Source organism: Scyliorhinus canicula, chromosome 12 (genome assembly GCF_902713615.1).
Source record: "Scyliorhinus canicula chromosome 12, sScyCan1.1, whole genome shotgun sequence".
NCBI lineage: Eukaryota > Metazoa > Chordata > Chondrichthyes > Carcharhiniformes > Scyliorhinidae > Scyliorhinus > Scyliorhinus canicula.
The window spans coordinates 50,974,460-51,248,131 of NC_052157.1; the positions used below are offsets into that span (position 1 = coordinate 50,974,460).

General features: G+C 50.1%; 1 protein-coding gene across 1 annotated transcript; it reads left to right on the forward strand.

Annotated features, from left to right (window-relative positions):
* Positions 1–2,584: 2,584 nt before the first annotated feature.
* lrrk1 (leucine-rich repeat kinase 1) lies at positions 2,585–234,052 on the forward strand. Its single transcript, XM_038813623.1, has 34 exons — positions 2,585–2,684; positions 22,873–23,020; positions 67,466–67,632; positions 74,674–74,839; positions 82,625–82,804; positions 85,583–85,731; positions 88,587–88,813; positions 91,381–91,508; positions 92,504–92,667; positions 94,689–94,826; positions 101,593–101,705; positions 117,026–117,096; positions 117,649–117,778; positions 118,213–118,325; positions 128,002–128,216; positions 131,077–131,241; positions 134,622–134,794; positions 140,932–141,052; positions 143,641–143,800; positions 145,010–145,286; positions 148,810–148,981; positions 164,367–164,536; positions 164,667–164,806; positions 168,897–169,146; positions 181,040–181,209; positions 187,032–187,229; positions 187,793–188,070; positions 193,931–194,125; positions 202,601–202,752; positions 205,486–205,603; positions 214,372–214,488; positions 216,731–217,554; positions 228,778–228,879; positions 233,444–234,052. Exons 2-34 carry the CDS (start codon positions 22,924–22,926, stop codon positions 233,619–233,621), a joined length of 6,018 nt encoding a protein of 2,005 aa, XP_038669551.1. The 5' UTR covers positions 2,585–2,684; positions 22,873–22,923; the 3' UTR covers positions 233,622–234,052.
* The last annotated feature ends 39,620 nt before the right edge of the window (positions 234,053–273,672 follow it).

The following is a 273,672-nucleotide window of genomic DNA, read 5'->3' on the forward strand; positions in this document are numbered from 1 at the left end:
GGCTGAGGAAGTGAGGGGCAGAGGCAGTGAGGGGCTGAGGCAGTGAGGGGCTGAGGCAGAGAGGGGCAGAGGCAATGAGGGGCAGAGGCAGTGAGGGGCAGAGGCTGAGAGAGTGAGGGATTGAAGCAGTGAGAGTGAGGGGTTGAGCCTCAGCGACTGAGGGCTGAGGCAGAGGGAGTGAACTGAGGGAGTGAGGGGTTGAGGCTGAGGGAGTGAGAGGCTGAGGCTGAAGGAGTGAACGGCTGAGGGTGGGGGAGAGAGGGGCTGAGGGTGGGGGAGAGAGGGGCTGAGGGTGGGGGAGAGAAGGGCTGAGGGTGGGGGAGAGAGGGTCTGAGGGTGGGGGAGAGAGGGTCTGAGGGTAGGGGAGAGAGGGTCTGAGGGTGGGGGAGAGAGGGTCTGAGGGTGGGGGAGAGAGGGTCTGAGGGTGGGGGAGAGAGGGTCTGAGGGTGGGGGAGAGAGGGTCTGAGGGGGGGGGAGAGAGGGTCTGAGGGTGGGGGAGAGAGGGTCTGAGGGTGGGGGAGAGAGGGTCTGAGGGTGGGGGAGAGAGGGTCTGTGGGTGGGGGAGAGAGGGTCTGAGGGTGGGGGAGTGAGGGTCTAAGGGTGGGGGATGAGGGTCTGAGGGTGGGGGAGTGAGGGTCTGAGGGTGGGGGAGTGAGGGTCTGAGGGTGGGGGAGTGAGGGTTTGAGGGTGGGGGAGTGAGGGTCTGAGGGTGGGGGAGAGAGGGTCTGAGGGTGGGGGAGAATTGGTCTGAGGGTGGGGGAGAGAGGGTCTGAGGGTGGGGGAGTGAGGGTCTGAGGGTGGGGGAGTGAGAGGCTGAGGGAGTGAGGGGTTGAGGCTGGGGAGTGAGGGGCTGAGGGAGTGAGGGGCTGGAGCAGTGAGGGATTGAGGCAGTAAAGGGCTGAGGCAGTGAAGCAGTGAGGGGCTGGGGCAGTGAGGGGTTGAGGCTGGGGAGTGAGGGGCTGGAGCAGTGAGGGATTGAGGCAGTGAGGGGTTGAGGCAGTGAAGAGTTGAGGTTGAGGGAGTGAGGGGCTGGAGCAGTGAGGGGCTGGAGCAGTGAGGGGCTGAGGCAGTGAGGGGTTGAGGCAGTTAAGAGTTGAGGCTGAGGGAGTGTGAGGCTGAGGGAGTGAGGGGTTGAGGCTGGAGCAGTGAGGGGCTGAGGCAGTTAAGAGTTGAGGCTGAGGGAGTGTGAGGCTGAGGGAGTGAGGGGTTGAGGCTGGGGAGTGAGGGGCTGGGGAGTGAGGGGCTGGGGAGTGAGGGGCTGGGGAGTGAGGGGCTGGAGCAGTGAGGGATTGAGGCAGTGAGGGGCTGGAGCAGTGAGGGATTGAGGCAGTGAGGGATTGAGGCAGTGAGGGATTGAGGCAGTGAGGGGCTGAGGCAGTGAGGGGCTGAGGCAGTGAGGGGCTGGGGAGTGAGGGGCTGGGGAGTGAGGGGTTGGGGAGTGAGGGGCTGGAGCAGTGAGGGATTGAGGCAGTGAGGGATTGAGGCAGTGAGGGGCTGAGGCAGTGAGGGGCTGAGGCAGTGAGGGGCTGGGGCTGAGGGAGTGAGGGGCTGGAGCAGTGAGGGATTGAGGCAGTAAGGGGCTGAGGCAGTGAGGGGCTGAGGGAGTGAGGGGCTGGAGCAGTGAGGGATTGAGGCAGTAAGGGGCTGAGGCAGTGAGGGGCTGAGGGAGTGAGGGGCTGGAGCAGTGAGGGATTGAGGCAGTGAGGGGCTGAGGGAGTGAGGGGCTGGAGCAGTGAGGGATTGAGGCAGTGAGGGGCTGAGGGAGTGAGGGGCTGGAGCAGTGAGGGGCTGAGGCAGTGAGGGGCTGAGGCAGTGAGGGGCTGGGGCTGAGGGAGTGAGGGGCTGGAGCAGTGAGGGGTTGAGGCAGTAAGGGGCTGAGGGAGTGAAGGGCTGAGGGAGTGAGGGGCTGAGGGAGTGAAGGGCTGAGGGAGTGAGGGGCTGAGGGAGTGAGGGGCTGGAGCAGTGAGGGATTGAGGCAGTAAGGGGCTGAGGGAGTGAGGGGATTGAGGCAGTGAGGGGCTGAGGGAGTGAGGGGCTGGAGCAGTGAGGGGATTGAGGCAGTAAGGGGCTGAGGGAGTGAGGGGCTGAGGGAGTGAGGGGCTGGAGCAGTGAGGGGATTGAGGCAGTAAGGGGCTGAGGGAGTGAGGGGCTGGAGCAGTGAGGGATTGAGGCAGTAAGGGAGTGAGGGATTGAGGCAGTAAGGGACTGAGGCAGTGAGGGGCTGGAGCAGTGAGGGATTGAGGCAGTGAGGGAGTGAGGGAGTGAGGGGCTGGAGCAGTGAGGGATTGAGGCAGTGAGGGATTGAGGCAGTGAGGGGCTGAGGGAGTGAGGGGCTGGAGCAGTGAGGGATTGAGGCAGTAAGGGAGTGAGGGATTGAGGCAGTAAGGGACTGAGGCAGTGAGGGGCTGGAGCAGTGAGGGATTGAGGCAGTAAGGGGCTGAGGGAGTGAGGGGCTGGAGCAGTGAGGGGCTGAGGCAGTGAGGGGCTGAGGCAGTGAAGGGCTGAGACTGAGCCTGCTGCATGGGCAGTGCCCAGGCTGCTAGAAGTAGCTCTGTCTCCACCCACATCCTCTCTCTCACTTCCTCATTGCTGAATCTCTCCGACTCCCAGAAAGAGTGTTTGCTGCTCCGCCACCGGAACGGCTCCGGAGCGGCTGTGCCCCGGCTCTCTGGGACAGGCACCAGGTAAGCACAGCGGGCGGGGTGCGGGCTGCCGGGCTTGCATGTGTCTGATATGAGCACAGCTCCTGGAGGCTTTGACAGCCTCCTCTTTACAACCTTTTTGTTTTCATCTTCTCGCCTTTAATGTGGGTGATGTCCGGTGTCAGTGGTTCAGGAGCTGTCTCCCTATGACTATCTCAACCTGCGTTTAAAGTTTTGGAGACATTGCTCACTGCCCAACACTTCAAAACATGTGCACCCACAGCGCTTATTAGGTCCTATTTATAGACTGCAAGTTAGTCAACAGATCAATCAGTTACCAGGAAATTAATTTAGGTTTTCTGGCAGATGTTAGCCAGGCTGGTTACTGTACTAACAGTTTGCTGTTTAAAGATAGGCCCTTCCGAAAGAGATGTGAGATCAGACAGCAAACTCAGGCTTCAAGATGTGAAATGAAAGGTAGGAAATGTTGGCAATATTGGACAGACTGAATCAGGGAGTGGGGTCAGAATGGGGTCCAGGGTTCACCATCACTGGGCGATGCATCTGTCCAGGCAAACTACCTGACAGTTGATGAAGTGCTTCTTCTTTTCAATGGTAGTATGCTCATCACAAAATCCCCATTTTGCTGGATATGCCTGTGTGACTGAATCATAGAATTTACAGTGCAGAAGGAGGTCATTCGGCCCATCGAGTCTGCACTGGCTCTTGGAAAGAGCACTCTACCCAAGGTCAACACCTCCACCCTATCCCCATAACCCAGTAAATCACAAGAGATCACAGAGAGAGGCCGTTTTGCCCATCGTGTGTGTACCAGCTGTCCAAACGAGCGTCATGACTGGGCTCCATTCTCCTGCCTTCTCCCTTACCCCTGCACATAGTTTCGATTCAAATAATCATCTGTCCTCTTGAATGTCTCAATTGAACCTGGCTCCCGACCAGCCTCCCAGGCTGTGCATTCCACACCCCAACCACTCGCCCTGTGAAAAATATATTTTACCCAACACATTTGTTGGCACGGTGGTGCAGTGGGTATAATAATACTAATAATAATCTTTATTGTCACAAGTAGGCTTACATTAACACTTGCAATGAAGTTAGCACTGCTGCCTCATGGCGCTGAGGACCCGATCCAGGCCCCTGGTCACTGTCTATGTGGAGTTTGCACGTTCTCCCCATTTTTGTGTGGGTCACAGTGAATAGGGGTGCGGGGGGAGAGGTGGTCAGCTCTCAATGCGGGGGGAGAGGTGGTCAGCTCTCAGTGAAGGGGGGTGCGAGGGGAGAAGTGGTCAGCTCTCAGTGCGGGGGGAGAAGTGGTCAGCTCTCAGTGAAGGGGGAGTGCAGGGGGAGAGGTGGTCAGCTCTCAGTGAAGGGGGAGTGCAGGGGGAGAGGTGGTCAGCTCTCAGTGAAGGGGGGGTGCGGGGGGAGAGGTGGTCAGCTCTCAGTGAAGGGGGGGTGCGGGGGGAGAGGTGGTCAGCTCTCAGTGCGGGGGGAGAGGTGGTCAGCTCTCAGTGAAGGGGGTGTGCGGGGGGAGAGGTGGTCAGCTCTCAGTGAAGTGGGGGGTGCGGGGGGAGAGATGGTCAGCTCTCAGTGAAGTGGGGGGTGTGGGGGGAGAGGTGGTCAGCTCTCAGTGAAGGGGGGGTGTGGGGGGAGAGGTGGTCAGCTCTCAGTGAAGTGGGGGGTGCGGGGGGAGAGATGGTCAGCTCTCAGTTAAGTGGGGGGTGCGGGGGGAGAGATGGTCAGCCCTCATTGAAGTGGGGGGTGCGGGGGGAGAGGTGGTCAGCTCTCAGTGGCTGCATTTCAAGAGTAATTTATTGGTGAACCAGTGGGCAGGATATCTGGCTCAAGCTGGATGTTGGCTGGTGCATCAAAACTATTACTAAATGTAACTTGTGATTCTTTCTATTGATTAAGTGAATTGTGGTTTTGAATGTGTTTTGTTTGGAGCACTGGGCCAGATCTCCAGGACAAGTGGGGCACATTAGATTGAATTGTTCTCAGTGAGCCTTGACCAGGATTAAATACCGCATCCAATTGCCATCTGCTTTGCTTTTCTTAATGATTCCTGACCTTGTTATTTATCGCTGCCTTCCTCTCCTTCCTACCCTTCAACAGCAACAATGTTCATTCATATCGCACATTTAATTTTGAGAAATATATCCCAAGGTGATGGGTCAAAATGTAAAACCGTCTTAAAACGGTGTTCCATCGTGGCGGCAGATACTCAACTGGAGAATCAGCTGTGGATTTGGGAGGCAGTGGCATGTTCAAGGGATCTGGAGAAGTGGGAGCTGGGGGTGGTCATTGACAATGACCAGCCAGTGGGCTTTTTGAGGACGGTGTGAAGTCAAGCTTTGAAAGGGGGGAGGGCAGTGTCTGAGGAAGCCCAGCAGAGGGCAGCAGAGCAGAGCTTCTGATTGGCTGTTCCGGGGAGATTTGCATACGTGCAGTGCGGTCAGCGTAAGTTGAAGGTGCACCTGCATCAGTGACCCGAGGAGTTCGACGGAAGGTGAGCATCCAGCAGAGGGCAGCAGAGCAGAGCTTCTGATTGGCTGTTCCGGGGAGATTTGCATACGTGCAGTGCGGTCAGCGTAAGTTGAAGGTGCACCTGCATCAGTGACCCGAGGAGTTCGACGGAAGGTGAGCATCCAGCAGAGGGCAGCAGAGCAGAGCTTCTGATTGGCTGTTCCGGGGAGATTTGCATACGTGCAGTGCGGTCAGCGTAAGTTGAAGGTGCACCTGCATCAGTGACCCGAGGAGTTCGACGGAAGGTGAGCATCCAGCAGAGGGCAGCAGAGCAGAGCTTCTGATTGGCTGTTCCGGGGAGATTTGCATACGTGCAGTGCGGTCAGCGTAAGTTGAAGGTGGTTTGTGAAGGGGCTGTTCTCGAGTGACAGCTTTACCCGAAACACTACTTACGTAGTGTCTCCCACCCATCTTCCTCCTCTAACCAAAAAAAAAAGCTCTGTCCATTGGATTGCTAAACTAACAAGTTTTTTATTTTTTTATTTTTCAGTAGTTGGGAAGTTAGTTCAGTGGGAATGGAGGCTAGGGCAGTTGAATGTTCCTCCTGCAGAATGTGGGAGGAAAGGGTCACCTCTAGTGTCCCTTCTGACTACATCTGCGGGAAGTGCACCCAACTCCAGCTCCTCGAGAGCCGCATTAGGGACCTGGAGCTGGAGCTGGATGAACTTCGGATCATTCGGGAGGCGGAGGAGGTTATTGAGAGGAGTTATAGGGAGGTAGTCACACCTCAGGTAAAAGAAGAAAGTAGATGGGTTACCGTCAGAGGAGGGAGAGGGAACCGGCAGGCAGTGCAGGGATCCCCTGTGGTCGTTCCCCTCTATAACAAGTATACCGTTTTGGATACTGTTGCGGGGGACGACTTACCAGGGGTAAGCAATAGGGCGCAGGTCTCTGGCACAGAGTCTGTCCCTGTTGCTCAGAAGGGAAGGGAGAAGAGGAACAGAGCACTTGTCATTGGGGACTCCATAGTTAGAGGAACAGACAGGAGGTTCTGTGGGAACGAAAGAGACTCACGGTTGGTGTGTTGCCTCCCAGGTGCCAGGGTTCGTGATGTCTCTGATCGTGTTTTTGGGATCCTTAAGGGGGAGGGGGAGCAGCCCCAAGTCGTGGTCCACATAGGTACCAACGACATAGGTAGGAAGAGAGATGGGGATTTGAGACAGAAATTCAGGGAGCTAGGGTGGAAGCTGAGAGCTAGAACAAACAGAGTTGTTATCTCTGGGTTGTTACCCGTGCCACGTGCTAGCGAAGTGAGAAATAAGGAGAGAGAGGAGTTGAACACGTGGCTACAGGGATGGTGCAGGAGGGAGGGTTTTGGTTTCCTGGATAATTGGGGCTCATTCTGGGGTAGGTGGGACCTCTACAAACAGGATGGTCTTCACCTGAACCAGAGGGGTACCAATATCCTGGGGGGGAGATTTGCTAGTGCTCTTCGGGGGGGTTTAAACTAATTCAGCAGGGGGATGGGAACCTAAATTGTAGTCCCAGTGTACAGGATGTTGAGAGTAGTGAGGTCAGGGATAGGGTTAAAAGTTCGAAAGAGGGCACCGGCAAGCAGGACGCTGGTTTGAAGTGTGTCTACTTCAACGCCAGGAGCATCCGGAATAAGGTGGGTGAGCTTGCAGCATGGGTTGGTACCTGGGATCTCGATGTTGTGGCGATTTCGGAGACATGGGTAGAGCAGGGACAGGAATGGTTGTTGCAGGTTCCAGGATTTAGATGTTTCTGTAAGAACAGAGAAGATGGTAAAAGAGGGGGGGGGTGTGGCATTGTTAATCAAGGAAAGTATTACGGCGGTAGAAAGGACGCTTGAGGACTCGTCTACTGAGGCAGTATGGGCCGAGGTTAGGAACAGTAGAGGAGAGGTCACCCTGTTGGGAGTTGTCTATAGACCTCCGAATAGTCCCAGAGATGTAGAGGAAAGGATTGGAAAGATGATTCTTGACAGGAGCGAGAGTAACAGGGTAGTTGTTATGGGGGACTTTAACTTTCCAAATATTGACTGGAAATACTATAGTTCGAGTACTTTCGATGGGTCAGTTTTTGTGCAGTGTGTGCAGGAAGGTTTTCTGACACAGTATGTAGACAGGCCAACAAGGGGCGATGCCACATTGGATTTGGTACTGGGTAATGAACCCGGCCAGGTGTTAGATTTAGATGTGGGTGAGCACTTTGGTGATAGTGATCACAACTCGGTTATGTTTACTTTAGCAATGGGCAGGGATAGGTATATACCGCAAGGCAAGAATTATAGCTGGGGGAAAGGCAATTATGATGCTATTCGGCAAGATTTAGGAGGTATAGGATGGGGAAGGAAACTGCAGGGGATGGGTACAATCGAAATGTGGAGCTTTTTCAAGGAACAGCTACTGCGTGTCCTTGATAAGTATGTACCTGTCAGGCAGGGAGGAAGTTGTCGAGCAAGGGAGCCGTGGTTTACTAAGGAAGTTGAAGCACTTGTCAAGAGGAAGAAGAAGGCTTATGTTAGGATGAGACATGAAGGCTCAGTTAGGGCACTTGAGAGTTACAAGTTAGCCAGGAAGGACCTAAAGGGAGAGTTAAGAAGAGCGAGGAGAGGACACGAAAAGTCGTTGGCGGATAGGATCAAGGAAAACCCTAAGGCTTTCTATAGGTATATCAGGAACAAAAGAATGACTCGAGTAAGATTAGGGCCAATCAAGGATAGTAGTGGAAAGTTGTGTGTGGAATCAGAGGAGATAGGGGAAGCATTAAATGGATATTTTTCGTCAGTGTTTACACTGGAGAAAGACAATGTTGTCGAGGAGAACACTCAGGTTCAGTCGACCAGGCTAGATGGAATTGAGGTTCAAAAGGAGGAGGTGTTAGCAATTTTAGAAAATGTCAAAATAGATAAGTCCCCTGGGCCAGATGGGATTTATCCTAGGATTCTCTGGGAAGCCAGGGAGGAGATTGCAGAGCCTTTGTCCTTGATCTTTATGTCGTCTTTGTCGACAGGAATAGTGCCGGAAGACTGGAGGATAGCAAATGTTGTCCCCTTGTTCAAGAAGGGGAGTAGAGACAACCCTGGTAATTATAGACCTGTGAGCCTTACTTCGGTTGTGGGTAAAATGTTGGAAAAGGTTATAAGAGATAGGGTTTATAATCATCTTGAAAAGAACAAGTTGATTAGCGATACTCAACACGGTTTTGTGAAGGGTAGGTCATGTCTCACAAACCTTATTGAGTTTTTTGAGAAGGTGACCAAACAGGTGGATCAGGGTAAAGCTGTTGATGTGGTGTATATGGATTTCAGTAAGGCGTTTGATAAGGTTCCCCACGGTAGGCTATTGCAGAAAATAAGGAAGTATGGAATTGAAGGTGATTTAGCGGTTTGGATCAGTAATTGGCTAGCTGAAAGAAGACAGAGGGTGGTGGTTGATGGCAAATGTTCATCCTGGAGTTCAGTTACAAGTGGTGTACCGCAAGGATCTGTTTTGGGGCCACTGCTGTTTGTCATTTTTATAAATGACCTGGAAGAGGGTGTAGAAGGATGGGTTAGTAAATTTGCAGATGACACGAAGGTCGGTGGAGTTGTGGATAGTGCTGAAGGATGTTATAGGATACAGAGGGACATAGATAAGCTGCAGAGCTGGGCTGAGAGGTGGCAGATGGAGTTTAATGCGGAAAAGTGTGAGGTGGTTCACTTTGGAAGGAGTAACAGGAATGCAGAGTACTGGGCTAATGGCAAGATTCTTGGTAGTGTAGATGAACAGAGAGATCTCGGCATCCAGGTACATAAATCCCTGAAAGTTGCCACCCAGGTTAATAGGGCTGTTAAGAAGGCATATGGTGTGCTAGCCTTTATAAGCAGGGGGATTGAGTTTCGGAACCACAAGGTCATGCTGCAGCTGTACATAACTCTGGTGCGGCCACACCTGGAGTACTGCGTGCAGTTCTGGTCACCACATTATAGGAAGGATGTGGAAGCTTTGGAAAGGGTTCAGAGGAGATTTACTAGGATGTTGCCTGGTATGGAGGGAAGGTCTTACGAGGAAAGGCTCAGGGAATTGAGGTTGTTTTCGTTAGAGAGGAGAAGGCTGAGAGGTGACTTAATAGAGACATATAAGATAGTCAGAGGGTTAGATAGGGTGGACAGTGAGAGTCTTTTTCCTCGGATGGTAATGACCAACACGAGGGGACATAGCTTTAAATTGAGGGGTGAGAGATATAGGACAGATGTCAGAGGCAGTTTCTTTACTCAGAGAGTAGTCGGGGTGTGGAACGCCCTGCCTGCAATAGTAGTAGACTCGCCAACTTTAAGGGCATTTAAGTGGTCACTGGATAGACATATGGATGAAAATGGAATAGTGTAGGTCAGATAGGCTTCAGATGGTTTCACAGGTCGGCGCAACATCGAGGGCCGAAGGGCCCGTACTGCGCTGTAGTGTTCTATGTTCTATGTTCTATACAACGTCAAGCCAGCATGGGAGGCAGTTGGGAGGTCAGCAGTTCAATGGTAAGGTGGAGCTCATGGCCAAGATCACCTTGGAGAGGGCATGGGGCGGCGGGGAGGCGGGCGTGGCAATGGAAGAGAAAATGTGAAGTTATGGTGGGTACAAGTGTGAACCTTGTGGAAGGTTTGGCTTGTTGGGCAGTGGAAGAAAGGATTAAGCCAGAGACTGCTGAGGAAGTGGTATCAATCGAAGCGACAATGAAGTCAGATGGCAGTGAGGATGGATGGGGCAGGGGTAATTGGATTTGGGATATAGCCCTCGAATAAAGAAGCTGGGGAGTTAACTTTGCCCTCCAGAGTGACACAAGCATGGGTGAGTGGAAAGCTGTGTTATGAGTGGCCCAGTTCTGGGAATGCATGTGAAAACATTACCGGGAAATGCCAGCAAAGGAAGAGATGAAAGGTTTTACTCTGGAATAAACTACTCTGGAGTTAACTATCAGATATGGAGATGGGGAAGCGATTGAGCTGATTCACAAATGCAGAAATATCCAGCTTAATGGTGGACCATAGGTAAGAGAGTTGGGAGTTCGAAAGTACTTTCCTAAATGATTTGGGGAAGAGTTTCTTCCAGGGATGTATACAGAATCTTGGGCTGGGAGGAGGAGAGGGAAAGTGGGTGGTGAGGAGTAGGAAGTTGTCATAAATGGTATGGTCCGTGATAGAGAGGCTGGGAAGAGGGTAAAGTCAGGTGGTGGCCCTGACCATAAGGAAATGACAGAGGGATCAGACGACACTGATCAAGTGAAAGTGAAAATCGCTTATTGTCACGAGTAGGCTTCAAATGAAGTTACTGTGAAAAGCCCCTAGTCACCACATTCCAGCGCCTGTTCGGGGAGGCTGTTACGGGGATCGAACCGGCCGCTAGCCTGCTTGGTCTGCTTTCAAAGCCAGCGATTTAGCCCTGTGCTAAACAGCCCCTGCAAAAGGAGAATGCGAAATGGAAAAGGGAGAATGCGAAATGGATTGAGATTGAAATCACAACAGTGAAATAAGATGCAAATCACTACAAAGCCCGGGGAGGAAAGGCTGGAGGGAAATCTCTCAGAGACACTTTGGATGGATTGAAGCATTAGAGGGAATGTGCTGGAATCGAGTGAGGAGCTCAAAGGGGAAGATGCTTGAGTATTCGGGGAGTAATCCAGGTGGAATTTGGTGATAAGGGCCACGGAACCCTCATGGTGATTTGGGTAAGCTAGACAGAGGTATCAGGAAGGACAGACTGTCATCAAATGTGATTCAAGTTTTGGTCAAAGCCAGAAGGTCAATGCAATCATCCATAAGACAGGCCAGGTTAACAATGATCATGTCCGTGTGTGAATGACTCATTCCCACAACTGATTCAGGAATGGGAAGGATCACTTCTTTGTTCACCGGGATAAGACCATACAGCTCCGAGGCTGATTTCCTCGTTAGTGCCTGGCTGATGATAGCGATACTCTGATTGTCTGCAAAATTCTGGAGAGAAAGAGTGGGATCATTGTCCAGTGTTTTGATTTCACCTGGGCCTGTGTGTGTGTGTGTGTAGGCTATGGATCAAGACAGGTTTGGGCTCGACTGTGAAGCTCCTGCAGGTGGATAGTCTTGTTAGCGTTCACTGTCATGACTCATACAAAGAATGAGTCGTTCAGTGAGGTACGAGAGGGTAATTATACCCCAGGAAAGAGTTAGAAGTGCAGAGGGGGTGTGGATCGTTGAACTGCTGGTAGAATTGGAACAGACCGGTGTTCCCCGTCAATTTCTTCCTGATTCCTGTTGGCCTCGCTGTTCCTTCTTTCCGGACCTCCCCTCCTTCATTTCTCTCTCTCTCTCCTCCCTTATTTTTTTATTTTCACTTTCTCTTTGTCCTTTGTTACATTACTGTTTTTACACTTTCCGACAATTTGCTTTGTGATTGGATCTGTTGGAGGGAACAATGTCAGGGCATGTCAAAGCTCAGTCAGAGAAGCAACATCTGGATGTAAGAGGGTCAGATAAGGGCCGCAACATCTGGGCAGGTGAGGAGGGTGTCATAATATCCACTCATGTATATAATGAAGTGCAGGCAGGCAGTGATTGACACACAGGATGACCAGTAAGCGCACAGCACAGTGCAGCCAATCACCAGACAGGACACTACCACTATAAAGCCAGAGGGCACTAGGTTTCCAGCTCTCTCTGGACCCAGCCACTGAGACAGTCAGAGTCCACGAGCTAGCAAGTGCAAACACCATGCGGTAGCTAGTAAGTCTGGTCAGGCTAGTACAAGGTCTCCAGACAGTTCAGTATAGTGTCGACCCACAGCTGAATATGTATATTAGTTCTATCATTGAATAAAACCGTGTTGGATCTTCTCCAATGTTAGAGGTCTGTTTCTAGCTTCACTGCATCAAGTGCAGTCCACATTGAACAAACCTGCCTAACACATCAGAGGGCAGCTCGAGATAGGATCAGGACTGTGAGTTGGGACGTTCTGAAAATCAAGTGGCAAATTAGGAAGATGGCAGGATAGGAGGGAGACATTGGGATGGGGGGGTGGAGTGACACTGAGGGGGGGGGGGGGGGGGGGAGCGGGTGGCGCAACAGTGAGTATGTTTCCCACATCAGTAGCCTTGCCTTGATCCTCATAGAATCACTGAATTGTTACAGCACAGGAAGAGGCTATTTGACATTGGCTCTCCAAATGAGCACGTCACCTGGTGCCACTCACCTATCTTCTCCCAGGGCAGACTTTTTCACTCCCCCCAAAGCAGGTTTTGAGGTGTCGGGGAGTGGGGGGCGAGAGAGGGTGGGGGCAGTGTAAAATTGAATGGCTGGGACTTCCCCTGGGAACCTTGCCCGCCCAAACCCAGACATAATTTCACACTTGGGCTGGCAGGGCTTTGGGTGGGAAACTCACCCATTCACCTATTGAGGCCCTTAAGTGACCACTAAGTAGCCTTTTCCTGCTGGTGGGAGCAGTGTAGGGTGGGAGAATTATATTGAAACATTTACCCCAGCTCAGGCAGGAGAGGCTTGCGCGGGGGGGATATGCTTCCATGTCAGAGTTGGGACACCCTGTCCCCCAGGACCCCGGATGGCATCCCGCCCACTGCCAGTCAATACTCGTAGTAAGAAGTCTTACAACACCAGGTTAAAGTCCAACATGTTTGTTTCAAACACTAGCTTTCGGAGCACTGCTCCTTCCTCAGGTGAATCAATAATCAATACTCGAGTGAGGGTAAAATGGCAGTGGGAGTTCGAGAATCAGCGGCTGAGCGTGAGGTGCCGACTCTTGGGATGGCGCGCTCCGATCGCTTGCCATCCTTAAAATTCTACTCCGGTCTTCATTTTCTGATAATCTCACTTCCTTTGAATGCTTCCATTGAACTGAATCTAGCCGACTCTCAAGCCCTAACCACTCACTGAGTGAAGAAGTTTCTTCTTGCATCATATTTGCTTCTTTTGCAAATTACTTTGAAGCTGTGTCCTCACATTCCTCACATTCTCGATCCCTCCACGAGTGGGAAGTTTCTCCCTGTCTACTCTATCCAGACCCCTCAATTTCCTCTCAACCTTTTTTTCTCAGATGAAAACAGTCATAGAGGTCTACAGTGCAGAAAAGACCCTTCGGCCCATCATGTCTGTTCCGGTCAAAAGCAACCACCTAACTATTCTCATCCCGTTTTCCAGTTCTCGGCCCATAGCCTTGTATGTTTTGGCATCGCAACTGCACTATCTAAATACAAGTGCGATGCACAGAACTGGGAACAATACTGAGGCCAAGCCAGTGACTTTGTCAAAGTCAACATACCCTCCTTGCTCTGGTACTCTGTGCACCTATTAATGAAACCCAGGGTACTGTATGCTTAATTAACTGTTCTCTCAGGGTGGCGTAGTGGTTAGCACTGCTGCCTACGATGCCGAGGACCCGGGTTCGATCCCGGTCCCGGGTCACTGTCTGTGTGGAGTTTGCACGTTCTCCCCGGATTTGCGTGGGTCTTATCCCCACAACCCAAAGATGTGCAGGTTAGGTGGATTGGCCACGGTAAATTGCACTTAATTGGGGGGGGAAAAAATAATTGGGTACTCTAAATTTATAATTGTTAAAAAATTAACTGTTCTCTCAACTTGTCCGATAACCTGGTCCCTCAGATCCTGCCAACCCCCCTTTGAAGTTGAACCCTTTTGGCTTGTTCTTCCTATCAAAATGAACTGCTTCACAATTCTCTGCATTGAATTTCATCTTTTATTAATTAATTGGATCAATATATTTTTATCCATTGCCCATCCCTAACTGCCTTTGAACTACTTGAACTGGGTGCTTTGCCAGTCCATTTCAGAGGGCATAATTCCAGATTGTTTAAATTGAATTCAAATTTCACCCACTGCCATGGTGGGATTTGAACCCAGGTCCCCAGAGCATAGGTCTGGGTCTCTGAATTACTCCCAGCATTACCATTCATTCTCATACACACAAAAAAAATGATTTATTCAGCATCTGTGGTTCTTCACGGGCTCTAATTTGATGGAAACTATCATAGCATGTTTATAAAAGTGAATCAACATTTCCCTCAGAGAAACATAGCCAGTTCTGGGAGATGAGAAACTCATGGACTCTCGCACCTTCTGAGCTTTCAAAAAAATCTCCTCTGCCCTCCTGACTCTTTCCTGGGATGTAATAATCTTTATTATTGTCACAAGTAGGCTTACTTTAACACTGCAATGAAGTTACTGTGAAAATTCTGTTGTCGCCGCATTCTGTCGCCTGTTCGGGGACACTGAGGGAGAATTCAGAATGCCCAAATCACCTAACAGCCGTCTTTCGGGGCTTGTGGGAGGAAACTGGGCAGCACGGTAGCATTGTGGATAGCACAATTGCTTCACAGCTCCAGGGTCCCAGGTTCGATTCCCGGCTTGGGTCACTGTCTGTGTGGAGTCTTCACATTCTCTCCGTGTGTACGTGGATTTCCTCCGGGTGCTCCAGTTTCCTCCCACAGTCCAAAGATGTGCTGGTAGGTGGATTGGCCATGATAAATTGCCCTTAGTGTCCAAAACTGCCCTTAGTGTTGGGTGGGGTTACTGGGTTATGGGGATAGGGTGGAGGTGTGGACCTTGGGTGGGGTGCTCTTTCCAAGAGCTGGTGCAGACTCGATGGGCCAAATGGCCTCCTTCTGCACTGTAAATTCTATGAATACTCACGCAGACACAGGGCGAAGGTGCAGACTCTGCACAGACAGTGACCCAAGCCAGGAATCAAACCTGGGACCCTGGTGCTGTGAAGCAACAGTGCTAACCTCTGTGCTACCGTGCCGCTGTACACCCTCCCGTACCTCATTGAATGACTCCATATGGGTCATGGCAGTAAGCATTCACAGGCTATTCGCCTGCAGGGGCTTCACAGTTGAAGCCAAGTCTTTCCTGATCCACAGTCCTGGATGAAGTGGGAACCCTGGACAATTATCCCACTCTTTCTCACCAGGACCTCGTGGACCAGCACAGGATTGCTTTCATCAGCCAGGCACTAATGGGCCAACCAGCCTCGGAACCTCAAGCGCTTAGTAACTTAGACGGTTACTATCCATCTCAGCGGATAATGAGGTGATCCTCTCCATCCTTGAATCAGTGAAATGATTCATTGATCACAACAAATATATCCTTTCATTAATAACCTGCTTGAGCGATGCATTCTGATTAAAAGAACAAATATAGAAAATGCTGGAAATATTCAGCAGGTCTGGCAGCTTCTATGGAAAGAGTTAACTTTCCAGGTTAGTTATCTTTCATCAGATGTGGGAAGTGTATAAATACAGGGATTGGGGGAGGAGAAAAACAAAAGGGAAGGTCTGTATTAGTATTGAGAGGAGGAGCGATTAATTGACAAGGGAATGATGGTTCAATAAAAGGTGATAAAGGGATAATTAAAGAAACAAAAGGTGTGTCCAGAGGAGGTGTGGACAGCAGTGGCAATATCACTGCCAGTCCCGCTCCTGTGCAAAGTAAAAAGAGATTTGTTGAACTCAGTATTGAGTCTGGAAGATTGGACATTCCCACATCAAAAATTGAGATGCTGTTCCATAGAATCTACAGAATTCCAACAGTGGAGAAGGAGGCCATTCGGCCCATCGGGTCATCACCGACTCTCCAAAAGAGCACCCTACCGAGGCCCACTCCCCCACTTTGGACTCCAGCTCCTGTTCACCTTCACTTGAAGCTGCAGGATGCCAAGGTCAAAGAGGTCACAGAGGAGTGTGATGGAGAATTACAATGATAATAATATAATATAATATGATCTTTATTGTCACAAGTAGGCTTATGTTAACATTGCAATGAAGTTACTGTGAAAAGCCCCTAGTGATGGGTGCTGGCAGCTGGAGGTCAGGCTGAATGGAGGTGTTTAACAAAGCAATCACACAATCTGGGTCTGGTCTCCCCAGTGTTGAGGAGACCACACCATGAGTTGCAAATAGAGTAACTAAATTGAAGGAAGTAGATATACATTGCCCTTTAACCTGGAGGGAGTGTTTGAGGTTCTGGATGGTGCGAAGCGAGATGGTCAAGTTGCAGTTTTGCATTTTGTGCACCTACTTGATAAGGCGGCTGGATGTTGGGCATCTGAGGAGAATGGACCATTGTTACATAGAAGGTGAAATGGTCTCTGAATATTGAAAAAATATGTCTGACCTAATGCGAATTTTCAGTCTGTAATCTTCTGTCTCTAATTCAGATTCCAACATCCACAATATTTTGCTTCAGTGTTAGTGCTTTGTCAGGGTGGCACAGTGGTTAGTACTTCTGCCTCACAGCGCTAGGGACCCAGGTTCAATACCAGCCTTGGGTGACTGTTAGTCTGGAGTTTGCACATTCTCCCTGTGTTTGTGTGGGTTTCCTCCGTGCGCTCCGGTTTCCTCCCACAGTCCAAAGATATGTAGGTTAGGTGGATTGGCCATGCTAAATTGCCCGTTAGTGTCCAGGGATGTACAGATTAGATGGGATTAGGGGGATAGGGCAGAGGAGTGTGCCTCCTTTTAGAGGGTCAGTGCAAACTAAATGGGCCGAATGGGCTTCTTCTGCACTGTAGCGATTCTATGACACTGCCGTACCCAGTGTTTTGTTATTTTGTTCACTGATACTTGTCTTTCAGGAATGCCCACTTTGCAGCTGCTCTCTCTGACATTATTTCTAATTGTCTCTTTCCCTGTTTGTTGCTTTCTGTTTCATTTTGTGCTTGTACAAGTTTTGGAAGGAGTTCTGTTCAGACTCAGTGACAAAACCACAAAGCAAAAAGGAGAAGCCTGTCGATTAGAAGCAAAGCTGATGGTTAACCCTGTGCCTCAGTTACGGTGGTTGCTTCCAGTTCATCCGAGTTAGGCCGCTTCTCGATTCATTATTTGTACTTAGTGTGACCATGCATTCCTATCTTCCAGCAATAGTTCCTGGGTGAAATACCATTTTGCTAGCTCTGAAAAAGTCCCGAAGTAGTCACACTTTTAATTTCATGAGGATATGCTTCATGGTTAAGTGAGGTACAGCACGGAGAATGTACAGTAGGTTCCCTTGGAGAAGGATGTTTGTCAAATGTCTGAATGATTAATGCATTCGAGAGGCATATCCAGAATGATTTCATTATAATTGTTGTTAGCGATAATGAATGGTTCCACACTATTGCAGTTGCCATGACTGCAATCCTCAATAAATGGTTTATGGATTGATATCTGGGCCGGAATTCTCCGGCTGTTGGGATTCCCTTTTCCTGCCGAGAGCACACCCCCACCTGCGGGTTTCCTGGTGGCATGGGATGGCTTCAATGGGAAATCCCATTGGCAAGTGGCAGGCGGAGAGGATCCTGCCGCCAGCGAACGGCGCACTGCCGAGAACCATGAGGCTGAGGGACCGGAGAATCCAGTCCCTGGTGTAATGTTGGAATGGTGTTGTCCAAAAAGTGTCATTGCAGCTTGAGGGACCGGAGAATCCAGTCCCTGGTGTAATGTTGGAATAGTGTTGTCCAAAAAGTGTCATTGCAGCTTGAACGATCAGCTTCAAAAAGATTTTCCATCCTTACCACCAAGTGGAAAAGAAAACTCTGTCGTTTATGTTCAGTTGGCCAGTTCGTATTTTCCATTTCTCCTGGGGCAGGACATCAATAAAAGAAGAGGAGGATGCTATCTTCTAGCTGCTCTTTTTTCATATTTCATTCATGTGAGGTGGGCATCACTGGTTGGGCCAGCCTTTATTGCCCATCCCTAATTGCCCTTGAACTGAGTGGCTTGCTAGGCTGTTTCAGAGGGTATATAAGGAGGTCGTGGATAGCACGTTTAGCGAGTTGGTCACACCGCAGGTGAAGGTTACTGAGGGAGATAGAAAATGGGTGACCAAAAGAAAGAGCAAGAGTAGGAAGGCAGTGCAGGTGTCCCCTGCGGTCATCTCCCTGCAAAACAGATATACCGCTTTGGATACTGTTGAGGGAGATGGCTCACCAGGGGAAGGCAGCAGCAGCCAGGTTCATGGCACCGTGGCTGGCTCTGCTGCACAGCAGGGCAGGAAGAAAAATGGCAGGGCTATAGTGATAGGGGACTCGATCGTAAGGGGAATAGACAGGCGGTTCTGTGGACGCAATCGAGACTCCAGGATGGTATGTTGCCTCCCTGGTGCAAGGGTCAAGGATGTCTCGGAGCATCTGCAGGACATTCTGGGGGGGGGAGGGTGAACAGCCAGCTGTCGTGGTGCACATAGGCACCAACGATATAGGTAAAAAACGGGATGAGGTCCTACAAGTGGAATTCAGGGAGTTAGGAGTTAAACTAAAAAGTAGGACCTCAAAGGTAGTAATCTCAGGATTGCTACCAGTGCCACAAGCTAGTCAGAGTAGGAATGTCAGGATAGATAGGATGAATGCGTGGCTCGAGAGATGGTGCAAGAGGGAGGGATTCAAATTCCTGGGGCATTGGGACCGGTTCTGGGGGAGGTGGGACCAGTACAAACCGGACGGTCTGCACTTGGGCAGGACTGGAACCGATGTCCTAGGGGGGGTGTTTTCTAGAGCTGTTGGGGAGGGTTGAAACTAATGTGGCAGGGGGATGGGAACCAATGCAGGAAGTTGGAAGGTAGTAAAACAGGGACAGAAACAAAAAGAAGTAAGGGGAAAAGTGCAAGGCAGAGAAGACATAGTCAAAAATCTAAAAGGGTGACAGTACAAGGTACAGTGACTGAGGGGAGCACAGTGAATAGGCCCAGTAATAACAAAAGGAATAAAACTGGAGATGTTAAGATTCAAAACAGAGGTAAAAAAACCAACATAAGTGTACTTTACCTGAATGCTCGTAGTATTCGGAATAAAGTAAATGAGTTGATGGCACAAATCATCGTAAATGACTATGATTTAGTGGCCATTACTGAAACATGGTTAAAGGATGGTCACGACTGGGAGTTAAATATCCGAGGGTATCAAACTATTCGGAAGGACAGAGTGGATGGTAAGGGAGGTGGTGTTGCTCTGTTATTTAAGGATGACATCCGGGCAAGAGTAAGGGATGATATCGGTGCTATGGAGGATAAGGTTGAATCCATTTGGGTGGAAATCAGGAATAGTAAGGCAAAAAAGTCACTGATAGGAGTAGTCTATCGGCCACCAAATAGTAACGATATGGTGGGGCAGGCAATAAACAAAGAAATAACTGATGCATGTAGAAATGGTACAGCAGTTATCATGGGGGATTTTAATCTACATGTCGATTGGTTTAACCAGGTTGGTCAAGGCAACCTTGAGGAGGAGTTTATAGAATGTATCCGCGATAGTTTCCTAGAACAGTATGTAATGGAACCTACGAGGGAACAAGCGGTCCTAGATCTTGTCCTGTGTAATGAGACAGGATTTATTCACGATCTCATAGTTAGGGATCCTCTCGGAAGGAGCGATCACAATATGGTGGAATTTAAAATACAGATGGAGGGTGAGAAAGTAAAATCAAATACTAGTGTTTTGTGTTTAAACAAAGGAGATTACAAGGGGATGAGAGAAGAACTAGCTAAGGTAGACTGGGAGCTAAGACTTTATGGTGGAACAGTTGAGGAACAGTGGAGAACCTTCCAAACGATTTTTCACAGTGCTCAGCAAAGGTTTATACCAACAAAAAGGAAGGACGGAAGAAAGAGGGAAAATCAACCGTGGATATCTAAGGAAATAAGGGAGAGTATCAAATTGAAGGAAAAAGCATATAAAGTGGCAAAGATTGCTGGGAGATTAGAGGACTGGGATATCTTTAGGGGGCAACAGAAAGCTACTAAAAAAGCTATAAAGAAGAGTAAGATAGAGTATGAGAGTAAACTTGCTCAGAATATAAAAACAGACAGTAAAAGTTTTTACAAATATATAAGACAAAAAAGAGTGGCTAAGGTAAATATTGGCCCTTTAGAGGATGAGAAGGGAGTTTTAATAATGGGAAATGAGGAAATGGCTGAGGAACTGAACAGGTTTTTTGGGTCGGTCTTCACAGTGGAAGACACAAATAACATGCCAGCGACTGATAGAAATGAGGCTATGACAGGTGAGGACCTTGAGAGGATTGTTATCACTAAAGAGGTAGTGATGGGCAAGCTAATGGGGCTAAAGGTAGACAAGTCTCCTGGCCCTGATGGAATGCATCCCAGAGTGCTAAAAGAGATGGCTAGGGAAATTGCAAATGCACTAGTGATAATTTACCGAAATTCACTAGACTCTGGGGTGGTCCCGGTGGATTGGAAATTAGCAAACGTGACGCCACTGTTTAAAAAAGGAGGTAGGCAGAAAGCAGGAAATTATAGGCCAGTGAGCTTAACTTCGGTAGTAGGGAAGATGCTGGAATCTATCATCAAGGAAGAAATTGCGAGGCATCTGGATAGAAATTGTCCCATTGGGCAGACGCAGCATGGGTTCATAAAGGGCAGGTCATGCCTAACTAATTTAGTGGAATTTTTTGAGGACATTACCAGTGCAGCAGATTACGGGGAGCCGATGGATGTGGTATATCTGGATTTCCAGAAAGCCTTTGACAAGGTGCCACACAAAAGGTTGCTGCATAAGATAAAGATGCATGGCATTAAGGGTAAAGCATGGATAGAGGATTGGTTAATTAATAGAAAGCAAAGAGTTGGGATAAATGGGTGTTTCTCTGGTTGGCAATCAGTAGCTAGTGGTGTCCCTCAGGGATCCGTGTTGGGCCCACAATTGTTCACAATTTACATAGATGATTTGGAGTTGGGGACCAAGGGCAATGTGTCCAAGTTTGCAGATGACACTAAGATGAGTGGTAAAGCGAAAAGTGCAGAGGATACTGGAAGTCTGCAGAGGGATTTGGATAGGTTAAGTGAATGGGCTCGGGTCTGGCAGATGGAATACAATGTTGACAAATGTGAGGTTATCCATTTTGGTAGGAATAACAGCAAACGGGATTATTATTTAAACGATAAAATATTAAAGCATGCCGCTGTTCAGAGAGACTTGGGTGTGCTAGTGCATGAGTCACAGAAAGTTGGTTTACAGGTGCAACAGGTGATTAAGAAGGCAAATGGAATTTTGTCCTTCATTGCTAGAGGGATGGAGTTTAAGACTAGGGAGGTTATGTTGCAATTGTATAAGGTGTTAATGCGGCCACACCTGGATTATTGTGTTCTGTTTTGGTCTCCTTACTTGAGAAAGGACGTACTGGCGCTGGAGGGTGTGCAGAGGAGATTCACTAGGTTAATCCCAGACCTGAAGGGGTTGGATTATGAGGAGAGGTTGAGTAGACTGGGACTGTACTCGTTGGAATTTAGAAGGATTAGGGGGGATCTTATAGAAACATTTAAAATTATGAAGGGAATAGATAGGATAGATGCGGGCAGGTTGTTTCCACTGGCGGGTGACAGCAGAACTAGGGGGCATAGCCTCAAAATAAGGGGAAGTAGATTTAGGACTGAGTTTAGGAGGAACTTCTTCACCCAAAGGGTTGTGAATCTATGGAATTCCTTGCCCAGTGAAGCAGTTGAGGCTCCTTCATTACATGTTTTTAAGGTGAAGATAGATAGTTTTTTGAAGAATAAAGGGATTAAGGGTTATGGTGTTCGGGCCGGAAAGTGGAGCTGAGTCCACAAAAGATCAGCCATGATCTCATTGAATGGCGGAGCAGGCTCGAGGGGCCAGATGGCCTACTCCTGCTCCTAGTTCTTATGTTCTTATGTATAAGAGTCAACCACATTGCTGTGGATCTGGAGTCACATTTAGGCCAGATCAGATAAGGACGGCAGAATTCCTTCCCGAAAGGAACATTAATGAAGCAGATGGATTTTTACGACAATCGGCAATGGTTTCATGAACATCATTAGACTTTCAATTACTAGGGTCCCCAGAGCGTTATCCTGCGTATCTGGATTACTAGTCCAGTGACAGTACCATTGCCCCCCTCTAGCGCTGAGAGCTTGAACAATGTTGTGGGTTTTCTTGTACAAAGGCTAGGCCATATAGACAAGTATAGGCTGCTGTGTGAGTATGTTTTCTGTCCCAGCTATTTTGTGCCCCTGGATTAAGATGAGAAAATTTGGACACCCACCCTAACAAGATCTTTCAAATGGGTTATCTGAATCCAAACATTTCTATAGAACCATAGAATTCCTGCTGTACAGAAGGAGGCCATTCAACCCATCAAGTCTGCACCGACCCTCCGTAAAAGCACCCTACATAGGCTTACACTCCCTCCCCACCCCTGTAACCTCACCTAACCTGCACATCTTTGGACACTAAGGGGCAATTTATCATGGCCAATCCACCTAACCCGCACATCTTTGGACTGTGGTAGGAAACCGGAGCACCCGGAGGAAATCCACGTACACACGGAGAAAATGTGAAGACTCCACACAGACAGTGACCCAAGCCGGGAATCGAACCTGGGACCCTGGACCCTTCTCGCCGACACGGGGAGAAAGTGCAAACTCCACGCAGTCATCCAACATTGGAATTGAACTCGGTCCCTGCCGTTGTGAGGCAGCAGTGCTAACCACCGTGCCACCCGGAATATGTTCATACCAGGCTAAAATATGCGGCTCAGAAAATCCAGAGGGTGGTTTTTGACCCCAGATGAGAGATGGTTCCGTATTATAACTCGCCTCAGCCAATGTGTGGCTTATGGGCCTGTTGCCAGGGCATCTCAGCAAGAAGCTGTGTGGATGGAAGAATTCCTCTGGGAGAGATAATAGGGCCAGACTGGTGGCAATGTAACTGATTAACATTTGTATTTTTAACAGGGATTAAATGTTGCTGAAGACCCTTACTGGGAACGTTAGACGGCATGTGGAATGATCACCTCGGAGATCAGTGAAGCAACCACTGCTGAGATGTACTGGGATGTGGGGCATGAGCACAGTCATGAAGACATCATGGGACAGGAAACAGGTAAAGTAGAAATATTGGCAAATTATTTATTATGTATGTTGGTCCAAACGGGGACATAGGATCTGAACATAAGTGGTGGGCTGAGAGCCACTGCCCTTGACATCAAGGCAGTGTTTGACCAAGTGTGGCATCAAGGAGCTTGAGCAAAACTGGAGTCAATGGGGATTGGGGATAAAACTCTTCACTTGTTGGCGTCAAAGAAGATGGTTGTGATGGTTGGAGGTCAATCATCTCAGTCCTGGAACATCTCTGCAGGAGTTCCTCAGGTTAGTGTCCTAGGCTCAACCATCTTTAGCTGCTCCATCAATGACCTTCCTTCCATCATAAGGTCAGAAGTGGGGATGTTCGTACAATGTTCAGCACCATTTGCGACTCCTCAGATACTGAAGCAGTCCAGTGCAAATGCAGCACGGTAGCATTGTGGATAGCACGATTGCTTCACAGCTCCAGGGTCCCAGGTTCGATTCCGGCTTGGGTCACTGTCTGTGCGGAGTCTGTACATCCTCCCCGTGTGTGCGTGGTTTTCCTCCAAGTGCTCCGGTTTCCTCCCACAGTCCAAAGATTTGCAGGTTAGGTGGATTGGCCATGATAAATTGCCCTTAGTGTCCAAAATTGCCCTTAGTGTTGGGTGGGGTGACTGGGTTATGGGAATAGGGTGGAGGTGTTGACCTTGGGTAGGGTGCTCTTTCCAGGAGCCGGTGCAGACTCGATGGGCCGAATGGCCTCCTTCGGCACTGTAAATTCTTTTAAAATTCTATGATCACATGGACTGCAGCGGTTACAGAAGTCAGCTCTCCACCACCTTCTCAAGGACCATTAAGGAGGGACAATAAATGCTGACCTAGCCAGTAACACCCATGTCGGAGATTAATATTATCAAAGTGGTGGCAGAAAATATCCACTTGCTATTATTTTGTAACTCTGGCATCAGTATGTTTGCATCTCCACTATCTCAGATCTCCAGCCACCAACTCTAGTCGCAAGAGAATGCTTGTTAGGTGAATTGGACATTCTGAATTCTCCCTCTGTGTACCCGAACAGGCGCCGGAGTGTGGCGACTAGGGGATTTTCACAGTAACTTCATTGCAGTGTTAATGTAAGCCTACTTGTGACACTAATAAAGATTATTGTTAGTAATACTGAGAGATAAACTAATGCAATTTGGAACAGAATGGATACCTGATGAGTGGGGAAATTAGTTGAAGAGCAGAAAGAGATGTTCCTTTCCTTTTGGTGTTGCTTTCTCTAACTTTTTCACCCCGTTGAAATTGGCTCTTACTCTGCTACTAGGAAAAGAGCAAACTGTTTAGTGAGTATCTGGGAAGTGGTTAAGGTCTGTCCTATTCCTAAGGTTCAAAATAATACTTGAACTGATAAGTTTGATAACATATTGAAATGGAGGGCAACAAGTAATTGAATCATATAATGAAGTAGTTCATTAAAATGCATTAAGCATGGTGATGTGTCAAAGCTTCAGAGGGTGGTACCTCCTGGATACCAGTGAGATCCAGGGCAAGTACATCTGCAGTAAATGTCTGTGGCTTGTGTTACGCTACCCTGGGCTAATGTGCGGTCAATTCCAGCCCACGTGTCCTGGAGTCACATCACAAGTGAATCAAATTTCCAAAGTCTTTGGTCCTTGGGCGGCCAATAATTACAGTCACCAGGTTTGTAAGTTGAAGCACATTTACTGTTTATTTATACCAAGAGGTAGAAATGGCAAGATTAGGCAACCATGGATGACGGGTGGAATTGTGAGACTAGCTAAGATGAAAAAGGAAGTATATGTAAAATCGAGGCGACTCAAAACTGATGAAGCTTTGGAGGAATATCGGGAAAGTAGGACAAATCTCAAACGCGCAATAAAGAGGGCTAAAAGGGGTCATGAAATATCTTTGGCTAACAGGGTTAAGGAAAATCCCAAAGCCTTTTATTCATATATAAGGAGCAAGAGGGTAACTAGAGAAAGGATTGGCCCACTCAAAGACAAAAGAGGGAATTTATGCGTGGCGTCAGAGGAAATGAGTGAGCTTCTTAATGAGTACTTTGCATCGGTATTCACAAAGGAGAGGGACATGATGGATGTTGAGGCTAGGGATGGATGTTTAAATACTCTAGGTCATGTCGGCATAAGGAAGGGGGAGGTTTTGGGCATTCTAAAAGGCATTAAGGTGGACAAGTCCCCAGGACCAGATGGGATCTATCCCAGGTTACTGAGGGAAGCGAGGGACGAAATAGCTAGGGCCCTAATAGATATCTTTGCAGCATCTTTGAGCATGGGTGAGGTCCCGGAGGACTGGAGAATTGCTAATGTTGTCCCTTTGTTTAAGAAGGATAGCAGAGATAATCCAGGGAATTATAGACCTGTGAGCTTGACGTCAGTGGTAGGCAAACTGTTGGAGAAGATACTGAGGGATAGGATCTATTCACATTTGGAAAAAAATAGACTTATCAGTGATAGGCAGCATGGTTTTGTGCAGGGAAGGTCATGTCTTACAAACCTAATAGAATTCTTTGAGGAAGTGACAAAATTAATTGATGAGGGAAGGGCTGTAGATGTCATATACATGGACTTCAGTAAAGCATTTGATAAAGTTTCCCATGGCAGGTTGATCGAAAAAGTGAAGTCGTATGGGGTTCACCGTGTACTAGCTAGATGGATAAAGAACTGGCTGGGCAACAGGAGACAGAGAGTAGTGGTGGAAGGGAGTGTCTCAAAATGGAGAAAGGTGACTAATGGTGTTCCACAGGGATCCGTGCTCGGACCACTGTTGTTTGTGATATACATAAATGATCTGGACGAAGGTATAAGTGGTCTGATGAGCAAGTTTGCAGATGATACTAAGATTGGTGGAGTTGCAGATAGCGAGGCGGACTGTCAGAGAATACAGCAAAATATAGATAGATTGGAGAGTTGGGCAGAGAAATGGCAGATGGAGTTCAATCCAGGCAAATGCGAGGTGATGCATTTTGGAAGGTCTAACTCAAGAGCAGACTATATGATCAATGGAAGAGTCCTGGGGAAAATTGATGTCCAGAGAGATCTGGGAGTTCAGGTCCATTGTACCCTGAAGGTGGCAACGCAGGTTGATAGAGTGGTCAAGAAGGCATACAGCATGCTTGCCTTCATCGGACGGGGTATTGAGTACAAGAGTCAGCAGGTCATGTTACAGTTGTATTGGACTTTGGTTAGGCCACATTTGGAATACTGTGTGCAGTTCTGGTCGCCACATTACCAGAAGGATGTGGATGCTTTAGAGAGGGTGCAGAGGAGGTTCACCAGGATGTTACCTGGTATGGAGGGTGCTAGCTATGAAGAAAGGTTGAGTAGATTAGGATTGTTTTTGTTGGAAAGACGGAGGTTGAGGGGAGACCTGATTGAGGTCTACAAAATTATGAGAGGTATGGACAGGGTGGATAGCAACAAGCTTTTTCCAAGAGTGGGGGTGTCAATTACAAGGTGTCATGATTTCAAGGTGAGAGGGGGAAAGTTTAAGGGAGATGTGTGTGGAAAGTTTTTTACGCAGAGGGTGGTGGGTGCCTGGAATACTTTGCCAGCGGAGGTGGTAGAAGCGGGTACGATAGCATCGTTTAAGATGCATCTGGACAGATATATGAACGGGTGGGGAACAGAGAGAAGTAGACCTTGGAAAATAGGCAACAGGTTTAGATAAAGGATCTGGATCGGCACAGGCTGGGAGGGCCGAAAGGCCTGTTCCTGTGCTGTAATTTTCTTTGTTCTTTGTTAAGAACCGTCATGAAATATGCAGTAAATACAACTGGATAACAACAAGTTAATACCTACTACCCACTTTAACAGTCCCATTCCCTACCCACACACACAAGACAGACAAACACAGGGTGGGGGGTGGGGGAGATGGGGTAAAAAATAAGGATGAAGGTCAAAAGATAAGTCTTTGCTTCAAATGGGGGTTCTTTAGCACATTTTCCCCACAGCACGTTAGTTGATCAAAATCTCTGATTTGCAGCTGGTAATGGCCTTCCTTCCAGAGCAATTCATTCATGGCCCCCACAGATTAGAAAATGCAGTACTTACAGGCAACAGGTTTTCTGGAGGGATACTCTATTTCTTCTCAAACTGGGCCTTCAGTTCGAGGTTCACATTCAGGCCTATGTTGGTCTGAATAGACACTTTATTTTGCATCAAACCTTGCTATCAGCTCATGTTTGACTTCAGGCCTCTGAAGCCTCAAGAGAATGACACCCAGACTTGCTGGAGAGAGTGTTAACCCTCGCAGTGGCCTTCTGAAGCTAATTAGGTAGATTTCTTTGCAGAGTGTTAGTTAGGTGCCTCAATCCAGACTCCAGAATCAAAAGTAAAACAAAACTGGAACTTCATGACTCTGAAAACATACAAATGGGATCAGATCCAATCACCACCTGTTACTGGGCAGAGCACAGCCTTTTGGGCCACTTGATTCAGTCATCAGCCAAACCAATGAAGCAAGTCATCACTGACACTGACCCTTACACTTGAGAAGCTTAGTGTCAGAATCATTGAGCTGGAGGTTGAGCTGTGGGCACGTGACACATCAGGGAGGGGGAAAGTTAACTAGATTCTTTGTACCAGGAGGCAGTCACACAACTTAAGATAAGATCTTCTGATTTTGCCAGTGGTCAAGGCCAGGTGACTGTATGTTAGGCAGGTAAGGGGCCCCAGAGGGCAGGAGTATCAGCCTTTGCAATTGTCCAACAGGGTTGAGGTTTTCTCATCTTGTTTGTTTGAAAGTGGGGCAGGGTGGATGAACATGGCACCATAGTATAGGATGCCATTCACGAAGAAAGGAATATAGTGATAGTAGGCAACAATATAGTGAGGGAGATTGACTATTCCCTGGATAAAACAGCGAGAGTCCAGGCGATTGCCTGGCGCCAGAGTTTGGGATATTTACTCAGGGCTGGCGAGGAGGTTGCAGTGGGCATGGAAGAATCCAGGCGTCATGGTCCATGTAGGTACCAATGGCAACGAACTAAGAAAGAGGCTCTGCATAGAGAGCATTAGGAGCTGGGCACTAAATTAAAAAGCAGAACCTCAAAGGCAATAACCTCTGGATTATTACCTGAGCCGCCTGCAAATTCCATTGGGTCCATAAAATTATAGAAATGAATGCGTGGCTCAAAGACGGGGGGGCGGGATTCTCCCAGCCCCGCGCCGGGCCGGAGAATCCCCGCAACCGCGCCACGCCGCCGGCACGCGATTCTCCACGGAGCGGAGAATCGGCACCATTGGCGCGGTGTGTTTGGCACAGCGATGGTCGCGGGCTGCTCTATGCGGCCAGGCCACCGATTTTCTGGCCTATATGGGCTGAGCGGCCGCTCTAACAAGGCAGAGTCCTGCCGGCGCCATCCACACCTGGTCGCAGCAGGTGGAAACTCTGCTTGCAGGGTCGGTGGGGTGAGGGGGGCTCCGACCCCGGGGTGGGGGGTCCTCCAATGGGGCCTGGCCCACGATCGGGGCCCACCGATTGGCGGGCCGGCCTCTCGCTCCCCGGGCCTATTTTCTTACGCGCCGGCCCCTGTACTCCCGTGCCATGTTGCGTCGGGGCTGGCACGTTGAGGGAGGCCACCGCGCATGCGCGGGTTGGCACGGCGCGCAGTTCAGACCAGGATGGGAGGCTGGAGTGGCGTGAAGTGCTCCAGCGCCATGCTGGCCCCACTGTAGGGGCCAGAATCAGTATTCCCAGCGGCCCATACACACCGTCATGAAACGTGTCGGCGTTTCCGACGGCGTGGACACTCTGCCGCCGAATGGGAGAATTCCGCCCTGGGTGTGTGAGAAGTGGGCTCTGATCGTGGGGACCTGGTACCAGTACTCGGAAAGTGGGGACTGTAACTTTAGGACGGTTACACCCGATTGTGATAGGGCCCCTGTTCCTGCTAGCCATGTAACTAAGGAAATAGAGAGGGTTTTAAACTAAATAGTGGAGGTAAGGGATCAAATTTGGGGAAGATATGATAAATCCATAGAGTAACAACAAGGCAAGAGAGACAGGAATTATTAAAGGTTTTGATAAACAGACAGTGACAGGAAGGGACAGAGAATATAAATCTAAGAGTAAGTCAGCAGATATAGATAGAGGTTACATAAATAATAAAAGTACAAAATGACATGGTCTGTTTGCATGCTTGTAGCATTTAACATAAAACAGCTGAACCAATAGCGCAAACAGAAATAAATAAGTATGATATGCAGCGAGACATAGCTGCAGGGTGGCATGGATTGGGGCCTGAATATTGAAGGGTATGTGATATTTAAGAAAGACAGTAAGCTAAGAAAAGATGCAGGGGTAGCTCTGTTAATTTATAATGGTATTAGTACATTAAAGGAGGATGACCTAAGTTGAGATAACCAGGCTGTAGGAGTGGTTTGGGTAGAGATGTGAAATGATGAAGACAAGGTGGGAGAGGTGTACAGGCCCTCTTACAGTAACCACACAGTCGGACAGGGTATAAGAAAAGGAGTAATGGGATCATATCAGAAGGGTAATAATCATGGGGAATCTACATATAGACTGGAAAAATCAGATGAGCCAAGATGGCATAGATGAGGAATTCTTAGAATGTTTTTGGGATAGTTTCTTAGAACAGCACGCTCTGAAACTAACCAGAGAGCAGGCTAAACTAAACCTGGTATTGTGCAGCGAGGTAGGATTAATTAATAACCTCATATTGAAGGAGCCCCAAGGTAGCAGTGATCATAATATTATTGAATGCTACATTCAGTTTAAAGGAAAGAAGAGTGAGTATGACACTTTCAAACCCACGGCCCCTAGAATCTAGAAGGACAAGGGCAGCAGACACACGGGAACACCACTACCTGGAGGTTTCTCTCCAAGTCATTCACCATCCTGACATGTAGATTTATTGTCGTTCCATCAATGTTGCTGGGTCAGAATCCTGGAACTCCCTCCCTAACAGCACTGTGGGTGTACCGACACCAAATGGAATGCATTTCAAAAAGGCAGCTCAAGGACAACTAGGGATAGACAATAAATGCTGGTCCAGCCAGCAATGCCCACATCCCGAAAATGAAGAAAAAAAGTGTTGTAAACTTAAATAAGAGCAATTATGAGGGTGTGAAAGCAGAGCTAGCTAAAGTGAACTGGCAACTTAGGTTAAGGGATCGGTCAATTGAGAAGCAGTGGCAGACATTTAAGGAAATATTTCAGAATATGCAGTAAAGTTACATTCCCACGAGAAAGAAAAATTCCAAGGGGTGGACCCACCGTCCATGGTCAGCTAGAAGGGTTAAAGCAAATATCAAACTTAAAGAAAAAGCTTACAATTGTGTAAAGATGGGCAACAGGTCAGAAGATTGGAGAGAATGTAAAACAGCAAAGAATGACTAAAAGATTAATAAGGGGGGGGAAACTTAGAGTATGAGAGAAAGTTGGCAAGAAACAAAAACAGATAGTAAGAGCCTCTATAAATATTTTTACAAGTGTGAGCATTGGTCCTTTAGAGAGTGTGTCTGGTGAATTAAGAATGGAAAATAACGAGATGCGGATGAATTGAACAGGTATTTTTCATTATTCTTCACTATAGCGAATACAATCAACATCTCAGAAATAGCTGTAAATTAGGGAGGAACTCAGGAAAATTACATGCCCCAGGGAAGTGGTACTGAGAAAATTGTTGGGTCTGCGGGCTGACTAATCCCAAGATCCGGGTGGACTTCACCTTATGGCCTTGAAATAAGTGGCTGATGAGATCAATGCTCTGTTGGTTTCAGTTTTCCAAAATTTCCTGGATTTGGGGAAGGTTCTTTTAGATTGGAAGATAGCATTATTCAAAAAGAGAGGGAGGCATAAAGCGAGAAACTATAGGCTAGTTAGCTTAACTTCTGTCATAGGGAAAATGTTAGGGGCCATTATTAAAGATGTTATAGCAGGGCACTTGGGGAACTTCAAGGCAATCGAGCAGAGTCAACATGGTTTTGTGAAAAGGAAATAATGTTTAACCAATTTATTGGGGTTATTTGAAGAAGTAGAATAAGCTGTGGATAAAGTGATGAATGCACTGCCAGAAGGCATTTGATAAGGTGCCACATCAAACATTATTCCGAAAAATAAAAGCTCATGTTATAGTGGTAACATATTGACATGTACAGAAGATTGAGTAGCTAACAGGAAACAGAGAGTTGGCATAAATAGATCATTTTCTGGTTGGCAGGATGTGTGATGAGTGGTGTGCCACAAGGATCAGTGCTGGGACCTCAAATGATTTGGATCAAGGGATCAATGGTATGATTGCTCGGTTTGCTGATGATACAAAGATAGGTATGACAGTAAGATGTAAAGAGGACTTATGGAGGTTACAAAAGGACATGGTTAGATTAAGTGTGTGGGCAGAGATCTGGCAAATGGAGTATAAAGTGGGCAAGTACAAAATTGTCCACTTTGTCAGGAGAAGGAAACATATTTTCAAAATGATGACAGATTACAGAGCTCCGAGATTCCGTGGGATCTAGGCATGTTGGTGCATGACTCACAAAAAGTTAATATGAAGGTACAGCACGTTATTGGAAAGTCAACAGAATGTTGTTGTTTTTTGCGAGTGAAATACAATAAAACAAAAGTATGGAGTTTATGCTACAGTTATACAGGGCAATGGTGATACCACATCTGGATTTTGTGTTGCCTTATCAAGAAGGAATGTATGTATGTATGTATGGAATCAGTTCAGAGAAGTTTTACCACACTAATACATGGAATGGGCGGGTTGTCCTGTGAGGAAAGATTAGACAGGCTAGGCTTGTATTTGCTGGAGATGAGAAGAGTAAAAGGCGACTTGATTGAGGGACTGAGCAAGCCCTGCACTGCTGGGGGAGCGGTGCAGGACTGAGGGAGAGCTGCACTGCTGGGGGAGCGGTGCAGGACTGAGGGAGAGCTGCACAGCTGGGGGAGCAGTGCAGGACTGAGGGAGAGCTGCACAGCTGGGTGCAGAACTGAGGGAGAGCTGCACAGCTGGGTGCAGAACTGAGTGAGAGCTGCACAGCTGGGTGCAGGACTGAGGGAGAGCTGCACTGCTGGGGGAGCAGTGCAGGACTGAGGGAGAGCTGCACTGTTGGGGGAGCCGTGCAGGACTGAGGGAGAGCTGCACTGCTGGGAGAGCGATGCAGGACTGAGGGAGAGCTGCACTGCTGGGGGAGCAGTGCAGGACTGAGGGAGAGCTCCACTGTTGGGGGAGCCATGCAGGACTGAGTGAGAGCTGCACTGCTAGGGGAGCAGTGCAGGACTGAGGGAGAGCTGCACTGCTGGGGGAATAGTGCAGGACTGAGGGAGAGCTGCACTGCTGGGGGAGCAGTGCAGGACTGAGGGAGAGCTGCACTGCTGGGGGAATAGTGCAGGACTCAGGGAGAGCCGCACAGCTGGGAGAGCAGTGCAGGACTGAGGGAGAGCTGCACAGCTGGGGAAGCCGTGCAGGACTGAGGGAGAGCTGCACAGCTGGGAGAGCAATGCAGGACTGAGGGAGAGCTGCACAGCTGGGGAAGCCGTGCAGGACTGAGGGAGAGCTGCACTGCTGGGGGAGCAATGCAGGACTGAGGGAGAGCTGCACAGCTGGGGAAGCCGTGCAGGACTGAGGGAGAGCTGCACTGCTGGGGGAGCCGTGCAGGACTGAGGGAGAGCTGCACTGCTGGGGGAGCGGTGCAGGACTGAGGGAGAGCTGCACTGCTGGGGGAGCGGTGCAGGACTGAGGGAGAGCTGCACTGCTGGGAGAGCGATGCAGGACTGAGGGAGAGCTGCACTGCTGGGGGAGCGGTGCAGGACTGAGGGAGAGCTGCACTGCTGGGAGAGCGATGCAGGACTGAGGGAGAGCTGCACTGCTGGGGGAGCGGTGCAGGACTGAGGGAGAGCTGCACTGCTGGGGGAGCGATGCAGGACTGAGGGAGAGCTGCACTGCTGGGAGAGCGATGCAGGACTGAGGGAGAGCTGCACTGCTGGGAGAGCGGTGCAGGACTGAGGGAGAGCTGCGCTGCTGGGGGAGCCGTGCAGGACTGAGGGAGAGCTGCACTGCTGGGAGAGCCGTGCAGGACTGAACGAGCCCTGCACTGCTGGGGGAGCGGTGCAGGACTGAGCGAGAGCTGCACTGCTGGGGGAGCGGTGCAGGACTGAGGGAGAGCTGCACAGCTGGGGGAGCGGTGCAGGACTGAGGGAGAGCTGCACAGCTGGGTGCAGAACTGAGGGAGAGCTGCACTGCTGGGGGAATAGTGCAGGACTCAGGGAGAGCCGCACAGCTGGGAGAGCAGTGCAGGACTGAGGGAGAGCTGCACAGCTGGGTGAGCCGTGCAGGACTGAGGGAGAGCTGCACTGCTGGGGGAGCAGTGCAGGACTGAGGGAGAGCTGCACAGCTGGGGAAGCCGTGCAGGACTGAGGGAGAGCTGCACAGCTGGGAGAGCAATGCAGGACTGAGGGAGAGCTGCACAGCTGGGGAAGCCGTGCAGGACTGAGGGAGAGCTGCGCAGATGGGAGAGCGATGCAGGACTGAGGGAGAGCTGCACTGCTGGGGGAGCCGTGCAGGACTGAGGGAGAGCTGCACTGCTGGGGGAGCCGTGCAGGACTGAGGGAGAGCTGCACTGCTGGGGGAGCTGTGCAGGACTGAGGGAGAGCTGCACTGCTGGGGGAGCCGTGCAGGACTGAGGGAGAGCTGCACAGCTGGGGAAGCCGTGCAGGACTGAGGGAGAGCTGCACAGCTGGGGGAGCGGTGCAGGACTGAGGGAGAGCTGCACTGCTGGGGGAGCCGTGCAGGACTGAGGGAGAGCTGCACTGCTGGGGGAGCGATGCAGGACTGAGGGAGAGCTGCACTGCTGGGAGAGCGATGCAGGACTGAGGGAGAGCTGCACTGCTGGGGGAGCCGTGCAGGACTGAGGGAGAGCTGCACTGCTGGGGGAGCGGTGCAGGACTGAGGGGGAGCTTCACTCCTGGGAGAGCCGTGCAGGACTGAATGAGCCCTGCACTGCTGGAAGTGCACGGTCTGCCTCCTCATGGTTTAGATACAGAAAATGCAGAGCAGAAGTGTTGACAATAAGGAGCAACGCAGACTTGACTGTTTCTATATCTCTGATTTCCTGTTTATGAGATAAATCTAGGAGGTTGAATATCCGAGATTGTATTATTGTGTTTTGCCTTTCATGAAGGCCCTGCCTTCCCAGCCTTGCCCCTCGTCTGAGGTGTGGTGATCATCAATTTAAACTACCATCAGTCAGTTCTCTCCCTCAAAGGGGAAAGCAGCCTCTGGCCATCTGGGACTGTGGCGACTTTACCTTACCTCTGTCTTTGTCTCCTGCTGGACAAGATATACACAATATCAATGGCTGGAAGTAACCTGAAATTGAAATGAAATGTAATGAAAATCGCTTATTGTCACGAGTAGACTTCAATGAAGTTACTGTGAAAAGCCCCTAGTCGCCACATTCCGGCGCCTGTTCGGGGAGGCTGGTACGGGAATTGAACCATGCTGCTGGCCTGCCTTGGCCTGCTTTCAAAGCCAGTGATTTAGCCCAGTGTGCTAAACCAGCACAAGGGGATTTCCAACTAAGGGAAGTGATTATCAAACTTTCCAATATTACAATTATAGAGAAATTCAGGAAAGGAACTCTCAGTTTTTAATTTTGGGCAATATTCTCCGGCCTTGTTGCGCTCTCGCTCGAGCAAAATGAGGCTGGTGAATTGCGGAAGAGGCGGAAAATGAGAACTACGCCGGGCGCCTAACCAGTTGTGATGCAACTGGCCACTCCCGTAGGTAAAATCAGGTTCCCACCAAAGTGAGGCGAAAAACCAATTCTCACCACTTAAGCCCTGTTTCCATACAATTAATCGGAGCAACCCCATGTCCAATGGCCTCACATGATTCACCGGCCTCCCCAACACGGTGGTCACGCTGGCACCGATTGGTACTCCTTTTGAAAAACGTGAACCTGGCGGATGGGTTGCTGCGTGGAGCCGAGAGGGTGACAGCCATCTTCATTCATAGGCAGTGAGCCCAGGGGCACTGGGCAAGCTGCCCCTGTGCTGGGGGAGGGGGGATGCGTACTGGGCATGCAACTGGTGGGTACAGCCCGGGGGGGGGGGGGGGGCGCTGAGGTGAGCCGCCATGGGGGGGCTGGGGGTCTCCGGGGGGGGGGGCACGTGCGTGGGTTCACCATGCCAACCCCTGGACCCTGTGTTCCTGTATGGGGGCAACTCTAACCCCTGCCTGTCTGTTAATCGAGAATTCGCATTCGTGGTTAAGTAAGCACTTCACAAAACCCAAGTGAATTCCCGTGGGTGGGCAGGCCATGTAGCATGTGGCCAACCTTTGATCAGCCAGGGATGGGCCTCGGCCTTGGACACATGTTCGCAGCCGGATGTGTATGGGAAAGGCGTGTCGGGCTAGGGCGGGGGTGGGGGTGCGGCCATGATGGGGGGATGGGGCATGAGTCTGGCAGTCGGCCCGCATCATGGAACAAAGTGCCAGATGCGTCATACTGGCTGTGGTGAGTGTATTTTAATGTCCCTCATAGAAGTATACACCACTGCCCCGCTATCCCGATGGTGCAACTCTCCCTCCTTTCCCGCAGCCCCTACCCTCCATCCCTCCCCACAGGCCCCACCCCCAATCCCCCAAAATGCCCATCCCCCCTCCACACACATTCCCCTCCTTACTCCCCACCTACCCTCGCCCCCTCAGTGATCCTCGATGTGCTGGGCCTTCCCAACTCCACCGCTACGTCTAGTTATATCCCATAGGATGCACAGCAGAGGTTGAGGCAGCTAGCTGCTTATCGTGTCCTGTGGCCTTCTGTGCCGTAGGTAGGTGTCCTCTGGGGTCTTTGGGACCGCAGAGTCCCGGCACAATTGGCGGCAGCACATGCACAGCCGTGCTGCTCTGTTCCCGGGTGCTGGCTGGGAAAAACGGCTTCATCAAAGCAGTCTAATGCGGGGAGCTGGTGACCACTGTCGCCTGCCCATAGGATGTTCCGGGTTGCCACACAACATCCCCTCCTCCTGTCGGTGCATATAGGGCCCTGGGGTTTCCCTCAGGACAGAGCGGCAGCTGTTTGAGCCCCGGCTGCCCCTGTGCCATCTAGCTCTGCCAGCCCTGGCGGCTCCCCAATGTAAACACCCTGGTGTTGATGCGCTCAGCGACTGGGACATGCTCCAGTGATTTGGCAATGCTCACCTGCGATTGGGACAAGCTCCACAGCGCTTCAGCCATGCCCTTCATGTGGGACATGTCCTGCAGAACCTCATCAAGGTCAGCCTGGCATGTCTCAGCCATGGCCGTCACCGACTGCGCGCCGCCTTGGACACACCTTCACTCGTGCTGCTGATGTCGCGCACCAGGCAATCCGCTGCGGTCGCCACCCTAGCAGTGTTGCCTCAGTGCCACTCATTTCCGGCGCCATCACCTGTGCCCGAAGCCTTTGGGGGACTCCTCCAATGGGGTATGGAGTTGCTGGAATGCCGCTGGCATCTCCCTCTGGATTCCCTGGCCGCTACCTAACGTATCCATTAGCTCCGGGTGTATCGCAAGTACTTGCACAAAGAGTATTTCATCATGGGGAGGCTGTGGTACTGCAGCTAACACGTGGTTCTAGCTGACCGAGAGACTCGCTCCTACCACCGGTGTATTGGAAGGATTTACAGATTGATCATCAAACCGTTTGGCTCTGTTATGAACACACCTTCCTCAGCCATCGATTCCTGGAGTGGGATTTGAGCGCCTTGGCTCGGAGGCAGGGACCACATCCACTGCTCACCCTCCTTTGCTGCTCTTAATACAATTCCTGTCGACAAAAAACGGGTTTCCAGTGGCTTTCCATTCTGCCTCTCCCGTGATTGGCACTTAGTGCTTCCCATGGGCTTCCGCAGGCTTCGTTATCTGTAGCTTTCCAGACCGTTTGCCAGACAGGTTTTGACATGGGCCAATATTCCCAGCATGCCTTAGCCATTCTTTCCCCGTTATGAATCCAGGGTTCCAGTCAATTCTTTTGTTTCCTTGACTGGGTCATTCCAGTTCAGTTGTGGGTAGGAATGGGAAATTTGGAGAGCCAGCCAAAAGTATGGCAGCATCGGAAAATCCCGGCCATAGACAAGGCTGGAAAATCCCGGCCCTCACAACTGACATTGAAAATTCCTGCGGCTGTGAGTTTCCTGGCCCAGGTCCAGTTGAGGTTTTGTTAATTTTATTGTGTATGATCTTGTTCTGTGAGGCGCGGCAACAAAGACAGAAATGGTCACTATTCAAAGTGCTGTCAAGCTGTCTGCATGTCTCGACAGGGCAACAAGAACAGATAATAAGGAAGTGTTTCAATAGGATCAATTTTTTAAAAAAGGAAAGTATTATTTGTGTTAGTTCAGCTCGTGGAAAACAAGGCACTAGGGTGAGATTTGTTATGTCCAAGGATGCTGTGGGAAATGATTGAAGAAATACGCGTACCACCAGGGCCACAAGGCTGCTGACCTCAATACAGCCTTGGTCCAATCATGGGCCAAAGAGCTGAATTCCAGAGGCAAGAGTGACTGCCTTTGACATCAAGGCAGCATTTGACCAGGTGCAGCATCAAGGAAAATTGAAGTCAATGGGAACCAGGGGAAAACTCTCCGCTGGTTGGAGTCATGCCCGTCACAAAGGCAGATAGATGGCTGTGATGGTTGAAAGTCAATCATCTCAGCTCCAGGACATCACTGCAGGAATCCCTCAGGGTGGTGCCCCAGACCCAACCATGTTCAGCTGCTTCATCAATGACTTTCCTTCCATTATATGGTCAGAAGAATGATTATCGTACCATGTTCAGCACCATTCATAACACCTCAGATACTGAAGCAGTCCCTGTCCACATGCTTGGACAAGAGTCTGGCTTGGGCTAGTAAGTGACAAGTAACACTAGCACCGGGTAAGTGCCGGGCAGTGACCATCTCCAATGACCCAATTAAAGAATAACCACCCCCATGGATCATTTCAAAGATTTCTCTAGCCAATAAGATACCTTTGAAGTGTAGATATGTGGGAAACCTGGCAGCACATTTGCGCACAGCAAGATTCCACAAACAGCACTATAATATTGACCAGGTGAGGTGTTATTGTGATGCTGGACGAGGAATAAACATTGACCAGGATAACTCCGCTGCTCTTCACCAAAATAGTGCCAGATTAGCTACAGTCTTCAGAGCAAGATGGGGCCCTGAAGGATGGCATCTCTAACTGTGCAGCATTCCTTCAGTACTGTACTGCAGTGTCTACCTTGACTTTTAGGCTCAAGTCCTGGAGCGGGACCTGAACCCAGAATCTTGTGACTTAGAGGCAAGATTAGCATCAACTGACCCATGGCTGATAACATAAGGGAATTGAACTATCTCTCCTTTGCTCAGTGTTGCTGAACTGATCAGAGACTGGGAATTCTGCAATTATTAATCCACTCCTGACTGCCTAAAGTACAACTGCTTCTTGAAAACATTATGTCCCCTTGTGACAGCCATTTCCGCCCTGGAGAAAAGTCTCTGGCTATCCACTTTATCCATGCCTCTCCTCACCTAATCCTCTATCAAGTCACCTCTCTTCCTTCTTTGCTCCAATGAGGAAAGCCCTAGATCCCTCAATCTTTCTTCATCAGACATGCCCTCCAGTCCAGGCAGCATCCTGGTAAATCTCCTCTTCACCCTCTCCACAGTGTCCACATCCCTCCTATAATGAGGCGACCAGAACTGGACACAAAATTCCAAGTGTGGTCTAACCAGGATTTTATAAAGCTGGAGCGAAACCTCACGGCTCTTGAACTCAATCCCCCTGTTAATGAAAGCCAACACACCATACGCCTTCTTAACAACCCTATCAACCTGGGTGGAAACTTTGAGGGATCTATGTACGTGGACCCCAAGATCCCTCTGTTCCTCCACACTTCCAAGAATCCTGTCTTTAACCCTGTATTCAGCATTCGAATTTGACCTTCCAAAATGAATCACTTCACATTTATATAGGTTGAACTCCATCTGCCACTTCTCAGCCCAGCTCTGCATCCTGTCAATGTCCTGTTGTAACCTGCAACAGCCCTTGACACTATCTACAACTCCACCAATCTTCGTGTCATCGGCAAACTTACTAACCCACCCTTCCACTTCCTCATCCAAGTCATTTATAAAAACCTTGGTCTGATACACCCACCATTGGGAACTTCCTTCTTGCATCTACCTCGTCTAGTCCTGTTAGAATTTAATAGATTCATTGAATGCTCCGCCGTTCAATACGATGCATCGTGAAATTGCATCCAGTCCATGATATCCATCATCAAATTTCTCCTCTGCTTTCCTCTCATATATTTTCTATCAATCTTCTCTCGCAGTCACGATCTCTGTTTACCACCTGCTTGAATGATATGACTGAAATATTCTCTTTCACAAAATATTCACGAATTTCCTCTTTTCTCCAGCATTTCCACTACTTGCTCAAATGGTTTTGTTATTCGTGTAAGGTATGTAGAATATCTTCCTAAATGCCCACATCTCAAATGCTGATCATAGTCTCTTGGTTTGTTGTCCATTTCCCTGAGGCATAGAGAACATGGACAAAGAAATGTAGCAGCTCAACATTGTTTTCCTCAGATTCAGCTTCATTTTCTTTAATTTTAACACGCCCTTCTTTCTGGCAAAGCTGGTTTTAGCGATCTTGATTCTCCTTTTGGATTTCACAATCGCACCTCCCCTCTGTGATAATCTGCCCAAGGGGATATGAATCTTTTCACTTATTCCAGGACTTGTCTATTTAGTTCAGTGTCGATCTCTATGGTTCATACTCTGCTCATTATCATTGCTTTGCTCGTCTTCACATCCATTGGTAATCCACATTCCTCATTCTTTGCTTTCATAAGAACATTGGTACCAGGGAATTTAGCCCCTCATACCTGCTCCACCATTCAATACGATCATGGCTAATCGATCAGCCTCAACTCCACTCTCCTGCCCGTTCACCATAACCCTTCAACCTATTACTAATTACAATCTGTCTATCTCCTCACATCTACACAAAGTCCTGACATTCCACAGGTTCACCACCCTTTGAGAGAAGTAGGGCGGGATTCTCCGTCCCGCTAGACCTGTTTTCTGACGCGGTGCGCCCCACCAGCAGCGGGATCCTCCATCCCGGCAGCCAACCAACGAGGTTTCCCGTTGTGGCCTCCCTTACACCGTCGGGAAATCCGCGGGCGTGAGTGCTCTGCCGGCGAAGGGGAGGATCCAGCCGATAGAGAATCCTGCCCGCAATTTCTCCTCAACTGTGTTTTAAATTTGCTACCCTTTATCCTAAAATTATGACCTCTCATTCTAGATTGTTCCACAAGAGGAAACATCCGCTCTATATCTCCTTTGTCAGTACTTTTGCTCATAATAATAATAATAATAACCTTTATTGTCACAAGTAGGCTTACATTGCAATGAGGTTACTTTGAAAAGCCCCGAGCCGCCACATTCCGGCGCCTGTTCGGGTACACAGAGGGAGAGTTCAGAACGTCATTTTATATACCTCAATTAGATCTCCTTTCATTCTTCTAAACTTGAGATTGTAGGCCTAAACTTCTCAATCTCTCTTCAAAAGACAAACCCCTCATCTCAGTGAACCTCCTCTGAACTGCCTCTGATGCAACTACATACCTCCTCAAATAAGGAGACCAAAACTGTACAGAGTACTCCAGGTGCAGTCTCACCAAAGCTGTGTAGTGTTTTTTTATAAATTTAGATTACCCAATTATTTTTTCCAATTAAGGGGCAATTTAGCGTGGCCAATCCACCTACTCTGCACATTTTTGGGTTGTGGGGGCGAAACCCACGCAGACACGGGGAGAATGTGCAAACTCCACACGGACAGTGACCCAGAGCCGGGATCGAACCTGGGCCCTCAGCGCCGTGAGGCAGTTGTGCTAACCACTAGGCCACCATGCTGCCCTAAGCTGTGTACAGTTGAGCAACACTTCCCTGCTTTTGTATTCTATTCCATTAGCTATAAATGCTAAAATTCAATTAGCCTTACTCATTGCCTGCTGTACCGGCATACTAGTTTTCTGCGATTCCTGCACGAGGACACCCAGATCCCTCTGCACCGGAACACTCTGAAATTTCTCTCCATTGAGATAAGAAGTTGCCTTTCCATTTTTCCGACCAAAGTGGATAACCTCACACTCATCCACTTTAAACTCCATCTGCCAAATTTTGGCCCACTCCCCTAACCTATCTATGTCCATTTGTACATTTCTTAATTCCTCATTGCAACTTACTTTCACGCCTATTTTAGTGTCATCTGCAAATTTGGCTGTAGTATCTTGTATCCCTACATCCAAGTCACTTTATTAACAATTTTCTGCAGAGCCACTTCTGACTCTGCAATCAGTGCAATGTTATCTGCCAATCTCTCGTTGTGGTTTGTGCTAACCCACAGGTTACCCAGTTAACCCAGTTCTCCAACCTCAAAATATCTGAGAAAAACTGCTGAGGTAAGACTGCAGAAGAGCTTCTGCAACAAATCGAGTATGGAAGATACAAATTCCTCCCCAGGAACATCCCAATCAGCCTGTTTAACATTGACATGAGCAGCTCTCCAATCCCATATACCCACCCTGTTCTCTATTCTCTTAATTACCTATATCTCCCTCCTAAGTGTTCTCATGGTGTCTGTTTCAGTCACTGACTTTTTATAAAATTGTTTTTTCTGGTCTCGTCCATTTAATTTTATATCTGTGTTCCTTCATTGTCACCCATGATCACAGGAAACAGTCTGGTTTCTATCCTATTGCTCCCTAGTTCTAAATGTTTGTATTAAATTATCCCATAGAATCTACAGTGCAGAAGGAGGCCATTCAGCCCATCGAGTCTGCACCGGCCCTTGGAAAGAGCACCCGACCTAAGCCCATACCTCCACCCGATCCCCACACCTCCACCCTATCCCCATAACCCCACCTAACCATTTTTGGACACTAATGGCAATTTAGCATAGCCAATCTACCTAACCTGCACATCTTTGGACTGTGGTTGGAAACCGGCGCACTCGGAGGAAACCCATGCAAACACGGAGAGAATGTGCAGACTCCGCACAGACAGTGACCAAGTCGGGAATTGAACCTGGGACCCTGGAGCTGTGAAACAACTGTGCTAACCACTGTGCTACCATGCTGCCCATCATTTCATAGCCAATGAAAATATCCCGAGATTTCTGAGTCTTTCTCCATATTTGTATTTCCTGAGACCAGCATCCTGGTGAATATGTGCTTTACCATTATTCTTCATCCATCTGTCTACCGCTCATCTTTGGACTGTGGTAGAGAACCGGAGCACCCGGAGGAAACCCATGCAGACACAGGGAGAATGTGCAAACTCCACACAGCCAGTCACCCAAGGTCAGATGAGGGCCTGATGGGTGAGGTGCTGGTGGGTGAGGGGGTCGGTGAGTGAGGGACTGGTGGGTGAGGGGGTCGGTCGGTGAGGGGCTGGTGGGTAAGGTGGCAGGTGTATGGTAAGTGGGCAGGTGAGTTGAGTTGGATGAGGTGATCAGGTCGGGGTTGATGTAGAAATCGTAGAATCCCTGCAGTGGAGGAGGAGGCCATTTGACCCATTGAGTCTGTGCTGACCCTCCAAATGAGCACCTTACACCCGCCCTATCACCACCACCCCGCTGCCCCACCCACCGTGGACACCCCTGGACACTAAGGGGCAATTTAGCATTGCCAACGCACCTTTTATTTTTTTATAAATTTAGAGCACCCAATTATTTTTTTTCCCAATTAAGGGACAATTTAGCCAATCCACCTCACCTGCATATCTTTGGGTTGTGGGGGTGAAACCCACGCAGACACGAGGAGAATGTGCAAACTCCACACGGAACAGTGATCCAGGGCTGGGATTCGAACTCGGGTCCTGAGCGCTGTAGTCCCAGTGCTAACTACTGCGCCACCCTGCTGCCCATTGCCAACTCTCCTAACCTGCACATCTTGGTCGGATCAGGTTCAGGGGTAGTTGGGTGGTGAGGGTATAGTTCGTGATTTGGAGGGTAGTCGGGGGTCAAGGGATGTGTTAGGAGTCAACATGAATGATTGCGGGGGGGTGGTGCGGGGCTTGGGGGGGGTCGGTTGTGTAGTTACCTACTTTGGTTCTGTCTTCACAAAAGAGGGCACAAATCAGATACCAGAAATGTTGGAGAATGAAAGGTTTAGTGAGAGGGAAGAACTGAGGGGGATCAATATTAGTAGAGAAATGGTGCTGGGATAATTGATGGGATTGAAGGTAGATAAATCCCCAGGGCCTGATAATCTGCATCCTAGAGTGTATTGAGGTGGATGGAAAACCGGTTGGCAAGAAGAAACAAAGAGTAGGAATTAATGGGTCCTTTTCAAATTGGCAGGCGGTAACTAGTGGGGTGTCACTGGGATTGGTGCTGGGACCCCAGCTATTCACAGAATATATTAATGATTTGGATGAGGGAACAAAATGTAACATCTCAAATTTTGCGGACGATACCAAGTTGGGTGGGAGGGTGAACTGTGACGAGGATGCAGAGATCCTACAGCATGATCTGGACAGGTTGGGCGAGTGGGCAAATTAATGGCAGATGCAGTACAGTTTGAATAAGTATGAGTTACGTATTCACTTTGGAAGCAAAAACAGGAAGGCAGATTACTACCTGAACAGTTGTAAATTGATAGAGGAGAGTGTGCAGCGGGACCTGGGTGTCCTTACGCACCAGTCGCTGAAGGTCAGCATGCAGGTGCAGCAGGCGGTAAAGAAGGCTAATGGTATGTTGACCTTCATTACGAGAAGTTTCGAGTACAGGAGCAGGAATGTGTTATTGCAGTTATACAGGGCCTTGGTGAGGCCACACCTGGAGTATTGTGTGCAGCTTTGGTCTCCTTTTCTGAGGAAGGATGTTCTTGCTCTCGAGGGAGTGCAGCGAAGGTTTACCAGACTGATTCCAGGGATGGCGGGACTGTCATATGAGGAGAGATTGACTAGGTTGGGATTGTTCTCGCTGGAGTTCAGAAGAATGAGGGGGGATCTCATAGAGACTTATAAAATTCTAACAGGACTAGACAGGGTAGATGCAGGAAGATGTTCCCGATGGTAGGTGTGTTCAGAACCAGGGGTCACAGTCTGAGGATTCAGGGTAAACTATTTTGGACAGAGATGAGGAGACATTTCTTCACCCAAAGAGTGTTGAGCCTGTGGAATTCATTACCACAGGAAGTAGTTAATGCCAAAACATTGAATATATTCAAGGGGCGGCTAGATTAAGCATTTGGGGAGAATGGGATCAAAGGTTATCAGGAGAAAGCATTATTCGGCTATTGAATTGGATGATCAGCCATGAACGCGGTGAATAGCACAGCAGGCTCGAAGGGCCAAAAAGCCTCCTACTGCTCCTATCTTCTATGTATCTATCTACCTAGTTGTTAGACTAGGGGCTGATTTTTCCGGTCTCCTTGCTGTGTGCTCCTCAGCAGCGGGAGGCAGTGCGCCGTTTGCTGGTGGCAGGATTCTCTATTCCAGCCACTCAATGGACTTTCCCATTGAAGCCGCACTTAGCCTCCGGGAAACCCGCGGGCGGGGGAGCAGGGCCAGCAGGACCAGAGAATCCTGCTGCTGGCAAACGGCCTAGGTTTTACTCCGCCCAACGTTTCCTGGGTACCAATCCAGGTGTGTACCGCAGAACTGTCTGAAGTCTCTGATTCTAGCTCAGAGTCTGAGACATTGGCAGGGGATTCCGGGGAGCAGGAGAATTACCCAACAGAAGTTGAAGCTTCCTGAGCAATTCCCACTTGGTCCACGCATCAGAACCTTCGCAGGGATCCCGACACACATTTTGGATTGACGATCTGGAGACTGGAAGATTTGGGCTGATATTTTGAAAAGATTGCCTGATCAGAACATTGTTACGTTGTTCCTGAAATTGTGAAAGTCAACTCACCTTACCATTCAAAATTTTAAATTCAAATATGACGAAATATTGAAAGGAGAAACTATAACTGAGAGAGGAACTGAAGTACTTTCCCAAATACATTCAAAATGGCTTCATAGCCAATGTACTTAGAATTTAGTACCCCCTTTTACCCCTTTGATGGCTGGTTATCTGGAGTACTGTCTCTTGAAGCTTTGTGGGTTCTTTCCATCTTTGGGAGCCTGTTTTTTCAGAGTACTTTGGTTTACGGTGAACGATTGAAAGGAGAAGTTGTAATCAGGAACTGAGAGGCCTGTGTGATATGTTGCAAAGTAACGGTTTGCTTGAACAATTGCAGTATTGGGAGAGATTCCCACTTAAGATCCCAGGGCAGAATGTTGATAGAATTGTACTTCAGGAGTTTGATCGCCAGCGGAGTACCCCTCAGACAAGCTGGTCACTGTGATCAAGGCTTTCACAAGGGCCCTTTGAATTCTACCCCGATGTGATTGGTGGAGTTGGTGTAACAGGAGCTGCTCATTCAGTTTGAGAACAGTAAATAAATGTATAGGGGACAAAGCTGTCCTCTGGCACACTCTTTTCACACTCCCCAGTAGCGGAGGAGGACAATGGCCTAAAATGGCCCTCTATCCCTACTGAAGGCCAGTTGGGGCTGAAGGCCCCAATCTCAATGGAGGGTTGTTGTGGGAGCCAAGCTTTTTGATCTTCATTGCCTTGATCTATCTCTCCCTGGAATCTCTGGGAATAATTTTAATTAAAATAACTAGGTGGGAGCCCTAGTGGGATTGGACACAATGTTGATTTTACACCCAGTGGGCAGCAGAAGGGGAAGTGAAGAGTGCAAGTCTTCACCAGTGGTGTCAGCGTGTTGGGTGTTTTGGCAGCGTGGTGTACACAGGGAGCTGAGCTGACCACATGTGTAAGGGAAGTAGCATTGATCCCCAGGACTAGTGAAAGTGAGTTGGTCTGTGTAAGCACGGCATTCACTGCATGTAAGGTCCATCTGATTTTGATCTGAAGTGACACATCAACTGTCTCTTTATTGTCTACAGTGTGAATCCTCACCTTCCTGTTTCTGCTAAATTCAGTTCCTCAAATCCCCTTCACAATATTATCTATTACTCGCCGAGGCTCCAGTCTGAAGCTATTCACTGGAAACACCATAAGGGAATCTCATACCTCACAGATAAAAAAAAAAATTTTAAATAATTTTTATTCAAATTTTCAACGAATTTTAACCAACAAAACAAGGAAAAACAGTAACTCCCCCAAATACAAAAGCAATAAATTAACAAAATAATGAGCATTGTGATGAATGTTATCAGTAGCTGCTGTAACGGTACCTTACCTTTAATGCATTGGCCCTTTAAGACCAGGCTTGGAACCCTGGGGGACTACGCCTCTGGCTCCGCCCCCAGGAAACGGTATATAAGATGAGGCTCACTCGGCAGCATGTGATGAGCACACTTCTCGGCTGCTGTTCTGTTCTCAGATGATTAAAGCCTTTGAATCACCTATCTTCTCTCCTGTGTCGTGATTGAAGGTATCTCAAGCATGAAACCATGAAGCCACACACCCATCCCCCATAGCGAACAAGGCCCCCACCCATCTCTCCCCCCACCCCCCCCCACCACCCCCCCCCCCCCCCCCCCCCCCCCCCGGGTTGCTGCTGAAGTTGACCACCCCCTAATGCTCCGCCAGGAAGTCTAGAAACGGCTGCCACCACCGGAAGAACCCTTGCACCGACCCCCTCAGGGCAAACTTGTCCCTCTCCAGTCTGATGAACCCAGCCATGTTGTTAATCCAGGATTCCGCGCTCGGGGGCTTCGCATCATTCCACTGTAAAAGAATCCTGCGCCGGGCTACCAGGGACGCAAAGGCCAGAATACCGGCCTCTTTCGCCTCCTGCACTCACGGCTCCGATGCTACCCCGAAAATTGCGAGCCCCCAGCCCGGCTCCACCCTTGAGCCAACCACCCTTGACAAAGTCCCCGCAACATCCCTCCAAAAGCCCTCCAACACAGGACACGCCCAGAACATGTGGGTGTGGTTTGCTGGGCTCCCCGAACACCTGCCACACCTGTCCTCTCTCCCAAAGAACCGGCTCAGCCTGGTCCCAGTCATATGCGCCCTATGCAGCACCTTTAGTTGGATTAAACTGAGCCTCGCGCAAGAGGAGGAGGAATTCACCCTCCCCAAAGCATCCGTTCACGTCCCCTCGTCGATCTCCTCTCCCAGCTCCTCCTCCCACTTACCTTTCAGCTCCTCCACCGAGGCCTCCTCCCCCTCCTGCATCACTTGGTAGATTGCCGAGATCCTCCCCTCACCGACCCACGTCCCCGAGAGCACCCTGTCCTGAACCCCCCTAGACGGCAACAGTGGAAACTCCGCCACCTGCCTCCTAACAAACGCCCTAATCTGCATATACCTGAAGGTATTCCCTGGGGAGAGACCCCACCTCCACTGCTGGGGGGGAGCGGCAACGGCGCTGTCACCAGCGCCTCCAAGCTCGTATCCACACAGGACGCCGCCTCCAACCTCTTCCATGCCACCCCCTCCCCCTCCATCACCCACTTACGTATCATTGCCTCGTTCTCAGCCCAGTAGTACCCACACAGGTTGGGCAGCGCCAACCCACCCACTTCCCTACCCCGCTCCAGGAATACCCTCCTCACTCTCGGGGTCTTCTGCGCCCACACAAACCCCGTAATACTCCTACTGACCCTCCTGAAAAAAGCCTTCGGGATCATGATGGGTAGACACTGGAATTGGAACAGAAACCTCGGGAACACCTTCATTTTGACCGACTGGACCCTGCCCGCTAGGGAGAGTGGCAACACATCCCACCTCCTAAACTCCTCCTCCATCTGCTCCACCAGCTTCATAAAGTTGAGCCTATGCAGGGCCCCCCAGTTCCTGGCTGTCTGGACCCCCAGGTATCTGAAGCTCCTCTCTGCCCTTTTCAGCGGAAGCTCCCCTATCTCTCTCTCCTGGTCCCCCGAATGCACCATGAACAGCTCACTCTTCCCCACATTGAGCTTATACCCAGAGAAGTCCCCGAACTCCCCAAGAATCCTCATCACCTCCGGCATCAGCGCCATGGCCAGGGGTTCGATCACCAAAGCAAACAGCAGGGGAGACAGTGGGCACCCCTGCCTCATCCCCCGGGACAACCGAAAGTTCTCCGACCTCCTCCCATTCGTCACCACACTCACCACCGGGGCATCATACAACAGCGTCACCCACCTAATAAATCCCTCATCAAACCCGAACCTCTTCAAAACCTCCCAAAGGTATCTCCACTCCACCCTGTCAAAGGCCTTCTCCTCATCCATAGACGCCACTATCTCCGCCTCCCCGTCCACCACCGGCATCATTATGACATTGAGAAGCCTCCGCACATTAACGTTCAACTGCCTCCCCTTCACAAAACCCGTTTGATTCTCGTAAATAACCTGTGGCACCACATCCTCCACCCTCCCGGCCAATATCTTGGCCAGCAGTTTCGCATCCACATTGAGGAGCGAAATCGGCCTATATGATCCACACTGAAGGGGGTCCTTATCCGTTTCAGAATCAATGAGATTAACGCCCTGGACATCGTCGGGGGCAAAGCCCCCCCCCCCCCCCCCCCCCCCCGCCTCCTTCCCTTGCCTCATTCAAGGTCCTCACTAGCAGCGGCCCCCAGACCCTCCACCTGCTCCTCCTCCACTCTCGGGAACTCCAGCTTGCCCAAAAGGTAGTCCATTCCTCCCTCCTCCACTGGGGGCACTGACCGGTTTAACTCCTCATAGAAGGTCCTAAACACTCCGTTAATGCTCCTCGCACTCCGTACCAGACTCCCTCCTCCATCCCTAACTCCCCCTATCTCCTTCGCCGCCTCCCGCTTCCGGAGCTGGTGCGCCAGCATCCAATTCGCCCTCTCCCCGTACTCGTATGCTGCCCCTACCGCCCTCCTCCACTGCGCCTCCGCTTTCCTGGTGGTCAATATATCAAACTCTGCTTGGAGGCTACATCGCTTCCTCAATAGCCCTTCCTCCGGGACCTCCGCGTACCTCCTGTCCACCCTGACCATCTCTTCCACCAACCTTCCCCTCCCACTTTCTCGCCCCCCCCCCCCATGTGCCCTGATAGAAATCAGCTCCCCCCCCAACCACCGCCTTCAGCGCCTTCCAGACCACCCCCACCTGCACCTCCCCATTATCATTCGTCTCTAAATACCCCTCTATGCACCTCCGGACCCACCCGCACGCCTCCTCGTCTGACAGCAGCCCCACCTCTAACCTCCACATCGGGCGTTGGTCACTCCCCTCCCCCAGCTCCAGGTCTACCCAATGCGGGGCGTGATCTGAGATGGCTATCGCCGAATATTCCGCACCTACCACCCTCGGAATCAACGCCCTGCTAAAGCCAAAAAAGTCAATCCGGGAGTAAGCCTTGTGGAAGTGGGAGAAGAACGAGAATTCCCTAACCCCCGGCCTCATAAACCTCCAAGGATCCACCCCTCCCATCTGGTCCATGAACCCCCTCCGAACTGTGGCCGCCGCCGGCCTCTTACCCGTCCTGGACCTGGAGCGATCTAGTGCTGGGTCCAGCACTGTATTGAAATCTCCTCCCATTATCAAACCCCCCCGTCTCAAGGTCTGGAATCCGGCCCAGCATACGCTGCATAAAGCCTGCATCGTCCCAATTTGGGGCGTACACATTAACCAGCACCACCCACTCCCCCTGGATCCTACCGCTCACCATCACATATCTGCCATAACTATCCGCCACCACACTGGACGCCACAAACGACATACTCTACCCCACCAAAATCGCCACCCCCCCCGGTTCCTCACATCCAACCCCGAATGGAACACTTGCCCAACCCACCCCTTTCTCAACCTTACCTGATCCGCCACCCTAAGGTGCATCTCCTGGAGCATAGACACATCCGCCCCCAGCCCCTTCAAATGTGCGACCACCTGGGCCCGCTTGACCGGCCCATTCAGCCCCCTTACATTCCATGTGACCAGCCGAATCGGGGGCTATTCACCCTCCCTCTCTGCCGATTAGCCATAACTCTTCCTCGGCCAACCACGTGCCCGCAGTCCCCGCACGGCCCATTCCCCAAAGTGGCAGATCCTCGTCCCGACCCCTCCTAATACCATCAGTTCCCCTTCGGCCCTTCCAGCGGCAACCCGGTACCCCCCCTACTCCCCCCACGCCCAACACCCACCTCCCCCCCCCCCACCCCCCCTAGCTAGGCCCCCCCCCCCCAGCTGCATTGCCCCTCTCGTTGTACTTCCGTAAATCAGCTGGCTCCTGCTGACCCCGGCTGCTCCCGCCACCCCAACGACGCCCCCCCTGGTGTAACACTGCCACTCTTCTCCCCGACCGGCATAGTCCCCTCCCATTCCGAGTCCAGCACGGGAAAAAGCCCGCGCCTGCAGCTTAAACCCAGCCCCTCGACCCAAAACGCGGGAAGAGAAGGCCGGCGCCACAATGGGCCTACAAAACATCCCCCAAGCTTTCCCACAAGAAAAACAAAAACAAAAACCAACACAAAAGAGCAAGGGAGAACAGAGCCTCCGAACACTGTACATCAGTCCCCAACCCCTCCTCAATCCTCAGTCCGAGTCCAGCTTCTCTGCCTGGACAAAGGCCCAGGCCTCTTCCGGGGAGTCAACGTAATACTGGCTCTTTATAAGTGACCCAGAGGCGCGCCGGCTGTAACATGCCAAACTTCATCCCTCTCTTGTGCAGCATTGCTTTCGACCGTTAATAACCGGCCCTTTTTTTCGCCACGTCCGCGCTCCAGTCCTGGTAAATTCGGACCTCTGTATTCTCCCACCTCCTGCTCTCTCCTTCTTAGCCCACCTCAGCACATATTCTCGGTCGACGAACCGGTGAAACCGCCCAGCACCGCCCTTGGCGGCTCGTTAGGCTTGGGCCTTCTCACCAACACTCGATGGGCCCCCTCCAGCTCCAAGGGCCCTTGGAAGGACCCCGCTCCCATTAGCGAGTTCAGCATCGTGACCACGTAGGCCCCCAAGTCCGATCCCTCCAGCCCCTCCAGGAGGCCCAGGATCCACAAATTCTTCCGCCGCGAGCGGTTCTCCATTTCCTCCAGCCTCGCCTGCCATTTCTTGTGGAGCACCTCGTGCGCCTCCACCTTCACCGCCAGGCCTAGGATTTTGTCCTCATTCTCCGAGGCCTTTTGCCGGGCCTCGCGGATCTCTGCCCCCTGGGCCGTCTGGGTCGCCAGGAGCTTGTCAAGCGAGGCCTTTAGCGGTTCTAGCAGCTCAGCTTTCAGCTCCCTGAAGCAGCGATGGAGCAGCTCCTGTGCCCACTGCTTCCACGCTGCCGATTCCCCGCCCGCCGCCATCTTGGTCTTCCTCCCTCGCACCTTTCTCTGTTCCAGAGCTGATTTTTTGACCGACCCGCTCCTGGTCCAGTCCATCCACCGGCAGAGAAGCGAAGCTGATGTCTTCCCACACAGGGAAAAGTCCGTCTAGCGCCGTTACGGGCCCTAAAAAGAGCCCAAAGTCCGAAAATAGCGGTAGCCGCCGAACGTGCGGCTTAGCCCCGCTAAAGGCCCCGTGCAACAGGGCAAGGTTTATAATTGGGGGAAGGGTAAATACAATGCTGTCAGACAAGAATTGAAGTGCAGAAGTTGGGAACATAGGCTGTCAGGGAAGGACACAAGTGAAATGTGGAACTTGTTCAAGGAACAGGTACTGCGTGTCTTTGATATGTACGTCCCTGTCAGGCAGGGAAGAGATGGTCGAGTGAGGGAACCATGGTTGACAAGAGAGGTTGAATGTCTTGTTAAGAGGAAGAAGGAGACTTGTGTAAGGCTGAAGAAACAAGGTTCAGACAGGGCGCTGGAGGGATACAAGATAGCCAGGAGGGAACTGAAGAAAGGGATTAGGAGAGCTAAGAGAGGGCATGAAAAATCTTTGGCGGGTAGGATCAAGGAAAACCCCAAGGCCTTTTACACATATGTGAGAAATATGAGAATGACTAGAGCGAGGGTAGGTCCGATTAAGGACAGTAGCGGGAGATTGTGTATTGAGTCTGATGAGATAGGAGAGGTCTTGAACAAGTATTTTTCTTCAGTATTTACAAACGAGAGGGGCCATATTGTTGGAGAGGACAGCGTGAAGCAGACTGATAAGCTTGAGGAGATACTTGTCAGGAAGGAAGATGTGTTGCGCGTTTTGAAAAACTTGAGGATAGACAAGTCCCCCGGGCCTGACGGGATATATCCAAGGATTCTATGGGAAGCAAGAAATGAAATTGCAGAGCCGTTGGCAATGATCTTTTCGTCCTCACTGTCAACAGGGGTGGTACCAGAGGATTGGAGAGTGGCGAATGTCGTGCCCCTGTTCAAAAAAGGGAATAGGGATAACCCTAGGATTTACAGGCCAGTTAGTCTTACTTCGGTGGTAGGCAAAGTAATGGAAAGGGTACTGAGGGATAGGATTTCTGAGCATCTGGAAAGACATTGCTTGATTAGGGATAGTCAGCACGGATTTGTGAGGGGTAGGTCTTGCCTTACAAGTCTTATTGACTTCTTTGAGGAGGTGACCAAGCATGTGGATGAAGGTAAAGCAGTGGATGTAGTGTACATGGATTTTAGTAAGGCATTTGATAAGGTTCCCCATGGTAGGCTTGTGCAGAAAGTAAGGAGGCATGGGATAGTGGGAAATTTGGCCAGTTGGATAACAAACTGGCTAACCGATAGAAGACAGAGAGTGGTGGTGGATGGCAAATATTCAGCCTGGAGCCCAGTTATCAGTGGTGTACCGCAGGGATCAGTTCTGGGTCCTCTGCTGTTTGTGATTTTCATTAACGACTTGGATGAGGGAGTTGAAGGGTGGGTCAGTAAATTTGCAGATGATACGAAGATTGGTGGAGTTGTGGATAGTGAGGAGGGCTGTTGTCGGCTTCAAAGAGACATAGATAGAATGCAGAGCTGGGCTGAGAAGTGGCAGATGGAGTTTAACCCTGACAAGTGTGAGGTTGTCCATTTTGGAAGGACAAATATGAATGCGGAATATAGGGTTAATGGTAGGGTTCTTGGCAATGTGGAGGAGCAGAGAGATCTTGGGGTCTATGTTCATAGATCTTTGAAAGTTGCCACTCAAGTGGATAGAGCTGTGAAGAAGGCCTATGGTGTGCTAGCGTTCATTAGTAGAGGGATTGAATTTAAGAGCCGTGAGGTGATGATGCAGCTCTACAAAACCTTGGTCAGGCCACATTTGGAGTACTGTGTGCAGTTCTGGTCACCTCATTTTAGGAAGGATGTGGAAGCTTTGGAAAAGGTGCAAAGGAGATTTACCAGGATGTTGCCTGGAATGGAGAGTAGGTCATACGAGGAAAGGTTGAGGGTGTTAGGCCTTTTCTCATTAGAACGGAGAAGGATGAGGAGTGACTTGATAGCGGTTTATAAGATGATTAGGGGAATAGATAGAGTAGACAGTCAGAGACTTTTTCCCCGGGTGGACCACACCATTACAAGGGGACATAAATTTAAGATAAATGGTGGAAGATATAGAGGGATGTCAGAGGTAGGTTCTTTACCCAGAGAGTAGTGGGGGCATGGAATGCACTGCCTGTGGAAGTAGTTGAGTCGGAAAAGTTAGGGACCTTCAAGCGGCTATTGGATAGGTACATGGATTAGGGTAGAATAATGGAGTGTAGGTTAACTTCTTAAGGGCAGCACGGTAGCATTGTGGATAGCACAATTGCTTCACAGCTCCAGGGTCCCAAGTTCGATTTCGACTTGGGTCGCTGTCTGTGTGGAGTCTGCACATCCTCCCCGTGACTGCGTAGGTTTCCTCCGGGTACTCCGGTTTCCTCCCACAGTCCAAAGATGTGCAGGTTGGGGGGATTGGCCATGAAAAATTGTCCAAAATTCTATGATTAACCTAGGACAAAAGTTTGGCGCAACATCGTGGGCCGAAGGGCCTGTTCTGTGCTGTATTTCTCTATCTAGCTCCGCATCACCATAACCGGAAGTCCTCCACAGATAAAATTTTAACCCTTCGTCGAACATAAAACCACATTTGGGCAAGACTTTCAAAATGTTTTCTTTTGAAGAACAAAGCGGGACAGATTTCTCTGTACCAGCTCCCGGGTGAAAGTGTGTATGAATCACCTGAGCGCAGGGAGTAGAGAAACATGAGCAGCAAGCAGCAGTCCCCAGAGAATCATAGAATCCCGACAGTACAGAAGGAGGCCATTCGGCCCATCGAATCTGCACCAACCCTTGGAGGGAGCACCCTACCTAGGCCCATGACCTCACCCCCCACCCTATCCCTATAACCCCACCTAATCGTTTGGTCACTAAGGGGCAATTTAGCATGGCCGGAGGAAACCCATGCAGACATGGGGAGAAGGTGCAGACTCCACACAGTCAACCGAGGTCAGTGTGACAGAGTTCCTCCCCAGATTAGGACCATGCGTCCTGCATTCCTGAACTTCATCCTTAAACTGCGATAAAATGTAGCACCTCGCACCAACGTGGAGAAACACAGAAAGAATTGGCACCTGTGTTGCCAAAAAAGCCAAGGATCCAAAATACACCCAATACCCCTGAGGGGGACAACAGTGTGATAAACGGTTAAAAGGTTCAATCTTGGGGACAGGTTATATTGTCGAGATTTGTATTCCCTTACGTATAGAAGATCACTATCTGATTTATTTAATCACTCACGATGATTTGATAGCGTAGATAGAGTCCCTGGGTGGGATTCTCCGGACCCCCATTCGCTGGTGGGGGGGATGGGAAATTCTCCCTTCTCGCCACTTGTCAATGGGATTTCCCATTGAAGCCACGCCACGCTGCCACGACATCCCCGGCCGGGAGTCCGCTGCCAGCGGGAAAAGGGAATCCCAACGGCTGGAGAATTCTGGCCCCTCTGTGTTGGGGTGTGGAGGGGACCTAGAACAAGAGGGGAGAATTCTCAAATTAGAATCAGACCATTCCAGAATGATGTCAGGAAACATTTCCTCACATAAAGGGGTGACAATCTGCTGAGGCTTGGGGTCAATGGGAAGTTCAGAATGATGATTTCTTGATTCCAGTTAAACATGGGGATGCCAAATCAACTTGGGTTAATGGAGTTTGGTATAGATCTGTCAGGATTAAAATTGAATGCAGAATATGATTGAGGGGGTGGGGCTCCTCCTTACCCTCCTGTTGAAGGTGTACTGAGGGATTCTGGGTATTCCAGTGTTGATGGGGCATCTTTCACACAATAAACAACTCACTGTTTGTAAATGAGCTGATGACGACTTTAAGTAGAAACACAAAGGAACATAATGTTGATCTCAAGATTATACAAATAAAAGGCACAACCTGAGTAAAGACTGAACGGGCAAGAAACACGCGTTGAGAAAATATCTATAAATGACCACAGCTGGGCAGTCCATGCCATCACTGTGGGGGGTGGGCAGTCCATGCTCTCACTGTGGGGGATGGACAGTCCATGCTCTCACTGTGGGGGATGGGCAGTCCATGCTCTCACTGTGGGGGATGGGCAGTCCATGCTCTCGCTGTGGGGGATGGGCAGTCCATGCTCTCACTGTGGGGGATGGGCAGTCCATGCTCTCGCTGTGGGGGATGGGCAGCCCATGCTGTCGCTGTGGGGGATGGGCAGTCCATGCTGTCACTGTGGGGGATGGGCAGTCCATGCTCTCACTGTGGGGATTGGGCAGTCCATGCTTTCACTGTGGGGGATGGGCAGTCCATGCCCTCGCTGTGGGGGATGGGCAGTCCATGCTCTCACTGTGGGGGATGGGCAGTCCATGCTCTCGCTGTGGGGGATGGGCAGTCCATGCTCTCACTGTGGGGGATGGGCAGTCCATGCTCTCGCTGTGGGGGATGGGCAGTCCATGCCCTCGCTGTGGGGGATGGGCAGTCCATGCCCTCGCTGTGGGGGATGGGCACTCCATGCTCTCGCTGTGGGGGATGGGCAGTCCATGCTCTCGCTGTGGGGGATGGGCAGTCCATACTCTCACTGTGGGGGGTGGGCAGTCCATGCTCTCGCTGTGGGGGATGGGCAGTCCATGCTCTCGCTGTGGGGGATGGGCTGTCCATGCTCTCACTGTGGGGGGTGGGCAGTCCATCTCTCGCTGTGGGGGATGGGCAGTCCAGTGGGGGATGGGCAGTCCATGCTCTCGCTGTGGGGGATGGGCAGTCCATGCTCTCGCTGTGGGGGATGGGCAGTCCATGCTGTCGCTGTGGGGGATGGGCAGTCCATGCCCTCGCTGTGGGGGATGGGCAGTCCATGCCCTCGCTGTGGGAGTGGGCAGTCCATGCTCTTGCTGTGGGGGATGGGCAGTCCAGTGGGGGATGGGCAGTCCTGTGCCCAAAGTGGGGGATGGACAGCCCTGTGTCCAGTGTGGGGGGTGGCCAGCCCTGACCCAATGTGGGGGGTGGACAGCCCTGACCCAATGTGGGTGGTGGACAGCCCTGACCCAGTGTGGGTGGTGGCCGTTCTGTGCCCGGTGTGGGGGATGGGCCATTCTGTGCCCGGTGTGGGGGATGGGCCGTCCCGTGCCCAGTGTGGGGGATGGGCCGTCCTGTGCCCGGTGTGGGGGGTGGGCCATCCCGTGCCCGGTGTGGGGGATGGGCCGTCCTGTGCCCGGTGTGGGGGATGGGCCGTCCCGTGCCCGGTGTGGGGGATGGGCCGTTCTGTGCCCAGTGTGGGGGGTGGGCCATCCCGTGCCCAGTGTGGGGGATGGGCCGTCCCGTGCCCGGTGTGGGGGATGGGCCGTCCTGTGCCCGGTGTGGGGGATGGGCCGTCCCGTGCCCGGTGTGGGGGATGGGCCATTCTGTGCACGGTGTGGGGGATGGGCCGTCCTGTGCCCGGTGTGGGGGATGGTCCGTCCCGTGCCCGGTGTGGGGGATGGGCCGTCCCGTGCCCAGTGTGGGGGATGGGCCATCCCGTGCCCGGTGTTGTGGATTGGCCATTCAGTGCCCGGTGTGCGGGATGGTTCGTCTATGACCCGTGTGTGGAGCAGCGGCAGTACAAGGCCCTTCAGCCTGGGGTTTGGGCAGTATCACCACCGACCTCTCCTTTGGTGCGGGGTATGTGCAGTATGCGACCCCCCCCCCCCCCCCCCCCCCCCCCCGTTGAGGGATTGGCAGTACATGGCACTGTCTGCGGGATTGGCAGTATGAAGCACCCCTGGTGTGGGAGTTGGGCCGTACGAAGCACACTCTCGATGGGAAACATGTTTGTTCTCTTAAAGGTGTGAATAGATTCTTAGGCCATGAGATATGAGGAAAAGCCAGTCTACACGTTCTCCAATTGCTGTGGGCAACACGTCCTTCATCGGTTATTTGAACATAAAATATTGTTTGCTTATTATGTAGTAACCGGTAATCATATTAAATTGAATCAAGTTAAATTGGTGAATCATCTCGGTGCCCACTTCTGTGTGAGTGGCACTGAAATTATTCAGTGTGTAAATACGACCTGAACATTACACCTGAATTCAGTCCCTCGCAGGATTCCTCACCATATCTCAGTCCTGTTATATTTACCCAATTCAGTTCCCATTCTCTTGGGTATCCGCACTGCACCCAACGCTGCTGATTGCAACAATGAAGATTACTCTTTCCCGTCCAGCCCAGTTACAACCTACCACTAGCCTTGAGCTTGTTGGCTGCCTCTGTTCACAGTGCTGATCAGACACAGCTCAATCAAGCTGCACTACACTTGTCCATGCTGAGGTGTGATCTAGGTTGGTGCAGCAGGACAGTATCATAGTCCAGTAACAACCCTGAGGTAGGCCAGGACTTTGCACTGGTGACTGGGCTTCAGGCCTGGTCACCAGTCTCAAACTGCTCTGTTGGAAGCGGTCCCGGAGATTTTACCACGTGGCACGGATCAGGTGACATCTACAACTGTTATTGCTTTTAATTTGTAAAGCTTGAGTTCCAAACTCTTTGATCATATTTTGCACCATCAGTTACTGTGTGAGAAATCCGGCTAGTTAGCAGGTAATCAGTGTGGAGCAGAGGGGGTTGGACCCAACTCCTGAATGTCTGGCTCTATATGTCCCCCAGTACCGGGAAAGTGTGCACTGTCGACTGGGTGCAAGTACAGGGAGATGCAGCTAGAACCCTTGGATTAATTTGTGAATGACCGTTCCTGCTGTCAATCAAAAAACTATTTTATAATTTGGTGAATCAGCTTTATTTTCAAGGAATATAACATCTTTGATTAGCGACACATGAATTATGCCAGGATTTCCTGTTTAAATTCCGCCCAACCCACAATGATTAAAATCCTTAGACCACTGTGGATGTTAATTAATGCTTGTGGGGTGGTGGGACATGAATATGTTGATATAATGATGCAGAGGAGGCTGACGGCAAATGTAATATAGATTTATTAACAAATGCTTACAAGGGTCTGCATAATGCAGCATCTCAATCCCAGTGCAACTCTAGCTGGGAGGACTTATCTCGCCAGGCCCTGCTCTGGGCCTGATTTTAACCTTTGCTCATAACGAGCCCCAGATGGTTGGCTTCCGTCCCCTACCTGGGGAGCTCGTACTCCACGTGTCCCACGGAGAGATCAATGAAGGCCCCCGCCGTGGTCCTTGTGGGGGTTATGGCAGTTGAGAAACATGTTGATCAACCTGTCCAAAACGGAATGAAAAATTCACTTTTGGACAACATGGAGATAAATTCAGCAGGGTAAGCAATGTAAACGGTGTGAATGGTGTGAGAAATGGGCAGATTCCAATCCCAACATTGGGGAAAGCAAACTAACATTCAGAATAGGAACGGTCACATGGGGACATGTCACATATGCAGATGGAAAAGCAGAAAAACTGAGAATAAAAGAGAATGCGAGAGAAATGGAAAGAATGACAGGAGAACAAATAATTGAGAATGGGATTTTAAAAAATGAACGAGACAGACAACTAAGACGGAGAGAGACTAAGAGTGAGTCGTTGAAAGAAGGAAAAGGATTTATTTAAAGAAAAGACACCTTACGCTTCTATTGCATCTTCTGTGACCTCATGATGTCCAAAGAGCTTTCAGCGAATTAATCTAGGAAATGGGCAGCCATTTTGTGCACAGCAAGCACGCACACACATGAATGCAATAAATGACCAGGTAACGTTTTCAGTGACTTTGGTTGAGGACTAAATATTGCCCAGGAGACAATGCAATTCTTCACAATAGTACCATATATATTCAGCTGAGGGAGTTGACAGGTTCACCTGAAAGATGGTACTTCTGACAGTGCAGCACTCCTTCAAAATTACGCATGTAGTGTCAGGCCCATTCAATGCTCAAATCTCTGAAGTGGGATTTGAGCCCACCAGCTTTTGCCTCATAGGTGCACGTGCTGCAAACTGAGCCATAACTAACACCTGAAGGCTGCGAGCAGGATACAGAAATAATGATAGAGGGCCTTGGGTGGCATTATCAGTTTGGCAAGTGCATGGTGGCAACTATCTTTATTATTTGATGACTATTATTTCACTTGGGTGAACTGATGTTTGGTGTAAGGGAACGTAACACTCCTGATGGTGAATGTACACATTGAAATTGGTCTCCCATTCTCTCTGTAATGAAGTATCCAGTTATCTTAAGCAATGATTACAAAAACCATTCTTCAGAAATAACTCAGAAATGTTGAATCATTGTATGGTTGCAGCATAGTTGTGCTCATGCTGGCTCAGGAGGCCACACTCTCCACTCTTTCCCTGCAGCCCTGCAACCTGTTTCTTCAGGGACTTACCAACGCCCTTTTGAGCCAGGATTAGATCAATTTCCATCACACGCTCAGGCAGTGTCTTAATCACTCGCTGTGTGCGAAAGATTTTCCTCATGTCATCACGCCCAATTTACTGAATTCAGACCTGTTCTCATTCCACCGGAAATTGGCCATCCTCCAGTTAATTATTTTCACTCTAAATTATTCCTTATCCTTTTCCATAACCTAAACCTTATGATACTGAGATTGCTTAAAAGTTCCCCTATTGATATTTGACCCAGCTAATTTCCCAGAACCCGATCCCTGTTGGGTTGGGAGCGGGGACGTTAGTGTCAACACCCTATCCACAGAAAGCAGCAGCTAATCAGCTCACATTGTTTCTCTACTTAAACTTTGTTGGGTTAACTTTCCCTTTATGTGTTTTTGGGTCTTCTGTTGAATGTTTCTGCTGTAGAGTGCTGATTCCAAAAAAAAAATGTTACACACCCTCCTATAATGGAGGTGTTCATTGCTTAATCTGTCTGGCCGTAACGGTCGAATACAGGTTCCTCTGTCCAGCTGGAAGGGTGGGTAACATCCAGAATCTGTGAGTGGAACCTCCCTGTCATTTGGGGCCTGTGTGCCAGGGCACAGTGTGTTTCATTGTAAATCAGCCACCGGGTACTATCCTGCATTGGTCTGGCTAGTGCTGTCACCAATGCTCGACAGCCTTGGGCTCCGAGCTCTGCCACGTTACTTTGGAGCTGAACTCCATCAGACACCTTTGTCAGTGAATGGAAACTGTCTCAGCAAACCTGCCAATGGTCCAAGCATTTCAATACATAGTTCATCAGCAGTCGCCTGTAGTCTGCCCAACACAGTCCCCATCATATCCTGAATCATAGACTGATATGGCACATTCGATCCATCATATCTGTGCCAGCTGTTTGTCAGAGCTACCCAATTAGTCCCACCGATATACCCTACCCTACCTAATATGCATCTATTTCCTCTCTTAAAGAAATCCCCTCAATCTGCCTCCACAACCCCCCATCCCCCAGCCAGCACTTTCCAGAGCAAAGGGACACACCGCACGAGACACAATTCTCATCTGTCCAAGACATTTGCCAATTATTTGACGTCTCTGGACAAAGAGCAAACATTCAGCCACTGGGCTGGGGCTTAGCAGTACAGCAGACCAGGGAACTCTTATTGTATCTGTACCCCAGCCGCAGGTTCAACATACTCGTGTAGAACATACAACATAGAACATTACAGCGCAGTACGGGCCCTTCGGCCCTCGATATTGCGCCGACCTGTGAAACCATCTGAAGCCTATCTGACCTACACTATTCCATTTTCATCCATATGTCTATCCAGTGACCACTTAAATGCCCTCAAAGTTGGCGAGTCTACTACTATTGCAGGCAGGGCGTTCCACACCCCTACTACTCTCTGAGTAAAGTAACTGCCTCTGACATCTGTCCTATATCTACCACCCCTCAATTTAAAGCGATGTCCCCTCGTGTTGGTCATCACCATCCGAGGAAAAAGACTCTCACTGTCCACCCTATCTAACCCTCTGACTATCTTATATGTCTCTATTAAGTCACCTCTCGGCCTTCTCCTCTCTAACGAAAACAACCTCAAGTCCCTGAGCCTTTCCTCGGAAGACCTTCCCTCCATACCAGGTAACATCCTAGTAAATCTCCTCTGAACCCTTTCCAAAGCTTCCACATCCTTCCTATAATGTGGTGACCAGAACTGCACGCAATACTCCAGGAGCGGCCGCACCAGAGTTATGTACAGCTGCAGCATGACCTTGTGGCTCCGAAACTCAATCCCCCTACTGATAAAGGCTAGCACACCATATGCCTTCTTAACAGCCCTATTAACCTGGGTGGCAACTTTCAGGGATTTATGTACCTGGATGCCGAGATCTCTCTGTTCATCTACACTACCAAGAATCTTGCCATTAGCCCAGTACTCTGCATTCCTGTTACTCCTTCCAAAGTGAACCACCTCACACTTTTCCGCATTAAACTCCATCTGCCACCTCTCAGCCTAGCTCTGCAGCTTATCAATGTCCCTCTGTATCCTATAACATCCTTCAGCACTATCCACAACTCCACCGACCTTCGTGTCATCTGCAAATTTACTAACCCATCCTTCTACACCCTCTTCCAGGTTATTTATAAAAATGACAAACAGCAGTGGCCCCAAAACAGATCCTTATGGTACACCACTAGTAACTGAACTCCAGGATGAACATTTGCCATCAACCACCACCCTCTGTCTTCTTTCAGCTAGCCAATTACTGATCCAAACCGCTAAATCACCTTCAATCCCATACTTCCGTATTTTCTGCAATAGCCTACCGTGGGGAACCTTATCAAACGCCTTACTGAAATCCAGATACACCACATCAACCGCTTTACCCTCATCCACTTGTTTAGTCACCTTCTCAAAAAACTCAATAAGGTTTGTGAGGCATGATCTACCCTTCACAAAACCGTGTTGACTATCGCTAATCAACTTGTTCTTTTCAAGATGATTATAAACCCTATCTCTTGTAACCTTTTCCAACATTTTACCCATAACCGAAGTAAGGCTCACAGGTCTATAATTACCAGGGTTGTCTCTACTCCCCTTCTTGAACAAGGGGACAAGATTTGCTATCCTCCAGTCTTCCGGCACTATTCCTGTCGACAAAGACGACATAAAGATCAAGGACAAAGGCTCTGCAATCTCCTCCCTGGCTTCCCAGAGAATCCTAGGATAAATCCCATCTGGCCCAGGGACTTATCTATTTTTACACTTTCCAAAATTGCTAACACCTCCTCCTTGTGAACCTCAATTCCATCTAGCCTGGTCGACTGAACCCGAGTATTCTCCTCGACAACATTGTCTTTCTCCAGTGTAAACACTGACGAAAAATATCCATTTAACGCTTCCCCTATCTCCTCTGATTCCACACACAACTTTCCACTACTATCCTTGATTGACCCTAATCTTACTCTAGTCATTCTTTTGTTCCTGATATACCTATAGAAAGCCTTAGGGTTTTCCTTGATCCTATCCGTCAATGACTTTTCGTGTCCTCTCCTCGCTCTTCTTAACTCTCCCTTTAGGTCCTTCCTGGCTAACTTGTAACTCTCAAGTGCCCTAACTGAGCCTTCATGTCTCATCCTAACATAAGCCTTCTTCTTCCTCTTGACAAGTGCTTCAACTTCCTTAGTAAACCACGGTTCCCTTGCTCGACAACTTCCTCCCTGCCTGACAGTTACATACTTATCAAGGACACGCAGTAACTGTTCCTTGAAAAAGCTCCACATTTCGATTGTACCCATCCCCTGCAGTTTCCTTCCCCATCCTATACATCCTAAATCTTGCCGAATAGCATCATAATTGCCTTTCCCCCAGCTATAATTCTTGCCTTGCGGTATATACCTATCCCTGCCCATTGCTAAAGTAAACATAACCGAACTGTGATCACTATCACCAAAGTGCTCACCTACATCTAAATCTAACACCTGGCCGGGTTCATTACCCAGTACCAAATCCAATGTGGCATCGCCCCTTGTTGGCCTGTCTACATACTGTGTCAGAACACCCTCCTGCACACACTGCACAAAAACTGACCCATCTATAGTACTCGAACTATAGTATTTCCAGTCAATATTTGGAAAGTTAAAGTCCCCCATAACAACTACCCTGTTACTCGCGCTCCTGTCGAGAATCATCTTTGCAATCCTTTCTTCTACATCTCTGGAACTATTCGGAGGTCTATAGACAACTCCCAACAGGGTGACCTCTCCTCTCCTGTTCCTAACCTCGGCCCATACTACCTCAGTAGACGAGTCCTCAAACGTCCTTTCTACCGCCGTAATACTTTCCTTGATTAACAATGCCACACCCCCCCCTCTTTTACCATCTTCTCTGTTCTTACAGAAACATCTAAATCCTGGAACCTGCAACAACCATTCCTATCCCTGCTCTACCCATGTCTCCGAAATCGCCACAACATCGAGATCCCAGGTACCAACCCATGCTGCAAGCTCACCCACCTTATTCCGGATGCTCCCGGCGTTGAAGTAGACACACTTCAAACCAGCGTCTTGCTTGCCGGTGCCCTCTTTCGAACTCTTAACCCTATCCCTGACCTCGCTACTCTCAACATCCTGTACACTGGGACTACAATTTAGGTTCCCATCCCCCTGCTGAATTAGTTTAAACCCCCCTGAAGAGCACTAGCAAATCTCCCCCCCCCCCCCCCCCCAGGATAGTGGTACCCCTCTGGTTCAGGTGAAGACCATCCTGTTTGTAGAGGTCCCACCTACCCCAGAATGAGCCTCAATTATCCAGGAAACCAAAACCCTCCCTCCTGCACCATCCCTGCAGCCACGTGTTCAACTCCTTTCTCTCCTTATTTCTCACTTCGCTAGCACGTGGCACGGGTAACAACCCAGAGATAACAACTCTGTTTGTTCTAGCTCTCAGCTTCCACCCTAGCTCCCTGAATTTCTGTCTCAAATCCCCATCTCTCTTCCTACCTATGTCGTTGGTACCTATGTGGACCACGACTTGGGGCTGCTCCCCCTCCCCCTTAAGGATCCCAAAAACACGATCAGAGACATCACGAACCCTGGCACCTGGGAGGCAACACACCAACCGTAAGTCTCTTTCGTTCCCACAGAACCTCCTGTCTGTTCCTCTAATTATGGAGTCCCCAATGACAAGTGCTCTGTTCCTCTTCTCCCTTCCCTTCTGAGCAGCAGGGACAGACTCTGTGCCAGAGACCTGTGCCCCATTGCTTACCCTTGGTAAGTCGTCCCCCGCAACAGTATCCAAAACGGTATACTTGTTATTGAGGGGAACGACCACAGGGGATCCCTGCACTGCCTGCCGGTTCCCTCTCCCTCCCCTGACGGTAATCCATCTACCTTCTTCTTTTACCTGAGGTGTGACTACCTCCCTATAACTCCTCTCAATAACCCCCTCCGCCTCCCGAATGATCCGAAGTTCATCCAGCTCCAGGTCCCTAACGCGGTTCTCGAGGAGCTGGAGTTGGGTGCACTTCCCACAGATGTAGTCAGCAGGGACACTCGAGGTGACCCTTTCCTCCCACATTCTGCAGTAGAGACCAATCGTGGATATTATGCAGTCTGACTGCTGATGTGTCCTGGCTGTCTTGGAAATACAGGGCAGCGTTTGATTCTGATCACAGAGATGACAAGGTCATGCTGATAAATAATAGATTGCAATAAGGGAAAGAGATAAGAGGAACATAAATAATCCGGAGACATTACGAAGCAGGTGGAGAGTTTGCTTCAAAATATCCTTCTCAATACTTGAAATCTGAATCAATTCTATCACTCGCCATGTAAGTACCGTACCAAGTTTCAGCTTCCTTTCGATCATTTGCAGTTGTTTTCTGTTTCCAGGTTTGTCCTCCTTAAGATTATCCAATTATTTGTCTTGAAGATACACGCTGAGAGTCACGTGCTGTATTTTCTAAAGTTGCACTGGTTTTTCTGAACCTTCTTTATCTTTCTCTCCACTCTCCTGCCCAATGGGTGAACTGTAAATCTTGTATGTGTGCGGGTGTTTTACACAGTTACAGCAGGGGCCCCTGATGGGGTGGACAGGGGTGGAAGGATGAATAATTAATAAGTATTACTGGCACAGATGGTTGAGAGCTGTGACCTTGCTCAGGACGGAGATGCCCTGACGTAATCTCTTTCCTTATTGTGGCAGGCAACATTTTCACATTTCATGAGTAACGATCAGGATTGACTGTAAGATTTCAGTTTAATTTTTAAAGCAGAAATATGTTTTCGACAGTGATATGTTTACTGCGTGCAGAAGGAGGCCATTCAACCCATCCTCCGAAAGAGCATTCCACCTAGGCCCACTCCTCTGCCCTGTCCCTGTAACTCCGCGTATTTATCATGGCCAATCCACCTAACCTGGACTTTGGGCTGTGGGAGGAGACGGGATCACCCGGAGGAAACCCACCCAGATACGGGGAGAAAGTGCAAGCTCTACACAGTCACCCAAGGCCAGAGTCGAACCCGGGCCTCTAGTGCTGTGAGGCAGCTAACCACTGTGCCACCGTGAAAGTGATCTCATCTGCAGCCTCCAGAAAGTCTATTCAAAGTATCATCCTACATCATTGACTTTGTCTATATATGTGGTTGTGGAGCCTACCTCTTCACTCATCTGATGAAGGAGCTGCGCTCCGAAAGCTAGTGATTCAAAACAAAGTTGGACTTTAATCTGGTGTTGTAAGACTTCTTAATGTGCCCACCCCTTCCAACGCCAGCATCTCCACATCTAGAAAGTCTGTCAGTAGGCCAAGTCTAAAGGTTTGTGAGATGGATGTAAAAGTTATCCCTTTAAAGTGTTTTTCACACAATTTCATTATCCTTTAAATTATAGAAGTCTGTGTGCATGGCTAGAAGGCTGAAAGCTTTGAAGTGGATTGTTCACATTCAATTTCACACTCCATTGCCTGCTGGAAGCTTTTTGATTGACAGGTGAAGGCAGTTTCAAAGGGGAGATTCAGAATGTTTATTTTTATAGCTCTGCAGGGATCTATTAACTCAGGGTAGCAGGTGTTTTCCTGACCGCAGGTTGTTTTAATCAGTCTGCCTGTTGGCTCTCAAGTGCTTCCTAGAAAATGCAGGGGCAGCTCCCACAGTCGCCCAACATAAATCCCGATTTCGGCCTGATGTGGAATTCTGCACTCCGTCACGAGTCCTGCGTCTAGCAACCGGCGAAACCCGGCCTAGGTCCTGAGGCGGGGACGGGAACGTGGATTAATTCTTCCTGCGGAGACCAGCGGGAAAATACACTCAATCTTCTGACCCCCCACCTCATTAATCATTGAACCCGTGTTTTGCGCCGTATTTTGTGACGGAATGAGCCTGATGGCGTGCAGTGCGTCATCCTATCCGGATGCCATATTGAATAGATGCCCAACATCACCCTCCACCAATGATGAAGGAAGGTAGACCGTCTGAGAAAGAAGATGGGAGAGTTGGGAGGTTACGGAATGGCAGGAGGTTATGGAGCGGCAGGAGGTTACAGAGGAAGGAAGTGCACTGAGGGAATTTGAAAAATAGGACACGAATTGTGAAGTCAAGACCAATATCGGTCAGCGAAACGATGGGATGAGCAGGATTTGGTGCAAGTTAGATCATGGGCTCAAGTTTGAGGAGGCCAGAAGGTGTGAGGCCAGCCAGACGACCATTGCAAAAGTCCAGTCTAGTGGTAAGGTAGTGGTGGATAAGTCGAAGAGCTAATGCAAGATTGGAGGTGGGAAATGTTACAGAGGCAGAAAGAGGCAGTCTTTATGATTGTGGAGATATAGAATACCAGGGTTAAAAACTGTGTGGTTCAGCCTTAGTCTTTTTCCAAGGAGGGAGATAGATTCAGTGAATTGGGTACTAAGGTTGTGGTGGGGACCAAAGGCTTCCGTATTCTCATTATTTATTTAGAGGAAATTTCTGCTCATCCAATACAGAAAAATAGCGTGACAGATTTGTGACAGTGCAGAGTTTGAGAGAGGTGCCCACTGAGACACTTACACTTGATTACAGGTAACTCTCTCTGTTCTGGTTGGATTTAAACCCGAACCTGCAGTGATGAAAATACAAATGTGTGTCAGCCTGCAAGCCATGTTTCTAAACACAGAAAAGGAATAAATTATTCATTATATTATAGAGTCTGAAATCATAAGCTGTAACGGACAACATGATTTTGATGATCTGAACAGTGCCGTTATTTACAGAGATGGTTCCTGAGACTATGGGAAGCAAGCAGTCAGAGCTGGAGAGCCTGTCGTTGGGTCAGTGCCCGGCCCTGGAGAACATTGAGGCAGCGTACAGAGCAGGAGAGCTGGAAAGAGCTCAGCAGCTCACCAGGTTGTGTTTGGAGACAAACTGCAAAGTGGAGAAGGTGAGAATTTAAACTAATCCTTTATGAAACTTAAAAATTGATTTATAGCATCCCTACAGTGCAGAAGGAGGCCATTCGGCCCATCGAGTCTGTACCAACCCTGTGAAAGAGCACTCTACCCATGTCCATTCCCCCGTCCACCCCACCCTACCACCATGACCTAACCTGCACATCAAGGGGCAATTTAGCGTGGCCAGTCCACCCAACCTCATAGAATCTCTACAGTGCAGAAGGAGGCCATTCAGCCCATTCTATCTGCACCAACCCTTGGAAAGAGCATCCTACCTAGTCCCACGCCCTCACCCCATCCCGTCATCCCACCTAACCTTTTGACACAAAGGGCAATTTAGCATAGCCAGTAACTTGCCAGCATGGCCAATCAACCTAACCTGCACATCTTTGAATTGTGGGAAGAAACCGGAGCACCCGGAGGAAACCCATGCAGACATGGGGACAACATGCAAACTCCACACGATTACCCGAGGTTGGAATTGAACCTGGGTCCCTAGCGCTGTGAGGCAGCAGTGTGCTACCGTGACGGCCAATGGCTGTCAAGGCTGTTTAGCACAGGGCTAAATCGCTGGCTTTGAAAGCAGACCAAGGCAAGCGAACAGCACGGTTCAATTCCCGTACCAGCATTCCCAAACAGGCGCCGGAATGTGGCGACTAGGGGCTTTTCACAGTAACTTCATTTGAAGCCTACTTGTGACAATAAGCGATTTTCATTTTCATGGGTGTCGGCTGTGACCATTGGAGGGGGGCAATAAAGTAGCAAGACTCCGAGAAGAAGCATAAATCTCCCCCATGGCTGACCTGTGCCCATCAGGGAGAAGGGGAGAAATTGGCTGTTCTTGGGGGGGGGGGGTATGGGAATGATGCCCTTGGATAGCTCTTTGAAAGAACTGGAATCAGTTTGAAGGCCCCCCCCCTTGCCCGCGATCGGGGCCCACCGATCGGCGGGCGGGCCTGTGCCGTGGGGGGTACTCTTTTCCTTACGCGTTGGCCATAGCCTTCACGATGGCTGACGCTCCGGCGCATGCATGGACTTCCGCCGGCGGGCCTAGCCCCTCAAGGTTGGGGCTTGGCCCCTAAAGGTGCGGAGAAATCCGCACCTTTGGGGCGGCCCAACGCCGGAGTGGTTCACGCCACTCCATCCCGCCGGGAACCCCCGCCCCTCCGGGTAGGGGGGAATCCCGGCCCATGTTCTATACTATATATATGAAGAGTATTATGTGGTAGCAAAGTGATTATATTCCTGGTTGGTAATCCATTAGGCTGTTTTGATGATCTGAGGATATTGGGAAGAATATTAACCTGTGAATGTGGAGTGCAGGTGTTCACTTCCACCTATAATTGGTGGTTGTTTGGGTGTAGATCGAAAACAGTCCCCACAAAATATGTAACTAGGCAGTGTGGTAGTGTGCCCCTTTATTGGGGGTGGGGGGGGGGTGTCCCTTGGGGAGCCATGTGACCCATTCGACCAGTCAGGCCGGAGCGTGCAAATCCTGGGGCTGAGTGCGGGTTTTCTTTGCCAGTTTGGAGCCATGGAGTAAGGTAGCCTTTGTGTCTCTCTCTGTAAATAGTTACTGCCTTAATAAACTGTTTATTTGTTGATCTGCTTGGTGGTCACCTGCCTTGCAGGACACAACAATAGTGAGATGAAAGTATAATCCAGCATCCCAGTTTCCTGAGCTGTGTGAAACTCACCTGGTTCCAGGTGAGGGCACAGTGGGGACAGATGGCTCTGTGAATCAAACAGGTTGCAAAGCCTTTAAAAACTGGAGGATAGCAGCTTCTCTCTCTGTCTATGTGCAAGGTATTTGCTGACAGAATTTGTTCTGAGAGTCTGTTTTTGCTGCTTTTGAGATGAATCCCAACCTTTTGGACATCAGTCAGCTCGATCTGCACCCCCCAGCTTTCAGCTCCCACTGCAGCAAGGGAGCTGGACAAGAGAGAGGACACCAAAATCAGCTGCTGTCTTTTTCAGGGCCACAAGGTACAGGGGATGGACCCAAACCCCCCCCCCACCGCTCCCCATCAATAACATCGTCGAGCAACGTTGCCTCAGGAGACTCCGGTTTGCTCAGCAGCTGATCGAATCATAGAATCCCTACTGTGCACAACCCCCCCCCCCCCCTCCCAACCATCCGGATTGTAACATGGAATGTAAGGGGCCACAATGGGCTGGTGAGATCCAGGGTCCTCGCCCATCTCCAGAGTCTGAGGGTGGATGCAACTTTCCTCCAGGAGACACACCTAAGAGAGAAGGACCGATTGTGGGTGAGGAAAAGCTCGGTGGGACAAACGTTTCATTCACCAGGACAAGGGGGGTGATCATACTAATCGACAGGACAGTTTCATTCATGGTGATAAGCACAGTGACGGACCGGAGGGGGGGGGGGGGCTGTGGAGAAGATACATTATGGTCAGTGGGACCTTGGAAGTCTTGATAAATATATACGCATCAAACTGGGACGATGCTGAATTCATCAAAAAAGTGATGGTCAAAATCCCAGACCTTGACACTCGCCAACATTGGGGGAGGTGGGGGCAAAAGGGGTAGCGTAAGTTAGGAACAGAAATGGTAGGATGGTAGCAGACCCAAATGAGGTTAACAAGGCCGTTGTAAACTTCTACGAAGGGCTATCCAGTTTTAAACCCCCAGAGGGGGTCTCGGGGATGGAACAGTTCAGACTGGATATACCGGTGTTGGGAGAGGACAGGAAACAAGGGCTGGAAGCACCGCTTAGAGCTGGGCGAAATTGTGGAGTGCATTAATTCCATACAGTCAAGGAAAGCGCCGGGCCCAGGTGGTTCTGCAGTAGACCTTTACACATAATTCTCAGCAGCGCTGGCCCTGCACTTGCAGGAGATGTTGAACGACTCACTGTCAAGGGGGCCCTGCCACCAATGCTGGCTCAGGCCTCAATCTCACTGATCCCAAAAAGGACAAAGAGCCAACAAGAGTGCGGATCGTATAGACCCTTCTCTCTCTTAAACACTGGCCAAAACACTGGCAAGGTGTCTGGAGAGCTGCCTGCCAGAAGTGATCACAGAAGATCAGCCCGGGTTTGTCACGGGCAGACAGTCAACAGCAATCATCAGGTGCCTGCTGAATGTAATAATGATCCCATGCGGGGAGAGGGCACCAGAGGTGATCGTCTCCCTGGACACTGAGAAAGACTTTGATTGTGTAGAATGGAGGAATCTCATGGAGGTACATTGAATGGTTTGGGTTTGGAACAGGGTTCACCATATGGGTGAAGCTGCTGTACAACGCTCTTACGGCGAGCGTATGGACAAATGCCACTAGCTCCGAATCCCTTCGGCTGCACAGGGGAACGAGGCAGGGATGACCACTATCCCTACTCCTGTTCGATTTAACAATCGAGTAACTGGCCATCACCCTTAGATTGGCAGAGTGGTGGATGGATATTCGGAGAGGGAGCAGAGAGCAGAGTCACTCTATTCAGATGACCTGCTCCTCTACATGTCGAACCCTCTAGCCCGCATGGGACAGATAACAGGACTTGTCTTGTCAGGGTGTTCAGCACCGTCTCAAGTTACAAATTTCACCTGGGAAAGAGCGAAATCTCCCCATGAATCCCCGAGAATGAGGAGCGGAGCTGGAAGGACTACCATTTAAAGTGACCCAAAGCAAGTTCAGGTACCTGGGAATCCAAGTGGCCCACGGTCTCCTGCACGGAGACCTCTCTCCGAGCGCTGGTCACCGCACCACTCCCAGCCCCTCTCCCACATCCACAATTCAGGAGTCCGCTGGTAGTGGCCACACTAAGGACATGGAACTCATTCAGGCGGTGATGTGACCATCAATTCACTCGAGACACGATTGGAAGTAAACTGTGGTTTTAATAGACTTACAACTGAGCCTGCCTGTGACCAGAAGAACTGAGGGTAGGTTCCCACGGCTGCAGCACTTTATACTTCTGGTAGTGGGAGGGGCCATGGGCGGAGCCATGGGCAGAGCCGAGGGTGGAGCCCTGTACAAGTTCCTCATCTCCCCCTGTGGGCAGAGCCGCGCAACGGCTCACAGACAGAGCCCACAAGGACACCATACAATACAGTGTGAATTACATTCACCACAGGCGGCATTTCAAGTTTGGCGAGATGTCCATAGAGACCCCCATTTGCAACAACCGCAGGTTCACACCGGCGGGGATAGACGCCACATTTGGGACAGAGGGACACTGAGAGCAAAGGACATGTACGTGGATGACAGACTGGCGACCCTGGAGGAACTCAGAGTGGTTTCAATTCCCGAAAGGGAACAAGTTCAGGTACCTGCAGCTGTGTGACTTCCTCCGAAAGGAGACAAAAACATTCCCCCGCTGATTAGGGGATGACATATGTGGCGATATCTACGGACGATTCATAGAAAAGGTCAGGACCCCACTGACCGAGACCAGACGAGAATGGGGGGAGGAAATGGGGATGGAGGTAGGGGGAGGACTCTGGATCGAGGCGCTGCGCAGGATCAATTCCACCTCCTCTTTCACCGGGCTAAGCCTGATGCAGCTCAAGGTGTTGCACAGAGTGCACTTTACTAAGACATGCATGAGCAGGTTCTTCCCGGAGGTGGATGATAGGTATCAGGGAGGCCTGGCCAATCACACCCACACGTTCTGGTCTTGCCCAGACTCTGGGAGTTCTGGACTATGTTCAGGGTCCTGGGGGTTGAGATTGTGCCGTGCCCATCTGTGGCGGTCTTCAGGGTGTCAGAGCACCAGAGCCCTGGACAGGGAACGCAGCAGACGCCCAGTCCTTCGCCTCACTGATCTGCAGGTGGAGAAGTCTGCTGGGCTGGAAGTGAAGGGAGACCATAGGAGGGAGCGTAATGATAAGGAAAGGAAGGGTTTTAGATTAGCTTCAGCAGGTCAGGTTCGGGTTGAAGGAACAAGGTGGCACCATAAGCAACCATAAGCAGCTGTGTACTGGACCCATTGGCGGACCGACCTAATCCCAGAATGGGGAAAACGACAGACATGGCTAAGTAACTGGGAACATTTATGGAGCAGGTGTGGGCAGTGGACCCATGGTGGTTCCTGCACCCAGGTGAGAAGGAATTCTCGTTCTTCTCACCAGTACATAAGGTCTCCACCCGAATCGACTTCTTTGCAGTGAGGAAATCGGTGCTTCCAGAAATAGTCAGGGCGGAATACTCTGCGGTTGTAACCTCTGACCACGTTTCACATTACCTGGATGTGAGGTTGGAGACAGGCCGTGCCTAATGCCCCACATGGAGATTGGACACGGACCTCTTGGTCAACAAGCCTTCTGCCAGAAAACATCACAAGCCAAAGGCGTGTACGTTACGAACAACCGGAATGGGGAAGTCTCACCTTCCATGTTCTGGGAGGCACTGAAGGCGGTGTTTACGGGAGAGATTATCGTCAACAATGCTCGTAGATACAGGGAAGCGAGGGCAACTAGGCAGCAGCTGATTGACTCCAACTTGGAGGTTGCAGAAGATCCTCCGAGGCCCCGACTGTAGAGTTTCTGGCGGAGAGGACAAAGTTACAAATGGACTTTAACCTGCTGCCCACCAGGAAGGCAGTGCACCAACTCTGCCAGACACAGGGAGCCTTTAGGAACATGGAGCGAAGGCTAGCCACCTGCTGGCTCACCAGCTGAGAAAGCAGGCAGCCACGGGGAAATAGCCATGGTAAAGGTCAGCAGAGGCGGATTAGTAGTCTAACCAAAAAAGATCAACAAAGCATTTGAGGCCTTCTACCGGGGCCTTTACACCTCCGAGACCCCCGACGGGGACTCGGGTGAAACGTTTCTTTGATGGACTGGACATGCTAGTCATGGGAGAACGATAGACGGAGGAAGCTGGAAGCACCAATAGGACTGGGAGAGGTCATGGAGAGCATCAACTCCATGCAGGTGGGGAAGACGCCAGAACCTGATGGTTCCTGGTGGACTTGTACAAGAATTTGCACCGGCTCTCGCTCAGCACCTACAGGAGATGTGCGCAAATTGGCTATCAAGGGGAACCCTGCCTCCAATACTAAAACAGGCCACCATAATAAAAGGGGAGGGGGGGGAAACAAAGAGGGGTGGAGAGGGGCTGCTGAAATGGAACAACATGTAAATTGTAAATAATAACCATTTCATCCATGCAATGTAATAATGAAAACTTCAAGAAAAATATTTATTTTTAGAAAAAGTGCTTTAAATTGAAAATTGAACAACTTTGCTTCAATTTCCCCTGGCAACAATAATGGGGTAATGTGGGAGGTTAGGATGGGGAGTGGATCTGTCCCGTTGGGATTAGGACCTCCCATTTTACGTGATTTGGGCAGAAACACCCACCTGACCTTTGGACAAGAGGATGCAAATAACGTGGTGACATCATTGCTTGAAAATTGGACCACCTGGGCGGCACGGTGGCGCAGTGGATAGAACTGGGACGAAGCGCTGAGGACCCGGGTTCGAATCCCGACCCTGGGTCACCGTGTAGAGTTTGCATATTCTCCCCATGTCTGCGTGGGTTTCACCCCCACAACCCAAAGATGTGCAGGTTAGGTGCATTGGCCACGCTAAATTGCCCCTTAATTGGGAAAAAAATACTAATTGGGTACTCCAAAAAAAAATTTTTTTTAATTGGACCACCTCATGGGGGAGGGGGCTACACAGCACATCATGACCCCCAGTTGGTTTGTAGACAGCAATCAGGATGGGGATGTGCCCTGTTGGCAGAGGAAGTTACACTCAGTTCAAAGTTAACACAGGCAAGATTCTAAGTTAAAAATACTGTTGAGGCTCCCTGTTGGACACATTCTCCTCAGTATGTGCAGACCTTGCTTTGCACAATGAAATACTAATTTGATACACCAGAGAGTAGCAGAGACAGAGAGAAGAGGGAGGGCGAGCAGGGTATTCCCGCAAGAGGTCTGACCTACAGAGAGCCTTGGGAAGTCCTTCTCCCACTTTATTAGCCATACTCAGAATCCAGCCTTGGTGTGACACAGCAGATTGCCATTTGATGGTCTAATTCTTGCCATTGCTCTTCACCAGCTGTTGGGTATCACAGCCTCACATGGAGATTCAGAGATGGTGGAGTATCTTCTCCAGGAAGCACGTGTGGAACTGTCAAAGGAGCTGAGCGATGCAAACCCCGTTATTATTGCTGCACATGAGGGTCATGAAGAGGTGGTCAAGATATTGCTGAATTCCACTCCTGGTAAGGTGTTTGCTGTCATTGGTGTTAGTTTATCGGATAAAGCAACGTGGTAACAATTAATTTTCATTGAAGGGTACATTCAGGGCAGCGTTTGGAGAGCAGGTGTGATGTTGGTGTGGCTGGAGAGAAACTGAGATTGAGCCATTTTAACCTGATTCAAATATTGCAGACCTGTCTTACACCCAAAACCAGCAGGACTGACACCAGGGCCAGTGTGTGCAAGTGAATCACAAAGCTTCAGCCTGCTTGGGCCATCAAATGGAAACATCTGTCTTTTTATTCTCTGTCCTCCTTTAAGATGATGTGGAGATGCTGGCGTTGGGCTGGGGTAGGCACAGTAAGAAGTCTTACAACACCAGGTTAAAGTCCAACAGGTTTGTTTCGAATCACTAGCTTTCAGAGCACTGCTCCTTCCTCAGGCGAGTCACCTGATGAAGGAGCTGCGCTCCGAAAGCTTAGTGATTCCAAACAAACCTGTTGGACTTTAACCTCCTTTAAGATGCTCCATTAAGCCTGCCGCTTTGATTAAACCCAAACTATCTATTTACATGGGTGACATTAAATGTTGTCGGGTAATGATCCTGTGAAGCACACGACTGAGTTTCAATTCCCTCAAGACACCATATAGATGCAAGTTATATTTGTGGGATTCCAGGGAGCCTCAGCGTGGTCTGGGGGCTGAGAATGACTCTGAGAGCAGGGATACAAAAGAGAGAGAGAGAGAGGTTAACTGGAGCTGGGACCCCGGCTGGGAAACCCAGTCACTCCCTGAAGAGCCAGCGAGGGTGCGGTGTCTCAACGCGCAAGGATTTTACACAAATGTGATCTTGGAAACCTTGTCCTGGCCTCTACAGTGCTTGCTGTGGTTGGGGTTTGTCTTTTGAACCACGGCAAACCCCCTCCCCGCCAACTTGAAAATCTCCTGTGCACTAATGACATCATTGCTCTGTCACTTCTGAATCACAGTGGCCCAGTGGTTGGCACTGCTGCCTCACCGCGTCAGGGACCCGGGTTCAATTCCGGCCTCGAGTGACTGTGTGGAGTCTGCACTTTCTCCCCTTGTCTGCGTGGGTTCCTCCGGGTGCTCCGGTTTCCTCCCACAGTCCAAAGATGCAGAGGTTAGGCGGATTGGCCATGCTGAATTGCTCCTTCGTGTCCAAGGATGTGCAGGTTAGATGGGGTTACGAGGATAGGTTGGGGGAGTGGGCCTCAGTAGGATGCTCTTTTGGAGGGTCGGTACAGACTCAATGAGCCAAATGGCCTCCTTCTGCCCTGTAGGGATTCTATAAATTCACCCCTCCCACTCTCCTACCCTCACTAGGGCAGCACGCTGGCACAGTGGTTAGCACTGCTGCCTCATAGCATCAGGGACCCGGGGTTCGATTCCAGCCTTGGATGACTGTGTGGAGTTTGCACGTTCTCCCCGTGCCTGCGTGGATTTCCTCCAGGTGCTCCGGTTTCCTCCCACAGTCCCAAAGATGGGCAAGTTAGGTGGCCATGATAAATTGCCCCTTAGAGTCACAGGGGAGGAAGTCCCACTCACGGGAGCTGTCATCCATCCTGACAGTGCCAAGGGCACATTATTGGCCATTGCCAGGACTGGAATAGGGAGCAAGAAGATGGCCCAATGAATCTCAGGAAATACACAAGTCTGGGGTTTTGGTCAGAGAGGCTTTGGGCAGTTTGGGGAAGGTTGGGGAAGGGCTAGTGGATGGCTGCAGGATGCAGGTGGGCCGGAAGAAAATATGGGTGGGCAGGGGGATTCAGCATGGGGGGTGTGCAGCATCTTAATCCGCCAGAAGATAAAACCCCACCCTTCCTATCTGTCCTCCAAAGAATCTAATTTAAAACTCGGGCTGCGCACTCCCACACAATTGCCCTTGCCAAACGTTCATGACCGGGCCAGCAGATGATCAGGGTCAATAAGGGGCAGCACGGTAGCACGGTGGCTAGCATAAATGCTTCACAGCTCCAGGGTCCCAGGTTCGGTTCCCGGCTGGGTCACTGTCTGTGCGGAGTCTGCACGTCCTCCCCGTGTGTGCGTGGGTTTCCTCCGGGCGCTCCGGTTTCCTCCCACAGTCCAAAGATGCGCGGGTTAGGTGGATTGGCCATGCTAAATTGCCCGTAGTGTCCTTAAAAGTAAGGTTAAGGGGGGAGGGTTGTTGGGTTATGGGTATAGGGTGGATACGTGGGTTTGAGTGGGGTGATCATTGCTCGGCACAACATCGAAGGCCGAAGGGCCTGTTCTGTGCTGTACTGTTCTAAAAAAAAGAATAACAAGCCTAATTGATGCTTGGTTACTTATTTAAATATGGCAGGCTGGCTACCAATTTTGATGCTCCTCCAGCCCTCTTATTATGAGGGTGAGCTTGGGGGATGCCGGGGAAGGTAGTAGGGTGGGCACTACACACCCACCCTAACCTGCCAAGGGTTTTTTCAGTAGGGGGAAGCACAGCCCTGAGGCCCATTTCCCTTCGTATGCCCAGATCCTGTCACACTTTCCCTTTTCAAACAACTTGAGTTTCACAGGGATAAGTTTTGCCACTGACCTCACAGTCCTAATAATGAGACGAGGCCATTCTTGGATGGAGAAGTAAACTGTGATGAGGAATAAAAGTTCTTGACCAAAGTATTTGAGTCTCAGTGTCTTCTTCACAACCAAGTTTTGAAGTTTACTCTGACAGGCAGGATCCGAGGCAGCAGACTGCTAAAGGCAGCCAATTAAGGGGCCTGCTACGAGGGCCCCTGTCCCAAGGAGCTACCAGCCCAATGAGAGAGTTGGCAGCTAAGGCAGGAAGTGGCCCTTATTTGGCCACTTAAACTGCTCAATTGGCTGCCAGGTGGACGGCCGAGTCACCAACATTTCCACTGCTGGTAATAAGCTATGGCAGTGGGATTACATTGGGCTCTGCTCATGCCCCTTGCCCGATTATTTTCTGAGCCGTCATGATTCCTAGCCCCTCTCTGTAGGGCCAGAAAATTCACTCTGTGGATTCTGCTTCCCCTCATTGGTCATAGAAATATAGAAAATAGGAGTAGGAGGAGGCCATTCGGCCCATCGAGCCTGCTCTGCCATTCATTAAGATCATGGCTGATCATCCAACTCAGCAGCCTGATCCCCCCCCCTCCCCCCAATATCCTTCGAACCCCTGCTTTCTATAGTAATGAATTCCACAGGCTGACCACTCTCTGGGTGAAGAAATTTCTCCTCATCTGAATCCTAAATGATCGTCTCTGTATCCTCAGACTTGACCCCTGGTTCTGGACTCACCCACCAACTGAAACATCCGACCTGCATCTACCCTGTTTGGTCCTGTTCAAAGTTTTTGGATTTCTGTGAGATCCTCCCCTCATTCTTCTGCACTCCAGCGAACGCAATCCTAACCGATTCAATCCCTCCTCATTCGTTAATCCTGCCATCGGAAGAATCAGTCTGGTAAACCTTCTCTGCACTCCCTCTATTGCAAGAACATCCTTCCTCAGATAAGGAGACCAAATCTGCACACAATATTCCAGGCGTGACCTCACCAAGGCCCTGCAGCAAGACATCCCTGCTCCTGTACTCGAATCCTCTCGCTATGAAGGCCAACCTACTATTTGCCGCCTTTACCGTCTGTATGCTTACCTTCAATGAGGACATCCAAATCTGATTGTACATTCCCAGCTCGTCATTTATAGCCATTCAGATAATAGCCTGCCTTCCTGTTTTTGCTGCCAAAGTGAATAATCTCACTTTGATTCACATTATACTGCATCTGCCATTCATTTGCCCGCTCACTCAACTTGTCCAAATCACACTGAAGCATATCTACATCCTTCTCACAGCTCACCCTCCCACCCAGCTTTGTATCATCTGCAAATCCGGAGATATTACATTTAGTTCCCTCATCTAAATCATTAATATATATTGTGATTAGCTGGGGTCCTAGCACCGGTTCCTTTGGTATCCCACTAGTCACTGCCTGCCATTTGGAAAAAGACCCTTTTATTCCTAGTCTTTATTTTCTGTCTGCCAAATAGTTTTCTATCCATCTCAATACACCACCCCAATCTCATGCACTTTAATTTTATCTGCTAATCTCTTATGTGGGACTGTCTGAAAGCCCAAATGAACTACATCCACTGGCTCCTCTTAATCAATTCAATTACTTCCATCCTCGAAGAATTCCAGTAGATTTGTCAAACATGATTTCCCTTTCATGAATCCATGCTATTTAGATCTGATTCTGCCAATATTTTCCAAGTGCTCTGCTATATAATCTTTGATAATAAACTCTAGAATTTTCCCCACTGCCCACGTCAGGTTTACTGGTTTATAATTTCATTTTTTCTCTATCTTTTTAAATAGCGGGGTTACATGAGCCATCCTCCAATCTATAGGAATGGTTCCAGACTATAGGATCCACCAAGGCAGCCACTATTTCTAGCGTCACCTCCGTAAGAACTCATATTTTCAGGCCCTGGGATTTATTGCGTTGCTCGTTATGCTTTCCTTAATTTATTCTGTTTTAATTACCTTTGCTCAAGAGTCGGCAGGTATCTTTCTGATACCACCACAAGGTTCAAAACCGAATACTGATCAATGACTCGATACACCAGTTAGTAAGTTTGAAATCTATACACGTTTATTTACACACACACTCAATTATTACTCATGCACAAACTCTACTCACTAAACTACAACTACTACTAAAAGCCTATACTTAGCTTCGGATGCCCAGTCAGTCAGAGGAACAATGGCCGTTGTCCGGTTCTGATACTGCTGGCTTCGAACTGGTATAGAATAGTAGCTAGGAGCGTCTATCTCATAGGGTGCGTTGACCTTAGACTTACTTGGCTGGTTGTTGGCGGCCTCGCCTCGCTGAGAGCCAAATGCCAAGGTGAAGTTCAAGAGTTCTTAAGAGTTCTTCCGAGAGGCCGTTCTGACCTTGGGGTCTCTGTTTTATAGCCCAAAGGGTTTCGCGCCCTTCTGGGCGGACCCTGGACTTGGTCCCAATTAATTGGACCATGTCCCAATCGTATGTATCGATTCTCTCCCATAATGGGGTCGTTCCCCGATCATTGGGCGGGCCCCAGGTAACCGTTGGCCTGCCTTTGTTTTAGTCTTCACTGGCGCAGGGGAGTCTGCCCTGGTACCGATTGTTTAAATGTTTCTCTTTTATCCCCGAGATAGCTCATTACTGTGCTAATAGCTTGTAGTTTCAGTTCTGTCTGGGCTCTGCAAGTTCCAATCCACAGGAAACCTTGTAACTGCTTGTTTTTCTAGCACTGTCCATTTTTCCCTGTACTCTTTGTGAATGTCCATTTTGGAATCGGGACGTGGCCACCCCAGGTGGCTACAATTGGCCTTCGATCACTTTTTTAAAAAATTATTTAGAGTACCCAATTCTTTTTTTTCCAATTAAGGGGCAATTTAGCACGGCCAATTCACCTACCCTGCACATCTTTGGGTTGTAAGAGTGAGACCCACACAGACACGGGGAGAATGTGCAAACTCCACGCGGACAGTGACCTGGGGCCAGGATCAAACCTGGGTCCTTGGCGCCATGAGGCACAATAGATAGCACAGTTGCTTCACAGCTCCAGGGTCCCAGGTTCGATTCCTGGCTTGAGTCACTGTCTATGCGCAGTCTGCACATTCTCCCCATGTCTGCGTGGGTTTCCTCCCACGGTCCAAAGATGTGCAGGTGAGGTGGATTGGCTAAATTGTCCTTAATGTCCAAAAGGTTAGGTGGGTTACTGGGCTGTGGGGATAGGGTGGAGGTGTGGGCTTAGGTAAGGTGCCTTTTCCAAGGGCCGTGCAGACCCAATGGGCCGAATGGCCTCCTCCTGCACTGTAACTTCTATGATTCTATGAACATTTCTAGTCTGTTATTTGTGTCCTCCTTTGTGAAGACAACACCAAACTATGTATTTAGTTGGTCAGCCATTTATTTGTTTCCCATTATAAATGCCCCTGTTTCTCATTGTAAGGGACCTATATTTGTCTTCACCAATCTTTTTCTCTTCACGTACCTACAGAAAACTTTACAGTCAGTTTTTAGGTTTCCTGCAAGCTTACTCTTGTATTCTATTTTCCCCTTCTTAATCAATCCCTTGGTTCTCCTTTGCTGAATTCTAAAATGCTTCCACTTTTCAGGTCTGCTGTTTTTCTGGCCAATTTGTGCGCCTCTTCCTTGAATCTAATACTATCTCTGATTTCCTTTGTAGGCCATGGATTGGCCACCTTTCACATTTTATTTTTGTGCCAGACAGAAATAAACAATCGTTGCAGTTCACCCATGCGCTCTTTGCCATTGCCTAGCCACTGTCATCTCTTTAAGTAATATTTCCCAATCCATCATAGCCAACCTGCACCTCATGCTATCGTTGTTTCCTTTATCAAGATTCAGAGTCCTCATCTTCGAACAAACTACTTCACTCTCCAATCTTGATGAAGCATTCTACTATATTATGGTTGCTCATCCCCAAGGGGCCTCGCAGAACATAGAACATACAGTGCAGAAGGAGGCCAATTGGCCCATCAAGTCTGCACCGACCCACTTAAGCCCTCACTTCCACCCTATCCCCATAACCCAATAAGCCCTCCTAACCTTTTTGGTCACTAAGGGCAATTTATCATGGCCAATCCACCTAACCTGCACGTCTTTGGGATGTGGAATGAAACCGGAGCACCCGGAGGAAACCCACTCAGACATGGGGAGAACGTGCAGACTCCGCACAGACAGTGACCCAGCGGGGAATTGAACCTGGGACCCTGGCGCTGTGAAGCCATAGTGCTATCCACTTGTGCTACCGTGCTGCCCTAGATTGCCAATGATTTTCTTCTCATTACACAATACTCAGTCTAAGATGGCCTGTTCTATAGTTTGTTCCTCTATGTGTTGCTCCAGAAAACCATCCCATATACACTCCAAGAATTCCTCCTCTATGGTATTGTTACTATTTTGATTTGCCCAATCTAATGCAGATTAAAGTCATCCATAATTACAGATGTTCCTTTATCACATGCATCTCTAATTTCCCATTTAAAGGGGTTCCCAACATCACCACTACAGTTTGGGGGTTTATATACACCACCCACAAACATCTTTTGCCCCTTGGTGTTTCTCAGTTCTATCCATACAGATTCCACACCATCAGAGCTAATATCCTTCCTCACAATTTCGTTAATTTTCTCTTTAACCAGTGATGCAGTGTCCTTCCTAAAAACTGAATATCTCTGGATGTTCAGTCCCCATCCTTGATCACCCTGCAGCCATGTCTCTGTAATCCCGATTATATCATACACGTTTACATCTATCTGTATGATTAATTATCCACTTTATTGCAAATGTTCCGCACATTAATGCACAAAGCCTTAAGGCTTGCCCTTTTAACATTCCTTGGCTGTCCCCATTATTTTCCACTGTGGTCCTGTTTGATTCTGGCCCGTGATTCCTCTGCCGATCACTTTTCTTATTCCCCTTTCTAGATTTTATTCTTGTCCTTGATTCCCACTACCCTGATTCCTTGCGTAGGTTCCCATCCCCCTGCCATTTCTCACCGACCCTCCAGGTAGCAAATGTCAAATGAAAGGAAATTGGGCAAGAGTTTGAAAATCAATGGAAGGAAAGGGGAGGAATTGAATTTGAGTGAACAGCTTCAATTGAAAAACTAAGAATGGGGAAGACCAAATGAACGAATAGCCTTGTTCTTTTCTTTAATTTCTCTGTTTTAGAGTGGAAATGGTGAGTGAAATTTATTGTTGATCCTTCCATAACTGTCCAAGTGTTGTTTTTCCAGGTTTGTGTGATGACAAGAACCTGTTGAACTGGATGCTTGCTGCAGCCTGTAAGCAAGGTCACCTGGATGTGGTCAGGCTCTTAGTGCATGTGTACAAGGCAGAGACTGACAGTTGTGGGATGAAGGCGCAGGACCACCCTATCATCACAGGCCAGCCCTTGTATGCAGCCATGAAGACAGGTATGTGGAGAATCACATCTTCTCCCAGGCTATCAGGGATGCAAGAGCATCACCAGCTTTGTTCCAGGTGTGGGGGATTCACGTCTCTCTACCGAGCAGCAAGTTAAATGGTCGTACAGGGGCTCAATGCTTCTCTATTGCATCTTTGAATTAAAATTCCGTTGTCTTTCCTACACCCACATTAAGCTAATTAATCATCAACTCTCTGGACTCATTTCCCTTCTTAAATATAAAAATGAACATGAGCTGTCCTTTTCCAAACACTCTAATCGGTGTCTTTGCTATCTCAGTAACTTCTATTAATATGTGTGGGAATTTTATGTTTATTAAGTTTAATTTGTTTATCAATTATCTTCCCCCTTTCTATCTTAAATTCCTTGACCCCTTTTGTGATCTCTTCTTTTGAAGTCATGTCCACCCTGACAGGCTCCTGGTAAGTACTGAGGCAAAGGAACTATTCAACCTTTTGAACATTTCATTGTCGGAGTGGTCGCTACCTGATTTTTACCACATCCTCAGGATCTGAACAGTTTCAATCAAATTGCCTCTTTCACTTCTAAACTCCAGTGAATGCAAGCCTAGCCTGTTCAACCTTTCCTCATAAGGCACCCCCACCCGGTATTAGTTGAGTAAACCTTCTCTGAACTACTTACAACGCATTTACATCTTTCCTTAAACAAGGAGACCAATGCTGTGCATAATACTCCAGAGGTGGACTCACAAATGCCCAATACAACTGAACTTAACTTCCTTACATTTGTACTCAATTCCCCTCACAATAAACAATAATGTATTGGACATGTGATTCATGCACTAGGATACCCAGATCCCTCTGTACCTCAAAGCTCTGCATCTAAATATCTCTATTTAGATAATATGCTATTTTTAAATTCTCTCTGCCAAAATGGACAATTTCACATTTTTCCATCTATACTCCGCTTGCCAGATCATTGTTCACTCACGTAGCCTGTCTTTGTCCCTTTGTAGCCTCCTTATGTCCCCTTCACAATTTACTTTCCTACCTCACTTTGTGTCATCAGCAAATTTCACAACCATGCATTTAGTCCCTTCATTCAAGTCATTTATATAAATTGTAAAACGCTGAGGCACCAGCAGTGATCCCAATGGCACACCACTCATTACATCCTGCCATTCAGTAAAAGACCCACTTATGTCTACTCTCTGTTTCCTGTTAGCTAGTCATTATGTTACTCCCTACGCCATGAGTCTTTATTTTCCTCAATAACCTTTGAGTGACACCTTTTCTGGAAATTTAAGTGCAGTACATCCACCAGTTCCCCATTATCCACAGCGCATGTGATCCCTTCAAAGTGCTTTAAAAAATTGGTTAAACATTATTTCTCTTTCACAAAACCATGTTGACTCTGCCAGATTACTTTGAATTTTTCCAAATGCTCTGCTATAATAATGACTTCTAACATTTTCCCTATGACAGATGTTAAGCTAACTGACCTATAGTTTACCGCTTTCTATCTCCCCTTTGTGAATAAAGGAGTTGATAAATAATCTAATGGGTCATTTCTCAAATCTAGGCAATTTTGGAAAATTAAAACCGAAGCATTAACTATCTCACTGGCCACTTTTAAGACCCTAGGGTGAAGTCCATCCGGAACCGGGGATTTGTCAGCCCGCAGACCCAACACTTTACTCAATACCACTTCCCTGGTGATTGTAATTTTCCTGAGTTCCTCACTCCCTTCCATTTCCTGATTTACAGCTCTTTGTGGGAAGTTACCTATGTTCGTTGTGGTGAAGGCTAATGCAAAATACCTGTTGAATTCTTCCGCCATCTCCCTACTTTGCATTAACAATTCCCCAGAGCACTCGCTACAGGCCCAGTGTTCATTTTGTTAACTCCATTCTTTTTCAAATATCTGTAAAAACTCCTACTATCCGTATTAATATTTCTGGCTATCGTTCTCTTGACGTTAATTTTTTCCCCCTTATTAATCTTGCTGCTTTTTTAAAAAATCATTTCTGGAATGTGGCCATTGCTGGCTGGGCCAGCATTTATTGCCCATCCCTGTGGGCCCATTGCTGTGGGCCTGAAGTTACATATAGGCCAAACCATGTAAGGACGGCAGATTTCCTTCCCTAAAGGACATTCATGAACCAGATGGGTTTTACAACAATCAACAATGGCTTCATGGTCGTCATTAGGCTTTTAATTCCACCCGATATTTATTGAATTCAAATTCCACCATCTGCCCTGATGTGATTCGAACTCAGGCCTCCAGAGTATTACCCTGGGTCCCTGAATTACTCGTCCAGCGACAATACTACTACACCTCTGACTCCGCTTTGTCATTCTTTGTTGATCTTTATATTCTGTCCAATCTCCTGAGCTGCCACCTGTCTTTGCCCAATTATATGTTTTCTCTTTAAGTTTGAGACTATCTTTAACTTTTTTCGTTAATCATGGATGGTGGGCCTTCCCCGGGGAATTTTTCTGTTCCTTTGCCTTCCTGGTTGTTTTTGTATTTCCTTTAATCAGCCTCCCTGTTGTCTAAGTATTTTGTGTCAGCCTCTTCCTAACCTTACCATCATCTCTTTGTTCACCCATTGCGTTTCATCATTGGCGAGTTTGTTCTCGTCTCTCTGCAGAACATATTTCTCCTAAATCCACAGTTTTAAATACTCTCCACTGCTGTTCTATCTCTTTGTGAAGATTGCTTTCCAGTCTTTTTTTTATCTAGAAGACGAGTTTGTTTGGTAAATGGTTACTGTTATATTGGAGAGTGTTTCTCTCTGTTCTAGGGAGTGAAGAGATTGCAGGATTTCTCCTGGAGAATGGAGCCTGTTTCTCATCTTATGTCTTGCTGGACCACCCAGATCTCAGCAACCGGCTCCTCAGGAAACAGTTCACGGAGCCAAGTAGCCAGTATGAAGGCTCTGACAAACAAACAGTAAGTAGAAACGTTCTACCCAATTTTTAACTGACAGCAAAATCAGAAACAAAAAACGTTCCCAGAGTTTCCTGACCAGTGATTGGCAGCTGGTAGCCAAGGTATAAATGGATAATGGCACTCCCACCTGAACTTTGACCCTTTGGTCAATTTTGGAGAATCTGATTCAAGCGACTGCAACTATTGGCCATTTTGACAGATTTTGGGTGGATCTGTAGTGTCATTGTTCTATCTACATAGGTCACTGAGGGAACAAGGAAAGCCCTGAAATGACACATTGAATTATAGCAAATCAGCAAAAGACAAACATTACCAGAGGTGAGAGAGAGAAAGAGTATCTGATTGGAGGGTGAGAGAGAGAGAGAGGAAACTCAATATCTGATTGGAGGATGAGAGAGAGAGGAAACTCAATATCTGATTGGAGAATGAGAGAGAGAGGATGAGACAGAGAGTAAACTCAATATCTGATTGGAGGATGAGAGAGAGAGGAAACTCAATATCTGATTGGAGGGTGAGAGAGAGAGAGAGTGGTCACTCAGTATCTGATTGGAGGGTGAGAGACAGCGAGAGAGGAAAGTTAACATCTCATTGGAGGGTGAGAGGGAAAAATCTAAACGTATTACATTTACCACATTACGATTGTTTACTCGTTCTGTTACATTTTCGTAAAATTCAACAAAATTGTTCACGCATGACCTTCCCTTTTGAAATCCATGTTGAATATTCTATATTGTTTTTGGTGCCAAAAATCATATTTAAGCCTAAACTCCATATATATGTCCATATATATTTTTTCTGCTATGAAGCACTGCATATAGGAGTCAGCCTTAATTTTTTTTACCTCAGAATATATCTTTACTCGCTTAATCAGTCAGCCCATGGAATCAAACAGGCAGTGCAGGCTATGTTTCCAAGGAGATCTGTGGGAGTTTAAGATATGCCCACTCGGCTTCAGGGGGAGGGGGGGTCAATTGGGTAGTTGTATTGTGTTCGGACATCCTGGGCGGATCAGACTCCAGCCCCACAGACTCCGGAGTCCCAACACAAGTGAATTCACCAATAATTTGTGTATTTTCCTGAGAGTTTTAACTTTTGGCTGCTCCAATGAGTTACAGGCACCAGATTTATCAGTAAAACATTTAAAAAACTGTTTATTTATAACAAGGAAAAAGATGAATATAGAATGGTAAGAATGGAACAATGATCAGCTCATCTAACCATTCCCGAAACCCCGGCCCACCTTCCACCCAGACACACACACGGGAGACACGCGGTCGGGGGGGGGGGGGGGGGATTAAAAAATTACAGGGCTGAAGAGGTATGAGATGGTTCTTTGCTGCTGAGTTAGCAGTCTTTGTAGCCAGAAATCTTCTAATCGTGTCTTCAACTAGAACTTGCAAGATGTAGAATGCTCTCTTTACAGTAGATTCTACGTCCACTCTGCCTTTCAACTGCTTGTCCGGACTAGATTCTGGCTGTAACATGAAGAGAGTGCTCAGACTGAGCGTTTCCCAGCCATGCAGTCGGAGGATTAACCTGTTACAGACCTGATGGGAGAAGCTGTTTACAGCCTTTTAAACCAATAGTTCCTTTGACAAGTCTGGCTACTGCCTGCAGTCTTTAAACAGGGGTGACTGCCACAGGTCTGGCTGGAAGCGTCTTAAATCGGCAGGAAAAGACACCTGAGATAGAGATTTAAAAGCTGCTTCATGCCTGGATCTTTCTCAGAATTGAGGACAAATTGAGCTCTTCACATGACCCGACTTTTTGTGAAACAAACGTGGACCAGCTGTAACAGCAGCTGGGGGAGGTCTCCCAGGCCATTGGAGACCCGCGGGTGGTCTGGGACAGGGCAGGTTGGCATCCTGGCACTCCTTCTGGCAGCCTGGTACCCTGGCAGTGCCACCTGGGCACCCTAACAGTGCCATACTGGCACTGCCAGGATAGCTGGGATCAGGCCCAGGAAAGGCTCTACAGGTTGTGGACCGGGGGGGGGGGGGGGGGGGGGGGGGTCTTTAACTCAAGTTAATCTGCTGAATTGCCCCCTTGTGTTGTGGCCCAGGATCGTAACACAGTCCAGTGTGGAGTCTGCACTTTCTCCCCATGTCTGCATGGGTTTTCTCCAGGTGCTCCGGTTTCCTCCCACTGTGCAGCTTGGGTGGATTGCAAAATGCCCCTTATTGTCCAAAGATGTGCAGGTTAGGTGGGGTTAAGGGGATAGGGTGTGGGTGTGGGTCCGGGTGGGGTGCTCTTTCAGATGGCCGGTGCAAACTCGAAGGCCCGAATGGCCTTCACTACACTGTAGGGATTCTATACATTCACAGAGTCACCAGTTTGCGTTCACTGGCTGACTGAACAAAATTAAAGCCATGCTGAAAATCAAGTTCTGTGCAGGAGGTGTTGTGCATGATGCGTTTTCTTCAGCAACCATCCATCTGGTTCAGATAGCCAGGAATTCAGCCCTCCGGGTGTAACTGCAATTTGGGGGATGAACGTTCACAGGCGCCTCTTGATGGCATTGGTTGCTTGGAATGTCCCACACTAATCAGCTGAGTCCTTTGTGTCGGCCACCTGGTGCACCTTCACTGGGCTCACACCATGATTTAGAATATCTTTCCCAGCGTACTAACTGTACGCATTATACATCATTAGGTGCTTTGTTTATATACTTTTATGTGTTGTGATCTGGAAATTCTCTAGCTGCCATTCATAACTTTCAAAATGGGATTGGGTATGGACTAAAAAATTTTTAAATTGCAAATTATGGTGGAAAAAAACAGAGGACTGGGACTGATGGAAGTGAGTGGCCCCTTTCTGCGCCGTAAGTTTCTCTAACTCTTCTGTTTCAATTACAGGGCCTGTCACTGAAGTGGTCTTGTCTTCGGCTGCCCTGGTTAGAGTTGGACTGGTTTATAGATGTTTCCAATCAAATAACAGAACTCGATCTGTGTAAGAACAGCCTCACTTTCCTTCCTTCCGTCATTCCTTGGGGATTAGTGCATCTGAAGAAACTCAACTTGTCTGCAAACCAGCTGAAGGATTTGCCCAATGCGACCACTTCAGAAGAAATCCTCTGCACTGGGTAAGTGACAAATCAGAAGGCTCGGTCTTTCTTAAAAATGAATTCCTTCATAGACTTTACAGTGCAGAAGGAGACCATTTGGCCCATTGAGTCTGCACCGGCACTGGGAAAGAGCACCCCACTTAAGCCAACAACTCCACCCCATCCCCGTAACCCAGTAACCCCACCTCACCTTTTTTGGACACTAAGGGCAATATCGCATGGCCAATCCACCTAACCTGGAAGGAAACCGGAGCACCCGGAGTAAATCCAGGTAGACACGGGGAGAATGTGCAGATTCTGCAGACAGTGACCAAAGCGGGAATCGAACCTGGGATCCTGGAGTTGTGAAGTAAAAGTGCTAACCACTGTGCTACCAAGCCACATCATGGGATGTGGATGTCGCTGGCTGGGTCAGTATTTATTACCCATTCCTAATTGTCCTTGAAGCGAGTGGCGTGCTAGGCCATTTCAGTGGGCATTTACACTATGGGTCTGGACCGTCTAAGGACGGCAGATTTCCTTTCCTAAAGGACCCAGCTGGGTTTTTTTTCACAACGATCGCTGATAGTTTCAGGGTCACCATTACCGAGACTAGTTTTCAATTGCAGATTATATCTATTCAGTTTAAACTCCACCAGCTGCCATGATGGGATTAGAACCCATGTCCTCAGCGAATTCACCTGGACCTCAGGATTACTAGTCCAGTGAGACCATCAGTACGCCACTGTCTCCCCAGTAACTTGCATTGTGTGTGTTTCAACGTCAAAGGTAGTTGAAAAGTGAAGAGATACATACAGAACCAGCTAAACTAGTGAAAACTGCCACTGCTAGGAATCTGACATGAGAACAGAAACTAGAAATGCTCACCATAGAGAGAGGATTCCTAAAAACAATCCACATTTAATATGCAAGGCTGACTGTTCTCTCGATCCTCAGGCACGGAGTAACCCATTGAACATTGTTGTATGAATCTTATTCTAAACCTTTAAGTTATACCTCGTGTTTAAGGATTTAAACACCAAGATCTTGTAGTGATGCAGAATTGTCAACAGTATGGGGCAGCACGGTAGCATGGTGGTTAGCATAAATGCTTCACAGCTCCAGGGTCCCAGGTTCGATTCCCGGTTGGGTCACTGTCTGTGCGGAGTCTGCACGTCCTCCCTGTGTGTGCGTGGGTTTCCTCCGGGTGCTCCGGTTTCCTCCCACAGTCCAAAGATGTGCGGGTTAGGTGGATTGGCCATGCTAAATTGCCCGTAGTGTCCTAAAAAAGTAAGGTGGGGTGGGGGGTTGTTGGGTTACGGGTATAGGGTGGATACGTGGGTTTGAGTAGGGTGATCATTGCTCGGCACAACATCGAGGGCCGAAGGGCCTGTTCTGTGCTGTACTGTTCTATGTTCTATGTTCTAGGTTCAACTGAGCAAAGCCTACCTTAGTTCTTGGCTTTCTCAATTAAATGTAATTTAATCTCTGAATCCGGTGATCTGCATGAACAGTGCCTCAATGGGAGTACTCTGCCTGTGAGTTAGATTGCTGTGGGTTCCAGCCCCACTGTCAGAGCACAGCCTCTCCCAGCGCAGTGCTGAGGGAGCTCTGCACTCTCTCAGCTGCTATCATTCAGATTCAATGTTAAACCGATACCATATCTGCTTCCTTGCAGATGGGTGTAAAACATGCCATGGTACTGTCTCAAAGACGACTAGGGGAGTTCGCCCCACTGTCCTGGCCATATTATCAACATAAACATAAAGGCCATTATCACGTTACACATTGCTGTCTGTAGGAGTTGCAGTGTATAAATTATTCTCGCATTGCAGCAGTAACTACACGTGAAAAAAACTCAGTTAGCTGTAAAACGCTTTGAGATGTCTGGTGGTTGTGAAAGAGGTCACACAACGGGAAGTCTTTCTATCTTTTTAAAAAATAAATTTAGAGTACACAATTATTTTTTTTCCAATTAAGGCGCAATTTAGCATGGCCAATACGCCTAACTTGCACATCTTTGGGTTGTGGGGGCGAAACCCACGCAGACACGGGGAGGATGTGCAAACTCACACAGACAGTGACCCGGGGCGGGGATCAAACCCAGGTCATCAGCGCCATAGGCAGCAGTGCTAACCACCGTGCCACGTGAAGTCTTTCTATCTTTAAAGTTTTTTAATAATAATCTTTATTAGTGTCACAAGTAGGCTTACATTAATACTACAATGAAGTTACTGTGAAAAGCCCCTAGTCGCCACACTCTGGCGCCTGTTCGGGAACACGGAGTGAGAATTCAGAATGTCCAATTCACCTAACAAGCCCGTCTTTCCGGTCTGGGGGAAACCGGAGCACCCGGAGGAAACCCACGCAGACACTGGCGAACGTGCAGACTCCGCACAGACAGTCACCCAAGCCGGGAATCGAAGCTGGGACCCTGGCGCTGTGAAGCAACAGTGCTAACCACTGTAATACCGTGCCGCCCATTTAGAATCATCACAGACAAGTCTCAGATCTGGGACTCTTTGGAATCAAGCATGGTGAGTTGAGGTAGAGATAACAGAGCGATTGGTGCTAACAATGGAATTAACATGTTTACATTTCCGCAGCATACTGGAGATTGATGTGTCAAGGAACCAACTGAGCTGCCTGCCTGCTGGCTTCTTACACCTGCCAAAGCTTGAAAAGCTCATAGCTTTCACCAATTTACTGGAGAAGTTATTTGATGAGCAGAAAGGTACAGAAATCTTAATCGGAGAAAATGTCCCACATCCTGTGTGATTGGTCAGCTAAATGGATGATTCCTGGTTGGTTCCTGTGTGATTGGTCAGTTAAATGTTCGATTCCTATGTGATTGGTCAGTTAAATGTTCGATTCCTGTGTGATTGGTCAGTTAAATGTTGGATTCCTGTGTGACTGGGTTTAGAGAACCCCAAATGGTATCATGGAGTTCACCTGACCCACACCGTTTAATAGACTGTGGTATGGGGAGCACACGGCCCACTCTACAGGTGTGGTACAGCAGAAATCAAAAAATATTTTTTGAAGCAAAACAATGTTTATTCTATGAACTCAAGTTAACCTTTTTAAAACACTGAACATCTTAGCAACCATCAATTCTAATACAAACCTCAAAGAATACAACACTAAGTAATCCTTAAACTTTCCTTTTAACATCCATGAAACATTAAAAAAAAACATTTTAACAGAAGCACATCAGGTTTAGATTCACTACTGAGTACAGTTATCACTCTGAATTCACCAAATGATCAACATGGCAGAGAGAACAATATTACACAGTTTTTGGCTGGCTGCAGCTCCAACACTAAAACGAAACCAAAAAACAAAGACACCCAAGCGTTTCTCAAAGTGAAACTAAAAGCTGACAGACAGCCCAGCTCCACCCACACTCTGACATCACTACAGTAATAAACACCCATTTCTTAAAGGTACACCCACTACAGTTATTCTTTAAAAAACACCCATTTCTTAAAGGCACTCTCACATGACATTGGCTAGTTGAATGTTCGATCCCAGTGTGATTGGTCAGTTAAATGTTGGATTCCAGTGTGATTGGTCAGTCAAATGTTGGATTCCTGTGTGATTGGTCAGTTAAATGTTGGATTCCTGTGAGATTGGTCAGTTAAATGTTGGATTCCTGTGAGATTGGTCAGTTAAATGTTGGATTCCTGTGTGCTTGGTCAGTTAAATGTTTAATTTCTTTACCTCCAGCCACAAATTGGATTGGATTGCGGAAACTGCAGGTGATCGATATTTCTGACAATAAACTCGAGCTTCTGCCCACAACGTTTCTGCACTGCTTCAAGTCCCTCAGCAGCCTAAGAGTGTCTCGGAATATACTCAAGTGCTTTCCTGAACCCTGGGCCTGTCCTTTGGTGAGTACTATTCTACAGAATTCACAAAGAATTTGTTTAAAGCAATAACAAAAGGTTGATACGGAGTTTGGAATAGAACCAGGTTTTAAATCAATCTGCTGTGGAGAGCAGTGACTTTATCATAACCAGATCTGATATCGAGGAAGTGAGCCATGACCACAGTGTTTTAAGTCATGAAGGAAACCAGTGGCTAATCTTTAAGATAAGGAACTAACTTTAACTAAACTTCATGCATAGAAGAGACTGTTACCCAGCAGATTCATGAAGTCCCTTGAACTATTTGAAAATAGATCCCTAATCTGAGTTTGGGTTGGGGTGGAAGAAGTTCAAATGTTCAATGGGGTAGGCTTAAACGATGGGCAAACCAGACAGGTGAAAGGTCACTCTAACCTTTGTTTACGTGTCCATCACTGCCCCAGGAACTTGTCTGAGCTTAGTAGATTCTGGGGCAGCCACTGTCTGTCGACAGCCACTGTCTGTTGGGAATCTGTATCAGAATGTTATGATGGTCAGTCATACTCAATCACCTTGGTCCAGACCGAGTACTACATTTCTCCTCAGATTTTATGGTTTCTAATATCAGACTTTCCCTATTGGTAAGGATAAGGAGCTGTAGGGCTTTGTGATTTGATTGATTTACTTTGCATCTATTTGTAACATGTCTCTGCGCCGCCTCACAAACGTACATCACCAAGGCGGCAACCTCGTTTTGATCTTGAGGCGTTTACTCAAAAAAAAAACTCAAAATGAAACCTTGTCCAGCTCGCTCGTCCCAAATGGACAAAGATATTCCAGAGACCAGGAAATCCGCTCACCAATCAATGGGGTTTACCATGGTATTGGCCTACGTTCGCTCCCTGCCTTCAAAACCCAGGACCCAGACTCACCAAAACGGAAAGACCTATATCTACGTAACACCTTTTACAGCCTCAATCTATCCCATCATGCGTTACAACCAGTGAAGTGCTTTTGAAGAGTTATAATGCAAGATCTTAGCAGCAAAGTTTCGACACAGCAAGATAAAAAAAAAAACTGCACTGGGGTAATGAGAAAGTAACCTGCTTTTAGATATTGGTTGAGGGATAAATATTTACTACGGCACTTTGGAGAATTCCACTGCTGTGTTTAAAATCTTAGATTTCTGTTGAAACCTCTGGTATCAGAAAGTAAGAGGTCGCAGGATCTAGTCAAATCTCTCATCGCGGTGAGGATTTCAGCTCAACAGTGGGCAGCTTTCGGAATATGTCCAACATTGCCAGCACTGTGTTGAAGGGATGGAAGACACAAATACTGGATTCTGTTTAAATGCCTTAAGTTCTTCAGAAACCATGTTGACACGATTGTTCTGAAATCGCTTGTGCGGCAATGGGTCAATTTGTTTTACAAACCACAGCCGGTGCTCGAAAGCATGAGGTTTGTAAGTGAGCAGAGCTCTAATAAAACTGTCTCCATGATACTAACTAACAGAGTGAGGGTAAAAGCATGCCAGTGGGAAGAGTTGACTGGGGTCAGAGGTTGTAGATGGAATGCTGGGTAAAGATGGTTCTGGCCTGACTAACTCAGTACAGGAGCTGATTTGCAAAGATTTATTCGTATCCTTTGTATTAGCGGCTGCTCCCTAAGGTAAGCTAAAGTCACCACTGTCCCAGGTGACCATCGGCTGCTTTCCCCTTCGAGGGGGCGAGCTGACTGGTGGTCATGTAACCAGAGGATCACCACACCTCAGGAGAGGGGCAAGGTTGAGAAGGTGGGCCAGTAGCGCGGATTCAAGTCCCGTGGTTAATACAGCCACAAACAAGTCTTGTTCACTTCACAGACGGTTTCTGCTCCTGGGGTAAGCTCATTTCAGCAGCATGCACACATTACTCAGCCAGTGATGTCTGCAATGAATCAACCATGTTCACTGGATGGCTGATGGTTGATTATAACAAACATTTTGCCTCTGCCTCTCAGTCAAAGAGGAAATGACTAAAGCTAATGGATGAGATGATTAAATTTAATATTCTTTTCTTTACTTCTAGAAATTTTGTAACGTTTCAGGCAACTTGCTGGAATCCCTTCCAAACACACTCTGTGTCTTCTGGAAGAATGATCTCAAAGAAGCAAATTTTTCCGACAATTCACTGAAGGAAGTGCCAGCAAACTTCTTTGAGCTGAAGGTATCTGTACACAATTTTGGGATTTGTTTTCTGTTTAATGGTGGAAAATCGTAGACTCATAGGATTTCTAAATGGAGTCATCGAGTCAGACAGCACGGCAAAGGCTCTTCGGCCCGTCGAGTCTGTACCGGTCAAAAACAGCCAGCTAACTATTCTAATCCCATTTCCCAGCACTTGGTCCTTAGCCTTGTGTGCCTTGGGATCACAAGTGCACACCTAAATACTTCTCAAGTATATTGAAGGTCTCGGCCTCCACCACCCTTTCAGGCAGCGAGTTCCGAATTTCCACTACCCTCTGGGTGAAAAAGATTTTCCTCACATCCCTCTAAACCTCCTGCCCCTTACCTTAAATTTATGCCTTGCTGATCATAATCCCTCCATCAAGGGGAAAAGTTTCTTCCTGTTTACTCTATCTATACCCCTCATAATTTTAATGATGTGGAGATGCCGGCATTGGACTGGGGTGAGCACAGTAAGAAGTCTTACAACACCAGATTAAAGTCCAACAGGTTTGTTTCAAACACGAGCTTTCGGAGCACTGCTCCTTCCTCAGGTGAATGGAGAGGCATGTTCCAGAAACATTTATATAGACAAAGTTAGAGATGCCAGACAATGCTTGGAATGCGAGCATTTGCGGGTAATCAAATCATTACAGATCCAGAGATAGGGGTAACCCCCAGGTTAAAGAGGTGTGAATTGTCTCAAGCCAGGACAGTTGGTAGGATTTTGCAAGGCCAGGCCAGATGGTGGGTAGTGAATGTAATGCGACATGAATCCAAGATCCCGGTTGAGGCCGCACTCATGCGTGCGGAACTTAGCTATAAGTGTTTGCTCGGCAATTCTGCGTTGTCGCGTGTCCTGAAGACCGCCTTGGAGAACGCTTACCTGGAGATCAGAGGCTGAATGCCCTTGACTGCTGAAGTGTTCCCCGACTGGAAGGGAACATAATTTTAGACATTGCAATCATCTCCCCACTCAGTCTACTCTGTTCCAAGGAAAACAATCCAAGTCTATCCAAACTCTCTTCATAACTAAAACTCTAAAATGAACGGCTGAGGATCCTGGGATTGTATTCATTGGAGTTTAGAAGGTTAAGGGGAGATCTAATAGAAACTTACAAGATAATACATGGCTTAGAAAGGGTGGACGCAAAGAAACTGTTTCCGTTAGGCGAGGAGACGAGGACCCGTGGGCACAGCCTTAGAATTAGAGGGGGTAAATTCAGAACAGAAATGCGGAGACATTTCTTCAGCCAGAGAGTGGTGGGCCTGTGGAATTCATTGCCGCGGAGTGCAGTGGAGGCCGGGACGCTAAATGGCTTCAAGGCAGAGATAGATAAATTCTTGATGTCGCGAGGAATTAAGGGCTACGGGGAGAATGCTGGTAGGTGGAGTTGAAATGCCCATCAGCCATGATTGAATGGCGGAGTGGACTCGATGGGCCGAATGGCCTTACTTCCACTCCTATGTCTTATGGTCTTATGGTCTCCAGTCCAGGCAACATCCTGGTAAATCTCCACTGGACCCTTTCCAGTGTTATCACATCTCTCCGATAATGGGATTCCAGAACTGCACACAATGCTCTAGCTGCGGCCGAACCAACATTTTATACAGTTCCAGCATAACCTCCCTGCTCTTAAACTCTATGCCACGGCTAACAAAGGCAAATATGCCATATACCTTCTTACCCACTGCAGCCACCTGCTCTGCAACCTTAAGGGACCGGTGTACAAACACACCCAAGGTCCCTCTGATCCTCGGTGCTTCCCAGGTCCTGCCATTTATCATGCCCTTGCCTTGTTTGTCTTCCCCAAGTGCACCACCTTACACTTATTCAAATTGAATTCCATTTGCCAATGAGCAGCCCATCTGACCAGCCTATCAATTTCAACCTGTAATCGAAGGCTGCCCTCGTCACTATTTACAGCCCCACCAATTTTTGTATCATCCACAAACTTACTGATCAACCCTCCTACATTCAAATCTAAATCATTTATATAAACCACAAACAACAAGGGCCCAATCACTGATGCCTGCGGGACCCCACTGACACAGGCTTCTAGTTAGAAAAACACCCCTCGACTATAGAAACATAGGACACAGGAGCATAGGAATTAGGAGCAGAAGTAGACAATTCAGCCCTTCGAGCCTGCTCGACCATACAATCAGATCATGGCTGATCTCTTCCTGGTCTCAAATCCAGCTCCCTACCTGTTGTCCATATCCCATCAACTCTTTTTTTAATCAAAAATAAATCTATTTCTTTCTTTAAACCATTTAATGATTCAGATTCCACCGCACTATGGGGCAGCAAATTCCACAAATTCACCACCCTCTGCGAGAAGTAGTTCCTCAGCTCAGTTCTAAATCTACCGTCTCTCAACCGTGACCTCTCATTCGAGCTTTCCCCCCAAGAGGAACATTTGGTCTATGTTTACGTTATCAATCCCTTTTAGTATTTTATATACCTCGATCAGATCCCCTCTCATCCTTCTAAACTCCAGCGAGTATAAACCCAAACTGTTTAATCTCTCCTCATAGGTCAACCTTTTCATCCCCGGAATCAATCTGATGAACCTCCTCTGAACTGCCTCCAATGCCACCACATCCTTCCTCAAATAAAGAGACCAAAACTGGGCACAATACTCCAGATGTGGTCTTACCGACACCCTACACAATTGCAACAACACTTCTCTACTTTTACACTGAAGCTCTTTTGCAATAAATACTAACATTCCATTTGCCTTTTAATTACATGGTGTACCTGCATACCAACTTTCTGCGATTCATGAACAAAAACACCCAGATCCCTCTGCCCAGATGCATCTTGAATATGCTTTCCATTTAGATAATAATTTGCCTTTCTATTGTTTTGGCCAAAATAGATAACCTCACGCTTATCTACATTAAACTCCATCTACCAAATTTTGGCCCAATCTCCTTGCTTATCTATATCGTCTGTAAAATCTTTGTCTTTTTCACTGCCTGCTTGCCTACCTATTTTAGTTTCATCTGCATATTTTGCTATGTTACACTCTGTCCCTCCTTGCAGTTCATTTATATAAATTGTAAACAGTTGAGGTCCGAGTACTGACCCCTGCGGCACCCTGCTAGTTACAATTCGCCAGCCAGAGAAGGACCCATTTATCCCAGCCCACTGTTTTCTGTCAGTCAGCCAATCCTCAATCCAATCTAGTACTCTACCCCAATCCCCTGTGATCTCACCTTTTGGATCAGTCTTTTATGTGGCACCTTGGCAAAAGCCTTCTGGAAGTCTAGATATACCACATCCACAGGTTCTCCATTATCCACCTTGCTGGTTATGTCATCAAAGAACTCAAGCAAGTTTGTCAAGCATGACTTACCCTTCATAAAACCATGCTGACAATGGTGGATTGAGCTTTGTCTTTCCAAATGTTCAGTCATTTCCTCCTTAACGATTGATTCCAGCAACTTCCCTACCACAGAGGTCAAGCTAACTGGTCAGTAGTTTCCTACTTTTTGCCTCTCTCCCTTTTTGAATAGGGGAGTCCCATTAGCTTGTTTCCAATCCATCGGGACCCTTCCTGAATCCAGGGAATTCTGAAATATCATAACCAATGCACCCACTATCTCCACTGCCCCTCCCTTAATACCCGAGGGTGCAGGTCATCAGGTCCCGGAGACTCACCTGTGCTTAATCCCATCAGTTTATTCAATATTGTCTCCCTAGTGATAGTCATTGCACAAAGTTCCTCTACATTAACTGTAGTTTTTGGAAATGTTTTATTATCTTCTGCCATGAAGACAGAATCAAAATATTGGTTCAGTGCCTCCGCCATCCCTGTGTTCCCCATTATTACCTCACCAGTATCATCCTCTAAAGGGCCAACATTTACTTTAGCTATTCTCTTCCTCTTTATATATTTATAGAAGCTTTTGGTATCAGTTTATGTTTTCTGCTAGTTTCCTTTCATAGTTCATCTTAGCTCTTTTCATTTTATTTTTAGTAGCCTTTTGCTGAACCTTAAAGTTCTCCCAATCCTCCAGCTTACCACTAGCTTTGCAGCATGGTATGCTCTAGTTTTGCCTTTATGCCCTCTTTGACTTCCTTGTTTTGTTATAGAATGTTTTTCTCCCTTTTACAATTCCGCTTCCTCTCAGGAATGTACTTTAATTGAGTGGTATTTATATTCCCCTGAACATCCAACATTATTCCTCAACTGTCCTACCCTCAATTATTTGTCCCCAGTCTACTCAGGCCAACTCTTTCCTCAGGCCTGTATAATTACATCTGCTCAACACTAAAACTGTAGTATGGCACTCTAACTTCCCTCACTCAATCGGGATTTGAAATTCTAGCGTGCTGTGATCACTCCTTCCAAGAGGATCCTTAATGACAAAACTATTTGTCAAACTTTCTTCGTTACCTACTATCACCGTCTGCTTCCTGCCACACAGCCAGAAGGAGGCCATTCGGCCTATCGAGTCTGCACCGGCTGTCTGAAAGACCTACCTAAGCCGACTACTCCATCCTATCCCTACAACCCCATGACCTCACCTAACCTACACATCTTTGGAACTAAGGGGCAATTTAGCATGGCCAGTCCACCTAACCTGCACATCCTTGAACTGTGGGAGAAAGCCAGAACACCCGAAGGAAATCCAAGCAGACCCAAGGAGAACATGCAGACTCCACACAGACAGTCACCCAATTGAACCCGGTCTCTGGCACTGTGAGGCAGCAGTGCTAACCACAGTGCCACCATGCCGCCCCACATTGGGAATTTCTATATAGTTCCTCCTCAACCCTTACATGTCAGTCCTATGATGGTGTGGACCTGGAAAAAGGAATAGAGAATTTAATACAAACGTTTGCAGTGTTGCTCGTTTTGCTAAGTGTGCTTTACACTTAATTGCTCTGTTTAATCACCTTGCTCTAGAGTCACCAGGTATCTTTATGATACCACCACAAGGTTCCAGTTCAAGTGTTGATCAATAACTCAATACACCAGTTAGTAAGGTTCAAATCTAAACACGTTTATTATATACACAGTCAATCACTACTCATGCATAACATACTACAGAACTAGACTATTTCTAACACTAACAGGCCAATACTTAGCTTTGGAAAAGGGACCCACTAGGTCAGGGAACAATGGCCTCTCGTTCGATCCTGAGTCTACAGGCTTCCAGCTGGTATGGACTAAGGGTTAGGAGCACCTATCTCGTAGCGTGCGTTGACTGGACACTTACTTGTTGGTGCAGCTGCTAGGCAGGTCTCTGTCAAGGGTTGTTTCGAGCTGCTGAGAGACCCTGCCAAGAAGAATGAATTGAACTTGGGGACTCTATAGTCCCCAGGGGCTTCGTGCCCTTTTGGGCGGACCCCGTACCTGGTTCCAATTGATTGGACCATGTTCCGATCGATTGGTTTGATTTCCCCAATACCAGGGCTGTTCCCTGATCGCTGGGTGGTTCCTAAGTGTCCGTTGGCTTCTTTTGTGTTGGCTCCTGCTGGCGCCAAGGAATCTGGCTTTGCCTCGATTATCTTAACTGTTGCTATTGTTCCCGGGGATCGCTCATCAATATGCAGATGGTCGTCAGTTTCAGTGCTGTCTGCTTTCTGCGAGTCTTAATATACAGGAAGCTTTGCATTCTGCTTGCTTCCCTGTACCTGTCCATTTTTCCCTGCGTTCTTAGCGAATCTCCATTTTAAAGTCGGGAAGTGGCCAACCCAGGTGGCTACAGCAGACAGCATTGAGATGAGAGACACTGTGAGCTGTGTAGCTGCAATTACAATGTGAGAAGTTACAGGGCCTTTGCTGCCACCTGGAGGACTGTGTTCAATTCTTGGTAGCAAACTGAACACAGAGAAATTGGCCTTGGCGAGGAGGCAATATGAATTCACCAGAAAGATAGCAAGACCAAAGAGGACAAGTTGAATAAAAATGCAATTAGAGTGAGGCTACTTAGGAGGGAAGTCGGGGAGCATTTCAGCACTTGGTTCGATAGATTTTTATCAGGTAAAGATATCAAGGTGCATGGCCTAAAAGTGAATAAATGGGGTTGAGGGACAATCAGCTTTGATCTGATGAGTGTCAGTGAAAACTTGATGTGGAGATGTCGGCATTGGACTGGGGTGAGCACAGTAAGAAGTCTTACAACACCAGGTTAAAGTCCAACTGGTTTGTTTCAAATCACTAGCTTTTGGAGCACTGCTCCTTCCTCAGGTGAAGGAAGGAACAGTGCTCCATTCACCTGAGGAAGGAGCAGTGCTCCGAAAGCTAGTGATTTGAAACAAACCTTTTGGACTTCAACCTGGTGTTGTAAGACTTCTTACTGTGAAAACTGATTGGCCTTCTGATTTTGTGTAATGTGCCTCCAGAGTAATAACGGCTGATTGAGAGAATTCCCAAGGAATGTCTGGAGCTGGTACACTTCCTGTACTTCTTTGTACATATAGCCCCTCCCGATTATGTTCTTCCTTTGTGCTATTTCTGTCACACCAACATGCCACCCTTTAATGTGCCAATTTATTGTGCTTGCCTGTGATGAAGTGGCTTAGCTGGTGGATGGTGCTCAGATACTGCACCAATTCCTGTAATCTGATACCCGGGCAATATCCCACACTCCCCGACAGCCATGACTTTCCCCCTCCTCAGCTCCAGTTCCTTGTCCCCTGTCCCCTGTGCGTATCACTGCAGTATATGCAACATTGCTCTTTGTGCTTGGCGAATGTTCCTGTGCTATGATCTTGAACCACAATGACACAAACTATCTTATTGCAGGCCCTGAACTCTTTGAAACTGTCTGGCAATCAGTTACAATCACTCCCCTCCGTGGACAGGTGGCAATGCACTAATCTCAAATCACTTGATCTCTCCCGGAATCACTTTGGAAAGTAAGTACCCTCTAATGGAGTGTTTAAAATCAAAGAGGCTTTCTCCTGTTCATATTGATAGGTTCAACCTCACATTAAACATGCAGGAGGTGAAGGTGGGGGGGTGGGGTGTGGTGGCGGTGGGGGGGGTGAGGGTGGGGGGTGGGGGGGGCGCGGTGGTGGGAGGTGTGGGGGTGGGGGGGGCGGTGGTGGTAGTGGGGGGGGGGGTGAGGGTGGGGGGCGCGGGTGGAGAGAGAGCTTCCAGGATGCTGAGTGGTTAGGATTAGGGTTAGGGCAGTGAGGTGAGGTGGGATTACCCGCTGTTGACTTTGTAAATGAATGCCCAATCCCAAGCGAAGGGGTTACCTCAATGTTTCAAAGAGGTCTTGCACCATTATAGGTGCCAGTCCGAAATGCTTGACCTAACCGTGCTCTCGGGCCTGCGCTCTGAATGCCCAGTGGATGATTGGAGCAGGTATGGAGGGAGTAATGAGCTCACTCTGTGAAGCAATGACTCCTGCACAATCAGTTTGGATTTTGGATGAAGGACTCACAGAGATTGCAAGTGACATACTGGCAGAAACCACGGGAAAACCTGGAATATCCGGCACCCGAGTCATCCGACACGCCTCATCCCCACATCACAATTTCAAAAGGAGGGAAAACTCAGCGAAACAGTTCCCAAATTACACCCCAGTTGTGGCCACATCCCCGAGCTTCACCCTGCTCAACCCTACAGTTGTTAGGCTTTGTATCCTCTGTGCTCGTCTCTCCAGTGGGGCAGGAGAGTGGGGGAGGAACCTGCTAGTTAGACCACCCAGTAATCCACCAACAACCCCTGCTCATACCCAGGTCTACCACTGTTTGTACCTTTCCATGTGGCAATGTTGTTGAGCCATTACAGTGAGTGTGTGAGGATGCCATCAAAATCGTGACGATGGGCCAGGGGGGGTAACATGATGCAAGCACATGAACAGCTGACTTTACGCAATATGAGGTTTGCGCATAACCTTGGGCGCAATTTTCCGAAAAGGAACAAAGTCCCCGAGCGAGCAGTTCTGAGAAACACATGGCTATTGAACACGACTTGTGTTGAATAAGGGGCCTGAATGGGGAACTCGCGGCTGAGGTCGCCCATAGCCTCTTTTTTTACAATGGGGAGCTCCACTTGCTGGAACTCCCCGTTGAAGCGAGAGACGGTGTCCCAATCTCCAAGGCCCTTAAAGGAATAACTGCCCCCCCTCCCCCAGCCTGAACGCACTATGGGAGGGTCCCCAAGCCCCCCCCCCCCCTGCACCCACCCTGGGCAACCCCAACCCAATCGCACTTGCGCAAAAAAAATGCCAATGTGGCACTTTGGCAGTGCTTCAGCCAGCTGGCAGTGCCACCTGAGCAACTTGGCTGTGCAAGGCTGGCAGCCAGGTGGCACCAGCAGTACCAGAACATGACCCTGCCTAAAGTGTATGCAGCTGGTGGCCTCCGATCCCCTTGGAGACCGCCATGAGTGTCTTTCCGTCTGGTCCCCATTTGTGGAGCCCAAACAGTGCTCACCCGAGGTCTCTGAGGCAAAGGAATTGAATCCCAAAGCATCAGGTACATCGGGAATCTGCACATTAAGGTAGGGCTTACTGCCCCGCTCTAATATGCAGATTTACCAAAAGATGGCCCTACCCATTATGGGTGGGATTCGCCGCGCAATGTCTCACGAGATTACGTTGAATCTTGCGAAGTGTTGCGAGTCGGGTAGACCCCGCTCCCGGGATCTCCCAGCTATCACCTGCCATGCTGCGCCACAGTGAGCTGCTGTTCTGGCGCAGCGTGGCCGGCAGATCGCGCCCGTTGCCGTTATTTTCTCATGTGCTGTAACTCTTGTGTCTACAAAGAGGAAGTACATTTCAGATCCCCCACATCTCGTTTTCCTTTCAGAGAAGATGAGTGGAGCCAAGGCAGGGTGGGTGTGGTGATGGGTGGTGTAGTTATGTAATTCCTCACTGTGGTTGAGGAAAGCCCTCAGTTGGTGTTATCTGTGTCGGGTTTTCTTTTGTATTTCTATTACTTTGGGCTTATCTCCTACGAAAGATCGTGTAGCCAGTAGAGGACTGGGTTCCTTGTGATTCTTCCTTGTGGTTGGTGTCCCTGGCGTTTTTGGAGTCGGAGGAAATGTATGATGGTGCACACTGGGTGTGGTTGGTTAATCCGTGCTCGACTTGTCTTCCTCGATATTCTCAGTTGTGTGGATGGTGGCAGCAATTGCTTGATCGGCTGGGTGAGGGCAGTAGTAACTGTGATGACCTCGGTCGAGTGGAAGATCTATTGAGTGGTGGACTGAGCACCCCTCTCCCACCTTGTCTTCTCTTGGGGGCACCTGGTCTGCTTCCCCACCCCCTCCCCCTCGAAATAGGGGTCCACTGGGGAGGTGGGTGCCTCTGGGTTGTCGGGTTTGAGTGAGAGTCTGAGGGCTGTGGATCGGCACTGTTGGTGTATTTCTTCGGTTCAAGGATAGACTGAGTGGGAGAGTTAGGCAATCTCCTCCAAGTCAAGTGCTTTTCAAACCTTTTTTCCCGGGACCCACTTTTGGCACCGGCCGACCTTCACGACACACGCCGACCGACCGTCGCGACACATGCCATGTTCACTTACCTTTTAATACAAATGGGAAGCTGCTTTATCCTCACAATCGCACTTGAATCAATGCAAAGGAGCAGAGGGCAATGCGCATATCAGATGCAGACTTCAGCCACTTCCTTTGTGCCGTCTTTATCTTTATGAAAACAGAAAATGCAGCCTGTAGGTCGTCATGAGGGGAAGTAGCAACAAAATGCTTGTTTTACTCAGCACTGGATACTCCTGGGGGATGCTACACCAGAATCCTGACAGCCTTGTGGGCTTTTGGCGTGTTTTTAATGTGGTATTACACACAGTTAAGGTGCAGCAGCAGCGTAGTCTTTTAATTTGGAGTCAGCTGTAAGTAAATAACTGGCTCAGGCACATTTTTCACTCTCTTTCGGATTCTCAAACTTCTCTCATGTGCCAGTACTTCCCTGCATATTATACTCATGGGCTTTGCCTCATTATTTGGAATGGTGAGTGGGTCAGGCTGTTGTGCGGTGAGTGGGTCAGGCTGTTGTGCGGTGAGTGGGTCAGTCCGTTGTGTGGTGAGTGGGTCAGGCTGTTGTGCGGTGAGTGGGTCAGGCTGTTGTTTGGTGAGTGGGTCAGGCTGTTGTGCGGTGAGTGGGTCAGGCTGTTGTGTGGTGAGTGGGTCAGGCTGTTGTGTGGTGAGTGGGTCAGGCTGTGTGGTGAGTGGGTCAGGCTGTTGTGCGGTGAGTGGGTCAGGCTGTTGTGTGGTGAGTGGGTCAGGCTGTTGTGCGGTGAGTGGGTCAGGCTGTTGTGCAGTGAGTGGGTCAGGCTGTTGTGCGGTGAGTGGGTCAGGCTGTTGTGTGGTGAGTGGGTCAGGCTGTTGTGCGGTGAGTGGGTCAGGCTGTTGTGCAGTGAGTGGGTCAGGCTGTGTGGTGAGTGGGTCAGGCTGTTGTGCGGTGAGTGGGTCAGGCTGTTGTGCGGTGAGTGGGTCAGGCTGTTGTGCAGTGAGTGGGTCAGGCTGTTGTGCGGTGAGTGGGTCAGGCTGTTGTGCGGTGAGTGTGTCAGGCTGTTGTGCAGTGAGTGGGTCAGGCTGTTGTGCGGTGAGTGGGTCAGGCTGTTGTGCGGTGAGTGGGTCAGGCTGTTGTGTGGTGAGTGGGTCAGGCTGTTGTGCGGTGAGTGGGTCAGGCTGTTGTGCGGTGAGTGTGTCAGGCTGTTGTGCGGTGAGTGGGTCAGGCTGTTGTGTGGTGAGTGGGTCAGGCTGTGCGGTGAGTGGGTCAGGCTGTTGTGTGGTGAGTGTGTCAGGCTGTTGTGCAGTGAGTGGGTCAGGCTGTTGTGGTGAGTGGGTCAGGCTGTTGTGCGGTGAGTGGGTCAGGCTGTGCGGTGAGTGGGTCAGGCTGTTGTGCGGTGAGTGGGTCAGGCTGTGCGGTGAGTGGGTCAGGCTGTTGTGCGGTGAGTGGGTCAGGCTGTTGTGCTGTGAGTGGGTCAGGCTGTTGTGTGGTGAGTGGGTCAGGCTGTTGTGAGGTGAGTGGGTCAGGCTGTTGTGCGGTGAGTGGGTCAGGCTGTTGTGAGGTGAGTGGGTCAGGCTGTTGTGCGGTGAGTGGGTCAGGCTGTTGTGTGGTGAGTGGGTCAGACTGTTGTGCGGTGAGTGGGTCAGGCTGTTGTGCAGTGAGTGGGTCAGGCTGTTGTGTGGTGAGTGGGTCAGGCTGTTGTGCTGTGAGTGGGTCAGGCTGTTGTGTGGTGAGTGGGTCAGGCTGTTGTGAGGTGAGTGGGTCAGGCTGTTGTGCGGTGAGTGGGTCAGGCTGTTGTGAGGTGAGTGGGTCAGGCTGTGCGGTGAGTGGGTCAGACTGTTGTGCGGTGAGTGGGTGAGGCTGTTGTGCGGTGAGTGTGTCAGGCTGTTGTGTGGTGAGTGGGTCAGGCTGTGCGGTGAGTGGGTCAGGCTGTTGTGCGGTGAGTGGGTCAGGCTGTTGTGCGGTGAGTGGGTCAGGCTGTTGTGCGGTGAGTGGGTCAGGCTGTTGTGTGGTGAGTGGGTCAGGCTGTTGTGTGGTGAGTGGGTCAGGCTGTTGTGCGGTGAGTGGGTCAGGCTGTTGTGTGGTGAGTGGGTCAGGCTGTGTGGTGAGTGGGTCAGGCTGTTGTGCGGTGAGTGGGTCAGGCTGTTGTGCGGTGAGTGGGTCAGGCTGTTGTGCGGTGAGTGGGTCAGGCTGTGTGGTGAGTGGGTCAGGCTGTTGTGCGGTGAGTGGGTCAGGCTGTTGTGCGGTGAGTGGGTCAGGCTGTTGTGTGGTGAGTGGGTCAGGCTGTTGTGTGGTGAGTGGGTCAGGCTGTTGTGTGGTGAGTGGGTCAGGCTGTTGTGTGGTGAGTGGGTCAGGCTGTGTGGTGAGTGGGTCAGGCTGTTGTGCGGTGAGTGGGTCAGGCTGTTGTGCGGTGAGTGGGTCAGGCTGTTGTGCGGTGAGTGGGTCAGGCTGTTGTGCGGTGAGTGGGTCAGGCTGTTGTGTGGTGAGTGGGTCAGGCTGTTTGGTGGTGAGTGGGTCAGGCTGTGTGGTGAGTGGGTCAGGCTGTTGTGCGGTGAGTGGGTCAGGCTGTTGTGTGGTGAGTGGGTCAGGCTGTTGTGCGGTGAGTGGGTCAGGCTGTTGTGTGGTGAGTGGGTCAGGCTGTTGTGCGGTGAGTGGGTCAGGCTGTTGTGCGGTGAGTGGGTCAGGCTGTTGTGCGGTGAGTGGGTCAGGCTGTTGTGCGGTGAGTGGGTCAGGCTGTTGTGGTGAGTGGGTCAGGCTGTTGTGGTGAGTGGGTCAGGCAGTTGTGCAGTGAGTGGGTCAGGCTGTTGTGTGGTGAGTGGGTCAGGCTGTTGTGCGGTGAGTGGGTCAGGCTGTTGTGCGGTGAGTGGGTCAGGCTGTGCGGTGAGTGTGTCAGGCTGTGCGGTGAGTGGGTCAGGCTGTTGTGCGGTGAGTGGGTCAGGCTGTTGTGTGGTGAGTGGGTCAGGCTGTTGTGCAGTGAGTGGGTCAGGCTGTGCGGTGAGTGGGTCAGGCTGTGCGGTGAGTGGGTCAGGCTGTTGTGCGGTGAGTGGGTCAGGCTGTTGTGTGGTGAGTGGGTCAGGCTGTTGTGCGGTGAGTGGGTCAGGCTGTTGTGCGGTGAGTGGGTCAGGCTGTTTGGTGAGTGGGTCAGGCTGTTGTGGTGAGTGGGTCAGGCTGTTGTGTGGTGAGTGGGTCAGGCTGTTGTGCGGTGAGTGGGTCAGGCTGTTGTGGTGAGTGGGTCAGGCTGTTGTGCAGTGAGTGGGTCAGGCTGTGTGGTGAGTGGGTCAGGCTGTTGTGCGGTGAGTGGGTCAGGCTGTTGTGCGGTGAGTGGGTCAGGCTGTTGTGCGGTGAGTGGGTCAGGCTGTGCGGTGAGTGTGTCAGGCTGTTGTGTGGTGAGTGGGTGAGGCTGTTGTGTGGTGAGTGGGTCAGGCTGTTTGGTGAGTGGGTCAGGCTGTTGTGCGGTGAGTGGGTCAGGCTGTGCGGTGAGTGGGTCAGGCTGTGCGGTGAGTGGGTCAGGCTGTTGTGCGGTGAGTGGGTCAGGCTGTTGTGTGGTGAGTGGGTCAGGCTGTTGTGTGGTGAGTGGGTCAGGCTGTTGTGTGGTGAGTGGGTCAGGCTGTTGTGCGGTGAGTGGGTCAGGCTGTTGTGCGGTGAGTGGGTCAGGCTGTTGTGCGGTGAGTGGGTCAGGCTGTTGTGCGGTGAGTGGGTCAGGCTGTTGTGCAGTGAGTGTGTCAGGCTGTTGTGTGGTGAGTGGGTCAGGCTGTTGTGCGGTGAGTGGGTCAGGCTGTTGTGCAGTGAGTGTGTCAGGCTGTTGTGCGGTGAGTGGGTCAGGCTGTTGTGCGGTGAGTGGGTCAGGCTGTTGTGCAGTGAGTGTGTCAGGCTGTTGTGTGGTGAGTGGGTCAGGCTGTTGTGCAGTGAGTGTGTCAGGCTGTTGTGTGGTGAGTGGGTCCGGCTGTTGTGTGGTGAGTGGGTCAGGCTGTTGTGCGGTGAGTGGGTCAGGCTGTTTGGTGAGTGGGTCAGGCTGTTGTGCGGTGAGTGTGTCAGGCTGTTGTGTGGTGAGTGGGTCAGGCTGTTGTGTGGTGAGTGGGTCAGGCTGTTGTGTGGTGAGTGGGTCAGGCTGTTGTGCGGTGAGTGGGTCAGGCTGTTTGGTGAGTGGGTCAGGCTGTTGTGCGGTGAGTGGGTCAGGCTGTTGTGTGGTGAGTGGGTCAGGCTGTTGTGCGGTGAGTGGGTCAGGCTGTTGTGTGGTGAGTGTGTCAGGCTGTTGTGTGGTGAGTGGGTCAGGCTGTTGTGCGGTGAGTGGGTCAGGTTGTTGTGCGGTGAGTGTGTCAGGCTGTTGTGGTGAGTGGGTGAGGCTGTTGTGCGGTGAGTGGGTCAGGCTGTTGTGCGGTGAGTGGGTCAGGCTGTTGTGCGGTGAGTGGGTCAGGCTGTTGTGCGGTGAGTGGGTCAGGCTGTTGTGTGGTGAGTGGGTCAGGCTGTTGTGTGGTGAGTGGGTCAGGCTGTTGTTTGGTGAGTGGGTCAGGCTGTTGTGTGGTGAGTGGGTCAGGCTGTTGTGAGGTGAGTGGGTCAGGCTGTTGTGGTGAGTGTGTCAGGCTGTTGTGGTGAGTGGGTCAGGCTGTTGTGGTGAGTGGGTGAGGCTGTTGTGCGGTGAGTGTGTCAGGCTGTGCGGTGAGTGGGTCAGGCTGTTGTGTGGTGAGTGGGTCAGGCTGTTGTGCGGTGAGTGGGTCAGGCTGTTGTGGTGAGTGTGTCAGGCTGTTGTGGTGAGTGGGTCAGGCTGTTGTGGTGAGTGGGTCAGGCTGTTGTGGTGAGTGGGTCAAACTGTTGTGTGGTGAGTGTGTCAGGCTGTTGTGCGGTGAGTGTGTCAGGCTGTTGTGCGGTGAGTGTGTCAGGCTGTTGTGCGGTGAGTGGGTCAGGCTGTTGTGCAGTGAGTGGGTCAGGCTGTTGTGCGGTGAGTGGGTCAGGCTGTTGTGGTGAGTGGGTCAGGCTGTTGTGGTGAGTGTGTCAGGCTGTTGTGGTGAGTGGGTCAGGCTGTTGTGGTGAGTGGGTCAGGCTGTTGTGGTGAGTGGGTCAAACTGTTGTGTGGTGAGTGTGTCAGGCTGTTGTGCGGTGAGTGGGTCAGGCTGTTGTGTGGTGAGTGGGTCAGGCTGTTGTGCGGTGAGTGGGTCAGGCTGTTGTGTGGTGAGTGGGTCAGGCTGTTGTGTGGTGAGTGGGTCAGGCTGTTGTGGTGAGTGGGTCAGGCTGTTGTGGTGAGTGGGTCAGGCTGTTGTGCGGTGAGTGGGTCAGGCTGTTGTGGTGAGTGGGTCAGGCTGTTGTGTGGTGAGTGGGTCAGGCTGTTGTGCGGTGAGTGGGTCAGGCTGTTGTGTGGTGAGTGGGTCAGGCTGTTGTGTGGTGAGTGGGTCAGGCTGTTGTGCGGTGAGTGGGTCAGGCTGTGCGGTGAGTGGGTCAGGCTGTTGTGCGGTGAGTGGGTCAGGCTGTTGTGCGGTGAGTGGGTCAGGCTGTGTGGTGAGTGGGTCAGGCTGTTTGGTGAGTGGGTCAGGCTGTTGTTTGGTGAGTGGGTCAGGCTGTTGTGGTGAGTGGGTCAGGCTGTTGTGTGGTGAGTGTGTCAGGCTGTTGTGTGGTGAGTGGGTCAGGCTGTTGTGCGGTGAGTGGGTCAGGCTGTTGTGTGGTGAGTGGGTCAGGCTGTTGTGCGGTGAGTGGGTCAGGCTGTTGTGTGGTGAGTGGGTGAGGCTGTTGTGCGGTGAGTGGGTCAGGCTGTTGTGCGGTGAGTGGGTGAGGCTGTTGTGCGGTGAGTGGGTCAGGCTGTTGTGCGGTGAGTGTGTCAGGCTGTTGTGTGGTGAGTGGGTCAGGCTGTTGTGCGGTGAGTGGGTCAGGCTGTTGTGTGGTGAGTGGGTCAGGCTGTTGTGCGGTGAGTGGGTCAGGCTGTTGTGTGGTGAGTGGGTCAGGCTGTTGTGCGGTGAGTGGGTCAGGCTGTTGTGTGGTGAGTGGGTGAGGCTGTTGTGCGGTGAGTGGGTCAGGCTGTTGTGCGGTGAGTGTGTCAGGCTGTTGTGCGGTGAGTGGGTCAGGCTGTGCGGTGAGTGGGTGAGGCTGTTGTGTGGTGAGTGGGTCAGGCTGTTGTGCGGTGAGTGGGTCAGGCTGTTTGGTGAGTGGGTCAGGCTGTTGTGTGGTGAGTGGGTCAGGCTGTTGTGTGGTGAGTGGGTCAGGCTGTTGTGTGGTGAGTGGGTCAGGCTGTTGTGCGGTGAGTGGGTGAGGCTGTTGTGCGGTGAGTGGGTCAGGCTGTTGTGTGGTGAGTGGGTCAGGCTGTTGTGCGGTGAGTGGGTCAGGCTGTTGTGTGGTGAGTGGGTCAGGCTGTTGTGCGGTGAGTGGGTCAGGCTGTGTGGTGAGTGGGTCAGGCTGTTGTGCGGTGAGTGGGTCAGGCTGTTGTGTGGTGAGTGGGTCAGGCTGTGCGGTGAGTGGGTCAGGCTGTTGTGTGGTGAGTGGGTCAGGCTGTTGTGTGGTGAGTGGGTCAGGCTGTTGTGCGGTGAGTGGGTCAGGCTGTTGTGTGGTGAGTGTGTCAGGCTGTTGTGTGGTGAGTGGGTCAGGCTGTTGTGCGGTGAGTGGGTCAGGCTGTTGTGCGGTGAGTGGGTCAGGCTGTTGTGCGGTGAGTGGGTCAGGCTGTTGTGCAGTGAGTGGGTCAGGCTGTTGTGTGGTGAGTGGGTCAGACTGTTGTGTGGTGAGTGTGTCAGGCTGTTGTGCGGTGAGTGGGTCAGGCTGTTGTGCGGTGAGTGGGTCAGGCTGTTGTGCGGTGAGTGGGTCAGGTTGTTGTGCGGTGAGTGTGTCAGGCTGTTGTGGTGAGTGGGTGAGGCTGTTGTGCGGTGAGTGGGTCAGGCTGTTGTGCGGTGAGTGGGTCAGGCTGTTGTGCGGTGAGTGGGTCAGGCTGTTGTGCGGTGAGTGGGTCAGGCTGTTGTGTGGTGAGTGGGTCAGGCTGTTGTGTGGTGAGTGGGTCAGGCTGTTGTTTGGTGAGTGGGTCAGGCTGTTGTGTGGTGAGTGGGTCAGGCTGTTGTGAGGTGAGTGGGTCAGGCTGTTGTGGTGAGTGTGTCAGGCTGTTGTGGTGAGTGGGTCAGGCTGTTGTGGTGAGTGGGTGAGGCTGTTGTGCGGTGAGTGTGTCAGGCTGTGCGGTGAGTGGGTCAGGCTGTTGTGTGGTGAGTGGGTCAGGCTGTTGTGCGGTGAGTGGGTCAGGCTGTTGTGGTGAGTGTGTCAGGCTGTTGTGGTGAGTGGGTCAGGCTGTTGTGGTGAGTGGGTCAGGCTGTTGTGGTGAGTGGGTCAAACTGTTGTGTGGTGAGTGTGTCAGGCTGTTGTGCGGTGAGTGTGTCAGGCTGTTGTGCGGTGAGTGTGTCAGGCTGTTGTGCGGTGAGTGGGTCAGGCTGTTGTGCAGTGAGTGGGTCAGGCTGTTGTGCGGTGAGTGGGTCAGGCTGTTGTGGTGAGTGGGTCAGGCTGTTGTGGTGAGTGTGTCAGGCTGTTGTGGTGAGTGGGTCAGGCTGTTGTGGTGAGTGGGTCAGGCTGTTGTGGTGAGTGGGTCAAACTGTTGTGTGGTGAGTGTGTCAGGCTGTTGTGCGGTGAGTGGGTCAGGCTGTTGTGTGGTGAGTGGGTCAGGCTGTTGTGCGGTGAGTGGGTCAGGCTGTTGTGTGGTGAGTGGGTCAGGCTGTTGTGTGGTGAGTGGGTCAGGCTGTTGTGGTGAGTGGGTCAGGCTGTTGTGGTGAGTGGGTCAGGCTGTTGTGCGGTGAGTGGGTCAGGCTGTTGTGGTGAGTGGGTCAGGCTGTTGTGTGGTGAGTGGGTCAGGCTGTTGTGCGGTGAGTGGGTCAGGCTGTTGTGTGGTGAGTGGGTCAGGCTGTTGTGTGGTGAGTGGGTCAGGCTGTTGTGCGGTGAGTGGGTCAGGCTGTGCGGTGAGTGGGTCAGGCTGTTGTGCGGTGAGTGGGTCAGGCTGTTGTGCGGTGAGTGGGTCAGGCTGTGTGGTGAGTGGGTCAGGCTGTTTGGTGAGTGGGTCAGGCTGTTGTTTGGTGAGTGGGTCAGGCTGTTGTGGTGAGTGGGTCAGGCTGTTGTGTGGTGAGTGTGTCAGGCTGTTGTGTGGTGAGTGGGTCAGGCTGTTGTGCGGTGAGTGGGTCAGGCTGTTGTGTGGTGAGTGGGTCAGGCTGTTGTGCGGTGAGTGGGTCAGGCTGTTGTGTGGTGAGTGGGTGAGGCTGTTGTGCGGTGAGTGGGTCAGGCTGTTGTGCGGTGAGTGGGTGAGGCTGTTGTGCGGTGAGTGGGTCAGGCTGTTGTGCGGTGAGTGTGTCAGGCTGTTGTGTGGTGAGTGGGTCAGGCTGTTGTGCGGTGAGTGGGTCAGGCTGTTGTGTGGTGAGTGGGTCAGGCTGTTGTGCGGTGAGTGGGTCAGGCTGTTGTGTGGTGAGTGGGTCAGGCTGTTGTGCGGTGAGTGGGTCAGGCTGTTGTGTGGTGAGTGGGTCAGGCTGTTGTGCGGTGAGTGGGTCAGGCTGTTGTGTGGTGAGTGGGTGAGGCTGTTGTGCGGTGAGTGGGTCAGGCTGTTGTGCGGTGAGTGTGTCAGGCTGTTGTGCGGTGAGTGGGTCAGGCTGTGCGGTGAGTGGGTGAGGCTGTTGTGTGGTGAGTGGGTCAGGCTGTTGTGCGGTGAGTGGGTCAGGCTGTTTGGTGAGTGGGTCAGGCTGTTGTGTGGTGAGTGGGTCAGGCTGTTGTGTGGTGAGTGGGTCAGGCTGTTGTGTGGTGAGTGGGTCAGGCTGTTGTGCGGTGAGTGGGTGAGGCTGTTGTGCGGTGAGTGGGTCAGGCTGTTGTGTGGTGAGTGGGTCAGGCTGTTGTGCGGTGAGTGGGTCAGGCTGTTGTGTGGTGAGTGGGTCAGGCTGTTGTGCGGTGAGTGGGTCAGGCTGTGTGGTGAGTGGGTCAGGCTGTTGTGCGGTGAGTGGGTCAGGCTGTTGTGTGGTGAGTGGGTCAGGCTGTGCGGTGAGTGGGTCAGGCTGTTGTGTGGTGAGTGGGTCAGGCTGTTGTGTGGTGAGTGGGTCAGGCTGTTGTGTGGTGAGTGGGTCAGGCTGTGTGGTGAGTGGGTCAGGCTGTTGTGCGGTGAGTGGGTCAGGCTGTTTGGTGAGTGGGTCAGGCTGTGCGGTGAGTGGGTCAGGCTGTTGTGTGGTGAGTGGGTCAGGCTGTTGTGTGGTGAGTGGGTCAGGCTGTTGTGCGGTGAGTGGGTCAGGCTGTTGTGCAGTGAGTGGGTCAGGCTGTTGTGTGGTGAGTGTGTCAGGCTGTTGTGTGGTGAGTGGGTCAGGCTGTTGTGCGGTGAGTGTGTCAGGTTGTTGTGCGGTGAGTGGGTCAGGCTGTTGTGCAGTGAGTGGGTCAGGCTGTTGTGGTGAGTGGGTCAGGCTGTTGTGTGGTGAGTGGGTCAGGCTGTTGTGCAGTGAGTGGGTCAGGCTGTTGTGTGGTGAGTGGGTCAGGCTGTTGTGTGGTGAGTGTGTCAGGCTGTTGTGTGGTGAGTGGGTCAGGCTGTTGTGCGGTGAGTGGGTCAGGCTGTTGTGCGGTGAGTGGGTCAGGCTGTTGTTTGGTGAGTGGGTCAGGCTGTTGTGTGCTGAGTGGGTCAGGCTGTTGTTTGGTGAGTGGGTCAGGCTGTTGTGTGGTGAGTGGGTCAGGCTGTTGTAGTGAGTGGGTCAGGCTGTTGTAGTGAGTGGGTCAGGCTGTTGTAGTGAGTGGGTCAGGCTGTTGTAGTGAGTGGGTCAGGCTGTTGTAGTGAGTGGGTCAGGCTGTTGTAGTGAGTGGGTCAGGCTGTTGTAGTGAGTGGGTCAGGCTGTTGTGCGGTGAGTGGGTCAGGCTGTTGTGTGGTGAGTGGGTCAGGCTGTTGTAGTGAGTGGGTCAGGCTGTTGTAGTGAGTGGGTCAGGCTGTTGTAGTGAGTGGGTCAGGCTGTTGTGCGGTGAGTGGGTCAGGCTGTTGTGCGGTGAGTGGGTCAGGCTGTTGTGTGGTGAGTGGGTCAGGCTGTTGTGTGGTGAGTGGGTCAGGCTGTTGTGCGGTGAGTGGGTCAGACTGTTGTGTGGTGAGTGGGTCAGGCTGTTGTGGTGAGTGGGTCAGGCTGTTGTGGTGAGTGGGTCAGGCTGTTTGGTGAGTGGGTCAGGCTGTTGTGGTGAGTGGGTCAGGCTGTTGTGTGGTGAGTGGGTCAGGCTGTTGTGCGGTGAGTGGGTCAGGCTGTTGTGTGGTGAGTGGGTCAGGCTGTTGTGCGGTGAGTGGGTCAGGCTGTTGTGCGGTGAGTGGGTCAGGCTGTTGTGCGGTGAGTGGGTCAGGCTGTGTGGTGAGTGGGTCAGGCTGTTGTGCGGTGAGTGGGTCAGGCTGGTGTGTGGTGAGTGGGTCAGGCTGTTGTGCGGTGAGTGGGTCAGGCTGTTGTGTGGTGAGTGGGTCAGGCTGTGTGGTGAGTGGGTCAGGCTGTGTGGTGAGTGGGTCAGGCTGTTGTGCGGTGAGTGGGTCAGGCTGTTGTGCGGTGAGTGGGTCAGGCTGTTGTGCGGTGAGTGGGTCAGGCTGTTGTGCGGTGAGTGGGTCAGGCTGTTGTGCGGTGAGTGGGTCAGGCTGTTGTGTGGTGAGTGGGTCAGGCTGTTGTGTGGTGAGTGGGTCAGGCTGTTGTGTGGTGAGTGGGTCAGGCTGTTTGGTGAGTGGGTCAGGCTGTTGTGCGGTGAGTGGGTCAGGCTGTTGTGTGGTGAGTGGGTCAGGCTGTTGTGCGGTGAGTGGGTCAGGCTGTTGTGTGGTGAGTGGGTCAGGCTGTTGTGCGGTGAGTGTGTCAGGCCGTTGTGCGGTGAGTGGGTCAGGCTGTTGTGTGGTGAGTGGGTCAGGCTGTTGTGCGGTGAGTGGGTCAGGCTGTTGTGCAGTGAGTGGGTCAGGCTGTTGTGCAGTGAGTGGGTCAGGCTGTTGTGTGGTGAGTGGGTCAGGCTGTTGTGCGGTGAGTGGGTGAGGCTGTTGTGCGGTGAGTGGGTCAGGCTGTTGTGCGGTGAGTGGGTCAGGCTGTTGTGTGGTGAGTGGGTCAGGCTGTGCGGTGAGTGGGTCAGGCTGTTGTGCGGTGAGTGTGTCAGGCTGTTGTGCGGTGAGTGTGTCAGGCTGTTGTGTGGTGAGTGGGTCAGGCTGTTGTGCGGTGAGTGTGTCAGGCTGTTGTGTGGTGAGTGTGTCAGGCTGTTGTGTGGTGAGTGGGTCAGGCTGTTGTGTGGTGAGTGGGTCAGGCTGTTGTGCGGTGAGTGGGTCAGGCTGTTGTGTGGTGAGTGTGTCAGGCTGTTGTGCGGTGAGTGTGTCAGGCTGTTGTGCGGTGAGTGGGTGAGGCTGTTGTGCGGTGAGTGGGTCAGACTGTTGTGCGGTGAGTGGGTGAGGCTGTTGTGCGGTGAGTGGGTCAGGCTGTGTGGTGAGTGGGTCAGGCTGTTGTGCGGTGTGTGTCAGGCTGTTGTGCGGTGAGTGGGTCAGGCTGTGTGGTGAGTGGGTCAGGCTGTGTGGTGAGTGGGTCAGGCTGTTGTGGTGAGTGGGTCAGGCTGTTGTGCGGTGAGTGGGTCAGGCTGTTGTGTGGTGAGTGGGTGAGGCTGTTGTGCGGTGAGTGGGTCAGGCTGTGTGGTGAGTGGGTCAGGCTGTGTGGTGAGTGGGTCAGGCTGTTGTGTGGTGAGTGGGTCAGGCTGTTGTGCGGTGAGTGGGTCAGGCTGTTGTGCGGTGAGTGGGTGAGGCTGTTGTGCGGTGAGTGGGTCAGGCTGTTGTGTGGTGAGTGGGTCAGGCTGTTGTGTGGTGAGTGGGTCAGGTTGTTGTGTGGTGAGTGGGTCAGGCTGTTGTGCGGTGAGTGGGTCAGGCTGTGCGGTGAGTGGGTCAGGCTGTTGTGCGGTGAGTGGGTCAGGCTGTGTGGTGAGTGGGTCAGGCTGTTGTGTGGTGAGTGGGTCAGGCTGTGCGGTGAGTGGGTCAGGCTGTTGTGTGGTGAGTGGGTCAGGCTGTGCGGTGAGTGGGTCAGGCTGTGTGGTGAGTGGGTGAGGCTGTTGTGCGGTGAGTGGGTCAGGCTGTGTGGTGAGTGGGTCAGGCTGTTGTGCGGTGAGTGGGTCAGGCTGTTGTGCGGTGAGTGGGTCAGGCTGTGTGGTGAGTGGGTCAGGCTGTTGTGTGGTGAGTGGGTGAGGCTGTTGTGTGGTGAGTGGGTCAGGCTGTGTGGTGAGTGGGTCAGGCTGTTGTGCGGTGAGTGGGTCAGGCTGTGTGGTGAGTGGGTCAGGCTGTTGTGTGGTGAGTGGGTCAGGCTGTTGTGCGGTGAGTGGGTCAGGCTGTTGTGTGGTGAGTGGGTCAGGCTGTTGTGTGGTGAGTGGGTCAGGCTGTTGTGTGGTGAGTGGGTCAGGCTGTTGTGCGGTGAGTGGGTCAGGCTGTTGTGTGGTGAGTGGGTCAGGCTGTTGTGCGGTGAGTGGGTCAGGCTGTGTGGTGAGTGGGTCAGGCTGTTTTGTGAGTGTGTGTCAGGTGGTTGTGTGGCGCCTGTCAGGCTGTTTTGTGAGTGTGTCAGGCTGTTTTGTGAGAGTGTGTCAGGCTGTTGTGTGGTGCCTGTCAGGCTGTTGCATGGTGAGTGTGCCAGGCTGTTTTGTGAGTGTTTCAGGCTGTTTTGTGACAGTGTGCCAGGCTGCTGCGAGTTGGGTGTATCAGGCTATTGCGAGTTGGGTGTATCAGGCTATTGCGAGTTGAGTGTGTCAGTCTGTGATGAGTTCACCGATTACCGAGAGCTCTGTTCTTTTCCCTACACTGAATGCTGTTTTTCTTTCTGGTTGCAGGAGTGAAGAAGGAGCCAGAACTCGAAAAGTCAGCTTTTTTACAACTCGCCAAAAGAAAAATTGTGACACAGGTAAAGAATCCGCAGATGGTGAAACGGCTTGTGCAGGAGGAGGCCCCTTCAGCCCTCACTGAAAATAGACCCCACTCAGGATTTTTTAACACCGTCCAATTTTCCCCTTTATAATTCTACCTCTTCCAGTATTTACAGAATTTGAGTCACTTGTGACCGTGCATCACATGCATCGTCTTTAAACATTGATGGCAAGGATAATACTTTTTGCCCAAACTTTTTTTAAAATAAATTTAGAATGCCCCATTTTTTTTTTTTTTCCAATTGAGGGGCAATTTAGCGTGGCCAAACCACCTAACCTGTTTTGTGCCTTATAGATGGTGGACAGGCTTTAGGGAGTCAGGAGCGGAGTTACCCACTGCAGAATTCCCAGCCTCTGATCTGCTGTTGCCACGACAGTATTTATATGCTAGTCCAGTTCAGTTCATACACAGTTATAACCCCCAGGATGCTGATGAAGGTAATAGAATCCCAGAATGGAAAATACTCAGCAAAGACCGAGAGTAACCTGTTATTAAACGGAGCAACATGCATGCTTTCTTTTATTTTCAGTTTCGCCAGTTGAGTTTCCACAGTTCCTCGGTGAGTGCTTGGAAGTTCTACATCTGGACAATAATTTTCTTGATTCGGTCCCTCAGTCGGTGTGCTGGCTGCGAGCTCTGTCTGAGCTGTACCTTTCAAAGTGAGTTTTGTACTTGTTTGGAATGAACTCAGGAGTACGGGATTACTGTGGACTCCCATGGCGATGGCAGCACGCTATATTCAATTAAATGCTGGGGGCAGATTGTTAAAAATTTATTTTCCAGAAAACATTACCATCCCATTAATGCCAGACTTCCCTGGGTGAGTTTATTCGACAGAGTGGAAGAGGGCCATGGTTTGGTTCTCAATTCCAATTTGGGTCCAGGGCTCTGTTTCTATCTCAAGATTAAGAAGGACAAAAATAAATAAAAGTATCTGCATTTAAATGACACTACGTAATAAAATACTCCAAGATGAGTCACAGGGATGTTATCAGACAAATGTTGACACCAGAATTGGCTCCACAACCAATTGGATGTTTGCAGAGTGCAGATTCAATCTGCCTGTATGTTTAACCCTTTCCTATCTCACCAGCAACCCTGGAATCCGGGAGCTCCCAGCTGAGCTGGGCCAGCTGGCTAACCTGTGGCAGCTGGATATCGAACAATTAAACATCTCCAACGTGCCCACAGAGGTCAGGAACGAAGGTAAATTGAGCTTTCCTCATTGTTTCAATGATTTTCAAAACTATGGTTGCTGTGATTTTCGGTCAAGGCATTAGAGTTGTGGGCAAGTGCGGGTTGGAACAGGAGGAGACTAGTTAGCTCTTTGAGACTGTCCCACCATTCAGTTAGACCTATCTTTGCCCCATATCCTTCAATACCATTGGTAAGTAAATATCAAATTTCTGACTTAAAATTAAAGACAGCAACTTGCACTTATGTTGTATGTTTAACAACATGACATTTCTCAAGTTGCTTTGTTGTAGCCATTATAAAACAGAATTTGACACTGAACCATGATGAGATTAAATGTTTGGTCAAAGAGTTGGGTATGTAGGAGGAAAGAGAGGTGACTAGACAGGTGTAGGGGACATTTTTCAGAGCTTCGAGGTGAGGCAGCTGAAGGCATGTCTGGGGTAAGCCACTTTATTAGTACGGATGTGTTGCCTAGTAAGATGTATTGCTGCTGGGAAAACTAAAAGGCACAAATTAAATTGGATATGGAACATTAGACCATAAGTCATAGGAGCAGACGTAGACCATTCGGCCCATCAATCCTCCTGCGCCATTCTATGAGATCATGACTGATCTGACGTGATAATTCTCAATTCCACTTTCCTGCCTTATCCCCATAACCCTCTTACTGATCAGGGTTCCATGTGGTGCAGTGGTTAGCACTGAGACTATGGCGCTGGGTCACTGTGTGGAGTTTGCACATTCTCCCTGTGTTTCGCCCCCACAACCCAAAGAGGTGCAGGGTAGGCGAATTGCACATGCTAAATTGCCCCTTAATTAGAAAAATGAATTGGGTACTCTAAATTTATACATTTAAAAAAATTATCTTACATCTCAGCCTTAAAGATAGTTAACAACCCAAGCTTTACAGCTCTCTGTGGTAAGGAATCCACAGATTCACTCCCCTCGACAGAAGAAATTCCTCCTCATCTCTGTCTTAAATGGGAGACTCCTTACTCTGAGATAATGCCCTCTGCTGATAGTCTCTCCCACAAGGGGAAACAACTTGGCAAAGATATGTTAATGGTTCTAAGTGATAGGAATCTGTGATTAAAAAATTGTCTTTAAAGTTACAGCACAATGTGCTCATCCCTCTTGTCACAGTTTAAAACTTCTACAGAAGGACACAGAGGTGGTTCTAATGAGTACACTGTTTTTTTGGAAAAATATTTTATTGAGGCATTTATATATTTACACATCAAACACAATCACAAAACAAAACAAGCCAACAGGGCTGCAAATAACCAAATCAACTAATTCTCTAACAACCCACCATCCTGCCCCTCACTCCCCAGCTCCCCTACCTCCCCATTGTATCCCCCCCCTCCCCTCAATCCCCCACTGCTGACATCTTAACTGTTCTCAAAGAAGTCGATGAGCAGTTTCCATCTGCGGGCAAACCCCGCCAGACCCTCTCAAGATGAACTTTTCTAGCCTAAGAAACATTGCCAGGTCACTCACCCACACCCCTGGATTTGGGGGCCCCTGAGTCCCTCCATTGTAATAATATCCATGGTATCCATGGGGCAGCATGGTAGCACAGTGGTTAGCACAGTTGCTTCAGTGCTCCAGGGTCCCAGGTCCGATTCCCGGCTTGGGTCACTGTCAGTGCGGTGTCTGCACGTTCTCCCCGTGTGTGCGTGGGTTTCCTCCGGGTGCTCCGGTTTCCTCCCACAGACAAAGACATGCAGGTTAGGTGGATTGGCCATGATTAATTGCCCTTAGTGTCCAAAAAGGTTGGGTGGGGTTACTGGCCTACGGGGATAGGGTGGAGGCATGGGCTTAAGTGGGGTGCTCTTTCCAAGGGCCGGTGCAGACTCAATAGGCTAAATGACCTCTTTCTGCACTGTAAATTCTATGATTCTATCCATCTCCGTGCTACCAGGGAGGCAAAGGCCAAAACAGTAGCCTCTCTTGCCCACTGTCTTCTGACACTTCAAAGATCGGCACTAGCTTAGTCTGGTATTGACCCTTGGCGTCCTCAATTCCTTTACGGAGGTTGTACCTAGATTTCTTGTTTAGGTTAGGATCAACTGTGTTGAATGCCTCAGACCTGGACTTCAGTAGGGAGTGGATTTCCCAGTTAACCTATGGTTTCCGGTTGGGAACGCAGGTACTAACTTCTTTGACACGCAGTCTTCGACAAACTTACTGGTGGGTCCAGTGAGGGGAGGGGGTTGGGGACTGGGTCCAGTGAGGGGATGGGTTTGGGGACTGGGTCCAGTGAGGGGAGGGGGTTGGGGACTGGGTCCAGTGAGGGGTGGAGGTGAGGGACTGGGTCCAGTGAGGGGATGAGGTGGGGGACTGGGTCCAGTGAGGGGAGGGGGTTGGGGACTGGGTCCAGTGAGGGGATGGGTTTGGGGACTGGGTCCAGTGAGGGGAGGGGGTTGGGGACTGGGTCCAGTGAGGGGAGGAGGTTGGGGACTGGGTCCAGTGAGGGGAGGAGGTGGGGGACTGGGTCCAGTGAGGGGAGGAGGTGGGGGACTGGGTCCAGTGAGGGGAGGGGTCTGAGGACTGGTCCAGTGAGGGGAGGAGGTGGGGGACTGGGTCCAGTGAGGGGAGGGGGTGGGGGACTGGGTCCAGTGAGGGGAGGAGGTGGGGGACTGGGTCCAGTGAGGGGTTGAGATGGGGGACTGGGTCCAGTGAGGGGAGGAGGTGGGGGACTGGGTCCAGTGAGGGGAGGGGGTTGGGGGCTGGGTCCAGTGAGCGGAGCGTGTGGGGGACTGGGTCCAGTGAGGGGAGGAGGTGGGGGACTGGGTCCAGTGAGCGGAGCGGGTGGGGGACTGGGTCCAGTGAGGGGAGGAGTTGGGGGACTGGGTCCAGTGAGGGGAGGAGGTGGGGGACTGGGTCCAGTGAGGGGTTGAGGTGGGGGACTGGGTCCAGTCAGGGGAGGGGGTGGGGGCCGGGTCCAGTGAGGGGAGGAGGTGGGGGACTGGGTCCAGTGAGGGGAGGAGGTGGGGGACTGGGTCCAGTGAGGGGAGGAGGTAGGGGACTGGGTCCAGGGAGGGGAGGGGGTGGGGGACTGGGTCCAGTGAGGGGAGGGGGTGGGGGACTGGGTCCAGTGAGGGGAGGGGGTGGGGGACTGGGTCCAGTGAGGGGAGGAGGTTGGGGACTGGGTCCAGTGAGGGGAACGGGTGGGGACTGGGTCCAGTGAGCGCAGTGGGTGGGGGACTGGGTCCAGTGAGGGGAGGAAGTGGGGGACTGGGTCCAGTGAGGGGAGGGTGTGGGGGACTGGGTCCAGTGAGGGGAGGAGGTGGGGGACTGGGTCCAGTGAGGGGAGGAGGTGGGGGACTGGGTCCAGTGAGGGGTGGAGGTGAGGGACTGGGTCCAGTGAGGGGAGGAGGTGGGGGACTGGGTCCAGTGAGGGGAGGGGGTTGGGGACTGGGTCCAGTGAGGGGAGAAGGTGGGGGACTGGGTCCAGTGAGCGGAGCGGGTGGGGGACTGGGTCCAGTGAGGGGAGGGGGTTGGGGACTGGGTCCAGTGAGGGGAGGAGGTGGGGGACTGGGTCCAGTGAGGGGAGCGGGTGGGGGACTGGGTCCAGTGAGGGGAGGAGGTGGGGGACTGGGTCCAGTGAGGGGAGCGGGTGGGGGACTGGGTCCAGTGAGGGGAGGGGTCTGGGGACTGGTCCAGTGAGGGGAGGAGGTGGGGGACTGGGTCCAGTGAGGGGAGGGGGTGGGGGACTGGGTCCAGTGAGGGGAGGAGGTTGGGGACTGGGTCCAGTGAGGGGTTGAGGTGGGGGACTGGGTCCAGTGAGGGGAGGAGGTGGGGGACTGGGTCCAGTGAGGGGAGGGGGTTAGGGACTGGGTCCAGTGAGCGGAGCGGGTGGGGGACTGGGTCCAGTGAGGGGAGGAGGTGGGGGACTGGGTCAGTGAGCGGAGCGGGTGGGGGACTGGGTCCAGTGAGGGGAGGAGGTGGGGGACTGGGTCCAGTGAGGGGAGGAGGTGGGGGACTGCGTCCAGTGAGGGGAGGGGGTTGGGGACCGGGTCCAGTGAGGGGAGGAGGTGGGGGACTGGGTCCAGTGAGGGGAGGAGGTGGGGGACTGGGTCCAGTGAGGGGAGGAGGTGGGGGACTGGGTCCAGTGAGAGGAGGAGGTGGGGGACTGGGTCCAGTGAGTGGTTGACGTGGGGGACTGGGTCCAGTCAGGGGAGGGGGTGGGGGACGGGGTCCAGTGAGGGGAGGAGGTGGGGGACTGGGTCCAGTGAGGGGAGGAGGTGGGGGACTGGGTCCAGTGAGGGGAGGAGGTAGGGGACTGGGTCCAGGGAGGGAAGGGGGTGGGGGACTGGGTCCAGTGAGGGGAGGAGGTGGGGGACTGGGTCCAGTGAGCGGAGGGTGTGGGGGACTGGGTCCAGTGAGGGGAGGAGGTGGGGGACTGGGTCCAGTGAGGGGTGGAGGTGAGGGACTGGGTCCAGTGAGGGGAGGAGGTGGGGGACTGGGTCCAGTGAGGGGTGGAGGTGAGGGACTGGGTCCAGTGAGGGGAGGAGGTGGGGGACTGGGTCCAGTCAGGGGAGGGGGTTGGGGACTGGGTCCAGTGAGGGGAGGAGGTGGGGGACTGGGTCCAGTGAGGGGAGGAGGTGGAGGCTGGGTCCAGTGAGGGGAGGGGGTTGGGGACTGGGTCCAGTGAGGGAAACGGGTGGTGGACTGGGTCCAGCGAGCGCATTGGGTGGGGGACTGGGTCCAGTGAGGGGAGGAGGTGGGGGACTGGGTCCAGTGAGGGGAGAGTGTGGGGGACTGGGTCCAGTGAGGGGAGGAGGTGGGGGACTGGGTCCAGTGAGGGGTGGAGGTGAGGGACTGGGTCCAGTGAGGGGAGGAGGTAGAGGACTGGGTCCAGTGAGTGGTGGAGGTGAGGGACTGGGTCCAGTGAGGTGAGGAGGTGGGGGACTGGGTCCAGTGAGGGGAGGAGGTGGGGGACTGGGTCCAGTGAGGGGAGGAGGTGGGGACTGGGTCCAGTGAGGGGAGCGGGTGGGAGACTGGGTCCAGTGAGGGGAGGGGGTGGGGGACTGGGTCCAGTGAGGGGAGGAGGTGGGGGACTGGGTCCAGTGAGGGGAGGGGGTTGGGGACTGGGTCCAGTGAGGGGAGGAGGTGGGGGACTGGGTCCAGTGAGGGGAGGAGGTGGGGGACTGGGTCCAGTGAGGGGAGGAGGTGGGGGACTGGGTCCAGTGAGGGGAGGAGGTGGGGGACTGGGTCCAGTGAGGGGAGGGTGTGGGGGACTGGGTCCAGTGAGGGGAGGAGGTGGGGGACTGGGTCCAGTGAGGGGTGGAGGTGAGGGACTGGGTCCAGTGAGGGGAGGAGGTGGGGGACTGGGTCCAGTGAGGGGTGGAGGTGAGGGACTGGGTCCAGTGAGGGGAGGAGGTGGGGGACTGGGTCCAGTGAGGGGAGGGGGTTGGGGACTGGGTCCAGTGAGGGGAGGAGGGGGGGGGACTGGGTCCAGTGAGGGGAGGAGGTGGAGGCTGGGTCCAGTGAGGGGAGGGGGTTGGGGACTGGGTCCAGTGAGGGAAACGGGTGGGGGACTGGGTCCAGCGAGCGCATTGGGTGGGGGACTGGGTCCAGTGAGGGGAGGAGGTGGGGGACTGGGTCCAGTGAGGGGAGAGTGTGGGGGACTGGGTCCAGTGAGGGGAGGGGGTGGGGGACTGGGTCCAGTGAGGGGTGGAGGTGAGGGACTGGGTCCAGTGAGGGGAGGAGGTAGAGGACTGGGTCCAGTGAGTGGTGGAGGTGAGGGACTGGGTCCAGTGAGGTGAGGAGGTGGGGGACTGGGTCCAGTGAGGGGAGGGGGTTGGGGACTGGGTCCAGTGAGGGGAGGAGGTGGGGGACTGGGTCCAGTGAGGGGAGGAGGTGGGGACTGGATCCAGTGAGGGGAGCGGGTGGGAGACTGGGTCCAGTGAGGGAAGGGGGTGGGGGACTGGGTCCAGTGAGGGGAGGAGGTGGGGGACTGGGTCCAGTGAGGGGAGGGGGTTGGGGACTGGGTCCAGTGAGGGGAGGAGGTGGGGGACTGGGTCCAGTGAGGGGAGGAGGTGGGAGACTGGGTCCAGTGAGGGGAGGAGGTGGGGGACTGGGTCCAGTGAGGGGAGGAGGTGGGGGACTGGGTCCAGTGAGGGGATGAGGTGGGGTACTGGGTCCAGTGAGGGGAGGGGGTGGGGGACGGGGTCCAGTGAGGGGAGGAGGTGGGGGACTGGGTCCAGTGAGGGGAGGAGGTAGGTGACTGGGTCCAGGGAGGGGAGGGGGTTGGGGACTGGGTCCAGTGAGGGGAGCAGGTGGGGGACTGGGTCCAATGAGGGGAGGAGGTGGAGGCTGGGTCCAGTGAGGGGAGGAGGTGGGGGACTGGGTCCAGTGAGAGGAGGAGGTGGGGGACTGTGTCCAGTGAGGGGAGCGGGTGGGGGACTGGGTCCAGTGAGGGGAGGAGGTCGGGGACTGAGTCCAGTGAGGGGAGGGGGTCGGGGACTGGGTCCAGTGAGGGGAGGAGGTGGGGGACTGGGTCCAGTGAGGGGAGGAGATGGGGGACTGGGTCCAGTGAGGGGACGGGGTGGGGGACTGGGTCCAGTGAGGGGAGGGGGTTGGGGACTGGGTCCAGTGAGGGGAGGAGGTGGGGGACTGGGTCCAGTGAGGGGAGGAGGTGGGGGTTGGGTCCAGTGAGGGGAGGGGTTTGGGGACTGAGACCAGTGAGCGCAGTGGGTGGGGGACTGGGTCCAGTGAGGGGAGGAGGTGGTGGACTGGGTCCAGTGAGGGGTGGAGGTGGGGGACTGGGTCCAGTGAGGGGAGGGGGTTGGGGACTGGGTCCAGTGAGGGGAGCGGGTGGGGGACTGGGTCCAGTGAGGGGAGGGGGTTGGGGACTGGGTCCAATGAGGGAGGAGGTGGGGGACTGGGTCCAGTGACGGGAGGGGGTTGGGGACTGGGTCCAGTGAGGGGAGGAGGTGGGGGACTGGGTCCAGTGAGGGTAGGGGGTTGGGGACTGGGTCCAGTGAGGGGAGGGGGTGGGGGACTGGGTCCAGTGAGTGGAGCGGGTGGGGGACTGGGTCCAGTGAGGGGAGGAGGTGGGGGACTGGGTCCAGTGAGGGGAGGAGATGGGGGACTGGGTCCAGTGAGGGGTGGAGGTGGGGGACTGGGTCCAGTGAGGGTAGGGGGTTGGGGACTGGGTCCAGTGAGGGGAGGGGGTTGGGGACTGGGTCCAGTGAGGGGAGGAGGTGGGGGTTGGGTCCAGTGAGGGGAGGGGTTTGGGGACTGAGTCCAGTGAGCGCAGTGGGTGGGGGACTGGGTCCAGTGAGGGGTGGAGGTGGGGGACTGGGTCCAGTGAGGGTAGGGGGTTGGGGACTGGGTCCAGTGAGGGGAGGAGGTGGGGGACTGGGTCCAGTGAGTGGAGCGGGTGGGGGACTGGGTCCAGTGAGGGGAGGAGGTGGGGGACTGGGTCCAGTGAGGGGAGGAGGTGGGGGACTGGGTCCAGTGAGGGGAGGGGGTTGGGGACTGGGTCCAGTGAGGGGAGGGGGTTGGGGACTGGGTCCAGTGAGGGGAGGAGGTGGGGGACTGGGTCCAGTGAGGGGAGGAGGTGGGGGTTGGGTCCAGTGAGGGGAGGGGTTTGGGGACTGAGTCCAGTGAGCGCAGTGGGTGGGGGACTGGGTCCAGTGAGGGTAGGGGGTTGGGGACTGGGTCCAGTGAGGGTAGGGGGTTGGGGACTGGGTCCAGTGAGGGGAGGAGGTGGGGGACTGGGTCCAGTGAGTGGAGCGGGTGGGGGACTGGGTCCAGTGAGGGGAGGAGGTGGGGGACTGGGTCCAGTGAGGGGAGGAGGTGGGGGACTGGGTCCAGTGAGGGTAGGGGGTTGGGGACTGGGTCCAGTGAGGGGAGGGGGTTGGGGACTGGGTCCAGTGAGGGGAGGAGGTGGGGGACTGGGTCCAGTGAGGGGTTGAGGTGGGGGACTGGGTTCAGTGAGGGGTTGAGGTGGGGGATTGGGTCCAGTGAGGGGAGGGGGTTGGGGACTGGGTCCAGTGAGGGGAGGAGGTGGGGGACTGGGTCCAGTGAGCGGAGCGGGTGGGGGACAGGGTCCAGTGAGGGGAGGAGATGGGGGACTGGGTCCAGTGAGGGGTTGAGGTGGGGGACTGGGTCCAGTGAGTGGAGGATGTGGGGGACTGGGTCCAGTGAGGGGATGGTTTTGGGGACTGTGTCCAGTGAGTGGAGGAGGTGGGGGACTGGGTCCAGTGAGCGCAGTGGGTGGGGGACTGGGTCCAGTGAGGGGAGGAGGTGGGGGACTGGGTCCAGTGAGGGGAGGGTGTGGGGGACTGGGTCCAGTGAGGGGAGGAGGTGGGGGCTGGGTCCAGTGAGGGGAGGAGGTGGAGGCTGGGTCCAGTGAGGGGAGGGGGTTGGGGACTGGGTCCAGTGAGGGGAGCGGGTGGGGAACTGGGTCCAGTGAGGGGAGGAGGTGGGGGACTGGGTCCAGTGAGGGGAGGGGGTGGGGTACTGGGTCCAGTGAGGGGAGGGGGTGGGGTACTGGGTCCAGTGAGGGGAGGAGGTGGGGGACTGGGTCCAGTGAGGGGAGGGGGTGGGGGACTGGGTCCAGTGAGGGGAGGAGGTGGGGGGACTGGGTCCAGTGAGGGGAGGAGGTGGGGGACTGGGTCCAGTGAGGGGAGGAGGTGGGGGACTGGGTCCAGTGAGGGGAGGAGGTGGGGGACTGGGTCCAGTGAGGGGTTGAGGTGGGGGTCTGGGTCCAGTGATGGGAGGAGGTGGGGGACTGGGTCCAGTGAGGGGAGGAGGTGGGGGACTGGGTCCAGTGAGCGGAGGCGATGGGGTACTGGGTCCAGTGAGGGGAGGAGGTGGGGGACTGGGTCCAGTTGGGGGGGGAGGTTGGGGACTGGGTCCAGTGAGGGGAGGAGGTTGGGGACTGGGTCCAGTGAGGGGAGGGTGTGGGGGACTGTGTCCAGTGAGGGATTGAAGTGGGGGACTGGGTCCAGTGAGGGGATGGGTTTGGGGACTGGGTCCAGGGAGGGGAGTGGGTGGGGGGACTGGGTCCAGGGAGGGGAGGTGGTGGGGGACTGGGTCCAGTGAGGGGAGCGGGTGGGGGACTGGGTCCAGTGAGGGGAGCGGGTGGGGGACTGGGTCCAGTGAGAGGAGGAGGTGGGGGACTGGGTCCAGTGAGAGGACGAGGTGGGGGACTGGTTCCAGTGAGGGGAGCGGGTGGGGGACTGGGTCCAATGAGGGGAGGAGGTGGGGGACTGGGTCCAGTGAGGGGAGGGGGTTGGGGACTGGGTCCAGGGAGGGGAGGGTGTGGGGGCAGGGTCCGGTAGAGGGCTGGGTGCGTCTGATGGTGGGGGGGAGCGTGTGCTGAGTCTGGGGCAGGGGGTCTGCGTCCGGTGGTTGGGGGGGGGGGGGGGTGCTAAGTCCGGTGGGGTGGGGGCCAACCATCATCCTGAAACATCAAGCTTTGATTTTACTGACTTAACAATCAGCATCATTTTTATACAATTCTAACACTCTGCAAAGCTGCTGAGTAAAGGATACCTGTTGTTGTGCTAATGCAGAGAGATGATCAACTATTTTTGTTTTTCGGGAATTATTTAACTCTAACAATGAAATAGAGATCCGCAGCTGATCTGAATCAAGCCTGAACTGTCTCTGAACCGAATCATCAAAATGGTGTGTTGTAATGTAGTAAATGATTATCCCACAGGGCCCTCGGCAGTGCTGGCCTATCTGCGAGCACAGCTACGGAAGGCTGTGCCTTGCAAGCTGCTGAAGATGATAATTGTCGGGCCTCCGCGTCAGGGGAAGTCCAGTCTGTTGGAGACCCTTCAGTCTGGAAAGGCCACGCACAACATTTCCAAAGAAGGTAGCATCCAAACCACCAGCTGGGAGCTCCTGAGACCTACCTCACTCAAGACTAAGGTACTGTTATGGGCCAGGGTTTAGAGAACCCCAAAGTGTATCATGGAGTTCACCTGACCCACAACCTTTAATAGATTGTGGTATGGGGCGCACACGGCCCACTCTACAGGTGTAGTACAGCAGAAATGGAAAAGTATTTTTTAAAGTAAAACAATGTTTATTCTATGAACTCAAGTTAATCTTTTTAAAACATGCATTGAACATCTTAGCAACGATTAAATCAAATACAACCCCCCAAAGAAAACAACACTAAGTAATTCTTAATAACTTCCCAAACAACATCCAGAAGACAGAAGAAACACCTTTGAACAGAAGCACATTAGGTTTACATTCACTACTGAGAACATTTATAATTCTGAATTCACCAAATGATCAAGAGATAGTCTTTTGATGGCAGACAGAACAGCAGTACATCTGCTTGGTCTGGCTTCAGCTCCAACACTGAAACTAAAACACACACTGCAACCTGCTCAAAAACGAAAGTAAAAAGCTGACAGACAGCCCAGCTCCACCCACTCTCTGACCTCACTGCACTAGTAAACGCCCATTTCTTAAAGGTACTCTCACTACAGATATTTATATACACACCCATTTATAAACACACGTTTCTTAAAGGTACTCTCACATGACAGTACGGATAGTGTCTCCAATTTCAATATTCAATATTGTGGAGGTGTTATGATACATAGGTTGGTATTTTTAGTGGATCTGAACTGGATCATTTCCGCTATGTTGCTGAGGGCATCGCGGAAAGGGGATCTAGATGAGCCCATTACCTCCACCCCTGAACCTATCGGAGAATCCAGGAGGGCAACGACTGTTACTAATTCAGAGGGGGAGAGTATCGCTGAACCGTCTCTGCCTGACCCATGGGACAAGGGAGGATTCTTCCACCCATTCGAACAGAAACAGGACGATCAAGACGTGCAACCTTAACTCTGTTTCGCTCTCCACGGATGCTACCCGACCTGCTGCGAGCATTTTCTGCATTTATTTTAACTTTGAATAAGTAGGATAAGTGAGAGAAGAAAGTGGGAATATGGGACCAGGATGGACACGGGAGATTAGGATACTGCTTGACACTCTCTGCCAACATGGTCTGGTTGGATGAGAAAGACTTGTGTAATTTGTATGATGACCGTTAAAGGTAATTTGCCCCCTTTATTAAAGGTTTGCGTATAAATGCTTCTTGCCACCATTCTGGGTCTGATAGGAGGCGTGGGGGAGGAGATTTGGATGTAGGTTAGGCTTCTACTTTTCCTGGGAATCCGAGAGGAACACTCCTGTTCCATCTGCCCAAACAGATTCAAGTTCTAGACTAACATGAAGCATCATTTCTTTCTGTTGATCAGTCGCTGGGACAGTGGGAGAGTGATGATGGTTTATTAAGGACACGGGGAGTCCATACCGAGTAAAATAAGAAACAAAGTTTTATTTACATAAAACGATATGTACACTACCCGATAGGGTTCCTCTCTGGTCGGTGCCTTACTGGCTGAACTTTTATACATAGAATTTACAGTGCAGAAGGAGGCCATTCAGCCCATCGAGGCTGCACCGGCTCTTTGAAAGAGCATCCCACCCAAGCCCACACCTCCACCCTATCCCCATAACCCAGTAACCCGACCCAACACTAAAGGCAATTTTGGACACTAAGGGCAATTTAGCATGGCCAATCCGCCTAACCTGCACATCTTTGGACTGTGGGAGGAAACCGGAGCGCGCACACGGGGAGAACGTGCAGACTCCGCACAGACAGTGAACCAAGCCGGGAATCGAACCTGGGACCCTGGAGCTGCAAAGCAATTGTGCTACCACCATGCGACCGTGCTGCCCCAACATTGGTTAATTGAGATATCCCGCCCCTAGCGGGAGCTCGTACCCAGCAAGGACTACGGGGAAAACAAGCATTCCCACCCCATAGGTTCCATGTGGGATATCACAGGTGGTTTCCTCATTCCAACCGCATTAAAGTCCTATTCCGTCACAGAATCTGAATGTTCCTAAATTCATGGGGCCTCAGCTTGCTTTCAGCAGCCTCCTCACCTGCCAGCGGAGCCCTGCAGCTTTGTATTGTGAAGAGTTGGGATCTGAGTGGGTGATTAATGTCCGCATTTTAACTTCACTTCTCCCCTCCCACCCAGGTTCAGCCATTGGGCGCAAGGTTAAAGTTTATACCAATACTGCAGCGTTTAGTCCAAAACATCAACATTTGGAAATAGACAATGGGAAGAGAAATTGGGAATGATTTTCACTTTGCAAAAATACCAATGTACCAAACAACTGAAACGTTCTGCTGCCGCAGCCATGTCCAGGGACACCTTGTGAAGTTACATTCCCCAATCCCGATCTTGGATCAGGGAGGCGCATGTCATTCCTTTACTTGAATGATTGAACCATACAGTGCCGAAGGAGGATTTTTGGCCAATTGTGCAGATGCGACCATCAATTCATGCGAAACAAGGAGTAGAAGTAAATTGTGGCTTTAATCGACTAGAACAGTGCCTACCTGCGACTGCTCTACTACTGAGAGCCGCCTATAGGGCTACTGCTCTTTATACCTCCCCTCAAGCGGAGGGGCCAGGGGCGGAGCCCACAAAGGCACCAACATGATACATCACAGGTAATACCTTACAATGGTCCATAGGTGGAGCCCTCATGGGCAACAGCGTGGTACAGTTACATGCATGGTGAATGGTTAATGCAATACATTCACCACATGTGCCTTTGTCAGCTGTGTGAATAAGCCGCCCAATTCATCCCAATCCCTCGCTATCCCCCCCCCCCCCCCCCCATCACCACAGTCGTTCACTAAGTTACAGAATAACTGAATAAGTGTTTTTGTTCTCCCATGTTGTAGGTAGACTCAATTGTGTTTAATGTGTGGGATGTTGGAAGTGCAGCCAGAATGTCATCAGTCAATCAGTGCTTCTTCACCGATAAAGCTCTCTACGTGGTGGTGTGGAACCTGGCTCTTGGAGAGGAAGCAGTTGCAAACCTGCAGTCTTGGCTATTGAACATTGAGGTAGGAATTGGCCACAGCCTCACTGTGAGGGGCACATCCTACCAAAATACTAAACTCTTCAAACCTGCTCTTGCTTACCCATTAGACAGAGGTCCTACAGCAACACAGTTTTCACAGCACACACAATCAGATAATGAACAAAACTGGATCATTGAATGAACATACCAGAAGACCTTACACCTCATTTAAACTTCCAGGAAGTTCTTGAGTGTTCCACGTGGAAGATTTTTAATCAATCTAAAGATCATTGGAATTCAGAATTGAAAAAGAGACTGGACAGGGAGCTAATTGTATAAAGTAGGAGAGAATACAAGAGAGATGGAAAGTCAGGTGATTGGGATTGTTTTCTGGAGGGTCATGACCTGTTCTTTCTAACATTGGTCAATGGCCTGAAGGCCAAAGGCTGAACACATGAGCTGACAGCAAAGATTAAGAAAGGCAGTGAACGGATGCAATTGACAATTTGCAAAAGTATTTGGGAACATGGGGGGATATTTGGGGTTTCTAACATAGTGGAAAGTGGGTAATTTGCCTGCTCATGCCCAGTCCAGTGACTGGCTGCCATTATGTGCTCTGCAGCCAATTATTGGCCAAGTGGCAGGGTTGTGTGAAAACCAGAGGCCCAGGATGAGAAACAAGATAGTGAATGGGGCAGGTGATAGCCGGGGAGGAGTTGCCATTGAGTGGGTTAAAGGTCCTCTGGCAGTAAGCAACAGGCCCACAGAGAGGTGACATCAAGAGGGAATAAACATTGCAAACGAAGTGAGTAACTGTTGCAAATAGACGACCCACCACCATCCTTAACAGCTCAAATCCTCCTGAGGTGCTCACCATAACTCCACGCCTGACCAACTGGTCCAACGTGAAAAGGTTTTATGACCACAGGAGGAAGGGCAGAAGCACAGGTAAGAGCAGTCCCAGACACTCAGCCCCTCGAACCTGCTACAACTATATTGATTAAACATAAATAACCAAGTAAATGAGCTCAAATGAACTGAGGGACAAATTAAAAGGACAGTCGTTTAAATGGAAACTGTCTTGACAAAAAGCGACTCACAAATGAGCATTAAAATATCAAATCAAAATGTGATTAACGGGGTCAATAAAACACCACTGCCCCTGCAGTACCCAATGTACATGGAAGGTCTCAAGAGTGCTCCCTCTCCAGGGATACCCAGCAGCAAATGTAGCTGCACAAGAGGGGCAGACAGCAGGGTCAGACAACCCCCTTGACCGCCCACTGCCTGGACCTGTTGATGTAAGATCATTGGGTTGTTAATTGCCTCAAGAACTGTTTAATGGCCTTTATTGGAAGACAGACGAGCTTCTGGCTTTGTACCCCATTCGCCTTCTGTATTACTCCAATCAGGCATGACACCATTGGGAACGGTCACAACACTCAGATTTACAGTGCAGCTGGATAAACAGCTGTCCGAATGGTGAGTGTCAAATTGTTCCCAGCTAACCGGAGCCAGCATTCCGCACGTGGAACCTGGAGCCTGACCAGCAGTTCAGTTAGATTATGGATGGCCAATCTCATGATTTAGCCAGACCTCCCGGGAAGTCATGTTGTCGCAGGAATACCTCAATCAGGGAGAGGGACAACAGGAGGAGGCCTGCAAGGCAAACTGGAAAGTCTGAAGGTTGCTCGAGAGGTCAACTGCTTTCATTGACCTTCTGAGGTCCAGCAAGGTGCAAAGCCAAGCTGAAAGCCATGAAGGTCTTAAAGAGACAGCACACTGTGAGCAGAAGGCCTTCAAGGCAGACGATGTATAGGAGCACCATGGAAATTTATGCCCAGTTTCACCCATTACCCAAAGGAAGGGTTCACATCAAGGCAGCTTTTGGAGCATGGTCAGGAAAACCCAGGGTCAGAACAACATCTGGATCAGAACATCTGAAGCATGAGTGTTAGAAAGGAAGTTCCATTGTCTTTCCCTCTCTATCTCACCTTGCAAGAGCAAAGAGCACACAATGTCCATGAGGAGAGTGGTTCTGATGGTGGAAGGGCCAATCTGGCAGTAGTGCAGTTAAATGAATATGGTGCCCTTTGACCTTTGCCTTGGCAGGGTTCCATCATTGCTGGCAGGCCCAACAGCGAGACTGGTCTGTCCCCCTGAGTTATGCTGCTATGGGCAGCCGATTGCGAAATCCCACAGATGTCTACTGCTGATCCCTGAAATGAGGCCGGTGTTAGGAAATTCAAGGCCACTGGCATCTTTGGCAGCAAAGGGTGACCCCCTGCACCTTGGGGAATAAGGTCCTTCTCCGGGAGTATGCACAGATTAGCCACTATATGGGCAGTCAAGCGAATGAAACTTACCTTTGATGGCACACTCTATTATGTAGCAATCTCTTTTTGTCTCTCGTACTCCTCATCCAGCGCCTCTGCATCCCTCTGTATGACTAACACAGCCTCGGTCACAAACAGCTCAGATGCAGAAATTAGCTGGCACCCTTCTTTGACCAAGATTTACCTCGGCTTCACGAATCCCCTCTCTGTTAGTGCTCTCAATCACTGTTTACTCAGTCAGGTCTGTGAATGTCCATGAGCTCCTTTTTGCATTTTCCCTCTTTAAGAAGCAGGTATTCCATAGTTTACTTAACTCAATAGCATTCTGCTACACAGCCTCTTGTTTAAGCTTCTGTCAGTTTGGGTGTGTTCAACAAAATCCCACGGGTGACAAATGCTCCGAATTGTCTTCCGAATGACGGTAATTGAGGCCCACCACTTCCCACTGGGTAACCATCCTCTGTCAAATGCCACCTTCACAAAGGGAACAATAATCCAGACCGTGTGTTGTATGTCCATCTCTAACTCTCACTCTGTCTGTCTCTATCTGTCTCTCCCCCCTTTGTCTTTCTCCATCTTTGTCTCTCTCCCTCTCACTGTCTCTCCCCCTCTCTCTGTCTCTCCCCCTCTCTCTGTCCCTCCCCCTCTCTCTGTCCCTCCCCCTCTGTCTCTCTCCCTCTGTCTCTCCCCCCTCTCTCTGTCTCTCCCCCTCTCTCTGTCTCTCCCCCTCTCTCTGTCTCTCTCTATCTGTCTCTCCCCCTCTCTCTGTCTCTCCCCCTCTCTCTGTCTCTCTCTATCTGTCTCTCCCCCTCTCTCTGTCTCTCCCCCTCTCTCTGTCTCTCTCACTCACCCTCTTTCTCTCCTCCACTTTCTCTCTCCCACTCTCTATCCCTCTCCCTCTGGTTCTCTAGCTCGGTCTCGCTCCCTCCTCTCTTTCTGTACCCCCGCCCCCTTCCAAGTGTGATTTTTCACATTTGGTTTCTTGCCTTTTCACCTTTCTGAGAAATATTATACAATAAATACAAAATCAGTGAACAGATTGAATCAGAAGTGGGTTTGCAAAGATTTTTGCTGTGTTTTATTTAAGGCACAGGCTCCAAATGCGACAGTAATTGTTGTAGGAACCCATCTGGATTTAATTGACACCAAATTCCGCACAGAGAGAATTGCAACACTTCGAGCCTATGTCCTGGCCCTGTGTCGCTCTCCGTCTGGGCCTCGAGCGACTGGCTATCCTGACATCAGCTGCCGGAATTTACAGTGAGTGTCCCATTTCAGGTCTTTGATTTTGGCTCGCTGTGTTTCTGGGCCTTGTGATCTTCAATGCTTTTCACTTCCCTGATGTTGCTTTCTCCTCATCTTATTGAGAAGCAGTAAATACAGATCTGAATACGGAAGTTGTAAATGTTTTGCCAGTGTCAGAATGCCTGGGCTGTGTGTCACTGTTACTGGTTCTGAACCTGTGGCCAACTCTTGCCCTTGTGAGCTTTCCGTGATCATCAAGTTGCTAGTTTCACATATTTTCTGTTTGACAAAGTGAAGAACATCGGTCCTTTGCCGTTCAAAACTCTTCCACTGAATCTCAGCCTCAGATTCTCTCAGTCTGGGCTGAAAAACTAAGCCTGTCCCTCGTCATAATGCCAAACAATATATTCAACCCTAAACCTAACACTAACCCTAACGGTAGACAATGGTTAGCACGGTTGCTTCAGAAACCCAGGGACCCGGGTTCGATTCCCGGCTTGGGTCACTGACTGTGCGGAGTCTGTATGTTCTCCCTGCATCTGCGTGGGCTTGCTCCGGGTGCTCCGGTTTCCTCCCACAAGTCCTGAAAGACGTGCTTGTTTGGTGAAATGGACAATCTGAATTCTCCCTCAGTGTACCCGAACAGGGGCCGGAGTGTGACGACTAGGGGCCTTTCACAGTAACTTCATTGCAGTGTTAATGTAAGCCTATTTGTGACAATAATAAAGATTATTATTATTAATGCACAACAGTATATTCAAATCTAACCCGAACAAAATATTCAACCCTAACACTAAGCCAAACACTATATTCAACCTTAAACCTAACCCTAACAATATATTCAACCCTATATCTAACCCTAACAATATATTCAACCTTAAACCTAACCCTAACAATATATTCAATCTTAAACCTAACCCTAACAATATATTCAACCTTAAACCTAACCCTAACAATATATTTAACTATTCAATATGTATTAGCATGGCCCGAGCCTTCCTCTCCCTACCCCAGTTGTACTTATGGCCTCTATAGTGTTATTGCAAATCGACCTGAACAGTCGGTACTGTTCTGTTGTAGATCCTTGTCAGTCATGAATTAGTTTGCAGTTTAGGGTTGAATATATTGTTTAGCACTATGAGGGGGGACAGGCTGAGAATTTCAGCCTAGACTGAGAGAATCTGAGGCTGAGATTCAGTGGAAACCAGTTGCAGTTGCGTAAGATTCATTCGGCCTGCAGGAGTAGAAATCCTTCAGCACCTTCATCGGGATGGACTACCGATAATTTTTCCAAAATAAGAAATTGAACAAAGCTACTTCTACGGTTGAAGTTTGAAAGCACAATGTTTCACACAAGTATTCAGAAGTCAGGGTGGGCAGTTAAAGTACTGATGTTTCCTCCTCGACTATAAACAAATGTGATAATGAAAAATGAAAATGAAATGAAAATCGCTTATTGTCACGAGTAGGCTTCAATGAAGTTACTGTGAAAAGCCCCTAGTCGCCACATTCCAGCGCCTGTCCGGGGAGGCTGGTATGGGAATGTATACACAAAGAAAATACATAGAATGGAAACAAGCCATTCCAGCCCACCACCCCTTCTTAGTGTTTCTCTCACACAAGGAAACAGTTTTAATAACATTTTAAGATCCCTGTCCCTTCACCTTTCTTCTAATATAATAATTGTTTATTGTCACAAGTAGGCTTCAATTAAGTTACTGTGAAAAGCCCCTAGTCCCCACATTCCGGCGCCTGTTGGGGGAGGCTGGTACGGGAATTGAACCTGCGCTGCTAGACTTGTTCTGCATCACAAGCCTGCTGTTTAGCCCACTGTGCTAAACCAGCCCCTTCATCCACCTTTCCAATGTTGCCATTGTTTCTGACTCAGACCCTCACCCTGGACGCAATCCCACAGACTGACGAAGCTCGGTGACAAAATGTCTCTTGCCCTCAGTTTCAAACCGCTCACGGATCTTGTACCAATGGCCACTCATCTAGTGGAAATGGCTTCCCAGACAATCTCAAACTCCGGAATATCCTTTATCATTCTCCCATTTCCCAACAGCAACCATTCTGCAGCCTCAGTGACGGAATTTCCCAATTGTGTGCCGACTAATGTCAGTCTCTCTGCATCCATGTCCCAGCTGGGGCAGGACAAAGTCTGACACATACGTCTCAGCCATCTGGTGGTTTATTTGGATCTAAAGCAGAAGCCTCAGCTGAAAAGATCCAAGACAGATAGGGGACGGGATTCTCCATCCGGGGCACCCTTTTTTGGGTGCGGCATGCCCCCTGCCGGCAGCGTGATTCTCCATCCTGGTAGCTGGACAATGGTGTTTCCCATTGTGGGCATCCCTACGCCATCGGGAAATCTGCTGGCATGGATCCCGCCAATGGAGAATCCAGCCAGGATGCCTGTTTAACTCGAGCGAATGTGCAATGCAATCAGAGGGATAGATACATAACTTATACCTTATTACAAAAACCATGGCTATCGATTGAACTATGTATAAACTTGAACTAAGCCTTAATTTTTGCCACAACTCCTACACTTTTGATACACCTCGTGTAAAAGTTGACTCTTGACTTTCCAGGGACATTGTACTCCGACTTGGCTCACTGCCCACTCAGTGTCCAGAGTAACAAAGTAGAGATCCGGATTCAAAGCTGGGGTTTCCGACCTGTCCGCAGAGTGGAATTTGCCCACTGAGATATCAGTGTTATCAGGAAACCCACGCGGACACAGGGAGAACGTGCAGACTCTACGCAGACAGTGACCCAAGCCGGGAATTGAACCTGGAACCCTGGAGCTGTGAAGCAACTGTGCTACCTTGCTGCTCTTGGAGGGGTTAATGGAATTTATGATGCGTTCAGACCATAGGGAAGTTTTGTCAGTACATAGTGCACAAGTAGATATGGTTCAAAGCTTCCTTTCACACACGATTCCCACAATGGTTTCTATGGCAGAGCCAGATTGTCAACAGCACAACAGCAAGTGCCATCAACAACCAAATTGCAGGGCAGCACGGTGGCCTAGTGGTTAGCATAACCGCCTCACGGCGCTGAGGTCCCAGGTTCGATCCCGGCTCTGGGTCACTGTCCGTGTGGAGTTTGCACATTCTCCCCGTGTCTGCGTGGGTTTCACCCCCACAACCCAAAAATGTGCAGGGTAGGTGGATTGGCCATGCTAAATTGCCCCTTAATAGAAAAAATAATTGGGTAATCTAAATTTATTTAAAAAAAACAACCAAATTGGGATGAATAAATGAGATCAAACTCACCTGGGAGAATGTACATTGAGTCAACGGAGCAAAGATGAGGCAAGGACTGCTTGAAGACTTAACACAGTGGAGTAGCAAACCTGTTCCGATCCTGTTAAATGACCATTTCCCAGTGGTTTTAGAGTAATCATGCTTGCTTTAAACATAGAACAAAAACAGAAAGAGATTAAGGTATAATGTACAAACTTGTCAGCTCAAGCATGAAACTAACCGTTGTATCTATCCTGGAGTGAGATACCCACCACTCCATCTCTCCCTGAGTGAGATATCCACCTCTCCATCTCTCCCTCAGTGAGGTATCCACCTCTCCATCTCGCCCTGAATGACATATCCACCACTCCATCTCTCCCTGAGTGAGATATCCACCACTCCATCTCTCCCTCAGTGAGATATCCACCACTCCATCTCTCCCTCAGTGAGATATCCACCACTCCATCTCTCCCTCAGTGAGGTATCCACCTCTCCATCTCTCCCTGAGTGAGGTATCCACCACTCCATCTCTCCCTGAGTGAGATAGCCACCTCTCCATCCCTCCCTCAGTGAGATATGCACCTCTCCATCTCTCCCTCAGTGAGATATCCACCACTCCATCTCTCCCTCAGTGAGGTATCCACCACTCCATCTCTCCCTGAGTGAAATAGCCACCTCTCCATCTCTCCCTCAGTGAGATATCCACCACTCCATCCCTCCCTCAGTGTGATATCCACCACTCCATCTCTCCCTCAGTGGGAACCCACCACTCCATCTCTCCCTGAGTGAGATATCCACCTCTCCATCTCTCCCTGAGTGACATATCCACCTCTCCATCTCTCCTTCAGTGAGATATCCACCTCTCCATCTCTCCCTGAGTGACATATCCACCTCTCCATCTCTCCCTCAGTGAGATATCCACCTCTCCATCTCTCCCTGAGTGAGATATCCACCTCTCCATCTCTCCCTGAGTGACATATCCACCTCTCCATCTCTCCCTCAGTGAGATATCCACCACTCCATCTCTCCCTGAGTGAGATATCCAGCTCTCCATCTCTCCCTCAGTGAGATACCCACCTCTCCATCTCTCCCTCAGCGAAAGGTCCACCTCTCCATCCCTCCCTCAGTGAGATATCCACCACTCCATCTCTCCCTTAGTGAGATACCCACCTCTCCATCTCTCCCTCAGTGAAAGATCCACCTCTCCATCCCTCCCTCAGTGAGATAGTCACCACTCCATCTCTCCCTCAGTGAGATATCCACCTCTCCATCTCTCCCTCAGTGAGATATCCACCTCTCCATCTCTCCCTCAGTGAGATATCCACCACTCCATCTCTCCTTCAGTGAGATATCCACCTCTCCATCCCTCCCTCAGTGAGATATCCACCACTCCATCTCTCCCTGAGTGAGATACCCACCTCTCCACCTCTCTCTGAGTGAGATATCCACCTCTCCATCCCTCCCTGGTTGAGATATCCACCACTCCATCTCTCCCTCAGTGAGATATCCACCTCTCCATCTCTCTCTGAGTGAGATATCAACCACTCCATCTCTCCGTGATACCCACCACTCCATGTCTCCCTCAGTGAGATATCCACCTCGCCATCTCTCCCTCAGTGAGATATCCACCACTCCATCTCTCCCTGAGTGAGATACCCACCTCTCCATCGCTCTCTGAGTGTGATGTCCACCTCTCCATCTCTCCCTCAGTGAGATATCCACCACTCCATCCCGCCCTCAGTGTGATATCCACCACTCCATCTCTCCCTCAGTGTGATATCCACCACTCCATCTCTCCCTCAGTGAGATATCCACCTCTCCATCTCTCCCTCAGTGTGATATCCATCACTCCATCTCTCCTTCAGTGAGATATCCACCTCTCCATCTCTCCCTGAGTGAGATATCCACCACTCCATCTCTCCCTCAGTGTGATATCCACCACTCCATCTCTCCCTCAGTGAGATATCCACCACTCCATCTCTCTCTGAGTGAGATATCCGCCACTCCATCTCTCCCTCAGGAGATATCCACCACTCCATCTCTCCCTGAGTGAGTATCCACCACTCCATCCCTCCCTCAGTGTGATATCCACCACTCCATCTCTCCCTCAGTGTGATATCCACCACTCCATCTCTCCCTCAGTGTGATATCCACCACTCCATCTCTCCCTCAGTGAGATATCCACCACTCCATCTCTCTCTGAGTGAGATATCCAGCACTCCATCTCTCCCTGAGTGTGATATCCACCACTCCATCTCTCCCTCAGTGAGATATCCACCTCTCCCTCAGTGAGATACCCACCTCTCCATCTCTCTCTGAGTGAGATATCCGCCACTCCATCTCTCCCTCAGGAGATATCCACCACTCCATCTCTCCCTGAGTGAGTATCCACCACTCCATCTCTCCCTGAGTGAGATATCCACCACTCCAAGTCTCTCTCAGTGAGATATCCACCTTTCCATCTCTCCCTCAGTGAGATATCCACCACTCCATCTCTCCCTCAGTGAGATATCCACCTCTCCATCTCTCCCTCAGTGAGATATCCACCTCTCCATCTTTCCTTCAGTGATATATCCACCACTCCATCTCTCCCTCAGTGAGATATCCACCACTCCATCTCTCCCTCAGTGAGATATCCACCTCTCCATCTCTCCCTCAATGAGATATCCACCACTCCATCTCTCCCTGAGTGAGATATCCACCTCTCCATCCCTCCCTCAGTGAGATATCCACCTCTCCATCTCTCCCTCAATGAGATATCCACCACTCCATCTCTCCCTGAGTGAGATATCCACCACTCCATCTCTCCCTGAGTCAGATATCCACCACTCCAGCTCTCTCTGAGTGAGAATCCACCATTCCCTTGCAGTCAGGTAACTTTGTTGTATATTTGCCTTCCAGTGAGATATCCTGCAAGACGCATGATGGACTGGACGGGCTTCGTAAACTGATCTTTCAAGTTGCTTGCAGTATGAAGGAGACAGGGATTCTAACTGCTTCTCAGAAACTGGTTGGGAGAATGGTAGGTGCTCTCCTGCTGACATCAAATTCAATAGCAGATATAGCTGTGTTATTCTGAACTGTCCTCATAATGGACCATGCCCCAACTTTTGAACCTCAAAACATTTACCTATGTTCTGTCCGTGTGCTCCTGTGCTGTATTGCTGATTATTCCATGTGTAGCTAATACTCTCCTCCCCGATTGATTTTGTTTTTTGATGAATGAGAGTACCTGTACATAGCACCACTTTCTCGATCTCCAGAGATCCATCCAAAGGAATGACAGCCCAAATCTCTGTATAGTGACATCTCTGAGCCAAAGTTCAAGAGGAATCACCAGCTGCTTATTCCACCTTCCATGTGAAGTGAGCAGCCAGGACTGGAGTGTATCTTACCCCCACACACAGCAACACTTGGATCTGATTTTTGTTTTCAGTTGATTTTTTGGCAACATGTTCAGAACTGGCTGTTCCACATTTCCTCAGAAATAACCTTCTGAAATTCAACATTCAAACTTTATTAACAGGGCATGTGGGGAAATAATGATTCAATAACTTGTTCTTTGCTTGGCGAGTGTTACGAAACATTCTACAGCTTCTGCTGATGAAGCTGTAAGATGTTGTGGTCGATTCTTAGCAGTTTGTTTTAATCTCAGAAAATAATAACATCTACATCTTCCCCGGGTTCTGCAGTGTAGATTTCTCCAAGAATCATGGGAATCAATCATCGAGTCCCTACAGTGTAGAAGGAGACCATTCGGCCCATCGGTCTGCACCGATCCTCCGAAAAAGCATCTTAACTTAGATCCACTGCTCTGTTCCTGTAACCCCTTAACCTCACTTAACCATCGGACACTAAGGGGCAATTTGGCATGCCCAACCCACCTAACCTGCGCACTTTTGGAAATGGACACTATGTCCCTATTGGCCAGGAGTTTACTTCCACTGGCCAATATCTGGCTGTGCGATAGTGTGACTCGATACATGAAGTCGACGCTGTCATCTCAAACGTTTACTATCCAATATTCCGAAAGGCAGATTGATAACCACTTTGGGGATGTACCAAACGGTCCCAGGGATATTGGGTTTCAGCTCTCTGGAGAAACGAAAAATGTTATCGCGGGACAGGAGGCGCAATGGGCTGAAGGGCCTTTTCTGTGCTGCAGACCTCTATGACATTGATAGGTCTGTAGGGAACGAGTGAGCAATTGGGATTGATTGACTAGCTCCTTCAAAGAGGCCACACAGTGCTCTGGTTAGTCTGATACTTTGATCAATTGATTCTTCTTGCTGTGAGACTCCAGACAGTGAGTGTCATCGGCTATTCACAAACTCCTGCTCACATATCGGACCATCACAAGTCAGTTTGATCCCATCTCCGCACGTTTTCCATGAGTCATGGAGTGGTCAGGAGCCACAACTATGGTCAGGTTTCCTTTGCTGCTTTTGACAACTGATGCCAATCATTGTGATCCCACCATCTGCAGTCTGCTTTGCAGATTTATTGGTCTGTGTGGCTCGGCTGCTCCTTGTGTTAATCACCAGGTGGACTCCAGTGGTTCGAAGCAGTGGCTGACCACCACTCTACTGGAGGGCAATTATGGACGTCATTCCACCAAGTTAGTTCTTGCACGTCAATACATCTTCTGCATTACAAAGTTACCCGGAATGAGTTTAAAATGCAACAGAAAAGTTAAAGTGGATTGAAACAGGAAAGGGGTGTGAAATGAAAAACTGAAAATGGACAACTGAAATTTATAAAGCTCAGGACGAAGTTAAGCTGAAAGAGAATTGAAAAATTACTGATCCCGGGAAAGGACAATTGCAGGAAGGTGGAACATGGGAAGAGTCACTGACAGAAAGATATTTGAGGAAGAGGTGGAGAGTGTAGGGTAAAAGAGGATTGAATGCAACTTCCAGGCACTTTCCCCAATCCTGGAACTCATTTGTCTGACATTAGCATGCTTGTTAAATTATTACAAACTCATTTTTTGCAAGTTTTTAGCTATTCAGTAAAATGTCTCAATGGGTAACACTCTCATATCTGAGTCAGAAGATTGGTGTGTTCAATTCCCATTCCAGAGATTTAAGTACTGAGGGAGTGCTGCACTGCCAGAGGTGCGTTTTCTATATGAGATTTTAAAGTGAGAATCCACCCATCTCCTCAGGTGGATGTCAAAGGGTCGAAGTTCAAAGAACAGCAGGAAACATTGTCCTGGACAATGGGCGACATCTTCCAGCTCTTCCCGCTGGCAGGATCTATGGCTCCCGCCGATGGCGCACCCTCCGCTCAAGTTTCCTGGCGGCATGGAGTGGATTCAATGAGCAATCCCATTGACAGAAGATCCCGCTGCTGGCCACCGGTGGCTGCCGAGAATCACGCCGCGGGAAGGCCAGAGAATCTCGCCCACTATCTCTCCCTCATTCAACATCACGAGCAGAAAATCACATCGCTGCCTGTTGGATCTTGCTGTGTTGAAAATCACTGCCATGCTTCTGACATTTCAAAAGGACTTCATTTTCTGTATTTTTTAAATTGCATTGGGGTCAGGAAAGGTGCTAAAGAAAAGCAAGTTTCTTTTTTAACTGGTCACACTGGCCTTCCTTACAGATACCAAAGAGCTATTTCAATCTGTTGAATTCTGTCCTGAAAGAGCAACAGAGAAGAAGCAATAGCAACGAGGTACAATACCTAACTGACCAGCAGCTGGGCGAGATTGTGCAGCAGACCCCTGACAATGATATCCAGGACTTTGAGGATTTACAGACCGGTAAGTCATCTGGGTATTTTGAGTAAAAATCCAACAGTGGTTTCCACAGGGCTTGGTGTTGGGTCCCTTACTGTTTGTGTTATATGTTAATGATTTGGACGTGAATGTAGGGGGCAGGATTGGGAAATTTGCAGATGACACAAAGATTGGCCGAGTGGTGGACAATGCAGAGGATGGCTATAATCTCCAAAATGATATAGATGGGTGATAAAGTGGCAGATGGAATTTAACACAGAAGTGTGAGGTCATGCATGTCGTGAACTCAAACAGCTATAGGGAGTGCACAATAGATGGGAATATACTCAGAGGGGTAAATAAAGTGAGAGATCTTGGCATGCAAGTACACAAGTACAAAAGCAGCAGTTCAAGTAGACAAGGTTGTGAAGAAAGCATATGGAATGCTTTCCTTCATTGGCAGAGGTATAGAATATAAAAATAAGGATATAATGTTGGAATTGTATAAAACACTGGTGAGGCCCAAACTGCAGTATTATGTGCACTCCTGGTCACCACATTACAGGAATGATGTAACTGCTCTGGAGAGATTGCAGAGGAGGTTTACAAGAATGTTGGGCTACACAAGTGTCACTACGAGGAGAGATTGGATGGGTTGGGGTTATTTTCCTTGGAAGAAAGAAGGCTGAGGGGTGACTTAATTGAGGTGTACACAATTTATGAGGTGAATAGATAGAATGTAGGATAAAATTGTTTCCCCTGGTGATGAATTCTAGAACCGGAGACATAGATTCAAGATAGGTGGCAGAAGGTGTTGACGGGACATAAGGAAAAACTCTTTTACGCAGGGTAGTGGGAGTCTGGAATTCGCTGCCTGAGTTGGTGGTGGAGGCAGAGACCCTAAACTCTTTTTTTAAATACCTGGATCTGCACCTTAAGTGCTGTAAGCTGCAGGGCTATGGGCTGGGTGCAGGAAGGTGGGATTAGAAAGGCCAACTGGGTGTCCTCAGGCTGGCATGGACAAGGTGGGCCGAATGGTCTCTGTGCTGTACCATTTCTATGGTTTCTATTTGCTAATTTGTGCATTTTGCTGACATTCTTTTGTATTCTTACCTTGATTCTTTTTTCAATGTATGGCAAATGTTAAAACCCAAATTGAACCAATTGCCTTCCGATTGGAAAGCTGTGCTGCAAAACAACAGGAGAATAAGCCAGCGCCTGAGATGAACTGATGTGTATCTGTTTGTTTGGCAGCTTTTTCCTTCCTCATTGAGACAGGGGCCCTGCTGCATTTCCCAGACACCAGCCACGGCCTGTGCAATCTCTACTTCCTGCATCCAGTCTGGTTATCGGAATGCTTGGAGAGAATTATCAATCTCAAAGCCTCCCGCTCTCTTGTCAAGAATGGCATCATACAGGTGACGGAGCTGAGATCACTGCTTGTAGGAACTGGCTTTACGGAGCAGACTGAGGAGCAATATTTCCAATTTTTAGCCAAGTTTGAGATTGCACTTCCAATCACCAACAACAGGTAAATTGTTTCCTGATTTTGAAAATATGTATTGTTGCGTTCAAACCCCTTCATGGCATCACCGCCCCCCCCCCCCCCCTCTATTTTGGTAATCTCCTCCAACTACACAATCGCATGAGATCTCAACATTCCTGCAATACTGGCATCCATGATTTTATTCATTCCGCTAATAGTGGCCGTGACTTCAGCTGAGGAATTCCCTTCCGAAATCTCTCTATCTCTGTCTTCTCCTTTAGGGTACTGCTTGCCAGCTCTTATCCAAGTCACAAATCACATCCTGTATGACTGTGATCAAATTAAACTCTCCCTCCTTGAGTTTTGCCATCTGCCTGCAGCCTTTGACACTGTTGATCACACCATCCTCCTCCAATGTCTCTCCATTACTGTTCATATTGGTGGGACTAGGGCAGCATGGTGGCGCAGTGGGTTAGCCCTGTTGCCTCACGGCGCCGAGGTCCCAGGTTCGATCCCGGCTCTGGATCACTGTCTGTGTGGAGTTTGCACATTCTCCCCATGTTTGCATGGGTTTCGCCCCCAAAATCCCAAAAGATGTGCAGGCTGGGTGGATTGGCCACGCTAAATTGCCCCTTAATTGGATAAAAAATGAATTGGGTACTTTAAATTTATTGATCTATTTTTTAAAATATTGGTGGGACTAAACTCACCTGATTCCATTCTTATTGATCTAATTGTGTCCAGAGTATCACTTGTGATGGCTTCTCTATCTCGCTCCCACATTATTACCTCGGGATCTATGCTTGGCTCCCACCTGGTTCTTATCCACACGCTGCCCCTCAGTGACCGTATCCAAAACCAGAGGGTTAGCTTTTATCTGTACATTGATGGCATCCAGTTCTAACTCACCACCACCTCCCTCAACTCCTCCCTTGTTGCTAAATTATCAGACAATCATCCAACGTCCAGCACCGGAGGACCAGGGATTCAGCCCAATTAAATGTTGAATATCATAGAATCTATAGGATCCCTCCTGTGCAGAAGGAGGTCATTTGGCCCATTGAGCCTGCACCGACCCTCCGAAAGAGTGCTCTACCTAGGCCCACTACCCCTCACTATTCCCATTACCCCTTAATCCCACCTAACTGAAGACTGTTTTTCATCCCCACTCCAAACTCTGTTCTCTAGTTACTGACTCCACCCCTCTCCCTGGCAACGGTTGGAGACTAAACCAGTCTGACCGCAGCCTTGATCATACACTTGACCCTGAGGTCAGCCTCTGACTTCATATTCATGCCATTCCCACGATTGCCCATTTCCAACTCCATAACATTGACCAACATCCGCCATGTCTCAGATCACCACATTCATGCCTTTGCAACCTCTACTATTCCAACACCCTCCTTTTTTTTTTTAATTTAGAGTACCCAATTATTTTTTCCAATTAAGGGGCAATTTAGCATAGCCAATCCACGTATCCTGCACATCTTTGGGTTGTGGGGGTGAAACCCACGCAGACACGGGGAGAATGTGCAAACTCCTCATGGACAGTGACCCAGGGCCGGGATTCGAACCCGGGTCCTCAGCGCCGTAGGCAGCAATGCTAACCACTGTGCCACCGTGCCGCCCTCCAACACCCTCCTAGCCAGACTTGTACATTTGACCCTCTGTGAACTTGAAGTTATCCAAAACTCTGCTGCCCTGAGCTTAGCTCTAAATCCCATTCACCTAACATCCCTGTGCTTGCCGACCAACTCTGGTTCCCAAGCAACGTCTTGATCTTAAAATGCTCATCCCTTTTTCAAATCCCTCCATGGATTCACTCCCCCATGTCGCTGTAATCTCCTCCGAGATCTCTGCTCCTCTCATTCTGACTTTACCATTGGCCGGGCCTTCGATTGTCTCGACCCCAAACACACACTTGCACAACGTTGAACAGAGATTGTCACACTTTAGCATTCCATCCAAATAACAAGACCTGTGACAATTGGCTTGAAACGTTAGCTCCCTTCTCGCTCCATAGATGCTGTCAGACCTGCTGAGGTTGTCCAGCATTTTCTGTTTTTCAACCCAATGGTAAACCTGTGCTGTCAAAGACTGACTTCTCAAATGTTGTAAGGTACCTGGTTTTTCAGCTCTAATTGCCCCATGTGTCCTCTCCCAGGAGGTCTAATGTGATTATCACCCTGACCTGGTCATGGGCACTCTCTGCCCAGACAAGTCACTTGAAGATTCTTTTTGTCATTTTTAAACACTTCCAAAGCTCACTCCATCCATTAAATCCATAGATACCATGGAACCCCTACACAAGGAGGCTATTTAGCCCATCAAGTCTGCACCACCCTACCAAGAGCTCCCTAACTAGGCCCACACCCCCACCCTATGCCCGTAACCCCACCTAACCTGCACATCTTTGGATTGTGGAAGGAAACCGGAGCGCCCGGAGGAAACCCACGCAGACACGGGGAGAACTTGCAGACTCTGCACAGTCAACCGAGGCCAAATCCACGCATTGTTTGATGTTGTCCAAAGACTCTGACAAATGAAGACACATTACTATCGACCCTTTAACCTTCCCAAACTACCAACCTTTTTACCTCTGCTCTCAGAATGTGGGCAGTGCTGGAAGGGGTAGCAGTTGCTATCAATTCCTTGTTTCACTGGGAATGGGGTGATGGGGCTTTTTGAGCCGCTTCAGGTAACGGTTCGATAACTGAATTGCCCACTCGGCCTTGTCAGAGTCAGTCACATTGATGTTGGATTGGAGTGAAATGGTGGGCAGATGGAGGAAGGGTGACAGGTTTCTTTCTCTCAAGGATAATAGTGAGGCAGGTATCTATTAATGACAATCTGACCTCTTCATAGTCACACTTACAAATCCCAGCTTTTTATTTCTAGAATTTTGAACCGAAACTCAAATTTTCAGACTGCCGTTATGGTATCTGAACTCACATTCCTTGGACTATTAGTCCAGTAACATACCCACTGCACATTCAAATACTTCACCCACTACTGCCATTGAAAGTTCTGATCACCAATCCCTTTGGCTGCACTATAATAATAATCTTTATTGTCACAAGTAGGCTTACATTAACACTGCAATGAAGTCACCGTGAAAAGCCCCTAGTCGCCACATTCCGGCGCCCGTTCGGGTACACAGAGGGAGAATTCAGAATGTCCAAATGACCTAACAAGCACGCCTTTCAGGACTGGTGGGAGGAAACCGGAGCACCCGGAGGAAACCCACGCAGACATGGGAAGAGCGTGCAGACTCCGCACAGACAGTGACCCAAGCCAGGAATCGAACTTGGGACCCTGGGCGCTGTGAAGCAACAGTGCCAACCACTGTGCTACCGTGCTGCCCACATTCCTGCTGAATGCCCACTTGCTCTTTATGAAGTTATGTGAGAAGACCAGCACGATACAAATCCTTATCTTTTTTTGTTCACTATCCTTAAGGGGAGGGGATAGTTTGGACCAGTCATTTGGACAAGCCCGAGAGTGTGTTAAATGCGATTGAAGAGAAAATGATTTGGGCTGATGGATGTGGCTGTATTTTTCTCACCAGCTACCTCCTCCCACACCTGTTGCCACCGAAACCAGGATTGGAAATTGTTAATCTGAGGGGCAGGGGCACCAACACCGTCCAGAGACTTTTCAAAATGAACTTTGTGCCCGTTGGCTTCTGGCAGAGGTTTATTGCCCGCATTTTGATCAGCCTGGCAGAGATGGATGCACAGGTATGACCCACATTGCCAACTGTCGCAGCTTTCTACAAGTGTGAAATTGGATTTTATACAAAAACCTTGGATGTTTGACCAGTTTCTCTTCCACAGGATTCCCCTTGTTTACGTGGAAAACAATGTTTTGCAAGGTGTCACAATCTGCCATTTTGACTGTTAGACACTGGGTTAGATCTCTTCAGGAATGCTGTTATAGGCTGTCAACCATCACTGCGAACTCTGCAGATTTATAAAGAGACGGTTTGAAAAATATCCAGATTCTCTGCTTCACTTTCCAAATTTCCCTCCCCTCTCATCTTCTCCCCTCTCCCCATCTTACTTCTCTATTCCTCCTTTCTCTCACCCCACTTTTCCATCTCCCCCTCTGCCCCTTTATCCACACACATCCTTCACTCCTTAATCTATCTTCCCCCCCTCTTTCATCCCTCCCCTCCCTCTTTTATTTCTCTCTTCTCGCTTTTCCTCTCTCTCTCTCTCTCTGCTTCCTCACCTTTCCCTTCCTCCGATTTCACTCACTTTTCCTCTCCTGTGAAGGGAGGGAGGGGATAGGGATGGGTGGGGTGGGGAGAGAGAGGAAGATTGGGGAGGAGAAGGAGAGGTGTTTGGGATGATGATGGAGTGGGAGAAAGAAGGAAAGGAGTCATTTCCGGTTTGTTGCGATTATCAGTATTCTGCTCTGATTGGACAGATAAATTCTCTGCCATGGAACTATTTACGTCACTGTTGATTGAGCCAAGAAATCAGGGTGAAATGTCCCTCCAAACCTGTTAACATTGCCCATCATTAGAGCAGGTGGAACTTTCCTTCATCAAAGACTATGTTGGAAAAACAGATTCTTTGTCCCGCCATTTCCAAACTAAAGCTGTAATCTATGTATTAAATCTCATATATGAAATGAAAAATGAAATCAAAATCGCTTATTGTCACAAGTAGGCTTCAAATGAAGTTACTGTGAAAAGCCCCCAGTCGCCACATTCCGGCGCCTGTTCGGGGAGGCCGGTACGGGAATTGAACCGTGCTGCTGGCCTGCCTTGGTCTGCTTTCAAAGCCAGCGATATAGCCATGTGCTAAACCAGCCCATATAATATGAAAAGTTGAATATTTTCCTCTGAGATAGATTGTGATTGTCCTCCTAAAAATTGGCAAATAGATGCAAAAATTCACAAATAAAAATAGAAAATGGAGCAAACCTGGCAGCCGAGATGGTATCTGCTCTGGGAGAAACAGAACTGGTATTTCAGAAATGTTCTTCATTGTCAGCAGCATCCAGAAGCGATGAAAGGTCATCGGCCTGAACTGTTGGTCTTGATATTTCTGGGATGGCGGGAGGTGAATTATAGACTCATAGAATTGATAGAGGATGAAGGAAGTCATTTGGTCCATTGAGTTGGTGCCGACCCTGCAAGAGTGGCTCTGCTAGACCATCCACACCCCGCCTGCCCTGCCCACCCCATCACTCCCCACCCCTTTCTCACCTTCTGAGGGTGGTTAATGTCAATGCAGTTCTTATAATTTAGGGAAATGTGAAGTTATGCATTTTGGGGCGGTTCGGTGGCACAGTGGTTAGCACTGTTGCTGCCTCACAACTCCAGGGACCTGGGTTCAATTCTGACCTTGGGCAGGCCTGTCTGTGTGGAGTTTGCAGGTTCTCCCCGTGTCTGCGTGGGTTTCCTCCGGGTGCTCCGCTGTTGCACGTTTTACTATGGGCGTAAAACGCGTTTATTGGAGTGTATTAACACGCCTCCGAGTTCGACGTGTGCTTAACACTGCTAGGCTCTGTTCTATGTAATTATTTAAGCTCTGGAGTCGCCAGCTGCCGTATAGGCAACGTCACAAGTATTCCAAGGTCAAATTCAAAGTAATAAAGACGATACACCGATTAGTCAAGTTCAAACGATCAATATTTATTATACAGTTAATAATAAATACTCATGCACACACACACTAAGAGACTAAGCTACAACTAAACATAAACAAACAGAATACTTATCTAACAGGAACAGGCAAGGTCAGAGAACGAGGCCTTCGTCCTGGTTTTGTCTGCAGCCTTCAGCAAGCGTTCTGGCACTTGGGAGTCTAGCGGGCTTGGATCGCGTAGCGAGCGTTGAACTTACGGTTTCGGCGGCTGGTGCTCAACGGCTGGAGTCAGGATACCAGGTGTCAGTCGGGGCCGGAGCACAGGTTTAACAGACCGGACAACACGAGGTCCCTATCTTTTATAGGGGTTCCGTTGTCCTTCCCTCTTCTCGGGCGGGCTCTACCTATTGGATCAATTTCTTATCGATACTGGATTAATTCCCCAATGCGAGGGGGTCTCCGTGATGGAGGGGGCGTTTCTTATGTCCTTTTGTTCGGAGGTTTCTGGTGCCTCGATGTCTGGGTCTTGATTGGAATGTGTCCATTCAGAACCAAATGTATCTATTGTGTGGGTGTTCAAGTCTGATGGCCTCATTAGCATGCAAAGCGTTTTGCCATTTGCACCTAGCTAAGGTCTCTTTACCTGAGCCCAAACTGGTTTCTGCTGCTGCAGAATGCAAACTGCTCTTTGCAGACTGCTCAGTGTCCATTTTGCGTGGCCAGCATGGCTACATTCCCTCCTTGTGATCCTCACAATCATACTATTGTGAAGGATCACCTATGTACTTTGCCTCCTTGTGTTCTGACCTCTTGCCAGTTCCTGTTCTACTCTGTTCTAAACTATGGGAAGAAGAGAAAAAAAATTTTAACTAACATCTCTACTTGGCCCTATGTCAAAGGGACATGCATTACTACAATTGGGAACCTCTACCTATCACTATTAGCCTTAACTTAAACATTTAATCACTCTAAACCTTAACCATTCACACCACAACATCACACTTCCCAACTCGGCAGTCGAGTATGGAACAATATAATACATGGCTGAATTTTATTTACAGAGTGTTGTAATCAGTGAGGGGTTGAGGGGTTTGGTGGAATCCGAAGATGGGGGATTGCACTCTATAGATGGGTGAGGTGCTGGAACGAGAGGCTCTCCTCCTCCATTTCCTCAACCTGAGGGTCTGCACTAGGATGGTGAGGATCGCAATCACCAACAGTGATTCGATTATGTAGGACATGGAGTACCACGTCATGAATTTAGTACACCAGGTCTGAACCTCGCTGATCAGAGCTGAGCACTGGGGGTTTGCTGTACTAACATTTACGGTGGGGGTTGTGGGGGAAACGTGTCTTGTTTCCACACATATACATATGACATTAAATAGTAATAAGTGGGCTTCCATCATTTTGCTGTTCTTCTTCTTTCTCTTCCTTCTTCCTCCGGTATTGACAATCCTGGCTTCGACCTCTGTCTCGTCCTTTGAAACCTTTGGGATCAAGCACAGTATCTGTCAATACACAGTTTAAGACCTTTACTTGTTAGTGTATCTGTCTTTCAAAACCCAATTGACCCTTTAAAATGACTGGCTAAGTCACACCCTGTGACTCCCCTCATTTTTTTTTCAAAAAGCGAATTTAAAGACCAGCATACACCTAACAATCCTTCCTTCTGCGAGCCGTCTCGCAGGCTTTGCTGATTTACCATCCGAATGTTTCCGGATGTAAATAGCATGTGGGATGGCGGCCGAAGGGCTACCTAACCTAAAATGAAAACAAATTTGGAAAGAAACATCCGAATGAGTTGCGTTTGGGCCGCTACGGGTACGAGTTGGATGGGATCCCCGGGTAGGGCGTGCTGTGCCATACCCGAGCTTGGCTGACCAAGGGTTGGTTCTCAGACAGGGCGGGTCCTCAGTGCCGTTTGTCCACTGCCTGAGTAACCTGGAAAGAACGGGTACGAATGTGTTTACCATGACTTGCAGCCTCTATTTCGCCGAATAGAGGGGCACCTAAAAACCAAGGGAGCCAAGATGCTCCAACTGAGGACATCACTGAAGTTCTCAGAGATATCTGCAGATAAACTATTTGGCGTGTGGCCTTACAACTTTGGAAAAGATCTCCAATCAAACCGAAGTTCTCAGAAGTATCTGCGGACAAACTAACGTGCATGTGAGGTGGTCACAATCTTTTCAGCTGAAAAGAAGATGTCCATCCTCCAGCTGAACAATGTACATTCCTGAGACAAACAAACATAAAACGAAGACAAACATACGTGCAGGTTCCATCAGAAAGGACATCGTTTCCCTCAAACGATTCCTATCTTACATCATCTGGACACCTCACTTTGATTCTGCCTCTGTGAACAGGGTCACAAAGGGGTTGCCGTGTCGGGAGTCAGACACCGTGTCGTCCTGCTCTCCCGGATCCCACACCCTTGTGTGGATCAGGCATGCAATTTTGGAGTTGTGTGACTGGGGGTCACTCTCATTATTGCGGACAAGTCTGTAGGAATTGTCCCTGTGCCATTGTGTGGCGTCGAGTGTGTTGTCGGGGTAGTCGGGGTCGGGTGGTGGTTCGGGGTTTTTGAGGTAAGTGACTTCCATGGGGTCACTGGAGTCGGGGTCGTAGTTGGTGCAGTGTGGGCTGTATGGCTGTGTGGTGTCGCTGTCTTCAGAGTCAGTGTCTGTCCTACTGTCTCTGCTGTGGCAGCTTGTGGGCGTGTCGGGGCGTGGTCTGTAGTGGTCTGTGGGCGGAGTCGTGGGCGAGTCCGTTGATGTACTGGTCTGTGAGGGGGATGGTGGAAAAGTGTCTCTGGTGGGCGGGGTGAAGTGTTCTGCTGCGTCTAGCAGGACATGGTGGGCATGGTTGGCCTGTGTTCCATATGCCTTTAACTGGTTTATATGGAACCACGCGGTCTTCCCATTAGGATACTTTATCCTGTAAACGGAGGGGCTAATTTTGTCCGAAATTGAGTAGGGGCCGGAATATTTTGGAGCCAAAAAACTGCTGGGGTTATAAACAGATAACATTACCTGTTGCCCAACCTGGAATTCTGTGGTGTGTACGGTCTTATTGAAACAGGCAGTACGTTGCTGTCGGCGTTTCCCTAGCTGGACTGCGGCTGCGAGCTGTGCAGACCTCACAGTCTCAACTAGATCTTTAACTGCCTTTTCATGTGTGAGGGCCGTCACTTCGGGGCTTGTCATGTCCAGTCCTAAAAGGAATTCTGTACCCTTCATAGGGCGTCCGGTCATGAGTGTGTGTGGTGTGTGTCCTGTCGATGTGGAGACAGTGTTCCTTATGAACATAAGTGCAAAGGGGAGCACTGAATCCCATGTGGAATTGTTCTCTTGAACCATTTTCCTAAGGGTCGTTTTTAGGGTCCGATTCATGCGCTCCACAATCCCGCTGGACTGTGGATGATACGCAATGTGGAAGTTCTGTTTGATTCCGAATATTGTCAGGACGTTCCTCATGACCCGTCCTGTAAAGTGAGATCCCTGGTCCGAATCGATACTTCGGGGTAAACCCCATCTCGTGAAGATGTGGTGGGTCAGGATCTTTGCAGCTGTCTTTGCTGTATTTGTTCGTGAGGGAAATGCCTCTACCCACTTGGTAAAGGTATCTATCACCACCAGAACGTATTTATAGCCATTCCGACAAGGGGGCAATGGACCTATAAAGTCGATCTGGAGGTTTGTCCAAGGGCCGTTAACTGGGCGAGTATGCCGAAGTTGTGCCTTCTTAGAATACCGCTCCGGGTTATTCTGAGCACAAATCAGGCAATTCTCTATATAGTGCGTTACATCATTCCTGAGATTAGGCCACCAACAGAGTCGCCTGAGGTGCCTCGTTGTTGCATCAATTCCCTGATGCCCGTGTCCGTCATGGAACAAGGCAATCATCTGATTCCTGTCCTGCTGTGGGACCACATAAAGTCGGTCCTTAATGATCACACCCTCATGTGTGGTCAGTGCGTGTTTAAAGTGCTCGTAAGCAGGCACAAAGTTTCCCCTGAAAACCTCCCTGAGGTCTCCGTCCTGTTTTTGTGCTGCCACGAGATCTTTAATATCAGTCTGTGAGACTTGGACTGCGCTCACAGGGGCGCTAGCTGGTGCGCTAGCTGGGGGGGTCCATAAGTGTCCTCTCCTGGAACCTGCCTTAGCCAACGCGTCGGCTTTTACATTCCCAGGGGGTGATGACCTATGGTGACTTCTTACTTTTATTATGCCGAAGGTCCTGTCCTTCGCTTTCTCTAGGATATGCTGGAGTAGAGGGGCTGATGGAAGGGGTTTCCCGTCTGCGGAGACAAAACCTCGTGTCCTCCACAGGGGCAGAAAATCGGTTAAACTGTTACAGACATATAAGCTGTCTGAATATATGTCTGCTGGGCTGGGGAAAGAATCGGGGTGGTCCACTATGTACGCTATGGCTGCTAGCTCTGCTGCCTGCGCGCCTAAGTGACCTGGTAACTTAAGAGCGATTTCTTCGAGAGCGCGCCCCTGCGCGTCCTCTACATAGATGCCGCATCCTGTGATACGCTCACCATTTAAAACTGTGGAGGAACCGTCTACATAAATCCTCAAGGGTCCACACGTGTCTGTGGGCTGGGGGCTTTGTTTCGGGTTCCCTATCTTCCTGGGGGGTGTTTTGGCTAAAAAGGGTCCTGTATTATGCAGGGGAGCTACAATTTCACAGTCATGGGGCTGTCCTGGGTATTGGAGGTTGTCGGCTAAGTATGTGTGGGTGCGTGTCCGTTTCACTGTAATGTCCCGTCCTTGTAAGAGTAGGGTCCACCTAGCTGCCCTAATCTGGCTAACTGAACCGTCCTTCAGTCGACCGTCTAGGAGTAGCTGTGTGGGTGTGTGTTCGGTTAGAATGGTGATGGGGTTGAGTCCGGTGATGTATGAGAAATACTGCACTGCCCAGAAGACAGCAAGGAGGTGCCTCTCACAGGCTGAAAATCCTTGTTCTACCGGGTCTAACAGTCGGGAGGCATAAGCCACTGGTCTTAGCTGCTCGTGCCGTTCCTGAAGCAACACGGCCGAGAGGGTTAGATCTGTGCTAGCTACCTCGATTGCGTACGGTGAAAGTTGGTCGGGGACTAGCAGCGCGGGTGCTGCACTAAGGGCTCGTTTCAACTCTTCCACAGCGCCTGTATGCTGCGGAAGCCATTCCCAGGGGGCTCCTTTCTTAAGGAGGTCTGAAAGTGGGGCGGCTTTTGTCGCGAATCCGTCGATGTGGTTCCGACAATAGCCAACCAGTCCTAAAAACGACCGGAGGGCTGATACATTCTGGGGAAGGGGCAATTTGACAATCGAATCAATTCTTTTGAATTCGATTTCGCGTTTGCCGTGCGTGATGACTGATCCCAAATACATCACTTTACTTTCCAATATTTGGGCCTTTTTCGGGTTAACTTTACAGCCAATTTCAGTTAAGAGTTCTAGGAGTTCGGCCAGAAGCGAAATGTGCTCTGCCTTTGTGTCTGTCTGCAGTAGTAGGTCGTCTACATACTGTACCAGACATTCGGGTCGGGAAAATTTTTCTAATCCACTTGCCAGCTGTCGGTGGAAAATGGAGGGTGAATTGTGGAATCCTTGTGGGAGGCATGTCCACGTGTACTGCTGAGTTTTGAAAGTGAATGCGAATTTGTATTGGCACGCTTTTGCCAATGGTATTGACCAGAATCCATTACTGATGTCCAATACCGTGAAGTACTTGGCGTTGAGACCCTGCTTGAGCATGGTCTCGGGACTAGTAGCTACCGTTGGGGCTACTGCGGGGGTTACTTTGTTGAGTTCCCGATAATCGATGGTCAGACGCCATGATCCATCGGGCTTCCTCACTGGCCAAATAGGGGCATTGTTGGTGGAGGCTACCGTTCTCAGTACACCTTGGTCCAACAAGCTGCCTATAACTTTTTCTATTTCCACCTCTGCCTCGAGGGGAAATCTATACTGCTTTTGCGGTCGGGGGTCCTGTCCGGTAACATGAACCTGTCCAGTCATTCTGCCACAGTCATGACGGTGACTTGCAAATGCTGTCCTGTGTTTGTTTAGTAGGGCCTTAATTTGTCGGTCGGTGTGGAGTGTAGTCAGGTCGAATGTGTACTCTCCCACTGCGCTAATCCGATTAGCGTAGTCTCCTACTGTGAGGGTGGCTGGGGCTCTGTCTGATCTCGCCATTCGCCAGACACACTGGTTCACTGGGTCGAACGACAAGCTGTGGGCGTTCATAAAATCTATCCCCAGGATGTGTTCTGCTGTCCGGGGAAGATTTACTAAAACTACGGGGTGCCTTGTGCTAATGTTCCCTAGCTGGATCGCTACGGGTGCTGTGATATGTCCCTGCTGCGAGTGTCCGGTGAACCCGCTAAGTGTGATGGTGGAGGTGGTCGGCCACGTGTCTGAGTGTGCCGTGGTTGTGGAGTTAATGGTGGTGCGGGATCCTCCTGTGTCCCACAATAACTCTATGGGCTTCCCTTTGACTTTTGCCGTGACTACGGGCCTCCCTGATGAGTCCCATAGTGTGTCACAGACCCAAGTGGGGGAGCCCGAACACCGTCAGTTCGTCTCGTCCACATTGGTGGGTCCTGACTGTACTGCTACATTGTGGATTGGTTTTGCTTTGTTGCGGTTCAGAGTGCCTGTCTGCTGGCCTCTCTGAGATCGCTGGGGTGCATTACACTCTTTTGCCCAATGCCCTAACTGTCCACAGTTATAGCACTCCTGTCCTTTCTGTTGAGGGCTGCTCTTGCCTTCATTTACCCATGCGGGCTTCTGGTGCTCTCTGACTGCTTGGATGTCTGCAGCAGCCTGAGCCTCTTCTGGGGATCTAACCTTTGCTTTTGCCTGAAGCGATTGCTCCCAAGCGCGGGACAATCTTTTGAGGACCCATTTTTCGTTATGGGCCTCTTCTGAGGGGTCGTAATTATTGCAAGCGCTCTGTCCTGCTTCTGTTGCGTGTGAGATAATTGTGCGCGTCCATTTAACCATGTTTTCGCGGGTTAAATGCGCTCTATCTAGCTGTCCGAAAACTGCGCTGAAGTGAATCCACAGCCTTCCGGCGAATGCTGTGGGGTGTTCAGATCTCTTCTGCCTGCACTTATTCAAGCCTTCTACGGGGTCACCTCTATTGTACCCGATGGCATCTAAAATAGCAGTGTGCATCTCCTCTAGGCTGCCTCCTGCCACGTTTTGTGGGTCGGGGAGGGCTGCCACTACACTCTGGTCTAAGCTCAGCACGGTGAGCTTAACCTGCTCTCTCTCATCCAGGCCGTACATGGTAGCCTGCTGTTTTACTTTCGCAAAGAACTGGTGGGGGTCTGCGGTGGGGAGGAACGGAGTGATCTTTTCACAAGCGTCCCTTAGCTGGGTTACTGTTAAAGGGGTGGTGTAAGTTATGTCTGGGGCGCCTTCTGATTCGGCTTTCCTCTGTGTGGTTACGGGATTCATGGGTGCGGTTATGATCTGAGCTGTGGGGGGTTGGGGTGCCTGTCGTTTCTGCTGAGCTGCGGGCGCACATGTTCCCTGAACATAACGCTGCGCTGTCTCGCTTAATTCCTGCCAATCTGGGGCATTTTCCCCATCTAACTGAGCTCCAAAGGTGCTTTGGAAGCCATTCTGCACCGAAAGCAGAGATTGCAGTTCCGCAATCTGTTTTCTGCATTTCGCGTGGTCAACTGTGCTTTGTCTGTGTTCGGTCGTTGCAGCGTGGAGTGCTCTCAAAGCTGCTTTGAGATCCGAACATTGCCTCTGCAATGCCTCCACCTGCTTCTCCGATTCCTGTCTTATCAGAACGGCACGTTGCACGTCCTGATAGGCTTTCTCATACTGGGTCTGGGAACTGTTCAGATGAGCTAGACAAGACTGGTGAGCCCTCTTGGCATCATCCACCTCTCTACCCTTCTCTGCCAACTTCCCTTTAAGATCCAGGTTTTCTTTCTCGATGTCCCTGACATCGACCTTACTCATTCGGTTCCTTTCCTCTAAATCTGCCCGGAGCGTCCTGATGACCTCCTCTGCGCCTCGCAACTGTGCCAAGCAGGACACAATCGCCATCGGCTTGCGTGCTTTACTTAAACTCTTTTTGTGTATCTGAGAGAGGTTCTCCCACCAAGTATGACCTATACTCCCGGGACCTGTCTCCTCATTTGCACAAAACTCTTTCCAAAGGGGCCATCCCTTTCCTTGTAAATATTTGCGGAGTTCCAGCTCCCACGTGGGACACTGGCCTACTCTGCTACTGCTGCTGGTCGCTGCGACCACAAACTTTGCTGGATCCATCAGACGTTCCATTGCCTGCATGGCCATTTCCTCTGACTCTCTTTTTATAATTTGGAACAGGGGGTTGCTGGGGTGGTGTTTCGTGAAAAGGGTACGGCTTACGCTATTTTCCGATTACAAAACTACCGAAAGTTTGTCGCAACAAAAAGCTTTCAGTTTTACCTTACAGCCCTGTTAGTACGCATGCACTAAACACACTTCCGAATTTCGCTTATTATTTTGAACACCTTGAATACTTGTGATCTCTTTCTTTCTCTGCAATTTGGAGTTCTAATTCAAATTTCAGGGTCCTGGACACTGTGGTGTTTCCACTTGCAACAGGGTCCCGGCGGATGTCGCCACTAAATGTTGCACGTTTTACTATGGGCGTAAAACGCGTTTATTGGAGTGTATTAACACGCCTCCGAGTTCGACGTGTGCTTAACACTGCTAGGCTCTGTTCTATGTAATTATTTAAGCTCTGGAGTCGCCAGCTGCCGTATAGGCAACGTCACAAGTATTCCAAGGTCAAATTCAAAGTAATAAAGACGATACACCGATTAGTCAAGTTCAAACGATCAATATTTATTATACAGTTAATAATAAATACTCATGCACACACACACTAAGAGACTAAGCTACAACTAAACATAAACAAACAGAATACTTATCTAACAGGAACAGGCAAGGTCAGAGAACGAGGCCTTCGTCCTGGTTTTGTCTGCAGCCTTCAGCAAGCGTTCTGGCACTTGGGAGTCTAGCGGGCTTGGATCGCGTAGCGAGCGTTGAACTTACGGTTTCGGCGGCTGGTGCTCAACGGCTGGAGTCAGGATACCAGGTGTCAGTCGGGGCCGGAGCACAGGTTTAACAGACCGGACAACACGAGGTCCCTATCTTTTATAGGGGTTCCGTTGTCCTTCCCTCTTCTCGGGCGGGCTCTACCTATTGGATCAATTTCTTATCGATACTGGATTAATTCCCCAATGCGAGGGGGTCTCCGTGATGGAGGGGGCGTTTCTTATGTCCTTTTGTTCGGAGGTTTCTGGTGCCTCGATGTCTGGGTCTTGATTGGAATGTGTCCATTCAGAACCAAATGTATCTATTGTGTGGGTGTTCAAGTCTGATGGCCTCATTAGCATGCAAAGCGTTTTGCCATTTGCACCTAGCTAAGGTCTCTTTACCTGAGCCCAAACTGGTTTCTGCTGCTGCAGAATGCAAACTGCTCTTTGCAGACTGCTGTTCTGGCTGAACTGTCTGTTTCCCAGCAGCCTTCCATTTTAGTTTGGCTCAGTGTCCATTTTGCGTGGCCAGCATGGCTACATCCGCGTTCCTCTCTCAGCCCAAAGATGTGCAGGTTAGGTGGATTGGCCATTCTAATTTGCCCCGTAGTGTCCAACGGTTAGGTGGAGTTGGACGGGGGAATGGGCCTAGGTAGGGTGCTCCTTCAGAGGGTCGGTGCAGACTTAATGGGATGAATAGCCTCCTTCGGCACTGTGAGATTCTATGATTCTATGAATAAAGGAGCTGACTATTATTTAAATGGAGAAAGACACAGAAATGTGTAGACAACACACAAATTGTCCCTGTAGTGGATAGAGGATAGCTGTAAGCTCCATAATGATATTGATGTGTTGGTGGAGTGGACAAGAAAGTGGCAGATGGAGTTCAACTCTGATGAGTGTGAGGTAATGCATTTATGGAGGTCAAACAGTAAAATGGATTAACAATAAACAAGAATATACTGAGTGATTTAGATGAAGTGAGAGATCTCGGCATGCAAGGGCTCAGGTCCCTCAAGGTAGCAGCACAGGTAGATCAAGGTAAAGAAGGCAAATCGAATGCTCTCCTTCAGTGGCAGAGATATGGAATACAAAAGTAGGGATATGATGATGAAACTGTACAAGTCACTGGTGAGGCCACAGCTAGAGGATTGTGTGCAGTTCTGGTTGCCACGTTACAGGAAGGATGTAATTGCCCTGGAGAGAATGCAGAGATGATTTACTAGAATGTTGCCAGGGCGGGAGAGTTGCAGCTACGTGGAGAGATTGGGGTTGTTTTCCTTGGAACAGAGAAGGCTGAGGGATGACATGATTGAGGTAAGCAAAATTGTGAGGGGTAGAGATAGAGTAGACAGAGGAACCTGTTTCCCTTGGAAGAGAGTTCAAAAACCAGGCGCATCGATTCAACCTAAGTGGCAGCAGGATTAGAGGGGACATGAGGAAAATCTTTTTTATACAGAGGGTAGTGGTTGTCTGGGATTCGCTACTTGAGTTGGTGGTGGAGGAAGAGTCCCTAAACTCTTTTTAAAAAGTGCCTGGATCTGCTTGTTAAGTTCTGTAAGCTGCAGGGCTATGGGCTGTGTGCAGGAAGATGGGTTTAGAAAGGACACCTGGGTGTCTTTGGGTCAGCATGGGCAAGATGGGCTGAATGGCCACCTTCTGTTTTGGACCTTTCTATGTTTCTAAAGCTGCAGCACAGAGAGATTTGGGAGTCCTTGTGCATAAATCACAAAAAGCTAGCATGCAAGTTCAGCAGGTAATTGGGAAGGCAAACGGAATGTTGGCCTTTATTTCAAGGGAATGAAATATAAAAATAGGGCAGTCTGGCTAAAACTATACAAGGTACAAGGTGAACCACACCTGGAATACTGTGAACAGTTTTGGTCCCTTAGCTAAGGAAAGATATATTGGCATTGGATGCAGTCCAGAGAAGGTTCACTAGGTTGATCCCAGGTATGGAGGGGATTTTCTGATTGATCCCAGGTATGGAGGGGATTTTCTGATAAGGAAAGGTTGAATACGTTGGGCCTGTAGTCATTGGAGTTAGAAGCACGAGAGGTAATCTTATTGAGACATACAGGATTCTCAGGGGGTTTGACAGGGTAGATGCAGAGAGGATGTGGCTCTAAGTATGGCAGTTAATAAGGTCGCCTTTCTTAATCCTAATTATGAGTGTACTTTCAGAGTCGCCAGGTATCTCTCGATACCGCCACAAGGTTCAACCCGAATACCGATCAAAGAGCCAATACACCAGTTAGTTAGTTCAAAGTCAATACTACTTTATTTACACACAGTATGATTTACACATGCACGATAACACTACAGGCTAAACTATATCTATCACTAACACCTATACTTAACTTCGGGTGCCCACGTAGGTCAGAAGAATAATGGCCGTTGTTCGGATCTGAGACTGTTGGGTTCGAAGAGGTAACAGGAGAACAGCTAAGGTCGTCCATCTGGTAGCGAGCGTTGATCTTGAACTTACTGCTTCTGGTGGTGCAGGTGGAAGGGTCTCTCTGCTTGAGAGCCGAATCCAAAAGAAAGAACACATGGCGGGGGTTCCTTCTTATACTTGGGGGCTTTGCCTGCTTTTAGGCGGGCCTTAAAGTTGGTCCCAATTAATTGGGCAGCTTCTCAATCACTGCCATCGATCTGAGCCAATAAAGGGGCGGGTGCCTTGATGGCTGGGCGTGTCCTAAGTGGCCGTTGGCCTTGCTTTGTCTGTGCCTGCTTGCTGGTGTAGTGGCGCCGGAATGTCTGGGATTGTATCGGCTACCTGAACACCAGTCTTTGTTCATCGGAGATGGGCCATCAATGTGCAAATTGGCCAAGTGTTTAGGTTCTGTCTGCAGTCTGTCTTTTAAATACACATTCCGGCTCTGTGTCTGCTTGTTTACTTTGCATTGTCCATTTTTCCCTGTATGCTCTGTGAGTGTCCATTTTATATGCTGAAAGTGGCCAACCCAGATGGCTACACTTCTGTGGAATTCTTTACCGCAGAACGCTGTAGAGGCTGGGTTGTTGATTTTGATTTTTTGATTTTGATTTATTATTGTCACATGGATTAGTATACAGTGAAAAGTATTGTTTCTTGCGAGCTGTACAAACAATGCATACCGTACATAAGGAAGGAAGGAGAGACTGCAGAATATAATGTTACAGTTATAGCAAGGTGTAGAGAAAAGATCAACTTAATACAAGGTAGGTCCATTCAAAAGTCTGATGGCAGTAGGGAAGAAGCTGTTCTTGAGTCGGTTGGTACGTGACCTCAAACTTTGGTATCTTTTTGAAGATGGAAGAGAATATGTCCGGGGTGCGTGGGGTCCTTAATTATGCTGGCTGCCTTTCTGATGCAGTGGGAATTGTAGATAGAGTCAATGGATGGGAGGCTGGTTTGCGTGATGGACTGGGCTACATTCACAACCTTTTGTAGTTTCCTGCAGTCTTGGGTAGAGCAGGAACCATACAACCAGAAAGAATGCTTTCTATGGTGCATCTGTAGAAGTTGGTGAGGGTCGTAGCTGACATGCCAAATTTCCTCAGTCTTCTGAGAAAGTAGAGTCGTTGGTGGGCTTTCTTAACTATATTGTCAGCATGGGGGGGACCAAGACAGGCTGTTGGTATCTGTACACCTAAAAAAAAACTTGAAGCTCTCAACCCTTTCTGCTTCATTCCCAGTGATGTAGACAGGGGCATGTTCTCCACTAAGCTTCCTGAAGTCGTGACAATCTCCATGCTTTTATTGACATTGAGGGAGAGACTATTGTCGCCACACCAGTTCACCAGATTCTCTATCTCATTCCTATACTTTGTCTCGTCATTGTTTGAAATCCGACCCACTATGGTGCTGTCATCAGCAAATTTGAAAATAGAGATGGAGGGGAATTTGGCCACACAGTCATAGGTGTATAAGGAGTATAGTAGGGGGCTGAGGACACAGCCTTGTGGGGCACCGGTGTTGAGGATGATTGTGGAGGAGGTGTTGTTGCCTATCTTTACTGATTGTGGTTAAGTACGTTCAAGGCTCGGGCAGCACGGTGGCGGAGTGGTTAGCACTGCTGCCTCACGGCACCGAGGTCCCAGGTTCGATCCCGGCTCTGGGTCACTGTCTGTGTGGAATTTGCACATTCTCCCCGTGTTTGCTTGGGTTTCACCCCCACAACCCAAAGATGTGCAGGGTAGGTGGATTGGCCGCGTTAAATTGCCCCTTAATTGGAAAAAGTGAATTGGGTACTCTAAATTTATTTTAAAAGTATGTTCACGGCTGAGATAGACAGATTTTTAATCAGTGAGGGAATCAAGGGTTAAGGAACTTAAGACAGGAAAGTGGTGTTGAGGATTATCGCATCAGAACAGTCATGATCCCATTGAATAGCAGAGCAACGTGATAGGCCGAATGGCCTACTTCTGCTGCTATACCTTGTGGTCTTATGATTTTATTGCTAACCTTTCCCTTCTTGCTTTGTTCACCAGCTCTTTGAGAATGAAAATAATCCTAAACGAAGCAGAGCAAATCGAACCTCTGTTTACAGTTTCACACGATCACACCGTCGCAATCGCTGCAGCACTTTCCGAGTAAGAAGAAATCAAACTATTTATTGGCAAGAAGGTTTGCAGGTGAACTACGATGGTGGGTTTCTAAGGTAATCACAGTTGACACTTCTGCTAGCTCAGGAACACTGGAGACTTTCTCTGGTGTTCGAAAACTGAGACAAGCTCTTGTGCTGGCTGCACATAATCCTTGAAACTCAACAAGTCATTTCCTCCCTGTAGCGTGGAGTCCTCTGAGGTGAACTGGAAGAGGAAAAAGAGCGCGGGAATAAAAATCAATTGCCAGTCCGAAACACGGGATTTCTCGGCCGTCGCGTTCATCACCGATCACGTCAATTCTTTGATCGATCAGTGGTTTCCAGGTAAGGCCCAAGAGAGGGGTGTTAAGGAGTGTAGTTCAGTGCCACAGTAACTGTCCAACTATATCTGAGCCCTGAAGATGTGGGTCCAAGTCCCACTCCAGAGACTGAGCACATAATCCAGGCATATCATCCGGTGCAGTACAGAGGGAGTGCTGCACTGTCAGAAGGACGATGAGATATCTGACTCTCAGATTAACATAAATGAACACGTCGCACTTTTGTGCCGTGCACTCTGTACAGAAGGGGTTATATCTATATCTCTATATCCTGGCCAATATTTATCTTCCGTCAGCATGGTACAGTGGCTAACACTGCTGCCTCACAGCACCAGGAACCTGGGGCGGGATTCTCCCAGCCCGGCACGTGATTCTCCGCAGTGTGGAGAATTGGCGGCATTGGCGCCGGGGGGGGGGGGGGTTGGTGCGGCGCCGGTCGCGGGCTCCTCTACGCGGCTAGCCCGTCAATTCTCCAACCCGGATGGGCCGAGCGGCCATAGGAAAAGAGCCGAGTCCCGCCGGCGCCGTTCTAACCTGCTCTGGGCCGGCCGGACTTCAGCGTGTAGCGGTCACGAGGCGGCCTGTGGGTGGGGGGAAGGGGGGCTGACCCGGGGGGGGGGAGCCTCCGATGTGGCCAGGCCCGCAATCGGGACCCACCGATCGGCAGGTCAGCCTCTGTGGCTGGGGCCTCCTCTCCTACGCGCCGATCCCTGTAGCCCTGCGCCATGTTGCGTCGGGGCTGGCACGTTGAAGGAGACCACTGCGCATGCACATGTTGGCGCCAGCGCCACAGTGCATGTCCTCGTTGGTGCCGGCGCAGCTGCGCATGCACGGCTCCTGCGGCGCACATTCCGCGCCAGGATCTGCAGCTGGAGCGGCACGAACCACTCCAACACCATGCTGGCCCCCTGTATGGACCAGAATTAGACATGGGAGCGGCCCATTCACGCTGTCGGAAAACGCGACGGCGGTTACAACGCCGTGGACACTCTGCCGTGGGATTGGAGAATCCCGCCCCCTGGTTCAGCTCTGGCCTTGGGTGACTGAGTGGAATTCACATGATCTCCCCATGTCTGGGTGCTCCGGTTTCCTCCCACAGTCCAAAAATGTGCAGTTAGGTGGGGTTATGGGCATAAGGTGGGCGAGAGGGCCTAAGTAGGGTGCTCTTTCATAGGGTCGATGCACTCTCAATGGGTCGAATGGCCTCCTACATTGTGGGATTCTGTGATTTTATGCAGACTTTCAGAAGGCATTTAATAAGGAACCACAGGAAAGATTGTTGCACAAGATTAGAACCTGTAGCTTTGGGGGTAATACATGGTTTGAGGGTTGGTTAAAAGACAGAAGACGAGAAGTAGGGATAAACAAGTCATTCTTCAGGGTGTAACTAGTGAGTACCACAAGGTTCAATATTTGGGTCTCGGCTATTCCCAATCTATTTTATTGGCTTACATGAGGGGGCTGAGTTTACTGGCTTTGCAAAGCCAAGTTGAAAATTGAGCTGTGAAGAGTTTTCAAAAGTTTGCAAAGGACCATTGGGTGTGAGTCTCCTTCCCCGGACGCCCAGAACGTGTTCCCCGATGGGACAGAGAATCGGGCATCGGGGGGGAAATCAGGCACCGAGCCGAATGTGATGCTCCGACCCCCCCCCCCCCCCATTGGTGGCAAGAATGAGGTTCACAATGCGCACCGGCAGAGTGATGTAAATAAATGCAGACAGGTTGTAATGACCCATTTGCACCTATTTAGCGGGCCCTGCGCCCTATTCTCCCGCTGCCCATCATTCTCCGGTCCCTGCAGCCGAATCACCTGGGCGCGGATCACATGTGGTTTCTAACAGCATTGGCTGGCTGTGGTAGACCTCGTGGTGGGTCAGGGGACAACGGTTGCCCCCTTGGCCCACCGTGTAGTCCACCAATCCAGAGCCAGGCTGGTTAACCATAGGAGCTCATCCGAAGGACCCCCCCCCCACAACACTACAATGCCTACCCACACCTCCACTACCAGACCACCCTCACAGGGACCCCTGCAATAGGGAAACCCCCCACAAGGACTCCTGCCTGAAGGGACCCCACCACAGGCCCCCCCCCCCCCCCTCACAACCCCACTCCCAGAAATGTGACACCTGTCTGCGAACTAGAGAGCAGTGCAGACAGGGGCAGTTTGAAGTATCACAGCTGTAACACATAACCTTGCAGCTTCACGTGTCCATTCCTCAAAGTAGAGCAGCTGTAACCTGCCTCTGGTTGCCACACATCCATTTGCTCCAAGCCATTCAAGCTTTCTTGTGGTCTGTGATTGACAGCTTCTACAAACTATCTGTAGCTTTCATTTCCCTTCAGGGTTCAGTGGCCTAAGTGGTGAAATCCCAATGCTTGCAAACATTGACCACATGAAAAAGAGGTAAGTGTATTCCAAGCACTAAGTGCGTTCCAATCACTCAAGCATATAATTGCACTGCACCTACCTCTAGTAATGGATCTCCCTATTACATAGGTCCCTTTGGTCAGGGGTCCCTGGGGGGGGGGGGGGGGTGTCAGGTCACCTCTCTACTTGGGGATAGGGGGCCACCCAGTGTTACAGCTGTAATTCCTCTCACTGCCCCTGCCTTGACTGCTCTCTACTTCCCAGACAGGGAACTCTTTCCTGGTTGGGGGTAGTGGAGAGGGATCTGTGTGTGAGGGGGGGGGGGGGGGGGGGGGTGTGAGTGTGTGTGTTCCCTTTCGGCAGGGGATCCCTGTGGCGGGTCCCCCTATTACAAGAACCCCTATGAGGTGTCCCCCTATCATAGGGATCCCTATGGGGGGTCCCTTTGGTCAGGGGGTCCCTGTCTCAGTGGTCCCTGTTGGGGTCTCCTTATACATCGGTCCCAGTGTGGGCTCCCCCTATTACAGGGGTCCCTGTTTTGGGTCCTGCTATTACAGGGGTCCCCATGGGGGGTCACCCTATTATAGGCGTGCCCGTGGGGGGTTTTCCTAGCACAGGGGTCCCAGTGGGGGTGTCCCTGTAGTTGGGGGAGCCTGTGGGGGGTCTCCTTGGTCAGGGGGTCCCTGTGTGGGGCCCCCCTATTACAGGGGTCCCTCTGGAGGGTTCCGCTATTGCAGGGGTCCCTGTGGGAGGGTCTCTCTATTACAGGGGTCCCTTCGGGCGGGAGGTCCCTGTCGGGGGGGCCTCCCTATCACAGGGGTCCCTATGGGGGCCTCCCTATCAAAAGTAGGTGATCAGGGCATCATCACATTGTTGCTTGTGGGAGCTTGCTGTGCACATATTAGCTGGCCCACCTCCTGGATTTCAACAGTGACAAGTCAGAAGCACTTTGGGACTCCCTGTGGTTGGGAAAGGTGCTGTCGAAACGGAACTTTTACTTTAGTGTCCCTAAATTTCCTTCCTTGAGCAAATGCTGAAACTCTGCAGTCTGTGGCAGGATGTTATTGAACCGCCCTGCCCATTCCCTCAATCACTGTCAGAAGCTGAATAATAAGACCATCCACACTTTGACCTCACATGAGCTAACGTGGCAATTTGTGGCTGCCCACCGACTGGAAATGGAACTGTTTCCTGCTCCAGTCCAGCAAGAATTTGCTTAGGGCTAGTGGAGCCATCAGTTCTGAAATACCCTTAGCTGCACCCCCTGATGTGGAGGTACAAGCTGTATTGCCCTGGTCAGGACTTCCAGCACCTATTACAGGGTCGAAACCAATAAACCTTCAGTTCCTCCTGAGATTTCAGCCCCCCTTCCCAATCTGAGCCCCCTTTCCGCCACATTACACTCGGTTCCTCCACTTGGCGCTCACTCTGCTTGCCCTCAGCCTCCTCCATCCACCCTTTGCATCTGTTCCTCTCTCCTCCCCAAACTCGATCCTTTAGGCTTACGTTCATGGGTCTATTCCTGAGAGAATGTAACATTATATGCCTGAACTTATACTGTCGTCATGTTTTATTTCAATGTTTAAATTGAAATATATTTCACCCACCGACATCTTTTGCTATTTTGTAGTGTTTCATCTCAATGTGTCAATTGTTCTCAATGTCTGTTGGATAATCTCAGTGTAACTCACAGAAGTTTGGCTTTTAACTCTTTGTGTGACCAACAGCTCTTACAGCCACAGAGGCCGATGGAACTCCTCTGGTGGAGCAATACGTCCCCTGCCCTCACTGCACCCCCGCAGCCACAGGGGAAACACTAATCCACTCCCAGGCCCAAGGCCTGCATTATTTCAGTATGGAAGACTGCCTGCTCACTGCCATCAGACACACACACATCGAGTGTCCAAATCACCCCACAGAGCCGGTGTCACTGGAAGAATTGGTTCCAGAACTTTTCATGACTGATTTCCCAGCCAGGTAAGGTCCATGTGGGAATCTGATGGAGATAGAATGGGACACAGAAATGTTATTTTTGATGTTCGGTTTCATATTTTAAAGACAGATTTGTTTTGTTTCTTATTGTAACCTCAAGAAAGATTTAGAAAAAAAATTTAAAAGCTTAAAAAGAGTGAGGGACAAACATAGAACATAGAACAGTACAGCACAGAACAGGCCCTTCGGCCCTCGATGTTGTGCCGAGCAATGATCACCCTACTTAAACCCACGTAACCCGTATACCCGTAACCCAACAATCCCCCCATTAACCTTACACTACGGGCAATTTAGCATGGCCAATCCACCTAACCCGCACATCTTTGGACTGTGGGAGGAAACCGGAGCACCCGGAGGAAACCCACGCACACACGGGGAGGACGTGCAGACTCCACACAGACAGTGACCCAGCCGGGAATCGAACCTGGGACCCTGGAGCTGTGAAGCATTGATGCTAACCACCATGCTACCGTGAGGCCCCAACATTGGGTCGCGGGGGCGGGGAGACGACTCAGGACCCGGTAATGCGGGGAGGGGAGTGTCGGGCAGAGAGGGAGAGGCTCGGTGTTGAGTAGTGATGGGGGGCTCAGGCATAGATGGGGGTGTTGGACAGTGGGGGCGGGATTCGGGACCGGGCAGTGGGGGCGGGAGTCGGGACCGGGCAGTGGGGGCGGGAGTCGGGACCGGGCAGTGGGGGCGGGAGTCGGGACCGGGCAGTGGGGGCGGGAGTCGGGACCGGGCAGTGGGGGCGGGAGTCGGGACCGGGCAGTGGGGGCGGGAGTCGGGACCCGGGCAGTGGGGGCGGGAGTCGGGACCGGGCAGTGGGGGCGAGAGTCGGGACCGGGCAGTGGGGGCGGGAGTCGGGACCGGGCAGTGGGGGGGGGGATCGGGACCGGGCAGTGGGGGGAAGTCGGGACCGGGCGGTGGGGGGGGGGGGGGGGGGAGGAGCCAGGACCGGGCAGTGGGGGGGGGGGGAGGAGTTGGGACCGGGCAGTGGGGGGGTTCGGGACGGGCAGTGGAGTGGGGGGAGATTCAGGAGTGGGCGGGGGGGGGGGCGGCAGTGGGGGGGGGGGGCGGACCGGGCAGTGGGGGGGGGGGGGGGGGGGGGTCGGACCGGGCAGTGGGGGGTGTCGGAACCGGGCAGTGGGGGGGTGGGGGGAAATTTGGGACCGGGCAGTGGTTGGGGGATGGGGGTGGGGGGTAGTCGGGACCGGGCAGTGGGTGGGGGGTCCGGGCAGTGGGGGGGGGGGGTCCGGGACCGGGCAGTGTGGGGGGGGGGAGGAGTCGGGACCGGGGAGTGGGGGGGGGGTCGGGACCGGGCAGTGGGGGAAGTCGGGACTCGGGCGGGTGGAGGGGGGGGGGGGGGAGGAGCCAGGACAGGGCAGTGGGGGGGGGGGGAGGAGTTGGGACCGGGCAGTGGGGGGGTTCGGGACCGGGCAGTGGAGTGGGGGGAGATCAGAAGGTGGGCGGGGGGAGGGCGGCAGTGGGGGGGGGGTCGGGACCGGGGCAGTGGGGGGGGGTCGGGACCGGGCAGTGGGGGAAGTCGGGAGACGGGCGGTGGAGGGGGGGGGGAGGAGCCAGGACCGGGCAGTGGGGGGGGGGGGGAGGAGTTGGGACCGGGCAGTGGGGGGGGTTCGGGATCCGGGCAGTGGAGTGGGGGGAGATTCAGGATGTGGGCGGGGGGGAGGGCGGGCAGTGGGGGGGGGGTCGGACCGGGCAGTGGGGGGGGGGGGGTGTCGGGACGGGCAGTGGGGGGAGTGGGGGGAAATTTGGGACCGGGCAGTGGTTGGGGGGTGGGGGGGGTTAGTCGGGACCGGGCAGTGGGTGGGGGGATCCGGGCAGTGGGGGGGGGGGGGGTCCGGGACCGGGCAGTGTGGGGGGGGGGGAGGAGTCGGGACCCGGGCAGTGGAGGGGGGGAGGAGATTCAGGACCGGGCAGTTGGGGGGAGTCGGGACCGGGCAGTGGAGGGGGGGAGATTCAGGACGGGCAGTTGGGGGGAGTCGGGACCGGGCAGTGGAGGGGGGGGAGATCAGGACCGGGCAGCTGGGGGGAGTCTGGGACCGGGCAGTTGGGGGGAGGGGGGGAAGATTCAGGACCGGGCAGTGGGCAGGGGGGTGGGGTCGGGGGGGTCGGGACCGGGCAGTGGGGGGGGGTCGGGACCGGGCAGTTGGGAGGAGGGGGGGAAGATTCGGGACCGGGCACAGTGGGGGGGATTGTGAGTCGGGACCCGGACAGTCCGGGGGGGGGGGGGGGGGGGGGGAGTCGGGGACCGGCAGTGGAGGGGGGGGGGGGGATTCAGGACTGGGCATTTGGGGGGGAGTTGGGATCCGGGCAGTGGAGGGGGGGGAAGATTCAGGACCGGGCAGTGGACGGGTGGGGGGGGGGGGTCGGGAGCCCGGGCAGTGGGGGGGGGGGTCGGACCGGGCAGTGGGGGGGGGGTCGGACCCGGGCAGTGGGGGGGTGGTCGGGACCGGGCAGTTGGGGGGAGGGGGGCAAGATTCGGGACCAGGCAGTGGGGGGGATTGTGAGTCGGGACCGGACAGTCCGGGGGGGGGGGGGGGGGGGGGGGGGGGGTAGATTCAGGACTGGGCACTTGGGGGGGAGTTGGGAACGCCCCACTGACTACCCCAGTCACACGGCCGTGGTCAGTGGAAGGCTATTGCTAATTGAGAATTGGCGATTGCAGTGAAGTGAGCACTTCACACCTCCCGATGTATTCCCATGGGTAGGCATGTCGTGTAGCATGTGGGAGATATTGCCTAGCATCCCTATCAGACCATGCTGCCTGGACCACTGTGCTTGAACACTGTGGAAGGCAACACCACAGACGCAGCAGCCAACATACCGAACACCAGGGGCTGAGTCCCAGCACCTGGGACATTTTGGCGATCAGAGGGTGGATGCACCGGGGAGGTGACCAATGCCTGGTCCAGGTAACGTTAGGTGTGGGTGTCTTGGGTGCAGGGTCTGGGGTCCGGTGACCAGAGGCTCCCGCTGCGGCTGGGGGTGCGTGGACAGGGCGTGTCGGATGGAAGGAAGGTGGGAGGAAGGATGAGGGAGCAATGGGGGAATGGAGGGTCCAGTGGTGGAACACACCGCTAGTTGTCAGTCTCACACCATCTCCGGATATTACGCGGGATGGATGATGTCTTGGACCCCGCGGAAGTTGCCTCGTGGTGTTTCTGGCAGACCAGGTTGCCAGACGCTGGAGAAGGCAGTGTCGACAGAGGCTCGAGGCCCATGTTCAGGGCCTTACACCCGCCCATCAAGCCAGGGAGGGACCCAGAGGGGAGGCCGACGATGGCCCATGGTATACAGGCATCGCCAATCTTTCGAACAAATGACGGAGAGCATCAGGCACAGGAGGCTCCGCCTTAACAAGGAGACAGTGCGGCACCTGTGCCACATCCTCGCGGACTTGGCACCACGTGGAGGACGAGGTTACCCATACCCGGTGGCATCAAGGTCACAGCAGCCCTGAACATTTATGTCTCAGTTTCATTCAAGGGCTCAAGTGGGGACTTGTGCGACATCACACAAGCTGTAGCCCACAAGCACATCCGTGAGGTCACGGATGCCCTGTTTGCCTGGCAGCAAACTATGCACGTGTGTGCACACCTCTCAGGGAGTGTGCACAACAGCTACATCCTGGGGAAGTCGGACATCCCCGGTGTCTTTGAGGACCACCTCAGAATGGCCGGTTGGCTCTTGGGGGATAAGGGGTACCCGCTCAGGACCTGGCTAATGGTGCCAGTACAGAGGCTGTTGACCAATGCAAAGACTCGGTACAACGAGGCCCATGTGGTCACCCAGGCTGTCATTGAGGGTTGCATCGGACGGCTCAAAATGTGGTTCTATTGCCACGACCGGTCTGGTGGTGCAATGCAGTACACCCCCCGGAGGGTCACTCGCTTTGTGATGGTCTGCTGTGCCCTCCACAACCTGGCACAGCAGCGGAGTGATGTAGAGGAGGAGGAACATGTGACCACTCGGAGGAGGATGAGGAGGTGATAGATCAAGAGGTGCTGGAGGAAGAGCCTGGGGAGGACCCGCAGAACCGGCTGGAGGACAGGCACCTGCGACGAGGGTCCAGCAAGCCCAAAGGCCAGGGAGGCCCTCATCCTCCCCTGCTTTCATATAGGGTGTGGCCTCTTCCTCCATCGCACCACTTGCCGGCGGCACATGCCCCGCCGTGCCACCCTGTTCTGGGTACTGACTCTGAGCCGCGATGTTGTCAGGGGGTTGGAACTCGGGTGACAGGTCATTTGGGTGGGGGGGCCATTAGAACTTCACCTGTGCGCCGCAGGTCAACCTCTATGTCAGTGACATATGTCCTTGACCACCCCCACGATATCCCGGGCCCATTCCGTGTTGGGGATGAGGAATCTGATGTCTGGCACCCCACCGCCTGTCTGGATTCTCTCCCGTCTGTTGTGTGCCAACTTCTCCTGTGGGGGCACAGAGGGGGCATTTTGAGGCGTTCATCGTGGGAGTGGGGGGAGATGGTGAGTATGGCGTAGAAGGGGAGTTTGGGGTGAAGGGCAGTATGGGGAGTTAGGATCTATGGGGGGGAAGGGAGGATGGAGGGATGGGGAGTATGCGTGGAAGGGGAATATGGAGGGGAAAAGGAGTAGGGGGGGGGATGGGGATTATGGGAGGATGGGGGCGTTTGGGGGCTCGCCATGGGAGCGTTGTATAGGAGCTTTACCCAAGCGGTGAACCCTGTTCCAAGCCCGAACCGCTCCAGTACCTCTATGAGGTATTTCCATTCCACTCTGTCGAAGGCCTTTTCTGCGTCCAGGGAGATGATCACCTCTTGTGTTCTCTCCCCGGAGGGGGTCATTATCACATTCAGCAGGCGCCTGATGTTCGAGGTAAGCTGACTACCTTTGACGAAGCCCGTCTGGTCCTCTGTGACCACCTCAGGTACACAGTCTTCTAGCCTTTTGGCTAGGATTTTGGCCAGTATTTTGGCATCTGCGTTCAGCAGAGATATGGGTCTGTATGACCCACATTCCGTTGGGTCTTTGTCTTTCTTAGGTATCAGCGAGATTGAGGCCTGTGCTAACGTGGGTGGAAGTGTGCCCCGAGCTAGCGAGTCTGTGAACATCTCCCGCAGGTGCGGGGCCAGCGCTGTCGCAAATTTTTTGTAGAAGTCCGCCGGGAATCCGTCCGGTCCCGGCGCCTTCCCCGTCTGCATGGAGCTGATACTGTCCATGATCTCTCCCAGTGCTAGTGGTGCTTCCAGGTCCCGTTTCCTGCCCTCTCCCACGACTGGTATGTCCAGTCCATCAAGGAACCGGTTCATCCCAGCCTTCCCCGTTGGGGGCTCTGAGGTGTACAGCTCTTGGTAGAAGGCCTTGAAGGTTTTGTTAATCCTCTCTGGTTCTGTTTCCAACGTGCCTCTGGTACCCCTGATTTTCCCAATTTCTCTGCTGGCTGCCTGCTTTCTCAGCTGGTGTGCCAACAGGCGGCTGGCTTTGTCTCCGTGTTCGTACAGGGTCCCGCGCACCTGGCGGAGTTGGTGCACTGCTTTCCTGGTGGCGAGCAGGTCAAAGTTCCTTTGTAGTTCTTTCCTCTCCGCCAGGAGCTCTACGGTCGGGGCCTCGGAGTATTTACGGTCTACCTCCAGTATGGAGTCGACCAGCTTCTGCCTAGCCACCCTTTCCTCCCTATCTCTTTGCGTTTTGAAGGCAATGATTTCCCCTCTTAGTACGGCCTTAAGCGCTTCCCAGAACGTGGAGGGTGAGACCTCCCCGTTTTGGTTGTTCTCCGTGTACCTCGCCATTTTGGTTGTTCTCCGTGTACTCTGCTATCCTTTCGCTGAAGGCCTTGTCAACTGGTAAGGCACCGTCCAACCTCCATGTGGGGTGCTGGGCCCTTCCTGTCTCTAGCCGCACGTCCATGTAGTGTGGTGCGTGGTCTGATATCACAATTGTGGAGTATTCCACTTTGTCTATCCCTGGAAGCACCGTTTTCCACACCACAAAGAAGTCAATTCTGGTGTACACGTTGTGTACTGGGAGAAGAAGGAGAATTCTTTCTCCCCCGGGTGGGTGAACCTCCAGGGGTCCACTGCTCCCATCTGCTCCATAAAGTGACTGAGTTCCCTTGCCATGCTTGAGGTTTGCCCCGTTTTGGGGTTTGATCTGTCCGTCTTTGGATCCTGTACACAGTTGAAGTCCCCCCCCATGATTAGTCGATGCGTTGCTATGTCCGGGATTTCTGCCATGGTCTTTTTGATGAAACTCGTGTCGTCCCAGTTGGGAGCGTACACATTGACTAGAACTACCAGTACCCCATCTAGGGCCCCGCTGACCATGACATACCGCCCCCCTGGGTTTGTAACCGTCTTTGACGCCCTAAACATTGTCCTCTTGCCGATCAGGATCGCCACCCCCCTGGCCCTTGTCCCATAACAGGAATGATAGGTTTGTCCCACCCAGCCCTTTCTTACCCACAGTCGGTCCTGCTCCCTCAGGTGCGTCTCTTGGAGGAAGACTATGTCGGCCCTCATGTTTCTGAGGTGGGTGAGGACTCTAGATCTCTTCACTGGGCCGTTAAGTCCCCTTACGTTCCAGGTGATTATCCTGGTGGGGGGCTTCTGCCCCCTCGTTCCTGTGGGATTAACCATATTTATCTGGTGGACGCGCCCCTGTCCTCTGGGGTTTCCCTTTGTTAGGGGGCCGTCCAGGATGGCCACTATCACTGCTCTCCCCATGCGGTCGGGTCTCTGCGCTCCGGGGTTTCCCCTTGTCCCGGGGGCACCCGCCATGGCCGTCCACTGTGTGTCCGCCACGCGGGTAGTCCCCTGCACTCTGGTGGCCGCCTTCACCCACAGACCGTACTGGGTGGGTGCTTGCAGCGGTTCCTTGTTTCGAGCCCTTGGTTGTGGCACTTTGTAGCCCTGGTCCTTTTCTGGCCTCTTTTGTCCCTTCGTCCCTGCATTGCCCCTCCCCGGTCTCTTGCTCCCTGTGTGCCCCCCCCCCCCCCCCCCCCCCCCCCCCGTCTCTCCCTTTTCCCTCCTCCCCCGTATACCCCTCCTTTGCCCCTCTATCCCCTATTCCTGTCCCCGTTTGCTCTCCCAACTTTGACGGGTGTTCCCCCCCCTCCCCTGCCTGGCGCCTTCCCCCCTGTTGGGGGTGCGCTGCGGCCCTGCTTTGTTGCGTGCCCCCGGCGCTAGCTTTCCCGCTAGTACGGGGGCTCCCCTCTCGGGGGTTTTTGTCTCGCTTCTCCCCTGCCTGGCCTCTACGGTTTTCTGCCCGCTCTTCCCCCATCCTACCCTGCACCCCTCTCGCCTGCTCTCCCTTCTCCAATACTCTCGTTCCCTCGTGCTGGGGCCTGGCCTCCCACCTGGAGCGGTCCCTTGGGCGCTGGTTTGTTTTTTGCTCTGGGTGTTCCTGCTGGGGGGGGGGGGGGGGGGGGGGGGGGCTGGCATTGCCTTGCCCCTCCCCAACCCCCCCGTCGGCGTGTCGTTGCCCCTTGCCAGGGGCCCCTCGCCCCTACCCCCGCTGGTTGTTTTCCAGCCCGTGCTCCTCGACGAACCTATTCACCTCAGCGAGGGCTGTAAAGAAATATTCCCTGTTTCGGTATGTGACCCAGAGTTTCGCTGGATACAGCATACCAAAACGCACTCTGCTCCTGTGGAGAGCTGCTTTCGCACTGTTGAACTCAGCCCATCTCTTAGTTATGTCTGCTCCAAGATCCTCATAGATTTGGATGGCGTGTCCTTCCCATTTGCAGGCTCTATTTTCCTTGGCCCAGCGCAGGATTGTCTCCCTATCCCGGTACCAGTGCAGTTTGGCTATGACTGCTCTCGGTTGTTCCCCTGCCTTGGGCTTCGGGCGCAGCGACCGATGTGCTCTGTCCATTTCCGGTGGGATGTGGAAAGTGTTCCTCCCCACTAAGTTGCCCAGCATCTCAGCCACGTATGCTGTGGGGTTTCTACCCTCGATCCCCTCTAGCAGGCCCACTATCCTTACATTTTGCCTTCTCGAGCAGCTTTCCTGGTCATCTACCCTGCCCTTCAGGCTCCCCTGTGTTGCGCCCAGTCTCGCCACTTCCCTCTCCAGGGCCGTGACCCGGTCGCTCATGTCGGTCGTTGCTTTCTCCAGCTCCTTAATGGTCGCCTCCTGGGCTTCCAGTTTCTCCCCTTGGGCATCCAATTTGTCCTCCAATCTGGTCAGAGCCTGCTGGACCCCTGACATGGCCCTGGCCACTGCTGTCTGTACTGTGGCCTCTGCGTCTGCTTTCACCTCTGCCTTGATTACCTGCAGCTGCTCCCTCAGCACCTCGGTAAAGGCTGCCTTCCAATTCCAGCCCCCCTCTAGCCCCAGGGGGGAGGGCACCTGTCTGTCCAGCACTTTTTGATGCAGCAATCCATCCGTTCCGCTGCTTCGTGCGCTGATTCGCTCGCCTGAGCTGGCTTGCCCCTTGTCCCGTCTGCTTCTGGTGCCCCCTCTCCCTCTGCCTTGGCTCCCTTCTGGCGTTTTTTTTCTCCCCCTTCCCTTTCATCTTTTCTTCTCCCCTTGTTTTTCTTTCCCCCCCTTTTCCGCACCCTATTTTATTTATTTATTTATTTATTTATTTTGTCTCTTCCTTTTTTTCCCCCCCCCTCTCTTCCCTTCTTTCCTTTACCACTTTATTTTATTTATTTATTTATTTATTAATTATTCCCCCCCTCTTTTATGCAACTCCTCTCAGGTGGGCTTACTTTGGATGGGAGAGAGTGTAAAAAGAGAGAAAATAGTACCCTCCCCCCTCTCTCTTTAACAGTTTTCTGTTGTTTTTTTTATATAAGTCCTTTTTTTTTCTTCCTTTCCCCTCACTCACCCAGGTTAGAGAGAGAGAGGCTTTTGTCCAGTCTCTTTGTCCTTGCCTCGTGGTGGTCGCTGCCGGCTTGGGGGGGGTTGGGTCGGTGCCCGCTGCTCCGTTCGGGCTGCCGCACTTCGCACCCCGCGTCCTCCCGATGGGGGTGGTTAGGTCGCCGCCGCCGGCTGTGCCCCGCTTCGGTCCTGGCCGCTGCCGCACCGCTCCTGGCCTGCGTTGGGGGGGGGGGGGTGGACCTGCCGCCGCCGCTCCTGGCCTGCGTTGGGGGGGGGGGGGTGGACCTGCCGCCGCCGCTCCTGCTGCCGCCGCCCAACCGCTCCTGCTGCCGCCGCCGAGGATCCTCCGCCGACAGGTTTGTTGGGGGGGGGGGGGGGGGGGTGATCGTCCCTTCCCTGCTCTTTGCCGCTGCGGAGAGAAAGGCCCCAACTTCGTTACCCTGCGGAAGCCCCTCTCCGTGCGACCACTCCGCTTGTCGACCGGAAGTCCTCTGCCAATTTATATATATATATTACATTCACCACATTCACCCCCTGCAAAAAAATCAAGTCCGGCGGGGGTGGTGGCCTACAACGTCAGTCTGTCTGGTGGTCGAATTGTCCGCTGTGATCTGCGGAGCACCGGGGTTGCAGCCTCTTGTGGTGGCTGGATGGGTGTTGTGTGCTGGGGTACGATGGCGGACTCCAGGGAGGGTTGTGTCCGAGCTTCATACTGTTCTGGTTTGACCGGGGACTGGGGGTGCTGGGGGCTGGCCGGCGCGGGGGCGCGGAACTGGTGGAGTGGGCTCGAGAGCGCGAGGGGGCGCCAGCATGGGGTGTAGGGTGAGAGGTCCTTCTGTGGGGGTAGAGGGGGCGCTGGATCCGGCGGGTGCCAGATCCTGGAGGGATACCATGTCCTGATGGCCGCCAGGGAACTCGACAAATGCGTACTGGGGGTTGGAGTGGAGCAGGCGCACCTTTTCAACAAGGGGGTCGGTTCTGTGCGCCCTGACGTGTTTCCTCAGAAGTACGGGGCCCGGCGTCCTCAGCCATGCCGGAAGTGAGACCCCCGTGGTAGTGCCCCTGGAAATAATGAAGAGCCTCTCGTGAGGGGTCTGGTTGGTCGCTGTGTACAAAAGGGACCTAATAGCGTGGAGCGCGTCTGGGAGGACTTCCTGCCACTGGGAGACTTGGAGCTTTCTAGACCGGAGGGTCAGTAGGTCGGTCTTCCAGACCGTCGCGTTCTCCCTTTCCACCTGCCCATTCCCCCTGGGGTTGTAGCTGGTAGTCCTGCTCGAGGCAATGCCCTTGTCGAGGTAAGAGCTACCTCTGAGGCGCCGCTCTCTACCTGAAATGGAGTGGATTCATCCACCGCCCGCATGGCCGCTTTGGCGATGTCCTCCTTGATGCCGTCGAAGGCCTGGCGTGCCTCGGCTGACGGGGGAAATCGTGTGGCCCTAAAGAGTGGGCGGGCTTTGTCCGCATATTGAGGGACCCACTGGGCGTAGTAGGAAAAGAAGCCCAAGCACCGTTTGAGGGCCTTGGGGCAATGGGGGAGGGGGTGTTCTAAGAGGGGGCAGTGCCCAGGACTCCGTTTTCCACGACATAGCCGAGGATGGCTAGTCTGGTTGTGCAGAAAACGCATTTCTCCTTGTTGTACTTGAGGTTCAGTTTCTGTGCCGTCTGGAGAAAACGGTGGAGGTTGGCGTCGTGGTCCTGCTGGTCATAGCCGCAGATGGTGACATTGTCCAAGTACGGAAACATGGCCCGCAGCCCGTACTGGTCCACCATTCAGTCCATTGTTCATTGGAACACCGAGAGCCCATTAGTGACGCCAAAAGGGACCCGGAGGAAATGGAAGAGGCGGCCATCGGCCTCGAATGCCGTGTAGTGGCGGTCCTCCGGGCGGATTGGGAGCTGATGGTATGCAGACTTCAGATCCACCGTGGAAAAGAGCCGGTAGTGGGCGATCTGGTTTACCATGTCTGCAATCCTGGGGAGGGGATACGCGTCGAGGAGCGTAAATCTATTTATGGTCTGACTGTAGTCGACCACCATACGGAATTTTCCCCCGGTCTTAACGACCACCACCTGAGCTCTCCAGGGACTATTGCTGGCCTCTATAATCCCCTCACTGAGAAGCCGTTGGACCTCTGCTCTGACAAATACCCTATCCTGCAGGCTATACCGGCTGCTACGAGTGGCTACGGGTTTACAGTCCTTTGTGAGATTGGCGAAGAGAGGAGGGGGGGGGGATTTGCAGCGTAGCGAGGCTGCAGATCGTGAGTGGGGGCAGGGGCCCTCCGAAGCTGAGGGTGAGGCTCTTGAGGTTACATTGGAAGTCTAGGCCTAATAAGAGTGGCGCGCAGAGTTCGGGCAAAACGTAGAGTTTGAATTTCGAGTAGCTAGCGCCTCGGATTGTGAGTGTCGCGGCGGTGCGCCCCTGGATCTGGACCGAATGGGAGCCTGGAGGGGGAGGAGTCGGGGCATAGGCCACAGCGTTTCGGGCCCCGCGGGCCTGCGAGTGAGGGGAGCGATTACTTCGAGTAGCTGGGGAGTTGGAAGCTGGGGCCCTTTTAGCGAGGCACTAGGGGGAGGAGTCGTGGACGCAGCCACGGGTGGAGCCCAGTACAAGTTCCTGAGTACTCCCAGCGCTACACCCCCTAGTGGTAGGATAGCACTACTGCGCTTACAAAGACAGTGTGAATTATCATATATATATATATATATATATATATATATATTACATTCACCACACCCAGTATATTCACTGCTGCTGGTATTTACTGTTCCTCCAATAACGGCCTATTTCTCTCCCTTGTTTGCTGCTGATAGGCTCACAGATGAGCATCAAACATGGGAGATTATCAGTCTGTGATTGGAGCTGAACTTGCAGAGAATCACTGCCCCGTCTGTCCAGTATGTCGATCAGTGGCTCTGGGGCCAACAATCCAGCCTGCAGGCCACCAAGCCTTGTATAAATAGTTATCTTTCTGTTTGTCTTTGTCTGAATTGCATTCTGAACAGCGTGTCGGAGTATTATTCCTGTGGTAATGTTTAATGTCATTATACAGGTTATTTCTGGAAATGGGTTGTCTGAAACAGGGTGAAGATACAAACCATATCCTAGGTCAAGGAGGAAGTGGGACAACGGTATACAGAGCGACATATAACACAGTACCCATAGCAGTCAAGAGATTCCACTTCAAAAAATGCCAACATCAATCTGATGACTTTAACCCAGGTAAATATCTTGTCACTGAATGTGTTAATATCGGAGTATCACTAGTGTGGACTTTGAGATTGTGTTAGCACCAATAATATCAGCACCTTCCTGCAGGAATCAGGGTCGGAATTCTCCGACCCCCCGCAGGGTCGGGGAATCGCCTGGGGCCGGCGTAAATCCCACCCCCGCCATGACCGGAATTCTCCGGGCGATCAGGGAGGCGAAGGCCAGGGCGTCTGCCCCTCTCACCGTGAATAGCTCTGGATGCTCTGGCACCCCGGAGCCCGTCACAAATTGGGGCGCCCCGTGGCGATTCTCCGGCCCGTGATGGGCCGAAGTCCCGCTGCTGTCAGGCCTCTCCCGCCGACGTGGTTTAAACCACCTCTGTGCCGGCGGGAGCAGGCTGCGCGAGTGTGTCCTGGGGTGGGGGTGGGGGCGCGCGGTGCGATCGGACCCCGGGGGGTGCGCCCACGGTGGCCTGGTCCGCGATTGGGGCCCACCGATCGCCGGGCGAGCCTGTGCCGTTCGGCCGTGCGGGCACTCTTTTTCTTCCGCCGCCGCCACGGCCTCGACGAAGGCGGAAGAGACCCCCTCCACTGCGCATGTGCCGGTGGTGACGTCAGCGGCCGCTGACGCTCTGGCGCATGCACGGACTCACACCGACCGGCGAAGGCCTTTCGGCCATCTCCAACGCCGATTGGCGTGGCGCCAAAGGCCATTGGTGCCAGTCGGCGGAGCGGGAGCCACTCCGGCGCGGGCCTAGCCCCTAAAGGTGCGGAGAATTTGGGGAGGCCCGACGCCGGAGTGGTTGGCGCCACTCCGCTACGCCGGGACCCCCCACCCCGCCGGGTACGGGAGACTTTCGGCCCAGGTGTATCAGGGAAACAATTGGAGAAATTTAAATGTGCTTCCAGGGAACCTGTCCGTGTGTCCGTCAGGCTTGCCCTGAGCAAAGGCTTTTGTCATTTTCACCCTGAATAGGCTTTGGTACGTGTGGAGTATTTTGCAGATATTAAAAATTTCCCCCATTCAATCTATGAGAGCCCAAAGTGATGGAGATTGGTCAGAGCCCCAGGTTCAGCTCCAGAACTTCATCCTTATCGTAGGAGACCCCATTTGTACAATGACATTAATTATGATTAGTTGGAGGTGACACCATATTTTGAAAAAATATTTTTAGTAGACCTTTAACATTTTGTATCAAAAATTACAGAACCAAAGCAAACCAAAACATGTATCAAAAATTACAACAGCCATAACAGTAAATCCCAGTGACAGAAATATTGGCATTTTATTATTTGCATTAGTGTATATAGAACTGAGAAGAAAATGGTATTTACAGTGACAAAGATAAATATAACAATACTCTACTCATCAAATACACAGGATGGAGAAAGTGAAATAGGATCTCCCCCCTCCCCAATTCACTGGTTGCGAACAGGTCTTCGAAGAGGCTGGTGAATTTCTTCCACGTGTAGTAGGATCTCTCATCCGATTCCCAGGTTGTGAATTTTATTTTTTCCAGCTTGAGGAACTCGGCTAGGTTGGTGCTGATTTCCATCCAAGACAAAGTGTCTGCCGGACGATCAGGGAGGCGAAAGCCAGGGCGTCTGCCACTCTCGCTGTGAAGAGCTCTGGATGCTCTGGCACCCCGGAGCCCGTCACAAATTGGGCATGGCTCCATATTTACCCCCACCACCCTGGACATGACCTCGAAGAAGGCTGTCCCGAATTGAGAGTCTGGGGCCGGACCAGAAAATGTGGGCGTGGTGGCTGGGACCCCCCCCCCCCCGATAGCGCTCGCAGTCGTCCTCCACCTCCGGGAAGAATCCACTCATCCATGTTCTGGTTAGGTTGGCTCCGTGCACCACCTTGAGTTGCATTAGGTATAACTCTGCACAAGAGAAGGTGGAGTTGATCTTGTGCAGCACCTCGATCCAGAGTCCTCCCCCTATCTCCATGTCCAGTTCCTCCCCCATTTCCATCGTGTTTCATCCAGCGGGCTCCTGACCTCTTCCAAACGTCATCAGTATATGGCGCCACATTTGTCTTCCCCTAGCCAGTCCTGTGCTAGCATTCTATCCAGTAGGGTTTGTCTAGGTAGCTGGACGAACGTTGTGGTTCTTGGGGAGAAAGTCTCGCAGCTACAGGTATCAAAGTTCATTCCCTTTTGGGAGTTGGAACTTCTCTGATAGTTCCCCCAGGGTTGTTAATCTAGTCCACATACATCTCCCTCACCGTCAGTACCCCTCTGTCATCTTTACATGTCTTTATTTTAAATGTTTTTATTAAGGCATTTATATATTATATATATATATATATCAAACACAACCAAAACCAAAAAGAGAACAGGAAATCGCATAACAAAACAAATAAATAACTAACTCTCCACCACCCCACCCTCCCTGCCGTTACCCTCCACCTACTCTGCCTCATTTGTTAACCCCAGATTCCCCCACCTCCCCCGACTTCTTAACTATCCTTGAAGAAGTCGATAAACGGTTTCCATCTCCGGGCAAACCGGAGTCCTCTCAAGGTGCACTTGAATTCTTCCAACCTGAGGAATTCTGCGAGGTCACTCACCCACATCCTCGGTTTCGGGCCCGTATCCCACCATTCCAACAAGATCCACGGTTACGCAGTCCAGCACAACCGCCACAATCTTATCGGGTGAGATCAGTGCGTGTGTGTGGGGTGTAAGTGTGCGCGGCTGCAGGGTCAGCAGGGGCCTGATGTTCACTGTTGGCTGTCTGCCCTCGACAAACCCGGTCTGATCTTCCCTGATCACTTCTGACAGGCAACTCTCCAGTCGTCTTGCCAGCGCTTTCGCCAGGACTTTGGCGTCAGTGTGTTCAGGAGTCAGGTGAGTCTGGATGACCCACACTCCGTCGGGTCCTTGTCCTTTTTTGGGGATCAGTGCCGGCCTTTTGTGGGCAGCAGGGCCCCTTTCGACAGCGAATCATTGAACGTCTCCCACAGGTGCGGGGCCAGTGCTGCCACAAACATACCGTCCCTGTGCCTTCCCTGACTGCATGGAATTAATGCATTCCATGGTTTCACCCAGCACTAGCAGTGCTTCCAGCCCCTGTTTCGTATCTTCTCCCACAATTGGTATGTTTGATTTATTGTCACATGTACTGAAGTACAGTGAAAAGCATTTTTATGTCCAGTCCATTGAGGAACTGTTTCATCTCCGAGTCACCCTCCCGGAGGTGTACAGGCTTCAGTATAAATTTGCGAAGTCCCCGTGGACCTTGTTCGGGGCCGCGATCATCTTCCTCTTCCTGTCCCTAACCTGTGCTACTTCCCTTGAGACAGCCTTTTTCCTGTGTGCTGGCAGGTGGCTGGCCTTGTCCCCAGCTTCGTAGAAGGTCCCCGTGACTGGCAGAGCTGGTTGACTGCTTTCCCACTGGAGAGCAGGTCGAAATCCATCTTTAACTTTAACGTCTCTGTCAGTAGTTCCACGGTCAGAGCTGTGGATCCACTTCCAGTATGAACCCGATCAGCCCCTGCCTGACTGCCTTTCTTTCCTGTCCCTAAGGGCCCTGTAAGCTATTATTTCCCCCTGATCACTGCCTCCCAGAATGTGAAGCGAGAGGCTCCACATGATCCTCCGTCTTCTTTGGGGGTCAGCCATGCTCACCCAGAGCCTGGCCCTGTTTGCCCGGGACTACCCTTGTTCTCGGGCCACTTAATATGTCTGCTGTCTACTTCCTTTTTCTGCCGTCTCCATGAGACTTGTTGCAACCAGCATGCTACCATCCCCCACCTATCCCCCAATTCCCCACCAATCCCCCCCTCCCATGTGATCCCCCTCCTTTTCGGGGGGATGGGGGTCTGGCCCGGTCAGGTTGGTGTGGGGTACGATGAGGTTCATGGTCTGAGAGGTACCCTGGGAGTGTGGGTGGTGTTGGAGGGCAACCCCTGGGGGGGGGGGGGGGGGGGGTGTGAGGGATCTGGGGTGTGGGGGTGATGTAGGGCATCCCCTGGGGGGTGAGGGACATCCCTTGAGAGATCAGGGGCGTGAGGAGGATATGGGGCATCATATTGGGGGGGGGGGGGGGGGGGGGGAAATGTGGTGCATTCTCTGAGGGGTCTGGGTGTTGAGGGTTGGGCCATGTCAGCGAGGATTGCTGGGCGGGGAGGCAGAGCCCCCAATAAGTCCATGATCGTGGCTGGGGCCTGTTTGGTTGCAGCACTGATCGAGGTGCCCTTTAAAGGTGGTGGCCCAATCTCTTTGGAGTCGATTCCCAGCCCTGTGAGGCCCCGCCAGGGTGACAGCGTAAACCACACCCACTCTTTTTCTTATGTAAGTGGTTCAAGTTTTTGCAAGAAAACTCGTCTGTGCACCTGGAGCATTACACACTGGTTTTCTGTCCCAGACTGAGACTTTGGCAAATTCTGGTGAGGTTCTGCTTAATGCGACCCTGGGTCACTGTCCGTGTCTGCATGGGCAACCCAAAGATGTGCATGGTAGGTGGATTGGCCACGCTAAATTGCCCCTTAATTGGAAAGCAAATTAATTGGGTACTTTAAATTTATTTTTTTTAAAAGGTTCCGCCCGATGAGTATAGCACGGTGGCTCAGTAGTTAGCACTACTGCCTCACAGCACCAGGGACCCAGGTTCAATTCCAGCCTTGGGTGACTCTCTGTGTGGAGTTTGCTCTTTCTCCCCCGTGTCTGCGTGGGTTTCCTTCAGCTGCTCTGGTTTCCAGTTTCCTCCCACAGTCCAAAGATATGCAAGTTAGGTGAACTGTGCCATGTTCAATTGCCCCTTAGTGTCCAAAGATGTGCATCTCAGACGGGGTTATGGTGTTACCGGGTTAGGGCGCTATAGTAGGGTGCTCTTTCAAAGGGTCAGTGCAGGCTCAATGGGCTGAATGGTCTCTTTCTGCACTCGAGGAATTCTCTGATTGTTATGATTCTGTGATGATTCTAAATAGCTTCTGTCGGATGGTTCCCCACGCAAGTCATCCCTCCCAGTGGAAGTTAGCCCTACTGGCCAATTGCTGGGTAAATCCTTATGTGGGAACTTCCAAGAGGGATCCCCTGGCACATCATTGGGGTTTCCCCCAAATCTGACGCTGAGGAACCAGGAAGTTATGGTCCAAAATGTATAATTGAAGGTTAGCATTGGGAGATCAAAAATGTTGATGATTAGCATTTTAGGGATATTAACTATTGTCTGTGCGCAATGAGAGGTATTGACCAGACCTTCCACTCCTGTCGATGACGCCAAACCCCCACTGCGGGTTTTCCAGTGGCAAGGGGTACATTCTACAGGAAGCCCTGTTGACAACCAGACCAGGAGATCCCACCGTGCCCAATGGCGGGCTGCTCGTTTCACTGCGATTTGCGAGGAAAATCCCACCGATTACATATGAAGTACATGAACATACAGTGAAAATCTATAATAATAAGAGTTAGCAATGACAGACCTTAAATGGTAACATTTAGCACTGAGGGATGTTGAACACGAAAGGTTGGCAGTATGGGAATGCTTTTAAGTCATTGACAAAGTTTGGACACTCTTGGCTCGAACAGCATTTGTTGCCGGCCTCATAATTGCCTTTGAGAAGATGGTGATGAGCCGCCATTTTGAACTTCTGTGGTCCATGTGGTGTTGGTACACCCACAGTGCAGTTAGGAAGGGAGTTTCAGGATCTGGGCCCAGTGATGATGGAGGGATGGTGATTTATTTCCAAGTCAGTATGGTGTGTGGCTTGGAGAAAGAAAAAAGACGAATTTAACAAAAGCCAAAGCCCTGGAAGCTGACTTTGTCTCTGTTGTCCACTTTAACATAACTGGCGAAAGTTACCTTTTTAATCTTCCATTTCAGATTCAATGTTCAGGCACCTGGAAGCTATGGAGGCATTGCGTAATTTCTCTGAGTTCCGTCAGGAGGCCAGCCTGCTTCATTCCTTGCAGCACCCGTGCATTGTGTCTCTGATTGGCATTAGTATTCACCCACTTTGCTTTGCCTTGGAGCTGGCTCCAATGGGCAGTCTCAATACTGTGCTGACTGAATATTCAAAAGGTAAGAGTGAAAAATACTTTGGCATAGAGTGAATCAGGCACAATACACCCTTGGAGAGTCAGAAACTATCTGGAAGGGGTGGCACGGTGGCTCAGTGGTTAGCACTGCTGCCTCACGGCGCTGAGGACCCGGGTTCGATCCCGGCCCCGGGTCACTGTCCATGTGGAGTTTGCACATTCTCCCCGTGTCTGCGTGGGTCTCACCCCCACAACACACAAATATGTGCAAGGTAGGTGGATTGGCCACGCTAAATAGCCCCTTAATTGGATAAAACGAATTGGGTGCTCTAAATTTATTAATAAATCCAAAAAATAACTATCGGGAAAATGGGGTAAAATGTGAAGAGATTGAGGAGTAAACGCTAAATCTAAAACAGTATTGAACAAAGGGAAAATTAGAAGCAGATTTTAAGCAGGACATGGTGTAGATCCCATTATTGAATAATAGAGTTTCATGATTTACCCTAATTTTAATTTCTATCACAATGTGAAAGGATAGCTATCTGAAATGAACTGCAGATTACTCATGATGTAAGTGTAAAACAATTATTCTCTTTCGAACAGACACCTTGTTTATACCCCTGGGACACATGCTAACTCACAGAATTGCCTATCAGATTGCTGTTGGCTTGGCCTATCTTCACAAAAAAAACATCATCTTCTGTGACCTGAAGTCCGATAACGTTTTAGTTTGGACTCTGGAACTGACAGAGCCAGTGAATGTGAAGCTGTCCGATTATGGGATATCTCGTCAGTCGTACCATCAAGGAGCTCTTGGTGTTGAAGGTACCCCTGGATATCAGGCACCAGAAGTCATGCCTGGAATTGTTTATGACGAAAAGGTATGAAACAGAACTTGTTTGCACGCAGCGATATTAGTTCCTGAGCAGCTAACATTTTGCAATTTCAACATCAGACTCCGGCCACAGTACTCAGAACTGCATCATTATTGGGGGGGATTCTTCCGCTGCATTGCACGCCCTGCTCTGCTGGGGGAATAGTGGGAGAGCTGCTCAACAGGGTTTGTGCTGGGAGCCAAACAGAGCACAATGCTCCTGGCCCTCTGCAGCTAACGTAAACTGGTTCACCCACTTGCTGGCTGTGAAGACCACAAGATATAGGAGCAGAATTAGGCCATTCAGCCCATCAAGTCTGCTCTTCCATTCAACCATGGCTGATATGTTTCTTATCCCCATTCTCCTGCATCTCCCTTCCCCTCCTCGTAACCCCTGATCCCCTCAAGAATCAAGAACCTACCTATCTCTATCTTGAAGACACTTAGTGACTTGGCCTCCATAGCCTTCTATGGCAATGAGTTACACAGATTGATCATTCTCTGGCTGAAGAAAGTCCTCCTCATCTCACTTTTAAAAGATCATCCCTTCAGCCTGAGGCTATGCCTTCGGTTCTAGTCTCCCCAACCTGTGGAAACCATGGTGTCGACGCTCTCAGCAATAGGGCAGCACGGTAGCACAGTGGTTAGCACAGTTGCTTCACAGCTCCAGGGTCTCAGGTTCGATTCCCGGCTTGGGTCACTGTCTGTGCGGAGTTTGCACTTTCTCACTGTGTCTGCGTGGGTTTCCGCCGGGTGCTCCGGTTTCCTCCCACAGTCCAAAGATGTGCAGGTTCGGTGGATTGGCCATGCTAAATTGCCCCTTAGTGTCCAAAAAGGTTGGGTTGGGTTACAGGGATAGGGTGGAGGTGTGTAGGCTTAGGCAGGGTGCTCTTTGCAAAAAAGGGCCAGCGCAGACTCAATGGGCCGAATGGCCTCCTTCTGCACTGTAGATTCTATAATGTTCCTCAGTGACTAGGCCATGCACTGCAGTGCCTCTGCAATGTCCACATGGTCTGGGACATGATGCCGAGGCCCTCAACCATGGCCGTCACAGTCTGAATCTTGCCTTAGACACCACCACTCCAGACCAGACATTGTGCGCCAGGTTTTCCACTCGGTCGCTACTCCATCAGTCTTGGCCTCAGTGCCACGCATTTCTAGCACTATTTCATGTGCCTGCAGACTTTTAGGCTCCTCCAACAACCCTGCAATTGCTGGAATGTCACTGAAACCCCCTTCTGAATCTCACAGCTGTGTCCTTTCATCTGCATCAGCTCTGGGAGAACCTTGTCCAGAGGCTCGGCATCTGACTGGGACCCAGCTGATTCCTGGGATTCAGCAAACCTCCGACTGCTGACTCCCTTGGATGTTCCTGTCCCCACCTGACGTGCATCAGCAACTGTGTGGTGCTCACCAGATTGTGTCCCAGAAGCTTGTCCACTAATGTTGCCCACTGAGGTGTGTGTCTCTGAATTGGTGGAGGATGCGGGTGAAAGCTATGCTGCTTCGATGGTCGTCTCCTCAGAGCTCTCCTCCGACGTGTTCTCTTGTGTGGTGAGGCGGGGGATATGACTCTGGGTGACCCGGCCCATCAGATGGTGATCCTGCGAGACAATAAACATGGGGTCAGTGATAGGGAAGGATCATTTTGGCTGACATGACCAACTCACTCAAGACAGGTCATCTGGGTGAAGGGGCAACTCTCTGGCACAGGGAAATCTCGCTGTCAGTGTCTGCTCTCTCCTTGGGCAACCCCGTGATTTCCACGGTACATTCCTCATAGCGAGTGAGACTCAAATCTCCAGAATTCCGCTCCCCGTCTTGGCCCTTTCCCACTTATTATGGACTATCTTCTCCTGCGAGGACAAAAAAAGGGCATTGTGAGCCGCATGCTTGATGGGTCAAGTTGCTTTATAGCAGATGGCATTGCGTGGGCACCAAACCTGGACATGGCAGGGTTGTGCAAGTGGGTGCCAGGGGGTTCTGAGGAACAAGCACGAAGATCGGATGTGTGGAGGGTACGAGGCATCACCCAATGGATTGGGGGGGCAGGGTGTTTTGTATGAGGGGTGGCAGGCAGAACTGATGCCAGGAGAGAGGTGGTACTTACGCTTGCAGCTCAGTGGAGGTTGTTGGTCGTCTTCCGACATTGGATGACGGTCCTCCTGGTCATGCTGCCCGAACTGGCTGCCACTGCCTCCCAGGCAGCATTGCTGACCCTGTTGCTGGTCCTCTGACCCCCTCAAGAGAACAGGGTCCCCGCCATTCTTCCCGCGTCAAGAAGCATTCCCATCGCATGGAGCAGGTCTAGTACAGCCATGCTTGTTTGTTGACTAGGAATGAGTGGTGAGGGAGCGCTTAAAAGCAGCTCCTCCTTTTTAGCAGTGAGCTGCTAAGGCGCGAGTAGGACAATTTACATGGCGAGGGAGCCAGTAATGGCGAGAACCTCGAGCCGTTGAATGTGGGCCGTGATCTTGCCAACGCGGTCATTGTGAAACTCCCCAAGGTGGTACTGCCAAAGGTCACGGCTTGAGGGGGACATGCCCATGAGAGGAGGTTGGAGGGGGTTGGGGGGTACAGGGCCGGAATGAAATGGCTTCCGGAAGGTTGAGGGGGTGAAGAATGGGGTACTGCAAGGGGGGGCCTGAAAGGAGGGGGTGGGAAGGCCTGAAAAGGGGGGTCCCTCAGCAAACCCATAACGGGGTGTCATCACTTGGGCGGGTGTGAGGTAATGCCCTGGGTGGGGGGTGACATTGCCCATGGGTGGGGGGATGTGGGAAACCTGCAACCTCACTTAGAGACGGGGGCACCCTTTCAAAATGGCGGCCCAATCTCTGAGGAGCCAGTCTGGCCACTGAGATCAACTCCCCGGTGATGAACATTTCTGGTGAGCGGAGCTACTGTGTGGATAAAATAGGGATATGTTCAGCTTTGGCCACGCTTTCCCCGCTAAGGCTCTCTATCTAACCCAAGTGACATTTAATAGTGTGTTTCTTGGCGCTGTGAGTGCCGGGAAATGCGTGGCTAAACATGCTCACCATGGTACTTTGTGCCCATTTAGTTAATTTGCGCCCTGAATGTGGTTAGATAGCAGTGGGTAACTTGCTGACAGAGCCGCTGGGATCTCCAGCAAAACCCACAAATACGCTTAGAAACTTTTCCATTAGATCGTGCCCCCTATCTCTCTAGCACTATACTGTCCCTCCAACCTCCTCCCTATCTCTCTCAACTCCCTTTTACCTTAACCTCCTCCCTTTCATCCTAACCTCCTCTCTATCTCTCTCATCTCCTCCCTATCGTTCTAACCTCCTCCCAATTACCTCTAACCCCTTTCCGATATATCTAGCACCATCTCTCCCTCTAACCTCCGCCATATCTCTCTCACCTCTCCCCTTTCACCCTAACCTTCCTTTCATCCTAACCTCCCCCCTTTCATCCTAACCTCCTCTCTGTCCCTCTCACCTTCTCCCTATCAGTCTAACCTCTTCCCATTCACTCTAAACCCCTCCCTATATATTTAGCACCACCTCAATACCTCTAAGTTTCCCCCTATCTCTCTCATCTCTTCTCTGTCTCTCCCACCTCTTCCCTTTCACCCTAACCTCCACCCTATAACTCTACCCCCCTCCCTATCTCTCTGGCACCATCTCTATCCCTCTAAACTCCTCCCTATCTCTCTCACCTCCTCCCTTTCACTATAACCTCCTTCCCATCCCTCTCATTTCCTTTCTATCCTCTAACAACTTCCCTATCTAACACTCTCCCTACTTCCGTAACCTCTTTCTATCACTCTTATCTCCTCCCTATCACTCTTATCTCCTCCCTATCACTCTTATCTCCTCCCTATCACTCTTATGTCCCCCCATTACTCTAACCTTCTCCCTATCTCTCTCACCGCCTCTCTATCTCTTTATCTCTTGAACCTCCTGCAATCTGTACAACTTGACACGAAGATGGCCAGGTGGTTAATAGTGAGGAAGAAGGTCTTAGATTACAGGGGGATATTGACAGACAGGACAGATGGGTCGATCAGTGGCAGATGGGATTTAACCCTAAAAAGTGCGAGGTGATGCACTTTGGAAGGAGTAACCTGACAAGGGAGTACTCAGGAATGGCAGGACACTAGGAAGCTCAGAGGAACAGATGGGTCTTAGGGTGGTTGTCCACAGATCCCTGAAGGCAGCAGAACAGGTTAATAGGGCAGTTCCGAAGGTTTATGGGACACTTGCCTTTATCAGTCGTGGCAGAGATTATAAGAGCAGGGAGGCTCTTTCAACCCTTGGGGTCTGCTCCTTTTGGTGTTCTCCTTTATTGCTTCCCAGCAGTGTGTCAGGGACTCAAAGCGAGGTTTCACGGTTCTCCAACCTTTGATTTGATTTGATTTATTGTCACATGTACCGAAGTACAGTAAAAAGTATTTTTCTGGGGCCGAGGAACGTACACAGTACGTACATAGTAGACACAAGAGAGAACAATGACAAACGTGATTGGTTACAGTGTGGAACAAGGGGCCAAACAAAGCAAATACATGAGCAAGAGCAGCACAGGGCACCGTGAATAGTGTTCTTACAGGGAACAGATCAGTCCGAGGGGGGAGTCATTAAGGGGTCTTGTAGCTGTGGGGAAGAAGCTGTTCCTATGTCTGGATGTGCGAGTCTTCAGACTTCTGTACCTTCTGCCTGATGGAAGGATCTGGAAGAAGGCAATGCCTGGGTAGGAGGGGTCTCTGATAATGCTGTCTGCCTTCCTGAGGCAGCGGGAGGTGTAGACAGAGTCAATGTGGGGGTGGCAAGCTTGTGAGATGTGTCGTGCTGAGTTCAACACAGTCTGCAGTTTCTTGCAATCTTGGGCCGAGCAGTTGCCATACCAGGCTGTGATGCAGCCAGATAGGATGCTCTCTATCACACATCTGTAAAAGTTTGTGAGAGTTGATGCAGACATGCCAAATTTCTTTAGCTTCTATAGGAAGTAGAGACGTTGTTGGCCTTTCTTGACCGTTGCATCAACGTGAGTGGACCAGGACAGACTGTTGGTGATGGTGACCCCCAGGAATTTAAAGCTATCGACCATCTTCATTCTGTGCACTAGCCATTTAAATATTATGGCTACAAGAGCAGGTCAGAGGCTAGAAATCCTGCAGCAGGTAACTCACCCCGTGACTCCCCAAGGCATGTCCACCACCTACAAGGCACAAATCAGGAGTATGAAGGAATACTCTCCACTTGCCTGGATGAGCGCAGCTCCAACAACACTTAAGAAGCTCAGCATCACCCAGGACAAAGCAGCCTGCTTGATTCGCACCCTATCTGCATACATTCACTCCCTCCATCTCCAATGTACATCTACAAGATGCACTTCAGGAACTCACCAAGCCTCCGAAGACAATCCCTTCCAAACCCGTGACAACTACCTGAAGGACAAGAGCAGCAGATACCTGGGAAAACCACCACCCTCCAAGTCAAAATCCTGGTTTTCCCTCTGTAACAGCATTGAGGATGTACCAATGAAGCCCTTATCCCATGAATGAATTTTACAGAAACACTATCCGGCCCTTGTAAGACTTTGTAAACCTCCAGCTGAAGTAACAAATCTTACTTGACAGCAGATCAAATGTACAAACTTTCAAAGATGTTTGACAAGGAGCTCAGTAGCAGGAATAATCTGAATTACAGAAACTAAAGACGTCTTTGAACAATAAAGATTAAAAACAAACAGGTTACAAAAAAAATTAACCCTAAAGGAATGGATAAAAAAATTGAACAATTCTGTGACAGTATCAATTGCTGTTGATGAATAGAGAGTAAATGAGAATGGCATAAATTTAACAACCACTCTGACAAATAAATCCACGCTTTATTGTTTTTAAGGTTGACATGTTTTCATATGGAATGGTCCTGTATGAGTTGCTGTCTGGGCAACGGCCAGTCCTTGGGCAACACCAGGCACAGATTGCTAAAAAGCTGGCCAAAGGCGTGCGACCTTCACTGGGAACCCTGGAGCAGGTGCAGTTCCATAGAATGCACAATCTGATGACAGAGTGCTGGGACACAAAGCCTGAAAAGGTAAAGAACAGAGCAGTAAGGTGAAAGGTCAACAACTGACATTCATTTTTTTTTTGTTTATATTTTTTATTCTCCTTTTTTCACATTTTCTCCCTAATTTACACCTACCAACAATAAACAATAATCAGTAACAAATATGTCAATCCCCATATCAATAACAATGATCCCATCCTCCCACCAAGCCCCAAACATTAGCCCGCATGTTCACACAAATAAATGACAAAAAGGAATTGGGGATCACCCATAGTCGCCGTTAACACACACAGCCCCCCTCCCCCCAACCCTCCCACCCACACGCCCCAACTAATGTTCGATGTTATCCAGTTCTTGAAAGTGCATAATGAATAATGCCCATGAATTGTAGAACCCCTCCATTCTTCCCCTCAGTTCAAACTTAACCTTCTCAAGAATCAAGAATTTCAACAGGTCCCCCCGCCACGCCAGGGCACAGGGTGGAGAGATTGCTCTCCAACCCATCAGGATCCGCCTTCGGGCGATCAACGAGGCAAAGACTACAACATCTGCCTCCGCACCTGTTTCCAACCCCGGCTGGTCTGACACCCCGAATATGGCCTCCCGAGGGCCCGGGTCCAGTTTCACGTGCACCACTTTAGAAATTACCCTAAAAACCTCCTTCCAATAATCTTCCAGCTTTGGACAGGACCAAAACATATGAACGTGATTAGCGCCCCCCCCCCCCCCCCCCCCCCCCGCCCCCCCCAACCACCGCAACGTTCACACACATCTTCTGCTCCTTCAAAGAATCGGCTCATCCTCGCCCTCGTGAGGTGTGCTCTGTATACCACCTTCAGCTGTATCAGCCCCAACCTCGCGCATGAGGTGGAGGCATTCACTCTCCACAGCACCTCACACCATAACCCCTCCTCCATAACCTATCCCAACTCTTCCTTCCACTTTGCTTTGATCCCTTCCAGTGGCACCTTATCCTTTTCCAACATAGCTCCGTACACCGCTGACACTGTCACCTTCTCCAGTTTCCTTCCTTGCTGTCAGCACCTCCTCCAGCAACGTGGAAGCTGGTTCCTTCGGGAAGTTCTGTATCTCCTTCCTGGCAAAATCTCGAACCTGCATGTGTCGAAACATTTCTCCTGCTCCAGCCCATACTTCGCTTCCAACTCCTTCAATCCTGCAAACCGACCCCTAAGAAACAAATCTTTTAGTGTCTTAATCCCTTCTCCTCCCATTTCTGAAAATTTCCATCCCACCTCCCTGGCTCAAATCTGTGGTTCCCCCGAATCGGCATTTCCCTTGACCCCAGCCCCAACCAAATGTGTTGCTGAAACTGCCTCCAAATTCTCAATGAAGCTATTCATACCGGACTCCCTGAGTATTTCCCCGGAGCTATCGGGAGCCGCTGTTGCTAGTGCTTTTAGTCCCGACCTCCTGCACAGACTCTCCTCCATTCTGACCCACTGGGAATCAACCCCTCTGATCCAGCTCCGCACCTTCTTCACATTCGCCACCCAGCAGTAATACATCAGGTTTGGAAGACCCAAACCCTGCCTGCCTTCCCCTCTGTCGCAGCACCTTTCTAACTCTGGCCACCTTCCCTCCCCATATAAACGAGGTAATCCTTCCCTCAATCTCTCTGAAAAAAGTCTTTGGCAGGAAAATCAGTAGGCATTGAAAAATAAACAAACGTCGCAGCAACACGTTCATTTTAACCGCCTGTACCCGACCCGCCAGTGACAGAGGGAGACCATCCCACCTTGCCACATCAGCTTTCATCCTCCCCACCAAACTAGAAATGTTGTACCTGTGGAGCCCCCCCCCCCACCGCCCCAACTCCCGGGCAACCTGCACCCCCAGGTACCTAAAGTGAGTCCCTGCCCTACGGAATGGCAGCCCCCCCCAACCCCTTCCCCCACCCCCGGCCGAGACACCACAAAATACTCACTCTTGTCTAGATTTACTTTTTCCCCGAGAAAGACCCAAACACTCGAAGCAGCTCCAATATTCCCCCTATCGACACACTTGGTTCTGACACATATAACAGCAAGTCATTGGCATATAAGGACACCCTATGCTCTATTTCCCCCACACTATTCCTTTCCATACCCCCGAACTTCTTAATGCGATGGCCTACGGCTCAATTGCGAGTGCAAACGGCAGGGGGGACATAGGACATCCCTGCATAGTCCCACAGTGGAGAGAAAAGTATCTCGAGCTGATGTTGTTTGTGCGGACACTCGCCCTCGGCTCCTTATATAATAGCTTCACCCAGTTCACAAATCTTGGTCTAATCCCAAACCGCTCCAGAACCCCCATTCTACCCGGTCAAACACCTTCTCAGCGTCCAATGCCACAACCACCTCTGTTTCCTTCCCCTCTGCCGGTGCCATAACCACGTTCAATACCCTTCTAACATTTGAAACGGGCTGCCTCCCTCTCACGAACCCCGCCTGATCCTCACCTATCACCTTCAGGAGGCACTCCTCCAGCCTACCCGCCAGTACCTTTGCCAATACCTTTGCGTCCACGGTCAGAAGTGATATGGGCCTATACGACCCACACTCCGTCTGATCCTTACCTTTTTTTAGCAACAGTGAAATCGATGCCTGCCCCAAGGTTTGTGGCAGTACCCCCTTCCCTATCGCCTCTTCAAACATCACCACCATCAGGAGTGCCAGCTTATCCTTGAATTTTTTATAATATTCCACCAGAAACCCATCCGGCCCTGCCACCTTCCTCAACTGCATCCTCCCAATCGCATCCTTTATCTCCTGCTCCACTATTGCTCCTTCTAATGTAGCCCTGTCCCCCTCCCCTAGCCTCGGGTACTCCAACCCATCTAGAAATTCCTGCATCTTCCGGTCTCCCCCAGGTGGCTCTGACCTGTACAACATCTCATAAAATCCTCAAAAACCTTGTTTATCAGATTCGGAGCCACCACCAACTTCCCTGCCTATCCCTCACCTGAACAATTTCCCTTACCGCTGCCTCCCTCCGGAGCTGACCTGCTAACATACCTTATCTCCATGTTCATAAACTGCACCCCTTGCTCCTCTCAGTTGGCGCACCGCCTCACAACTGACATTCATAATGTGGCAAAAACATTCCAAAGCACTTTACAGGGTAGAGAGTGTGACATTACCAGAAATGTAAGAACTGCCAGGGTTAATGAAATGTCTAAATCAACCACTAGAGGGAGCTAGATGTACAAGTATATAAGACATGGGTGAGCGGTTGAGGAGAAAGCTCGAGAACAGACTGAAGGAAAGATAGTGTGCGTGAGAGCAGATCATAGTTAATATAGTAGTGTAGAGATTAGGAGTAGATGAGTGTTGATTATATGTTTATTATCAACTATTATCTAGGAGTAAGTGTTGAATCCAAATTAGTAGTGTTAATAAATGTATTGCGTTGTTCAATTTAAAGCTATTTGTGGTCTTTGTGAACAATACGCCAACCATCCTAAAATTAGCAACACTAAGAACACCACAGCAAGAAAAGACGCAGCGATAAGTAAGGGACCACGTTCGTTCTTATTCTGCAGTTAGAAAGTTCAGGTCCTTTAAATCTGATGCAGCAACCACGTTGGCTCTAGATCTGCCATTCAAATGGTCGTGCTTGTAGAAGCTCATACTTTCTTTATGTTCCTTACTAGTTCACTCTCATTCTAATTTCTTCCCTCTTTTTTTTTAGTCATCCCTTGCTCCTTTCTAAAGTAAAATCTTCTTGCCTACCACTAATCTTCACAGCATTATACACCTTTCCATTCAATTTGAGACCATCCTTAACTTCCTCCATTAGTCTTTCCTTTTTGTTGTGTCTTTCTCAATGGAATGTATCTTTGTTGAGGGTTATGGAATAACTCCTTAAATGTGAGCCATTGCTTCTCTACTGCCTTCCCTTTTACCCTTTAAACCTATTTCCAAATCCACTGTGGCCAATTCGGTCTTCATACCTCTGCAATTGCCTATATTCAAGTTTAAGACACTAGTTTCCGAACCAAGTTTCTCATCTTCAATGAATGTGAAATTATAACATGCCTTGACACATTTGCCGAGAGGATCCTTGAGTAATCGATCATTAATTAATCCTGCCTCATTACACCTTACCGGGTCTAAAATAGCTAGTTCCTTGGTTGGTTCTGGAACGTATTGTTCAATAAAACTGTCTCAAATACATTCTGTATACTCGTCCTGCAGGCTACCTGTGCCAATTTGGTTTGTCAAATCTATCTGAAGTATAAAATCAACCATGATTATTACAGTACCGTAACCACAAGCCCCCATTATTTCTTATTTTATACTCTGCCCTCTAGTGTAACTACTGTTAGGGGCCAATAAATTACTCCAAAAAGTACCCATTTTCCCTTTGCTGTTTCTTATCTCCAACCGAACAGATGCTACATCGTGATCTTCAAAGCCAAGATCATTTCTCATTATTAAACTGATCTCATCATTAATTACAGAGCCACCCCCTTCTTTTTTCTTTCTCCCTGTCTTTCCTAAATGCCAAAAACCTTTGAATATTCAGTTACCAGCTTTGGTCGCCTTGTAACCATGTATCTGTAATGGCTACTATAATCAGAGCCATTTATTTCTATCTTGGCGATCAATTGATACATGTTTTTATGAACACTACGAGCATTCAGATAGTCTTTAACTCTGTCTTTTCACCATTTTGCCCTATTTGCTGGTGCAGTCTAATGTTTATATGCTCTACTTTCTCGTCACACCCAGGTTATCAATCCCCATTTCACCGAGTTGCACTATTGCCTTGTCCTTACTCATTAACCTTCTAAATCTAACGTCACAAAGGGTCAGAGGTGAAGAGCATGTAGCTGAGGGATGTCAGGGAGTGAGCAGTGGAGCAGAGTGAGCCTGAACATCAGGGAGCAAGGTTTAAAAAAAAAAGCACTAGAAGTATCATTAGCGCAAGGGAGATTTTTCATCAGCCTTTAGTTTATTTCAGTCAAGTTTAGTTAAGTCTAATAAACAGTATCATGGTGGGGAGCCTCGATCCAGTGGAATGCACTTCCTATAACATGTATGGACCCCAGGGAGTTTCCCAGGTTATGGTGAAAGAGGAGGGAACTGAGACACTGGATGGGTTAAAATTTATAAACAGGAGGTATTAGAAAGGTAGGCTGTACTGAACGTTGATTTACCAAGGCCGGATCAGATGCATTTCAGGTGGCTGAGGGAGGTTGGGATAAAAATTACAAAGATCTGGCCATAATATTCCCTTCCCCCTTAGCGACAGACGTGATGTCAGAAAACTAAAGAGTTGAAAATGTTACACCCTCATTCAAAAAAACAATTAACACAGCAACCAAAGACCAGTCAGTTTAATCTCGGACGAGGAAAAATGTTCAGAAATGATAATCTGGGAGAAAAGTAACACTCTCCTGGACAAATATAGGTTAATGAATAAAAGTCAAATTTGTTAAGGACAAATTGTTTTGAACCAATTTGTTTGATGAGGTGACAGAGGGGGGATTGATGAGGGTAATGTGGCTGATGTGGTATACATAGACTTGCAAAAGGCGTTTGATAAAGAGCCACACAACGGCGTACAAAGTTGAGGCCCATGAAACGAAAAGGGAAAGTGACATCATGAATACAAAATCGGCTGAATGACAGGAACGGTTGTTTCTTTGGCCTGGAAGAAGGTAAAGCGAGAGATATCCCAGTGCTTTACCTTGATCTATATTAATGACCTAGACTTGGGTGTACGTGGCACTAATTTGCAGATGACACAAAATGTGGAAGCATTGTGAACTGTTAGAGGAGGACGTTGATGGAATGGGTGGAGAGGTGGCAGATGAAATTTGATGCAGAGAAGCGTGAAATTATTCATTTTACTCGGAAGAGCAAGAAAAGGCAATTAAAATAAAGGGTACAATTCTAAAATGGGGGCAGGAGCAGAGGGATCAGCAGTACATGTGCATGAATCACTGACAGGATAGGTTGAGAAAGTGGTTCTAAAGACATACGGGATGCTGGGCTTTGTAAGTAGAGGTATGGAGTACAAAAGCAAAGAAGTGCTGAGTGCATGATTCCTCTTGGCTTTGTCTCGAGGTTCCCAGAATCACTGATGCCAGCCTTCAGCCAATTCAATTCTCTTCAATTAAGCAATGGCTGAAGGTATTGGATACTGCAAAGGTTATGGACCCTTACAATATTCCAGCAATAATACTGCAGGCTTGTTCTCCAGAACTTGCTGCGCCCCTAGCCAAGCTGTTCCAGTACAGCTAAAACACTGGCATCTACCCGGCAAATTGTCCAAGTATGTCCTGCACACAAAAAGCAGGACAAATCCAACCCAGCCAATTACCGCCCTGTCAGTCTACTCTCCATCATCTCATCAGCAAAGTGGCGGAAGGAGTCATCAACCGTGCTACTCAGCAATAACCAGCTCACTGATGCTCAGTTTGTCCCAGGGTCACTCAGTTCCTGACCCCATTACAGCCTTGGTTCAAATATGGACAACAGAGCTGAGGTGAGGTGAGAATGACTGTCCTTGATATCAAGGCAGCATTTGACCGAGTATGGCATCAAGGAGCCCTAGCTAAACTGGAATCAATGGGAATTAGGGGGGAAGCTTCACTGGTTGAAATCATGCCTGGCACAAAGAAAGTGAGTTGTGATTGTTGGAGGTTGAGCATCTTGGGTCCAGGCCAACACTGCAGGAGTTCCTCAGGATAGTGCCCAAGGCCCAACCATCTTCAGTGGCTTCGTCAATGAACTTCCCGCCATCATAAGGTTAGAAGTGGGATGTTCGCTGATAATTGCATAATGTTCAGCACCTCACATATTGAAGCAGTCTGTGCCCAGATGCAGCAATATCTGGGCAATATTCAGGCTTGGGTTGATAAAAGGCAAGCAACATTCGCCACACAACTGTAAGGCAAAGATCTAAGCCATCTCCCTTTGACATTAAATGGCATTACCATTGCTGAATCCTCACTATCAACATTCTGATGGTAACCATTTTTCAGAACCTGAATTGGATCAGACATATAAATACTGTGGCTACCAGAGTAGGTCAGATGCTGGAGATTGAGGTAAGTAACTCGCCTCCTGACTCCTCAAAGCCTGCCCACCATCTACAAGGCACAAGTCAGGAGCGTGATGGAATACCCCCCACTTGCCAGGATGAGTGCAGCTCCAACAATGCTCAAGAAACCCAACACCATCCAGGACAAATTAACCCCTTGATTGCGCCCCCCCCCCCCCCCCCCATTCACCACCTTCAACATTCACTCCCTCCATCACTGAGGCACGGTGGCAGCAGTGTGTAACATCTACAAGATGCACTGCAGCAACTCACCAAGGCTCCTTTGACAATGCCTTCTAAATCAGTGATCTCTATTAACTAGAAGGACAAGGGCAACAGATGCATGGGAACACCAAGGTTCGCAAGGTTCCCTCGAACCTCACACCATCCTGACTTGGAAGTGTTTCGCCGTTCCTTCACTGTCGCTGGGTCAAAATTCTGAAACTCCCTCCCTAACAGCACTGTGGGTGTACCTACAAGGACTGCAGCGGTTCAAGAAGGCAGCTCGTACCACCTTCTCAGGGGTCACTAGAGATGGTCAATAAATGCTGGTCGAGCCAGCGACACCCACAGAGCGCAGGAAACATTGATGAGAATGGTCCTGGGGTTAAGGGCCTTCACTTCTGTGGATAGATTGGATTGGGAGCTCTTCTCCTAATAGGATTGGGTGCTGAAGGAAGAATTAATGAAGGTGTCCAGAATCAGGAGGGGTCTGGGCAGGATGGATAGGGAGAAACTCCTTGGTGGAAGGATTTAGAACCAGAGGCAAGATGAGGAAAAACATTGTTGCACAGCGAGGGGTTAGGATCTGGAATGCATTTCCTGTGAGTGTGGTGGAGACAGATTCAGTCATGAGTTTTGAAAGAGAATTAGCAGAATAGAGAAAGGTTTCAGCGTTCCAGGGGAAACTCAGAACAGCGGGAGTAGCTGAGTCGCTCTTACAGAAAGCCAGCATGGAGAGGAGGAACCAAATGGTCTCCTATGCTGTAACATCTCTATGATTCTATATGATTAGGAACTGGCCTGTAAGGGCGAAAGAGCAGGAGTGAGAGAGAGTGGCAGCAATATTGGAGTATGAATATATAGACAGAGGTAGGAATGCAGGAAGATGAGAGGCAGAGAGCTAAAGGCCGATAACGAAATGGAATATTTGCATCACTGAGCAACTCTGGATTTTACAACTTCCCCTGCAGGATTGAGAGGGATTCCAGCTCCCAATCCTGATCCCAGTTTCCTGGGTTCGGTCTCATATATGGTACAGGGCAGTTCCATTTTCTACAGCTACCCCACCTGATTTCAGGACAGGATATTAGGGATAGATCGATGAATTCCAAATGAGAAACGCTGACTCTCATGGTTTATGATTTTACGTTGACCAATGTCTGAGCAAAGGAAGCTGTTCCAAACTGTGTTTTTTTTGTGTGTGTGTGTGTGTTCATTGTTTAGCGGCCATCAGCAGGCTCCGCCCTCAGATGGATGCAGGATCCCAGTTTTCCGGCCTACATGTATAAGCTGCAGTGTGGCAGGCAAAGCTCATTCTGCCCTTCGCAGGGACTCGAGCAAACAGTCATTTTCTGGGATGGAGAAGGAAATGACAGGTATGGTTCTGCTAACTCGATAGAATGTATCCGGAGATTAATCAGTATATGCTTTGCGTGTGCCCATTGGTGTCCCCCACCTCCCCCGTCTAGTTTGTGTGCTTTGGTTGGTATATTTGAGGTACAGAGCAGTATGTTTGAGCACCTCAAACATCAACAGCCGGACACCGGACAGTGGTTGAAGAATCAAAGGCCGGAATTCTCCTGTCCTTGCAATTCAATTTTCCCGTCGGCAGTGCAGCCCTGCCGGTGGGTCTTCCGGCAGCGTGCGGTGGTCACAATGGACATCCTATTGGCAAGCGGCAGTAAAATCGAATCCAATTTCCAGCAAACAGCGCGCGGCCGAGAAACAAGGGGCTGGCGGAATGGAGAATCCCGCCCAAAGTGCACGTGGGTATTCAGAACCTGGGACGTTACAGTCTCAAACCCAGAGACTCATTGAAGCTCTGGGCAGGGAGTCACACTCAGAAGGAGATTGGGTCAGAGGATCAGTACTCCAGAGAGGCTCAATGGGATGATCTCATCTATGAACCTTGTTAAATGGAAGAATGGGAACTGTGGACCTTGAGTCAGCGCATAGAAAACCCAATTAATGGTGTTGGTGTGAGCGGATTGCTGATGTACTGAGAGGCTGGGATCCTCAGTGAAAGCCTCAGCTGTGCAATCCTGTTACACGCCTCTCACTTGCTCTAGCTTGTCAAAGATTAAATTAACAGTACAGCACAGAACAGGCCCTTCGGCCCTCGACGTTGTGCCGAGCAATGACCACCCCACTCAAACCCACGTATCCACCCCATACCCGCAACCCAACAACCCCACCCCCCTTAACCTTACTTTTTAGGACACTACGGGCAATTTAGCATGGCCAATCTACCTAACCCGCACATCTTTGGACTGTGGGAGGAAACCGGAGCACCCGGAGGAAACCTATGCACACACGGGGAGGACGTGCAGACTCCACACAGACAGTGACCCAGCCGGGAACCGAACCTGGGACCCTGGAGCTGTGAAGCATTTATGCTAACCACCATGCTACCGTGCTGCCCAAAGAGTGATGGGTTTTTCTCTACTTCCACTCTGTTTATGCTGCTTGGGTGCAAGGAAGAGATTCTTGAAGCCTGAGTGGAAGTGTGAAAAAACTGCAGGGGAGCTGAACAAATTGATACAGGATCTTGGTGCAGAGGGCCATGAAAGGGAATGTAATCCAAAGTAGTACAGTGAGGGGGTATTGATACTGTTCTCTGCAGCCAAGAAATCAAATCCAAACAGCTGTGTTGCATGCCTGGTGCCAGGGTTAAGAACATTTCCTTGGACCTGGAGAGGAAGTTGGAATGGGAGGGCAAGGATGCACTTGGGTGCCAACAACTTAGGTAGAATGAAGAAAGAGGTTCTGCTGAGGGAACATGTGTAGCTGGTGGCTAACTTAAAAAGCAGAACCAGAAAACCAATAACCTCTGGATTACTACATGCTTCACAAGCAATTTGGCAGAGCAGGTTGAACATCTGGCTCAAAGATTGGTGTGGGAGAAATGGGTGTCAATTCATGGAGCACCGGCACCAGTACTGGGACCAGTGTACTGGTGAATCAGATAGCTAGATCTATAGATATAACTTTAAAGTAATTGGTGAGAGGCAGGAGTTCAAGTGAGGAGAAATTTGGAATGTTAAAGAGGAAGACAATTGTGCAGGTAAGAAACCTATTGGGTACTTATTGTTAACGATAGCTTAATTCGTTTGTTAAAGATACACAGATGAAGGACATTATTTAAATAAGAACTTAGAACTCCTATAAAGAGAGCCTGCTATTGGTATACTCCGGAGTATAAAGACAGCCTGCTGAGACATTGAATTGGTAGATAGGAAGCGGAGTTGCTGCATCCTGCGATCCATCTATCAATAAAAGGATCTCTATCTAGTTTCATATTTCACAATCTGACTTGAATCCATTTAACACTTACAAGTGAATTTTCCTGACACGGGATCAACCCCCGCAATTACTGCCATGTTCTCGCCTTGCTCTATTTGGTGAGTTTGAGGAAAGTTCAGGAAACCTGGGAGCCCAAAGGAAAAGTTGAAAACCCATAACAATATCACTCTAATTGAGCGATTAACATATTGAAATCAACCCTAACCCACCGAGGTAGAATCAGTTACTCACAAGCAGCCTATTGCAATGGAGTCAAATGTGGAAATTGGCAGGTTGGAGGCAGCTTCCTGTCAATTTCACTGGTCGCAAGCAATAGCCCAAACCTCATCCACTTTGGCTCATTAAAACTCAGCCCTTTGGGTTTGGTCTCCCAGTATTTCTTATTTCCTCTTCCTACGCTGAATGACACATGAGGAAGGCAAAGCACATGCTTACATCCCGGTCCATAGTTAGTCTTTCCTGGAACGGGTCACCAGCTTGTCACCAGAGGAAGCCACTCCTCCTCAAGCATAACTGACCAGGAGCCTCTCCGATGCTGACTACCTGCCATAGGCAGGTTGAGGGGGATTTACCGGTTGATAATCAGGCTGTTTGGCCACATTCCTTGACCATCAAGTCCTGGGGTGGGAATTGAACCTGGAGTCTCTGGTTCAGAGACAGGGACACTACCCACTGTGTCACAAGACCTCCCAGTAATTAGATGGAGGATATTTCTGCTCGTCCTGCTGTCAATCTGGATATGTGATTCTCTTCATCCCACAGTATTTTCATCAAACTTACATGGTATATTTCTTCTCATACTGTAGGAATTACAGTGTTGTGAATATAGACAAAGGACTGATTGAAGTGGATCACATCAACTGCCCTGGGATTAGATTGTGTTGTCAGTTGAAACTCCAAAGTGCGTTGTGGACAGCAACAGAGGTAAGTGATGGACTAGAACTCGGGCAAAGATAGAAACATTCTTGCTCATTTACACCGTATCCATATAGGCAGATCATTTACGTTATATAGGCTTTAGCATTCCTCTATCTGCAATGTTTTTGTAATTTTGGTTTTCTGTTGGATATCTGAGAAGATAAATTAGGAACAGGATTAGACAACATGGCCTTTGAGGCTGTTCTGCCATTAACACTAATCATTAATGTCAACTCCACTTTCCTACCTGGTCCTTTGATTCCCTTAGACTCCAAACATCTACCGCTCAACGATGGAGCCTTCACAGCCCTCTGGGGTTGGAAATGTCCATGGATTCACAACTCGCTGACTGATGAAATTCTTCCTTGTCTCAGGATAAGATGATCAACATCACAGTCAGTTTTTATGTTCCCTGCAAGCTTATTCTCGTACTCTATTTTCCCCTTCTTAATCAATCCTTTGATCCTTCTTTGCTGAATTCTAAACTGTTCCCAATTCTCAGACCTGTTGATTTTCTTGGCCAATTTGTATGCTCCTTCCTTGGATCAAATACTATCTTCAATTTCCCTTGTGGGGCCATGGATTGGCCACCTTTCCCATTTTACTTTTGTGCCAGACAGCAATAAACATTTGTTGCAGTTCCCCCTTACCCTTCTTGAATGTTTACCATTGCCTATCCACTGTCATCCCTTTAAGTAACGTTCCCCAATTGGTCATAGCCAACTCAAGCCTCATATCATCATAGTTTCCTTCACGATTCAGTCTCAGAATCAACTACTTCACTCCCATGTTAAAGAAAAATTCTATCATATTATGGTTGCTCATTCCCAAGGGGTCTCGCGCAGCCAGATTGGTAATGATTCCATTCTCATTATACAGTACCCAGTCTAGGATGACTTGTTCTCTAGTTGGTTCTTCGACATGTTGGCCCAGAAAAACATCTCCTATATACTCCAGAAATTCCTCCTCTACAGTACTGCGGCTAATTTGATTTGCCTAATCAATATGCAGATTAAGATTACCCATAATTACAGATGTTCCTTTATCGCATGCATCTCTAATTTCCTGTTTAATGCAATTCCCAAAATCACTATCATTCCTCGCTATTGTGTTAATTTTGTCTTTGACTACGACTCCATTGCCTTTTCCATTTTGTCTGTCCTTCCTAAATACTGAGTACCCCTGGACATTCAGTTCCCATCCCTGATCACCCTGCAACCACGTCTCCATCATCCCGATTATATCATACCCGTTTACGTCTATTTGCACGATTAGTTCATCCGTGTTATTGCGAGTGCTCTGCGCATTAAAACACAAAGCCTTTAAGCTCGTCTTTTTAACATTACTTGTCCCGCTCCCAAAATTTTTCACTGTGGCCCTCTTTGAATCTGCCCCTTGTTTTCATTGCCTATCACTTTTATAATTCCCCTTTATGTCTTTTGTTGTTATCCTTGTTTCCTCCTCCTATGCCGTTGGTACCGATGTGTACCACAACCACTGGCTGTTCACCCTCCCCTTTAGAATGCCCTGTAACCACTCTGAGACATCCTTTTTTTTTTTTTTAAATAATTTTTATTGAAAGAGTTTTTCCATACAAACATTTACCCCTACTAATTTTTAAATTATTTACAACACAATCCCTCTAGGCAAATGTCCCTCCCTCGCCCGCCCTCTCGCGCGCACCAGTCCTCCCCCCCCCCCCCCCCCCCCCCAGGCAACCTTAACAAACAAGGCAGCCTACAGTTTCAGACATGAGCAGCGAGCAGACTTGCCCGCGTTACAGTCGTGCATGTCCCCCCACGACCCTTGCTGCCCCCCTCCCCTCCCCCCCCTCCCCTCCCCTCCCCCCTCCCTCCCTCCCCCCCTCCCCCCCCCTCCCCCCCCCCCTCCCCCCCCCCCTCCCCCCCCCTCCCCCCCCCCTCCCCCCCCCCTCCCCCCCTCCCTCCCCCCCCTCCCCCCCCCCCCGGGTTGCTGCTGCCACGACCCCGAACGTCTATCTCTGATCTAAAAAGTCAAGGAAAGGTTGCCACCGCCTGGCGAATCCCTGTACCGACCCTCTCAGGGCAAATTTGATCCTTTCTAGCTGAATATAGCTAGCCATATCGTTAATCCAAGTTTCAACGCTTGGAGGCCTCGCGTCCTTCCATTGAATTAATATCCTTCGTCGAGCCACTAGGGACGCAAAGGCCAGTATTCCGGCCTCCCTAGCCTCCTGTACCCCCGGTTCTACCCCGACCCCAAAGATCGCAAGCCCCCATCCTGGTTTGACCCTGGACCCCACCACCTTCGACACCGTCCTTGCCACCCCCTTCCAGAACCCTTCCAGCACCGGACATGCCCAGAACATATGCACATGGTTCGCTGGGCTTCCCAGACATCTGACACACCTGTCCTCACCCCCAAAGAACCGGCTCATCCTTGTCCCCATCATGTGAGCTCTATGCAGCACCTTAAATTGAATGAGGCTCAGTCTCGCACACGAGGAGGAAGAGTTGACCTTCTCCAGTGCATCCGCCCACGTCCCGTCTTCTATCTGCTCTCCCAGCTCCCCTTCCCACTTGGCTTTCAGCTCCTCCCCTGATGCTGCTTCCGCCTCCTGCATTATCTTGTAGATGTCTGATATCTTCCCCCCTCCGACCCAGACCCCCGAGAGCACCCTATCACTCGCCCCCTTACTGGGGAGCAGGGGAAACCCCTCCACCTGCCGCCTAGCAAATGCCTTCACTTGTAAATATCTGAACATGTTTCCCGGGGGGAGCTCAAACTTCTCCTCCAGCCCTCCCAGGCTCGCAAACCTCCCCTCTATAAACAGGTCCTTCAGCTGCCGTATGCCCACCCTGTACCAGCTCTGAAATCCCCCGTCGATGTTCCCCGGGATGAATCTATGGTTCCCTCTTATTGGCGCCGCCAACAGACCTCCCATTTCCCCCCTATGTCGCCTCCACTGCCCCCATATCTTGAGGGTGGCCGCCACTACCGGGCTCGTGGTGTACCTCGTGGGGGGGAGCGGCCATGGTGCCGTTACTAGGGCCCCCAGGCTTGTGTTGCCACAGGACGCCCTCTCCATTCGTTTCCAAGCTGCCCCCTCCCCTTCCATCATCCACTTGCGCACCATTGACACATTTGCCGCCCAGTAGTACCCCGAGAGATTGGGCAGTGCCAGCCCTCCACTGTCCCTACTCCGCTCCAAAAAGACCCTCCTCACCCTTGGGGTGCCATGCGCCCACACGTAGCTCATGATGCTACTCGTCACCTTTTTGAAGAAGGCCCTAGGGAGGAAGATGGGCAAGCACTGAAATAAAAACAAGAACCTTGGGAGGACCGTCATTTTGATTGACTGCACCCTCCCCGCCAGCGACAACGGTACCATGTCCCACCTCTTAAATTCCTCCTCCATCTGTTCCACCAGCCTGGAAAAGTTCAACTTGTGGAGGGTCCCCCAGTTCCTTGCCACCTGCACCCCTAAGTACCTAAAGCTCTTTCCTGCTCGCTTGAAGGGGAGTCTCCCAATACCCTCTCCCTGGTCCCCCGGGTGTATCACAAAAACCTCGCTTTTGCCCAAATTTAGTTTGTACCCCGAAAAGTCCCCAAACTCTGCTAATAGTTCCATTATCTCCGGCATTCCCCCTTCTGGGTCTGCCACGTACAGCAGTAGATCATCCGCATACAGCGATACTCGATGTTCCTCCCCTCCCCTAGTCAGTCCTCTCCACCCCCCTGAACCCCTCAGTGCCATCGCCAACGGTTCAATCGCCAGTGCGAAAAGTAGGGGGGATAGGGGACATCCCTGCCTGGTCCCTCGGTGGAGCCCGAAATACTCCGACCTCCTCCCGTTTGTCACTACACTCGCCGTCGGGGCCGAGTAGAGCAACTTCACCCACTTAATAAACCCTTCCCCAAACCCAAACCGTTCCAACGTCTCCCACAGGTACTCCCACTCCACCCTATCGAATGCCTTCTCCGCGTCCAGCGCTACCACTATCTCAGCCTCCCCCTCCACTGCCGGCATCATAATTACATTCAGCAGTCTCCGCACGTTCGTGTTGAGCTGCCGCCCCTTCACGAACCCCGTCTGGTCCTCATGGATTACCCCTGGCACACAATCCTCTATTCTAGCTGCCAGGATCTTTGCCAGCAACTTGGCATCCACGTTCAGAAGCGAGATAGGCCTGTAGGACCCGCACTGCACGGGGTCTTTATCCCGCTTCAATATCAGGGAGATCAGAGCCTGCGACATTGTCGGGGGCAGAACCCCCCCCCTCTCGCACCTCATTAAAGGCTCGTACCAGTACCGGTCCCACCAAGTCCACATTTTTCTTATAGAATTCCACCGGGAACCCATCTGGCCCCGGCGCCTTCCCCGCTTGCATCTGACCTATTCCCTTGACTAGCTCCTCTAGCCCTATTGGCGCCCCCAGCCCTTCTACCAGCCCCTCCTGGACCCTTGGGAACCTCAATTTGTTTAGGAAGTCCTCCATTCCCCCTCTCCTCGTCGGCGGCTCAGACCGATACAACTCCTTGTAAAAATCCCTGAAGACCCCGTTCACTTCTTGCCCCTTCTGCACTACCTTCCCGCCCCTCTCCTTCACTCCCCCAATCTCCCTAGCCGCATCTCGTTTGCGAAGCTGGTGTGCCAGCATCCTGCTCGCCTTTTCCCCATACTCATAGACCGCGCCCTGTGCCCTTCTCCACTGCGTCTCTGCCTTCCTGGTGGTCAGCAGGTCGAACTTGACCTGCAGGCTGCGCCGTTCTCCCAGCAGCCCCTCCTCTGGTGCCTCCGCATATCTCCTATCCACTTCCAATAGCTCCCCCACCAGCCTCTCCCTCTCCTGCCTCTCCTTTCTTTCTCTGTGCGCCCTTATGGAGATCAGCTCTCCCCTGATCACTGCCTTCAGGGCCTCCCAGACCATCCCCACCTGCACCTCACCCGTGTCATTCAAGTCCAGATAGCTCTCAATGCTCTTCCGGACCCTTTTACACACCTCGTCGTCCGCTAACAGCCCCACATCCAGCCGCCACAGCGGGCGCTGGCCCGCGCCTCCCCCATTTCCACATCCACCCAATGCGGTGCATGATCAGAGATCGCAATGGCCGAGTACTCAGCTTCCCGTACCCTCGGGATCAGCCCCCTGTTCAACACGAAGAAATCGATTCTGGAGTACACTCTATGGACGTGGGAGAAAAAGGAATACTCCCTCGCCCTCGGCCTACCAAACCTCCATGGGTCTACTCCTCCCATCTGCTCCATGTACCCCCTCAGCACTTCTGCCGCTGCCGGCCTCCTATTGGTCCTTGAGCTCGATCTGTCTAGCCCGGGGTCCAGCACTGTGTTAAAGTCCCCCCCCATGATCAAGCCCCCTGCCTCCAGTCCCGGAATGAGGCCCAATAGGCGCCTCATAAAACCCGCGTCATCCCAGTTCGGGGCATATACGTTGACCATCACCACTTTCTCCCCCTGCAGCTTACCCTTCACCATCACATACCTACCCTCCTTATCCGCCACCACCTCCTCCGCCACGAACGACACCCTCTTTCCCACCAGAATCGCCACCCCCCGGTTCTTTGCGTCCAATCCAGAGTGGAACACCTGTCCCACCCACCCCCTTCTCAGGCGAACCTGGTCCACTACCTTCAAATGGGTCTCCTGTAACATTGCTACATCAGCCTTCAGTCCCTTCAGGTGTGAGAATACCCTTGATCTCTTGACCGGCCCATTCAACCCCCTCACGTTCCAAGTGATCAGCCGGGTCGCGGGACGACCCGCCCCCTTCCCCTGCCGATTAGCCATGTCCTGTTCCCTGCTCGCCCCGGGTCGACCCTCCCCTTCTGACCCGCTCCCCATGACGATGTCCCCCTCCCCCCACCTCTCCAGTCCTCCACTTCCCGTTTCTGGTCTTTTCAGCAGCAACCCGGTGTCCCTCCCTAACCTCCCTCCCCCCCCCCCAGGCTAGGACCCCTCCTAGCCGCGATGTACCCTCCATCGTACTCCCGTAAGTCAGCTGGTTCACGCTGACCCGGCTGCTCCTGCCACACTCCGACTCCCCCCGGCTCGGGGGGGGGGGCCTCCCCCCCCTTGCCACTCCTCCCTGGCCCCGCTCCAGCGCGGGAAAGGTCGCCATTGCTAGCCACGCCCCGCACTCCTCCCCTCCCCCCTCCTCTGCCCCGCGCGCGGGAAAACAGAGGAAATCCCGCGCTTTCGCCCTGCCACACCCCACCCCACCATCTTCAGTTCCACCCCCGTCCCCGTCCATGCCTGTAAAAGAACCCCCCCTAGGAGCCCATATCCCCGATCTGCTCTCCCCCCCGTCCCACCTCCCCAACTTAACATTATAAATAACAGATAAATAACAAATAACAATGTACTTAACAGTCGCCCTCTACCAAACAGCATAAATAACCATAAATAACCATGAATAACCACAATAACAATAACTAAGGGAAGTTGGCAAAGGGGGAAAAAACATCAGAAGAAAAACCACAGCAAGAGTTCAAAATCCAAACAAAGAATTCAGCTGAAAGTACCCGAGCGGCTACGGCCGCCAAGTATCCCCTGGGTCTAATTCGAGTCCAGTTTCTCTTCCTGTACAAAGGCCCACGCCTCCTCTGGGGACTCAAAATAGTGGTGTTGGTTCCTGTAGGTGACCCACAAGCGCGCTGGCTGCAGCATTCCGAACCTGATCCGTTTTGCATGTAGCACCGCCTTCGTCCGGTTGTACCGGGCCCGCCGCTTTGCCACCTCCGCACTCCAGTCCTGGTAGACCCTCACCGTCGAATTCTCCCACTTGCTGCTCCTTTCCCTCTTGGCCCACTCCAGCACTCTCTCACGATCGCTGAGTCGCTGGAACCGCACCAGCACCGCCCTCGGGGGCTCATTTGCTCTTGGCCTCCTAGCCATGACCCTGTAGGCCTCTTCCAGCTCCAGGGGCGAAGGGACGGCCCCTGCCCCATCAGGGAGCTCAGCATTTCTGCTACATATCCCGGGAGGTCTGACCCCTCCAGGCCTTCTGCCAGGCCCAAGATCCTCAGGTTCTTCCGCCTCATTCGGGTATCCAGCTCCTCAAAACGGCTCTGCCATTTCAGGTGGAGTGCCTCGTGCACCTCTACCTTTCCCACGAGGACCGTGGCCTCCTCCTCCCTCACAGTCATCTCCTGTTGCAGCTCCCGAATCGACGCCTCTTGGGTCGCCTGGGCTCCCATCAGCCTGGTGGTCGTCGCATTCATTGACTCCAAGAGCTCCATTTTCAGCTCCGTAAAGAAGCGCAGGAGAGCGGCCTGCTGCTCCTCCGCCCATTTCCTCCATTCCTCGGGTGCGCCACCGGCCGCCATTTTGGTCTTCTTCCCCCGCTTTTTTTTGGGAGCTGCTGTTGCTTTCTTTACCACCCCACTCCGGGTACCGACCATAAAGTTGGTCTGGTTCTCTTCAGGGAGCCTTCCCCCACCGGGATCTGTCCTTACAGCGCCGTTGGGGCCCTCCAATCAGCCCGAAAACACCTTTGTAGCAGGAGCAGCCAAACGTGCGACTTAGCTGGTCATAGCCGCAACCGGAAGTCCTCTGAGACATCCTTAAAGCCAATCTACAATTGATGGGAGTGACCCCCTATCTAACAGCCTCCCATGATCTAACCGCCTCCCCATCATGTGGTCAAGCGGGTGCCATTAGTACACTTTTTTATTAAAAACGTGAAGCTGGCGGAATGGCTGCTGTGGGGATCTGCGGAAGGAGGGCAGTCTCGGTCGGGGCTAGATGGGGGGGGGGGGGGGGGGGAGTGTGGGCAGGCCGCCACCTGTGGAGGCGTTCGCACCTGGACTGGGGGGAGGGGGGTGGGTGTCTCAGCACCCGTGGGTTGGCCTTGCCAGCCACTGCCTATCAGGACACCCGGGCTGTCATCGAGCGGTGCATCGGCTGCAAAAAATGCAGGTTCCAATGCCTTGACCACTCTGGCAGTGCATTGCAGTACAACCCCCAGAGGGTTGCCCATTGGTGGTGGTCTGCTGTGCCCTCCACAACCTGGCACTGCAACGGGTCGACGTGCAAGAGGTGGAGGAAGAGAAACATTCGGAGGAGGCGCCGGACCAGGAGGGGCTGGAGGACTAGCCTGGGGAGGACCTGCAGGACCAGCCAGAGGACAGGCAGCAGCGGCAAGGGCCCAGCAAGCCCGGAATGCCATGAAGGCCCTCATCCTCGCCAGCTTCACATGGGACGTGCCGTCATCCATCATACCCTCCCCATCCCCTTTCCATTCCTTCCCCCACCCAACACCCTGTTCCACCCTCCCAGGGCCTGTGTAACATTACTCTAGGGCGCTGTCAACAGGTCACTATTGATGGCAGGAGGTGATGATAACCTTGTGTGAGCTGAGCACTGGGGCTCCACAATGTATGTCACAGGCTGACTCCTGCTGAATCTAGGTGTGTCCCGAAGATGCACATCAGTTATTTAAAATAACCAGCACCCGCCAAGAAGAGGGAGCAGCACTTAAACGGAGTCTGCAGAGCAAACCTACATGGCTCACAGCCATGCCACCAAGACCAGCCCCAGGAGAGATCACATGATCTTGTCTCCAGGCAGATTCTGGAGGAGGCCGTAACCCACTCTCCATTTTACCTTGAATTAGAGGAGATATTTTAAAACATATTTAGCTGAGTTCAGCATTCATAGCACTCCAAAATATATCAATCAAATTAATTGTTTGCTCCTATTCAGGTTTTTATTAACAACTCTGTGATCTGATCCTTCCCTAATGCCTACTGAACTTTATGATTATTTCTTGTAGGATCAGAAGATTCAGGTTTACAGTCTGAAAGGAATGTGTCCCTTAAATGTACCTCTCCGAGTGCTGGATGTTCCTGCCATCATTACGTGTTTCTTGCCTGTATCACGGGGAAACCAGGTAAGAGCAAAAGACCATTAGGGACACAACAGGGGCTGTTTAGCTCACAGGGCTAATCGCTGGCTTTGAAAGCAGACCAAGGCAAGCCAGCAGCACGGTTCAATTCCCGTAACAGCCTCCCCGAACAGGCGCCGGAATGTGGCGACTAGGGGCTTTTCACAGTAACTTCATTTGAAGCCTACTCGTGACAATAAGCGATTTTCATTTCATTTTCATTTCAACATATCCATGCCGGATTAATTGACTGATCGCAACCACAATCCTCTTTGCAGTCCTCTGCCTGAGGGCAGATCTACTCACAGTGCCGCAACCTGCACCATGGGTAGAGCAAGGGGCCAGGATTGAACTCTATGCTGTTGGTATCAATCTGATCCACAGTGGCTGCCCAGCCAACAGGGCCAACCGGTCCCCAAGGAGTATGTGTTGTTGTGGCTTGACGCATTTTTACAGTAGTCCAAAGCTTTGGATAGTGGCAGTAGAGGCTCCAATACTCTTTCCTAGCTGACCAGGAATATCTCCCACTCTTACTGCCTGCCACTGCCGTCCATACATTCCAAGGATTGGTGATTTGACACTCAATTGTTTAACTGCATTGTGAATGCACCTTCTTTGGCCGTCAACTCCTGGTGTGGGACTGGAAGCTGGAGCTTCTGGCTCAGAGACAGGAACACTACCCACTGCAACACATGAGCTCCACTGAGCAACAATAAACATTTAGAATTCTTTCTCTCTCCAGAAACACATTGGGTGACCTCTCACACATCATCTACACACTATCTGAGGGTGGGGTGAGGGAAGATAAGGAATTTCAAGATTAAACATGGAGGGAGACTCAGGGCAGGAATTCCAAAATTGTGTGGTATTAATTTTCTTAATTATTTAAATAGTATATCTATTGTATATGAAAATTGGCAATTCCTTCTCAAAACAAATTGAACGGCATAGAATCTCAATGGGTAAATCCATTTATAGAAGTATAAAACATTCAATTCTAGTCCTGTACTGGTTACACCTGTATGTGTCATTTTAATATGAGTTTGCGGCCAGCTGGCTCCATGGTGTAGTGGTTGTCACGTCTGCTTTACACGCAGAAGGTCCATGGTTCGAGTTTGCAATGTTAAAGTCCTGTCATGTAACATTAGCTGCCATTTCCCTTGGATGGCAGGAATGATAAAACAGTTATGTATGAATTCTGAGTTCATGTCCCCCCCCCCCCCCCCCCCCCCCCACGCGCTCAAACATTTATCTAAGGCTTCCTCCATCAGAGGAAGATGATGAGTTGCATTCCTGCCTTGCTGACGTGTCTCGCCCCTAAACATCTCCCCCAACCCCCTCACATCCCCCCGCCTCCACATCCTCCCCCCACCACGCATCCCCTTTGTCTCCTTGAGCCAACAACGCTTTTCAACCCCAGGCAACTTTACAATCCGAATCCAGGCTTATCAGTCTATCGGGTGTACTTCCATTCCCATAGCACCAGCCTTTAAAACATCCTATACAATAATCTTCCCTGATAACCAAAATCACCCCCCTCCCCTGGCTTGAGACCCGTTCGGTAGAGAAAACAATCATCTTCTCTGCAGAATCTCCTGCAGTTCTGGGAGGAGATTGGCAGCACCACCCCAAGGAAACAACACTAATGGGTGACATTGTGCTGTGGGTTTACCAAAACCCAATCTGGTGTTGTGGACATTGCTGATAGGCGAGTGATGAGTGTAACATGAGTGATGATTAGAGTCGCAGATGTAGAAGTCAGCATGCCTTATTCTATCTTAAATCACGAGGACATGGGGGATGTCACTGATGGAAGGGCTAATCTATGTAACCGGTATATTTGTCTTCTTAATCTGTTAAAGTGTAAGAATTATATTTGTAAGCTTAAACAGCATGCATGGTGGCACAGGGATTAGCACAGCTGCTTCACAGCACCAGGGACTCGGGTTCGATTCTGGCCTTGGGATGACTGTGTGGAGTCTGCACGTTCTCCCCGTATCTGCGTGGGTTTTCTCCGGGTGCTCCGGTTTCCTCCCACAGTCCAAAGCTGTGTAGGGTAGGTGAATTGGCCATGCTAAATTGCCCCTTAGTGTTCAAAGTTTGCAGGTTAGGTGGGGTAACGGGGATATGGGGAAAGGGTGGGGGTGTGAGCCTCGGTGGGCGCTGTTTTTGAAATTCGATGGGCCTCCTTCTGCGTTGTAGATATTCTCTGAACCCTAAACCTTTTTTTAAATCCATTTAATCGCAGAAATCTCCACTCATGCTTGCTGGCATGTCGGATGGAATGGTCGCAGTTTACGCGTTAGTCAATGAAATTCCAGAGGGTTGGTCCTCATATCTGTGCTCACGTTCAGCAAACAAGTTTCAGTTCAACATCTCCAACAATGACTTACGACAGAATGCATACCCAGTGACCGATATGGTAGCAGTGAGCAGTGAATCGGAAGTATGGTACAGCAATGGTCCTGGAATCCTGGTCATAAACACACTTATTGCAAAAATAACTCGGAGACTGGAACCTTATCAGCCTCCCTCTCAGGTCATATCAGTGACTTGCAAGCTTGGATGCAATGGGGAAGAGACGATCTGGTGCCTGGATGACAAGACAAGTACCTTAGTGATGTACCATTCTTATCAGATCTGTGCACGATACACGTGCAGTGACTGTAATCCACTGAGAGACATGTTCCCCATCCAACAGCCTACCTGTGCCACAGCAGCCACTGCCATTACACCCAAGGACGTGAATGACTCCAACTCCACGGATGTCAGCATCATCTTCAATGATGAGGTTGGGACACAAATCATAAGACATTTTGATTCTATGACCGATTACTGTTCTCTTTCCTCCGAATCTTGCTCCTTCACCAACAGGAACACCGTGTCGTCATTCAATGTCCTGAGTTCACCAGCCAGTCCCACAAGTATTCTTTCTTCTACTGACTACGAAGAACCAGACAAGTCAAATGTACCGTGTGACGGATCTGGCAACATCTCCCCATTGGTGGGTAATGTCGAACAGCAACAAGCTATAAAAATCTTAACGGTGAAGGACACCCTTTGGATACCAAGGTAGGTGGATTATCAGCAGTTCCAAAAACAGAGGGCAGAATTCTCCGCACTCACGACGGGGCGGAGAATAGCGGGCGGCGTAAATTTTTACGGCCACGCTGGTCCGACGCCCTCCCGCTATTCTCTGCCCCCCACGGCCGCCTCCCGACACGAATCGCTGTTTGCCATTTTTTTACGGCGAGCAGCGATTCTCAGCTGGCCGATGGGCCGATTTCCAAGGCCTTTACGACCGTTTTTATGAACGTAAATCACACCTGGTCTGACCGTTCGTAAAAACGGCCGTAAAGTCCCGATCTGGGGAACCATGGCACCGATTGGCACGGCAGTACCACGGCCGTGCCAAGGGTGCCATGGGCCCGCGATCGGTGCCCACCGATCGCGGGCAGCGGGTACTTACCCCGCGCACTCTTTCTCCTTCCGCCGCCCCGCTGTATCCATTTGCGGGGCGGCTGAGGGGCATACCGGCCCGCGCATGCGCGGGTTTCACGCATATGCGTGATGACGTCACCCGCGCATACGCGGGTTGGAGTCGTCCAATCCGCGCATGCGCGGCTGACGTCATCTGACGCGTCAGCCGTCGCTAACTCTGGCTAGCGGGCTTAACGAAATTCGTTAAGCCCGCGATTCCGGAGTTCACGGCCGCGGGATGCTAGCCCCGACCGGGGAGCAGAATCGGTTCCCGGTCGGGGGGGCGGAGGCGGCCGTAAAACACGGCCGTTTTCGTCGCAGCCTTTCGTTGCGGCGGCCGTTGGGGAGAATCGCGCCCAGAATTCGTAAATGCAGCTTTCATCTTTTATAATCATATAACATCATGACACAATCTTTTCTACAATGTTTTCTATAGCGGTACAGAGATTAAGTTTTCCAAACTCATTTCCTCATGTGTTTCCGTTTCTATTTGCGCTTCACCAGCACAGGCACTGAATTGGCCTCTTTCGGCACAGTAATGTTTCTATGTTCCTAACAGGAGCCCAGCAAACATTTTCTGCTTTGATCTGAAGGGGCTCCCCCTCATTGGGATTATGTTTCATCTGTCTTCAGACTGTCAGTGATTTGAGGATTCACTCGGTACTGGAAATGCTCATTAGTAGAAGTGCTGAGTTTCAGGACAGTTACTTGTTGATCTGTAACTTCAGAATAGAACATGCTGTGAAATGGTAATCAGATGCAGTGTCTATGTAAATTTCTTTGAATGGTATTACACAACTAATTTAAGACAGAGCTATAATCTGTTTCTATTTCAGCTTGGCTTTCTTACCAATATTTTTCATTTCTCTGCCATTTCTTAACTATTTAAGGTCCAAAGTGGGGTTTAACAAGCTGACTGTAAACTGAATGAGTATAAATACATCACTGACCATATATGCAAAGTGATTTCTTAATTCGCCATCTACCTGACCTCATTGGGGCAACCAGTGAAGTCGGGGTGCGTTGTGTTATGATCCCAGCTGATGTTAAGGCTGGATAAGTCAGGTCCCAGAGTGAGAGATCCTAATTTTCTTTTAGAAAATAGAGATGAAAGTTACTGAGCAAACTCCAGGAGCCTGCTGATTTAACTTTTAACACAAAGGATAAAATTTTCATTAAACAAGAAAAATGAACTATCTTCCACCAGACAAAAAGGTTGGAAGGATTTCAATACAAACACAAGAAAATTATTCAATTTCCCAATATTTCTTTACCCAGCAATATCTTTACAGACACATAAGCCAGTGAAGAGTTCCCACTACTTGACACAAAAGCTACTTGCTTGGAACTGGCACTCATACAACTGGTTTTCTTCAGGTGAACTCTTGAGCATTCACTTGATGCTTCTCACCCAACTCGTACCTCCCCCAGAGACATCCAAAAGCTCGCTCGAAACTCATTATTGCTTCAACTGCAGATTAATACACAAGTTCCCGAAATTCAGTTTCCCTGTAGCCTTGCAGTATTTCTCCTCTCAGTGTGTTGAAAATCCCTGATCCCTTTTTGCAGAACTCGATACCCACATCAGGAAAGTAGCTACCTCCTTTGGCTGATTCACAGTGATAGCCGTTTTCAATATCTTTGCTCCCGTCGTTGCCATGTGTTGCTTGTTGCAACAAGCATTCTACACCCCCACCCCACTCCTCCCGGTCCGTCTTTCGCTCTCTTTCCCTCCTTTCCTCTGATCTGCCGTTTTACAAACCCCCCCCCCTGTTCTGACAGGTAATCTCTCCTTGTCAAGGTATTTCTCATCTTCTTTGGATTGGATGTGTTTATTGTCACGTGTACCGAGGTACAGTGAAAAGTATTTTTCTGCAAGCAGCTCAAACAGATCATTTAGTACATGAAAATAAAAGGAAATCCAGAATAGAGCAACACAAGGTAGGGGCAGCACGGTAGCATGGTGGTTAGCATAAATGCTTCACAGCTCCAGGGTCCCAGGTTCGGTTCCCGGCTGGGTCACTGTCTGTGCGGAGTCTGCACGTCCTCCCCGTGTGTGCGTGGGTTTCCTCCGGGTGCTCCGGTTTCCTCCCACAGTCCAAAGATGTGCGGGTTAGGTGGATTGGCCATGCTAAATTGCCCGTAGTGTCCTAAAAAGTAAGGTTAAAGGGGGGGGTTGTTGGGTTACGGGTATAGGGTGGATACATGGGTTTGAGTAGGGTGATCATTGCTCGGCACAACATCGAGGGCCGAAGGGCCTGTTCTGTGCTGTACTGTTCTATGTTCTAAGGTAAATACATAGATACCAGCATCGGGTGAAGCATACAGTGGTGTAGTGTTAATGAGGTCAGTCCAGAAGAGGGTAATTTAGGAGTCAGGAAAGAAGCTGTTTTTCAGTCTTTTGTGCGTATTCTCAGACATTTGTATCTCCTGCCCGATGGAAGAAGTTGGAAGAGTGAGTAAGCCGGGTGGGAAGGATCCTTGATTATGCTGCCCGCTTTCCCAAGGCAGAAGGAGGTGTAGATAGTTAATGGATGGGAGGCAGGTTTGTGTGATGGACTGGGCTGTGTTCACCACTCTCTGAAGTTTCTTGCGGTCTTGGGCTGAGCAGTTGCCATACCAGGCTGTGATGCAGCCAGATAGGATGCTTTCTATTATACATCTGTAAAAGTTGGTAAGAGTCAGTGTGGGCATGCCGAATTTCCTTAGTTTCCTGAGGAAGTATCGGCTTTGTTGTGCTTTCTTGGTGGCAGCGTCGACGTGGGAGGACCAGGACAGATTTTTGATGATGCGCTTACCTAAGAATTTGATGCTGTCGACCATCACCACCTCGGCCCCATTGATGCAGACAGGAGTGTGCACAGTACTTTGCTTCCTGAAGTCAATGACCGGCTCTTTAGTTTTACTGGCATTTAGGGATAGATTGTTGTCGCTGCACCACTCCACTGGGTTCTCTACCTCCCTCCTGTATGCTGACTTATCGTTGTTCGAGATCTGACTTACTATGGTCGTGTCGCCAGCAAACGTGTGGATGGAGTTGGAACCAAATTTTGCCACGCAGTTTTGTGTGTATAGGGAGTATAATAGGGATTCTGTAATGAGAGGAATTTCCTGCAGACAATTAACTCCAGGACAGTGCTGCTGTACAGATTCTGCCACAACTTCCGAACTGAACTCCATCTCTGGAGGGAAGAAGCCGTTCAGCTGGGACTGAAGGGTTTGTGCCATATGATTTTCACCCTGGGAAGGTACCAGCTCTCTAACAGTGTGATCCTCAAACCTGGACTTGGGCAACGCATTCTCTTTGGAAGATTCTTCATGGTAAACAGGGAATAGGTTAAGCATCACAACAGTGGATTCAAGGGTGGCATGCGGGGCAGTAGTTAGCACTGAGACTGTGGTGCTGAGGAACTGGGTTCGAATCCCGGCCCTGGGTCACTGTCCGTGTGGAGCTTGCCCATTCTCCCCATGGCTGCGTGGGTTTCACCCCCACAACCCAGAGATGTGCAGGTTAAGTGGATTGGCCATGCTAATTAATTGGAAAATAAAATAATTGGGTACTCTAAATTTTTTAAAAACAACAGTGGATTCAGTGGAACTAAGGTCCGAATGCTGCTCAACCAATACAAACACAGCTGATTATTCTAAAAAGACAACAGACATCATGAAGTGCATCAACAATGGGAAAGCTGAATCAATCTCTTGGACCTCAATCTGCAAGCGGTCACTCAGTGCTGCAAGGGATTCTTCTTTATCACTCCCTTGGAAGAGCCAATTCAGGACCCGAAGATCTTCGTGGGAATGGCCACTGTTTGCAAAATAAGATAAGAGCCCATGGTGTTAGGCGCAAGGTACTGGCATGGATAGAGGATTGTCTGATTGGCAGAAGGCAGAGAGTGGGGATAAAGGGGTCTTTTTCAGGATAGCAGCCGGTGACTAGTGGTGTTCTGCAGAGGTCAATGTTGGGACCACAACTATTCACTCAGCCAGTCCTCATTTAAATCCCCTTCCTTGGAACCAAGGTGGCAGGAAGACGTAGTTTCAGCCCAATCCCACCTTGTCAAGAGGGTTCTCACTCGGGAATGATGGGCAGGCAGCTATGGTCACAAGCACGTTGGGCGGGATTCTCCCTTTGGGGGACTAAGTCCCCACGCCTGCTGGAAAACAAGCGAGAATCAATCCAGACTTTTTCCTCGAACGTCGGGAGTCCAGGGGGCTAGCAGGACCCTGGCGTGCATTCCGCAGCTCTGGCTGCCGGCAGGGACCTGCTGTACAGGCCGCGCATGTGCACGGCGGCTGGAAGCGGGTCTGCGCATGCGCGCGGTGGCCCACCTTGGCACGGGCACCGCCAACATGGTGGAGCCACACAGTGGGCCCGCGCAGAGGAAGATAGGTCGCTCCTGGACCGTGGTGGCCGCCGATGGTTGGCCGCCGATGGTTGGCCCCCGATCGCGGGCCTGCCCGTCGTGGAGGGCCACCTCCCCCCCAGTGTCTAATCCCCATGCCCCTCCCCCCCCACCACCATAATGACCACATCAGCCGCGACTCCGAGTTCCTGCTGGGTGGAACCACATTAGAACCACGCCGGTGGGAACTCGGCCGGTCGATCGTGGAGAATCGCCGGGGTGTCCTTTTCCAACGGCCCCCGCATGAATGTATGAATAGGCGTGGGGGCCTATTTTGGGTCATTCCCCGCCCCTGCACCGAGCACCATATTGGCACAGAGGGTCGGAGAATCCCGCCCTTTGTACTTTGTTTGAGGTCAAGAGAGGGCTCCTCCACCTTGAGATGCCCTCACAGTCTCCCATGTATTGCGGTAGGACCCAGAGCCCCCGGCACTGCCATTGGCCCTCCTCTCTGCACAACTCATAAACAATCAGAGTTGATGCCCAGAAATGGTCCCATCACTTTTTTAAAACAAGTCAGTCAGATTTAATCCAGTGTTGAGGATCTTGGAGAAGGAAGGAAGGAGGAAGATGGAGGAATGACCGAAAGTGTGATTTTTAGAGGGGGGGGGGGGGTGGAAAGGAATAGGCGCTGCTCTGTTAAAGGTGTAATCGTAGCATCAACATGTTTGAGAGCCAGGAGCAGTGGAACATAGAATTAAGATTAAATCATTCACCCCCTCAGGTCTGCACCATCTTCAGTTAGATTGTGGCTAATCTGTAGCTCATTCCCATTCCCCTGTTTTAGCTCCATATTCCAATGCCTTTAATTAAACAAAAATTAATCCCAATGAAATTTCCAACTGATTTCTAACATTCTCGTCCTTTCTGGGGGGAAAGAGTTTCTGATTTCCACGGCGGCTGGATTTAATTCCCAAATGTCTCTAACCCTAATTTTAAGATTCTGCCAGTATTCTGGAATTGAATAGCAGAGGAAATAATTTCTCCCTACATTCTATCAAATCGTTTTAACATTTCAAATAAAGCAGTATTGGGCTTCACTACACACTTGGAGGAAGGGTACAAAGCTCTGGTGAAGCAGAGGAAGCCATTCGCCCAACAACTCTCCTACGTCAACCTCAACCGAACGTATCTTCTCCCCACCCCCCCACCGCCCAAGCCCTGTGTCAATCCCAAACTAATCTCACTGCTTCGCTATCTCCCTTAGCCCGACACCAATCCAAAATTAATCCCACAGCCCAGCCTTTTCCTCATAGCGCTGGAAGGGAATTGCTAGAACCGAGTGAGAGAATAAATCGGGGACCCGGCTTCGGGAGCTTTCACTTACCCCTTCAGAGAGGGTCAGTGATGGAGTCGGGGGCAAACTGTTACAGTTGTAGAACAGGAATGAAAAGAAAGATCAAGCCTTGATACAGAAAAGTCGTAAATTAATTTGCTGCTGAATATTGCTGCTCAGGGACTGAATCTAAACAACTGGCAGATGAAACTCAATAAAACAATTAAGTACTAATAAAAAGCAAGTAGCTGGTGAATCGTATCTTCTATTGTTAAGTAATATTTATTACCACCGATAATGTGCTGATCCACTTTGTGCTCATTCACTCTCGCAAAACACACTGCTGCCATGCTGAATGGTTCCCAGAGCACAATGCAGCCGTACTGCAGCCCTCCCACAGCGCACTGCTACTCCACTGCATTTCCTCCAGAGCACACTGCTGCCATACTGCATCCCTCCAGAGCGCAGTGCAGCCGTACTGCAGCCCTCCCACAGCGCACTGCTACTCCACTGCATTCCCTCCAGAGCACACTGCTGCCATACTGCATCCCTCCAGAGCACAATGCTGCCTTACTGCAGCCCTTCCACAGCGCACTGCTACTCCACTGCATTCCCTCCAGAGCGCACTGCTGCCATACTGCATTTCTCCTAGAGCACACTGCTGCCGTACTGCATCCCTCCAGAGCACACTGCTGCCGTACTGCATCCCTCCAGAGCACAATGCTGCCATACTGCAGCCCTCCCACAGCGCACTGCTGCTCCACTGCATTCCCTCCAGAGCACACTGCTGCCATATGGCATCTTTCCAGAGCGCAGTGCTGCCGTACTGCAGCCCTCCCACAGCGCACTGCTACTCCACTGCATTCCCTCCAGAGCACACTGCTGCTGTACTGCATTCCCTCCAGAGCACACTGCCGCTGTACTGCATCCCTCCAGAGCACACTGCTGCTGTACTGCATCCCTCCAGAGTACACTGCTGCCGTACTGCATTTCTCTGCACCCTCCAGAGCACACTGCTGCCATACTGCATTTCTCCCACATCACACTGCTGCCGTACTGCATTTCTCCCAGAGCACACTGCTGCCGTACTGCATTTCTCCCAGAGCACACTGCTGCCGTACTGCAATTCTCCTAGAGCACACTGCTGCCGTACTGCATTCCCTCCCAGAGCACACTGCTGCTGTACTGCATCCCTCCCAGAGCACAATGCAGCCATACTGCATCCCTCCCAGAGCACACTGTTGCTGTACTGCATTCCCTCCCACAGCACACTGCTGCTGTACTGCATTTCCTCCCACAGCACACTGCTGCCGTACTGCATCCCTCCCAGAGCACAATGCAGCCATACTGCATCCCTCCCAGAGTACACTGCTGCTGCACTGCATTCCCTCCAGAACAACTGTTGCTGTACTGCATCCCTCCCAGAGTACATTGCTGCCGCACTGCATTACCTCCAAAAACATTGCTGTCGTACTGCATCCCTCCCACAGCACACTGCTGCCTTACTGCATTCCCTCCCAGAGCACACTGCAGCCATACTGCATTCCCTCCCAGAGCACACTGCAGCCATACTGCATTCCCTCCCAGAGCACACTGCTGCTGTACTGCATCCCTCCCAGAGCACAGTGTAGCCGTGCTGCATCCCTCCAGAGCACACTGCTGCTGTACTGCATCCCTCCCAGAGCACAGTGCAGCCGTGCTGCATCCCTCCCAGAGCACACTGCTGCTGTACTGCGTCCCTCCCAGAGCACACTGCAGCCATATTGCATTCCCTCCCAGAGCACATTGCAGCCATACTGCATTCCCTCCCAGAGCACACTGCTGCTGTACTGCATCCCTCCCAGAGCACAATGCTGCCGTACTGCATCCCTCCAGAGCACACTGCTGCTGTACTGCATTCCCTCCAGTGCACACTGCTGCTGCACTGCATTCCCACCAGAGCACACTGCTGCTGTACTGCATTCCCTCCAGAGCACACTGCTGCTGTACTGCAGCCCTCCCAGAGCACACTGCTGCTGTACTGCATTCCCTCCAGAGCACACTGCTGCTGTACTGCAGCCCTCCCAGAGCACACTGCTGCTGTACTGCATTCCCCCAGAGCACACTGCTGCTGTACTGCATCCCTCCCAGAGCACACTACTGCCGTACTGGAGGATTGGAAATTAGCAAACGTGACGCCACTGTTTAAAAAAGGAGGTAGGCAGAAAGCAGGAAATTATAGGCCAGTGAGTTTAACTTCGGTAATAGGGAAGATGTTGGAATCTATCATCAAGGAAGAAATTGCGAGGCATCTGGATAGAAATTGTCCCATTGGGCAGACGCAGCATGGGTTCGTAAAAGGCAGGTCGTGCCTAACTAATTTAGTGGAATTTTTTGAGGACATTACCAGTGCAGTAGATAACGGGGAGCCGATGGATGTGGTACATCTGGATTTCCAGAAAGCCTTTGACAAGGTGCCACACAAAAGGTTGCTGCATAAGATAAAGATGCATGGCATTAAGGGTAAAGTAGTAGCATGGATAGAGGATTGGTTAATTAATAGAAAGCAAAGAGTTGGGATAAATGGGTGTTTCTCTGGTTGGCAATCAGTAGCTAGTGGTGTCCCTCAGGGATCCGTGTTGGGCCCACAATTGTTCACAATTTACATTGATGATTTGGAGTTGGGGACCAAGGGCAATGTGTCCAAGTTTGCAGATGACACTAAGATGAGTGGTAAAGCGAAAAGTGCAGAGGATACTGGAAGTCTGCAGAGGGATTTGGATAGGTTAAGTGAATGGGCTCGGGTCTGGCAGATGGAATACAATGTTGACAAATGTGAGGTTATCCATTTTGGTAGGAATAACAGCAAACGGGATTATTATTTAAACGATAAAATATTAAAGCATGCCGCTGTTCAGAGAGACTTGGGTGTGCTAGTGCATGAGTCACAGAAGGTTGGTTTACAAGTGCAACAGGTGATTAAGAAGGCAAATGGAATTTTGTCCTTCATTGCTAGAGGGATGGAGTTTAAGACTAGGGAGGTTATGTTGCAATTGTATAAGGTGTTAGTGCGGCCACACCTGGAGTATTGTGTTCAGTTTTGGTCTCCTTACTTGAGAAAGGACGTACTGGCGCTGGAGGGTGTGCAGAGGAGATTCACTAGGTTAATCCCAGAGCTGAAGGGGTTGGATTATGAGGAGAGGTTGAGTAGACTGGGACTGTACTCGTTGGAATTTAGAAGGATGAGGGGGGATCTTATAGAAACATTTAAAATTATGAAGGGAATAGATAGGATAGATGCGGGCAGGTTGTTTCCACTGGCGGGTGACAGCAGAACTAGGGGGCATAGCCTCAAAATAAGGGGAAGTAGATTTAGAACTGAGTTTAGGAAGAACTTCTTCACCCAAAGGGTTGTAAATCTATGGAATTCCTTGCCCAGTGAAGCAGTTGAGGCTCCTTCATTACATGTTTTTAAGGTGAAGATAGATAGTTTTTTGAAGAATAAAGGGATTAAGGGTTATGGTGTTCGGGCCAGAAAGTGGAGCTGAGTCCACAAAAGATCAGCCATGATCTCATTGAATGGCGGAGCAGGCTCGAGGGGCCAGATGGCCTACTCCTGCTCCTAGTTCTTATGTTCTTATGTTCTTATGTACTGCAGCCCTCCCAGAGCACACTGCTGCCGTACTGCATCCCTCCCAGAGCACACTACTGCCGTACTGCATCCCTCCCAGAGCACACTGCTGCTGTACTGCATTCCCCCAGAGCACACTGCTGCTGTACTGCATCCCTCCCAGAGCACACTGCTGCTGTACTGCAGCCCTCCCAGAGCACACTGCTGCTGTACTACATTCCCCCCGAGCACACTGCTGCTGTACAGCATTACCTCCAGAGCACGCTGCTGCTCCACTGCATTCCCTCCAGAGCACAATACTGCCGTACTGCATTCCCCCAGAGCACACTGCTGCTGTACTGCATTCCCCCAGAGCACACTGCTGCTGTACTGCATTACCTCCAGAGCACACTGCTGCTGTACTGCAGCAATCCCAGAACACACTGCTGCTGTACTGCAGACCTCCCAGAGCACACTGCTGCTGTACTGCATTCCCCCAGAGCACACTGCTGCTGTACTGCATCCCTCCCAGAGCACACTGCTGCTGTACTGCATTCCCCCAGAGCACACTGCTGCTGTACTGCATTCCCCCAGAGCACACTGCTGCTGTACTACATTCCCCCAGAGCACACTGCTGCTGTACTGCATTACCTCCAGAGCACACTGCTGCTGTACTGCAGCCCTCCCAGAGCACACTGCTGCTGTACTGCAGCCCTCTCAGAGCACACTGCTGCTGTACTGCATTACCTCCAGAGCACACTGATGCTGTACTGCAGCCCTCCCAGAGCACACTGCTGCTGTACTGCATTCCCCCAGAGCACACTGCAACTCCACCGCATTCCCTCCAGAGCACACTACTGCCGTACTGCATCCCTCCCAGAGCACACTGCTTCTGTACTGCATTCCCCCAGAGCACACTGCTGCTGTACTGCATTCCCCCAGAGCACGCTGCTACTCCACTGCATTCCCTCCAGAGCACACTGCTGCTGCACTGCATTCCCTCCAGAGCACACTGCTGCTGTACTGCATTCCCTCCAGAGCACACTGCTACTCCACTGCATTCCCTCCAGAGCACACTACTGCCGTACTGCAGCCCTCCCAGAGCACACTGCTGCTGTACTGCATTCCCCCAGAGCACACTGCTGCTGTACTGCATTCCCTCCCAGAGCACACTGCTGCTGTACTGCATTCCCTCCCAGAGCACACTGCTGCTGCACAGCATTCCCCAGCGAGCACACTGCTGCTGTACTGCATTCCCCCAGAGCACACTGCTGCTGTACTGCATTCCCTCCCAGAGCACACTGCTGCTGTACTGCATTCCCTCCCAGAGCACACTGCTGCTGCACAGCATTCCCCAGCGAGCACACTGCTGCTGTACTGCATTCCCTCCAGAGCACACTGCTGCTGTACTGCATTCCCTCCCAGAGCACACTACTGCTGCACAGCATTCCCCATTGAGCACACTGCACTGGTCTGTTCTGTTACTGAATGTTGCTCTAAGAGTCTAAGTCCCTTTCTCAAAGCTGTGTTCCATTTGATTTCAGACAATGTGGAGATATCATTGTTATTGAGGTGGAAAACCAGTCTGGCTTCCCGCAAGGCAGAGTAATGGCTGTACTGAAGGCAGAAACTGTGTCTAAAGACTGGTAAGTGTGTGAAAAGTGAATGAGAATCCCATGAAATAGCCACTGCACTGTCTCTGAAGCCCTGCTCAACGCCTGATACAACCATTATACATTAGGGACACTATGTTGGAGACACGTTTTGCAGCCAAATTACTTATAACTATGTGTTTAAAAAAGGGTGGGGGTGTTTTAATCCAATCTGACATATTGCTGGATTTGATTCGTTTTATAACCATGTTATTGATATCATTATTTCTAAAATGTACCACAGTCACCACAGAAACACTGAACACATTCTCGGACATGATACAGTTCTTATTTCTATAACGTAGATTTATTCCTGTTCAGGAACTGTTCCTTTGATATTTCTGAGTAACAATTTTTCAAAACCGAATATATGACAATTTGAGAATAATTGTCAAGGTCCCCGTTCCTCCATTTTGCGACATCTCCAGTATGCTCACTGGAGTTGGATATGTGTTGGCCGAACGTATTGTGTTGTGTGCCGCCTCCTCCCTATCTTACACAGGTCGATCCCACAGGCCTCCGTTTGTGTGCCACCTCCTCCCTATCTTACACAGGTCGATCCCACAGGCCCCAGGCTGTGTGCCGCCTCCTCCCTATCTTACACAGGTCGATCCCACAGGCCCCGGGCTGTGTGCCGCCTCCTCCCTATCTTACACAGGGCGATCCTACAGGCCTCAGGCTGTGTGCCGCCTCCTCCCTATCTTACACAGGTCGATCCCACAGGCCCCGGGCTGTGTGCCGCCTCCTCCCTATCTTACGCAGGGCGATCCCACAAGCCTCAGGTAGCCCTAGCCTTGTAAGGGCAGCTACATGCAATCCACATGCTGGACTCTGGCATGCTCAGTGTCCAGAGGTGACCAAAGCAATGCCTGGCTGCTCCAGAACAGAGAGTCTGTGCCAGCACACCCTCAGAGCACAGCTGCACATAGGCCTTACCAGTGCTGATTGCCAAGGCAGTGGGGCTGGCTGCCTCTCACTCTCCTCCTATTGGCAGGCCCTATTTTCCGCAGGCCCTATTTTCCACAGGCCACAGAGGTTGGTGGCGACAGTTGTTTTGCAGACTGTATACGGTCAGAAGGTACACAGTGGGATTTCCCCAGGATTCGATACTAGGACCACTACTTTTCCTGTTTCATATTAATAGTCGAGACTCGGGCGTACAGAACACAATTTCAACATTTGCAGATGACACAAGAACAGGAAGCATTGTGAAATGTGAGGACAGTGATAAAGATCCAAAAGAACATAGGTTATAGAATGGGCAGACAAGTGGCAGATACAATTTAATCTAGAGAAGTGTGAAAAGATTCATTTTGATGTGAAGAATGCAGAGAGAGACAATATGACATAAAGAGTATAATTCGAAAAGTGCAGGAACATGGGACCAGGGGAAATTTATGAACAAATTATTGAAGGACAGGTTGAGAAAGTGCTGAATGAAGCAATGAGATCCTGGACATCCTCAACATAGATTAGCCGGAATTCGTCGGCCCGCTGGGGAAACTGTCTCCATTGGCAGCGAGTCAAGAACCAAGGGGCACAGATTTTAAGGTAAATAGGAGAAGATCCAAAGGCATCATGAGGAAAATCTATTTAACAGGATAAATAGTTAAGATCCGGAATGCACTACTTGAGAATGTGGTGGAGGCAGGTTCAATCCTGGCTTTCAAGGGAAAGACAGTGTGTTCATGCAGAATATGTGGAGGTGGGATTAGCCGAGACCCTAAGTTAGGGAGATAGCACAGGCACAGCAGGCTGAATGGCCTCTTTCTGTGCTGTAGACACTCTCTGATTATATGAAATTCCCATGTAAGGTCCATACCTCTGTAGTGTACGGGACTCCAAGTGCCTATTCAAGCATTTTTTAAAAATGTAATGAGGGTTTTTACTGCAACTTCAGTGGCACAGTGGTTAACACTGCTGCCTCACAGCGACAAGTACCCGGGCTCAATTCTGGCTTTGGGTGACTGCCGGCGTGGAGTTTGCACTTTCTCCCCGTGTGTGCATGGGTTTCCTTCGGGAGTTCCGGTTTCCTCCCACAGTCCAAAGATGTGCAGGTTAAGTGGATTGCCCATGATAAATTGCCCCTTTGGGTCCAAAGATGTGGAGGTTAGATGGGGTTATGCGGGGGGGGGGGATATGGTCTTGGGCCTGGGTAGGGTGCTCTTTCAGAGGGTTGGTGCAAACCCGATGGGCTGAATGGTCTTCTGCACTTTCGGGATTCTATGTCATGATGGAGCAGGCTCAAGGGGCTGAGTGGCTTAGTCCTTTTTCTTGTTTGTTTGTTCATAACTAAAATTCTCCATTCATCAATCCCCTTTGAAACCCTCTAGTGAAATTACATTCTTCCTGTAAGGCAGTGACCAGAACTGTGCACAGTACACAAGGTGTGCCCTGGCTCAACTTTTATATATTTCTCAAATAAACTTTCCACTCTTTTCTTCTGTGTCTTGGCTAATACAGGGACGTATCCTGAGTGCCTTAATCACCTTATCTACCTGGCCAGCTACCTTCTGGGAAATTCACTGCAAGATCCTTCTGTTCCACGACCCCTATCTTTATCTTACCATTTATTGTCTATTCCTTTGCCTTGTTTATCCTCCCCGAATGCATTAGCTCACACTTCTCCAGATTGAATTCCATTTGTCCTTTTTCTGACCATTGATATCAACTGGGCCACCTGCACCTTTCCTCTCGAAATCATGCACTTAGGTCATTTTCCTATCATCTGCAAACCTCTTAATCATTGCTCCCAGCAGCTGAGAATCTAAATTGTTGCTACATACCACAAAAATCAAGGGTTCCAGTACTGAGCCCTGTGGAAACCCCACTGGAAACAGCCACTTCCATGAGCCTTTGCTTCCTGTTATAGTCATAGAGGTTTATAGCGTGAAAACAGGCCCTTGGGGCCCAACTTGTCCATGCCACCCAGTTTTTACCACTAAGATAGTCCCAATTGCCCGCATTTGGCCCATATCCCTCTATACCCATCTTTCCCATATAACTGTCTAAATGCTTTTTAAAAGACAAAATTGTACCCACCTCTACTACTGCCTCTGGCAGCTCGTTCCAGACACTCACCACCCTCTATGTGAAACACTTACCCCTCTGGGCCCTTTTGTATCTCTCCCCTCTCACCTTAAACCTATGCCCTCTAGTTTTAGACTCCCCTACCTTTGGGAAAATATGTTGCCTATCTATGCTATCTATGCCCCACATTAGTTTATAGACCTCTATAGGATCGCCCCTAACGTCCTACGCTCCAGGGAAAGAAGCCCCAGTCTACTCAGCCTCTCCTTCTAACTCAAACCATTCCCAACACCTATTCAATGTTGTGACCAAATAAATCAAGCATGCTGAATGCCTTCTTCACCACCTGTGACTACACTTTCAAGGAGCTATGAACCTATATCCCCAGATCTCTTTGTTCTATAACTCTCCCCAACACCCTACCATTAACATGGTGGGTCCTGCCCTGATTTGAGCTACCAGAATGCATCGCCTCACATTTATCCAAATTAAACTCCCTCTGCCATTCATCGGCCCACTGGCCCATTTGATCAAGATCCCGTTGCAATCCTAGATAAGCTTCTTCACTGTCCACTACGCCACCAATCTTGGTGTCATCTGCAAACTTACTAACCGTGGGCAAAATTCTCCGATCCCCCGCAGGGTCGGAGAATCGCCCGGGGCCGGAGTAAATCCTGCCCCCGCCGTGACCGGAATTCTCTGCCACCTGGGAATTGGCGGGGTCGGGAATCACGCGCCGCCGATCGGCGAGGCCCCTGCGGCAATTCTCCGGCCCGCCATGGGCCGGAGTCCCGCCGCTGGGAGGCCTCTCCCGCCGCCATGGTTTGAACCACCTCTGGTGGCGGCGGAATCGGCGGCGCGAGCGGGCCCCCGGGGTCCTGGGGAGGGCGTGGGGCGATCGGACCCCGGGGGTGCCCCCACGGTGGCCAGGCCCACGATCAGGGACCACCGATCGGCGGGCGGGCCAGTGCTGTGGGGTACTCTTTTTCTTCTGCCGCCGCCACAGTCTCCACCATGGCGGAGGCGGAAGAGAATCTCCCTACCGCTGACGCACCGGCGCATGCGCGAACTGGCGAAGACCTTTTGACCGGTGCTGGAGCCGGTTGGGGCGCCAGTCGGTGTGGTGCCAACCACTCTGGCGCGGGCCTAGCCCCTCAATGTGAGGGCTTGGCCCCTAAAGGTGCGGAGAATTCCGCACCTTTGGGGAGGCCTGACGCCGGAGTGGTTGGCGCCACTCTGCTACGCCAGGACCCTCCTGCCCCGCCGGGTAGGGGAGAATCCCGCCCCAGGTCTCCTAAATTCTTATCCAAATCATTAATATGAATAATCAATACCTGTGGACAAAGCTTACTGAGCTAATTTTGGAGCCCAGCTGTCACTTGCACTTGGGTATTAAGGGCACTCATTTTTCTGATCAGTCTTGTTTGTCAGCATTGTAATTTGTATTTAGCTAGAAGCTCTGATAAGAGACTTTATAACTAACACTATCCTGTCTGACTCCACCTCCCCTTCCTCCCCCCCCTTACAGCAAACTCATCCAAGCTGCTGTTGTGACGAAGGACACGGTCGTCTGCTGTTTTCAGGATGAGGCTAGGGATTGGAGCCTGTACGTTTGGAGGGCTTGGGGATCCAGGGATTTCGAGCTCTTCTATCAGTCGTATGAGAAGTTGGCGAGAATGGAAGTCAGCATGCACAGACGGAGGTAGCCCAGCGAATCTAATCCCCCCTCTGAATATGTTGGAGGGCGGAGGAGGAGGGCTCTGGAATTGACAATGATTCTGTCCATGTGGAAACCATGGAGGCCGCAAAATCGACTAGATGAAAAAAATACTCCTCTCTGATTTTCTCCGTGAACTTGGGCCCCTGAAAGCACGAGCCTCGGTACAAAACATTGAGGGCGGCTGCTGAGATCAGACTGGGCAAATGGGTGGAAAGCATTGTAGCTGCTCTTTCGTAGAATCCTGAATCTGTAAGAGATTGGAATCTCAGTCAGCACTCCTGTTGGTTACTCCCATTTACAGTCAACTGTTTCTCTCTGCAGGGACTGTAAACCCAGATCTGATTTCTGTAAAGAGTTTAAATGGGAAGAATGTAATTATTGTGCAATAAATGTGAGAATCAAATTGTAAATTGTAAATGAGAAAAAGATCTGAATCTGTCCGAGAATCAGTTGCCACTTTCAGAAATCATGTGAGGTATAGCATTGGGCCATACATTCCTCTTGGGTCAAATCTCTTGTTTTCTCTTTCACTGCAGGTCAATCATCTCACGTTAAGCAAAGAAACATTTAGGTACAGGTGACCCAGGGTTGATTTCGAGGACCAGTGTCCTTGCATGGCAGATATACATGGCAGATATTTGATAGACATTGGATATGAAATTGGAAAATTCCCTGGATGCCAATAAAACAGCAACATTTGGGGCCGCTTTGAACATAGAACATAGAATTTACAGTGCAGAAGGAGGCCATTCGGCCCATCGAGTCTGCACCGGCTCCTGGAAAGAGCACCCTACCCAAGGTTAACACCTCCACCCTATCCCCATAACCCAGTAACCCCACCCAACACTCAGGGCAATTTTGGACACTAAGGGCAATTTATCATGGCCAATCCACCTAACCTGCACATCTTTGGACTGGGTATTTCTTTGGGTATTTGAGTATCTTTGGGTATTTCACTGGCGGGTGAAAGCAGAACTAGGGGGCATAGCCTGAAAATAAGGAGAAGTAGATTTAGGACTGAGCTTAGGAGGAATTTCTTCACCCAAAGTGTTGTGAATCTATGGAATTCCTTGCCCAGTAAAACAGTTGAGGCTCCTTCATTAAATGTTTTTAAGATAAAGATAGATAGTTTTTTGAAGAATAAAGGGATTAAAGGTTATGGTGTTCGGGCTGGAAAGTGGAGCTGAGTCCAAAAAAGATCAGCCATGATCTCATTGAATGGCGGAGCAGGCTCAAGGGGCCTAATCCTGCTCCTAGTTCTTATGTTCTTATTTGGTGGGTGCACAGTGAACTATCTCAGCTGGGGATAGTGAATTGGACTTGTTGAGGCCAATCTAGGTATCGTGCCCAGTAGACATGCACCCAGTGATTTAACCAAAATAACTACACCACAGGATTTCACTTTTTTTTAAATAAATTTAGATACCCAATTCTTTTTTCCAATTAAGGGGCTATTTAGCGTGGCCAATTCACCTACCCTGCCCATCTTTGGGTTGTAGGGGTGAGACTAAAGCTGGCACAGGAGAATGTGCAAACTACATACAGGCAGTGACCCAATGCCGGTATCGAACCTGGGTCCTCTGCGCCGTGAGGCTGCAGTGCCAACCACTGCACCACTGTGCTGCCCTGGATTTCACATTATTAAACAAAACACAAACTTTATTCTTTTAAAAGAATTAAACAAAACAAGCAGTTTGTACACTATAAGTTGTAATTATGTATATTGGCCGGAATTCTGCGGCCATTGGGATTCACTTTTCCTCCTGGCAGTGCACCCCCGCCTTCGGGTTTCCCGGCGGTGTGGGGTGGCTTCAATGGGAAATCCTATTGACAAGTGGCGGGAAAGAAGAATTCCACAGCCAGCAAACAGCGCGCCGCTGAAAAACATGTGGCTGGGGAACCAGAGAATCAAGCCCATTATTTTTACTCATTACTTCCTCCAAGATTTTCCTGATAAGTCAGATAAATCTTAAAGTTACTTACTTCTATGGGGACCACCCAAATGTATGCCACAGTCCTCTGGAATTTACTTTAGTTCATCTCAATTCCAATTATTCTTCGAAACAATATTCTTTATTTAATACCTCTTGATTATGGATACTGTAAGGATCCTCATGTTTAAACCTTGCTTTCCCTGTTTAAACCTTGCTTTCCTTGTGTAATTCCCTTATTCTCTGTTCTGCTGGCTTCTGCAGTGTCCCAGTCTTTAATTGTAAACAAGAATAAACCCTGCTATGCACTATTTGGACTGGTCCAAGAACCCCCGCTAAACTGTGCTATTTGACAAGGTTCAGTGATGTCACCTTTTGATGGACGTGGCCAGCAGCCAATTGGCTCCATGGAAATCCCAGAACTTGGCAAATCCTCGATACGGATTGGTCCAGAAGGCACCTTGCTGTGGGACACTGTTTGGCTTCAGGTTTTTCTCTGAGCTCAGCAGCTGAGCAGAATCTCTCTCTCACTCCAAGTTAACAAAACAGCTGATGAGTATTTAAAGCCTGAAGACAGAGCTGGGAGAGGGGTGGAGTGTAGGGGTGGGCTTCCGGATTCCTCTCCCTGGAAGGTGACCAGATCACTCTGAGGCCTCGTGAAAGTTGCTGCTCTGATACTCTGTTTAACTGAGACAAACTGTTGGTCAATCTGCTGAAGCTGACAACAAATAAGCATCTAACAGACCTGAACTACATCTTCCATGGGCGGGCTCAGGTCAACACAAGTTAAAGTGTTCCTGGAGGGGATCCTGCAGCCTGAAGGTTACAGCCAGAACAGCCAAACCAGCTGCTGGTTTCAACACTCCATGTTCGGAGGAGATAGCCAACGACAAAGACTACAACCTCAGCAGTGAAGATGCTCACCTCTCATTCCCATTTTAATCCCTGTTATTTTGATCCTTTCCTTCCCCACTGTGTGTCTGTCTTGTGTGAGTACAGGGTGGTACGGTGAAAGGGGGATTAATTTTATTAGCAGACTGCTGTTCTATTATCACCATTACATATTTAACTCTTTTCTTGTTATGAATAAAGTTTTTTTGTGTTTCACTTACAAGTCTGGTGCCTGCAAGTCGCTGGAGCAATCAAGGCGAAAGATCTCAACAACTTTATACAAATTATTGGTTAAATCACTTATGTTGGGGCTCCGGGGCCTGTGGGACTGGAATTGACTGCGTACTCACCCAGTGTATTGTAACAATACCTCAGTCCCATGTTCTGGTTGTCTTCTCGATGCTTCCCAGCTAATCTGCAGATTTCTTTCTTACCTCTTGTCTCCGTGAGGACCACTGTAGATTTTTTTCACTAGCTTCAAACTAGGTAATCTTCCAGTTTCTGTTTCCGAACAAAATTCAAATGGAGATTATGCTCTACCCACATTCCACAGAATTAATTATAAAATTAGCTTGTTTTCTCTGCTTATGCTGCAGGTCTCACTAACTGCCATTTACTTCTGCTATCATCTCTCAGTAATCGGCAAACTTCACACGCCATGTCCAAGTTGCAACTAACATTTGCAGGGGAGTGCTGCACTGTTCGAGGGTCAGTACAGAGAGACGGTTGCATTATTAACGGGTCAGTACTGGGGGAGGTTGCTCTAGTCAGAGGGTCAACACTGAGGGAGTGCTGCACTGTTGGAGGGTCAGTACTGAGGGAGGTTACAGTCAAAGGGTCAGTACTTAGGGAGGTTGCACAGTCAGAACGTCAGCATTGAGGGAGTGCTACACTGTTGGAGGTTCAGTACTCAGGATGGCTGATTATCGAAGAATCTGTACTGACGGAGTGCTCCACTGTCAGAAGGTCAGTATTGATGGAGCGTTCCACTGTCAGAAGGTCAGTACTGAGGGAGTGCTGCATTGTCGGGCTGTCAGCACTGAGGGAGTGCTACACTGTCAGAGGGTCAGCACTGAGGGAGTGCTGCATTGTTGGATGGTCAGCACTGAGGGAATGCTGCACTGTCAGAGGGTCAGTACTGAGGGATTGCTGCACCATCAGAGGGTCAGTACTGAGGGAGTGCTGCACCATCAGAGCACCAGTACTGAGGGAGTGTTGCATTGTCGGAGGGTCAGTACTGAGGGAGTGCTGCATTGTCAGAGGGTCAGTACTGAGGGAGCGCTGCACTGTCAGAGGGTCAGTACTGAGGGAGTGTTGCATTGTCGGAGAGTCAGTACTGAGGGAGTGCTGCACTATCAGAAAGCCAATACTGAGGGAGTGCTGCACTGTCAGAGGGTCAGTACTGAGGGAGTGCTGCACTATCAGAGAGCCAATACTGAGGGAGTGCTGTCCTGTCAAAAGGTTAGTCCTCCGGATGATCAGTGCTGTGGATGTGCTGCATTGGTCTCATTGAAAAGCAGAGCACAGAGAGGGCACGAGGAGAGATTGTAGAGAAACCGGAGGGAGATGTGAATTCAGGGTTTTACAGTGGGAAATCTTGACTTCTTCACTTGGAGTCAGGCAACAAAAAGAGCTGAACAGGTGATCTCAGTCTTTGTAATATCAGTCCTTATGTTTCTCAAAGTTGTACTTAGAGGTTCAAATGCAAAACGGAGAGGAGAAGAACTTACAGAGATGATTGGTTGTGGTTAAGGGAGGCCTTTGTACTGCAGGATGAGATTAGAATAGTGAGTAGTTTTGATAGAAGAGAGGAAGCACCGTGCGGCACAGTAGCACAGTGGGTAACACTGTTGCTTCACAGTGCCAGGGACCTGGGTTTGATTCCCGCTTGGGCAGACTGTGCGGAATCTGCCCGTTCTCCCCGTGTCCGCGTGGGTTTCCTCCGGGTTCTCCGGTTTCCTCCCCCAGTCAAATGATGTGCAGGTTAGGTGGATTGGCCATGATAAATTGCCCTTTGGTGTCCAACAAAAGGTTAGGTGGGGTTACGGGGATAGGGTAGAGGTGTGGGCTTAAGTAGGGTCCTCTTTGTCGATGTTAACGCATCTGTGCGAGAATCATGGGTTTGAGCCGGGGGGGGGGGGGGGGGGGGGGGGGGGGGGGGGGGGGGGAATGTATGCAGGAGGCGGAGGGAAGTGGGGCTGGTCAAGATGAGAGATTTGTATTTGGAGGAAAGATTCGCCAGTTTGGAGGAGCTAAGGAAGAGAGTAGAGCTGCCGAGGGGTAGTGAGGTCAGGTATCTACAGATTAGGGACTTTGCGTGAAAGGTCTGGAGGGCGTTCCCTCAGTTGCCGGGTTACACCCTGCTGGAGTGACTGCTGCTTCCGATGTGGAAGGGGAGGGAAGAATTGGGGATATGTACAAGTGGCTGGGGGAGCAGGGAGGTGAGCGGGTGATGAAGATCAAGGAGAAATGGAAAGCTGATTTGGGAGCGGAGATCAATTGGGAAGTATGGAGTGAGGCACTGCGAAGGGTAAACATGACCTCCTATTGTACAAGGATGAGCCTGATACAGTTTAAGGTGGTGCACAGGGTGCATATGACTCGAGCGAGAATGAGTGGATTATTCCAGGGGGTAGCAGATGAGTCTGAGAGGTGTGGGTGGGGGCCAGCGAATCACACGCATATGTTTTGGGGTTGTGAAAAATTGGGAAGGTTCTGGGCGGGTGTGTTCGCAGTTTTAGCCAGGATAGTGGAGGAGGAGGTGGACCTGGACCCCTTGGTGGCGATATTTGGGGTCTCACAGAAGGCAGATATCAGAGGAACTCATGGAGAGGAGGAAGGCCGATGTGGCCTTTGCCTCTCTGATTGCACGGTGGCAAAGTTTGCTGGAGTGGCTATCGACATCGCCACCCTGGGTAGCGGCTTGGTTGGGTGACCTGTATGACTTCCTGCAGTTGGAGAAGATAAAGTATGAGTTAAGGGGCTCAGCAGGGGGGGTTTGAGAAAAGATGGGGGATGTTTGTGGCCGTGTTTGAGGAGCTGTTCGTTGTTGGGGGAGGGGGGGGGGGGGGGGGGGGAGGATGCAAAAGGGGAAAAATCTGTACAGACAATATAGATGATTGTTGGGAAGTATGTTTGCCGGGGTATTTATTTGCTGTAACCTGCTTTGATTCGTGTTTGTAATAAAATCCATTTTGTTTTAAAAGTAGGCTGCTCTTCAAGGGCCGTGCAGACTTGATGGGCTGAATGACCTCCTTCTGCACTGTAGATTCTATGATTTCTTTATGTGATCCAGTCACATTTGGTGACAGTCTCATTTGACACCACAAATGTTCAAGTCTGCGATCCTTGTTCTTAAAGGAGCAGAGATGGGGCCAACGACCAGAGAGACAGACAGAAAATAAGGGGTGTTTTCACTTTCCTGTCCCCCTCAGAGCCAGATGGAGAGGGAGCCTGATTAGCAGGCTTCTAGTCACACAGGGAGAAGGCGAGGGGAGAGCTAGAACCAGGTAGCTTCAATCTCCAGCTGGCTCTTTGATATCACAGGCCTATAGGATCGAAGGTGAGGATTGGGGACGGCAGATCAAGGGGAGAATTGGAATGATCTCCAATCGGGGGAGATTGACAGGCAGGCATGTTGGCTGTAGCAGGGGGCTGGAAAGGCACCCACCCCTTGATCCAGCAGACTCTTATCTCAGTTTAGCTACTGGGTTCCCCAAGCCTGGGGAAACTGCTCACCCAGTTGCAAATGGTGACTAAATTAAGGCATGCAACCTCATGAAGTATTTAAAGTGCCACCCGGGCTCCTGGGTGTGGGTTGGTCAACCCCACGCATCTTTTGTTAAAACTGAGGTTGGAGGGTTGGGGGCAGGATTCAGATTATGCCCTCCCAGTTTATCCTAACCTGCCCTTTGTCAGCATTAGAATTCCTCCCCAAGGGGTTTAGTAGTGTGGGGGAGGGAGGGGGGGGGGGGGGGGGAGCGAAAGCATTAAAGGTGGCGATGAGGGTGTGATCAGATTGGTAGTTTCATGAACGTCGTGTTGAACCAGAGGGACACAGGTTCGATTGTTGGGGTTTTGGAAATGCCATTGTAAATGAGTCTGGAGAGAGGTTTCTCCAGGGTAGGACACAGAAGGAGAGGGGGTTGAGGAGGGATGTGTGTGGTGGGAGACTGGAGATGATCATCTTTGTGATTTGAGATGATGGGAGTGAGGTAGCTACATTGGCTATTTAAACTGAACCATCCCTGGTAGTTTAGTCTGTATTAATGGTCTGGTTTCAATAATTTATTTTTGGTTTAGATCACTCTGGTGGCCTGATTTGAATTTGCTTTGGGGTTGCTACGGCAGTTTGGTTTCAATTGTCTCCAGTAATTTATTCTGCTCAACTCCGGTTGTTTTCAATATTTCAGATGAGAAAAAGCCAAGAGTCAGTAAATATCATGGATTTGGACGGTGAGATCACTAAAACCGATGGGAGTTTCAAAGCTGCACCTAATTTGTGATGGAGGAAACTGGAATAATAATAATAATCTCTATTATTGTCACAAGTAGGCTTACATTGACACTGCAATGAAGTTACTGTGAAAATCCACTAGTCGCCACATTCCGGCGCCTGCTCGGGTACACAGAGGGAGAATTCAGAATGTCCAATTCACCTATCAGCACATCTTTCGGGACTTGTGGGAGGAAACCGGAGCACCCGGAGGAAACCCACGCAGACACAGGGAGAACGTGTGGACTCCGCACAAGGTTGGTTTTAAAGGATGAGCCCATTATTGTAGTCACTCTGCCCATCACCCTGCTCAACGTGAATTGTCAGATCAATCTCCAGTTGATGAGTGTGACAAACACTCTGAAAGTCTGTGGTGAGGTAGCGACCATTCTCTGCTGTCCCATGAGCAAGTAGCATTTTTACAACAAGAGTAAGACATCAAGCAAACATTGAAAACGTGTGTGTGTATAACAAAACTGAGGCAGTCAAGCAATGTTCAGTCTGTAAAATTTGATCAGAGAGTTGAGACACTGACTCAATCTGACAACGTGCCAATTTTACAGAGGAACCAAAGATTGACGCCAATCAGCTACATTACCTTCCACACTTATTCAAGCTGGAATTATTAAAATGATTGCTGCTGTTTTGTGGGTTTAATTTCCCTGTTGTTTTTTTCATTATTCCTATTCTCCTGCGTCATTTCTGGCTTCATGGTTTGCTTTATATTTCAGTTGTTACACCACAAACTCAACAACTCCTGCGATTTCTCCCCAGAGATCCAACATTTGAAAACAGTGCCGTCAGTGATGTATTTAATGATTCCACAACACTGTGGCATACTGAATGTACTAGAACTCTTTTATAGCTTGGCAGCACGTTACCATCCAGTAAAGAACCTGATTGGAGCCAGCTATTGTTTGAACATGAGAAAAACAATATTCAGAATTCTGATTGTCATGCATCAAATTTCAAGAGTATTTTGAATGGCAATGTGGACTTGGGTCTGAATTGTCTCTTCACTCACTGGGACTGATTTTATCCATTATCCCCAGGCAGGAAATAAGTGGTAAGAAACCATACGGTGTAGAAGGAGACCATTCAGCCCATCGAGTCTGCACCGATCTTCTAAAAGTGTACCCTACCTAGGCCAACTGCCCTGCCCTATGCTGGTAACCCTGTAACCCCACCTAACCTGCACATCTTTGGACTATGGAGGGAACCGGAGCACCCGTAGGAAACTCACGCAGACACGGGGAGAACGTGCAGACTCCACACAGTCACCCCAGGCCGAAATCAAACCCTAGGTGTTGTGAGGAAGCAGTGCTAATCACTGTGCCACTATTCCGTCCATAGGAATCAGAGGCTGGTCACAGGCTCGTCTGCAAAGCAGCTTCTTCCCGATGAGCTTTCAGTGCGGTGCCAGAGCACGGGCCCCAGTTTGTTGGGAGTGAGCTGGGTTGCTCACCAGGACATTGGAGTGGAACTGGCGAAAAGACGCGGTGGGTTTAAAAGGACCAAGACGGCTCTTTATCGGCAGCAGATCAAGTTTGGGGTGCTGTACCTGGCGGAACTCTGAGTGACATTTGAAGGCCGGGAGTATAATTTTGAAACCCCAGAGGAGGCCAATAACTTTATTAGAGATCATAACTGGTAATAGGTTTGTAAGGGGACAACTGCTCCCCCCCCCCCCCCCCCCCCCCCCCCCGCCAACCCCTCCGGCCATCTGTGGTGGAGCTTCCTTTTTGTTTACTAATCACCTGACCCCTTCAATGTTACACTCATCTGTCAATGATCACCTGTCCCCTTCAGCATTACACTCACATCTGTCAATAATCACCTGTCCCCTTCAGCATTACACTCACCTCTGTCAATAATCACCTGTCCCCATCAGCACTACACTCACATCTGTCAATAATCACCTGTCCCCTTCAGCATTACACTCACAACTGTCAATAATCACCTGTCACTTCAGTATCACACTCACATCTGTCAGTAATCACCTGTCCCCTTCAGCATTACACTCACATCTGTCAATAATCACCTGTCCCCTTCAATATCACACCCACATCTGTCAGTAATCACCTGTCACTTCAGTATCACACTCACCTCTGTCAATAATCACCTGTCTCCTTCAGTATCACACCCACATCTGTCAATAATCACCTGTCCCCTTCAGCATTACACTCACATCTGTCAATAATCACCTGTCCCCTTCAGTATCACACCCACATCTGTCAATAATCACCTGTCCCCTTCAGCATTACACTCACATCTGTCATAGCCACCTGTCCCCTTCAGCATTACACTCACGTCTGTCAATAATCACCTGTCCCCTTCAGTATTACACTCACATCTGTCAATAATCACCTGTCCCCTTCAGTATCACACCCACATCTGTCAATAATCACCTGTCCCCTTCAGCATTACACTCACATCTGTCATAGCCACCTGTCCCCTTCAGCATTACACTCACGTCTGTCAATAATCACCTGTCCCCTTCAGTATTACACTCACATCTGTCAATAATCACCTGTCCCCTTCAGTATCACACCCACATCTGTCAATAATCACCTGTCCCCTTCAGCATTACACTCACATCTGTCATAGCCACCTGTCCCCTTCAGCATTACACTCACGTCTGTCAATAATCACCTGTCCCCTTCAGTATTACACTCACATCTGTCAATAATCACCTGTCCCCTTCAGTATCACACCCACATCTGTCAATAATCACCTGTCCCCTTCAGCATTACACTCACATCTGTCAATAATCACCTGTCCCCTTCAGTATCGCACTCATATCTGTCAATAATCACCTGTCCCCTTCAGTATCACACCCACATCTGTCAATAATCACCTGTCCCCTTCAGCATTACACTCACATCTGTCAATAATCACCTGTCCCCTTCAGTATCACACCCACATCTGTCAATAATCACCTGTCCCCTTCAGCATTACACTCACATCTGTCAATAATCACCTGTCCCCTTCAGTATCGCACTCATATCTGTCAATAATCACCTGTCCCTTCAGTATCACACCCACATCTGTCAATAATCACCTGTCCCCATCAGAATTACACTCACGTCTGTCAATAATCACCTGTCCCCTTCAGTATCACACTCACATCTGTCAATAATCACCTGTCCCCTTCAGCATTACACTCACATCTGTCAATAATCACCTGTCCCCTTCAGCATTACACTCACATCTGTCAATAATCACCTGTCCCCTTCAGTATCACACCCACATCTGTCAATAATCACCTGTCCCCTTCAGCATTACACTCACATCTGTCATAGCCACCTGTCCCCTTCAGCATTACACTTACATCTGTCAATAATCACCTGTCCCCCTTCAGTATCACACCCATATCTGTCAATAATCACCTGTCCCCTTCAGCATTACACCCACATCTGTCAATAATCACCTGTCCCCTTCAGTATCACACCCACATCTGTCAATAATCACCTGTCCCCTTCAGTATCACACCCACATCTGTTAATAATCACCTGTTCCCTTCAGTATCACACTCACATCTGTCATAATCACCTGTCCCCTTCAGTATCACACCCACATCTGTCATAATCACCTGTCCCCTTCAGCATTACACTTACATCTGTCAATGATCACCTGTCCCCTTCAGTATCACACTCACATCTGTCATAATCACCTGTCCCCTTCAGTATCACACCCACATCTGTCAATAATCACCTGTCCCCTTCAGTATCACACCCACATCTGTCCTCGGACCACTGTTGTTTATGATATACATAAATGATCTGGACGAAGGTATAAGTGGTCTGATGAGCAAGTTTGCAGATGATACTAAGATTGGTGGAGTTGCAGATAGCGAGGCGGACTGTCAGAGAATACAGCAAAATATAGATAGATTGGAGAGTTGGGCAGAGAAATGGCAGATGGAGTTCAATCCAGGCAAATGCGAGGTGATGCATATTGGAAGATCTAACTCAAGAGCAGACTATATGGTCAATGGAAGAGTCCTGGGGAAAATTGATGTACAGAGAGATCTGGGACTTCAGGTCCATTGTACACTGAAGGTGGCAACGCAGGTCAATAGAGTGGTCAAGAAGGCATACAGCATGCTTGCCTTCATCGGACGGGGTATTGAGTACAAGGGTCGGCAGGTCATGTTACAGTTGTATCGGACTTTGGTTAGGCCACATTTGGAATACTGCGTGCAGTTCTGGTCGCCACATTACCAGAAGGATGTGGATGCTTTAGAGAGGGTGCAGAGGAGGTTCACCAGGATGTTGCCTGGTATGGAGGGTGCTAGCTATGAAGAAAGGTTGAGTAGATTAGGATTGTTTTCATTGGAAAGACGGAGGTTGAGGGGAGACCTGATTGAGGTCTACAAAATTATGAGAGGTATGGACAGGGTGGATAGCAACAAGCTTTTTCCAAGAGTGGAGGTGTCAATTACAAGGGGTCACGATTTCAAGGTGTGAAGTTAAAACTCACCACTATTCTTAGAATTCCCCCTGTACCAAAAAAGGGTCGATATTCGAAATGGTGAACAGGGATTCTCACTCCCTGACTCCGATGCAGGCTTCGGTGGGTGCTATTCAGGCCAAACTATATTTTCAAATTATCCCCGGTATAACCCATACCTTCACCGAAGAATTTTACCTACTTACCCCTTAGTAGCATCGATGTCCTGGGTCCTGCGTTGTTAAGTAAGTAAAGTAGGCTAATAACCACTGTTTCAGGTTAAAACTTTTAAGTTATTTTATTATTATAATTTTTTTTTTAAGCTGTAAACACTTTCTTACCAGAAAGGTAAAAAGATCTTGCTTCTGGATCCTTCCTGTTGGTTGAAGGGAACTTCAGGCCCACCTTGACAATCAATCTTCTTTAAAATCTGGTCTTCTTGAGTTGTATTTGCTGGTGAACTCGGTTGCTGTGTCCTATCCTTCCCATGTACCGAGCTGTGAGAGCTGGCTCTTCTGGCTGTCCCCTTTCTTCCGGTTTATATTCTCTTTCGAAGAGTTATTAAGTTTTAACGACTTTATTGTAATTCAGCTTGTTTCACTTTGATAGTTAAAAAGTATCTTTTTTTTAATAAATGTTTTTTATTCAGTTTTCATGTTTTATATTGAACAAATTACAAATTGTTAGAGAGAGAGAAAAAAAAACACGCAAAAATTAACATATATATTTACAGGTAAGCATCTTCGTAATAATAACTGTGGCCTCCCCCCTTTAGCCGGCATACATATTTTACATTCCCCAATATGGCCGAGGCACATGTTTATTGGCATTTATTTAGTTTGGTTTTGGGCCTTAGCTAGCCATCAAACCCCCATAACGAACCCGTAGCCCCCCCCCCCCCCCCCCCCCCCCCCGATTCCCGTCCATTTCCCCTGATTCTTGGCCACCCGACTATTCTTCATCTTGTACGTTGGCCACAAACAGGTCCCGGAACAATTTCATGAATGGCTCCCACGTTCTGTGGAAGCCGTCGTCCGACCCGCGGATGGCGAATTTGATTTTCTCCATTTGGAGAGATTCCGAGAGGTCGGATAGCCAGTCTGCAGCTCTGGGCGGTGCTGCTGACCGCCAGCCAAACAGGATTCTACGGCGGGCGATCAGGGAGGCAAAGGCAAGGGCATCCGCCCTCCTCCCCAGGAATAGATCTGGCTGGTCTGAAACCCCGAAGACCACCACTATCGGGCATGGCTCCACCCTCACCCCCACCACTTTGGACATAGCCTCGAAGAAGGCTGTCCAGTACTCCACAAGTCTGGGGCAAGACCAGAACATGTGGGCGTGGTTGGCCGGGCCTCTTTGGCACCGTTCACATCTGTCCTCCACCTCCGGGAAGAACCTACTCATACGGTTTCTCGTTAAGTGGGCTCTATGTACCACTTTTAGTTGCGTCAGGCTGAGCCTTGCGCACGTGGAGGTGGAGTTGACCCTATGCAGTGCTTCGCTCCAGAGTCCCCACCCTATCTCCATCCCCAGGCCGTCCTCCCATTTCCTTCTTGTTGCGTCCAGTACGGTGTCGTCCCTTTCTACCAGTGGGTCATACATGTCGCTACAGTTCCCTTTCTCTAGGATACTTGCGTCCAGTAGGTCTTCCAGTAGTGTCTGTCGTGGCGGTTGTGGGTACGTCCTTGTCTCCTTTCGTAGGAAGTTTTTGAGCTGCAGGTACCGTAGCTCATTTCCCCCAGCTAGCCGAAATTTCCCTGTCAGTTCGTCCAGTGTTGCGATCCTATCGTCCTTGTATAGGTCCCTGACTGTCAGTGTCCCCCCGTCCTGCCTCCACCTTTTGAAGGTGGCGTCAGTCAGTGCTGGTTTGAACCTATGGTTGTTGCAGATGGGAGCCTTGTCCGACATTTTGTTCAGGTCAAATTGCTGCCGCAGTTGGTTCCAGGATTGGAGGGTGGCTGTCACCACTGGGCTGCTGGAGTGTTTTTTGGGTGGGGATGGGAGTGCTGCCGTGGCAAGGGCCCGGAGGGAGGTCCCCATGCAGGAGGCCTCCTCTGCACGCACCCACTCAGCTTCTGGCTCCTGGATCCATCCCCTTACTCGCTCGGCTGTTGCCGCCCAGTGGTAGAATTGTAGATTCGGGAAGGCTAGCCCCCCCCTGGATTTTGTTTTTTGTAGGACCTTCTTTGGGATCCTAGCATTTTTACCCCCCCATACGAACGCCATGATAAGTTTGTCCAGCGCTTTGAAGAAGGCCTTGGGGATGTAGATCGGAATGGATCTAAACAGGAAGAGGAACCTTGGCAATACATTCATTTTGATCGTCTGGACTCTCCCCGCAAGGGAGAGTGGGAGTGTGTTCCATCTTTGCAGGTCCTTTTTTACTTCCTCCGCCAGGCTGGTGAGGTTCCATTTGTGGATCCCTTTCCAGTCATGGGCTATTTGGATCCCCAGGTAGCGGAATTTATTTCGGGCTTGTTTGAACGGCAGCCCCTTTAGTGCTGCCCCCCCCCCCCCCCCCCCCCCCCCTCCCGGTTGGTGTACTGGGAAGATCTTGCTTTTGCTCATGTTGAGTTTGTAGCCCGAGAAGGCTCCAAACTCTTTCAGGAGCGCGATGATTCCGTCCATGCTGCTTTGTGGGTCCGTGATGTAGAGGAGCAGATCATGTTAAAAAGTATCTTTGATGTAAACATTTTAATACAACTAATTATTCATTTTGGGCATAACGTCACCTCTCAGATCTGATTAAAAAATGCTTTGGTTTCAATAGGTGTTACTTTTATTTCTGTGATTTCGAATCGTTAAATTTTCCAATTGTCCCCAGCTCATAACTTTGCCTTTGATTTTGACTTTAAATTATGTTCCTCATAGACAGGTTGTCTCCAATTTTCTTTTAATTGACTTGATGTTCGTAGAATTTTACACTTAGAATTGACACCAAATTTGACTGAGCATCATCCATCCTTTCCAGCTGTTTACTAAGAGAGTTCATTTCAATTAAGGCGTGAAGCTTTGCTTTTAGCTGTATGCTAAAATTTAACATGGTTATGACTTGAAAGACCTGCCTGCTTTAAACATTCGTCACTTAATTCAATTGAAACTCTCATCCATGCGTTTCCAGATGCTTCCTGAGATAGTTACATTCAATGAAGGTGTGAGGCATTGTTTTAGTTTATTACATGAAACCTGTGTGTCTGCTAAACCTGCTTGTGAGAAAGAATTTGCATTTTGTAATCCTGCTCTTTGCAGCTGCTATTAACCTTTTGTGGGATCTTTCCCTGTATCCTCTCAGACCAGATATCGCCAGATTTCCATGTTTCAAATGACTCATTTTTCTGTATTTTCAATTACAGGTGAGAGGGGAAAAGTTAAGGGAGATGTGCGTGGAAAGTTTTTTACTCAGAGGGTGGTGGGTGCCTGGAATGCTTTGCCAGCGGAGGTGGTAGAGGTGGGTACGATAGCATCATTTAAGATGCATCTGGACAGATATATGAACGGGCGGGGAACAGAGGGAAGTAGATCCTTGGAAAATAGGCAACAGGTTTAGATAAAGGATCTGGATCGGCGCAGGCTGGAAGGGCCGAAATGCCTGTTCCTGTGCTGTAATTTTCTTTGTTCTTTGTTTTGTTCTTAATAATCACCTGTCCCCTTCAGCATTACACCCACATCTGTCAATCACCTGTCCCCTTCAGTATCACACGCACATCTGTCAATAATCACCTATCCCCTTCAGCATTACACCCACATCTGTCAATCACCTGTCCCCTTCAGTATCACACGCACATCTGTCAATAATCACCTGTCCCCTTCAGTATCACACCCACATCTGTCAATAATCACCTGTCTCCTTCAGTATCACACCCCATCTGTCAATAATCACCTGTCCCCTTCAGTATCACACCCACATCTGTCAATAATCACCTGTCCCCTTCAGCACTACACTCACATCTGTCAATAGCCACCTGTCCCCTTCAGTATTACACTCACATCTGTCAATAATCATCTGTCCCCTTCAGCATTACACTCACAACTGTCAATAATCACCTGTCCCCTTCAGCATTACACTCACAACTGTCAATAATCACCTGTCCCCTTCAGTATCACACCCACATCTGTCAATAATCACCTGTCCCCTTCAGCATTACACTCACATCTGTCAATAATCACCTGTCCCCTTCAGTATCACACCCACATCTGTCAATAATCACCTGTCCCCTTCAGCATTACACTCACATCTGTCAATAATCACCTGTCCCCTTCAGTATCACACCCACATCTGTCAATAATCACCTGTCCCCTTCAGTATCACACCCACATCTGTCAATAATCACCTGTCCCCTTCAGCATTACACTCACAACTGTCAATAATCACCTGTCCCCATCAGTATCACACCCACATGAAATGAAAATCGCTTATTGTCACGAGTAGGCTTCAATGAAGTTACTGTGAAAAGCCCCTAGTCGCCACATTTTGGCGCCTGTCCGGGGAGGCTGGTACGGGAATCAAACCGTGTACCTGGCCTGCTTGGTATGATTTAAAAGCCAGCGATTTAGCACAGTGAGCTAATAATCACCTGTCCCCTTCAGCATTACACCCACATCTGTCAATAATCACCTGTCCCCCTTCAGTATCACACTCACATCTGTCAATAACCACCTGTCCCCTTCAGTATCACACTCACATCTGTCAATAACCACCTGTCCCCTTCAGTATCATACTCACATCTGTCTATAATCACCTGTCCCCTTCAGCATTACACTCATATCTGTCAATAATCATCTGTCCCCTTCAGTATCACACTCACATCTGTCAATAATCACCTGTCCCCTTCAGTATCACACTCACATCTGTCAATAACCACCTGTCCCCTTCAGTATCATACTCACATCTGTCAATAATCACCTGTCCCCTTCAGCATTACACTCATATCTGTCAATAATCACCTGTCCCCTTCAGCATTACACTCACATCTGTCAATAATCACCTGTCCCCTTCAGTATTACACTCATATCTGTCAATAATCACCTGTCCCCTTCAGTATCACACTCACATCTGTCAATAATCACCTGTCCCCTTCAGTATCGCACTCACACCTGTCAATAATCACCTGTCCCCTTCAGTATCACACCCACATCTGTCAATAATCACCTGTCCCCTTCAGTATCACACTCACATCTGTCAATAATCACCTGTCCCCTTCAGCATTACACTCACATCTGTCAATAATCACCTGTCCCCTTCAGTATCACACCCACATCTGTCAATAACCACCTGTCCCCTTCAGTATCACACCTACATCTGTCAATAATCACCTGTCCCCTTCAGTATCACACCCACATCTGTCAATAATCACCTGTCCCCTTCAGTATCACACCCACATCTGTCAATAACCGCCTGTCCACTTCAGTATCACACCCACATCTGTCAATAATCACCTGTCCCCTTCAGTATCACTCACATCTGTCAATAATCACCTGTCCCCATCAGCATTACATTCATATCTGTCAATAATCACCTGTCCCCTTCAATATCACACCCACATCTGTCAATAACCACGTGTCCCCTTCAGTATCACTCACATCTGTCAATAATCACCTGTCCCCTTCAGCATTACACTCACAACTGTCAATAATCACCTGTCCCCTTCAGCATTACACTCACATCTGTCAATAATCACCTGTCCCCTTCAGTATCACACCCACATCTGTCATAATCACCTGTCCCCTTCAGTATCACACCCACATCTGTCAATAATCACCTGTCCCCTTCAGCATTACACTCACATCTGTCAATAATCACCTGTTCCCTTCAGTATTACACTCATATCTGTCAATAATCACCTGTCCCCTTCAGTATCTCACCCACATCTGCCAATAATCACCTGTCCCCTTCAGCATTACACCCACATCTGTCAATAATCACCTGTCCCCATCAGTATCACACCCACATCTGTCAATAATCACCTGTCCCCTTCAGTATCGCACTCACACCTGTCAATAATCACCTGTCCCCTTCAGTATCACACCCACATCTGTCAATAATCACCTGTCCCCTTCAGTATCACACCCACATCTGTCAATAATCACCTGTCCCCTTCAGTATCACACTCACATCTGTCAATAATCACCTGTCCCCTTCAGTATCGCACTCACATCTGTCAATAATCACCTGTCCCCTTCAGTATCACACTCACATCTGTCAATAATCACCTGTCCCCTTCAGCATTACACTCACATCTGTCAATAATCACCTGTCCCCTTCAGTATCACACCCACATCTGTCAATAACCACCTGTCCCCTTCAGTATCACACCTACATCTGTCAATAATCACCTGTCCCCTTCAGTATCACACCTACATCTGTCAATAATCACCTGTCCCCTTCAGTATCACACCCACATCTGTCAATAACCGCCTGTCCCCTTCAGTATCACACCCACATCTGTCAATAATCACCTGTCCCCTTCAGTATCACTCACATCTGTCAATAATCACCTGTCCCCATCAGCATTACATTCATATCTGTCAATAATCACCTGTCCCCTTCAGTATCACACCCACATCTGTCAATAACCACGTGTCCCCTTCAGTATCACTCACATCTGTCAATAATCACCTGTCCCCTTCAGCATTACACTCACAACTGTCAATAATCACCTGTCCCCTTCAGCATTACACTCACATCTGTCAATAATCACCTGTCCCCTTCAGTATCACACCCACATCTGTCATAATCACCTGTCCCCTTCAGTATCACACCCACATCTGTCAATAATCACCTGTCCCCTTCAGCATTACACTCACATCTGTCAATAATCACCTGTTCCCTTCAGTATTACACTCATATCTGTCAATAATCACCTGTCCCCTTCAGTATCTCACCCACATCTGCCAATAATCACCTGTCCCCTTCAGCATTACACCCACATCTGTCAATAATCACCTGTCCCCATCAGTATCACACCCACATCTGTCAATAATCACCTGTCCCCTTCAGAATCGCACTCACACCTGTCAATAATCACCTGTCCCCTTCAGTATCACACCCACATCTGTCAATAATCACCTGTCCCCTTCAGTATCACACCCACATCTGTCAATAATCACCTGTCCCCTTCAGTATCACACTCACATCTGTCAATAATCACCTGTCCCCTTCAGTATCGCACTCATATCTGTCAATAATCACCTGTCCCCTTCAGTATCACACTCACATCTGTCAATAATCACCTGTCCCCTTCAGCATTACACTCACACCTGTCAATAATCACCTGTCCCCTTCAGTATCACACCCACATCTGTCAATAATCACCTGTCCCCTTCAGCATTACACTCACATCTGTCAATAATCACCTGTCCCCTTCAGTATCACACCCACATCTGTCAATAACCACCTGTCCCCTTCAGTATCACACCTACATCTGTCAATAATCACCTGTCCCCTTCAGTATCACACCTACATCTGTCAATAATCACCTGTCCCCTTCAGTATCACACCTACATCTGTCAATAATCACCTGTCCCCTTCAGTATCACACCTACATCTGTCAATAACCGCCTGTCCACTTCAGTATCACACCCACATCTGTCAATAATCACCTGTCCCCTTCAGTATCACTCACATCTGTCAATAATCACCTGTCCCCATCAGCATTACATTCATATCTGTCAATAATCACCTGTCCCCTTCAATATCACACCCACATCTGTCAATAATCACCTGTCCCTTCAGTATCACACTCACATCTGTCAATAACCATCTGTCCCCTTCAGTATCACACTCACATCTGTCAATAACCACCTGTCCCCTTCAGTATCATACTCACATCTGTCAATAATCACCTGTCCCCTTCAGCATTACACTCATATCTGTCAATAATCATCTGTCCCTTTCAGTATCACACTCACATCTGTCAATAATCACCTATCCCCTTCAGCATTACACCCACATCTGTCAATCACCTGTCCCCTTCAGTATCACACGCACATCTGTCAATAATCACCTGTCCCCTTCAGTATCACACCCACATCTGTCAATAATCACCTGTCTCCTTCAGTATCACACCCCATCTGTCAATAATCACCTGTCCCCTTCAGTATCACACCCACATCTGTCAATAATCACCTGTCCCCTTCAGCACTACACTCACATCTGTCAATAGCCACCTGTCCCCTTCAGTATTACACTCACATCTGTCAATAATCACCTGTCCCCTTCAGTATCACACTCACATCTGTCAATAATCATCTGTCCCCTTCAGCATTACACTCACAACTGTCAATAATCACCTGTCCCCTTCAGCATTACACTCACAACTGTCAATAATCACCTGTCCCCTTCAGTATCACACCCACATCTGTCAATAATCACCTGTCCCCTTCAGCATTACACTCACATCTGTCAATAATCACCTGTCCCCTTCAGTATCACACCCACATCTGTCAATAATCACCTGTCCCCTTCAGCATTACACTCACATCTGTCAATAATCACCTGTCCCCTTCAGTATCACACCCACATCTGTCAATAATCACCTGTCCCCTTCAGTATCACACCCACATCTGTCAATAATCACCTGTCCCCTTCAGCATTACACTCACATCTGTCAATAATCACCTGTCCCCATCAGTATCACACCCACATGAAATGAAAATCGCTTATTGTCACGAGTAGGCTTCAATGAAGTTACTGTGAAAAGCCCCTAGTCGCCACATTTTGGCGCCTGTCCGGGGAGGCTGGTACGGGAATCAAACCGTGTACCTGGCCTGCTTGGTATGATTTAAAAGCCAGCGATTTAGCACAGTGAGCTAATAATCACCTGTCCCCTTCAGCATTACACCCACATCTGTCAATAATCACCTGTCCCCCTTCAGTATCACACTCACATCTGTCAATAACCACCTGTCCCCTTCAGTATCACACTCACATCTGTCAATAACCACCTGTCCCCTTCAGTATCATACTCACATCTGTCAATAATCACCTGTCCCCTTCAGCATTACACTCATATCTGTCAATAATCATCTGTCCCCTTCAGTATCACACTCACATCTGTCAATAATCACCTGTCCCCTTCAGTATCACACTCACATCTGTCAATAACCACCTGTCCCCTTCAGTATCATACTCACATCTGTCAATAATCACCTGTCCCCTTCAGCATTACACTCATATCTGTCAATAATCACCTGTCCCCTTCAGCATTACACTCACATCTGTCAATAATCACCTGTCCCCTTCAGTATTACACTCATATCTGTCAATAATCACCTGTCCCCTTCAGCATTACACTCACATCTGTCAATAATCACCTGTCCCCTTCAGTATTACACTCATATCTGTCAATAATCACCTGTCCCCTTCAGTATCACACTCACATCTGTCAATAATCACCTGTCCCCTTCAGTATCGCACTCACACCTGTCAATAATCACCTGTCCCCTTCAGTATCACACCCACACCTGTCAATAATCACCTGTCCCCTTCAGTATCACACTCACATCTGTCAATAATCACCTGTCCCCTTCAGCATTACACTCACATCTGTCAATAATCACCTGTCCCCTTCAGTATCACACCCACATCTGTCAATAATCACCTGTCCCCTTCAGTATCACACCTACATCTGTCAATAATCACCTGTCCCCTTCAGTATCACACCTACATCTGTCAATAATCACCTGTCCCCTTCAGTATCACACCCACATCTGTCAATAACCGCCTGTCCCCTTCAGTATCACACCCACATCTGTCAATAATCACCTGTCCCCTTCAGTATCACTCACATCTGTCAATAATCACCTGTCCCCATCAGCATTACATTCATATCTGTCAATAATCACCTGTCCCCTTCAATATCACACCCACATCTGTCAATAACCACGTGTCCCCTTCAGTATCACTCACATCTGTCAATAATCACCTGTCCCCTTCAGCATTACACTCACAACTGTCAATAATCACCTGTCCCCTTCAGCATTACACTCACATCTGTCAATAATCACCTGTCCCCTTCAGTATCACACCCACATCTGTCATAATCACCTGTCCCCTTCAGTATCACACCCACATCTGTCAATAATCACCTGTCCCCTTCAGCATTACACTCACATCTGTCAATAATCACCTGTTCCCTTCAGTATTACACTCATATCTGTCAATAATCACCTGTCCCCTTCAGTATCTCACCCACATCTGCCAATAATCACCTGTCCCCTTCAGCATTACACCCACATCTGTCAATAATCACCTGTCCCCATCAGTATCACACCCACATCTGTCAATAATCACCTGTCCCCTTCAGTATCGCACTCACACCTGTCAATAATCACCTGTCCCCATCAGTATCACACCCACATCTGTCAATAATCACCTGTCCCCTTCAGTATCACACCCACATCTGTCAATAATCACCTGTCCCCTTCAGTATCACACTCACATCTGTCAATAATCACCTGTCCCCTTCAGTATCGCACTCATATCTGTCAATAATCACCTGTCCCCTTCAGTATCACACTCACATCTGTCAATAATCACCTGTCCCCTTCAGCATTACACTCACATCTGTCAATAATCACCTGTCCCCTTCAGTATCACACCCACATCTGTCAATAACCACCTGTCCCCTTCAGTATCACACCTACATCTGTCAATAATCACCTGTCCCCTTCAGTATCACACCTACATCTGTCAATAATCACCTGTCCCCTTCAGTATCACACCCACATCTGTCAATAACCGCCTGTCCACTTCAGTATCACACCCACATCTGTCAATAATCACCTGTCCCCTTCAGTATCACTCACATCTGTCAATAATCACCTGTCCCCATCAGCATTACATTCATATCTGTCAATAATCACCTGTCCCCTTCAATATCACACCCACATCTGTCAATAACCACGTGTCCCCTTCAGTATCACTCACATCTGTCAATAATCACCTGTCCCCTTCAGCATTACACTCACAACTGTCAATAATCACCTGTCCCCTTCAGCATTACACTCACATCTGTCAATAATCACCTGTCCCCTTCAGTATCACACCCACATCTGTCATAATCACCTGTCCCCTTCAGTATCACACCCACATCTGTCAATAATCACCTGTCCCCTTCAGCATTACACTCACATCTGTCAATAATCACCTGTTCCCTTCAGTATTACACTCATATCTGTCAATAATCACCTGTCCCCTTCAGTATCTCACCCACATCTGCCAATAATCACCTGTCCCCTTCAGCATTACACCCACATCTGTCAATAATCACCTGTCCCCATCAGTATCACACCCACATCTGTCAATAATCACCTGTCCCCTTCAGAATCGCACTCACACCTGTCAATAATCACCTGTCCCCTTCAGTATCACACCCACATCTGTCAATAATCACCTGTCCCCTTCAGTATCACACCCACATCTGTCAATAATCACCTGTCCCCTTCAGTATCACACTCACATCTGTCAATAATCACCTGTCCCCTTCAGTATCGCACTCATATCTGTCAATAATCACCTGTCCCCTTCAGTATCACACTCACATCTGTCAATAATCACCTGTCCCCTTCAGCATTACACTCACACCTGTCAATAATCACCTGTCCCCTTCAGTATCACACCCACATCTGTCAATAATCACCTGTCCCCTTCAGCATTACACTCACATCTGTCAATAATCACCTGTCCCCTTCAGTATCACACCAACATCTGTCAATAACCACCTGTCCCCTTCAGTATCACACTCACACCTGTCAATAATCACCTGTCCCCTTCAGTATCACACCTACATCTGTCAATAATCACCTGTCCCCTTCAGTATCACACCTACATCTGTCAATAATCACCTGTCCCCTTCAGCATTACACTCACATCTGTCAATAATCACCTGTCCCCTTCAGTATCACACCCACATCTGTCAATAACCACCTGTCCCCTTCAGTATCACACCTACATCTGTCAATAATCACCTGTCCCCTTCAGTATCACACCTACATCTGTCAATAATCACCTGTCCCCTTCAGTATCACACCCACATCTGTCAATAACCGCCTGTCCACTTCAGTATCACACCCACATCTGTCAATAATCACCTGTCCCCTTCAGTATCACTCACATCTGTCAATAATCACCTGTCCCCATCAGCATTACATTCATATCTGTCAATAATCACCTGTCCCCTTCAATATCACACCCACATCTGTCAATAACCACGTGTCCCCTTCAGTATCACTCACATCTGTCAATAATCACCTGTCCCCTTCAGCATTACACTCACAACTGTCAATAATCACCTGTCCCCTTCAGCATTACACTCACATCTGTCAATAATCACCTGTCCCCTTCAGTATCACACCCACATCTGTCATAATCACCTGTCCCCTTCAGTATCACACCCACATCTGTCAATAATCACCTGTCCCCTTCAGCATTACACTCACATCTGTCAATAATCACCTGTTCCCTTCAGTATTACACTCATATCTGTCAATAATCACCTGTCCCCTTCAGTATCTCACCCACATCTGCCAATAATCACCTGTCCCCTTCAGCATTACACCCACATCTGTCAATAATCACCTGTCCCCATCAGTATCACACCCACATCTGTCAATAATCACCTGTCCCCTTCAGAATCGCACTCACACCTGTCAATAATCACCTGTCCCCTTCAGTATCACACCCACATCTGTCAATAATCACCTGTCCCCTTCAGTATCACACCCACATCTGTCAATAATCACCTGTCCCCTTCAGTATCACACTCACATCTGTCAATAATCACCTGTCCCCTTCAGTATCGCACTCATATCTGTCAATAATCACCTGTCCCCTTCAGTATCACACTCACATCTGTCAATAATCACCTGTCCCCTTCAGCATTACACTCACATCTGTCAATAATCACCTGTCCCCTTCAGTATCACACCCACATCTGTCAATAATCACCTGTCCCCTTCAGCATTACACTCACATCTGTCAATAATCACCTGTCCCCTTCAGTATCACACCCACATCTGTCAATAACCACCTGTCCCCTTCAGTATCACACCTACATCTGTCAATAATCACCTGTCCCCTTCAGTATCACACCTACATCTGTCAATAATCACCTGTCCCCTTCAGTATCACACCTACATCTGTCAATAATCACCTGTCCCCTTCAGTATCACACCTACATCTGTCAATAACCGCCTGTCCACTTCAGTATCACACCCACATCTGTCAATAATCACCTGTCCCCTTCAGTATCACTCACATCTGTCAATAATCACCTGTCCCCATCAGCATTACATTCATATCTGTCAATAATCACCTGTCCCCTTCAATATCACACCCACATCTGTCAATAATCACCTGTCCCTTCAGTATCACACTCACATCTGTCAATAACCATCTGTCCCCTTCAGTATCACACTCACATCTGTCAATAACCACCTGTCCCCTTCAGTATCATACTCACATCTGTCAATAATCACCTGTCCCCTTCAGCATTACACTCATATCTGTCAATAATCATCTGTCCCTTTCAGTATCACACTCACATCTGTCAATAATCACCTATCCCCTTCAGCATTACACCCACATCTGTCAATCACCTGTCCCCTTCAGTATCACACGCACATCTGTCAATAATCACCTGTCCCCTTCAGTATCACACCCACATCTGTCAATAATCACCTGTCTCCTTCAGTATCACACCCCATCTGTCAATAATCACCTGTCCCCTTCAGTATCACACCCACATCTGTCAATAATCACCTGTCCCCTTCAGCACTACACTCACATCTGTCAATAGCCACCTGTCCCCTTCAGTATTACACTCACATCTGTCAATAATCATCTGTCCCCTTCAGCATTACACTCACAACTGTCAATAATCACCTGTCCCCTTCAGCATTACACTCACAACTGTCAATAATCACCTGTCCCCTTCAGTATCACACCCACATCTGTCAATAATCACCTGTCCCCTTCAGCATTACACTCACATCTGTCAATAATCACCTGTCCCCTTCAGTATCACACCCACATCTGTCAATAATCACCTGTCCCCTTCAGCATTACACTCACATCTGTCAATAATCACCTGTCCCCTTCAGTATCACACCCACATCTGTCAATAATCACCTGTCCCCTTCAGTATCACACCCACATCTGTCAATAATCACCTGTCCCCTTCAGCATTACACTCACAACTGTCAATAATCACCTGTCCCCATCAGTATCACACCCACATGAAATGAAAATCGCTTATTGTCACGAGTAGGCTTCAATGAAGTTACTGTGAAAAGCCCCTAGTCGCCACATTTTGGCGCCTGTCCGGGGAGGCTGGTACGGGAATCAAACCGTGTACCTGGCCTGCTTGGTATGATTTAAAAGCCAGCGATTTAGCACAGTGAGCTAATAATCACCTGTCCCCTTCAGCATTACACCCACATCTGTCAATAATCACCTGTCCCCCTTCAGTATCACACTCACATCTGTCAATAACCACCTGTCCCCTTCAGTATCACACTCACATCTGTCAATAACCACCTGTCCCCTTCAGTATCATACTCACATCTGTCTATAATCACCTGTCCCCTTCAGCATTACACTCATATCTGTCAATAATCATCTGTCCCCTTCAGTATCACACTCACATCTGTCAATAATCACCTGTCCCCTTCAGTATCACACTCACATCTGTCAATAACCACCTGTCCCCTTCAGTATCATACTCACATCTGTCAATAATCACCTGTCCCCTTCAGCATTACACTCATATCTGTCAATAATCACCTGTCCCCTTCAGCATTACACTCACATCTGTCAATAATCACCTGTCCCCTTCAGTATTACACTCATATCTGTCAATAATCACCTGTCCCCTTCAGCATTACACTCACATCTGTCAATAATCACCTGTCCCCTTCAGTATTACACTCATATCTGTCAATAATCACCTGTCCCCTTCAGTATCACACTCACATCTGTCAATAATCACCTGTCCCCTTCAGTATCGCACTCACACCTGTCAATAATCACCTGTCCCCTTCAGTATCACACCCACACCTGTCAATAATCACCTGTCCCCTTCAGTATCACACTCACATCTGTCAATAATCACCTGTCCCCTTCAGCATTACACTCACATCTGTCAATAATCACCTGTCCCCTTCAGTATCACACCCACATCTGTCAATAACCACCTGTCCCCTTCAGTATCACACCTACATCTGTCAATAATCACCTGTCCCCTTCAGTATCACACCTACATCTGTCAATAATCACCTGTCCCCTTCAGTATCACACCCACATCTGTCAATAACCGCCTGTCCACTTCAGTATCACACCCACATCTGTCAATAATCACCTGTCCCCTTCAGTATCACTCACATCTGTCAATAATCACCTGTCCCCATCAGCATTACATTCATATCTGTCAATAATCACCTGTCCCCTTCAATATCACACCCACATCTGTCAATAACCACGTGTCCCCTTCAGTATCACTCACATCTGTCAATAATCACCTGTCCCCTTCAGCATTACACTCACAACTGTCAATAATCACCTGTCCCCTTCAGCATTACACTCACATCTGTCAATAATCACCTGTCCCCTTCAGTATCACACCCACATCTGTCAATAATCACCTGTCCCCTTCAGCATTACACTCACATCTGTCAATAATCACCTGTTCCCTTCAGTATTACACTCATATCTGTCAATAATCACCTGTCCCCTTCAGTATCTCACCCACATCTGCCAATAATCACCTGTCCCCTTCAGCATTACACCCACATCTGTCAATAATCACCTGTCCCCATCAGTATCACACCCACATCTGTCAATAATCACCTGTCCCCTTCAGTATCGCACTCACACCTGTCAATAATCACCTGTCCCCTTCAGTATCACACCCACATCTGTCAATAATCACCTGTCCCCTTCAGTATCACACCCACATCTGTCAATAATCACCTGTCCCCTTCAGTATCACACTCACATCTGTCAATAATCACCTGTCCCCTTCAGTATCACACTCATATCTGTCAATAATCACCTGTCCCCTTCAGTATCACACTCACATCTGTCAATAATCACCTGTCCCCTTCAGCATTACACTCACATCTGTCAATAATCACCTGTCCCCTTCAGTATCACACCCACATCTGTCAATAACCACCTGTCCCCTTCAGTATCACACCTACATCTGTCAATAATCACCTGTCCCCTTCAGTATCACACCTACATCTGTCAATAATCACCTGTCCCCTTCAGTATCACACCCACATCTGTCAATAACCGCCTGTCCACTTCAGTATCACACCCACATCTGTCAATAATCACCTGTCCCCTTCAGTATCACTCACATCTGTCAATAATCACCTGTCCCCATCAGCATTACATTCATATCTGTCAATAATCACCTGTCCCCTTCAATATCACACCCACATCTGTCAATAATCACGTGTCCCCTTCAGTATCACTCACATCTGTCAATAATCACCTGTCCCCTTCAGCATTACACTCACATCTGTCAATAATCACCTGTCCCCTTCAGCATTACACTCACATCTGTCAATAATCACCTGTCCCCTTCAGTATCACACCCACATCTGTCATAATCACCTGTCCCCTTCAGTATCACACCCACATCTGTCAATAATCACCTGTCCCCTTCAGCATTACACTCACATCTGTCAATAATCACCTGTTCCCTTCAGTATTACACTCATATCTGTCAATAATCACCTGTCCCCTTCAGTATCTCACCCACATCTGCCAATAATCACCTGTCCCCTTCAGCATTACACCCACATCTGTCAATAATCACCTGTCCCCATCAGTATCACACCCACATCTGTCAATAATCACCTGTCCCCTTCAGAATCGCACTCACACCTGTCAATAATCACCTGTCCCCTTCAGTATCACACCCACATCTGTCAATAATCACCTGTCCCCTTCAGTATCACACCCACATCTGTCAATAATCACCTGTCCCCTTCAGTATCACACTCACATCTGTCAATAATCACCTGTCCCCTTCAGTATCGCACTCATATCTGTCAATAATCACCTGTCCCCTTCAGTATCACACTCACATCTGTCAATAATCACCTGTCCCCTTCAGCATTACACTCACACCTGTCAATAATCACCTGTCCCCTTCAGTATCACACCCACATCTGTCAATAATTACCTGTCCCCTTCAGCATTACACTCACATCTGTCAATAATCACCTGTCCCCTTCAGTATCACACCCACATCTGTCAATAACCACCTGTCCCCTTCAGTATCACACCTACATCTGTCAATAATCACCTGTCCCCTTCAGTATCACACCTACATCTGTCAATAATCACCTGTCCCCTTCAGTATCACACCTACATCTGTCAATAATCACCTGTCCCCTTCAGTATCACACCTACATCTGTCAATAACCGCCTGTCCACTTCAGTATCACACCCACATCTGTCAATAATCACCTGTCCCCTTCAGTATCACTCACATCTGTCAATAATCACCTGTCCCCATCAGCATTACATTCATATCTGTCAATAATCACCTGTCCCCTTCAATATCACACCCACATCTGTCAATAATCACCTGTCCCTTCAGTATCACACTCACATCTGTCAATAACCATCTGTCCCCTTCAGTATCACACTCACATCTGTCAATAACCACCTGTCCCCTTCAGTATCATACTCACATCTGTCAATAATCACCTGTCCCCTTCAGCATTACACTCATATCTGTCAATAATCATCTGTCCCTTTCAGTATCACACTCACATCTGTCAATAATCACCTGTCCCCTTTAGTATCACACCCACATCTGTCAATGATCACCTGTCCCCTTCAGTATCACACTCACATCTGTCAATAATCACCTGTCCCCTTCAGCATTACACTCACATCTGTCAATAATCTCCTGTCCCCACCAGTACCACACTCACATCTGTCAATAATCACCTGTCCCCATCAGCACTACACTCACATCTGTCAATAATCACCTGTCCCCTTCAGCATTACACTCACACCTGTCAATAATCACCTGTCCCCTTCAGCATTACACTCACACCTGTCAATAATCACCTGTCCCCTTCAGCATTACACCCACATCTGTCAATAATCACCTGTCCCCTTCAGTATCACACTCACATCTGTCAATAACCACCTGTCCCCTTCAATATCACACCCACATCTGTCAATAATCACCTGTCCCCTTCAGTATCACACCTACATCTGTCAATAATCACCTGTCCCCTTCAGTATCACACCTACATCTGTCAATAACCGCCTGTCCACTTCAGTATCACACCCACATCTGTCAATAATCACCTGTCCCCTTCAGTATCACTCACATCTGTCAATAATCACCTGTCCCCATCAGCATTACATTCATATCTGTCAATAATCACCTGTCCCCTTCAATATCACACCCACATCTGTCAATAATCACCTGTCCCTTCAGTATCACACTCACATCTGTCAATAACCATCTGTCCCCTTCAGTATCACACTCACATCTGTCAATAACCACCTGTCCCCTTCAGTTTCATACTCACATCTGTCAATAATCACCTGTCTCCTTCAGCATTACACTCATATCTGTCAATAATCATCTGTCCCCTTCAGTATCACACTCACATCTGTCAATAATCACCTGTCCCCTTCAGTATCACACCCACATCTGTCAATGATCACCTGTCCCCTTCAGTACCACACTCACATCTGTCAATAATCACCTGTCCCCATCAGCACTACACTCACATCTGTCAATAATCACCTGTCCCCTTCAGCATTACACTCACACCTGTCAATAATCACCTGTCCCTTCAGTATCACACTCACATCTGTCAATAACCACCTGTCCCCTTCAATATCTCACCCACATCTGTCAATAATCACCTGTCCCCTTCAGTATTACACTCATATCTGTCAATAATCACCTGTCCCCTTCAGTATCACACTCACATCTGTCAATAATCACCTGTCCCCTTCAGTATCGCACTCACACCTGTCAATAATCACCTGTCCCCTTCAGTATCACACCCACATCTGTCAATAATCACCTGTCCGCTTCAGTATCACACTCACATCTGTCAATAATCACCTGTCCCCTTCAGTATCATACTCACATCTGTCAATAATCACCCACAAACAAGCTGGGTACAGCATGCCAAACTTCACCTCCTTCTTAAAGAGGGCCCATTTCACTTTACTGAAACTTGCCCTTCTTTTGGCCAGTTCCGCACCCAAGTCATGATAAATACGCAGCTCGATATCTTCCCATTTGCATTTCCTCGTCTGCCTGGCCCACCTCAAGATCTATTGCTTGTCCAGGAACCTGTGCATTCGTACCACCATCGCCCTCAGCTTCTTCAGCGGCTTCCTCAGTATGAGTCCCCGGCGGCATTGGTCTGGCTGGATTAAAGGAGCCCATGCATGAAACATGGGTCCAATGTCCAGGCGCTCCGTGATCTCTGCTGTCCACCTACGGAATTGGACCGTGAGGATGATGAGGTAGATCAACGTAAACAGGATCAGCCAGGTGGGGACGGAGCCGAACAATAGGGTGCCTCCGAAGGTCATCCCACCAAGTTCTGGCCTTGCTTCTGCATCTGTCGGGTGCCATCCTGGGGTTGCTGTCTCTGGGCATCTTAGGGGACCAAGCATAGTTTCTGTTATTATCGCACGCCTAATGTCTGCTTTCATTCTATCATAATGTCACCATCCATGACACCCCCCACATTTTGCATTTCAGCTAAACATTTTCGAACCCAACACAGCCTCCCCTTGGCTGAGGCTTGGAGTGATGGGAACCTGTATTTGACCACCTCCTTCTTAACGCAACCTTATACTGGTTGAGGTCTGGCTTAACCAGCCGGACTCCAGGGTGGCCAGCTGTGTTGGTTGTCATCATCTGGACACCTCAGGACACTGAGCTCTGCAGTTGTTCTTGTAATACCCCCATGGGAGGTTCATCCATGGAATCATCTACCTCCCCTGATCGCCAGACCCCTGTCTGCTGGCTGCTTGCATTCGTTTGGTTCAGGGTTACCATGTCCTGGTCCTTGAATCATGCGTCTACTCTGACCAACCGTCTGGCATGGTTCCATGTCCAATAGGGGGACTGGGGAGTGTGAGTGGTTGTGGATAGGTTGCGTTGCGGGTGGGCACTGTTTCTTGAAGGTGTCACTGAGAACCAGTACATCCTTAAATCCATTTCTGCATGGTGGGGGTGGACCGATGTAATCCACATGGGGATTCGTCCAGGGACCATCTGCAGGATGGGTGTGTCTTCTGCACCTCTACATCTCTACCTGTTGTCTGAGCTGCCATACTGACTTTACGGAACAAGGGGGTAGAGGGTCGATTGGACAGCAGATATGGCTTGTGGCTGTGTTCTGGCCCTAATTCCTCTCAGGTTGCGTGCAAATCTGCCGGGTTGACCCTATCCTCCCTTGTTAGGTACGCGTGCAGTTAGTACACACTTCCAAAATACAGTGATTTGTTGTACCTTCCAAACTACAGTATGTCTCCAACCTGTATACAATGGACAAATGACCACACAAGTTGTATAAAATAATACTAGTTCAATGCACACGCAGAGTTAATATTAGTCAATCACACACACATACAGGTTGGACTCTAAAATAACACTTAAGAAAGACCAACTTAATTTCCAGGTGACTGGCAAGTGTAGAGCTGATATGGTCTCATCTGGAATCCGTCATCCGGCAGTGCTGGATGTCTGTCGCTGGTCGCCTGTGTCCCCGGCTCTGGTCCCTCTGTGGATGGTCCACTCCTTGGCTGGTGAAGGTATCACTGTTGTTGGCGTCGGTGGTCGAGTGAGCGAGTGGTAGGCTGCGCAGCACCTTTTATCCCTTGCAGGCTTTGTGCACTTTTGGGCGGTCCCAGGTGGATGTCCAATAGATCGATCAGGGCTAATATCACCCTGATCGATCCCAACCAATTGGTGGTGGACACCTCGATGGTGGGGCGGGTCCCAGTCGGCCATAGCCGTTACTGTCCAAGGCACGTACGTCTTCCCAAATAAGGAAACCAATGTCACCAGGTCTGCCATACATTGTTAGTTTCTACCTGGAGCCCATTGCCCTGGGGTGGCCTCTCAACGGCCTTTTTCCTGTGTCAGTTTCTGCAAGCTCCGGGCTTGTATATTTGTAAGCTGCAGCCTGTCTGTGTCTGTGTTCACCAATTTCCCATCAATCTGTGCAGGTGGCCATTTTGGATGCCCACCCCTTCACCCTTATCCCCCTCACCCACAGCCTGTTATCCGCCGGTGCCCATAGGGCAACATGCATCCCATCTATTGATCCTCAGACCCAGGGCATCCCGGCTATGGAAGCGAACCCCACTGCCTGGGTATCCTGGTGGGTTCGTCCCACATAGCACTGAGTGCACTGGTCCTCCTGGGCATATGGTGCGTCCATGATGGTGTGGATGTACATGTGCACTTAGATCTGTGAGATCTCAGAGAGGTCCCCACTCGGTGACTGGAAGGGTCCCGTGGCATAACGCTCAGGACAACTGTCAACGACGGTCGCTGGCAGCAGGTGTCCTTCCCCCATACCCCTGCGGTGCCAGGTGTGCCATCATCTGGTAGATACGTCGCACTGTCTCTCTGCTCAGCCGGAGTCTTTGACTGCATGCCCACTCCGGCGGGTCCTTGAACAACATGCGGCGCCAGTACATGCGGAGCCTTATGCGGTGCCTCCATGGCACCTCCTGCTCGGCTTATTGGGCGGCCGCCCCCTGCCCTGTTGGTATCCGGCCCTGTCGGTGCCCCTGGTCCTGGAGCCTATACCTGCTGCCAGGGGCACCGTTGGCTGGCACTGCCCTCAGTGGGGGCTGCCATGGGTGTGGCCCTGGGTGGGTGGTTGCCGGTTGGACGGTATGTTCAAGGCTGAGGGGGGGGGGGTGGCAATTTGGTGAGGGGGTGCGCACCCATACGGCTGCTGCCACCGTGTAAACTAGGGGCTGGGGTGGATGGTCAGCAGGTGGTCAGCAAGATGGCGGTCAATGCCTGGGCACTGCCCTAGTCCCATGGGCAGTACACCCCAGCTGCTTGGCCCACCCACCCCCTCCCCCAGCCTGGCAGAGGCCCCCTCACCGCAACCAGCATGGCCAAAGTCCAGGCCAGCAGCCCGCAGTCACCCCAGGCCATTTCCTACCTTCTCTCTCTCGCTCTGCAGCCAGGACGCCAGGTTCACGAGAGCACAAGTGAACCACGCCGTCGGGAACTCGGCCGATCGGAGGCAGTGAATCGCGGAGGCCCCGGCGCATTGGGTGTCAGGCCCGCTAATGATACGCCGACTGTACTTTAACCCCGCGCATTTTTTAAAAAAAAAATTTTATTCCAAATGTTTCAATACTTTTTACACAACACTACAAAAAAGAAAATAATGCAAAGAGAACAAAGCAAATATCAACAAAAAACACTAAAATTCTCAGCTAGATAGAGGGTTAACAAACAAAACAAAATGGGGCATTTTCCCTTAAAAAATAACGTGAAAACAACCACCCCCCCCCCCCCCCTCACCCTCCCAGGGTTGCTGCTGCTGCTGACCTCCATCTATCGTTCCGCGAGAAAGTCAAGGAACGGTTGCCACCGCCTGGAGAGCCCCTGCAAAGACCCTCGCAAGGCAAACTTTATCTTCCCCAATCTCAGAAACCCCGCCATGTCACTGGCCCAAGCCTCCACGCTTGGGGGCTTCATGTCCCTCCACATTAACAAGACCCTTCTCCGGGCTACCAAGGAGGCAAAGGCCAGAACTCCGGCCTCTTCCGACTCCTGCACTCCCGGATTGTCCGATACCCCAAATATCGCTATTGCCCAACTCGGTTTTACCCGAGTATCCTAGACCTTGGACATAACCTTTGCAAAGCCCTTCCAAAACTCCATAAGTGCTGGGCATGCCCAGAACAAATGAGCATGATTTGCGGGGCTCCCTGAACACCTCACACACCTGTCCTCTACCCCAAAAAACTTACTCATTCTCGCCCCTGTCATATGCGCCCGATGCACCACCTTAAACTGAATCAGGCTAAGCCTGGCGCAAGGTGAGGAGGAATTGACCATGCCCAGGGCATCAGCCAACAGGCCCTCATTCCAGCTCCTCATCCCACTTGCCCTTCAGCTCTTCCACCGAGATCTCCACCGCCGCCTGCTGCTCCTGGTATATTTCTGATATCTTGCCATCCCCAACCCACACGCCCGAGACCACCCTGTCCTGTATCCTCCGAGCAGGCAGCCGTGGGAATTCCCGCACCTGCTTTTTCACGAACGCCCGAACCTGCTTGTACCTAAAGGTATTCCCCGGGGTAGCCCAAATTTATCTTCCAGCGCCCTCAGACTGGCAAAGGTACCATCAATAAACAAGTCCCCCATTCTTTTGATTCCTGCCCTATGCCAACTTAGGAACCCACCATCTATCCTACCTGGAACGAATCTATGATTGTTCCATATCGGGGTCCAAACTGAGGCCCCCACCTCCCCCAATGCCGTCTCCACTGCCCCCAGACCCTCAGTGTTGCCGCCACCACCAGGCTCGTGGTATACCCCGTCGGTGGAAGCGGCAACGGTGCCCCCAAGCTAGTGCCTATACAGGATGACGCTTCTAGCCGTTTCCACGCCGCCCCCTCTCCCTCCATTACCCACTTCCGAATCATAGACACATTCGCTGCCCAGTAATAGCTGCACAAGTTCGGCAGTGCCAACCCACTCCTCTCACGACTGCGCTCCAAAAACAGTCTCTTAACCTGCGGGGTCTTATTTGCCCACACAAATCCCATAATACCCCTAGGTGGACGAGGGTGAAGCACTTGATGTGGTGCATATGGATTTCAATAAAGCGGTTGATAAGGTTCCCCACGGTAGGCTATTGCAGAAAATACAGAGGCATGGGCATTCAGGGTGATTTAGCAGTTTGGATCAGAAATTGGCTCGCTGGAAGAAGACAAAGGGTGGTGGTTGATGGGAAATATTCAGCCTGGAGTCCAGTTACTGGTGGTGTACCACAAGGATCTGTTTTGGGGTCACTGCTGTTTGTCATTTTTATAAATGACCTGGAGGAGGGCGTAGAAGGATGGGTGAGTAAATTTGCAGATGACGCTAAAGTCAGTGGAGTTGTTGACAAGTGCGGAAGTATGTTACAAGTTACAGAGGGACATAGATAAGCTGCAGAGCTGGGCTGAGAGGTGGCAAATAGAGTTTAATGCAGAAAAGTGTGAGGTGATTCATTTTGGAAGGAATAACAGGAAGACAGAATACTGGGCTAATGGTGAGATTCTTGGTAGTGTGGAGGAGCAGAGAAATCTCGGTGTCCATGTCCATAGATCCCTGAAGTTGCCACCCAGGTTGAGAGGGCTGTTAAGAAGGCGTACAGTGTGTTAGCTTTTATTGGTAGAGGGATTGAGTTTCGGAGCCATGAGGTCATGTTGCAGCTGTACAAAATTCTGGTGCGACCGCATTTGGAGTATTGCGTGCAATTCTGGTCGCCGCATTATAGGAAGGATCTGGAAGCATTGGAAAGGGTACAGAGGAGATTTACCAGGATGTTGCCTAGTATGGAGGGAAGATCTTATGAGGAAAGGCTGAGGGACTTGAGGCTGTTTTCGTTAGAGAGAAGGTTAAGAGGTGACTTAATTGAGGCATACAAGATGATCAGAGGATTAGATAGGGTGGACAGTGAGAACCTTTTTCCTGGGATGGTGATGTCCAGTACGAGGGGACATAGCTTTAAATTGAGGGGAGATAGATATAGGACGGATGTCAGAGGTAGGTTCTTTACTCAGAGAGTAGTAAGGGCGTGGAATGCCCTGCCTGGAACAGTAGTGGACTCGCCAACACTAAGAGCATTTAAATGGTTATTGGATAAACATATGGATGATAAGGGAATAGTGTAGATGGGCTTTAGAGTGGTTTCACAGGTCGGCGCAACATCGAGGGCTGAAGGGCCTGTACTGCGCTATAATGTTCTATGTTCTATTTACCAGCTTAAAGAAGGACTTGGGGATGAGAATAGGCAGGCACTGGAAGGCGAACAGGAACCTAGGGAGAACCGTCATCTTTATGGACTGCACCCTTCCCGCCAGGGAGAGTGGCAACACATCCCACCTCCTAAAGTCCTCCTCCATATGATCCACCAAGCACGCTAAATTGAGCTTGCGAAAAAAAAACAACTCTTGGCTACCTGGATACCCAAGTACCAAAAGTTCCTCTCCACCATCTTGAGCGGTAGCCCCCCCCATCTCTTTTCCTGGCCCCTCGCATGCACCACAAAACGCTCGCTTTTCCCCACATTTAACTTGTATCCCAAGAAGTTTCCAAAATCCCTAAGAATCTGCATAACCTCCCCCATCCCCTCCACCGGATCTGCAATGTACAAAACAGGTCATCCGCATACAGTGAGACGCGGTGTTCCTCCCCCAACCCCCCCGCCGGACCGATCCCCTCCAGTTTCTGGATTCTCTCAACGCCATAGCCAGCGGCTCAATCGCCAGGGCAAACAGCAGGGAGGACAAAGGGCACCCCTGCCTCATTCCACGATATAACCTGAAATACTCTGACCGCAGCCAGTTCGTCGAAACACTCGCTACCGGAGCCTGGTACAACCATTTGACCTATCCTATGAATTCCTCCCCAAACTGCCTAACACCTCCCACTCCACTCGATCAACGATCCTGTGACATCGTCGGGGGGAGGATTCCCTTTTCCTTAGCCTCGCTAAAGGTTCTCAGCAACAGTGGGCCCAACAGCTCCGAGAACTTCCTGTAGACCTCAACAGGGAATCCATCCGGCCCTGAGGCCTTGCCCGCCTGCATACTCCCCAACCCCTTAGCCAACTCCTCTATCCCAATCGGAGCCCCCAATCCCTCTAACCGCCCTTCCTTCACCTTTGGGAACCTAAGTTGGTCCAGGAACTGTCGCATCCCCCCTCCCCCCCCCCCCCACCCCCCTCCCCCTCCGGGGGTTCTGACTCATATAATTCACCATAAGTCCTTAAATACTTTGTTTATTTTAGCTGAACTCCTTACCGTGTTCCCCCTCCTATTCCCAATTCCCCCAATCTCCCTAGCCGCCTCCCTCTTCCGCAACTGATGTGCCAACATCCGGTTTGCCTTCTCCCCATACTCATATACTGCTCCTTGTAGCTTCCTCAACTGGGCCTCAGCCTTCCCCGTGGTTAGCAAGTCAAACTCCATTTGGAGGCTCTGCCGCTCCTTCAACAGCCCTTCCTCAGGGGATTCCACATATCTCCTATCCACCCTCAGTATCTCCCCCACCAATCTCTCCCTCTCCATCCTCCTCCCTCTTCTCCGTGGGCCCTGATAACCCTGCGCATTTACGCTATTTTCAGGGTGCCAGAGCATCCCGGTTTGGCGTTAAACTGGCACCTGCCCCAATTTTGGCGTCAGAAGCTATTCTTCGCCAAATCGTTTCGCGGTTTCAGCGTCAGCAAACAGAGAATCCCGCCCATAGTCTCCCAAATGGAGAATCCCATCCACCAGCTGGAGGAAAAGCAGCTAGCGAATGCTCAGAAACGGAAGAAAAAGACCATTGATGTTAAGATAGTTGTAAATCTTCGCTGGGATTCAAGGAATAGTGTGAGTTTGAATCATTTTCTGGTATATTGAATTTTTTCCACTTTTGTCCAATGTAACAATTCATTTTTAATGAACATGTGGGCATTAAAAGTACATTTGCAGACTCCTAACGTGTTCAATAGCTGCCCTCCTTGCTTTCTAAAATAAGGTTAGAATCTATCATGCCAGGTTTCAATTTGGGATCTGACTTGTCTAGTGTTGATATCGGCTGGGATAGTGACAGATATTAGATGTTAGAAAATGTTTGAGAAATGTTAATGGGGAAGGTGGGAACATATCCAGGTGTTAGGATGGAGGACAGGAGATATTAAATGACATAGAGCCATGGCACAAGATGAAAGAGTGTGGAAATGGAACAAGAAACAAAGTAAAATTACTTGGGTCATGTCTTAAAATTCCTGAGCTCAATTTTGGCCGTTGTCACAACATCCTGGGCTAGTGCATGGTCCATTCCAGACCCACAGGCACTGGAGTCCCAACACACATGAATTAACCAATAATTTGTATAAATTTTCCAAGATCTTTGGACCTTGACTGCTCCAATGATTTACAGGCACCAGATTTGTAAGTGAAATACAACTGTTTATTTATAACAATAATCGAGACAAGACATATAATAATTATACAAGATTATCGGTCATCTAATTTACTACCCGCCCCTTTACCGTCCCACCATCTATGCAAACACGCACAAGACATACAGAAGCGGTGGGGGGGAAATTTCCTTGCAGGTCAATCTGACTGTAGAGAAAGGTCTTTACTTTGACCCTTAGATAGAGTCCATCAGGTCAGAGAGAGGGGTTGAGTCCATCAGGTCAGAGAGAGGGGTCAGGGCTTTGATCTTCCAGCTTCTTGATCAAATTGAAACACTCACAGGCTAAATAGAGATGAAATGCTGACTGCTCCATTTACCTGGAGTGAGTTCTACCCTTTTTAGGGAGAGAGAAAAATCCAAAGAACTTCCTTCAGCTCGGAGTTCAAACCAAAACTAACTTGGAAACAGTCTCACTGAGAAAAGGAACAGTCACTACCAATCAGCATAGATGATCCGCTGAGTGTCCGACAAAGTAAACAGCTCAATGGCTGACAACCAAGTCCATCAAGATGGGTCATCACCGATGTCAGCACATCCAACTGCATTCCTTTTTTTTTTAAATCAAAGGTGAAGTCCATCTTAAAGTCATTGGTGAATTTTTGTCCAGGGATATAAAAGCCAAAAAATAAAATAAAGGGAATAAATGGGTTTAAACAGGAGGATCCTTACACCATGAAATGGAATGGACACAGTCAAGGGTCTTGTCAACTATGATTGAGAAAAAAAGGAAGAGGTATCAGAAGTGCTGGTATGGAAAGTTGAAACATCCGAACAGTTATGACAGAGACGGGGAAACTGGAATAATGGAGTAGAATCTTAACTGGAAACATTATGAGGAAGAGTAGTCAGTGTGCTTCTAGTGAATATTCACTGAGAGCCTATCTATAGAAATGGAGACAGAGATGGTGAGACAGGAAAGGGCATAATCAGAGGTAAGCCAAGTGAAAGCAATGGAAGAGTGGCAACTGGGAGCAAAGCCAATTATATTTTCCAGTTCAGGATGAGGACATGAAACACTGGAACATGTGTCAACTTATTGGATAA

Coding starts and splice junctions, on each gene's coding strand:
- lrrk1 (XM_038813623.1), top strand. CDS start 22,924: ATGATCACCTCGGAGATCAGTGAAGCAACCACTGCTGAGATGTACTGG. Junction 82,805..85,582: donor GTATGCAGCCATGAAGACAG/GTATGTGGAGAA, acceptor TCTCTGTTCTAG/GGAGTGAAGAGATTGCAGGA. Junction 145,287..148,809: donor CTTCCAATCACCAACAACAG/GTAAATTGTTTC, acceptor TTTTCTCACCAG/CTACCTCCTCCCACACCTGT.